Genomic DNA, 288,358 nt, shown 5'->3' with positions numbered 1-288,358 from the left:
AGCCTTGCTAGGAGGAACAGCATGGGTTGCAGAAAGGAAGAGTTTGGAAAGGAAAGCCAGGCTGTGTGATGTAGGTGACTAAGAATGTGAATTGCAATTGGAGCAGTTCTGTAACAGCTGCTCTAATATAGCAGCAGGGAAGGCTGGTTGTGGGATGTTTTCAGTCAAAACTGTAGGGGTTTTGACTGAACAATGTTTTCATTCAGATGTCTGCTTCCCCTGGAAATCCTTCCTTGCATGGGAAAATGATACCATCTTTTTCATTTCAGCTAAAAAAATCACAAAGATTCATTTGGAAATGTCATTATAATGCCTCATGGGAGCTATTATTTTGGGTGCCTGGTAAACCATGTTCCTTGGCAGAAGTACATCTTCCCTGATGCCACACGATTGCTGAGCCACAGGGGAGATCATAGTATACTTTGGTCAGAATTATGTTGTCTTTGGCTGCTGCTTTTTTTTTTTTTTTTTTTTTTTTTTTTTTGCCAAAAGAGTTAAAGTTTTTGGCCAAGCCAAGAAAATGTCATGCCAGCCAACATAACAAACCAGCTGAGTTAACTAAGAATGAAGTCTTCTCATACTATTACCCAGCATCCGATACATGGAACAACATGGGTCCAGTTTCATAGATGTTTGCGTCGGAAGGGACCTCAGTAGGTCATCGAGTCTGATCCCCTGCCCTGGGCAGGAAAGAGCGCTGAGGTCAGGCAACCCCAGCTAGGTGCTTGTCCAGTCTCCTCTTGAAGACCCCAAGGTAGGGGAGAGCACCACCTCCCTTGGACGCCCATTCCAAATTCTGGCAGCCCTTACTGTGAAGTTCTTTCTAATGTCCAACCTAAATCTGTTCTCCATCAATTTCTGGCCATTGTTCCTAGTCACTCCAGGAGTTACTCTAGTAAATTAAGCATCTCCTACTCCCTGCCACCCTCCGCTGATGAATTTATAAGCAGCCACAAGATCACCCCTCAGCCTTCTCCTGCAAATGCTGAAGAGATCCAGATCCCTCAGTCTCTCCTCGTAGGCCTTGCCTACAGGCCTCTGACCATACGACTGGCCCTCCTCTGAACCCTCTCAAGTTTCTCCACATTCCTCTTGAAGTGCAGCGCCCAAAACTGGATGCAGTACTCCAACTATGGCCTGACCTAGACATAAAGAGGGAGCATCACCTCCCAGGACCTGTGCATCATCATCTGTTAATGCATGATAAAGTGCAGTTAGCTTTGCTGATCACTTCATCACATTGACAACTCATGTTCATCTTGGAGTCAACTATGACTCCAAAATCTCTTTCCGCTGCTGTGCTGCTGAGAAGGTCGTCCCCCAGCCTGTAAGTGTGTTGGTGGTTCTTTTTGCCCAAGTGCATCACTTTGCACTTGTCTTTGTTGAGCTGCATCCTATTTCGTTCTGCCGATTTTTCCAACCAGTCCAGATCCGCCTGCATCTGTTCCCTACCCTCTGGTGTGTTCACCTTGGCCCATAATTTGGTATCATCTGTGAACTTGGACAAGGTGCTCTCCATGCCCTCATCCAAGTCACTGATGAAGACACTGAATAGCACCAGTCCAAGGACCGAGCCTTGCGGGACTCCACTGCCCACATCTTTCCAGGTTGATATTGCCCCATCCACCACTACGCTCTGGGTGCGACCCCTAAGCCAATTTGCCACCCACGTGACCATGTCATCATTTACATCATAGCCTGTCAGGTTATTTATGAGAACAGAATGCGATACCATATCAAAGGCCTTTTTAAAGTCTGCATAGATGTCACGTACCTCAACCCCTGCGTCTAAGCATTTTGTAACCTGGTCATGAAAAGAAACAAGGTAGGTCAGGCAGGATCTACCTGCAATGAACCCATGCTGATTTCCTTTCAGCATTATTTCCCCTGCAGGGCTCCCACAGACATGATCCTCAATGATTTTTTCCAGAGTTTTCCCAAGGATAGAGGTGAGACTAACTGGGCTATAGTTTCCCGGTGACTCTCTCCTCCCGATCTTGAAAATAGGGGTCACATTGACACTTTTCCAGTCCTCTGGGACCTGACCGGAGCACCATGAGTGCTCGAACAGCCGTGCCAGCAGCTCCGCTGTGACACCGGCCAATTCCTTCAGCACCCTTGGATGAAGTTCATCCAGGCCCGCTGATTTGAACACATTCAGCCCCTCCGAGTGCCCCTTCACTAAGTCTGTGCTAACAGTTGGTGTCCTGGTGTCCCTCCTGTGTCTGTCTGTGATCAAATTGGGAGATTTGTCTTGGTCTGTCTAGGAATACAGATATGAAGAGCTCAGCTTTGTGCCCCCTCTCTGTCACCATGCCCTAGTTTGTCCTGTAGGGTTCCTATGCTACCCTGCACCTTCCTTTTGCTCCTTATACCTGAAGAAGGACTTTTTGTTTTCCTTAATTTTTGTCACCAGCCTGAGTTCTAATCCTGCTTTGGCCTTCCTAACTGATTCCCTGCAAGTGCTAGCCAGGGAGGTATACTCCTCCTTGGTAGCTACCCCGTTTCCACAGCCTGTATACCTCATTCTTTGCCCTTAGGCTTTCCTGGACTTCCCTTTTCAGCCAAGAGGGCTTCTTGGCCCCTCTGCCCCCTTTTATGTGCAGTGGGATTGTCTCCTTCTGCACCCATAAGATCACTCCCTTGAGGAACAACCGCCCTTCCTGGACCCCCATTTCACCAATGCTCTTGAGCTTTAACGCTTCACTAACTAATCTCCTGCTTCACTAACTAATCTCCTGTTCTGAAAGACTCTTAGCAGATTTTAGCTTCAAGATTAAACTGGATAAAAATGGTCTGTTTCAGGTTGTGTCTGGATGACTGTATTACTTCACTGCCCAGGAGCCCAGGTCATGGAGTGTGATTAGGGACCTACTTAATTTGCAATTTTGCAAAAACCACACACTGAGCATTGTTTGCAAATTCAAAAAAACCCAACCCCTCACTAAAAATAAAATGCTGGCTCCCCAGTGCAAGCCAGCAGTCCTCAAGGCTGCTGCAGCCCAGTCTTGCAGCAGGGCCCCACTCCTCACCCCCAATCAGCTACAAGGGGTGGGGCCACACAACGGACAGCCATCTCAGCCTATCAGCAGCAAGGGTCAGGCTCACTGTAAAAAGGCATAACCAGCTCCATGTACTGCTAGCAGCCCACAAAAATTATTTTGCTTGCCACAACTTAGGTAGATATGACCACATAGTGCTACATCCTGTACTCTTGTGGAGTAAAAATATACCACCTCTTAGCCCTTGTGAGTATAGGGCAAGAGAAAACAAACAGATACAGGGTGCAAAAAGAAAGGATGAGACAATACTGGTGAGCCTTCAAGGCAGTGATTTTGGCACATAGGCTACCAAACTCTTGTCAAGTTTTGCAGGCATCGTGGCAAAGGAAAGTATTAAGGAGAGTTTGGAAGGAAGATGATGATGTTGCTTTGTGAATGTTCAAAGAGAGTTCCTCTCCGTGCCAAGGACAGCATCAGAAAGAGCATGAAGGTGCTTGTATTGAAAACGTAACAAGTGGATAATGGTGGCTGGCGTGATGGGCCAATCAGAGGCTGATGCTACTGAATAAGAGATGCTAGATAGGATGGGGATAGGCCACAAAGAGCACTAGAGAGAGGCAGCTCACATCTGATACCAGAGTTAAGGAACAGCCAGTGGGATAAAAAGAGAAGAGTGGTCCAAATAATGGGCTGAAAAAATGATGTCCGATTCTACATGGATATTGGTACAAGATTGCATTTGTCGAGGTCAGAGAAACAGATGCTGCAGGCACTGATGATGACAGCCTGGATGAGGTTTCCAGCTCTGTGGACAGACACAAAAGACTGCATCCTAGAAATGTCATGTAGAAAAGCCTGCAAGACTTGGACCTAACCTGAATTGGAGACCCAGAAAGAGATCAGAGCTGAAGACGATGCTTGGGTTATGGGCCTGAGTAACTGGAGGAATACATAATATTGTCCATAACATGTGAGAAAGGAGGTAGTGGCTCAAAATGCAAATAAGGCATCTGAGCCCATGCAACTGAAGTAAAATCTTGTCTAAATCCCTGAGAATTGTTACAACTGAGCTTTAATCAGACTGTCCTAGTTACTTTTAATCATGCAGCATCCACCAGATTCGTATTTGGCCTCTTTTTGTCCTACCAAGTTACCTATAATAATAATAGCAACTCTAGCTTGGCTAGGACAAGAACTGTTATAGTTGTAAAGATGCTTGGAGCAGAGGTTCACGTGGATTATAGACACACACAGAAAACTGCCCACTGACAACTGCAACTGTGACACCGATGGGTGATGAGGAAAGATGCCATTCAACATGGTGTTTCTGATGGCCATTTCACAAGGCAGCATTGGTGTCAGCTTTTCCACTTGCACAACAGGCAGTAAAGTGTTTCTATAGTACTTCAAAAGGACCTGCTAAAGTAGTGTTACAGCAGTCACCAAACAAGCCACTAAACTCTATCTTTAGGGATAAGATAAAACATCAAAGTGATTGATTCCTGGCTCTTTATGTCATAGCTGAGCAACTGGAGTATATGAATCTCCCCATCCCACCTTTCAGCCAAGTGTGAGCATGAGTGTGTGTGGGGGGATGGATTGTCAAACTCTCAATGCCCTTTTTTAGTCAACTTTTTGTCCTAAATATTTGGAGAATCCAGAGGGGGGGTGTTAATTATTTAACCTTTGAAAAAACAAGAGAAGACACCCACAAAAAAAGTCTTGGTGCCCTGACAATGGTAAATGGTGATACGTACATAAAATAAATTGTCTATTAAACAGCTCTTTTACTATCTGCCAGTGACATCCCCTCACCCTTCCCTAAAATCCTCTTGAATAAATGTCTTATATAAACTCGTGTTTTTTTACCATAAGGCCTGTCTCCCATCCAGTGTGAAAATGCCCAGAAAAACAGGACGAATGCAACTCTGCCCTGCTATATTTTGCATCAGTGAGCAGATTGCAGGTGATTGCCTACTTGAGGAGCTGTTGCCAAGTTATTTTCCCCTCCCTGTTCGCTTTCTCCATTGCCTAATATGTATCGCATCATATGCTCCTCACCAGGACTGTGAGGAACAGTATGTCACATTGTGAACTCATAGCAAATAAGAGCATCTCTTATCAGAGCCCAGCCTACTGTGGAGAAGGTGCTGGCTGATGGGAGATATGAGCAGGCTTGCCTGAGAGACTTCAGAAAGCTATTTGCTGACTATTCGTAGGTGCTCGGTTGGGGGCTTCCTCCTCTCCAGTTGGATGATTCAAGTACTAGTTTTTTAAAATAACTTTCCGACCCTATGTGATATTCTTAAGCAGCCAGAAAAAATAAAAAAATATTGCTTCCTAAGGCCACATGAACCATATCCTAAGCCAGACCCTGAGGCACCCTTCACTTACTTCTGTGGAGCTGTATTGATTTCTACAGCTTGAGGACCTAGCTTTCCACGCTGAGACAGGACTCTGGGAAAATCCTTCTGATTTTGTCAGCTACATGGAGGACGAAGATCGTGGTTTTAAAAGGCAGTCTTGAAGTTTGGATAGCTCCAGTTCTAGATGCCAAACTAGACAACTAGAAGGTCACTCACATCAAAAGCCATTTAGTAAAAAAGGGGGCCCGAATGAAACCCTCTAGGTCAGTGGTCACCAGCCAGTGGATCTTGATCCAGCAGTAGATCTTGGAGCCTCTTGTGGTAGATCTTGGAGCCTCTTGGAGTCGATCTGAGGCTGGGGTGGGGGGCTGAGCACCCGCATGCAAGGGCTAGATCGAGGGCCCCGTGGTGAGGGACAGTGCCGCAGAGGCAGGAGCTGAGGTAAGTTGGGGGCCTTGGATGGGACTTGCCTGCTGGGGAGGTGCACCCCCAAATAATTTTTTCTCCCTCTGCCTTGAGCTGCACCCCGTCCTTTCCCACCCCACAGACTTACCTGTTGGGTAAGGGGGAGAGGCCCAAGGGGAGGAATGGGGGCGCAGTGCTGCATGGTAGATCTTGGGTTGCTTTTAAATGCCAAAGGTGATCTGCAACTTAAAAAGGTTGGAGACCACTGCTCTAGGCAATGTTCAGAGCAGCAGGTCTAGGAAGTTGCCAGTACACAAAAATAAACTTCTTGGCTTTTGGTGATTTCAACTGTGTTACCAATAGAGTGGTGGATGGTTTACTAGCCATGAAGCAAAGGCATGTGCTGCATTACTTGCTAAGATCAATTCTCCATTAGCTACTGTTGGACAAAATGCATGACACAAAAGAAGAGATAAATTACTGAGTGTAATGGGCTGACACAGAAAGGGAAATGTGCAGGTCAGTTATGCAGTGGAATTATTTTCCAACGCAGAGTCTAGGAAGCAACATAAGAGATGTTGCAAAGCAGCCTGGATGAGGTACTGATGGGTTTAGTGCAGAGAATGATCTTCAATTAGAGAAGAGGAATAGCTTAGCTGGGCTCAGAAGGTCATTTCCAGCCTGACCTCCTTCCCTCACATTACAAAGGCCAACTGAAAGCGAGGGCGCAATTTTGTGCTTGAATTTGAATATGAATAATGGAAAGCTGTAAACAGAGTGTGGAGGAAAAACATGATGCGAGGAATGTTGATTCTTGTCTGCCTATTCAGGGTGAAGTAGTAACAATGGTGAATGCCGGCTGATTAAAAGGAACAGAACAGACAGGGTGGTTTTTGCCTCTCTTTCATGGGGATGATGGATGTTTGTTGAACATGAGTTGGGAATCTCAATACAATTACAAGTAGGCAGCTGAAAATTACCAAGATGGCTGATGGTCATTATCAGTTGCAGCAGAGAAGCCAGGACTCTTATTTAAAGGTGGTCCTATTACAGCAGGGTTGCGATACATTGGCCAGTAGTCCCCTTCCATACCTTTTTTTATAGCAAAAAACAAAATGACTTCAGCTCTTAGCACTGCCATTCAGATAATTTTTCACCAACACAAAATTCTCTGTAATGAAACGTTAAAACCCAACAAATGCTGACATGATGGAGAAGATGGCCTTATAGCCTGAGCCATGGGAGATCTCAGGTCAGTTCTCAGCTCAGCCACAAACTCCTTATGTTGCTCTGGATAAGCTGCTTAATTTTGAGTGGTCCAATTCCCCAGCTGTAACAAGAAAATAATAACTATACCCTATAGCCTGGTGGCCAGAGCATTCCCCTGTGAACTGGGATATGTGAGGGAAAATCCCTTCAGGAAGAGAAAGAATTTGAACGAAGGTCTCTCATCTGTCTGGGCTGTATACTACATGCTGGGCTACTGAGGAGAAGGAAGGACAGCCTTGCCATCTCCTCTTGGCATCTTTTGAGGGAAAGGACTGACCCTCACATGGGTTTAAAAGAGAAGACTTGGCACCTAAGTCCAGGTAAGGGATCCTGACCTGCTCGGTGTCCTGCCATCTGCAAATCCCTTTCTCAGGCATCCAGCTCATCCACCGGAAAAGAGAAGATTCCAGGGGAATTTATAACAGTCTTTAAAAGCCTAAAAGGAGATTATAAAAAGGCTGAAAATGGCCTTTTCTCTCTGGCTGTAGGGGAGAGGACTAGAAGCAACAGCATCAAACTGCTGCAGAGGACATCTAGGTTCAAGATCAAGAAGAACTTCTTGACTATGACGGTGCCCAAGCACTGGAGCAGGTGAAGCTGTGAAATCTCCAGCCCTGGAAGTTTTCAACTGTAGGTTGAACAGACACTTGACTAGGATGATGTAGGCAGGGATGATCCTATCTTGAGCTAGCCTAAATGAACTTGTGGACCCTTCCAGCCCTGTGTTCCCATCCTCCTATGAACTCTCCCCTGGCTTTGCATAAGGGCCAAACTCAAGGTTGTGAAAAAGTGCCTGCAGTGCTCAGCATTGTAATACCTAATTCAGTCCCAACAAACCCGACACCAAGTGCTTAGCTAATCATCAGAACATAAGGAAACCCAATCAGCCCCTCTTAATATGAAGGACTATTTTCCACAATTGTTTAGATTCTCTGGTAAAGAAGAGAGACCATCACAGGAGTGATCCCAAGAAGGATGGTAGTCTCATGGCGAAATGCACACACGTGACCAACTTGTTACCAGGCTTGTACCCTTCTTCCAGGAAGTCTTAGTGCTCACTGAGTGATCTGGCACACGGTCAGAGGAGGAGGACATTTGTATGAAGGATGAAGATGCTCGTGCTCTATTTGACATTTGACATTTGGATTTAAGGAGAGATTTGCATTACTGGTACATCCATGGTACATCTAATTTCTCCAATAAACTGTAGCTTGTAACCCAGTTAATTTCATTTACAATAAATCGGTGTAGGCGTCTATTTCCTGAGGATTTTTGCACTTTATTTTGTCTTGCCACAAAGTGGTCAGAAAAGCCCCCTGGTTGCTAAGCAACTAGTGGGATTAGAGCTACATCATTCACTCTTGTATTCAGGAAAACAGGCTTAAAATTTAGAATGTAGATGGCTGGCAGTCTTTTTTTTTAAAGGTCGTTTTGACATGCAAAATATTCAGCTCTCCTGGAACTGGATTATAATGATCACATTTGTGGTTCTCAGACCAATGTTTGGATTTGTCAGATAAACTAGCCCCCGTTTCTTTCTTGTGGACTCCTGAGCTAGGAATCACACCTGAAATATGGACCCGTGTTCTAACACTTCCCCATCCCGCTACTCAATTCTGTCACTATTTCAGTCTCTCTCTAATTCACACAGATAGACACAGAAGTGCAAGGAATTTAAATAAAAAGCTATGTAAATTGCACTGGGTTGACATATTCAAATGCTAAAGACCTGTTCAGAGCCAGGTTAGCAGGAAGCCCTACCACCCATAATTGTGGCCAGATTTTCAAAAGAGCTCTTGTGTGACCACCAAAATAAATGTTCAGATTTCCAGAATACCCAATATGTGCATCACTCAGCTTTGGTTAAGCACTGTGATTGAAGCTCAGCTGGGGAGAAGGTGCTTATCTCATTAATTTTTACCAAGGCCTACGTTTAGCAAGGGATTTAGGTGTGGTTCAGCAACTAACCACCACTTTAGGCATCTAGGCCCAAAATGTAGATCCTCATAACCCCTGGAACAGCAACTGCTTGACCCTGCTGGTGACTAAATTATTCCAGTAAAGTTGCATAAAAGTCTGCTTCTGGGCATATGAAGGAGGAACCCAGTTTTGGCAGTGTTGAGCGGGTCTGCGCCTAGCTCACAGCTAAGTCCCATCAGAATTCATGAGTAGACATCCCCTCATTCCCTGGACTGGATGTCACCTCCCAGTCTCAGTCAAAGCAGGACCAACAGATTGGAGTACTCCACAAAACACAGCCCCAAAAGAGGCAGAGAAAAAGGTAACAGTGGCCCCTTTTATCAGCCATCTCCTCCACCAAGTGCTCCTTTTGCAGCCATATTTGGAAAGAAAAAGACTGACTGCTATTCAAGTTTTGAAAAAAAGGACCTCAGTGACAAGACTCCAGGAGAAGGGTTCAGAGCTGGGAATCCTAAGTGGAGGGTACTTCCATTGCCTCCCACAGGAAAGCACCCACCTCAGCCTAGAGCAGTGGAAGTCAACTTTTTTGGTTGGTGTGCCACAAATTAGCCCCACATCCTCCCCAAGTGTCCTTTCCCTGCCCCTGCCCATTCTGCCACTCTTCTCTCTACTCTCTACCCTGTGCTCCCTGCTTTCAGCTCCTTCTTCTCAGGCCCTTGTACAACTCCTTGGTCATGATTAGTGGGGTTCTTGTTGCTCCTTCTCAGATAACTTGCAGAGTGCTTATAATGAGCATCCAAAAAGCTCTTGAATAGCTTGTACGACAGAATCATCAGTGAAACCCAGTTTCTTCACTGCATCCTTTGATTGGACAACTCCAGTGTGCAGTGGGATAAGGCAGCACCATTACCACCATGGCCAATTCCAGTCTGGCAGACAATGCTCACCTGGTGAAAGCCAGTGCATATAGTCCCAGGTGCAGCTGCACTGCCCCAGTCCCAGCTTACCGCTATATCAGAGGAGTGCATCAGGAGCTCGGTGATCAACTGCTCACTACGGAAAGACCAGGACCAATGGATACAAACTCCTGGAAGGCCACTTCAGGCTTAATACTAGGAAAAACTCCTTCACAGTCAGTGTGTCCAGACTGTGGAATAAACTCCCTCGAGAGGTGGTGCAGTCACCTACCCTGGCAGTTTTGAAGAGGAGACTGGACAGTCACCTCACTGGGGTCTCCTAACCCCAGTTGTCTTCCTGCCTAGAGGGTGGGGGGCTGGACCCGATGGTCTGTAAGGTGCCTCCCAGCCCCTCACAATCTATGAATCTATGATTTTCCAGCCTGTCAAGAAAACATAATTGCAGCATTGTTTAGCAGCTGACAAGCCCTTGGCATCTGTGGATAAAACTATCAAGGTGGTCCTGAGGAGGACCTGTGATCTCCTGATTAGGATGCACATGGTTTCCTGTGCTTTCTGCTGTTGTTTGGAAGCATTATAACCAGTGGTATAAGATATTTAGCCGGTTTTGCAAAAGGACAAAATCCACCACTAGAAGGCATCTTTTGTAATTGCTTCTTTTCAGCTGACTCTCTGGAAGTTTTCCTCATGCATATGCTGCAGTTGTCTCTACGATGCTTTATGGCTGTTGTTGCGGGATCTTTCCCTGGTCGGGCTTACCACAGATCACGAATAGGCGGGAGAACAGTGAACAGGCTTGGTAGCTTTTATTAGCGACTATTAACGTAGCCGCGCAGCGGCTAGAACTCACCACGCCTCACGCGCCCCAATGGTGCGCGAGACCGATGAACCTGGCTGGTGAGCAGTTTCTGGGGTTTCCGGTCGCCGGGATCAGGCGGGTCTCTGCGTCCTCCTTCAGCTGGCCGCTCTGAAGGCCGAGCCGTGTCCGTGATAATTCGCCGTAAATCATTCCGAGTCCGTTAGACGCAGAAAGGACCCCGACGATCAGGTGGAGGCTCCTTTTATAGCTTAGGTGACGTGCGGTGGTGTGATTGCGTGAGGCACCTTTCGATAGGCCCACGGCACTGACTGACTGACGCTGGACTCCGCCTTCTTGTGGAAAGTTCTAGCTACCGCTTGTCTCTTGCATTGCTGGCAGAAAAGCAACTACGGTCTGCCTAGCAACTGTTGCATAACTCTGTGTAACTTTTTCTGATTGGCGAACATGGCCACTTAACAAACACAGTGATCACAACAGCTGTGAGGCATGGACACTTAATAAATTTTCATAGATTTCATAGATTTTATAGACATTAGGGCTGGAAGGGACCTCGGGAGATCATCGAGTCCAGCCCCCTGCCCAAAGGGCAGGAAGTCAGCTGGGGTCATAGGATCCCAGCAAGATAAGCATCCAATTTACTCTTGAGACCTTAGAGAAGAGAACTGAGGCATTTGAAATGCACTGGTCTACGAGACTGTTGCATGTCTCACATGCTGAGCACCAGACCAATGAGTCTGTCAAGGAGCAAATTGTTCAAGAAATTGGAACCTGTGAACTGTTGTCAGATGCTGTACGACAAAGGAAGCTGCAATGGTTTGAACGCATCACAAGAAGGCTGAACACCCTTGCCAACACCGTCATGTAGGGAGCTGTGGCGGGAACGAGAAAAGGAGGTAGACCCAAGAAGAGCTGGGGAACCAGTATCAAGGACTGGATGGTGCTTCAACTAACAGTGCACAAAGCTAGCCAAGCAGAGGCCAGAGTGGAGAAGGGTTGTTACAGCATCTAAGGCGCCCCAATAGTCACAGCAGTCCTGGGACTGACTTGACTTGATATGCAAAGGATTCCCTAGTCTTGGCACCTTTTCTATTCCAGGGATGACAGAGAACATTGGTTATGCTGAACTGTGCGATTATTTAATTGCGATGTGCAAGATGGAGCCAATAGAACTGTGTCTATTTGTGTATTGTCTCCACAGTGACATCTTGACCATCCCTCAAGAGTGGCAGTCCTGGGGACAGGATAAGAAGTACAGGCTCATACTGAACAAGGGAAGCTTAAGCCAGAGGTCAGAAAATTTTTCTTTAACTCTGGGGGTGGTTAAGTACTGGAGCATATTATCTAGAGAGGTTGTAGCATCTCTCTTTGGAAGTGTTTAAGTAAAAGTTAGACAGGCATTTGTCTGGGCTGACTGACAGGTAGAGCCTTACGTTGAGAGAAGGGATTGGATTAGGTAACTCCTGATGTTCTGCCCACCCTTTCTCTCTCCCTTGTCTCATTGATCATACCAACAGATTTCATTTGAGTGCAGTCAAAATCAGGACAAAATATGCCACTGTCCTGTAGGCTGACAACAAACCCCTCTTCCTGTACACCCAGTGACCATTGTCATATCTTGCTGTCCTAACCTAGAATTGAATTTACCTTGATTGGCACAATTGTCTGAGCTTAGTATTGCTTGGCTGTGTGAGGGATCCTGGTCTCTTTCAGGTAGCCCATTCCCTACATGGCGCACCCCTGTGCCACGTACCGCTGCATTGTGCACAGTGAGAAAGTCGGTTTGTTGGGTTTTTAAGAACCTGCCTACATGGGAATCTTTCCTAGCCCAATTGTAATTGGTATAATTATACCACTGTAGTTCCTAAGGCAGATGCTTTTCTGCAGAGAAAGAGTGCCCTTTTCCGATATTGCTTCAACACAACACACCATAATCTCTGCTTTTTAATTGGATCAACTCTTCACAGGGCAAAGAGAGAGGTGATTCTTTCCTTGAGAACCCTCCCTACCCCACCCCATCAGAGAGTGGAGTGAGAGGAAGAGACAAAGATCAGGCTCCAATGCACCTATTAAGTATCAAAATGGACTTATGCCCTTAAGTATGACCCCATTCCACCTCATTCAAATCCTAACAATCTATTAATGCCTCTGTTTCTATCACCACCACCATCTTATCCTTAAGACTGAAACATGAAAAAGCAGCAAAGAGGAGGATGATCCACCACCTACTGCATTCACTGTTTTTAGGTACTCAAACAGGGTAGACCAGAATTGCACTTAAGTGCTTCGGTCCACTTCCTCCCTAATACATGGACTGGATTCTAGCACCAATTCTTCTCTGCAGCTTCTTTCAGCATCTGCTTCTGGGCCCTCCACCTGACTGCCTCATCCCTTATCACCTGGATAACAACTGTGCGTGAGTGCCTGAGCTCCAGGAGAGCCCTATATAATGTGGCCTGAACAACGGAAAGCGAGCTGCGTAGCAAAGTCACATTTTTGACTTCTGAGAGTAAACTAGAAAAGCAATGGTGCCTCTGTGATCTGCTCCAAGGTGAGTGGAGGAGAAAGGAGGTCTTGCATCTTTGTGCCAGATTGCTCAAGTAGGGCATTATTTTCCAAGCCTGAGGAGCAAGCTGCTTGTGGCAGTTCACAAGTCGCCTTTCAATGGTATCGCAGCTGTCTGCTGTAAACACAGCTTCCAGGACACGCATCCCTGCTTCAACCCGACTAAATAAGCAGGCATTTTAACAGTCTGACCTTTGACTCAAATACCTCCTTTTGCCTCTGAAAGTGCTGTGACAATTAATGCCGAATGCTCTGGATCTCTAAGCACACCAACATGGGCCATTATTTTCCAATCAGTGTTAAAATGCATTAAGGATAGCAACATCAAGCGATACTTCCCTTACACTCCCTACCACCCCCATAACCTCTTTGACTTGCCAGTCAATGAAAGGAAAATAAAAAGTCTGGCATTTGACTCTAGGGTGAGCTTTTTTGGGGGGCATGTATTAGTTGCTTTTCACTGAGCAAGACAAACCGCCAGTCTACATTCCCCTCTGGTATACTTGTCTAATTTGCTACACGTAATAACCTTGCCAGGCTCCCAATCTTTTCTAAACAGTGTGTACACTTTAGCAGTCCGTTCTCTCAGCCCTCCAGAGTAAAGCGCTATTAGAAAGAACATGATTTCCTCTAACAAGGCTGTCTAGTACTTGGAAAGCCTCTGTTCACAATTTGTCGTAGCAGATGGAGGAGATGGTGTCGGTGGGGAGGAGGGGATTCCTAGTGCGAAAAAATTAAAAAGGCAGCGCCGGCGCAGGTGATGGAATTTGATTAGAAACTCCCAAGGCTTAAATTAAACAGAATTATTTATCACACCCTTGGGCCAGTCCCTGATTATTGAACCCGACCATTGGGCTCGCAGCCTCCACTTCACCCCTTCCACATGCTTCTCCTTCCTGATTGGATGTTCAAAAGTCCAGTGAAGTATTTTAACTAAAAAAAATCAAAAGCCCATCCACTGTAATAACAGCAACAGCTACAATAAATCCTGATTACATTTGCAATATTTTCTGCCTTGACCATGAGTTACTAGGCAACCAAGGCTTTATTGCATCCCAGGAGGAAAAGCTGACCTGCCCACCAATCATAATCCCACATGGGTAATTGTAAGCACAGAGAAGTTACTTCCATTGACCTTTTCGTGTCCCCCTGTGGCCCGTGCAATGTGTGCGAGCCAGTTAAGCCTTGAGCTGTGTTAAGTAAGTAGGAATCTCAGAGGACCGGTCTGCCAGTGGCCCTACGGCCCGGGAAATGCAGGATGATGCATGCTGGACATATCATTTCCCTTGCATCCCTGTTCTCGTCTGCCACTGGAGCAGACGGCACCAGCCCGTGAGTGGGGAATTCCCTCCTGCCACGCGAAGCCCATGGACGCTGACCAAACTACGCTTCAGGGGCCTGGGCCCTCCTGAAACACAGGGGGAAAGCCAGTCCAGGAGGGCGTATTACGAGCAGTGGGAAGAAGGGCCACTTTCACTTCTTTTGCTGAACCAAAAGGATTAGGAAAACTATCCAGCAGCCTGTTTCACATTCAGATGCCATGCACGTATATATTTTGTCGAGACGGGCCCAAGTCTGAGCTCTCGGATCCCCAGTTCCAACCAACTTGAAAGGTCAGGGATAGCTAGGAGAGGTGCCCTGATCTCTGCAGGACGGGCGTAACATGCAGGAGTGGGCCTCCGTTTCCTAGCTCTGCAGCCACGGCCAAAGTCAGAGATGTTCCAAAAATCATGAGTCCGGGCTCCCGCATCACGAAACAGGCTTGCTGGCTTTCAAGATGGCCGCCAACAGGTGAGGCCCTTCCGAGCTTCTGCAGCTCAGGTCCCTTCTGCACTTTCCCCACGCTCCCTGCCCCCCCGATCCTCTCCCCTCCCCCAAACCATTGCCTCTCCCCAGCCTGTGCTTGGGGACCCCCTCTCTGCCCCTTTCCCCGCTTTCTGAGCATTTTCCCCTGGCTCTGGCAGCCCCGTTTGCCTCTGCCCCACCCCCACCTGTGCTCTCCCTTTGATTCCTGCTGCCTCCCTCCTGCAGAGCCCCTTACATTGGTCTCTGCCATCTCCTCCTGCCTTGGGCTTGCCTACAGCCCCTGAGGGGTTGCTCTGCCCCCCCTTAGGCTGATTTTGGAGCTGTTTCAGCCCCCTCCTGGTCCCCAGCTTCGTTTGGAGGCTCTCCCCGCCCCCTCCTGCCTGGGATGGCTGCCAGCAGCCAGGGCACTTGGCATGGGGATGTCTCTGCAGACCTTCCCCTCAGCCATGGCCTGCGGGTGCACACCCCTCTCCACGTCAGGGTGGAGGACTGAGCCGGAGCTCTGGCGGACCATCTCCAGACCCCAGAGGGATGGCTGCTCACAGACCTGGGCGAAGTGTGGGGGCATGCTGTCACCCTCTATCGGGACTTGTTTGCAGCTGACCCCATTTGTCCGGAGGCCGCTTGGCAGCTGCATAAGGACCTGCCGTGCCTCAGCACTTCGCAGGTCGAGATCTCCCTGGCTGAACTCGAGGCTGCTGTGGGGGGACTTGCCTCGGGCAGGGCCCCGGGCCTGGATGGACTGCCTGTGGAATTTTACAAAGCCTTCTGGCCTCTCCTTGGGCCCAGCCTCCTCTGTATTTTCCGCGAGAGCCTCACTGAAGGGACCCTGACAACCAGCTGCTGCCAGGTAGTGCTCACCTTGCTGCCCAAGAAGGGGGACCCGGGCTGCCTTAAGAACTGGTGGCCCATCTCCCTTCTGTGCACTGACTGTAAGATCCTGGCGAAGGTGCTGGCGAACCGTCTCCGCACCATCATGGCCTCCATCATTGGGCCGGAGCAGAGCTACTGTGTCCCGGGCAGGGCCATCCAGGACAACCTGTTTCTGCTGCATGGCCTGCTCATGGCCACGGAGCTTTTTGGCCTGAGTGTCAGCTTGGGCTTCCTGGACCAGGAGAAGGCCTTTGATCGCATCGACCACCAGTACCTGCTCGGCACCCTCGCGGCCTTTGCAGCCCGCAACTGGGAGGGCCTGGCGGAGGGAGTGGAGACCCACCTGCAGCGCTGGCGCTTGCCCGCCCTCTCCTACCATAGCCAGGTACTCGTCACCAACAACCTGGCGGCAGCGACCCTGTGGCACCACTGCGCCATGCTGGACCCTCCCCCGGAGCTACTCGAGAGACTGCAGTGGCTCCTAGTGGACTTCCTCTGGGACAGACACCACCGGCTCCCACAAGCTGCCCTGTACCTGCCCACCACGAGTAGGGCCAGGGCCTGATCGCCCTGTCCAGCAGGGTGGCCGTCTACTGCCCACAAGCCCTCTAGCGGCTCCTGTATGCCGAGGGTCACCTCCCGCAGCGGCAGCTGGCATACCGGTTCCTGCACCAAGTGGGGGGGCCTTGGCTTTGACCGGGAGCTCTTTATGCTGGACCTCACCTTCCTAAACGGGGCGGTCCTTCCCCCGTTCTACTGCAGCATGGTGCGGGCCTGGCGGGCTGCCTTCCATCTCTGCCCCCAGGCCAGGCGCCTGCGTTTCCCATAGCTGCTTCAGGAGCCCCTGGTCCACAACCAGGCCCTGCAGCATGTCATGCCGAGTCTGGCCTCCTCCAGCCTCATGGCTGCTCTCATCAAGGTGCACACCACCCACCTGGGGCACTTCCTGGACCCTGCTCCGTCAGGCTGGCCATCACCCGAAGCCCTGGCTGCCCAGATGGCACTGCACCGCGGGCTGGCTTCTGCACGCCATTAGGGCCACCCTTCCAATGGAAGCAGTGACCACCCTGGAAGGCTACCTCCAGGTTCACCAGGCCCTCCCCACCACAGACGCCGCAGGTGATGACTTCCCACCACTGCCGGTCATCCCAGCGGTGGCCAGTGAGCTGGCTGACCAGCCCAACACACTGCTCAGGCTCCCTGTGCCCCCCAGCAGCAATACGAGCTGCCCCTTTGGCACGCTGCCCCAGAAGGGACTCTATGCATGGGTGGTGTGCACCTGGCACACCCAGGTGCTGGCCGGCCAACCCAACACTGCTTGGCGGTGGCACCTGGCATGGCCCGGGACCCCACCATGGGGCACGCTGTACAAGGCATCCACCACCAAGAAGACCGGAGACCTCCAGTGGAGACTGGTGCATGGCATCCTGACCACTGGCACCTGGACCCGGTGGCCTCAGTGGCCTTCCCCTTCTGCCCAGGGGTGCTGGAAGAGGAAATTTTCCACGCCTTCCTCGACTGCCCCTGACTGCAGCCGCTCTTTACTGCCCTCGGGGCGCTGCTTTGGGCACTGGGCCGGGACTTCTCAGCGGACACCTACATCCACTCCTTCCCGTACCGGGCGGCTGAGCGGGCCGCGGTCAGCCTGGCCAACTTCCTGGTGGGCCAGGCCAAGATGGCCACCCTGAAGAGCTGGCGAAACCAGCTCACCGGGACCAGAATGCATGATGCCCTGCAGCTTTTCCACCTGCTGGTGCGGGCCTGCCTCTCTCTTGAATTCAAGCATGCAGTCCTCCGGTGGACAGTGTCCACCTTTGAGGAACGCTGGGCCGTTGACGGGGCACTGTGCTGAGTTGAGGCGGGACGCCTGCTCCTTGCCCTGTGACACCACCAGCTCCTCAAGGTGCAGAGGCGCACCCAGAGAGCTGAGACCTTGGGCTTTGTCCGGGCAGGCCAACCCCGATGTCCTGAGGCCCCTCTGGGTGTCCCCCCCGGCAAGAACTGTATATATGTATATATGTAAATACTTCTTTTGTTCTTTGTGTTTTCTTGTTTTTCTTTGTCTAAAGTGTGCGGGCACGCCTTGCAGGCCAAGAGCCCAGGCCTTGTCCTCGGACCAAACTGTACATAATTTCTACTGCCCACCATCTGTCACCCTTCCCAGAATGAAAGTCTCTTAAAAGTCAAAAGTCTTTCTTTCTTTCTTTCTTTCTTGTTTTCTTTTGTTTTGTTGTTTTTGTCAAAAACAATGACTTTAGGTTCCTTGCATTCTAGTTTTTGAGTCTTTCTGCTGGAGCCAGGCCAAATTGTCAAGCTTGCCTTTATATGTGTGAGGACTAGAAACAGTCCTTATGGACTGAACGCTGAGATTCTCTTTCTGCATCCAGTAAAGCATCAGTGTTGTGAAACTTGTGGCGACACCTCAGGAGTTGGCAAAACACTAATGATCTGAATGTGGTCTGCAATAGCGATGCTAGACCATCCAATGGTTTGGTTCGGCCTGATCAGTTTCTCCTCTTTCTGGGTATTTCTAACTAACCCAAGGTAGCTGTAATATATTACTGAGACATAATGAGGCTGAGAAACATGATATTTTGTTCATACCGAGGGGGCTTCCTGCTTTCTTGCTAATCAGCATTAGTCTTATTTTAATTTTAGTTCCAATAATTTGAGACCCATTTCTCCCATTCTTGCTGACATGGAGTAGCACTTTAGCCTATAGGGATTGCCAGTGATGTTAATAGTGTTACCTGCAAAGTAATGATACCCCACTGAGTTAGGGTGGTAGAATTGGTCCCTCTGTAGTTTATATTTGCCGTAAGAGTTGAGTGAATAGCAAAGGATTCAGTTTTCTTTCTGTGTTTATTGTCAGTTTAGCCAAATTCATTTAATCTGGATGTCTCTTGAATTTAGTCTCTGGGAAGTGTCAGGGTTTCCTCCTTCACTCAGAAATATTGCAAAGGTAAGTCCCATTTTTGCTTCCAGATGAAAATAGGAAGCATAGAGGAAGAAAGACATTGTAAATGGGTGCTAGACAACCATGCTGAACCTCTGAAGAGGTTCAGATTAGCTTTTGGGGAAAATGTATAACTTATTTGATAAGAACTGGATTACTGGTTCTTAATTTAAAGTGATGGTGGAGCTATGCATACTTGGTATCGTCAGGAATAGGGTAAAAATTAGAAATCAAAGAACCTCTTCAGTTCTTAAAATGTACAGTTTGTGAAACACTTTTGCATCCCATTAAATATTTCCTTCTGTGCATAACCCATTAAAGTTAATATTTTTTTAAATGTATGTCCTACTTTTTTGGATGCCTGTGATACTAGCCATTGAACTTACAGGATACCAAACTTTGCAGTTATCTAGTGGTAATAAAGTTAGGATGAGCATTGCAATTTCCTAATTAGATACATGACCAACAAAACATCTTGTTTGAAAGTTTTGTATTCACCCTGCTTCTAAGACTAACAAGACAATCAAATATAAAATAAAACCCAGCCAAAATGTAGCAACCTGGAACTTTCTGTTTGCCAAAGGCCAAACAGAACTTCATAGGTTTAGAGGTTACTTCTAAAGATAGCGCTCCTGATTTCTGAGTGGACTTTATGTTTGGTGAAACAATTTCTCCGCCTTTTGCATTAAATCATAATCAGAAAATAAAGGGCATTTCAAATGTCACTTAGTGCATTGCTCTGACATGGCTGTATTTTGTTGAGAATCTCATCTATAGTAATATTTCTCTCAAGTGTTATACAGACTTTTGCCATTCTCTCTCAAGCGCTTGCCCACACAATCTTCTTTCTGACATGTCCTAACTTGTGAAAGTTTAACTTTGTCACTGTAAAGTTGCCCTTCAGGGTAGTTGCTTACTTATAATAAATATAAAACTCGATGCTCCTCTTCTTTGCACCTTGTCTAGGCATTTACACTGGTGCAGAGTGAGTGTCAAATACTTCAGTTCCGATATGGCACTAACTCACACTCACTTTGAGCACACAAGGTGCAAGGCTGCGGAATATCAAGGTCAATCAATACTAATAATGACCCCTCCATGTTGGACTGTCCTATACTTTGCTTCTTAATTCTGTGACCATATCCTAAGATTGAATGAGTTTCAAACAATATTAAATTATTCTACTTACTTATTTTCAGGATGATCTATTTTTGCAGAGCCTGTGGTGGTATTTTATTTTATGATATGAGTTAGTTACTGCGTGACCATAAAGAATTGTTGATTCCCAGTGCTATTGATTTTTTTAAAAGCCTCCTTCTCCTGCTCTTTTTAAGTTTGTCTCTCAGCATATTCTGCTTCTGAAAGTAGAAACTGGGACAAGACCATACATGGGAAATCCAGGATAGAAATGTCGCCAAATTTTCCAAGTTTCTAAGAGCCATAATGTGTCCGACTCCCATTGGCTTTCAGTGTGAGTTGGGTACGTAATCGCCCTTTATGCTTTTGAAAATTTCCACTGTAAATAGACATTGAGGATCCTTTTTAAAATATATATGCTAAATTCTTACAATTTCCATCAAAGGTGCTGACAGCTGTGAGAGCTCAGCAACTTCTGCAGACCAAGCCATAAGACTCGCTCTAGCGTCTTGGATGACAAAAATTCCCTTTGACTTTAAAGGCATGGAGTCAGGGTCCTTAATCAGCAGACCTGCCCCCCTCAGCAAGGAAGGCACAGACAAGAGCTTTCCCTCCCCTCGAGACAAATCCTGTGAGTCAGACTTGGAAAAACAGGTAGCTCGGTTTTCTTTTGAGACACCTCTGTTATGCATTTTTTTTTACCTGTGGTAGAATCCCCTCCGAGTCTGAAGAAGGACAGATGCATGACCCCCAATTTTTGATCTGGCTGGAATTGTCTCTGTATTCTCATGTTGTCAAATTAACATTTGCATCAGCTTAATTTTGCATGAGTCATCATTAAATGATTCAATCTCTATTTGAACAGCCTTCAGACAGAGCTGACCTTCCCTTTAAAGCTTGGGCACAGGTAGGAGCTTTGATAAAAGGAAACAAGAGCTATTCAAATGCAGACACAAGGGTCAGATGGCTTAGGTTTTTCAGCATGTAGCTCACAAAGAAAGGGGATTGCCACTACACAGAGATCACTTGAGATGCGCTTTCCGCGGGGTGCCTTGTCGTCTTCAATCAGTTTCAAAAAGGGCAACATACGCAGAAATGTGGCAGGAAGACAACTGGAAGGCAGGGTAGATATGCACCTCTATAGACGAACTAAATAAGATCTGTATGTAGAACACGAGGTTTCGTGAACCCAAGTTCATTTCATCAGATGCTTCCCGGGTGGCAGGAAAAGAACATGCATGTATGATCTAGTGACAGAGATGGAAATTTATCCCCACACAGAGAGGGTCATCCCAAGGCCTTTAGTCTAAAATGAGACTTTCTCAAGTGGAGCATAAGCTGTTTTGCCATTTGATTTCTCCTTTAATGGAGCCCATGGAGGTTAAGTGTCAGTTAAGGCAGGCGTTTTGGGTGGGGTGGGGAGGTGGAAATTGTATACGGCACATTCACTTTTTGCACAAACTCAAAAGATGTCTGGACCATGGTTTCAAAGCAGCCTCTCTCAGCTTTCACAGCTAAAAGTGTTTTATCCAGAATCCTCTTTTGCACATGCAAACTGGCATTTGTATGGGGAATGGACTAGCTAGGGCCAGTATGCTTGAAAATTAAGCACCTAATTTGTGGCTAGAGCCACAAATAAGTGGTGAGCTTTTCAGGGGTTTGGCACACCCACAGTTCAGGTGCCTCTGGGGAGTTATAGTGCCTAACTTTGGCAATTCAAGTTTAAAGATCTTGGCCTCAATGTGCAATCACTAGATTTGCTTAATGCACAGAGCTGTGCAGCCTCGCAGCCTGATTATCACATACCATAAGCTGGTCAGTGATTCATTAATAGGCAGTAATCCTAAATTCCTAAATGCACCCAAGGCAGTGTCCCATCTGAAAGAGTTGTAGAGACAGATGCCTGGTTAAGCCCCGAAGTGTCCCATAATGCTCCTTATTTTCCTTATCTGTCCTGTCTCTTCCACATATGACAGGGCAACAAAGATGTCGTACTGAGCACCTGCAATGAGCTCAGAACAAGGCCATGGACCCCTCCAGTCGCACTGGGTCAGGGCAATCCGGCCCCTGAGGCTGCAGGAAACAGTCTCCACCCAGTGTATTCCTTCAAGGCAAGTCCCAGACAGCACTGGGTGTCTGGGCAAAGACTCCTCAGCTTACTTCTGACCATCCACAGTTCCTTGGCTCCAGTCCTGACTCCTGGCTTACTATGACTCCAACTTTGACTCCTGGCTTCCTGTGAACCCAGTTCCTGGACTTCACCTATTATGTGACTTTCCCCAACTACCCAGGCTCTGGTCCCTAACGGCAAGCGGCTTTTTCTTCCACAGCTAGAACCCCATTAATGAGGTCTCCTCAGATCTTGCTTATGGGGATGGCATAGCAGGCCTGAAGTACATCTTCACCTGTACCACCCAGCTTTTGCTTCTCCGTAAGCAATAACTAGCTTGAGCCCACCTAAGTCACCTGACATGTGTTCGGCATCTTTCTGAAAGTGGAGTATGGGTACCCATCCCTCAGGCTACACTCACACCCAACCCATTTGCCTCACTTTTTAGTGCTGGATGCTCCCGCTGCCCCTTTTGAAAATAGCTGCATGTCTATCTCCTGGATCAGACCAAAATGTGTGTGGATCAGCAAGGCTTGGGCCTATGCCCGTTTTATAGACAACAAGCCAAATCTGTATGCAGTCATCCAGTTCACCGGTGCTACTTTGGAAATGATTACACAAAGAGTGGCACAAGTCTGTTTGAAGTCCAGACCCTAAAAAAGCGCCGCTCGTCCAAAGGCGGCACAGTGACTCTGTCCCTCTCCCACCCTATCCCACGAGTGGCGGGAGGGCATAGCACCCACTCCCAGCGCTGCTGCCACCTGCCTGGAGCACAGCCCAGTTCAGTCCTGGCCCCACGCGTCCTGTGCACTACAGTTCATAAAAGAGTCCCATAGGGGGCTTGGTATAGGGAGATGTAAGGAAAAATACACCCAAAGATTGGGCCTAAATGTTTTGAGTCAATTGATCTTCTTTTGTACATCCAGGTTGCTGTGGATCATATCAATATGTAGCAAAACCCCCAGGTTTTCTTTTTTTAGCAAAACCCCCAGTTTTTCTTTTTTTTCTTGTTTATCTTAAAATGCATACCCTCCCCTTCCCCAAGGCTGTAGTGTGCATGAACCTAGACTATTTTGAACGTATGTGCCTGAGCTGGTAGTGTGAGTATGTATGCCTAATAGGGGTGTATGCACCTAGTGAGTGTGGGCTTGATTGATTTTTATGTGTGCTTGTGCAGTTGTACATCACACGCTCATGTCTAACAGTGCGATGCTGAGATCCTGCGCATTAGCCTGACCCCTCAGGGCAACAATACAAAAGTTTTTCAACACAGCTTTAAATGCATGACATGGGTGCCAGAACCACATTGCTTATCTGTGCTCAGCTTGCATATTAACACAGCAGAGCATGAAACCTTGGGATGTCAAGGCAGCAACCATCTAAGGGAACTCGGACCTCGTGGCTGAGAGCCAGAGAGCGTTTTTTGCATGACTCTAGCAATCTAAACCAACCTGAAAGTAGGCAAAAGTGAGAACCAGGCACTAGAAACCTGGCTGAAAGCCCTTCTCACTCCTCAGCTGTCCCTATAAAATGTTAAAGAGCACTGGAATGAGATACAGGGTCCAGCGTGCTGTTGAATGCACAAGTAAATAAACTTGAACCAGCAAATTATCTCCTAATCGCTTCCAGTGCAAGTGATGTGGAGATGTGGTTTTGAACTTTCTGGTATCTGGCAATGCTTTGGGCTCTGTCTCTGATTCGCAAACTGTTCTGTTTTCATGAGTCTGCCATGACTGTTAATGGCAGCCTGACTGGCCTTGCTTCTTCCTGTATGTCACTTCCACTGTAGTTTCCTGCCCTTCACTTGGGCATATATAATTTTCAGAAATGTAAGTGTTGCCAAACACTTCTGGAACTGAAGTTTAATGTCTCCTTTTCTCTGTCACCTACTTAAAATGTATATGCAATAGATGAGTTCAATGCACTTAAAGTAAGTGTCTTATCAGGGCCTTGCAAAGGTAATTATTCAGCCATTCACCTTAATTTCAGAAACGTGACATAAAGAAGTGTTTCCTTATTCTGGTCTCCAGAGCCTGGTTTCCTCAGTGGTTGTTCTTTTTTTCCCCCTTACAACTTGAAATCAGTTTTCACCAAGAACATCTCTGATGAGGTCTGTTAGGACAGCCCTTCAACCCCACCCACTGGCTCCTTTGACACGCTCTGTTGCATGTCACTTCTCATAATGCAATAAAAAGGGCATGGTGGAGTTGTATGCATCAGTCATGTATCTGCCAACGGGGACTTTTCTAGATCAGTTGTGTTCCCATATGTTAAACATTCAGGAACAAAATAGTCTGTGAACTAATAGCACTGTGGGGGCTTGTAACATCTCAATTGCTGAATATACAGACATAAAAGCTAAGTGTGTGGGTGTGGGGGGGGTGTAGAAACCAGCTTTCTCGGATGATTCCCAAACTGAACTTTGACCCTCAGGTAAACTAAATACGAAAAGGGAAGTTAGTCTTGCATTCTCAGTTGCTGAGATAGTTTGTATAGACATCACAAAAGAACAGGTTCACCTTACTGCTTGCATGTTTTTTGGACCACCACAGCTACAACCACCCTCCAGCCCTGGTACAAGTTTATAGAGGCCAAAGGCAACCAAATTTTAACACAATGTTAATTAAATTTTAGATTTCTAAGTGTACGCTATTTTCCATTTAGAGTTGGTAAATATTTTTAAGAAAACTGTCAAACACTTTGAAGTATTTTTTTTATCATTCCCAAAAGTTTTTGAAACCGAATGTTTTTTTCTTTGATTTCAAAATGTTAGACAGAAATGTTTACAGAAAAATGCGGGCTTGTGGTGTGGTCTCGTAATTATTCCTTTTTTCTTGTTTCATTTTTCGGACAAGATGGGAAATGAAGAAGGACAAGAGCCACCCTCCCAATCAACACGGAAAAGTGAAAAAAGAACCAGTGCTGTACCTTTAAGTTAATGACCAGCTGTTTAATTGCTTAGGCACTGTTCTGCTCAGCAGTAAAATGCTTACTGCCTTGGTGGCTCTGTCCTGCAGAAATTTCAGCCCCAGGCACCAGCAAGCCCCACGCAAGTCACCTTAACTGTCAGGAATGAAATGTCAGTGAGGTCAGGAAGTGGGAAGGGGCTTAGGCAGATGCTGATTGGGGTGGGAGGGAAGGGAGGAGGGGGTGCAGTGGTGCAGCTGGATTTGATTTCAAACTTTAAAGCCAATTGTCTGGGAGATTTTTATTCAGCTAGTGCTAAGAGCGTTAATTGACTTCATGGCTCGTTATCATCTCCCTAATTCCTGTTAATGTCTCTCCACTTTTCAGGTGTGAATGACCCACTCTCCTTTTTAATGATCTTGATGTTTCACTATTCAAAATATCTTTTCTTCTCCAATGCTGCTGTCTATTATTAGCCATACCTAGTAATGGCTCTTTTCTACTTTACAGCCCCGCACGCTGTATTTAGCTCTAGCCAAAAACTTAACTTACATGTGGCAATATTAACTCAGGTGTAGAAATGCCTGATGCTGAAGTATTGGAGGCACTGTCAAGACCAGGGGTGGGCAGAATATGGCCCATGGGCCAGATCTGGCCTGCAGAGGGATTTTGTCTGGCCCACAGTGGGTCCCTCGGTCCTACCTAGCCCAGGCGCAGGGGGCAGCCCAAGTCATGGCACATGTGGCCGGTCCTGCCACCCCTGGTGTGCAGCAGGGCTGGGACAGCATGGTGGCCAGACTTCATTTCCCAGCAGCCCCAGCAATGGTGGCTCCTTCTGGCTGTCACAGCTGCCAGATCTGGCCCCACTGCCCAGGCATCCCAGACCGTCTGCCCCACACACACTGCCAGGAGCGGGACCCACACAGGCAGGGCACACAGCCAGGTGGCTGGGATGGGGCCATGGGTAGGTATGGAGCGGTGTTGAGGAGCGAGATGGGTGGGCAGGGCCATTAAGACCACAGGATCTTGGGGCAGTGACAGCATGGAGCAAGGGCTGGCGTAGAGCCATGATCCACTGCCCGCATCCACATCCCACATAGGGAGTTTTGGTGAACTGTTGTGCTGGGGGGGAGGGGGAGTACTGACCCAGCCCACAATAACAGCAAAATTCCCTATGTGGCCCACAGGCCCAAATAATTGCTCACTGCTGGTCAAGATGCTCAAGAAGATGCTAAATTTTGCTTTATGAATCTGAATAAGAAATATAAATTTAACTCTAATGACTACAAGTTTAATAATGCAACATCCTTTAACTATGTTTTGCTTTGTTGTGCTTTTTTTAAAAAAAAATCTTTATATAATCTTTAGGAAATGAACTTGGCAGGAAAGGAAACATGAGTCCATAATTTTGAATAAGTGTTTCAACTGGTTCAGTCCACCCACCTGGGGCCCACTCCTTCGTGGTGTGATTTTGCACTAGTCACATGTGACTAACCCCCCATCTCAATTACAAGAGTATTATGAGGCACCCAACAGCCCTTGGATGAAGGGTGGCTACACCTGTATCACAAATATAGTTCTTATGGGGTCCTCAAGTGCACTGGGGACTGAGGGAAGTGCAGGGCAGTATTTATTTCATACATAGCCTGAGGTCTAAATGACAATATTTGCCACCTATTCAGACAACAGTTATTAGAATAGATGGGATGGAGACTCTTTCATTTAACTCAGGATTTATCTGTGATTCAGGCCTTTCTCTTCAGTTGGTGATCTAAGGCCCAATCAAAGCTCACTTAAGTCAGGGGACAACGTCCTGTTGACTTGCATGGTTTCTAAATCAGTCCACTGAAGAAGAACATGGTTTCCTTGTTTCACTGCTCTGTGGAAAGTGCTGTTGATGTGAAGTCAGGTTGACCTATGATGAAAGGGTCTGAGTTCTTGTGAGTTTTAAACCAGATCACAACAGGAGCAACACAGCCATTTACACACGTAGCCCAGCCAGCTGCTCTTTGGCTAGTAGGTGGCCAAAGAGAGCACAGAGCCTGACAGGCCCAGCTTGGGGGGAGGAAGGAAGGAAGGAAGGCACAATTTATCCTGCATGCTTCACAGGTATTTGTGCCTAAGTGAGTAGAACGTGCAGATGGCTCATGCTGAAAAGACAAAAGCTAAGGAAATTGCCTTACTCAGCTATTCCTCCTCCTGGGTTTCCATTTGTCCTGGGAAGTTGGTATCACTGTTCACTGTGTTATTAATAGTGGTACATGGATGAGCCATCCATTGCTAAATAGTGCTGGATCAATTAGTTGGCAGAGAGACATGCTCTGTAGCCCAGCTAATTGCATCTTTAAAAAATTATGTTACTAAGCCCTGTAATGCCCTACTTAAAAGTAATACCATTGTTCTGAAAAGCTGTTAATGGCGCGGAACCAGGTTCTGAAACAACACAGCTGTTAAAAACTCATCTGGGAGAAAAACAGTAATGTTAGGTAATGGAAGGAAAAGTGATGTATTTCCTTTGCCAGTCCTCAGTGTTTGCTGCGCTAATTGTTTAATGCACCAAAATGGACAAGTGTGTGTCGATTTTTCTTTGTGCTTTGGAGGTAGCGGCAGTACGACTAAGGGGGATGATCTGGGTCATGTTCTCTGCTGGCATGACTTGGCACAGCCCTGCTGAAATCGGTGGAGCTCTGTCCATGTGCTCCTAGAGAACGCTCTTTCTAAAGCTTCCAAAGACATAAATGCCCACGTCATATCGGGTTTCACCTCTTAGGAGAATGTATTTGATTAAACTCCTATATAATATCATATCACTGAAAAAGTGAAAGGAGGAGGCTGTATCACATGCAGCTTGGATGAGTGCTGTGGCGATCAGTAAAGTTCTTGTCCCAGAATTGCAAGGTAGTGCCAGGATTATCACAGAAATGTAGGTCTGGGAGGGATCTCAAGAGACCAGCTCATCCAGCCCCCTGCACTAAGGTGTGATCAAGCATAGAAAGGCCATTACTGGCAGGTATTTGTCTAATCCAGGATGTCAAATGTATAGCCCACAGGTCAAATCCAGCCTATAGAATATGTTGTCTGCCTTTCAGGGCTCCTAGAAGAGCTGGGAATTTGGGGGTAGGGAAGTGGGAGCAGGGCCCACCACCGAAGTCCAGGGTAGAGCCTGGTTAGGAATGTGTGTCAGCAGCTGGGGACTGTCACTGCCACTCAACCCACTGCTCCCACCACATCCAGATCTGACCTGCAAGGAGCCCTGTGGCCCAGATCTGGCCTGGGGGCCAGGTGGGTTTGACATCCCTGGTGTAACCCAGGGGTGGCCAGCCTGGAGCATGAGTGCCACAAATGGCATGGGCAGCCTCAGTGTGTGGCACCTGACAGATTAGGGAAAGGACAGCAAGACAACAGCAGCTGGGGCAGGGAGCACAAAGTAGAACAAGAGATCAGGCAGGAGCATATGGCAGGAAGCAAAAAGTAGAAAAGAAGATGGGGCAAAGAGCACAATGTCGGGAACACAAAGCAGAGCAAGAGGGAGCTGAAGGAGATCATAGTGGTACTTGCTGACGTATGGGGCTAATTGGGAGCGTACCTGCCAAAAAGGTTGGCCCGATCGGTCTAACCCATTTTTGGAAATCGGCAGTGAAGGAGACTCCACAACCGACATAGAGAGTCCCCTCCAGTATTCCACCACCCTCGCAAGGAGATGCTTTGACCTAATAGCTAACCTAAATCTTGGCTGCAATTTAAGACAACGTCTTGTCCTATCCCCAGAGATCAGGTTGAACAATAAAACCCCCATCCTCCTAGAATAGAAGAGTGATTTCAAGTACGTTTCTCTAAATGGTGAAACTTAGGCTCGGGCTTCTGCCTAGAGCAGTAATCTTTCCCTGGTTATTCACAGCACACAATAGGGCTGTGATTGCTACATCCATATTCTACTCATCATTTTCTTCAGCCACACCTCTGCACTGCTTAATAAGCCGTTATTGAGTTTGACAGCAATCATGGGCCAGACGCGCAGACATGCTACTGGTCATATGTCCTCTGCTCCATGGTAATCTGATCACGGCGAGGTAATTAAAACCTGCCCCTCACTAGCATGTCAGGCTTTGTGCTTTTCTTTTGTAACTGTCATAAACGGGATGCTCTTCCCCCCCAGATCGCCTAGTCCTGTCTGCTTTGGACACCATGAAATGGGCGGTGCAAGCAGTGTCAAAAAGCTGTGAAATGAGTGAGGAAGAAATGAATCATGGAGCCAGAGGGAAAGAAAAAGAGGCACAAAAAATATGAAAGGGAAGCAAAAGGGGGACCAAGCAAACAACTTGGGGGTGGGGGGGAAAGGATGAGATATGCAACTGTAACAAATGACTTGCAAACAGTCTGCGGAGCAAGGGCCTGGAAGTGTGCTGGCTTGCACCTTGTGCTTTCATCGAGCATCTGAGAAATTAGGGCTAGAAACAGACGTTGTAAAATGACACGGATCAGGTGTGCCAGGATGTGTCCCAGCACAGCCGATCTGATCTTCACTGGGTGAAGCACACCTCGCCTGTTGGCCCACGCATTGACCTAGGGGGACTACAGGTGATGTGTTCCCCACTTCCAGACACACGCCCCGGCAATCTCCAGGGCACATCTCTGTAAGTGGGGAAAGCCAGGCAGGCCTGCCCAAGGCTTGAGGGGCCCGATCCTGCCTGGGAAGTCCTGTGGCACACAGGCCAAGCACTTGAGCCCTGTGGCAACCCCCTGACATCAAGCAAGCGGACGTCTGTTACAAATAAAACAACGTAAATTATTGCTGTTTTTTGTTGCAACTACAAATTTGGGCATTTGTGGCGTGACAACAAACATGGACACCTGTTTGTTTTCACACTCTGCTGCCATCAACCTTTTTCCAGCGGCACAAAGGTGACAAAAAGTGAAGTCTTTCCACTTGACATTGTGGCCTATGAAACCGCATGCCTCTGTAAGCCAGTGAGTCTCTACGGCTTCCAACTCATTAAAGTGAAGGTACAATGGGATCTGATGCGGGATCCCAACACTTGTACTTCCTGCCATGTGACATGGGCAGGGCACCTGGGGGTGTCGTGGCTAATTAAAATGAAATTAGCACTAGTGGGCTATATGGAAACCTAGGACTTGATCAGGGGCACTTAAGCACTCCCAGTTTCTCTATATATGAAGTGAGAAAACCAGTTACCAGGACTGTGCAAAGCTTTGAGTGGTGATTCGATTCAGAAGAGATTTGGCCACCAATTTGGTGGCCAAATCTCTGAATCCAAATCAAATCAGGGGACCAACTAAAAGGTCCAAAATGATTCAAAGCTCTCTGAATCTTCAGAAAAGATTTGGAGAGCTTTGGTGATTCGGGCAGTCCCTGATGGCTGCAGCAGGGAGCTGGAGCTGGACTCCAAGCTGGTAAGTACCAGGGGTGGGGGCAGGGAAGGGGACTATGGGGGGAACGCTGCCAGCCCCCAGCCCCTTCCTGCTCTCCTAGCCCCCCCCGACCCCTGCCCGCTCCCCCTGCCTCCCCATGGCTGCCCCACCTGTCCCAGCTCCCGGCATTTTAAAATAAAACCCTGGTGCTGCCAGGCAGGAGGGCAATCCCTGCTGCACCCCACTGCCCCATGCTGCATGGGGGGCTCTGCACAAGCCCCCTGACCCCCCACCTCCCTCCCCCAGCCCCCCACAGCTGTCCCACCCGAGCCAACTCTGACCATTTAAGAAAAAAAAAAACCGAAGACAAGCCCTGGGACTCACCACTCCTGCAATGTGGCTTTGGAGGGCTCATGCAGAGCCCCCCACATGGTGCGGGGCAGTGGGGGGGCAGCAGGGATTGCCCCCCGCTGGCAGGAGCGGCGAGTCCAGGGTTTTTTCAGTTTTCTTAAAGAGCCAGAACCACGGCAGGTGGGACAGCCATGCGGGGGGGGTGGGGGGGGGCTCATGTAGAAACCCCCATGTAGTGTGGGGCAGTGGGGGGCAGGAAGGATCACACCCTCTCAGCAGCACCCGCTGAATCGGGGCTTTTTTTAAAACACGTGCCGGGAGCTGGGGCGTGCAGGGCAGCCATTGCTGGGCTTGGGGGGATGGGCCTGGCTGATTCAGAGATTAGGAGATTCGGCAGAATCAATTCAGGACAGTGATTCGAATCCCAAGTGAATACTAGCCGCTTCGCACAGGCCTACCAGTTACCTGTGTAGCAGGCTTGCTTTTTGGAGCTCGGGTTGAGTCCCAGGCTGGAAATTCTTGCTGTTTTGATTGGTGGAGCTCATCCACCAATCAGGAGGCAGCAAGAGGAGTTCAGTCATGCCCCTTTCCTGAGGGGAGGGGGAGGAGTGTTCCCCCCCCACCCGGACCTGATTGAAGACTGCAACACTCGGTCTGGAAGACTTCGGGGCGGAGCCCTGGAGCGTCTGAAAGGAGCTGGGTGCCCAGCACGGGGGCAGAGAAGAGGGAGGAGCGGGGCTTGGAAGAGCTGAGGAGAGCTGCTCAGCGGCACGCAGCAGTAGCCCAGAAGCGCCCCTGAAGACTTCCATCAGTGGGGACTGGCGGATGGCTCCCGCAGCTAGGCTCTCGGCGTGCAGCACGGCATCCAGATCCTGGGAGTTGCATGAGGCAGCTTGGATTTGCAACCTCTGGCGTGCGGCCAGAGACACAGCGCACAGGATGGTGCGCGGAGCAGGACCTTTGGGGCGCTTGGGCGGCTCAGGTCCTCAACCCCTGGAACAAGGCTGGGAGCTCGGTGCAGGAGGCGCTGCACGGAGGGGCCAGGAGCGGACTCAGCCTGGTGCTGCACAAGGCAGCCCAGGCCTCCGACCCACAGCAAAAGGTTGAGTCCAGGGATCCACACAGTGCTCGAGCCAGCAGACAGGGCCGAGCCACTGGCCCCAGAAGCCCTGCACAGCGGAGCCCTGTTCCAGGGGACAGCGCCCCCCCCCCCCAAACCCACTGCAGGTGAGAGAGCAGCCTGGCTCAGAGGACGAGGGCCACCCTCCAGGCCTGGGAGCCGTGAGTTGTTGGGAAAAGAGGATTCCCAACAGGGGAGGGGAGTCTGTCCCCCCCACCCGGTTAGTTAAGGGCTCCTGAAAGGGGAGGTCCCACTGGGAGGGCCCCCCTGAAGTTACCAGCTTCTTTGTAGGGCTTGGGAAAAGCCCAAGGGCATTGGGGTTTCCCCTCAGGATTGAGTGTATCTTTGGGGTTCTTGGACCCTATGTGGTGTGATGTCATGCCTTATATTTTGTGAACTCTGATGTTGTAAATTAGTAGATAAGTAGAGTCCTAGGGCTCCGCTGGGACCCCCTGTTGCTATTGCTGAACTTGTTGCTTACCTGTGACTTACCTGTATCTGGAGCACGGGTGTAACGTTTTATGGCATTTACCCAGAGGATATTGTTTATGTTATTTGGCTAGATATATTGTAAATATGTTTATATCCATGTTTCTTTCCCTTGTGATAAGGTAATGTAAATAACTAAGGAGGGCATCATGCACTCCTGGCAGCTGGAACCTCCAGTCAGCTGAGCGGTGCCAGCTGCTGCACCACATAGTGCACCCCTGCCTGGCTGGGAGCGTTCCAGAGGCTGGGCAATGACCACAGGGCCAGTTAAAGGCCTGAGAGGAACCAGTCACAAAGTAATTACACATACTTTGTGTAGTAACGTTGTGATTTATTTCTCATTTTATTAAGTCTTTAATTGAATGAACATGTGGCCAGGTCACGAAGAGTTAATCGCACCTTAAGCATGTGGCGGACTTACCGATACAGTGCAGCATGCCCCAGCTTGGAAAATCTTCATTGTGATTGGTGGAGCACGTCCACGGATCAGGTAACGTGGGAAGGGACTTGCTCTGCCCCTGCCCAAGGCGATGGGGGAGGGAGAGGTTGTATCCTGCTCTTTGCAGGTCCAACAACACTCTGGGGAGAAGCCTCCAGAGTGACTAAAAGGAGTTGCATGGGAGCTGCATGAGGCGGCTTGGGTCTGCAACCCCTGGTGTGAGGCCAGGGACCCTGTGCACAGGCCGGTGCATGGAGCCCCAGACCCCAGGAGCTGCACAAGGCAGCTTGGGTCTGCAACCCCTGGCATGAGGCTGGAAACCTGGAGCCAGCAGCGTGGCGCAGTCCCGTGGGACCCTGACCCTGGGAGCCGCTCGAGGCGGCTCGGCTCCACCCTTTCCCGGCACGTGGCCAGGACTCCTGCGCAGCTGGTCCCAGGCAGGGACCCAGAGCCTCCAACCGTGAGCAGAAGGCAGAGCCCTCGGTGCACGCAATAGTGCACGGGGCCACTTGTGGGCGTCTGCCAAGGAGGCCCCGCAGGCGAGAAGCGCCTCGGTCGAGGGGACGAGGACCACCCATTCAGGCCCATGGACTCATCAGTTGTTGGGGAAGGGGAGCAGTGCTACCCCGGCAGTGAAGCAGTTGGTCCTTGGGGAAGCTTGGGCTGAAAGGAGCTCCCAGGATCTGGAGTCACCTTAGGGTGGCGTCCCTGGGGCCCACCGCAGGCCCGGGAAACACAGAGGATTTCTCCTCCCCCTGCAGGCCGGAGCACAGCCCGTGCCTCCAGGGTCGGTCTGGGCCGTGGGGTAATTATAGAGTTGAGGTTAACGTGTTATTGAAGTGCCTTATATTTTATAAGAGATTGCTTTATATATTGTGAACATTTCTATCTATGCATATTGATAGTTCAATAGAGTGTTAAGTATACATTTGCAAAGGGACTCTGCTGGGACTCCTTCCCTGATGATTATATATACTTACCTATATTTACCCACGTATATTTGTGTTTTGACTGTTGTTTAATTGTATTTATATGTGCTCACCAGTACTTACCTGTTGTTTGCCATTTTAAATCAACTGATTATCAACACGCTGCTTGGGGCTACTTGAAGGTGTGTAATCTTTCAGCCTTTATCTGCAGGACCATAGTATTATATGATAATTGGATATTTGTATATCTATGCTTATCAACATCAATTCCCTTTAATTTTGTTTCTTTTAATACATCTGTATATAGTTAAGTATCACTTGTCCTGGCCTGACTCTGTAGAGAGCAGAGAGATCTGGCTTGCATATTGCAGCGCCCTCTCACAGCCCTCCTGCCTGCCCCCAGCCCTTCTCTCTGGGGAGGGGAGCACATTACTTGGGTGCACCCGGGTTACAAGTGTAACATCAGTCAGGGGGCAAAGGTGCTGCCCTGCCATCTGCCCATCAAGCAAAAGTGATCAGACTAATCGCATAGTAGCATGATACGTTCCTTGTGTTCTGCTATGAAGGACAATGCGAGGAGCAAGGCGGCAGTGTTTGTGGAAGCAATTTAGCAGGCAGTGTGGAATAACTGATGTGTTAAGGGAAATGTTAATGTCCCTTGGAAGGAATTGGGGAGTAAGTTATATAACAGAACTTTTCTTCCTGGTCGCTAAATGAAAGGCTGGTACTCTGCGAAGCACCATGCTAATCCAGATGCCAAATGCAACAAGCCCCCGTGGCTATGAGGGGAGACATTAGATCTTGCCAGAACAACAGCAACAGCAGCTGAGTCACCTGGGCTGTAACTGGTCCCCCAAGTTCAAAACTCTGTGCCTCCAACTCCAGCCATGGGGGGATTGTGTAGCGGAGAAAGGAATAAATGTCTTTCTAAGTGCTCCTGAGAAGGAGGTTACAGACAGAGCCCGAGATGGTTTTTGTGGCCTTTCTCACACCCGTGGACTCTCCTCATTCCTACTCTCCTTTATGTTGTTTTAATTCTCTCTGTTTTTCATCCCCCCGAAGGACAGTGGGAGGACTGAGCAGAAAGCAGCCATAAAGAGTGTGCCATACAAAGTGAGTTTCTGGGATGCTCCATTTAACTTACATCTTTGTATGCGAATCAATGCAAAACCAAGTAGCATCTATATCTTGCATTCAAAATCAGTGGAAAGAAAATCACCAAAGGAGAATGATATGGCACTGGACCTGCAGGCAAACGATCACGGGGTGGAAGTACAGAGAGGAGCTTCGCACGTCACAGATGACAGAGCGAGTGAACTGTTGCTTTCTTTTGACTAAAGGCACAGGTGCGCACAGTGTTTGTTGCAGGAGGAATTGCTATTATGCGAAGACACCACAGGGAAAGAAAAATACCTTTTGGAAGTAAGCAAATGCATTTCATAGACTCATTTCCTCTAAGGATGGACAGAGTTATTCCTGCCCTCTCCCAGTCAGTGGGGCAGTATAAGTACCAAATCTATGCTAGTTTTAAATATCAAATTTCATTTCTTGCTACAATTATCGGGAGCTTTTATCTGTTGAATGTGCGGGGAGGGATGTTTTTGTTCCTGTCTGTGAACGTTTTTGTAGGCGATGTCCAAAGCACAGGGCAAATATTTGAAACGAAAAACTCTAATCACAGGGAGGCGATTATCTCTGATTGCTCAGTTGTGCGTGGCTCCTGGGTACAAGGAAGAAGTGGGTTTATGAAAGAAAGAGGGTCTTGTGATTAGGAGAGCGGCTGGGACTTCGGCGCGCTGGGTGTGAGGCCTCACCATGCCACAGAGGTCCTGCGAGTGCACCTCTGGAAAGCCGCCAGGTGCTCGATTCAGGACACGTCACAATCCCATTTGGCACGTAAGCACAACACTCATATTCTTTAAACCTTTGCCTACTCTGGAGGCATCTTAGGCTCCATCAGTAAAGTCCCTTTTAGTCACCTAAATTTCTGCCACTGGGCGCGCATAGAAATGTCTATGCCTTCATAGCATCAAGCAGCTTGTCATCTATCTCACACCTTGGCCACAGCAGGATCCACAAACAAGGTGCTCTGCCTGTCTTGCCTGCAGGAGCTGATCCCGTGGGTGCTCTTGGAGGGTGCCTATGGGGTTGGGCCTTGGCACCGAACGCAAGAGAAAGTGGGGCTCCTCTTCTTCCCTCCTCCAGCCCCTGGGCTTGAATCGTGTAGTTAGTGCACTTAGCTGGGGTGTTGGAGACCTGGGGTCCAAATCCCTCCTGTACCTGAACGGACTGGAACCGCATTATCACTCACCTCCCTGGAGAGGGGCCCAAACACCAGGCTATTGGCGATGCTGAGGTGAGTGGTCTGAATCTGCCCTGTTGATGCTTTTCTACTTCTACCTGGATTAATCAGGTATGTTTGTGTTACAGAATCCTTGGACAAAATCTTGAAACATTCCTCGGATCAGGAGCACCTATTTTCAGGTGATTTTTAAAACTCTGCTAGGGTAGTCATACTTGTGTGTGCAGCCCCCCTGAATACCCTGGCGGGGGGGTCTCCTGAGGGGTGCTAGATGTGGACCGGCATCTTCTCCAGTTGAGGAAGGAAATGAATGTCATTTGTGTCTCCCATTCCCTGGGGGACTGCTCTCCCACTGGGCTAATATATCAAAGGCATATAACTCCTACCATCACCACCTCCTTTTGTGGATGTGTGTAAAACAAAGTGACAGCTACAGTTGCATTTTGTGGGGAGCCTGCACCTAATTTCTGGGTCTTTATCGGGCTTAGCAAGAGGAAAAAAGAGCCAAGGCACTTAGTCTTGTCAAGAAGAGGGCAGTCCCAAGCACATATAAGAGAACACCGTTAAGGGCCCAAGGAACCTTAGATTAATAAAAGGAGGCATCTGTTGGTCTAATAAGAGATATCAGATTTACCCTTGTCTGCCTAGGAGGCATCTGTTGCATTTAGGTGGCTCCAGGCTGGTGGACCAGATGAGTGGAGGTGCTCAGGACAGCATTTAGCAGGTGTCTAAAGTCCAAGTCCCGTTGAGCCCCTTTTATCTATGGATTCAGTAAGGTTGATGCACACTTCAGTCACCTTGGAAGCGGAGTTCACATGTTTTATAGACAGCGCCATTCAGCGTAGCCCTGGTACGATGTGTTTTTTTACATTTGTGCCTGTGCCGAGCAATGCCTTTTAACAATGAGACTGCAGCGTATCTAGGCTCTGATACCCTTGAGCACCACACATGCTCGTAACAGCCATCATTCTTCCAAAGACACGCATGGGCACCTATACAATAAGCTTGCGGCACCTTGATATGTGCTAACAGGGCATTTGAATGCCTGAGTCACTTGATTGGCCTGTTTTCCTATCAAAGATCGCCTGTGGCCTTTCCCTGTCTTTCCCCCGGTGAGTGCCCTGTTTAACATTCCCATTGGTTCCTTTGCACTGCGCCCTTCGACAGATGTCTACGAGTAGGCATGTGGATTGTGTTGTACCTACAAGCTATATATTGTATTTCATGCTTTGCTTCTCTAAGGGTGCCGTCGGGGGAGTTCCTGCAAAGCGGCGGTAAAGTCACGTACCACTTCATGTCACTGTGCTGTGGGACGCCTGCCCCTCTCCTAAAGAGCTGATGTGGAGCCAGGCGACCCAGCCCAGCAGCGGTGGTGGACCACCTCCCAGCCCGCTCTGCCCATTATTCCCTGTCGCTCCATAAAAGCCAGGATGAACCGGACACGGTTTGAAAACCACTACTATAAAAGCAAATCCAGCTTGGTAAACTAAGAGAATCTGTTATCTTCCCTCTGGACAGGACTCCTGGTGAAAAGACACATTTGGCTTACAAACTGGGTGGTATTTTTTCCCTTTATGCATTATTCCTTGTAATATGTGAACAGGAAGATGCTTCCTTGCCCTCATGTTGGAAGGGAACCAGGCTGTAGAAATGATGCACACTCCCTGTCTCCCTTTTTTTGTGTGCAAATATTCCATAATTTTCCAGCATTTAATTATGATGCAGGACGGTTCAAGAAAAGGCTGATTGCATTTCTGAAAACATCCAGGGAGGGCTGCACAAAATAGTTGCTTCTGAAGAATAGTTGCAGGGCAACAGTTCAGTCAAATGTGATATTTAAGTTAGTGTATCCTTGTGCTATATCGACCACTCCAGTAAGTGGTCTAGGACTGGAGAGTTAGCAGTGGGTGGGAAGCTCCATGAACGGTCATCAAGGTTGAATCCTGTAGGAGACTTTGAACAGAGCAGGGATAATTTAGACAGAGCTGCAACAAAGAGAATTGCAGAGCTGGTAGGACCAATGCACTGAAAATATGTCATGCCTATTAATAGTCTATGCACTCTGGACAGTCTTTGATTTATATATGCGTGTATACAAATACATACAGAAAACTAACATGCTTAGGGTATAAATTCCATGTGGCCCTTTTTATTTCAACGTAGAACGAAGGAATCTTTAAGAGGAAAAATGCAATTAGCAAAATCCATGACAGTCCTGTGAATGAGTAAAATGCACCAAGAGAGGAGCTAAGAGAAAAATGCTTTTAACCATCCTCTGAGAAAAGAGAGCTCCTGACTAAGCCCCAGCTCTGTTTTTAGCAATGGCAGCAGGCAAACAATTCATAAAAAGTAAATGCAGACAGCAGGCTTATGCCCAATTCCACAAGGACCAAATTTATGCAGATTTATGGCAATGCACCTGGGCTGCAAGGACCTGCATAAATCCTGCCTCACTCCATAGGTGGGGCAAGGTGCAGGCACCCCTATGCCTTGCACACTTCCTATTAGCTGGTAATGTACCCCCTGCACAGTGCCCTGGCAGCTGTAAACCCACACCAAAATGCACAGGGCTGTTTCTGTTCAAGGTGTGGAGGCCCCGATGCATAACTCATCTTGTTTTAATTAGCCGGTGCACACATGCTTACATTTTAGACACAGCAATGCAGTGAGTAGAAGCCTTGATGAATCAGGGGTCCTTAGACACGTACGGCTGAATTCATGTAAGGATTTAGGCACCTTGCCATTCTGTTGGAAGCCATTGCTGGGTACACAGCGTGTGGAAAGAGGGAGTACTTGCTCAAGCATGAGGTCCACAAAGGTCAGCGGGCCTCAGACAACCATTAGGAAATGCTGCAGAGAGGGCTGTCGCTTAACTCAAAGCCCTCTCTAGGCCTCTAGTGCCTTACTCTGAGCAGCAGAGAGCTGCCTCTCCCCACTTGGCACCCATTGCCCTGAGCCCTGTCCTGCAGGCAGGCTCCCCCAGCCTTTCTTTCCACAATCAAGCAAGCATCAGGCCTTTACTTCAGTGCTACCAAAAGAGGTGGCACCTCACCCCACCTTTCTATCCACAACAGATGCATTTGCTTGTATTCAGCAGACCTGGATTTGAACCTCCATCACACCCTCCATGTCCTAGTGAAGCTCTCCCCTTTGGCTGGGCTAAATGCACGTTCATTGCTCCAGTCGGAGAGAGAAAGACCGACTGCAGATGACTCTAGACATTAAGGCGCTCACATGGCAGACAAGATGCTTGGGACCCAGTCCCTGCTCCCGTGACTAGTTAGCTATGTTATCCAGTTACCATTTCATAGACAAGACATAGCCCGTCTTTCGAGCGAGGACTAGACCCAGGACTTTTTTGGAGAAGCATCCTAACCAGTAAGCCACAGTCATGTTCTTTCTTGGGTTTTTTTCCCCTCTCTTTGGCCCAGCGGCTCGCTGTTTCTCCCATTGCAACAGCTTCAGCAAGAGTAACTGAGACCCTTCCCCAGAGCCAGGACCCTGTGGCCTGGGGACCAGGGCTCCCACAGGAGACAGAAAATGGGGTTTGCACTCCGGCAGTGGATGAATTGTCATTCAGATCTCCCACATCATGGGTGAGGGCTGTACCACCAGTTCCTCCTCCTGTGGCTTCCCTCCAGGTGTGCTCGGGGGATGCCTTGGAGAGCAGGCCTGCAGGTGACCTAGGAGAGGGAAAGCTGAGCTGGGCTCTAGGCAGCAAGCTGCTCGGTTGCCTCAACACTGAGGAGTTTCTGAGCATGACCTGAGGCAGCCCCTTAGGTGCCTGAGCATCTCCAGAGACAGATTTGGATGACTGCTGTTTAGCACATAGGTGCCTAAAATGGTTGTTTGGCAGATTTCCTAGGTCCTTTCCCAGACCTAGCGCTGAAAGACAGTGGCCTTTGGATTAGACCCATTCTGCTTCCATAGCTTTTTACCTCCGTTCTGCAGTCGCGTTGGGCAGACCCGAATGACTCCACAAAGGCCGAGGCAGCAGGGGACCAGGCCCCAGAGCGCCAGGACGGCAGCGCAGCCATTGCACGATCGTTCCCCTTCCTCTAACTGGGGGGGAAACGGCAGCCGTGGCTCCCCAATCACCCAGCGCCCTGCCCGTTGTGCTCGTCAGGCTGAGCATTCCTGCGGGTGGTTTCCTGCCAGCTGTTCCTTTCAGACAACATCCCACCTAATCCCTTCTTTGTTAACGGTTCCACTAATAGGTCTAAACTATTGTGCCGCTTGGTGTAGCCCGGCTCAAATCATAATCAGCGAGAAGCAAAGTGCGCTTTGCTGGAGATGCTTCAGCTGTGGCATGCAGGCTTGTAAATGTGATTAGAGAAGGAAATGTGTAAGCTTCCTCCTTTTTAGCCCTGCTTTATTGCTGTTGAACAGCAAACCCATCTCTCCAGATAACCATTTCGTGAATTTGTTTCCACACTGTAACGTAATAAGCATATCTGTTTTAGAGCTTAGTTTGAATCGGAGCTGCAAGACAACAATGGTAGCTGACTGGAGCTTTGGGATGAGACTTTAAACACTATACATCGATGTATATGTATATATAGTGTTTAAAGTCATTGATATATATATATATATATATATACACACACACACACACACACACACTTATATATGTATGCCTATATAAACATAAGCAAGTCCTGGGGAGGAGGAACTTCTATCCTATTTTGCTTCTACCTGAGGAGCTCATCTGGAGTTGTTACCAGCTGTAGCTACAAGTTCTTGGCCAGCAACGCTGCACTCCACTATGTGAGACATGACAGCATGGTTTCTTTCCTTCCTTGGGGGCAAGACCTGGTGTGGGACATCCCATGAAAACAAGAAGCCTGATCCTAGCAGACCCTCTCCCATGCAAGTAGATGTGCATACAGACGCACACATGTGTATCTGGTGCCAAGTGCACCTGCATGCAAGGAAGAGTGGAGCCCATCATTTCAATTAGTGAGGCTGATGATTGTACCAACAGGCTGGGCTGTTTCAAAATGCCTTGATGGAGTCTTTATCAAGCTCTCAAATGTGACTATCTTCTCTGCTTATCCCCAGCTCCCACAAATAGTTAACAGAAGAGGGAATTGAACCCTTGTCTCTCACATCCTGGGTAAATGCTCTCAGTAACCAGTGAGCTAGGACAAAAAATGGGGCCAACATTATACCCCCGTCTGTGAGAAAAAGCCGACACAAGCATCTATCTCCCTCCATAAGAAAGTACCTGGCTAGCAGCAGGTACCCTCCAGAAGCTCAGAAAGAGAAGGTGAGGGTTAAGATGCACCCCTGTCCTTGGCGTTCCCCGCTGGCTGGCGTTCAGCATGCTGCTTTCCGTGGATCCCATTTGTAGGTGCCTGTGTTTGCCCATGCATCGTACCAGGAGCCTCTGGGTCCAACTCGGAGCCATGAATTGCAAGAGGCAGCTGGCACCTGCATGCCCCTTTGAATCTGGGCTCTTGGCCACAGCCTTTGCAGTTGCTCAGAATTTGTGAAGCCAAGCAGAGCACCGTCTCAGTAAATACCATGAATAAACGTGGGCCTAGGATCCCATGTGACCTGGTGCAGATGAGACACTGATTTTCCTTGGGTCTATTCTGTAGGCTGCAGTGGCTGTCTGGAAAACCCAAGCTGGCTTCAATCAGCCCCTTTTTTTAGTGACCCCAATCCAAATTCCTTATATACATTGGGACTTACAGAGAACACAGACCCTGGGAGGAGAGACTTATTTCATGTCATTCATCTGAGTCCCCCTTTCTGTCACTTGAGGTCAGGCACAATAAATGCATTCCCAAACCTTACTAGCTGACCACTCTTCTCCTGCCATGGGCTCCAGCTGTTTTCTTCCCAGGTCTCACCAGCTCCCCCATTCCTCTCCTCCCTCCTTGCTAGTTCTTCCTTTTCCAGTCCCAGTCCTTTGTATTCCTGCTTTCACAACCCAGTGCTCATCTCCCCTCCAGGGAAGCCCCTCCATCTAGGTGAGTAGCCGAGCTGGCTGCAGGCTGCCCTCTCAGCCAGCTTCTTGCTGCTTTTGCCTTTTCCATCCGTACAAAACAATGGTGTAAAGTACCCCAGAGACTGTGTTCGTGCCTAGGCCTTGATGGAGAAGGCTACACGGAAGGGGAAAGAGGGGCCTCCTTCATTGCACTCAGCGTCCGTGAGTTGCTGGGGCACCTGATGCACTCTCGACCCAGGGCATCCTGCCGTCACTGGGCGAGGGGTGCTGATAAGCCTTGTAACAGCCGCCACAAAGCGAGCCTGGCCAGGGGGGTGATCCTGCAGTGGGTGGCATACCCTCAGGGAGAGTAAGCCAAGTACAGCCGAGCCTATGTGGACCCCGACAGCCTTTCCACTGCATCCAGCAACTCCCTCTGAGCTCGGGGACCCTTGCCTGCCTGTGCTGAGTGCCTCAGGGAGCCTCCCACAGCATCTGTCCTCCTGCCGGGGAACAGCGTTCCCACCTCCCGTGCCAGGCTGATGTTTAGCTGCTGTTAAATTTCTGTTTAAGATTTGATAATGTCCAGCTGTACTCGAGGGGGGGGGGGAAAATTGTTGTCTCAAACCCCGCCCCCCCCCCGAAAAATGGAAAAGTAATTTACTGTGAAGCACTGACTGAAAATCATTTTCTGAACGGCTGCACAATTTTAATCAGAGGGCCATACCGTATCCAATCAAGGGAGGCTTTGTGTTGGGGGAGGGGGGATACCGCAAGGGGGGAGTTTCTCATGTGGCATTCCCAAAAGGACCATAAATCCAAGCTCTGCTTCAGGACGGCAGGATGTCTTGGGCTTCACGTTCTGCCCAAACCTAATTTGCACTGGAATTACATGGGCATTACTAATGTATACAGCAACTCAAATTGATTAGCTGGCTATTAGTAAGAGCAATGTGCTCACTTGGTAACCGCAGTTTCCTTTGGAGCAGGAGTGCAAAGAAGGGGCTAGACCAAAGGGAGACTTGCCTCATTTGAAAGAAGCTCGTGGTAATAGAGGGCCACGTGCTGAGCAGGCGAGACAAAGGGACGCTCAAGAGGAACTGCCAGAACCTGGGTGCCCTCGTGCACGAGCCCAAATGGGCCGTAGCTCACCTGGTGCCAACAGTTGACTGGAAAGACCCAAATCTGCTCTTGTTGAAAGTTTTGCTGCCACGGCAGTGACAGCAGGATTGGACCCAGAATCTTATTAATGCCTTCCTTACCATAAGGAGACAAGGTTCTTTGGATGAATCTGATATCTTTTGTGTTTCTGATACCTTTTATTAGACCAACTTAAATAGTCAGAAAACAATTATTAATCAAGCTTTCGGGTTCAAAAACCCTTTGTCGGGCTAAGGAAGTTTCTGCAGGTGGTGTGTGCTCTTCCTGGATGGAAGGAAAAGAAAAGAGACCAGAGGCTGGGTTGGCATGCACACAAGACAGGCAATCAGTGAAGATGTAGATTGAGGAGTCAAAGGGTGAGAAAGAGGCTGGGGGTTGGGGGAAAGAAGAGGGATGAATAGTGGAGAAGTACCTGGGAAGTCAGCTTTCAGGCAGGTTATAATGTGCCATAAATCCAGTGTCTATATTCAGTCCATGACGTTTAGTGTCCAGGAGGCGGATGAAGTGGAGTTCATAGGTTTGTGTCTGGGAAGTGTTGTCTGAGTTTTGGGCACAGCTGTTGGAAATGAGAACTGACAGGCGCTTTAACCAAGTTAGCCACAGGACCACTTTAAGCCACTTCTGGAGGGCCCTTCCAGCCATAGGCAACTCGTAGGAAAGGCATGAGGGGGGGCATGTGCCCCCCCCCCAAGACTGGCTCCCAAAAATGCTCTGGGCAGAGTGGTGCCCCTGGGCTGCCCCAGCCATGCTGCACTGCGCAGGGAAGGGCAGCGGCACCTGCCCAAGGGGTCAGGGCAGGACATGCCCTCCAGACCAATCTGGGGGGGCACCAGGCACAGCCCCCTCCTCTGTGGCTGGGCATAGCAGATGGCCCCAGCTCTACTGCACAGCACCAACTCCACCCTGGTACCCAGCCCCATCACGGCTCCTGCAGCATCCTCCTGCCACGGCCCACACTCAGCCAGTCTGAGCCTGGGATGCTGGCCCGCTGCTGGGCCCGCCCACAAATTGCCCCCCCCCGCAACTCAAGAGGCACCAGTTGTCAATGTTTCTAGCTCTGCTGCTCTATGATGCTATAGCACTAAAGGCAACCAAAATCAGTCACTAGCTCTAGCAGACACAAACTACCCTGTGGCCCCGGCACTGCAGGGAGCCAGAGCACCGTTCCGTGGGTGGGGTACATGGTGGCTGGGCACCGAGCATGCACAGCGTCTAGGAGAACAGCGGATGGCTGAGGAGTCGGGGTTTGCCTTCCTGTGCTCTAGCACTACTCTGAGCTAAGCCAGGGTTTTAGCACACTGCTTTTCATGCTCATGTTATCAGCTTGGTTTGCATTTTGCTGTGTTCTTGCATAGTCAGAAACCAAGCTTGGAGCTTATAGCGCCAGCCGCCGCTTTCCCGTTGGGCCGATGTTTTCCCAGGCGCTACATACATCTGTGTGAAACAGGGGAACTGCCACTGAAGACACTGGATTCACAGCATTTCTTGCAGGGATCTCCCAGTGGACTCCTCAGAGAGACTTCAGAGGCACAGGTTGCTTCCTAAGAAAGGGAAAAGGTTTCTTTCAAAAAGACTGAGCAGAGATGTCAGTGCTTTACAGTCACAGAAGTTCAGGGCTGGAAGGGACCTTGAAAGGTCATCAGGTCCAGCCCCCTCCCCTGCTCCGGGCAGGAAAGACTGCTGGGGTCAAATAACCCCAGCAAGGTGTGTGCCAAGGTCATACAGTAAATCTGTGGCAGAAGAAACATGACCACTAAGTGCTTCTGTGTCCCAGCCCAGTGCACCACACAGGATGTCTCCACCACCTCTGGACACTCCCAGGACTGGGGAGGCAGGATATCACTCTCGTGTACCTGTGCCAAGTCTGGAAATAGGGCAGGGATGCTGTTCTGGGTTCAAACCAGCCACTGTGCTGAGACAGGCTGGAGACAGAAGTAGGAATCGTAGACGGACGTCCTCCATACTCATGTCTGCGTGCCTCCTCGGGCCATAGTGACAGGGAGCAATCTTAGCTGGATTTGAGCTTTGCAGCTGGAGCACAGCTCTGATTTTACTCTGATGGAGCTGATTTTTCCCCCTCAGTTAAACTCTCTTCCTGCAGGGCATTGCCCTCGCAGAGTCCCCACCTGCCAGGCCCTGGGCAGAACCTTCCCTGGTGATCATTGGAGCTTCCCTGGAGCTATGGCCATTTAATACCAGCGGGGGATGTGGCTCAGTGAACTGACGTGCTTCTTACTCTCACGAAGTAAAGAAAGGTTTTTGCAGCCACATCTGCTATGTGATCCTGGCTGCGCAGGTGTCCTGGGACAGCTCAGTGCAGCGGCAGGTCTGCACTGAGCCGACCTGGCTGGCAGCTGGCGATCAGATTCCAGATGTTCAAGTCCAGCTGGACATGACTGCACAGGCGGTGAAAGGAGCTTCAAGGCAGTTAACAGCCCGGGGAGGGGGGGCCACTGGGCCCATTTAACTTGTCCCCTGCACCAGTCATGGAGCACAAGCTGGCTGCAGTGCTTTGAGAGTTGCTAGCAGAAGTTTGCCCGAGCCTTTCCTTTTCCCTGCTTTGGCAATTATTCAGTCTTCATGCAGGCTTGTTCCTCTCTGCGACTAAAGAGTAATCTCCAGACTGCTTCTTAGCTAGCATTTGAAGCACATTGTTCCAGATCCATTTGCCACTCTCCCCCACAACTGTGGGCCTCTCCAACTAACACAAAGTTGTCTCATTCAGCTTTTTCTCTCACCACCCGCCCCCACTAAGTGATTATTTGGGGACTGTTACGTTACAATTGCTGCTAATTTTACCTCGGCAGGCAGGGAAGCGCCTTGATACAACTGGTTGACGGGCACGATGGAAATGCCTGCTGGTGCGGCAGTGGTACCCTGCATGGAAAAGCTGGGCTCTGTTTACAGGCAGGTCTGAGTACCTGACTCAGCGCACCCAAAGCCACTGGATAGTATTTTTAGGCAAAGACTCTGAACCATTATTCAGTGTTTTCCTGTACCTTCCAGCAGGAGCAGATAGTCTGCTAATTGCATGGGCAGATGGCTATTAGGGAACGCATGTACAGGCTCCTCCAGACCTGTATACATGGGGCTGATTAGATAGACCTGAATCAGAGAAATGAGCATTTCCTCCATCCCTGCTGATTGCTGAGCTGCTTTGCTGCGTGGTGAGAAAAGCTTCTCTTGTGCAACGGCAGAAGACAATTCCAAAATAACAGCAAAATTGCTCCTCATTTCCCCGCTGAGTCAGGTCACCTGCAGAGCACTTTGGGGTTATATATAAATTTCTACACAGCTTCACTGCCAGGCAACACGCACCGGGGAAGGCAGAACTGACTCAACGTGGTACACTATGCCAGCTTACATGGGGAAAGGCAGGGCCAGCTCCAAGGAAGGACTCAAGTACATATGTCCAAAATTGTACTCCAGACCCAGGATCTCGAGCAGCATGCTCCAGTCTGTCTTCAGCCCATGTCCACAACTAGCCCCCCTCTGAGCAGGCTGGATGCCCTGGCCAAGCCCTGTGCAGAGCCCAGTCTGGTAGGCACACAAGATGGGGCTAAAGCAGGCAGCACTGAGTTCAACAAAAAAGCAAAGATGCCACATCCACTTGCATTTAGAAACACGGCTGGAGTGGGAAGGAGGTGGGGTGCACTGGAGAGGGAAACCAGGCACCTCGCTCAGAGTTTTGGATTTCATCCTGGGCTCCAGGTAGGGTTACCATACATCCAGGTCCTCCAATCTCCATCCCGGTGGGTTTTTTTAAATATGAACAGATGTCAGGTCTGCTCAGCACTGTCATGATGCAGCCAGGCAGGGTGGTAAGAGAAGCACTGGCAGCTGGATGCAAGTAAGGCTATGGGGAGTGGGGGCTGAAGGGGTGGGGGGAGGGGTGGCACGGGATGGGCGTGAGGGGGGTGAGTGCATGCCAGCACTGGGGGAAGCTGTCTGGGCACTAATGCTGCACCAGGGAAGGGGGGACGGGGTAAAAGGAGGCACCTGCCCCTCCAATGGGGGAAGGAGGCGGGGGCCTTCAGGGGACTGGAGTGGCTGGGCCAGTGGCACCAGGACCAGTGCCTCGCTTGCAGGGGTGGGGTGGCTGGGAGACATTGCAGGGCTGGGGGGAGCAGGGGGCTGTGGGTTGGGAATGAGGGACACCAGCATGGGTAGGGGCAGGGCACCAGCATATCACTGCCCCTGTCCCCCCCTCCCCACCTTCATCTTTTTTTCAACTGGAAATATGGTAACGCCAGGTTCAAGCAAGTGAAGGCGAGGTGGTAGAACCAGTGTCTACCTTTGCCCCAGGCACTGGAGGCAGCCCGACAGGGTGGAGCGATATTCTGCTTGTAGCCCCAAGTGAACGCTCAGGCTCGTGCGCTACTGAAAACAGAGCAGCCAACTCCATCATCCGTGTTGACTGCCCTCCGAACGGCTGAATGCCACAACTGCATCTCCCTCGTCGGCAGCAAGATGGTGGAGCGCAGCACACGACTCAACTCCAACATTTGGCTGTCACTTGGAGTCTCAAAACCTCTGCTCAGCTGCACCTCACCTGGTAGGCACTGCAAGTCCTCACGGATCAGCGTTTGGCTGGTGAAGTGCGCAAGCTGATGAAGCAGCTGCTGGGGGCGCGTGAAGACCCACCTAAGCCCTGACCTCACTGAAGTACTTGGAGAGCTAACGCCAAGGAGACTGCCCCCCGCCCCCAGTTCTCTTGCTCGTGAGACCCAGTTCAGTCGTCGTCTTCCCTCATATACTTCATTTCCCCCTCTACACATCATTAATGTGACGGAGCCACACAACTGCTTTATGGATGAAACTTCCCAGGTCCTCATTGTGGGTCCACGGCTGTGCTGCACACGTGAGGAGATGGTCAGGGGTCTTTGGTGCATTTCCACACTCACATATTGCACTGTCCTTTACGCCATCTTACAGAGTGTGGCATTAAAGCGTCCAGCTCCAGAGCAAATCCTGTTTAGTTTAATCCATAAGTTGCAGGGGAGCTCGTACCCGGGTGGACAGGGTGTTGGGCTGCTTACGAAGCACTTAACACCCTAACCACCCGGGTACTATTTCAACCTACTTAATTCAGCAGTGTTTCCAGAGCACACCTAATGGCTTGGGCGTTGCACAAAAGGCTTGTCAGGGCTGGCCTGGCGTCTACTTCCTATTGCTGCAATAGCTCAGTGGCCAGGGCATTCACCTCTGAGAGGCTGACCAGTTTTTACCTCTCCCATTTTCTGATTCAAAGCCACAACTTGAACCCACATATTCTAGCCCCTTAGGTGACATCTAACCACCAGTAAGTTTGTTTAGTCCGTTCATGGAGCAGCTTGAACCCCAGTACTTGAGATGCCCAGTCCTCCGAATGCCCAGCAGCCTGGCAGTGCTGCTCTCCACCTGAGATAGGAGTTGGGTTTTGAGTACCTACTCTTAAATCACACAGAGCAGGGATCCAAAAAAACCACCCTCCCTGTGACCACCCTAATCACCTGCACATGCCGATGAGAGGAAACAGAGGGTTAGGGCAGCAGGGGAGAAAATCTTTGTCGTTTTTCTGTAAGAAAGGACTGGCCTAGATGGCTACCTCCAGGAGAGGGTGCCTACTCCCCTCAGCATTTGCTACTGGCTAGCTTTGCTCCCTGCTCAGCCTGCTAGCTATGCATTTCCTTCTTAGGCACCACTCTCCATGTGTCAGGTGCTCAACGAGACAGGGCACCTGAAAGCTAGGTGTGGCAAGTAACCTTCTGAGGATTCAGCTCCTCACATCTTCTTGTTCTTTGTTTGCCTTGCCTGTTAAAGATAATGAGCTCTGCAAGGTAGGACCTGCCTGACAGTGAGTTCGTGCCTGTACAGGACTTAGCAAAATAGGCCTCCAGGTGGTTCTGTAACAACTGGGATATCCTAATACCAAACCCAACTAATGGCTATACAAACAAATCAAAACCCAGTTTCCACATATTTGCAAGTCTACAGTATTCACCAGTACAATTTAACGGTATTATAAAATACCTGCATTGTTTATGGCGTGTTACATACTCAGCTGGAATTACACCCATAAAGAAGCTGGACTTGAAGTCGGCTTAGCACAAGATATAAAAAAACCCAACCTCACTGGTAAATCTCACTGGTAAATGCAGGTATGTTGTTTCATCCCTGCCATCTCAATGCCCCATCCACAAAAAAAGCTAGGATAGTCACTGGCTTGCATTTTGCACTACTGTCTAATACAGTAAATGTAACACTAATTCATAAAAACACGTATAGCAACATTATAAGCAGGAAAGGCAGTTTTAGGACTATGTCGCTTGTAGTCCCAAACATTCAGGCTCCTGAAGTTCATGTGGTCCTGGCTACACAGCAGCCAAGTCTATGCTGTGGGTTTTGACTGCCCTCAAATGGCCAAATAGCAGAACTGCATTTACATTATACACAGAAGATGGTGAGTTGCAGCGTGCAAGCACACACACACTCACCCCGCTAAGTAGAAATGCATCTACTTAAAAGGACTGAAACCCTGTATATTTAACAGGTGGGATCATAGTGGTGGTAGAGGCTGCTGTATTGCTGGATCCAGATTCACGTCAGTTATTATTAGAAGGTGCACTGCTTAAACCAGTAGAAAATAGCATGTATTCCTCGGTATTTGAGCCACTGCTTACCAGCTCCTATGTTCTGAGTCCAATCTCGTACGAATGCTGGAGAACAGCAGAAAAAGAGAGGTGTAGAGATGTCACAACGTCACAATTCTTTTACTCAGCTTTAGAGTTCAACATACACCGACACACACAGCACACAGGTCCTAGCATTTGCCAGCAGTGGCTCTTACCACACTTAGGGCTTGTCTGCGTTCCTGGAATAAGCAAGGAGCAGATACACAACGTACAACTCCCCACTGCTATAGATCAGGTGTAAATTTACCCAAAGAAATAACAAGCATACATCCATGTGTCATGTGGTCATGTCTACAAAACAAAAGGACAGATGAGGGATGAAAACTAATGAAAACTATACAGAAAATAATATAGCTGAGGCACTGGCGCTTAATGTATGGCATGTTGAAGCAACACGGAGGTGGCACAGAGCATATCCAGACGTAATTTGTTTGTGGGGGGGAATAGATGCCATTTTTAGTGCTGTATTTTTCTGTTTCTCTTAAAAAGCCTCATTACAGCAAGAGAGGATAAATTAGTTTTGTTATAAAACAGTCTCCAAAATTATTACCTCAAACTGTGAAATCAGCACAGTAAGTGCATCTGATTATAATTGTGCCTGGATGTGTTTTTCCTGGGACAGACAATGATTTTTTTTAACCATTTGCTAAGGGCTTGATGGTTGCACCTGCTACAATCTTGGAAGGGGAGACAAAGCAGAATGACCACACTCAAATAAGATAAAAAAATAAATCACAGGCATATACACCACATGGCAAAGCAGTTGGGGTGAAAAAGAATGCTAACCGGGACCTATAGGAATTCAGGAGTGCGTATCAGCCTAGAATAGATGCTGAACTAAGGAGCATCTGCTTGAAGATGCCTTTCTCCAAAGGAAAGGGTCATGGCTTTATGCTATTGCTTGCTGGTAAAATGTTACACTGGCAAGAGTTTTAACTTAGAGCAGTGTTTCTCAACTGGTGGGTTGCACCCCAAATGTGGGTTGCAATATTTAAAAGGGTCAAGAGCAAGTCCCAGAAAACCATGCAAAAGCGCAGGTTTCCCCGTCCAGACTGGCAGTGTTCCAGCCTGCAAGGGATGTCCTGCCTGTGAGGCTAAGGTAGAATATAGTTTTAAGAGATTGGCAAGAAGGGAGGGGGGTTTAGTTTATAGGCCTCCTTGTGAAGAGTTATGCCATACTCTGCTCTACTTATACTGTCTCCCAACACTTGATGCACTTGCCTGGGAGAGGTGGATAATAACCAACTCGAATCTGGATCCAGCAAAATAGCAGCTGTGCCTTCCACCACAATGATCACCACCTGCTAGATATACAGGGTGTGTCCCTTTGCAACTAGGCAAACACGAAGTGAGACTATCTATCAAGATGGGGGGAGCCAGCTGCTTCCATCAACTCCCCACTGGGCGATTGTGAAGTCCTTGGCTACCTGCTGGTGGCAAGACCTGTCCTGCCCTGAGAAGCCACCACACAGGTGCGAGTCCATCTCTAGTCCTAGCTCCTCGCCCATGACACTGCAGCACACGTCCCAAGAGCCAGCCCCTCTGCTGCCTGTTAGCAGGAGCTGCGCGATGTGGCTTGCTGTGTTCTAGCGTACTGTGCTTTTTTTCCAAACTGGAGATCAACATACGACACCGTAATCCACTGGCATCTTTATCGGGATTTTGCCCTTTGCTTTTATGACGTGGGCAGTAAGGTTTACAGTGACCCTCGCTATCTAATTCCTTGCTTTTAAGACTTGGCTCCTGTAAATAATGAGGTAGGCAGGTAAATATAAGGTTGTCACGGCAACCTTAACTGCTTTTAAATAAAGCAGTCTGCTTACGAAGAGTTTGACACTGGCTGGTAAAATGCACTATCTACATGAAAGGTACTGTAAGCCAGGTGTTATTATAGCACAAGACTCTGATCCTGGTTGGGGTAATATTCCCGAATCAGCTTCTCCCTGCTTTTGGCAATTGCCTAATGCAATATGACCCGACGTGAGCATAAGACCCATCTTTGATTAGTCCGTCAGTCTTCTCATCCGTAAACTGGAGGGAGTATTGCTACGAATTTGTAACCCAAGGACTGTATCACTCCAAGTTTAAAAACATGGTCAGTTCTGCTGTTTGCTTTCTTTGCCTTCTTAGTCCAGTGACAAGAAGTTTAATGAACAAAGGCTTTATACATGAAAGTTAGGATTTGCAGAACAAAAATACTGTAACATAAAAAGTAAAGATTCTGTTACTTTTTTAAAATTATTGTCAACAAATTGTTGTTTGATTTTAAGTTTCTCTGTAGATAACAGCTCAGATGTTGCAGTACTGAACAAGTGCATTACAGTCAGTAAGCATCTATAAACTAAATCAAAATGCATCATTCATGGCCCAAGCTGAAATACAGCAAAACCCAACCATAATGATGGCACCTAAATCACATTTTCTTAATTTTTTTTCATTTTTTGTTAACTCGTGTTGCTAACATCACTGCCACAATTAACTGCCTCTGACTTTTTTTTTAATCATCTCACAATGCGTGAGAAGAGCACAACTAATACCAGTAACACTGGACGGCTAGTGCAAGTTAAGATTCCCTAAAACCAATGTGTTGTAAGAAAAAGCCCTTTCCAAAAGGAAAAAGGAACTATTGTTCTTTGTCAGGAATGCGTAATTCAGTGAAACTCATTTAAAAGTATATGAGCATGTGGAGAAGAGAGAGATTTTAAAATCCCAAATACAACCGCAGGAGGAAAACAAATGAACAGAGGTTAGGTTAGGTATCAGTTACTGGACGCTTTTAAAAAAAGAAAAAAGAAAACATGCCAATAAAATCCCACGCTGTTCTGTATTTCTTTCATCAACCAGCCCCCGTAATAATACCATTGCTTCCACAGCATCATTTTCAAAGACATCTACAGGGTGAGTTACATTTAGACATGTTCCAGTTATACTCCCAAGGTGTCCATTGTCTATTTTTATAACCTTCCTAGAAGAGATTCCGTTCAAAACCCAAGTCTGACGTCGACTTTAGAAAATAGTACACCACCGCCTTTTCTAGAGGTCTCTTAGCATGCTGCGAAGGGGTCATTTTCACTTCCCATAGCAAAAGTACTTTATCAAGTTGTACCTGCATCGTATTAGAGGAGAATGAATGAACATTATCCCCCAAATCCATCAACTTTCATTCTCTTGCAATTGTTTTGACAATTTCTTTGAACAGCCACGGCCCAAAATGCAAAGGGAGTGTGCACGCACAGATATACAGCCCCGGGAGAACATATTCTCAAACAGTTTTCTGAGACAAACATTCAGCCAGCCTTCCTTTCTCTAGCTTCCCGTGGCTCTTGCTGAGTGAGTTCCTCTTCCTTCTTCTTGTAGGCTCTCATTAGATATTCGTCAGGCTCAATTCCCGATTCCCTTAACTCTGACATGGCCTTTTCCAGCCTGTGCAGTGTTCTGGCGCTCTGCACTTTCCGGCCAGTAAGGTACAATGTGAACTCCTTAAACCCTATTAGCTTACAGGTGTCCACATCACAGAGATTTTTTACATCCTTAGTTTTGTCTACCTGTGGAAAGAAAACCAGTCCTGACATTTTCTCCAGGTCTTCGATGTTGACTTGGAATTCAGGCAGCTGGTGACTGAAGCCTACGGGGTTGTTGGGCACCACAAAGGCTCCCAGCACAAGGGGCTCCGCTGAGGTTCTGCTTCGCCGGGCAAGGATCACCTTGTAGAGGTGTGATGGCACAGCCACGTCATCTTTTCCAATTACCTGCCAACAGAGAAGTTACATTACAGGCATGATCTCATCAGGCAGCACAAAATCTGAAACTAACCCAAATGCTCCTGGAAGAACACTATCATGTGCGTATTATGGCTGTGCGAAATGTCACAGGCTGTTTCGTTTCGACACTGTTTCAACTCATTTTGAGCTCAAAACAGGGAACCCAAAAAAACCCAAAGGGCTTTGAAACAGCCTCGAAACAAAATGAAGGCAACTGAAGTGTTTCGAAAGTTTTGAGTTTCAGAGCAGCCCAGCTGAGTTCCCCTCCCTAGCGCTGCAATTGGGCTGGGGAAGGGAACTCAGCCCAGCTGAGTGATGGGGCTCGGTTTCCTTCCTCAGCTCAATCAGGCTGGGAAAGGAAACTGAGCCCGATCGCACAGCCCCCGATCTGCCTGGCAGATGAGAGAAGCCAGGTCCCGCTGCCTGGGACCGGTGGCGTGCTGGCGCAGGTCCCAGGTGGCACTGGACTTCCCTCCCTCATCTGGCAGGCAGATCGGGGGCCCACAACCCCAGGGGTACTAGCACAGCCCTCGCAGCCCTCCTGGGGTTGTGGGTTCCCGATCTGCCTGCCAGATGAGAGAAGCTGTATCAAGCTTCCCCATTATAGCCTGTGGGTGAAATGTCAACAAAGTGTTGAAACACCATCACTGTTTCGACAAAACGAAACGGAACAGCGGTTTCAAATCAAAATGAAATTCAAAACAAAACGCTGCTCCATCAAAGGACAAGTCGAAATGAAGCAGTGCTGTTTCACACAGCTCTAGTGTATATAATAAATGTCAGCAGTGAGATCATAAAAGCCGTACTGAGCTAGACCAGGCTACCCTTGTATCAACTGCAGAACTTCCTGCTACACAACCAAGCACAAACTGAAGAACCAATACCCTAAGACAGCTCTTCATCCCCGGTAATGACCAGAGAGGTAGTAACACAGCACAGACCACACTGGACAAAGATGCCTGGATGACACTGTATGAGGCCCTCAAACTGTGCCACGGGTTTTTCCATTAAAAAGATAACTGCAAGAAGGTGTCTGACTTGTTGTGTGCCTGCAAGGACAGCAAATATCTAAAGCAGCAGAGGATCTCTGTTCTCCTGTTTGCAGATTATTTCCTTTAATTACTGGCCAGGAAGAGCGTCTACTTTCAAAAGCGATGTGGGAAACACCACAGATCTATTCTGCAGCACTGGCAGGTACACCAGGGCAGCAATCCAGTTCAATCAACTGAACACCCGGCAGCAAAGCAAAAGGAGAAAGGATCATAACAAGCTTTACATTTCTGCTTCCCAGAGCTGCCCTCGGGACCATATGATGCAGGGCCTCAGCACCTTACAATATTCAACGTATCAATCCTCACAAGGTTCCTGTGGGTATGGAAGTGTTGTAACTGCCCTTTAAAGATGGAGAACTGAGGCAAAGAGAAATTAATCAATGGGAGTTAAGCATCAACATACATATCCTTTGAGGATATCTGAAGTCTAGTTAACTTGCCCCAATCACACGGAAAGCTGTGAACAGATCCTGAATCTCCCCAAGTCCAACGCTACAGCCTCAACCAGCAGACCAACGCTCCCGCCATGCAGACTAAATTGATACAGGCCAGTAGTGCAGGCTGTCAGATGGCACACCCTTGAATACTTGGATGGATGGCTGTTTTCAACAGCAGTGACTACTATAAGCTACATCTTACTTCCCTGCTAATGAGCATCCAAATCAGTTTTCCAAATGTAATCCCCCATTTTTATCGATTCTGGTATGCTGTCAGTCCACTGCAATGTGTTTATGATGAAGGCACACACTGTATTTAGAAGCTGTTAACTCAATCAGCTCTTTTATGAGGGGCCTTACATACAAAGGATGTATATTTTTCATAGTGAAGTGTTCTGAAAGGGAGACTATAACTACACAGTGAGGAATTTCAATTATTATAAAGCGTCCTTGTTCAGTGTAGCAATTCATTACAACGACTTCTGAACAAGTGTATGATGGGGTCCCTGCTGTGTCATTCAGATCATGCTCTTGGAATTAAATTTAAGTGCTTGGAGCGGATGGTCGGGACTTTAAATTCATGCGAATCATGTAACGTGCTCATACACATATATCCCCAAATTGCTGCTCTTAGCATGGCAAGTGCCTGCCTGGCAGGATATTTCATTTGAAGATGAACTCAATGATTCCATGTCCATGAATATAATTATTCAAGTAAATGATGTTAATATGCATATTTTACCAGGACTGCCCAATTCTATGAGATTTACCATCTTTATCTGCCATATGGATAGTACATGTCAGTCAGCAAAAGACAGTTAGGCCTGCAGCTAGAAGACCAGTTGTCTTTAATACTTTTTTATAGGTATCTTTTTAAAAGATATTCTTCTTCTTTTTTTCTTTTTTTTTTTTTTAAATACACCTCTAACCTAAAGCTTAAAAATGGGAATGGAGAGAGACAGATTTTCTGACATGAACTATGCAGATGTCTGATTTAATGCACAGAATATAGCTGTGAAACACATATGCTAAAGACATTGGAAATATAGTTTCATTGCTCAATGGCTTTGTTAAACAGCTGCTTTTTTCAAAATCATGTTTTAAAATTCATCTACTTCACTGCTCCAACTGATCCAATTAAGTAGATGCATTTTAAAAACTAATGTGATAGCTACAAGTCCAGTATAACACTCCAAAGGTTTGGCTCTTCATACATACAGTATAATTCAATTACCATATAATCATCATTTCATATATTTAGATAATACTTAATACTGCTGCATAAGATGATGGTGCATTAAAACCAAGCCTTGCCAATGGTTACTGAAGTATTCAAACTTCAGTGTTGTCCGATACAGTATTAACCACATTTAGTGGAATCTGAGATGGCAGAATTCAAGATGACCCCTGCAATAACTAGATTGTGCCCATGGAAAATGTATAAATTTGTTAGAAGTTTCCATGTGCAGAATCTAATTAGTGGAGGATTGTCTTAATCCATCTCCCCCATTGGTGCAACAGGGAAAACAGTGGTAGGAAGGCAAGAGGTAGCGGTGGGAGGCAGTGGTGAAGTTAAGTGGCCTGCCCTGGGCCAGACCTGCGACAGAGTAAGCAGCAGGAGGGGAGGGGGAGCTGGCAGAGGCAGGGAGCAGAGGCAGTGTCAGGACAAGAGGGGGCAGGTAGTGAGGAGCGATTTCTGAACGGGGTGGGGTCCCTTGGTATACACCTGCTGCCATTGATTAATAATTTTAAAGCCCAATTAGTCAGAATGAAAACAAGCTGCCCTTAAATGAAAGGCTTTCCATTTTGGCGCATTACTGCTATAACAACTTCCCTGCTGCTGTCTGTGAGAGATGCTTTGTTTTATTTTTCTTTCGTTCTCACTATCAACAGCATCATAAAAAGCTTACCTCTCCGTGTCCATACTGATTTCCTAATGGTGCCAGGCTGTCTCGAAATGAAAACACATTGCAATCTATGCTTCTTACCAGCAAACAAACAAACCAACCCAATGCTGCTTATACCCCAGCCCTTTCCTAAAGAAAGCACTGGCAGGACACTTAGGAGTCAAGAAGACAGTACCAAATAAGCAATGCACAACATAAGCACCTTATGCTGAAGCCTCCCATTCTCTTTTCATGAGGATGGATATCTTGATATTAGACAAGTCAGAGCTTTTAAACTTCAGAGCACTTGGCATATGGCACGTTCAGTGTGTGTTAAGCCTGGTTTATCTCTCTCAGGGTCAAAGAAAGTAAAAATATAGTAAAATAACGCCCCCAATCAATGCTACTTCTGATGGATTAAGACACAATGCAAAATTAGCAGCATTAAGGGCTTCACATGTTCATTCCAGATTAAATTTATTTCTGTACCAGAGATGACCAGCATGAGGCCTATACCACTTTACTCCTGTTTTGAAGGCCTAAGGTTTTTTATGCTAGTCCTCTACACTGGGGTGAATTTCACCTCCAACAAGTAACTTAAGTTCTAACGCTACTGAGCAGATTAAAATGCCTTGCACCCCATGAAGGTTTTCATAGATTTCATAGACATTCGGGTTGGAAGGGACCCCAAAGGATCAGAGTCCAGCCCCCTGCCCCGGGAGCAGGAAGTCAGCAGGGATTTTAGGATCCCAGCAAGATAAGCATCCAAATGTGTCTTGAAGGCATTCAAAGTGGGTGCTTGAACCGCCTCCAGCGGCAGTCTATTCCAGACCTTGGGGACTCGGACAGTAAAGAAGTTCTTTCTTATGTCCAGCCTGAATCGGTCTTGGGGGAGTTTGTGACCGTTTGATCCTGTCATCCCTTGGGGCGCTCTGGTGAACAGATGTTCTCCCAGATCCTGGTGGTCACCCCTGATAAACTTATAGGTGGCCACCAGATCACTCCTGAACCTGCGCTTTTCCAGGCTGAAGAGTCCCATGGCACTCAACCTCTCTTCATAAGGTCTGTTTTCCTGACCTCTGATCATGCGCGTGGCTCTCCTCTGGACTCTCTCAAGCTTCTCCACATCCTTTTGAACTGTGGAGCCCAAAACTGGACACAGTACTCCAGCTGCGGCCTCACCAAGGCCGAGTACAAGGGGAGAATGACGTCCCGGGATTTGCTTAAGAAGCATCTATGGATGCACGCCAGCATTTTGCTTGCTTTACTAGCCACAACATCACACTGCAGGCTCATGTTCATCTTGTGGTCAGTGATGACCCCCAAGTCTCTTTCTTCCGTAGTGCTAGCCACTGTAGCACTGCAGAGCCTATAAGGATGCTGCAGGTTTTTCCTCCCAAGGTGGAGAACCTTGCATTTTTCGGTGTTAAACACCATCAGGTTCTCATCCGCCCATTTCCTGAGCCTGTCAAGATCTGCCTGGATCACCCTCCTGTCCTCAGGCATGGATGCTTTGCCCCAGAGTTTGGTGCCATCGGCAAACTTGGCCAGTCCGCTTCTGACACCAATGTCTACATTACTGATGAAGATATTAAAAAGTATAGGCCCAAGGAGAGAGCCTTGAGGGACCCCACTGGTCACAGCGCACCAAGACGATTGACTTCCATCAACCACCACTCTCTGGGTCCTGCCACGGAGTCAATTCCCCAGCCAGTGGATCGTGGTGAGGCCAAGGCTGCAGTTAGCCAGTTTTGCCAAGAGGTGATCATGGGATACCGGATCGAAGGCTTTTTTAAAGTCAAAATATACGACATTAATCTCTTCCTCCTCGTCCAGATGATGGGTCACCTGGTCGTAAAAGGAAATGAGATTGGTAAAACAAACCTATGCTGGGTATCCCTCAGGACATTGCTGTCAGCTAGTCTGTTAAGGATGGCTCCTTTGATAATCTTTTCCAAGACCTTCCCCAGGATAGAGGTCGGGCTGATGGGCCTGTAGTTTGCCAGATCTACTTTCCTCCCTTTCTTGCAGACAGGCACCATATTGGCCTTCTTCCAATCTTCGGGCACTTCACCAGAGCGCCAGGAGTTCTTGAAGATCTGTGCCAGGGGCTGAGCTATGATGCTCACCAGGTGGTCAGAGTCATCTAAAAGCCCTGCTGCACTACCTAAAACACATTCAAAATTGTAGCCCAGCCCCTCCAGCAGTCTGTAAATACTTTGGTTAGGAGAAGGAGAGAAGGGGAATGCCTGTCTCTCTCTAAGGTCTCGGGCAGATATTCTTCCCATCAAGCATTTCTAGTAGTGCTTGATAGAAACTGTCATGCGATGGGACCTGCTTCACATTCAAAGGGCAAACCATTCAGACAGGGGAAAAAAGCACCCTGGAAGTGTGCTCTGCCAGCACTTGGCAGCAAGGGGAGCTGGAGAGCTGTCAACACCCCTCCCTTCAGCAGAGCAGGGAAGACCCATGCAAATGGTTTCAGACAGGGGCCCAGAAGCAGCCATGTTAGAGCACTCCTCGGACACCTTATGACAAGGGTGGGCAAAATGGTAGATCTGGCTGGCAGCTGAACTCCATTTCCCAGCAGCCCCAGACTGACCAGAAGCCGTGCAGGCAGGGCACGCAGCTGGGCAGAGAGCTGCTCTGGGGCTGGGATCTTGGGGCGGTGACAGTGTGGGCCTGGGGCAGAGCCACAATCTGCTCCCTGCAGACCCCTGACCACAGAGCCCGCGCTGGTCAGCGGAAAGCAGGGCTCTGCACCGTCCCCAGCCCTGTGCTGTCGCCACCCCAAGATCCTGGGGTCTCCCCAGCCCCACCTGCCCATCTCATTCCCAGCCGTGCACCCTGCCCGTGCAGGTCTCGACCCCGGTGGTGGGTACAGGGGGTCCGGACAACAGGACTGGATCTGACGACAGCAGCTGAAAAATGGAGTCCACGGAATGGATCCAGCCAGACACTGTCCACCCCTTCCTTATGAGATGCTTTTGTTTACGTGCTTTTTCTCTGTCATTCCCTGTCCCTCTCCCTACGAACAAATTCCCTCCCCTTCTATGAGATTCCTACTGCGTGCAAATAAAACATCCTGCTAAGTATTGGCTGTGATAGGGAAGAGGTGCTACTAGGTCCTTAATGATGAAAGCTTGAAGCCTGGCTGGTTGGGAAAAGGAAGGGCAGAGGGGTGTTATAGGATTCGAATCCAAATCCAATACTTCCCTGTTCGCACAGGCCTACAGGGTAAGTCATGTCCTGCTGAGGCATCTAGGGCAGCAGAGTTCAGCATGAATCATGAATGCAGGAGGGGTGGAAAGAAGGGGGAACAAGAGGGCAGCTCTCCATGGGATGCTGGAAGACCTGGCCAAACATTATGACCCTATGCATGCCATACCATGCACATGTTCAAACTAAGGTAATATCTTTGTGGTTGTATCACTGTTTCTGTGGCTCATTATCAGGGATACAGTACTTGAACATGTGACATGTCACAATTTATTGTTATTAATACATTAATTGTAAGATAAATGTAACATCTGCCAAGGGCCTGACAGCCATTTTAGCCAATGACTATTCAAATGCAAAAGCACCACCAGGCAATAAGGTCCAGGACCTCCCCCCTTCCACAGTAGTTACCAGCTGAGCCTCCCCTTGGCTTGCTCTCCTCCTTATTTTGCTGGCAAGTGGAAGATACAGGTTCAAACCCCTTCCGGCTGAGATGGAGGCCTAGAATCTGGGTCTCTAGCTCTCTGGACAGGAGCCCTAATGACTAGGCTTCTAGGCAAAAAAGTTAGAAGAGTCCTCCTCCTCTTCTGTCACTGCCTTTCCAGGATTTATATGGAGTTGTGCCTTACCAGGGAAAGCAGAATCTAAAATCTATATGAATGGCCAAAAAGTCACTTATCTTCCTAAGGGTGGGCTTGGATTTGGGGCCAAAGTACAGTTCTTGAGATAGCCTGTACACCCCTCTCCATCACCAGCTTGGTCTAGACAGGAACAGGCAAAGTAATACACTTCTCATCTGCCTCAATATGAAAGAAGTTGCAAAGAATATCATGCCCAATTCCATACAGCTGCTCAACACTGGTGCAGAGCTAAACAACTGGGGTACCATGGCTCTGCAGAGGGAGCACATTTTGAAACAGGAGCAAGGTGTGCTTGGCCTTTCCTATTGCCATCTAGATTTTCTTGTGGAACTGAGCAAACCACATTGCAGCGCTGATCCCAGCAGTTCGACTTGACACGTTTCTCTCATTGTGTTGCTAACAAAAGCAGAGAGCATATGCTTCTTTTGTAACCAAATGTAAAACCATTTACAATTATCCATGCGTACATATTGTCTTTAATTTGTGCTAATCTGTCAACAGGCAGAGGAAGATCTTTTAACAATCACCACTTTGAACAGTAATCTGTCCTGGCTAGAACACAGCAGCAGCTCTTTTAGGGTCTCTCTGACTCGCTAAAACTCAGCACTAATACAAATCAGGAAACACTGCCATGCTCTCAGATTCTCTCTGTCCCACATCGCATTCAGGTTAAAGAACTGAACAGCACAGGAGTTTTTGTGTCATCTTTGAAGGTCTGTAGATCTCTGTTCCTATAAAATGTTACTCGAGAAGCTCCTGAGATGCATTTTCTTTTATCTAGCCTCTCATGACCAGAAATGATTGCATGTCCATCAACCTAAACATGCTCATCTGTTTAGCCTTAAAAGTAATCCATCTCCCTCACTACTGGGGATGACAATCAAGTTTCAGGCCTCACCACTCCTCTGTGCCCTTCAAATTCGCTAGCAACATTAAAAAGTGTTTGGTGACAATATGGAGCTCCATGTTCTATTCATTTTTGCTCCTGTCCCTGATTCTGTTCAAGTGCTACAACTAATCTTTTGCTGATAAAGTAGTACAACTGAGCTTGTGTTATCCCACACAGCTGCATTATTAGACTTGCTTTCAGTGCAATGGGCTGCTGTTTCTATCATGCTTATTTGGGTAAATCTGTCTTATGACCCACCTAATAATGGCAAGACAGTTGCCATGACTATTCTGGTTTTTAAAATGCTTGCAACTTTTGACATTTGTTCATATTAACAGAGAAAGAAATGTGCAGGTTTACAAGTGTGCAAATGTATAAAGAGCTCATAGAAGACCTGAAAAGGGTATGGGGATCAGCAGTGATGCTTCTTAGAGGAAATCACAAAAAGACTGAGCATGCCTGCTCAGATACGAAGGCTGGTCTGGAAGTTAAGTCACGGGCTTGGGATTTGATAGATCTAGATCAGTGATTCTCAACCACGGTGCTGCAGCAGATGGCTAACTGTATTTATCTTAGGTTTTTTAAGTTGTCTACCATTCTGCTAACTAGCGTGGGCCTTCTTCATACACCGTATCACTTAGTCACTACATTAAAGTGAATTAAGTTTGTGGCAAAATCATCCCTAAAACTCATAATCATGGGAGAAAGAAAGAAAGAAATCTGTTCTTGCCTAAGGAAGTTAAGGAAAATGAAAAAGGTATACTAAGTAGCCAAGAGGTTATTGAAACCAAAACAAAATCCCTCACATGCTGTTTAAAGGATATTTACTTGCAGTTTTAAATGCTCACAAATTATACGGCATTCTAATTTTGCATCTAATTCAGTTAAAACTGAAAAAAGTGCCCAGTGAATGAAAGAAAAGGAAACTATTCTTTAAAATTGCAGGAATAGATTTACAAAGAAACTGCAATGTCTGGAGAGTAGCACTATGCCATCTAGTGATTGCAAAATGCAAAACCACTGTAAGGAACATGGATGAAGGGCACCGGGCTTGTTAGTGAGCTCCTGCTCCAAGATGGTAATTACCAAGGACTTCTGCAGGACACGGTCTGTAAAGGTCACATTTCGTCAGGGCACCGCTGCCAGCACACATTAAACAGCCCTGCACACTTTCCCTGCTTCGGAGGCAATATTACCAAGGACATTAAAACAGTAACTCCAGAAATTCCCTCTGCACTATAATACCCTCTCCTCCTCCCAATGCACATTTCAGAGCTCTCTCTGCATAATAACTAGCGGCTAGGAGGGAAGCCTTTAATCACCCAAGCATATTTAACTCTTCTAACTACTCAGGGATATATTTCCATCCCTGTCCAGCAATGAAAAAACCAAGTATATAGTTAAATTCCCTGGTCATATGCAAAGCCTTACCCTGAATCTTTACACATATCATCCTTTTTCCTCTAGATAAAGCCTGTGGCCTCCTCTAGTCCACTGCCTCAGTAAAGGCACTTAGTTTGCTTGGCTAGAACTTCAGGGACAATAACGATGAGTCTTTTACATGTCTTCAGATGACATAATTCCTATCAATATGGCTCCAAGGCTCAATTCTGTACAGCTTTATTATGATTCCTTGATCTTGATGTTTCTGAACAGCATGTATTGTCCTCCAGCTGATCGTATTACCCATTTGCATTCTTGTTGCTACCGACTTCATTATAGAATGTCAATTCTGTTGCTACGGCTGTACCTCCGGCGTTTCAGAGGGCTCCCAGACACCAGCCCAGAGCGCAAGACGTTTGAAGGCAGGTGCTTTTTAGTCTCAAGTATGTTCCGCATTTATTGTTTCCGGAGGAGGGGAATGACAGGCAACGTACGCAGTATTCCACATGACAGATCACATGAAAATAATGTTTTTAGGGTGGCGCGTTCAAAACAATCAAAATTGAAAATACCAATTTAATGTTGTTCAGCTAAAATTTAAATTTAGCACCCTATGCATTATCTTAAATTCTTTCTGCAATCAGAGCCTGCTTTTCCACAGGATCCCAACCTCATTCAGTGCTACGCAACCCAAGTGTGATGATTGTTCCCACTCCTCCTGTAACCCACAGGAGCCTGTATTTTAATAGTATATTATAAAATTGAAAAGTCTCCCAGATATGGATACTGCTAAAGGAAAGCAACCACATGACCAGTCATGTAACCTCTGCCTTCCTTTCTGCTTCAGCTATTGCCCATAAATCATAATGCCAATTTACATCAGCTGAGGATTGGTCCCTTAGATCAGGGCTGTCTAACTTCAGTGTAGCTGGGGGCTGCACACAGTGCCAGCATGTGGGACTTGAGCCTCATACCACGTGGGCAGCAGGCTGTGGGGACAGCCCCCCACCCTCCACTGGCAAGTTGTTCCCCCTATCCCCCAATATTGTGGTCTGTGGAAGCAGTGTGTGGATTTCCCCCTCCTCCCTACCATATGGTAGGGGGGCAGGTGGCCACTGGGATCCAGGGACCACCAGCTGGACAGCCCTGTGGGCTAGAAACAGTCTGTTCCCTGTTTGTGCACACTGGGCACATTTGGGTGTTACACAAATAGTAAAAGTAGCAAACTCTGTTTCCTTCTTTATTGTAGCCTTTTTCCTTGAAAATGTGTATGACAACTAGATACGCCATCTCATAGAATTTGTCTCGTGTTAGAAAACATCTATTAATTCCGTTAATTCAACACCTTTAAAGAAATGAAACAGGAAACAAACCTTTCCAGTAATAATTAGAAATATCAATTTAAAAAAAAGCTTCAAGCAAGATGTCTGGTCCAAAATATAAACCCAATCTAAATGGTATATTCTTCTGACAACTGATGCTGAGTAAGATCCAATTACTATTCAGTAGGATTTCAGTGGAAGTAAAGGGTGGAGAGCTGAGCTCAATACAACAAAAGTACTGAAAAATTCATTTTTAAAACCAAAAATCTGCTGACAAGGGAAAAACCACTAAACCGACATTCATTGGAAAACGGTAATGTATAAAACATGACAACGTCATTTTGATTTGCTCTGGACGAAGATGAATAACCTGCATCTGCCTCTCCAATGACACAGAACAGATCCTTCCTGTTGGCATTCTATTTTACATTTTTATATTACGTGTATATATTCTGCAAATGTATCTCTCAAATACCAAGCATGGTCATCAATCTATCCTTTGCAATAAAAACCTCCACTGGAGACAGATGAACTGACAGAATGTCTCTTGGGATACGGCAGCTTCAGCCAATAGACAGAGCACCATTGGCATACAAGGAGTTTAAGGTTAATTCCCTTTCTGGAACTAAGCAGCAAATGGTACCAGAGTCCAAGCAGGAACTGGGAACAATGCCATGACCAATGCTCTGTTTTAACTCTACAGTGATCTAAAAATAACGTTTTGGGACATTTGCAATGAGAAAAACACCCACCTGCACACCCACGGATCTGTATTTCACCACTTGAATAGGCAAAAATAAGGAAACAAAGACTGGAGAGAAGCCTATGTAACAGGCTAATTCAGACATTCATTTTAGTACTTTAGTAGGGTTTTTTGTTTGTTTCACACTTGGCATCTTTATTCTTCTCTAAAACTGGAAGAGCAGCTTGGCTATGGTATTCCCATTGGCATGTCCTAAGTATGCATTTTAAATGTTGTTACAGCAGTTATGCTATTGTACATCTCTTAAACAGCAACTTCAGAGTGACACTTTCCTTGACATCTTCCTCAGGCTGAGCAATGAGATTAGGAGCTGGCTGTAGACTATGCAATCTCTCGTTTCTAGATCAGAAGTCTGAATCCAGTTTATGTCAGCACCAAAAGATTGCTGAAAAGGTACTCTTGAGTTTTACTCAGTAGCAGATTCCTAGGATTCTAAATTTTATGGCTGAAATCCTGGCACACAAGGACAGGATTACATCCCAGATATTAATCTTTAACGACCCTGCCCTCCCCCGAGAGATGTTCTGGCAAATTATGACCCCTGCCTTAGACATACAAATCAGTACTTATTGGTCTATCAAAAAAACAAAAAAGCCAAAAAACACTTGCATCCCCAAGACGCTCTCCACAAGAGACAAATTCCTAGTGAGAACAGAAGAATCTTCCACAAAGATGTAATTTTCAAAATGACAGATCAGGGAAAATTTCAGTTAATTTGCAGTGTATATTTACTCTTTAAAAAATGTGACCTAAATAACTAGCTGATGTGCAAAAAAGATACATTTTCAGTTTGACATTTTCCACCAGTAGCTGGCAGTAGTAGTTCCTAAATTCATATTTGTATGTTTAGCTGCAAACAAAATATTCCCCATATCTTATTCTGGAAGAGATAATTAATAAGAAAGAGTTCATAAATATGACCCAATGGTAAGATGCAAATATGGAAACCATTATTTTGTTACTTCCTATCCCAGACCTTTGCAATCTTGAACTTCACTTCATAGTTTATATTAGGACTAAAACTGATATGACATTCATGAAAGATCAGAGCTGTCATCAAACTCAAGGATGCCGCTATGTTGGCAACAAACTAGAACAAAATGATACAGTAATTAACAGGGCACGGACACACTGTGCCACCCTATTATTCAATCACAGTATGTCAGGTTCAAGTTACCTGGAATAAAGTACAAAGTATGGACTTATTTTTATCCACAGAATACTGAAACTAACATGTTAAAACTGATGATCGAGAGTTAGAGGGTGTTATTTCTTACAGTCTTCCTCCTCCATGAACTGGAAGGAAAAGGGCTCTATCCTGCCAAAGACACAAACTGGAAAATAATGGCATAGTGCAGTGGTGCCCAATCTTTTGGTTCCGCAGGTCAGATGAGCAATGCCAGGTCAGTCCGTGGGCTGGATCCTAGCGCACAGGGCTTGGAAATATGACAGCAAGGGAGCAGAGGCAATGTTAATTGCCATCACTCCCTTGCCACCAATTTTCTAGACCTGTGGGGAACCTCATGGGCCAGATGACATGGCTATGCAGGCTGGATCTAACCCATGGGCCAGCACTGCTGGATAGTGGAAACAACTGCTAGACCTGAACAACTCTTCTGCTCACTGAAAAAGTCTCTCCAATACGACCTGGATCCCTGTTGATTTTTAAATTTTTTAATACTTCAAGGTAATTTTTTTCAAGGATGACACACCTGTGACAGAGAGCCTGCGGTGCTCCATCACTGAGAGAAAAGCCCAGGGAGAGACTTGTAGGACAGGAAGGGCGCAGCTGGGACTGGGCTGCTATAGACAAGCTAATGACATTAATTAGCAGGCACCCACAAGCAACCCAGGAGAGTCATCCGACTGCGAGGGGGCAGGGACCTGGGAGAGATAAGGCATGGCCAGAGCCAGGCTAGGCAGTTGGCCATGGAGGCTGAGCAGGGAAAAGCTCTCTGGGGGGTGCCTGCAACTGAGAAGCAAACTGAGTGTGCTACACTGCACCGGCTCAGGAAACTGAAGGCTAGCAGCTGATTAAGACCCAAGTTTGGGCAGTAGTTTTGTTATAGCTAAAAGGGCATGCATTTGGTTTCAGTTTGGTTTGGTATCTGGGGGGACCAGGAGGGTCCGGTGCCTTGTGGGGACTAGATGCTTGAAGGAAGACCTGGTGGTTTGGGAGGGACTGCTAGGGATGGCTTGGAGGTCCCAGAGCACCTAGCAGGGTGCAGGCCCTGCACAAGCATACCAGAGGCCCTGCACGAGCACACCCAGATGGGGGATCTCATACAGCCCACAAGCGGGGATCCCACAGTGCCTGAGAGGGGTAAGATGGGCCTTGAAACAGATAGCCCCGGGGACTGGGGCCAGGGATCCCAGAACCCAAGAAGGGCAAGACTGAGACTTAGAGGGCAGAAGGCCCAAAGCCCACAGCAGGTCAAAGACAGGTCCTGGGGCCCAGATACAGACGCAGAGAGCACCCAGGGAGGCTCAGCAGCCCAGAGGGCATAATAAAGGTCTTGGAAAGCTGGACAAAAATCTGGGAAACCTGAAGCTCAGTTTGGTCAGTGGACTAGAGTTGGAGGGCCCAGCGAGAACAAAACAGGCAGAAGCTGAGAAGGCTGAAGCCTGACATGGGAACAGCAGTGAGCTCACTCTAGGTCCCCCAGGCAGCCTCCCTCCTTTCCAAATAATAAGATCAAAGGCCTGGTGGGCGAGTAAAGGAGGTTAGGACCCCCAGAGTGGGAGCTGGGCCAGGAACTGTGTGGCCACCTGGGGGTATCATGGCTTGGACCCGAACCTGTCACAATACCCAAAACTGAATGATTTTGGCAATTAAAATGAAATTAGCACTAGTGAGCTATGTGGAAACCTAGGACTTGACCATGGGCACTTCAGCACACCGAGTCTCTCAATTTATGAAATGAGGAAACCAGTTACCTACCTGGTCGGACCAGCTGTGTGGAGGAAAGAGCTCATGGCCCAGCCCCAATCCAGCTGGGGGAGGGGGCTGGCTGGCTCCAATACGGGTGTGCAGTAGGGGGAAAAGGGTGGAGCCCAGCCTTAATCCACTGCTTGGGGTATGGCAATTTTGCAGCAAGAGGAAGGTGACCGTATTAACTGCTACCACTCCGTGCAGCAAATCTGGAGCCCCTTAGGCTGGATGCCACGGCTCCACGGGCCACATCTGGCCTGCAGGCTACAGGTTGAGCATCTGATCTACAGTACTGTGCGCAGTTTTGGGCTCCACATTTTTAAAGTGATGTGAAGTTAGAGAGGCAGGTAACAAAGATAATAACGGGTTTATAAAGCAAATCATATGAGGAGAGGCTGAAGGAGCTAGGCACATTCAGCTTGCAGAAAAGGTACTTAAGAAAAGAAATGACGACAGTCTTTAAATACCCAAAGGGCTGCCATAAAGCAGAGGGGAACACACCAGAGAGCAGGACATGGACCAGTGGCTTGAAGCTGCAAAGTAGGCTTAGACTGGATATCAGGAAAAACTTCCTCATTGTTAAGAACAGCGAGGCAGAGGAATAGACTGCCTAGAGAAGTTGTGGACTCTCCATCACTGGAGGTGTTCAAGAAGAGGTTGAACAGCCACTGGTTGGGGATCTAGGCATAGTGTTCTACTCTGGGTATTTCGCATGAATCTGGGCTTTGCTGGTTGCCCCCTCCTCACCTTTCTGTTACATGTGTCAGGGTGTTTTTAAGCCCCTCTCAAAAGCAACGGATGTTGGATGCCGGCAAAGCTGGGGATTTTAACTGGAGTGTACCAATGCTCCCACTGGAAGCAAAGCCAGAGGTTCCTGATAAGATGGTCTTCCCCTCCACTCAAGGCCAGACTGATCGCCATATCTGGGGTGAGGAAGACAAGGGGGGAATGCCTCTTTAGTGCAGCACGTGGCCCTCTACCAGGGAACTCTTCAGTATATATTAGCAGCCTTTTATAGAAGCAGGACACTAGTGTTGTGGTTCCCCTGCTTTACTTGTGGCAGGTTAGGGTGTTGCGTCTTCTGTTAGAATTGACAGTAGTTTTAGGAAGAGTTTAGAGGATGGATTTTAATAGGATGGTTTGGATATGGATGATCCTACCTCAGGCAGGGGCGTGAACGAGATGATCTCTGGAGGTCTCTTCCAACCTTATTTCTCTATTATTCTATGATGATGAAAGCTATGTAAGTTTTATTTATTGTTTGTATTGTGTCAATACCCAGAAGTCCCATGCAGGAATAAAGCCCCATCACCAGGAATCCTGGTTTTCTCCGATTTAAAAACACCCCCCAATTTTTGGTTAAAAAAAGTAACCCCAAATCCACATTTTTCCATGACTTAAATGAAAGGCCACTAATATATAGATAGATATATAGTGGTGTTTCATTTTAATCATGGAAAAATGTGGATTTGGGGTTACTTTTTTTAAGCTGAAAAGTGGGGATTTTTTGAAGTCAGAGAAAAACAGGATCCCTGTCCATCACATTCAGTAAGACAGCCACCACTCTGCAGAAGTAACAATCAGGGATCAAATCCTGCAAATACTTACACAATGTAGTGTACTCTGAGCGTGCGAGCAGGTGGTAAAGCAAAGTGAAGCCTAACACTCAACCTGAAGGTCTTTCTCTGTTTGTAACGTGGAGACCATACACAACCAATTCTCAAATTTCAGGGAAGATCCTTAGCATCAAGATTTTTGGGGAAAAAATAAGACGCAGAAGGACAAAAGATGCTGTGTTAAGAAAGGATTACACTGGCTTCATTCAAAGCCTGCCAAAGTCAACTGGAGTCTTTCAATTGGCTTCAGTATGTTGCAAAAGGGATTTTAGAAAACCAGCTGACATTAAAATGAATAGAAACTAGTCACCTAAATCCCCTATATGGCTTTGAAAATGCCACACCATGTTTGCATCCTGGTTCTGAAATATGTAAATATTAAAGAACACATACATGACTGATCGAAGAGATACATGTACACCAAACTCTGCTAACTCTCTACTTAGTTGTTATACAAGTGCTAAGTACTGTTTTATTACAGGCTTATAAAGAGGCATTGAAATGCTCACATTACATGAACAGAATGAATGATTTAATAACAGAACACCACAGAGTGTAGCCAGGGCTAATATAGTACCCTCTATTCCAGCACTTGGATCAAATAAACTTTAACTCTTTTGTACTGGCAAACTAGGAATATACAGCTTGCTTATGTTCCATTTGAAGGTACTGTTTACAGAACTATTGAATTTAGTGCATAAAAACACAGGTACTTACCTGATAGGTAACTCTCTTCTTTCCATCATCATCTGTTTGAGGCAAGGTCAAAGGTCCTGAAACTATCCAAACATCCTCAAATCTCTTTGTCAATTCCCGACAATACATTTCCATTCTGCAAAGATATTCCAGGAGAACAAACTTCAAAATAAAAAGTTAAATAAGACACGTCTAAAACTGTTCCTAGTTTCTGCAGTATATTTTCTATAACGTGTTCATAAGCTATGCATAAAAGAGTAAATATATGCCCAATATCCAGTCTCTCTGCCACCTTCTTCCCAATTAATGACTTTACTGACAGCTGGTCCAGCATTCTCCTTGCATACTTGAGAATTTAGCCCTGCTATCTTATCACGTTCTCTCAGAGCTCAAATTTCTGCTTTTCCTTTATTCAGAAAGGAGTTAGATATTGAAAGTGACTAAAATAAAGACATTTTCTGAAGGCCTGGGCACACCTTTTTCATTACCAAAGGTTTTGTTGTATTCCTTTCCATTTGCTCCTCTATATTTTAAGGAATCGAGGACCCACAAGATGCTGTCAAACTTTACCTCCCAAGAGTCCGTTGGCTTTTTGGATATCTTAAATGATAAATTAAAGGATGCTGCTCCCAGTCTACAGCCTGTTTATTGCCCTTTAATGTCAAACTACATGAGGACAACTGATTACCAGAAGCACTGACATCAAAAAGGTACAAATGAAATACGTTATTTTGATTTAAAAAAAACAAAACAAAAACAACAACAACAAACACACATTAAGTGAATCTGTCCAGTAAACAATTTGATAATCATGTGCGCTTTGCCTGAAATGGAACCAATTTTAGCCATACTTCACGCTAACCGTATTGGTCCCAAGAGCTGCTGAAGTCAAATAGTGTAGGGACCTCTACTAAAGATGCTGTCATATTAGATTTGAAAAAGTCACACTTTGGTCCATCCTTAAAACAGCCAAGGATTGATGGGCTAGATTAGAAAAGAGATGTAAAGTATTCAGAGATTTTGGGGAACAGAAAAAAAGAGAAACAAAAACAGAAGGCAGCAAATAAGATCTAAAGACAGACAGATAAGGGGAAATAGAATGAAGAAATAGTCACTAAAAAGACACCAGAAGAAATAGCAGAGTAAAGAATGGATGATGAAGAAGGGGAGGAGGAGAAGACAACATAAGTGAAATGAAAGCAAGAGATGCAAGTATTTTACATCCTTAAGTTATATCATTAAAAAAAGCTCAATGACAACAGGCACTGAATAAAACACAATACACTAGTTTATGGGTGGCCAGTTACTCACTCTGGGAGGCACATCTGATCCTCCGCCAAAGTTCAAGACAAGAGCCGGAGAAGTGGGGAGGTGGGGGCGCTGAGTGGAGGTGACCATCCCCACCTCCCCCACACTTTGGTTTCCCCACAGGGAGCATATCCCGGGATAAGCAGCACAGCTGCAGCCCCCACCCCAGCAGCGTGGTGCCAGAGCTGGCAGTCGGCAAGAGAGGAGGGCGGGCTCAGGGTGCACTCCTTGCAGGGAAAGCCAGAGTGCCGGAAGGTGCCCAGCTGCACTGTTCCCTAAAGCCGCCGCAGAGAGAAGCAGGTAGGGCTTCAGCCAATTTTGGGAGAGCTGCAAGTACCGTGCTGGTGAGCCACATGCTCACAAGCTGGGTTGGGCCACCGTGGCACTAGTTTTACTCCTCTGAAGTGCAGGGGGGGCACGGTACCAGGGAAAAGTGGCAACATTTTTTTAAATGCTATTCAGCTGCTTCAGTCCTTGAGATTCTAGGTGCCAGGTAAGGAAGTCAAGCTCTCCCCTGTCTTCCTGATTAGACTACTCTGAGAAAAGTAAAAGGGTGTCCCAGCTCTAAAATGGCATATGCCTAAGCCTTTGCATCAAGAAAATGTTACGCTCAAATGCCTGAGGCATTAAAACAATAGAAAAATCTCTTTAAAATGTTATAGCACATTATTTATCTATAAAATAGTACAACCTTACTCGATGCCTCATATTCTTTTATATGTATTCCTGTAAAAGTAGAGAGCAGTCTGTGGATGAATGATGATGCCTTTTTATGCTACATTTTTAGTGCAATATTGTGTATAATGTAGCTCTCCTTCTCTCGAGTAAGCCTTGTAAAATCCAACCCTTGTTCCTTTTAACCTAATAAGCACACAATCAGAGTTGGTTTCAGTTAATTAATTTTTCCATCCCAGAAGAAAAAGAGAAAAGAAACAATACGCAGAGGGTTAAGACAGATCTTCCAGACACTTCACCTCAAAGCTGTTATTCTGGCATCTTTCACAAGTGATGAGCGCTACATGGATGCAAGAACTGCCAGATACATCCAAGCCCTCAAGTGTTGGTGATTCACAAGGCTGCACTATGTCCTTGAAGTCAAACACAGCCCAGTGCCCAAAAACTGTCACTGGCATGCTGCTCCTGGAACTCTCTTTAGCGTGAGAAATTAAACCAAGATCTGGACAACTTGGAAAGCTGCCATGGGTCTTTTCTTAAGAACCGAGTGATTAACCTGGAGGGCCTGACTAAACTCAACGAGGGTAAGTAATGCTGTTTACCCAACCTAAATTTTCCCCATCATTTCTGCAAGATAAAGAATCGAAATGGCTACATATTCATTTTGTCATGGTTATGGAATAACTGCTCTTCATCTAAGGGCACGCTGCAGTGATTCCTGCATATATCCTGTAAAATGCCTTTCACGCCAAAAGGGATCTTTTGGGGTGAAAAGAGATATATAAATATAGTTATTTGTGTTACCCCCTTGATTAACCTTTCATTCTTAGTTCATTCAAAAGTGATCTCTTACCTGTTCCAAAATCCGGCATTATTCTCATAATTCTGAGGCACAATGTTGGAGAGATAAAATGTTTCAGCCATAGCTTGCTTTATAAAGAGAAAAAGTGATACCTTGTTATTAAAATGTTAAATTCTTCCAAACGTTTAAGAAGGTTACGAGTCATTACCTATATCTAGATCCAAACTTGGCTAATGTAATTCTATAAAGAGCAAGTCAAGCCAGCCACCTAAAACATATTTCCAAATATTTTAGGAGCAAGTAGCAGTGTAAAATTTGTATATAAACTTTGCAGCTTGCGTCTATCCACAGTTCTACAGAAACATTTCGTGCCAGATAGTGGCACAGAATGAACGTGATAACAGAGTATTACATTTGTAATTAGGTTAGGAATAGGTGAACACTTTTTTTTGAAGAAGGAAATTTTTCCTACGCATTTTACTTCCTACACTGGCTGCAGAGTTTACACCATGTTTTTGCTCTCCCATACCAGAAGAGGTTAGAATAAAAATGTAACACTTTATCATTTTAAAAATATATAGGAGAGATGGTGGAGTGGTTACCAAGACCTCTGTTCTGCAAATATGTATACAGCTGCTTAAAAAAAAAAAAAATCACAGATAAACAGGAATATAACCCCTTCTGTGGTTGCAGCCCAGGTAGTTTCAGCCATGATGGATTCTTGGCTTCCTTCTAGCCCTAGATAACTTCAAGTACATATGAAAAACTGAAAGGAAACATCTAAAGTACTTAGCCTGACCCTGAATAATTTTAAATGCTCTCTAAGATTCCCCCGTGTTCACAGAATGTAAAGGATTGGTTGAAATGTTTAAGACAATGCCTGCTATTGGCATTAGTCGTACAAACCAGACCTACTCCAGATATACTATCTAACCTACTTTCAGTTCTGGACCTCATTTTACAGGCTATTTACACATGTTGAAACAACCAGAATAACACAGACAATTATCTATAAGGAATTCTTCTACTAGAAGTAAAATGACTAGTGCATTAATTCCCACATTACACAGTTCCATCTCTACTCCAAAGCATGCTATATTTCAGGACAAAAATACAGATTCAGGCTACTACTTAAATAACAATTAACCTGTACTGGGGAAATTTCACACTGGGACCAGGTAAGTCCAAAGCTGTTTTCTTAGTCAGCCAGGGGTTTATTGTCAGGAGCATCAAATATTCAGCCTGCAGGCAAGATCTGGCCTACAGAGTCCCATAATTCAGTACCTGGTGCTACCCCTTTTGCTGTGGGAGACCTACTCCACTGCATCTGGCTGTGTACTGTCCACAGCACCTGCTCGGACCAGGGCCTACACTGCACCATCCACTCTGGCTGGCATGCCAGACCAACCCAGGTGGGTGCTGCCTGTGCTGGATCAGGTAGGCGGCCCAGATGAGTTTGACACCACTGGTTCACATGCCCAACACTTTGGGACACAATGTCACAAATTTCTATATAAAGTAAGTAAAGACACTTCATGGACTTTGGAAGAACTACGGCAAAGGCAAGGCAGTCATTCATTCATTTAATATTAACAATGAAAAGGGAAACAGATCTTAAGCAATCTAATCAATACCCCTGCCAATCAATCCTTCTGCCCTTTGTAGCCTATTTGCTTTATCTAAATCAAGAGTTAAATGTCTCAATACCTGTTGAAAGTAAGATAGTGTGCTACTTGCTCTCGCTCACTTATAAACTGAGCTCTGCAAGACAGCTCTGAAGTTTGACTGGTAAGTGTTACCATTCTAATTTTACAGACAAGGAAGTGGAGTCCCAGGGCCTTGGAACTCTAACTCTCTAATTCAAGTCCCAAGCTAAAGCAGGGAGACCATAACTCCCTCTTCTTAAAGAAGAAAACATTGTAATGAATCTGAAGATCACCTTCTTCCCCGCTTTTATTGACAGACACAAATTAAGAAAAATTCCTACTGTTGAAAACTTGTTATCTCCTGCTGGTGCCATGTGCCCTCGTGACCATCCACTCCCAAAGTAGTCTTCATTGACAGCACTAAACATTAGAGGGATATTAGGATCCGGTTTGAATTTGCAGTGCTTTCGGTCTGCAGAACCTAAGGAACAACATACTAAGTGGTTAGGTGATCAGCAAACCATCAGCATTATCAGACAAAAAGACCTGGTCCCCACCAGGTATCCCCAAGATGCTAGTCTTTCAGGATTTCATGTATGAATCTAGTCTGAAGACTTTTCACTCCCTATAAAAAAATAACGGTTGCACTTAAAGCTGTGCTCCAGCCCTGAACTTATTCCTACTGCAGAGCAGAAATTCTAAGATGTATTGTTTTAACAAAAACTGCTAAGCTTAGAGGAAAGATAGAGAAATGTGACACCCATTTTTCCTCAGCTGGAGTAAATCACCAAAGATGTACTATGTGAACAAAGCCACAAAGGTCTACACCAGCTGAAGACCCATTTCCATATCCTGGATTCTGGCTTTTCCAAATCTACATAAGAAATGTGATGACAGTTAACTTAAACAAGTTTATAGTTAATAAAAGAAATACTGAGAGTGGATGCAATTTGTCCTGGATGAACAGAGCAACGAGGCCGTAACTTTTAAAATTCACCTAGAACAAAATTTCAGAACAATGAAGTCAATTCCAAATTTTCAAGGTTCAGATATTCAGACATTAGGTTAGTGCATTTGTCACTTCTCCAGTTGCCAATACAAGCCAAACTACTCTTGTTAAGAAAAAGACTAAAGTATATCAATTGTTTTAAAGTTAAAATTCTACCATGTCCAGGGGACAGTCCCAAGCATGATTTCATACTTGCAAACTATGCCATTGAATATTTCAGGTATTTTTTTTACCACATGAAGAAAAACACAAACAGATTAACTTAAAATGAAACCTTTTGAAGGGTTTGTCCAACAAACAGGGGGATTTCTACTGAATTGTTAGTTGTAGTGTTAAACAGGCATTTTCTCATCTTTTACAGAGGCAGCTACTCTAAGAGTAGCAAGCTAAAAAAATCAGAACAAACTACTTAAATTCATCCTGATCCAACAAAGCATGTCACTGGGTGTTTAAGTTGCATTTCAACATGAACTGAAGTGCTTTGTTGAATTTTGGCCAAAGCAAACAACAGCATATTGAAAACATTTTAAACTTGACGTTCTGTACTGACTACAAAAGACAGACAAAGGACCATTTCCTGTATCTATCAGCATTAATCACTAGAACTTTATCACCCCACACCGCAATACTTGTAAGACAGAAGTGTCGTTTGTTTGTTAAACTTGTATCCTCTATGCTTTGGTTATAACAATAAATTGTGCTGTCATTTCAGTCGTATATATTTCTATTTTCATAGTTAGATTAGCTTCTTTCCACTGTTCTTTGGAAACCCTTGGACAAGTTTTCAAACAATTAAGAATGAATTTGTCTACAGCACAATCTTTCCAGATATAAGAAAACTAAATGGTCTTTTCAGTTTTAACATCCAGATGCATGCAATTTGGATCATGTCCTGATCAAAATACCTATCCCATAAAGGACACCTGCAAGTATAAGGATGTTTAATTTGAAAAGCCCAGTTAGTTTTGTTCTGATCATTTAGACAACATTATAAGGTGCTGGCTAGCTAGAGGTACTGAGAAGCAACCCTAAGTGACTGCTTTCATTTAGGCTTAAAGGCAATGGGAATACTCATGTTGGTTATAACCATTTACAGGATTTGCCTTTAGTTTTGTAAAGTAATATCTTAATCACAGTCTTGGTATATTTAGAGATACTGCCTATAGAAAACATTTTACAATTATGAAATGATTCATCCGCACACTAGAGATTGGTGTATAGTCAACAAAATTAATTTGTGATGGCTGTATATTGCCCAAATTTCATTCAGCGAAGCCCAAATTTCATTCAGTGAAGGCAGTGAAGTCAAGTTGCTTATTTTTTTAACACAGGCAGCTGGAGCATGACATTCACACGCATGAGAAAAGAGAACAGAATGAAGCAATGTTAAATTGCTAAACCTGCTACAACAATCACCATTTGGGCTCCACCTTCCCCTCAATCAGACACGCTGCACATTCCTGTTTTTCGCAAGGCAGCACTGCAGCCGGCATCAATTGCCCAATGGAGCAACAGCAACTTCCGTGTCGGCCCTATGAAGCACTCGAGCGTCTCCCTCGAGTGAAGTTAAGTGAGGGAAGGATCCAGGCCTTCATTTCCTTGGACCTTTTTTTTTTTAAACCCTTCACCTCATGCATTTCACAGCACAAAAATCAAGAGAACCACCTACACATTGCTAACCTCAGCATCCCTCATATCCTCTCTCAGCCTCTTCTACGAACCGCACAAAATACGCAGCTGCGTCTAGGCATCCCGCTTGCCATGGATGCAACAGAGAGAGAGTTTTGCAGGCTGCCGCCTGTCAGGGCAAAGCCCCGCAAAGGCAACTAGGACGATGAATACGGATCTTTTCCACAAGCCCAAAGGACTCCCGGAGGCCAGGGGAACCTAACCTTTTTTTATGCAGACCTAAAACTCGGTGCAAAACCGGGCTGGCTGCCTGGCTGCAGCACGCCAGTAGCTTCCCCGATGACTGAAGGCTCCTACCTAGGGTTTTCTGCTGGGAAACGTGCTCCACCACCCATCTGGGGATCCGCTTGGCCTGGTCGTAAGACAGCGCGTGGTTCAAGTAAAACCTGCTCTCCGCTCCGGCGTCGGGCAGCCCGAACTCCTCTAGCACCGGCCCTGAGGGGGGGAGCACGGGCCGCGTCAGGAAGGGAAACTGGTGGGACGGGACACCCCCCACCGCCCACCCGGCAGACGCCAGGTCAACCAGGAGCAGCGCGGAGCTGATATCAACACCCCCCTCCCTCCATGTGCGGAGGGCTCCCCCGGGCTGGCTTTTACCCGGCCCCGGCTCCGGTTCCGGCTCCGGCTCGTGTCGGAGCTGCAGCGCGGCCAGGCCCGAGGCGGCGGCGGCGGCGCCCAGCGCGGTCCCGCACACCAGGCCGCGGAAGAAGCTGCGGGAACCCCGCACCGCAGCCATTCACCCACGCCACAACCGCCCCGGCCCTTCCCGGGGAGTGGCGCCGGGAGGCCCCGCCCCTTCCGCTACGCCCGGCGCGTTCCTGAGCCTCCCTCGGCTCCGCCCCCGCCGGGAAGCCCCGCCCCTTCCGCTACGCGGGGCGCGTTCCACAGCCTCCGTCGGGCCACGTGCGGCGTCTTTCCCGCCTGTTGGAGGCGGCTCGGGGGAGCTGCGGGAGCGGGCGGTGGTACGGGTTGAGGTTAACCGAAAGCAGGACTTACAACACACCTACAAAGTCACGCAGTAAATCTACTGGAAACGGAAAAAATCATGGACTCTATAGAAATACTGATACATACATGGAAATATATATATATTTAAATTAGTTTCTAAGTTAGTCTAATAAAAGGTATCATTTTGGAACCAAGAGTGCAAGATTGTTGTATTTCGTTTAGTCTCAGACCAATGTGGCGACCACGTACACCTGCGGACTCAACACAGACATTGCAGTTAGGACACGTTACAAGGGGCCTGACATCTGATTCACCAGGTACCTGCCAGATTCAGCCTTTCAGGGATGTAGTTGGTAGCCGTGCTGGCCTGAGACAAAAAAAGGCAGACCTCTAGCACTCTTGGTTTGGAGATGATAGCTATTACTAGACCAGCTAAGAAATCGCCAAAAAAATTTTTCCGATTTTCCTGTAATTTCTTCCTCGTCTAATGAAAGGTATCATCTCTGAACCAAGAGTTGAGAAGTTTGCAGATCTGACCTTTCACACTTCTTTTTTCCTGCCCTTGCCTCCTTTTCTACCTTTTGTCTTCCTAATTTCTAGCTATTTACTTCTCCACAAACAGCCTCTTTTCTACCTTGGAAAACTACTACAGTAGAGTCTCTCTTACTTACCTTTGGCTTCCCCGCCCCTGCCCACCTTGTTCTTCCTCCTCCCTTCCCTTTTCAACCTTTTTTTCCTCTAATTTCCACCTATTTACAGTCTCACTGACATTCTGTCACACTTTCAGCATCTTTCATTCCTTGGAGTCTCAGAACAGCAGAGACTTCCTATGCCTGAAGAAGGGTGATTGCACCCAGAATCTTTTCCCTAACTACTCAGTTGGTCTAATAAAAGGTATCACATCTACCCAAAGCAACTTGCCGGACCCAAGATCAATTAATATCAGAGAACAAACCCACATCTCTCTCCATCAAAAACGCGCTCTTTGATACCAAGTGTGCACAGAGGGGTTCAGCACTGAATAGTTACGGTGAAGCCCTGGGACTGCCGTGCCCTGCCCTCACCGGTGTGAGGAGGGGCTCACCCCTCACCCAGCCTGTCCCACCCCTCAGAATAGCCTCCCTTGCCCTTTTGCTCGGGCAAGCGGGCTCTGACCCGTGTCTTTACCTGTGGCAGGTTTGGGTGCAAGGTCTGCATCATGTCTGGCTTGACACAGTCTGATGTAGAGGTTAGATTATAGTTTCAGCATCCACACCCTGCCCCCGTGTGCCTCAGGCTAGGCTAATTCAGTTTAAGATGAACACAAAAACAAATGCAACTTCATTGAAATGAGTTCAGAAGGCTGCAAGGCTGTGAAACAAGAGCCTCTTTACCAGAAGCAGCTAACAGGAGCAGAATTACGGCACATCTGGTAGCTTGACTGGGGGAACATCAAGACCATTAAAAAGGAGAGAGAGTCATTAGCACCGGTGGTAGATTCCTTTGGCTCTTGGCTGGGGGGGCTGCCTGGCACGATTCAAGGCACATGGGACCAGGAGCATGGCCACCCCCTTGCAAGGTTTGTTCCACTTTGGAGTCTGTGGGGCACCAGCTGGAGGAGCTCCAGGCCACAGTCCAGAGACTGCATGCCTTCAGGGATGGCGAGCAGGAGCAAGACTCCTACTGCCAGGCCCTTCACCCCCTGGAGACTGAGGGTTGACCAAGGTCACCTTCCAAGACAAGGGAGGACTCAGGGATCTCCCACACTGTCCAGCCAGGGGGTTGGACCAAGGTGGTCAAGGGCCCCAAGGCCCACCACACCAAGGTCCCCTCCCCTTGGGCTTTGCAACAGACCTCTTGCAGCCCCAGTTGAGTCTGAGGAGATGCCAGCTCCTACAGGCAAGGGAGGATCACCCACACCTACTCTCCCTAAGGTGAAACACAGAGGGGTTGTCATGGGAGACTGTCTCCTGAGGAGATAATCTGCCACCCCACTCCATAGCTCAGGAGGTCTGCTAATCCTGGGGGACCCACGTCAAGGACATAGCAGAGAGGATACCAAAGATTATCTGGCCCTCCGACCGCTACCCTATGCTCCTTATCCATGTGGGCAAGAATGACACCGCTCGGAGCAATCCCAGCCAGGTCATGAGAAGCTACAAGGTTTTGGGAGCAGGGCTTAGGGGGTTGGGGGCACAGGTGGTGTTTTCTTCAATCCTCCTGGTTTCAGGTTATGGGCTGAGGAGGGAGAGGATTGAGGTAGTCAACCAAAGCCTATGGAGCTGGTGTTATCGTGAAGGCTTTAGCTTTGACAACCGCAGTCTGCTCTTTGGTGAGAGAGGCAGTGGTCTGCTGGGGAGAGATGGCTTCCACCTCTCTCTGCTGGGGAGGAGGCTCTTCTCAGCCAGACTGGCTGACCTGCTCCACTGGGCTTTAAACTAAGCCTGCTGGGGGATGTGGGGACTACCACCACAGCAAGCACACTGGGCAACTTTTGCAAATCTAGCAGGCTAAGGCACTCAAGAGAACCCATCCTTACCCCAGCACTGAAACGATGTGTAGGGAAGACTAGGGCCTCCAATGGGACACTTACATGCCTGTACACCAATGCCAGGAGTCTGGGGAACAAATAGGAGGAACTGGTCCTTCCGCTAAACAGAAATGACTACGATCTCATAGGGATAATGGAGACTTGGTGGGACTCCACCTATGACTGGGCCACAGGTACAGACGGCTATATCCTGTACAGCAGAAATTGTGTAGACAAAAGGGGTGGGGTGTAGCCCTCTATGCAAGGAAAGCTACACCTACCTCCCTGCAAGCCGACATTGGCATCCAGGGTGGACAATTAGAGACCCTCTGAGTTAAAATCTGTGGTGAACATGGCACAGGGGACACAATGGTAGGAGTCTACTACAGACCTCCTAAATCAGGATCAAGAGCTCGACCAGGAATTTGCCAAGGAACTGGTTAAGGCTGCACACTCCCGGTGCATAGTTGTCATGGGAGACTTCAACTACCTAGACATCTAATGGGAAGAGCACTAGGCCAAATCCAAACAGTAGCAAAGCTTCCTTACCTGCGTGCATGAGGTGAGGCGAGTCTACCTGACTCAAGAAGTCTATGGACTGATGAGAGGCAAAGCGCTGCTCGACCTGGTACTGGAAAAGGGGGATGATCTAGTCAGCAACCTAATGATCGAAGGGAAGCTGGGGGACAGTGACCATGAGCTGATCACCTTCACTAAAGCTGGCAAGTCAGTCAGCAATGCAGAAGTCCTCGACTTCAGGAAAGCTGACTTTGACAAGCTCAGGAGGCTTGCTAGCAAGGCCCTAAGCAACCACAACCCAAAGGGAAGGGGCATTCTGAATGAGTGGTTGTTCCTCAAGGGAATGATCCCGAAAGCACAAGCAATGTTTATCCCATCTTGGAGGAAAGGCAGCAAAAGGGCACAGCAGCCTCATTGGCTCTGCAGGGAACTTGTGGACCTCCTGCATCTAAAAAGAAATACCTATAAAGGATAGAAGACTGGATCCACCCCAAAGGAGGAGTATTCTGTGCTAGTCCAGACCTGCAGGGAGCAAACCAGGAAAGCCAAAGCTGCAGCTGAACTCCAGCTGGCTACGCATATCAAAGACAATAAAAAGTCCTTCTTTAGATATGTGGGGAGCTGGAGGAAAAGCAAGGGCAACATTTGACTCCTGCTGAACCAAATGGGACAACTGACAACCGACGCCCAGGAAAAAGCCAACCTGCTTAATGGGCATGTTGCATTGTTTTTTCACCAGCCCCAAGGGATGGGGCCCTGCTCACTATGGTATGGGACGGCCAGGGTGAGGGAGAAGTGTTACCCTTCATCAATGTAGACCATTTGAAGGAACCTCTTGAGAGGCTGGATACCTCCAAGTCAGCCAGGCCAGACAGTTTACAACCCAGGGTACTTAAGGAGCTAGCAGACATCATAGCTCAGGCCCTGGCACAGATCTTCGAGAACTCCTGGTGCTCTGGTGTCGTGCCCAAAGATTGGAAGAAGGCCAATGTGGTGCTTATCTTCAAGAAAGAGAGGAAAGTAGAGCCAGGGAACTACAGGCCCATCAGCCTGACCTCTTATCCCAGGGAAGGTCTTGGAAAAAATTATCAAAGAGACCACTCTTGATAAATTGGCTGATAGCAACATCCTGAGGGATAGCCAGCATGGGTTTGTTGCGCGTAGGTCTTGCCTGACCAATCTCATCTCCTTCTATGACCAGGGAGAAAAGATTGATGTCATATCTTGATTTTAAAAAAAGCTTTTGTTCTGGTGTCCCATGATCTCCTTATGGAAAAATTGGCCAACCATCACAGTCCAATAGCTGAATTGGCTCCAAGTTCGGACCCAGAGAGTGGTAGTCAACAGAAGTCAGTCATTATGGTGCACCGTGACCAACGGAGTCCCCCAAGGCTCCGTTCTTGGGCCCAAAGTCTTTAACATCTTTATTAATGATGTAGACGTTGGGATCAGAAGTGCACTGGCCAAGTTCGCCAATGACACCAAACTTTGGGGTAAAGCGTCCACACCTGAGGATAGGATGGTGATCCAGGCCAACCTAGACAGGCTCAGAAAATGGGAGGACAAAAAGCTGATGGTGTTCAACACTGAAAAATACAAGGTACTCCACCTTGGGGAAAAAAACCCCACAGCAAGCTTATAGGCTCGGCAGTACTACGCTTGCTAGCACCACAGCCGAAAGTGACTTGGGGGTCATGACCGACCACAAGAGGGACATGAGCCACCACTGCGATGTCACAGCTAGTAAAGCGAACAAAACTCTGGCTTGCATCTATAGATGCTTCTCTAGCAAATCTCAGATGTCATCCTCCTTCTGTACTCAGCCTTGGTGAGGCTGCAGCTGGAGTACTGCATCCAATTCTGGGCTCCAGGATTTTAAAAGGACATGGAAAAGCTTGCAAGAGTGCAGAGGAGAGCCACGCGCATGATCAGAGGGCAGGAGAACAGGCCTTACGATGAGAGGCTGACAGCCATGGGACTTCAGCCTGAAAAAGCGCAGGCTCGGAGGGACCTGGTGGCTGCCTATAAGTATATAGGGGGTGTTCACCAGAGTGCCCCAAGGGATGACAAGGTCAAATGGTCACAAACTCCTTCAAGACTGTTTCAGGCTGGACACAAGGAAAAAACTTTACTGTCTGAGCCCCCAGTGCCTGGAACAGACTGCCACCAGAGGTGGTGCAAGCACCTACTCTGGACTCTCTGAAGAAACATTCAGATGTGTATCTTGCTGGGATCCTTTGATCCCAGCTGACTTCCTGCCCATGGGGCAGAGGCCTGGACTCAAAGATCTTGTGAGGTCCCTTCCAGCCCTAGTGTCTGTGAAATCTATTATAAGAAGCCATGAAGTCAATTGACTCCTTCAACACTGCCTGATTAGAAATGCTACTGCCACTGCCAGGGACTTGCTTTAAACTTTGAGTGAAGCAGGAATCGAGGGGGAGGGGGTGTCACTGTACCAGTGCACCTCCCCCCGCCGGGACTGCCCAGTTACTGAGGGCTCTGGAACTGAAGACCAGGGTTAATATCTTAAAACCTGGGTGCTCAGATCTTGGTATTTTAATCATGGGAACAACTGGCTAATTTGAGTCACTGAATTTAATAGCAGCCATCAAACTACCTGAAGGGCGGATCCAAAGAGGATTGAGCTGGACTGTTGTCAGTGGTGGCAGATGACAGAGCAAGGAGCAACGGGCTCAAGTTGCAGCAAAGGAAGTTAAGGTTAGATACTAGAAAAAACTCTCGCTAGGAGGGCAGTAAAACACTGGAACAGGCTACCTGGGGAGGTTGTGGAATCTCCATCCTCAGAGACCCGGCTAGACAAAGCCTTGGCTGGGATGATGTAGTTGGGCTGGCCCTGCTTTGAGCAGGGGGTTGGATTAGACTTGACCTCCTGAGGTCCCTTCCAGCTCTCATTTTCTATGATTTTTAGAAATTCTCACCAGGCAGCTCTGACTGACTGCAAAGAGGTATGCCATGTTCGGATGCATTTTGGAGAAGGAATACCCTGTTCCCTCTACAAAAATAAAAAAAAACAAACAAAAAACAATTGGTGAAACAGTGTTATTTGTGCTGAAACAGCCCAGTGACAATTACAACAAAAAGAGCACCATCAGCCCTGCTGCATCAGGGTACTTCGCCCATTCAAACCTCACTGCACGCCACCAAAGACTTCTAAAAGTTTGGTGGGACAGTTCCCAGAAAGAGTCCGAGTTATGCAAGCACCACAGATTTCGGTTGTGTCCTTGCAAGACACAGAATTAAAAACATCTTTGAAAACTCCTGGCGCTCTGGTGTGGATCTTCGAGAACTCCTGGTGCTCTGGTGTAGTGCCTGAAGACTGGAAGAAGGCCAATGTGGAGCCTATCTTCAAGAAAAGGAGGAGAGTGGGTCTGGCTACCTATAGGCCCATCAACCTGACTTCTATCCTGGGGAAGATCTTAGAAAAGTTTAATAAAGAGGCCATCCTTAATGGACTGGCCAATGCCAACATCCTAGCATGGATAACTAGCATGGGTTTGTTGCGGATAGGTCTTGCTTGACCAATCGCATTTCCTTCTACAACCAGGTGACCTATCACCTGGACAAGGGAGAAGAGATTGATGTTGTATATCTTGACTTCAAGAAAGCCTTCGATTTGGTATCCCATGATCACCTCTTGGCAAAACTGGCCAATTGTGGCCTTGGGTCCACCACGATCCACCGGCTGGGAAATTGGCTCCGTGGTCGGATCCAGCAGGTAGTAATTGATGGAAGTCAAATCGTCTTGGTGCCCTGTGACCAGTGGGGTCCCCCAAGGCTCTGTCCTTGGACTCATATTGTTCAACATCTTCATTAATGATGTGGACATTGGAGTCGGAAGCAGACTTGGGGGCAAAGCATCCACGCCAGAAGACAGGCGGGTGATCCAGGCTGACCTGGACAGGCTCAGCAAATGGGTGGATGAGAACCTGATGGTGTTTAACACCGAAAAATGCAAGGTTCTCCACCTTGGGAAAAAAACCCTGCAGCATCCTTATAGGCTCGGCAGTGCTACCACTATGGAAGAAAGAGGCTTGGGGGTCATCACTGACCACAAGTTGAACATGAGCCTGTAATGTGATGCTGCGGCTACTAAAGCGACCAAAACACTGGCTTGCATCCATAGATGCTTCTCAAGCAAATCCCGGGACATCATTCTTCTCTTGTACTCGGCCGTGGTGAGGCCGCAGCTGGAGTACTGTGTCCAGTTTTGGGCCCCACAATTCAGAAAGGATGTGGAGAAACTTGAGAGAGTCCAGAGGAGAGCCGCGCGCATGATCAGAGGTCAGGAAAACAGATCTTACGACAACAGGCTGAGAGCCATGGGGCTCTTTAGCCTGGAAAAGCACAGGCTCAGGGGTGATCTGGTAGCCACCTATAAGTTTATCAGGGGTGACCACCAGTATCTGGGGGAATGACTGTTCACCAGAGTGCCCCAAGGGATGACGAGGTCAAATGGTCATAAACTACTACAAGACCGTTTCAGGCTGGACATGAGGAATTTCTTTACTGTCTGAGCCCCCAACGTCTGGAACAGCCTGCCATTGGAGGTGGTTCAAGCACCTACATTGAACACCTTCAAGAGCAAATTGGATGCTTATCTTGCTGGGATCCTATGACCCCAGCTGACTTCCTGCCCTTTGGGCGGGGGGGCTGGACTCGATGATCTTCCGAGGTCCCTTCCAGCCTGAACGTCTATGAAATCTATGAAACAGCACATTGTGACAACTGAAAACTGGAGTTCAGACTTTCCCTTTATGGCCTTGAGCAACTGAGCCTCAGTTTCCCCATCTGTAACACATAACGAAAACAAGATCTGCCATGGGCAGTGCAGTTACTCGACGTGCTCGTGCAGAACTGCCTGCATATGAAGTATGAGCTGACCGCCACGCCAACCCTTTTAATAGCCAATGTCCCTCAGTAGCTGAAGAGGACTTTTTTTCTGTAAGTACCTCGCTTTCACGCTGTGCAAAAGTCTAATGGCATGCCGCTTCATTCTGACCATGGGAATGCACGTGTGACCTGTGAAGAAAGGGTCTAGAAACAGAGGTCAGCGCTTGACCCAGGTCCATGCGCACCTTGGTGACAGGCATTTCTTTGTCACATTTCTTGACATACGCAGACCATGAGTAGGGACCTACCTAAGTCGTGGTGAGACTCAGGGATTTTCATGGGCTGCTCTTGGCGCACAACCTATTTTGTGGTCTTTTCACGGTGAGCCCGCCTCACTGCTGCTTGGCTAAAGGACCCCAGCAGCCCCATCCCTGTCTACTGATTGGCCAAGACGCACTCTTCATGAGTGCATCTGGCCTCTTAAAAAGAAATTGCCAAAACTCTTCCGCTTTGCTGACTGGTGCCTTCATGGCGTCTACATCGCTAGCTCAGCCTCTTGGTCTCTAACCGCGTGCTCTGTGACCGCAAAGATTGCTGCGTCTTCTTTGTATTCAGGGAAATTTGGGGGGCGATTCCGCACAAAATTGCAGGAAATGCTATTTTTCAGGGTGATTGTGGAAACTGCCGTTTTTCTCAGTTTCTGCAAAAATTACGAAATGGCGATGTAAGCAGGTCCCTAGGTATGAGGTTATCAAAAGCTGTGAGCCAGCATTTAAGGAGACTTACCAGCAGCACCTTCAGCTGAAGCTCCATTTCTGGAGTTTTAGCAAATCTTAAGTCACTTCCCTCTTCCCAAAAAGATTAGCAGGACGGAGCAGTTAGAGTGGTCTGAATTTCCAAATGCAGGAATTTAAGTGGATGGTAGGGAGGCCATAAGTCACCAAAATGCTTTGCTAATAGGTTTAAGAATGCAAATACTTCAAAGCATACATTGCAAAGAAAAACATGGTTGTTCTGGTCACACCAATGAAAGAGAAGCTTAATATTTGTAATTTATTGTTTATTTTCATATACAAAAAGATAAACTTGAAATAATTCTTTCTAGGGTTTTTTTTTCCTCCTATCAGTTGGGGTGCAGCTGCTTCACACTGAGCAAATACTACATTCATACTGGTTTATTCGGGCACCCAGTGCAAAGCTGAAGCAGCAAAACCCCAACTTGTCAGATCTAGTTTCAAACTTGAGACTCATTTCTAAAATACCACAGTAAAAAGGAACAAAGATCCACTGCAAATTTATGAACTATGATACAATGTTCTTTCCAAAATGTCTTCATTTCATAACCGCAATACAATGGATGTCTGCTTTAGGCCATTTTATATATGTATATATATATTTTTATATATATATAATATATATAAAAAATCAGCACACTCTTCAATCCAAAAGGGGTTACAGCAACGAGCTTATCTCTTCTGTATACTCTCTTTAACAGGATACTTTAGTATAATTTTTGTTAACTCAGTAGTACAAGCTATTTCTGTTCTACATTTTTATAGCTACAAGAGTGAAATATAACCTACAACATTTACATTTCACATATCTTGGTATACAAACAGTACTTATTGAATTTGAGCCAAGGACCAAAAGTCTTTAAAAATTATTTCACCATCTGATAGAGCTTCCTGTAATTTACACTCAGTTTACTTTCGCCATCTTCTAAATCATTTACTTAATCTCATCATCTGAGTTATTACATCATTCACACCGGAAATCCTGGAGAAACAGGTTACTGCAAACTCTTATGTATACTCATATATATATACAAGTTAAGTAACACAGCGTAATAAGACTTAGCTATCCATCCTAAAACTGATATGCACATATTTCACTAAGCTAGACAAGTCTTAGGATTTTTTATTTCTTTAAATAAAGCACAAATTTAGAAGTAGCTGGTAAAACTGACAATATGATGGTTTTAAATGACACATGGCTAGGGTGAGATTTCTTTCTGCTGGTGCCGAAACATTTTCTTGTGAGTTTTGTACTATGCTGTGTTGTTTAACTGTATGCGTCTAATGTTACATGCAGAAAGCTCTTTCCACAAGAATTGACAAATTGTACTGAAGTCCACTTTACAGTATAAAATTCGTCAAACTTAAGGACAAATGTGAAAAATATTAACAGGTGAAAGATTAGGCCTTCAACTCTATCATGACAATCATGCAGAATTCATTAAGCAGATATTCTGAACAGAATGGCAGTGGCATTGTGCGGATTTTGGGCGTAGGCTTGGGATCAAGAAGCATGTTAGTTTGCAGTAACTATCTTCTTTATGGGCCTATTAAACATCTCTTTTTGCATCAACACATGTTTCCATGGAAGAGCCATTGGCATGAAAAACATCATCTCCTTCTGAGAGATTTTAATACTTTTGTATATGATTTATTAAAGATTCCCTGCGACCATCAATAGCCACATAAACATTTGACAGACTAACACAGATCCTAAGAAAAGGAGCAACTGATCTCCCTTGCTTCCAATTAGTTCGTCTTTGGAGAGAGAGGTTACCATTTCACATGCGTAAAATGCAAACTATATTGGTGCATCAGGTACCTGGCTAAAATTATAAACAGTTTAATACACAGCTCTCAAAAAGACATGACTGGTGAGGACTATAGATTTTTCCTTCTGGAGAGACTGGCAGGCTTGCAGTTCTCTCAATCAAATGCTGTTATGAAATAATCCATTAGGGTTGAAGTTCTTTATAAGACAACCCACAGGAGAAGGGGAGGAGAAAGTAAGATCCACTTAAATTATAAAGATGTCAATATGCCCCCTGCTATCTAGAGAAAGTTGTTTTCATCATTACTCTCCATGCACAACTCCACAAAATATCTCCATCCTGATCCTTGCAGCCATCTTCTTACATGGGCAAGTGTGCGGCCAAGAAATGCTACTAACAGCTACTCAACTGGGATTTTAAAATAACTATGATGGTCACCGGGTAAACTTTAATTTTTTAGAATAGGAGAGAAAATTGAACAAGTCATGGCCAATGCTTTCCTTTTCACAAAACCCCCCCAATTTTTACAATAATTTTCCCAGAAGGCATGGCGGTACATTATGGTTTAACTATACCGACCTTAGCTGAATGGTCTACAGTTTTCAGCAACTGGAATCGTCCCCCCACCCTCTGCTTCCAAAGAGGGCAAAAAATGCAGGAACAGCATTTTAATCATATAATGTGTGCCAATCAAATACTAGAAAGAGAACAAAGAAAGCACTTTTCGGGTAACAGCCTCTTGATTCATATCCAGCACAATGCCATTATAGAGCTTTCCAGAAGCCCTTCTGGTTTTAATGTTGGAAAACAAAAAGGTTTGCTTTTTTCCTTCAGTCCTTGGGGATCATTTGCCATATATATATATATATATATATATATATATATATATATATATATATATAAACACCCATATGTAGCAGGGTTCCTGTTTGCGCATGTTACAATATTGTAGTATCAAGGAGAATCCAGATAGCAACACTGTTTAACGTGAGGTTTGAGGTAATTGGTTCTTGAAATACCTGGATCACAGAATGCATCCAGAAACAACAGCTGGGCAATGAAAAGTGTTTTCTCAGACAGAAAAAACAAGTAAAAATATAGCTTACAGCAGTTGCTTTTACATGGAAAAATAAAGGCACAACAGAATAGTGTTACATTTCAGAACAACCGGATGGACATAACAGAAGTATGATTTTTTTTCCTCTGGCAGTGTATAAGTAGAAAGGATTACTGCTTACTTCATGAGTTATGACTTCAGTTAGAGCGAGAGGGAGCTCTGCCCTAAACCAGAAGTTTCAGAGAACAGAAGTTGAATGTAAAGAAGAGGACGGGTTCACCAGGGACATTCAGAAAGTGCATCAGGAACACGCGCATCTCCTGGCTCCGCTCATGGAAATAGCAAGCCTGCCGCTGGCTTTAATGGGGGCCAAAATTTCACCTGGAAAGACTGACGTGGAAGAATGATTTCTAACTACATAAGGCAGAACTGCCTTAAGCTTTCTAAGCCCCGATTTCAAAAGGGACGTGGTCAAGTCCAGCGAACGCCACAGAACTGCATCTCAGTGGAAACACTTTCTTGTTTGGTCTCAAGCTGTTTCCTGCAGAGTTTGCAACTCTAGCATTGTGGCACCAGGGTAGTGTATAAGAACCAGTCTCACTTTCCAATTTTCTTTACCATCTAGTCCGATTACACTGCCCAACTTGATTTAGAAGAAAAAAAGGAGGAACGGCAGATCTAAGTTTGTTTATTTCTTGCAGAAACACCCATGAGTAACAGTTTAGGAAGCTTTCTTTTCTGACGGTGATTATTAATAAATACGGCAGTGTCCCACACGTTTATCAGGGGCTGGACCGCCCCTAAGCTGCTGGCAGTGAAATCTGACTTCAGAAATGCAGAAACCCTGGAAAAGTCTGACTTGTGTAGGCTGTCAGCACACTTAAGAGGGAAGGGACTTCTAGGAATTTGTTTTATCCATATTTACTGGCAACAGCTCCTTACAGATCACATCATCCAGGAAGCAGAAGCTTTTATAGTAAATGAACGTGGCAAACAGTTAGATCAGCCCAAGTATTTGGTCTTCTAAAAAAATCCTTAACACTGACTTCACAACCTACTACAGCACCAGAGCAAACACAAACCCATACCGCTTACCACCCGGTGTTTTACATGGACACGTGAAAAAAAAATCTTCCTGGTTAAATCTGAAGATGGCCATACAAGAGCAACAAGCATCTTTTGCAGAAAGGATGAGACGCGACATAACCAATTTTAACAATATAAATAGTGCAGTCCCCAAAACATGTCCAAGTACTTCCAAACCTGCTGCTTAAATTGGTTTCACACTTGACTTTTCTATCTGCTAAACTCTGATGTAGTGCAGTTAGATTAAACATTATATATAATTTATATTTTTGCTGTGTTTACACAGACCTCTCTCCCTTTTCCCTGAAGAAACATATTAGACTTTACAAAAATAATCTGTGGTATAAAAGAATTTTCACACAATGTAGAATTTCTGGTTGTATATGTAACTAAAAATATATATTTTCCCCAAAGTAAAAAAGGTCAAACCATCCTTATTTTTCCCTATCGTTATATAGCCTACTTTTTATTTACAATGCCACCAAACAATATTCTGTATGCAAAGGTGTTAGACTGGGGATGCTTCTTGCTTCACCACCTCAACCGGAGTACTACTTGGAACAAGAACTACAACAACATTACGGTCACGGTGCTATCAAGCAGTAGCGTGTTCTGCGATTCGTGTCTCTTACCTTCCTAACAAGGATATCTTTTATCCAGAAAACAGGGTATGTTACAGTCTGCCTACAAGCCAGTGCTATACAAATTAAACTGGTGTTTCTCAGTTTACATGCTGTGGGCTGAGAAATCAATACATTTTTGCATCTGAGTGGGCTTCCCGTCCTGCTCCTACCGATGTGAATGACTTCAGTGGAAACAAGGTAGAGTCCACAGTACCGGGGAAAAGGAGTTAACTTACTAATTATATAATTAGTTTCCTTCATCTTGCCTCTAACACTTGTACACACCCAAGAGGTGTAGCATTTCCGCAGGTGTAATTTGTACCTACCATGTTCTATCCTGCAACAGAGTTGCACTTTGAAAGCATGAGAAAGATGGGTAATAAGAGCACCGAGACATCCAGGCTCATACGTTGAAGTGACCCTATATTCGTGAAGGCCCCGCTGTACTGCTCTCATTAAAGAAAAGCCGTGTTCAATTTGGGGCTGTGTTTGCATTCTTGTGCTTAAAACAATACTGCAACCTAGAGGATGTGAAGATGTGAACGAGTCAGTCTTTGTGTGTCCTGATCAATAACATAAAGGAATCACCATAGGTTAACCAAACCAAATGATTAGAGGAATTCAAGTGTGGGGAGATGCCCTCGACTACAGAAAGTGCTTAAACTTGTGTATGCATTCATCACAAGAACTAGGGGCCCCGTCTTACACTCAGATATTCTGACCTCAGTAGACACAGAAAGGTGGATTATGTTGAAAGAAAGTATTGTGACAATATAATTCAGAACAGTTTTACTATTAACTATTGCACGACTTAAGTTTCCTTAAAATTTGTAGGCTAGGAGCTTTCAATGATTCTTTTCAAGGGGCATGACAAAATGGCAGGCGGAATTAGTGACTGGTTATATCTCAAACGGATTTTAGTTTAATTGTTATTTAAAGTTAAAATGAAGTAGTATATTATTCATACCTCGACTGACAATCAATAATGTAATCCTTTACAAGCATGTATAACTTCAGGAATGAATGGATTCTGCCTGTATCATTAGAGCAATCAACGATTTATCACAGCATGCGCTACTAGGTTATTATGAGTTAAACTGTGATGCCTTCATTCACATCAAAAAGTACCTTACTCCAGAAGCTTTATTGTTGTTGTTTTTACTGGACTTCAACATTAGGAAAAGAATTGGAAAACAGCCCTACTCTTCAATCCATGGCTGGCTGCTTAGTTTTATGGCACCTGAACTCGAAAAATATTAACCGTGGCTCACTTGACTGCCTTGTAAAACACTGCTTATCTTTTGAGAATAAAATGCACAAAAGACTGTCAATAGTCTCTGTTAAGGAATTCAAATAATTTAAAAATCACTTCTGGGGTATACCACTCCTAAATTCACAGAACTTAGACTTCTAGGGTACTTACAGATGTGGGGGGAGAATCCCAAAAACCAGCATTTTACTTCTAGCTTGGTGCTTCCCCATGCCAAATGCAGCATATGCCTAGAAAAGGAACTGCTTGGGGTCTGTACAGCTCATGTACTTCAGTGGGGCTGTTTGGGGCTTTTATCTAATAGCTGATTGGATCAGTTATTAAAGTGCCAAACCCCACCGCTGAAGTGCGTGAGCTACACAGCTGCCAGGGAGCTGGGTCAAACTGATGCGATTCCTCTTCCGGTAAAGGGCTGTTTTGTTCCGTTTTTTCTTTCCCCACTTGTCAGCAGCCCTAAAGATTACCAAAACCCCTCCGCTGTATTGGTGACAAAAAAGAAAGAATAATTTACCAGGTTGCTGGAGATTACTTGATGATCCAGACCTATTAAAAACCTTTAATCAGCATGAATAAATTAACTGATGCTTATCCAAGACTAATTTACAGCCTTTCCTTCTAAAATGCACATATATTTAAACGAGAGCACTACACTAATTTCCAAAGCCGCTGCTCTGATACTATCGTGGGGTTAGCAAGTCCATAGCTCTGTCGCAAACAGACATTTTCTGCTCCTGGAGAAGTTCCCATCTTGGAAGAGTAGGGAAGGAGTGTTGTTGCACACATGACAGCGCAGGAAGTATGCAAGTAACAAGGTTTTTGGAGGATAGCTTTTACTGGCCCAACTATATCGCTGGGAGAGAGATGACAAGCTTTTCGCCTTCAGTGCCCTTTTGCATCTGAAAGTGGGAGTTCGCGGTCAATTTACCCATGAAATGAACAAAGCTATCCTGGTAAATTTAATCCATACATCCTGCACCGGTCTCTTGAATGTGGCAAGCTACATCCGAGGCCCATGCGGGTGGAAGGGAACAGCCACAATGCTCTGCTCTCGGAAAAAGGATGTAGGACAGGACCACCTAAAGCACTTTTTAAGGACAATCTCTCTGTCCTGATTTCACGGTCCTTACATTCAAGAAAAATCTACCTACCTTACTTGTGACAAGGTATGTAGCAGAACGTGCAGATTCGCTGGAATCCGACAGGGCCGCACTGCTTCTGAAAGTTAAGTACCACTCCCGTACCGAACACACACACACAGGGCCTGGGAACAAAAACTCACAGCTTTACTGGAGGCTAAAGACCACGGACTAAACATACGCTACCGGTTCCCGACTCGTTAGAATTGAGCTGCTCTTTCTGCTAACCTCTCCGCACTCCACAGATAATAAAGACCCTATTTCCCTGCTGAATGAGCTTTTCTTTTACATAATTAGCTTCTCTCTTCAGCTGTACATCTCGTTTTGCAGCTCCTTGCGATAACTTCTTTGCTCCTGGTTTACAATCTCCTCCACATTTTTTTTTAAACATATGGAGTTAAAACACAGGCCACTTTTACCTAGTATTTAGCTTAGGCTATACCTGCTTCCTTCCCAGCCCTGAGGAAGGGCACCTTGTGCTGGAAAGCTTGTCTGACATCTCTCCCAATTATGCAATTGGTCCAATGAAAGATATCACCCAAAAAAACCCCTTGCTTCTCGTATTTCCTGGCACATCGTGGCCACAATACCACTCCAACCCACATCCTGATACAGTCTTGACACCTAAAATAAAGGGTAAAATCTTGGCTCTAAGGTCGAGGAAACTTTTACTATTATCATTGCCATTTAGGTTGTTTCTGATTAACATTAAACTATAAATTATAAACGGAGTGACCCACTCTTGGATTCTGCAAGAGCATATTTTATGTAGATTTCTCTCTTTGCCTGCATATGTGGCAATCACTAGTACTTTACAATTAACACCTGGTTGAACCAATCTGATTTAAAAGAGTGTTGGATGAAAACTGTTGCTTATGAAGACTACAGCTGTGAATACATCTTATTGCTAAATTGGGAAATGCCTTTACAGTACTGAACGACACTTAAGTGAATGTAATAAAATGGACACTTCCATGGACATTAAATTATCTGCTTGGTCTCTAGAAAATTAGGCAGCTGAGACCATCAGGGATCATATCTACATGAACATGTTGCACCAATTTAACAAACACATATTTAACACGTTTAGCTGAACTGGTGCATGTTTGTAAGTAGCCAAGAGATAGATGCGCACACCCATCCGCCCCACAGTTGCCCTTCACCTTTCTAACTGGGCACGCATGCACTTCAGAAACTTCCTCTAACCAACTGTGGAGATAATTTAGTAAAATGATCTGTAAGGAACTGTTAAGCCAGGGAAAATGCCAGTACATCTCAATCCGCATGTGATCGAAGTGTGTATGTCCTTACAGTTCCCTGCAGTAAAAGAAGCTACATGTGGTAACAGGTTTTGTTTATGCTGTCTCGAGGAGAAGGTTGAAGACACTGTCTAATAGGCTATTAAAATCATATGGCACTTTCAATAAATACTTTAAAGCTTCTTAACGAAATCATGTTTGGAAAAAGCAACTGCTGTAACAAGCCCGTTTTAGCTTTTACACATTAATGCTGAAGGAAAAAAATCCAGAACAGCACACAGATCAGAATAGTTAAAAGACAGTACAGCTTTTTTCTTTCTGAAACAATCTGAACCGACTCCCCCATACAGAGAACCCCCCCAAAAAACTAGTTTATTCAGTCTTCGTGCTAAAGTCCCACCCCCAAAGCTTACATCACTTTTCCAAAGCATCAAGAGAGAGTGTGTGTGTGTGTGTGTGTGTGTATGTGTGTGTGTGTGTGTGTACACACATATCTCAGTGCACAAATGTACTCAAAGGACAAAAGACAGACCCTGATCCTGCAAACATAGGCATATGCTTCACTTGCAGCATGTAAATAGTGCTGTTGACATCACTGAAGCTATCTGCATGCCTATCGTTCAGCATAAGTGTGTTTGGAGCATCACTTGCCAAAGTTGTTACCCCTCCCTCCCCCAACAGGGGCATGACTTGTGCCAGAATGGTATTATTTTGCTTCTGTTTTTGCTAACGTGTTCTGTACAGGATCACATTAAGAATCAGAAACTGCCACACACACACGCACGAGCAAATACACTTACGTGTGTATGTATTAACATGCACATATACATTCATTAACTTGAAAGAATAGTTGAAGACTTTATTTAGATAGACAAGTTAAGGCAATTTTCTGTCTCTCCAAGAAAAAGGACTTTGTCCTTTTGTGGACTCCAGTCTTGGGGTTTTTTTTAAAGCTACACTTTTGAGAAATATATTCAGTGTTATACTTTATTCTTCCAATTGGTAATTTTGTTTGCTGAAAAATGACACCTACGCTAACATTCCCTGTTGACAATCTGTGTGTGACAAAATGCCCAATCTGTTTCTCTAATACCAATTTGTATATTTTAACAGGGTAATTAGTTTAGGATTGTATTTTGGCATAAATGCAAACAAAAGTTTAAAAGTCCTGGCAATTAAATCAGGCTAACTTTGTTAGTCTAGCAAGACACCGATGTTCATACTGATTTCATAGGCTGAGAAAAAGTAAAGCATGTAATAAAAAGATGTACTGTCCTTTCACTAAAACAGACCAAACAAAATAACACAGAATGGAAACAGTCTTCACAAACAAGAGTGAATAATGCCCAGGTACCTTATATAGGCAGTTATTCTACAACTGTATACAGTTATTTACAATGGTGCTTTATAAAACAAAACCAAAAAAAATGGTAACACTTCCTAAAAGATTTTGGAACTTTTTTTCTTTTTTTTCTTTTTTTAAAACTCCCTTGTCATAAAAGCCAACTTACATTAAAATATACTTACTACAAGACAACACAACTAACAAAATATATAATAAAACTCATACAAGTAGAAAATTCTGAGGTATTTCTGGTTTGAGGTGGTCTGTGGTCGTGAAGTTTAATTTTTTTTTTTCAGTTTAAACCTCGAAAGCCGCGTAACGTGTGTGTGTGTGTGTGTGTGTGTGTATTTTGTTGTTTTTTTTCTTCTTCTCAAACATTGCATGTTTTGCAAATTAAAAAAATATTTAAATGTTGAATCAGCAGCATTAGGAACATTCACTGACTAGAGCAAGTTTATGGCATAATAGAGTAACGGTATTTTAAAATATGCACCACTTTAAGACAAAAAGAGTTTAGTCACAGAGTAAGGAGAAAGCAGCATCAAAGAAACCAGTTTAAAAGATGCTATGATAAACACCACTGCTGCTCAGTTCACTCCTTGTGATCTATAACTGTACAATTCATATACTTCTTGGGTGCTACAGCAGTTGTCTGTCATTGGCCCAGGTCATTTGTTTCTCCCTCCAGAAATTCATACTTTTTTTTTTCTTTTATCCAACTACACTAGTAGCTGGGGCTAAGCAGTCATCCAACCCCGAGGCCTTTTTTCCCTGAACTGCTACAGTATTTAAAGCAAGATGCAAATGCTTTCAACTCTTCCAGTACATACTTCACATGGCATTTCTGAGAACACGCTTCGTTCCCTCTTAGTTTTGCTGCTTAAAAGCACTCCCCCCCGCCCTTTTTACCTGGGGTTTAGAAGATAAAACGTGGTTTTTGTCACTGTTGTTGTTGTTCGTTTAACACCCAAGCCTGAGATAGTGGAGGAAGAAAGAACTAGTGCCTTGCTTATGCCATTGGCTCTTTAACCCAACTTTCTCCATGCACTGCGGTGAATAATACTCTGCCTCAAAAATGTCCTTCCCCTCGTTAACTGGTTACCTGAGAAGTAGCTCCATAGCAAATGATGTTTCTCCAAATGCTGCAAAGTCCAACGTCACTCTCCCCCAACCCCTATTCTAGACTCCCCCCTTCAACTCTGCCATCAAAGAGTTAACATTCTCTTTCCGGTTTCTTTTTTTTCTCCCATGTTACAATGACACCCGTTAGATCCGTAAAAGACACATCTGCTGTTTTTTTTTTTTGAAGCTCACTGTCTTAAAAAAAAAAAAAAAAAAAAAAAAGAAAGAAAGAAAGAAAGGGGGGGAAAAATAAAACAGGGGAAAGTATCCTTTTGAGGAAGGTGTAATCTTATGTAACAGTCTTAAGTTTTCTCCAAAGTTTGCAGCATTGTGTTTTCTAAGATGGTAGGTGGTTTTCCTTTACGTCACAGATGCTCTGTGTAGAAGACAGACCAATAAAGAGAAACCCAGAAAACTGAATAAAAAAAAAAAAAACTGAAGCGAGTTTGTTGAGGTTCTGAGGTACCTGCACCTTTTCTGCATTCATTAGTCGGCGCCTGAATGCTTGCTGAGATGTCCATTTTTTTTTAATACAGTAGAGCAATGTGCTGGTAAAAATGATCCGATCCAAAAAAATAATAATAATAACAATAATAATAATAAAAAGTCAAGATAAAATAGCAGCTGCATTCATGTGTTTGTTGGGTTTTTGTTTTGTTTTGTTTTTTACTTTTGCTTTTTCTTTAAATCCACTGAGTCTGGAAAAAAAAAAAAGCGAACCAGGACTTAGATACTAGACTCTTTGGGCAGCAAGTCCATATTTGTGACAGACGTCACGATGGAAACGAGGCAGTCCGAGGTAGTGCCGTTTAGTGATTTGCGGATCTGAGAAATACGCTCTTCGACACAGCCTGCTGAGAGTCGGGCCTCTGCATCGTGGTCCCAGCATTCTTCAATTGTCACACACAGCTGCGCCAAACCCTGCGGAGAAGTTGGGAGACACAAGCACACTTAGCAGACAGGTTCTCTTTGAAACGCTGTCGATACTGGAGCAAGGAGGCGCCTCCAAATAGGTGTGCCTGTGTCGCACGTCTGCAAAGCACGGAAGGGAGAAGTCCAGTAGGGCTTCCCCCCCTTCTCTTGCACATGGCGCCTTGACCTGGGGTGTGACGGTGAGAAAAATGAGAAAAGGGCACAGGGCCCTGGCATGCCCATCATGCTGCCATGTTCGGAGTCATGGTGCAGTGTATCAGCATGGGGGGGACCCCTATGGGAGCTCCCCACTCTTTACTTGAATCCCCCCATGGAGGCACTCTCCTGCAAACAGTCTGCAAACACAGTCTGCAAACACAGAAGAAAAAAATCCTGCAGGACTCCCCCCCTCCGTGCTTTGTAGGGAGATTCCCCTGAGCCCTGTCCCACATCTGCAAGCGAGAAGCCTCAGGTTGGAGCAGAGCACCCAGGGCCCTTTTACCGCAGGACCAGGCCCCTGAAGCCCTGGGAGGGACAGGGGACAGACCCTGGAGGGTGGCAGCACTGGCAACATCTGTTAGAAATTCTTGTAGAAGCTCAGGTCTGCCATGGCATATTATAGCACAGCTGATTATGCTCCAAGGAGGACATCTGTTTTCAACCTAGGTTTCAAGGCTTTGAGGCAGAAAAGTCAATTACTGTGATACTGAGGATAAAATCATGAAATTCAGTAGTACAGCTACCAACACCATAACTTTATCATATTCCTAATGAAATGCATCTTCATTTGTGTATTCACCCTACAGAGCTACTGTGCTAAACACCCCACCACCAGTACTGCTAACCTCCAACTATTTGAACCCAAGTTACCTAGAATTCTGAATAAGCAAGATTTAGCCAATTTTTGGAAAATTACATACCACTGAATCTGCCTAAGACTGGCACAGCTAGTCTTCTGAAGATGGAATCAGAAGGCAGGCAGCCTTTCAAATATTTGAAGACTGCTATCACGATGTCCTTTTCCACTACAGCTTCATTTTCTCCAAACTAAACATAGATACTTCCTTCTGTCTTTCCTCATACAGCTTGCTTTCCACCCTCATCATTTGTTCACCTTAGGGCCCTTCTCAGTTTATCTTCATCCTTCTTACAATGAATGCCCAAGGCTCAACATATCGCTCCAACTGAGACTTCACCATCATGAAAATTGTTGGTCCCATCAACTCTTCTGTCATGCATGCAAACGTTCTGGTAATGAAACCCAAGATGGCACGTGCGGTTTTTGCAACAGCATCACAGAGTTGACTCATGTTGAATGTGTGACCTACCATAAGCCCCAGATCCTTCTCAGCAGTGCTACAGCCTGACTACTCCCCTCCTCTCCTCTATTCTTATTTGTACACCTGCTTTCTTCCTTATAGTATGCCATCACAGCAATGAGCTATGTCGTGTAGCTCACTGCTACAGTGACGTAGCGTTGGCAGACATGAACTGTGACACTGACACTACTGCACAGTAGCTCACTGCTACTACACAGTAGCATGAGAAAAACCCACGTGACTTAAGCAAGTACTAAATGACTGCACAGTAAGAACTGCAGAGTCTGGCACGCATGTAGATATGCCCTATGTGTAGCATCTTACATCGATCCTTACTGAATTTCATTTTGCTCTCTTTGGCCCAGTTCTCCAATTTACCGAGGCCCCTTTGAATTGTAATCCTATCCTCCAAAGTGTCTGCATCCCCTCCCAGTTTTTTGTCTGCAAATTTCATCAGTACACTCTCATTTAGTTCAGATTTGGCTTTAAATACATAGCTTCTTACCAGAGCACGGATCTACTGCACTTCCTTTGTATCAGCAATTAGTTATATCAGGGATAATAGCCTTGCCTTTGATAAACGCATGCTGCATCTTTATCCCATTCTCCCTTCGTTTCTATATCTAATTAATCTTTCCCTCAAAATTTGTTCTGAAGCCTTGTCTGCTATTCAGATCAGACTTACATGTCTATAGTAGACTGGATCAATTTCCCTCCTTGCTTAAAAATAGCTACTGCATTTACTATGCTCTCGCCATACTAAACAAGGTCTCAAACGAATGCAAGAGGCAAGGATGGCTTAAGGGTGATACCTTACTGGCCCAACTGCATAGCTGGGATAGTTAGACAAGCTTCTGAATGCAAAACATTCTGCATAGGGAAATTCTTGCCTCTTGCATAATTTCTGGACCATCATGGCTACGACATAACTCTAATGGCAGCAAAGAGTCACAAAATATATGCTTGCGTTCCATTTCTAATGATGGCAACAGAAGGTGAAACAGCCAATTGCAATCAAAGTAAAAGAGCAGCTAAACTGCCCAAGGGAAAGGACACTGCAAGTGTCCTTGAACTCAACCCTGTGCCGCTGGCTACAAAGGGGGATGGCCAAGAGAGTTGGGGCCTGATTTTAGAAATGCTCAGGACTGGCTGATCCCACAGAGGGTGGGCGCTCTTTGGAAAATTAATCCCACCAGAAGTTCATCTGCAGTTTAGTTTATGCTTCAAGACAACAGTGTTCTGCCAAACTGTGAAAGATAATTTCCCTATTTTATTTGGCATTAATTTAACAGCTACTGCTCAACCGCCCTAATTCTAAGTACCAGGAAAAACATCTGAAACCATTAACAGTAAGGGACATACAGGGTGTTTCAGCCAGTGATCTTTGAAAACAGGGCGCATCTTCTTGTGAACTACCACTTCTTGCAGGTCCTCAAGGGATGGGTGCTGACCAATCTCTTCTTCAAAAGGCAGCATATATTCATCCACTGGACCTGAGGTGCATGGAGAGAACCATATTAGTAAAGAGAAGGACTCCAGAAAGCCTCTTCACTTTGTGAGGTGCAATTCCACAGTACCAAGAACACACACCTGCAGAGCAAAGCATGAACAGTGAACATGTCTAGAGAGACACGATTTATGCTCCTCTACAATAAGGTTGCTGTTACCTGTTTCAATCCCTGAATTTCATATCAAGGGTCTGTTATGAGCCCCAGCTTTTCCACAACAGTCCAAATGTCCTTTTCCTACTAGAAATTAGAGAGGATTTGTTTGTTTAAATGAAGCCAATTAACCCTTATTCATCAAATCCTGAATTTATTCTTCTGGCAGCAAATATCTAAACTGCTAGACATTTTGCTTTGGGTACTAATTTCTATGGTCTAGTACTCATGAAATATTTTTCATTGGTTCTTTCATGACCTCACCTGTTTATAGGTTTAAGTCAATACAGCCATCATTTAGCTGGCTGGTTTTGATGACTGCACCAGGGTGGCTGTTCTAAGCACTTTCCAATAAAAGCCATTGCTGGTTAAGGAATTCATACTTAGCATGTAGCTGCCATGCAGTTGTGCTCTTATCCTTGTTGGAAGGAGGACAGAGTCACAGGAAGGCACATCTTGTAATGAATACCAAATTCTTGCAATTCTTTTTTCAGGGTTTTCATGGACATTTACACTAATAACCGATGCCAGAATGCAGGAATACATTAAGGCTAAATATGGCTAATATTAACCCATAATGTTGAGCCATGTATTAGGGCCTCACAATCTGGAAGCTGCTTTGGAGCACAGCATCTGGAGAAACTTATCTGGGTCAAGTCTACTTTTAACATGTAGGCAACCACAACATGAAAAATACCTGCGTACCATTCCTGAGTTAACAGTGTAAAAGGACAGCTAAAGCATGCTACTGACTGTTCCTACTTGCAAGTGCAGGAGGAGAACGCTGTCAAGCATGGATCTAGAATGACCTGGACCACGTGAAAATTGCTGAAAGATGCAACACAGGTTCCAGACTACACCTAGAACTTCGGTTTATTGAAACATCATTTGGTGTTGTGTCATGCTTGCTTGTACTCCAACACGTGACAGCCCAATTAAAATGATGGGGTTGCTTTAGGGTTCTCGGATAAGACTCATTGTTTCTCAGCATCAAATGGTGACTTTCAAGCAGGTTTGCTCAAACTAACATAAAAACAAGAGCGGGGTGATTTTATCTGAACAAGAACTGTTGGACCTCAAGAACGCATTGTTAAAATATTCTGAAGAACAGTTCAAATGTTTTGCTTTTCCTGCTGATGTGGTAGCATGACTGAAACAAGCCCAAACTTTCTGGTCAAAGTACAATCCAGCTCAACAGATATAAGAACAATGCTAATAAAAACGCAATAGGGTATTTTTGCTTCGCTGAGAACAGCTTTAATTAACAGTGTCCTGGATTTCAGCAAACACTCAAAACCTCAAATTGAGGGTCAAAATCTACCTGGAAATTCATGGGAAGCCAGTCCACAGATGAACTCGCTAAATCTGAATAGACTAATGAGGGGAGAGAAGAGCCTTTAAGGACAGGCCAGTTAAGGGGGTCATTCCAGTAAGCTTGAAGGTGTTACAAGCTATATTGCTTATTGGGTATCAATTACTTCCGTATAAAATATTCTTACTTGACAAGCTGCAATATCTGTGGAGGGAGGAGGGGGTCTCTCCAACTGCCAGCCTTGTATGTTCAAGCTGGATTCGTGAGCTGAGCAGGGTTATTGCTGGTATGTATACCTCCAGCAGTTACAGGTCCCGCTACCCCACATTATGCATGTGCACCCACTGTCTTTAACTGGCAGTCCAAAGCTTTGTTGCTGCAGGGTGAATCATTACAATTCAGGTCAGCTTCCCATTGCTGTAGAGGTTCTGCCATCCACAAGACTAAACACATTTGGTACAGCAGACATGACGCTAGCTTTATGCAACCAGTGTGCTGAGCAAGAAAGCTTTGTTTATACAAAGTCCCTTCAGAAGTGGAACTGCTCTCTGTGTTCAATGCAGCTCCCACTCAAGTCAAAGGAAGCCTTCCTGCTGACTTCAATGAGTGTTGTACAAGGCCTCTTTCATTGGCCTCTTTCACCTCCATGGTACCACTCTCCTCCTGCTGCCCTTCCCATGTCCTGGTATAGACAATAAGCTCTATTTAGAGTATATGATCAAACACCCCAGTTACAATGGGGTTTCTAAATGCTACTGTAATGCAAACCAGCAATAATATTGAGTAATAAGCACCTTAAGGACTGGACTGTCCATTCCATTGCCTGATTCAATCCCAAAAGTTCAACATTTCAAGTCAGCCTTGGCGCCGACAGAAACAAAACGACTGCTTCTGCATCTATTTGACTTCTGACAACATCAGGCAATCTCCTATACACAGCAACCCTGTCATTCAAGACCAACTGTACTAATAGCACATGGTGCACCTTTGGCAGCATGTGGGATAGATACCACAGTTTCAAGCATTATTTTGTTGAGGGAACATTAAGGAAAAGCCCAGGGATGCCAGGGCAGCAAACTCTAGTGGCTAACTACCAGAGAATCAAGGCTTCAGAAAGGAGCTACCGAAGGCAGCAACAGGGGCAATGCAATCAACTGTGGCCAGTTTTGAGATGGAACCTCATATTTTTATGCACAGGATTAAAGGCCTTAGTTTCTATGATAGCAGGGGGCAGTCTTGAGTTCCTAAAGGCTTTGATTTTACTTTTTTTTTTTTTTAATTGAAGTGTTTAGGGTTTCGTTCTTGCAATTTGGACAGCATCATCATATAGTCTACAGGGGCTAGGACAGCTATGTCAGCCCCAGCACGTCTTTCTTTTGAGACCTAAGCAAGCTCCGAACTTAAGTGAAAGCAAGTAGGGTCTGACAAAACATGAGACTCCCTTTCATTGGCAGCAGATGCATGCTGCACGGAGCATACTGAATGCTCTGAAAGAAGCCCCACTGTCAACTGAGGAACTGTTCTCTCCTTCCCCCATCCCCCATAGCGGGCTCCCAACCATTTCGCAATACTTGGTACATTAGTAACATACTTGGACACTTAAACACTGCAAAATCCAGGGGGAATAATGGTCTATTTTCAAAACCAGATTCACTGCTTAATAAGAGCATGCCATCACTCCAAATACATTATTTTTGCCTTGAAATCCGCTTCTCTTTCCCATTCTATGCCATCTTTCTATGCATATAAAATGTCACTTAATGGACCTGATAAAAACTATTTAAGACTGCAGTGGAACAGAAACTTAGATATCCAGAACCCAGGTAGAAATCAGCCATTTACAATAGTCAAGCATCGGTAACTGATCTTAGACTTAGTTTTATACAACAGAAGATCATCTGTCGTCTGCACTGGGCTCCCTCTAAACTTAAAAACTTAAATATGGGGTCAATAGATTCATGTTAGAAATATGATGCATTGTAGGCAATGCTTTGTCACATGTTTGGCCATGTCTTACTATTAGCTCTTTTTGGAAAGAAATTGTAATGAGAGTTACCATGGTTTGGAACACAGCATTGATACCTTTGGCAAATATGCATATTCTTGGGTCTGTCCCTAAGGAATTCAAACTGAACCCTTCCTTCTGAGTTAGCATTCTTGCAGCAGGCCCTGATAGTAACATGCAGGCTTATAATGCTGCTCTGGAAAAGTAGGACATCTTCAAAAGTTAAAATCAGGTACAACAAGGTGGCACAGCTGGCATCTATGGAGAGAGTCATGTTTAACAAGTTTAACGGCTTTGAACAATTTAGCACAATTTGGAAAAAAATTCTTGGAGTGTTTTGATAGCTAGAGTGTTGCTCATTGCACACTTCTTTTCCATCTCACTCTTTTCCTCCTTTCTTTCTTCCTTTTACTGCTGAACGCTCATCATTGACATGTACAGCTGTTATAAGTTTTTTTCTCATGTTTGTATTGTATCAAAAAAGAAATCCATGAAAAAGAGCATGTCATTAACTCCACAAAGCCATCACTATTCTCCGGACAAAATGGCTCTACTGTAGCAGAGTTATCCACAGGGATAAGGGGAACTTTACACTTACCATCGACTGCTTTGCACCTGGAGACTAGCTCCCACAATACTAGTCCCATTGCATACATGTCTATTCTCAAGAAGGCATCTCGCTGGAAGTTGATTGCCCCCTCTAGCACCTCAGGAGCCATGTACCTCCTTGTTCCCACCTATGCAGAGAGAGAAAACAGAATTAAGTGAAATTTTGTCTTGGCCAAATGAAGAGATAGGTGGGTTTGTATGAACTGCAGCAGCTCTGCCAACTACAAGGCTAGTTCTGCTAAGCTGGCTTCAAACAAAAGCTCTTTTTGGCGCTATTCCTCATGGAAATAAGGAATAGCGCTCATGCAAACTTCGCTCATGCAAAACAGTTGTAAAGCACAGACCACTTACTGCATGTGCATGCATATGATACTCATTTAGATCATTATTATTCACTGAACTAAATGCAATGAGCTAAGACAACCATGGCTGAAATTGTTTCTCCAGCCATCCTAGCACATACCCGCACATAAAGTCATTTCTGGAGAGACTTGAAACACCCAAAGCTCTAGTTAGGCCCTGTTATTTGATTGAATCTGATGGCTCAAGTTTACAAAAGAATGGAAAACTGGTGAATTAGAAATGGTTTAACACTCTTAACCATGTTCTGAAGAGAGGCAATCTATAACCCTGGGAAGGCAGCTCCAGCCGTACATAAAAGAGCTGCAAACCCATATGGTGGGTGTGTGCAGTGGACAGCCCTCACCACCTCCAAAAGCAGTAGCACTGGTGGGAAAAGAAAGAGAATAGAGTAAATCAGAGAATCACCCAATTCAGTGCTGGAATTCAGTCTTTCTTGGGAAGTCTGTGACAAACTACTCCTCTTAGCAATGCCTGACTGTGGGGCAAATACTGAATACAAGGTGCAGAAGGAGTAGCCTACAAATCCAGGGAAGGGTAACAAAAATGGTCAAAGCTGTGGCTGGATTTGCACTGGCATTGGTAGCTGCCACGACCCCCTTCTGGGACAGAGACAAAGTAGTAGAGAGGAGTTGTATAGCACATTCAAAAATATTAAGGGTATAAAAAGTAAAATTATTGGTTCTTCCTTTATACCCACTGGGTACATGAGAACCAGGGGTCATTTGTTGAAATTTAAAAGGCATCAAATTTATAACCAATAAAACTGTAGTAATTTTTTTTTATGCAGCACGCTTACAAGATTTATTGCTGCAAAAGGTCAGGTAGGCAGCTACAATGGCTGAATTTTAAAAAATAATTGAATAATTTTGCAACTATTAATATTTGATGCTAAAACAATAAGGATTGATCAAATCTCACATTGCATGGTATAAGCCGATTATCTCCTGGGGTCAAGATGGACTCCACCTCCTCACTATGCAGCACTGCACAACTGACGATGAATGCTACTGGAAAGGCAAACTAGCTGCTTTCCTCTGCAACAGCAGATTAAAAGCTACTAGTGGAGCCACATTACCTTAAAAACAGCAGGTAGAAAGCATCTCACAATACAGGAAATTTAAGATCTTGTGCCACTATCAAGAATGCAAGACCTTTTGTTTCTTGCAACCAATAATTTAAATGGAATTAAATTTGAAACACCTGCATATGGTAGTGATGACACAAATGGCAAACTGGGTCTAGACCTTGCTCCACATTTACCCCAACTTCTGCTCTTTGGACAAATGCTTCCAATAAAGCTCATTTAAAACCAGTGACTAAAGAGAGATTTAGTGTCTATATCCTTGCAAATGAGTCAAGATCAAGCACTCCTGCAATCTCCTGTCCCCCAGTAACCATCCCCTTTCTCCTCCATTTGTGAAAATGCTACCCACACACATCAGGAAATGTGGCCAGATGTGGGAAGCCCAACAATTCTTTAAAGGAAAGATAATCATTACCTGCCCGTGGGTATCCCCTGGGGGTTTTCCAGGTTCAAACCGTACGGCCAGTCCAAAGTCAGCTAGAACTGCTGTTAAGTCATTCTTCAGCAACACATTTTTGCTCTTGAAGTCCCTGTAGACAGGCAGAAAGCGTGTGTGGGTGGGTTTCAGGTGGCACAAAGCCATCACTTTTAAATATACCAGGTTAAAACTGGATTGATTTAACTGCCTAGCACAAGACGAACTCCCTTACCCAGCATGGGCAAAATACACTCAAGACATTTTGTAGCTTGGGATCCAATTTGATCGACGAAAGAAATCAACAAGCTGAAGCCAAATTTACTGGCGTGTTTAACATAACTCTTTCCCTTTCACCATACCTTTCCTTTTCACCACTTTTAGAGGATACTCCCATCTCCCAGAACCCAAACCACAGCCAGACGAACATGTGGTATTGGCAGCGGTATCACAACCCCTCCTGCAAACACCAAGCTGAAGAGTTTCATGCACTGCACAGGACGAGGCCCGGGTCACAGGTTCTGGGCCTTGTACTAAAAGCGAGTTCACACTTCTTTAACAGGATGGGCAGCTGTGTGCCTGCAGCAGTGCCACTTCGAGTCCTTGGTCCTCCAATCAAAGGCTTCCTTCTTTTCCCCCCTTCATTCACTCCCCCCCAGTATAGAAGGCTTGGGTCTGGAGTACCCAACCTGCTCTTAAGTGGACAGCGGTCACACTGGGTTTATCACAGCTTAAGGAACCAGAAGGGGAGAGGAGCAGCAGAAGCAAAAAAAACCAGGGAAGGAAGAATTATTTTAGAAAAGACTCAAAGGAGGATAAGGAAAACAAGGAGAGGGCAGGGGCTGAACTGAAGGGATCACAATAACAGAAACCGATACGGCCCCGCACACCACGTATACAGACATATTCCCTCCTCCTCCTCCTCCTCCCCTGCCCACCCCCCTGCAAAGCACACAAAGACAGGCCCCTTGCCCAAAGTGAGGGCTGTTAAAGCTCTGCATAAACATTATATTTCATACACATATGAGAGGCAATAGCCAGTATTTCACACCAGTGGGAGCACTCCCTGGCCCCTAGTCCCTCTGAGAGGGGTTTGAAAAAAGGGGGAAGAGTGCAGGCAGGTGCAACAAAAGGCTGTATTATAAAGTGGCTCTGCAATGATCACTCCAGACCACTCCTTTCTCCTTTGGTATATACTGGGCTTTAGAACATAAGTGACTCAGCAAATCTGACTGCAGCTTTTCCTCAAAAGAGAACCTACAAATCTACTTTTCCCAAATTTCCAGTTGCTTGCACATTATAAACAACCAATTCTTACTCCCAGCCCACATACTCGCTATATTCCTGATTCCTGGGAATATGCAGTCTGAGCTAGCTGGCTTTAAGTTGGCAAGCCCAGATACTGCCAGCAGCCCCATGGGACTTGGAACAGGCTGCTGAAATCTGCCCTGGAAACTGGGTAAATACTCATCTAAATGGATAGGGTCATGCTTGGGCATAATTTGCAGTTTGTACTGAGCTCCCTGCTGCTGGAGCTACACTGCTGGGCATACCCGAAGCTAGCCAGTGTAACGGTAGCTTGGGCATTCCTACCCCTGCTGCAGTCACAGTGATACCCCTGCTTACAGGCTTATTTTAAAACCAAGGTAAGGATGAAGCAGTGAAAGACTTTTGAATGAAATGCTGCACAATCCATAAGATCCAGCTTCAAAGGGAATTTCGACTCTTGTCAACGATTAGTGGTCAAGACACCTAGAAAAGCCAATCTCTCCGGTCCGGGAGCTAAAAAATTAAACAGAATAGATCACCGAGACAAAAATCTATTGAATCCTGTAGATGGGGCGAGCTGAGTTCAGTTGATATCAGCTAACTTCCAAAGAGGCCTGATTTAGTAGGCCTGGGCTACTGCCCTAACAAAGACATAACCCAAAACATTGCTCCACATAGTCCCTGGAATCACTCCAGTTCATGCAAGTGCTTTCTACGTTGTTATCTGAAAAGGGATGTTTGCGACTGTAATTAAATTACAGACCTTGGACAGCAGATGGCAATGCCCTGTAAGCTCAGCCTTATAATTTCCCTATCATCAATTCATTCAGTGACCCTGCTTATTGCAGGGCCTACACAACATAATGAACAAGGGCAGACAACTATCCTACACTAAAGTGACTTGTCAAAATGCTCTGGGAAGAGAGGAAGTGCTAGGACAAACACGGGAGCTGCCACACCTCCCGGTGTCACCTGGCAAGGGCCACATGTACAGCAAGGCTGGGCCACCCAATCTCCTACCTGGAGAAAGGAAACGCTCTGCCTTCCTACAGCAACGTGCAAAGCTGGATGCTAAATGGTTCAGGAGGGGAAGTGGCTTATTCCACTGTACCAATGTGAAGCTGGTGGAGCGGTCACAGCTCCTGAATACTGTGTGAATACACACAGTGGGGGTCTTGACCCAGTCTCTAGTGGGACTTCTGGAGCAGGACCCCAAAAGCCAGGCACCTTAACTCCTAGCATCAAGCCTCATCTCATCAGTAAACTTAAGCAGACTGTCCCCCAGTAGGTCAAGGGCATGCAATAGAGGTAGCAAGTAATGCAGAGACTTTGCAGAAGGGTTTATAAAAACAATCACTCTACTTCAGACAGCAAACAAGATATAAAGAGCAAGGTAAAACACATGCCTGCACCCCTATTGCCCTTTCCTCTCAGCTCTCGAATAATTGCACTGGATTCACTCCTCTACCTCTAGAGTATGCAACCCTCTCCTGGTTTCAGAAAGAGAAAAACATGCTGTGCTGAGCACACCTGGCCAATCCATGCCTCTCCGCCAGGTGACACCTAGTCGGCCTCAAACCTTCCTGTTGGGCAATCAGGTGCCTGGTGGACTGGTTCTTCTGGACTCATTGACTTCAGGAGCCTCCATCAGAGTTTCTGCATGCTCTGCTGCTAGCCTAGGGTCACCAGCCTCAGGATACCAGTTCAAGATGGAGATACGATGAGAAGAGATGGCACGGACCAGCCCCACGATCAACTGAAGTTTGCAATTGGACATAGACATGGGGAAGAGCTCCTGATGCCAAACACGAATGCCCAAGTCGTACTAAATTATCAGTGCTGCGAGGAGTTGCCATCATAGCACACACCGCTCAAATGGAAAGAGTGCTTCAGTCCAGCACTTTCTTAGTTCCCTTCCCTTCTTGCTGAACCACAACCTTATTCAGCAGGAAATATAGTTTATGTCAGATATGCACTAAACCATGATACACATACTCTACCTTGTTAAAGCAAAAATAATTATCTGCTTTTACAACCATATGCATGTCTACATACATTAGGCCCAAAGGAGCATATCACATTCTCCTTGTGCACGTACAGGGAAGCCAAACTATCAAGCTGTGAAGAACATCAATGAGCAATAACCCAAACCAACCCCAACACCACCTATCAGCTGTCTCCCATTTAAATATGAACTGTCCATTTGATCATTAGCAGGCAATAATATGAGAGGGGAAGGGAAAAAAAACCTGTCTTACACAGTGCTGTTCACATCCACATACATCCCAGGAACCACTGGCAATAAAGAAATGATAAAGATTTTAAAACTTGATTTTACTGCCTGCTCCTATCAAATTAAATGCAAGTTTAAAATAAATCAGCACCAGACAATTGTGATCCAAGAGCTCAAACAGCCACAATAAAACAGCAGTCAGCTCATAAATGCCTGTAAACTTGCCGTCTCCTTTCCCTACCGAGTCCCACTGCTATCTTATGTGATACCCCACTACACTCAATGCTGAAGTGCTAAGAGGAATGCAACCAAAAACCCAAAAAACCTAAACACTGCCCCCAAGGGCTCAGACCAGTGGCATTTCTAAGAACACAGCTCAGCTGTGCAGTATTTGTACACAGTGCTATGGTACTATTTACACAAATGCCATTCAGCTGACAGCTAACTTAGAGGCTGGTCCCATGATGTAGCAGCATTCCACAAATATAAAAATAGTGCATGCTTAATGACAGAAACACCTCTGTTCAGGGAACTTGGGGAAGGTGTGGAGAGATGAACACTTAGGGCACTTCAAAATGATAGCACTTTGCAGGTGATAAAATGGACAGATGAGTTACAGTGCAAGTGAAAGCTGCAACTTTAAACCTGTTAGGTTTAAAGTAAAGTACAGTACAGTGGTTTGGCTCCACTATACTAGTGCAAAAGTAGACAGCCCAGTTCATTTATTGGTTCAAGACGCAAGATTCAAAACAGTAAGCCTCACTCCTCCCCTTTCCCCTTTCAAAACGGTTTAGCAAAGTGTCTGACCACAACTAAAAATTATGCAATTTAGAACAGCACCTAGTGGACTTTTGCAAAACAGTGGCTGAACCCTGAAGGGGCATCACTTTAAAACTACCTGACAGTCAGTAAAAAGCCAGCAAACAGCCCTACGGCACAGGGCTGGTCTGTGGGTTCCACGCGCCTGCGCTGCCACTGGGCTGCCCCACAACCGAACAGCCAGTAACTCAACTGGACACACAATACTTATTTTCTTGTTCCCTTTCTCCACCAAGTCTAAATTGTTAGGTGACCTCAGTGATCTGCAGTCCAAATATGGTCTGTGCTCGAAGACTGTGCCCAAAGGTTAATGTCATTCACAATGGACTCCCACTGAGCAGCCGAATGTCCTAGAAGGGGTAACCAAGAGAGAGTGATGCTACAATTTATTTGGGGCATAATACAAACCAAACTATCCATACCAATGTGTCAGGTTTCCAGGTTGTAGCCATATTGGTCTAGAGGACAAAAGCAACCTGGACTCGTGGTAGAGGTGGTATGTTTTATTAGACCAAGTCTTGAAAGAATTTTTTTTGCAAAAATCTACCTGGTATAATAAAAGATATCACCTCTACCACAGGTCCTGATTGCTTCCATACCAATGTATCGCTTTAAAGAAAGTACAAGAGTAAGGGTAGCAGACTAGGAAATGCCAGTACTTTGCATTTAAGGCAGAGTAGATTTGCACCTTAAAAACAAACTAAATTGATTTTGCATTTCAGTCACCAATTTATACACCAATGCTGTTAAATTTCCGCTAGGGGGCACTTTAGCACTGACAAGCCATCATCGTGACAAACGCAACCTTAATCCCCCTTTGTGCCAGGGCCACTGGTGGGCTGGAGTTAAGGAGTTGGCCGAAGCCTCTTCCAGCAGTGGCTCACGCAAACCTGACTGAAAATTCACGCATCTTAACAGAGCACCGCCTTATGTTAATCAAAAATATCCCTGAACTTTAATACACACTCAGTCATCGATTTTATTTTTAAAAGAGGAGACTCCACCTTCTCCCTGAAACCCTGTTTGGCAAATATCTGGTAAATTCACACACTTGGGCTGAGGATTTTCCACGTTTTATCATTTACAAGATGCACTGTGACACTAATTACCATGGTCCACAGCTTCAGGACCTTTGTGTGGATGTCCCCTGTCCCCACCCCTAGGAATTTCGCACATAAATCACTGCATTTATTCCACATGGGCAAGTAGCAGGGATGCTGACCCCCCCTCACCTCCCCGCAACCACCCCCCAGCAGTGCAAATGCAGCTGCGAACTCTTTCAGAAGTTCCCCGAATTCAACCGGGGGGTTTCTTGGAGGAGCTTCACTGAACATAAAACACTTTTTGTGACAGACACTTAAGCTGTTCACACATCAAAACACCCCCCACTGAGTCTGGTACAGGCTGCTGCAGCTGGACTGCATTTTTTCGCTCAAGCCCATGTCAAGTGCAGTGGGCTGGTGGTGCATGTCCAAGGACTAACCCACATCCTGCCCAGCTTAAAATTCATGCTGAAATTCTTCTCTCTTCTTCCATACCTATAGGAAGAGAATCAATAGCCTCCACAGCTTTACTTTAGAAACAATGCACAACCACCAAGACATGCAAGGAAGGTAATGCAATTACCCCTGTGATGATGTTGACAACAGGCCTCATCCTCCTGCACTCGTGCCCCCACCACCTATACCAGGAGGTTTCATCGATTCCATAGACATTAGGGCTGGAAGGGACCTCGGAAGATCATCGAATCCAGGCCCCTGCCCCAGAGGAAGTCAGCAGGGGTCACAGGATCGCAGCAAGATAAAAAGGATCCCAGCAGGATAAAAAGTCCTTGGAAAGTTCAAACTCACTTCCTGCCCTGGGCTAGATTTGGACTGCAGGGGTGCTTGCAGGCCAAATCCAGTCCAGCACATGGGGTGGCTCCAGTGGCAGCAGCAGCAGCTCCAGGTTCAGCTCCCACCGTGTATTGCATGCCCCATGCTGGAGCTGGAATTGCTGCTGCCAACACATTTCAAGCCAGGGTTGCAGCTCCAGCACAGAACGCACAGCCGTAGCAGTGGCTCCAGCGTGGAGCGCAGATCACGCAGCTCCAGCTTCAGCTCTGGTACGCGACATGTGGTGGCAGCACAGAGCATGCAGGGCCAGCTCCAGCTCAGGCACGGGCACACGGCAGCACTGGCACTGAGCACAAAGCACACAGGTTGAGACCAGGGGCCGAGGAGCTGGAGCTGGGGCTGTGATGGTACTGATGGGCAAAGTAACTAGAGGGCAACCGAGGCTGCGTTAGCCTTTGCTTGCCCTCCTGCCACCAACTGCAATGTTCACCAGGGCCCAAGGGCCTCAGATTCTGCCACTGGCCACTGACCCCTGGTCATCCCCTCCCTGCCCCACTGCCAGCTTCTGGTGGCCATCTAGTAGCCCGGTGGGCAGGATACAGCAGCTCCACAAGCCCACAGCTCTATGTTTGACATCCCTTACCTATGCCGTGCTTAAAACTGGCAGCTCTTTGGCACAGGCTCACTTGTAAGTTTATCAAAGCTCCTGACAGACTTTGAGTGCTTTAAAAGCAACCATAGATAAGAAGAGTAACCATTTTTGTTTTCGCTGGGCCTTTCCTTCCTCCCATAATGGCTTCAGTGGATTGGGTGCTACCTGTCCAGCTACCCCTTTCCTTTCACTTCAGCAAGGCAATCCCAGCATTTGGCAGCCTTTCGGGATAAATGTCATCACAAAAAACAAGACCTGCTCTATTTAACAAAGCAGCCTCAAGGAAGTCGTAGACCTATGATCTAAGCAATGAGCACCTAAAACAGAACCAAAGACCCTTTAATGGCACCAGAAAGATTAGCTGAAGAACAACGTGAAAAGAGGCAGTACCTGTGTGCGATGGCGGGTTTGTGCCCTTCCCCTTTACACCAAGGGACATCTTCATGTAGGTATGACAGTCCACGGGCCATTGTTTCTGCAACATGGCAGAGTTCATTCCAGCTGATAATATTCCCCTTCAGGTAATCTGTCAAAGAGCCCTGAGAAATAGGACATCATACAGTCTTAGAACTTAATTACAGATCCTGGTAAGTGACAGATGTGCCAACTCATCAGTTTAGAGAGAGGTTTTAATGAGAGCTTGAGAAATCTGAACCTTGATTTGACAGAGAAGCCCACTTGCAAATATATATATATTTAAGCACTATGTAAAAAAAAAAAAAAAGTGAGGAGGTTCTGATTCCCCAACAGTTTGGAGATTGAAAGTCTGAAATAAAAACACTTTGTGGCTTCAAAAATGAGTTCCACTACCCTGAGCAAGCCCCAGGAAAAAAACTGAAGCAGCTACATACTCTGAAGAAGGGAGAAGCCTGAAGTGAGAAAAGCCCATCTATCATATCAGATGGCTGTGGAAATGATTGACTCAGTAGACCTTGGATTAAAAACAGGGATAACATTGCTGGCTCAACCCTGGATTTGCGCGTGTTTGTTTTATTTGAAATGTTCGTCATATTTGATAACTAAAGCAATCCACGAAACAGAGATAGGCTCTGTATTTACTTGACGCTCATGGGCTATCTGCAAGAGCAGAGTGAGAACTGGGACAGCCTGTGATTGGCATCTCCACGACGTACACTCTCGTGTTGGCCTGCACAAGTGTGCAAGGTTAGTGCTGTATATGGGAGTGAGCAGTGGCCTTCTCTCCCTCTTGTCCTCTCCTATGGAACCATCTCTGTTTCTGAACCTTGCAGCTTTTCTTTAAACCAAGCTGGGGGGAAAAGGAGGAGAGACTTTGGAACAGCTACAAGGAAGGATCCAAAATTTCAAATGAAGCTGTTTAGATGAAAGACTTCCACGCCAGTTCCTTAAGAGATGCCCATTAGGCCTCACTCCCTTTAGCTTCAAATGGATAGGCCAAGAAGCGTTACCTTGTCATGGAAAGCTGTGATCAGCCAGAGCTCTGTCTCCAGGTTTGTCCCCCGCTTCTCGGCTGCAATGAACTGCAACAGGTTTTCATGTTTCATGCCGGGGGTACTGAAGATCTCTCTCTCGCTCTGCCAAGACTGCTTATCCTACAGCGGAGAGAAACTTGCCATCAGCAACTGCTCATAAATTATGTTTGCCTTTTCAAAGAAAAAGCTGCTACAATGGAGTGCTCTTCCTCTGAAAGTCAGTCTCAGGTGTGTGTATAAGGGACCAGGGATGCTTTTAAAATGAGGCAGCTTCCAAAGCCGGGGAAGCATAAGAAATGCTTGTTCTCAGCCCCTTTCCCAGACTGCCCGCGGATACTGTTAAAGCTCATAGTGAAATGAAGGAAGGTAAAGACACAGAAATCAGTATAAGAATTCAGCCTGTACAGATACCATCCATCATTATACTGCAGTTCAGTTTTTAAAATTACACAATCTAATCTAGATTACACAAGGTAGCAAGGCCAGGACAGAGGACACAGCTCTCCCTTACATAATGCCAGGCTGACAAACCGAAGGAAGAGGAGGATGAACGAGGAAGGTGCTAAGGGAGGAACCCTAAGAGTTTTCAGGCATTTCTCTTCAACGGGATCTTTCTGTTACATTACTTGCTCCCATATTAACAGTGTTAAGACTGTTCCAAGGTTTGTTTTCACCCCCCAGACCAATCTCAAGAGTATGATTAGCCGTCACTCTATAAGGACGGTGTCTTTGTGAGCTGCCACTCACTTTGTAGGTCTGGGTTTACAATGACGATATACCCAGGTAACACTTGTACAAGGCTGATGAGGTCACTTCTGCCTCCTTCCCCTAGGTCTGGCACCCATCTCGCTGCATTTTCTCAGTCCTCGGACACTGGGAACAAAGTTAGAATGCCTGGCGATTTCAAAATGCTATCGTCTGCCCAGCCGGCAACAAACACCGCAAGAGGCACCCGCTGCTGAGATAAACAAGGTGAACAGAGGCCCATGGACGTTGTTCTCTGGCAATCGAATGCAATGCCCTCTCTCACCTGTATGGGGAAGATTTTCACTGCTACGTAGTCATTCATGAGCTGCGCCTTCCAGACGCAGCCAAAGCGTCCCCTAGCTTTGATCTCCAATAACTGCAAAGGCTTAAGGCCAACCAGCGGAGAAGGGGGCGGCGGGCCAGGATCCTGGAAAAACAAAACAGGGATGAAACTATGTTTTATAAACTGAGACCAACAGCAAACAAGGGAAAGAAATCCCTGATGCTCCCACCTGAGCAGAGATGTTTCAATACACTGCTCAGAGCATGCAGCGAGTCAAAGGCAGAGCAATGTGAGATTCACAAACTGCTTTGCAGAATTGTTGCATGAAACCGTTTGCTGTGCAGTGGCATTTTCCACTCTCAAGTGTGGCTTTATATGAAATGTTAAACTGCTGCGTTTATCAAATTTGGGCAAACACCTGAATCTCTCTCATGAAAAAGTCATCTTCAGCTGCAAAACATTTGTGTCCTTAAGTATCTCTCTCCAGGATGGGAGACTTTTTGTTTTGTTTAGTTTTGCTTAAAAGGGGAAAAAAAAAAAAAAACACACCAAAAATTAAATCTAAAATTTCAGAGCTGTATTTGGGAGCTGTGTTGGTCTGAGACAAAACGAAATGCAGAACTCCAGAACTCCTGGTTCAGAGATGATACCTTTTATCAGACAAACCAAGAAATCGCAAAAAAATTACTTTTTACCTACAACTTCAAATAGCTTTGCACTTCATTCTGAATATTTCATACAGTTCCGGTAAATAGTAGAAAACAGCTTTGTCAGCCAATCAGATATGATGCATTAGTGCAAAACGAGTACCTATTTATCCTTGAGTACCTGTTTATCCTTAAACATTTGTGTGAGACACAAAACACAGCACAACTAGATATAATAACCACTGTCATTTCACCCACATAAAAATGTTATTTTCTGAGAACATGGCCTACAATGGACATTTTCCTCTACCACAATGTGAGTGTGACAAACAAGTCATGCTGTCTAAGGATAATCAAGCTAAAGGAGAGAATTTAAATACTTAAATCAGTGGTGCCCAACCTTTTTGTCCAGAGGGACAGATGGGCAGCACCCAATCCATCCACAAGCCAGATCTGGCCAGTAGCCCTGATCTGACACCCAGGCCAGGCATGCTGCGGTCCCATCTGGCCGTGCAGATGAGACCAGGGGGCAGTGCTGCCCCGATTCAACAGCACAGGGGGAAGGCGGCATGGCCCAGACCCAACCTAGCCTGGAAAGCCACTGCTCCCCTGCTGCCAAATTTCCTTACCCATAGGGAGCCCTATGGACCAGATGCAATGGCTCCATGGGCCACATTTGGCCTGCGGGCTGGAGGTTGGGCACCACTGACTTAGACCAAATAGTTTCTGTACATTTCTAACAACTTTGTTAACTCAGAGATGTCAAGTTTTCCATGAAAGCTCAATTCTTCCCCCTTTCTGTAGAAGCAGGAAGCTTTTCACTCACCTCATTAATGTCAACATGCCCATATGGGGGCTTGCGGTGACGGTACATCCAGAAAGCCAAGAGGATGGCCATGGATAGGACAGCAATTGGAAGCAGAGAGTAAACCAGGATGTTGAGCAGGGAGGGAGTTGGCGGCGGCGGCTCATATATTACTGTGAGACAAGGAGAAGCAGTCAGAGAAATGGGATTTTTATATTTATTTTCAGCGGTATAAGTGACAGCAGTTCCAGAGGAATTTGTTCTTCCCTGCCATTCCTTACTGAACAACCTTTCTGTTGTGGATGTCATGTTCTTATGACATCCAGTTTTTATTAATTCCCACTGGGAATACTCCAGAGCACCCACTAAGAATAGAGAACTTCTTCTCCTAAATGCAGAGGATACAAACAATCAAGGCCTGAATGTGACTTTATCAAAAGATTGCAAGGAGCGTGGTAGGGAATTGACTTACAAGTGTTCGAGCTTACTTGCCGTGAACCTCAAAAGGAGATAACATGGCAAGACTCTCCCACATTTTTCTGACAAGAGAAAGGCATCCAGCAACAGCAACAAGATATCAGCCTAAACTAAAGGACTGTAACAAGCCATAAATCAAATACACCATTCCCATGTTCCAAATGGGATCGGCTAAGTTGATGCACAAGCAATGGGAAACACCGAAGAGAGCCACGTTGCTATGCTGGAAACAGGGAAGAGGGGGGCAAGAGAAACAAAAAACAACAATGCTTGCCAAATTAAGCAACAAAAGTTAGTATGGAAAGACTTTTTTCAATTCCGAGGTTGTCGTCAGTGTACACTGAGCAAGAGATAATACACATGCTGACAATTAGGAGCCTCATGGAAAAGATCTGGAAAACTTCATAATGATCAGAAAAAACAGAATTCTATATAGGTTTGTGAAAAAATTTTTATAAGCCAATAGCAAAAATAAGATACCAGTTGTAGATTTCCTTAAGCCATCCCATCAGAAGGAGATATATCTACTACTAAAATGTTACAGGGCTGTTTAAAAGAAAACAGAATTTAGAAGAACTATCACTCCAGCAAACTCCAGCTATTACCTGTCCCATTTAGCAAAGCCACAAAGGACAACAAACATCACATCTGTCAACATAATCAGCTGAGCTACTAAAATATACTGGAAGTTAGTTAAGCTGGACAGTTAACTAGATCTTCCACATTATTTGGATGCCTAGCTCCCACTGAAAACAGTGTAGTGCTAAATACTTATTGAGGATCTAGTTTTTAGGCTACATTGCATGAGTTAAGACTTCAGCCACTTCAGACATTCACTTTCCACTAACGGAGTTGCTGCTTTTCCAGTAGAAAACACGAGCGTATAGACATTCATGATTTTTCTCCCAGAAGAAAAATAGCTGCTCTGGGAGAAAAACAACGTAGGGATAACGAGGGTTAAATCACTCCCAGGAGAGTTTCTAGGAGCGATGAGCCACCCCTGAGCAACCTGGGTCAGTCAACCAGGGCTGATCCGTGGGCATAGGGACCCCCTGGCTGCGCAGCGTCAGCTCTGCAAGCTCTCAGCTCTTCAGGAGCTCAGTATCTGAATGTTCATCCAGGGGTCTCGGGGTAAGTTTGTTGTTTTGTTGGTTGTTTTTTGTTGTTGTTTTTTTTTTTCAACCAGGAAAAAAAATCAAGAGACTTCTGCCAGATGATCTGAACATATGTATAAAGTTGCAATTAATTTTCCTTTTACAAGAGGAGGTTTTTTGTTTTAATTTTTAACAATCCACTCTAAGCCTGCACTGTAAAAAGTATATTATTCTTTAATAAGATATATACAAGGTTTCTGTACAATGCTCTCTACTCAAAAGATGACAACAGCATCTTTTTTTTTAAAAAAAATGCTATGTCAAAAAAATTTAGCTGACAAACTTCCAAAACTTTGTAACCCAAAGCATCCTTCATATTCAATCAGATTTCTTGCTTGTCAAGTACCCAACAATTCAAGGTTGTGGCACAGCTAAGTCAAGGATTATCGAACAGATTTTTTTTTCTTCCTCCAAAATGAATCACTTACCTTCTGGACCAGTTACTTCAGGTAAGTGAGTAAATTTCTCATTGCAATAGTTCCCCTCACAGCAGCAGAAAAACACTTGAGGGTTCTCTTCTGTAGCTACACATTCTTGCCTGCATCAGGAAAAGGAGAATAGAGGAACAAAGGAAAGAGAAAAAAAACTATCAGCAAACTGTCTGACATCGTCCTTGGAAGCAAGTGTATAGCTTCTGTGATTTCTCTTTACCATTTACTTTCTCTCTGTTGCATTCTGCAACTCTATAGTCTCTTCAGTGACAGAGAAACTTTTAAAAAGAGAATAATCAAAAACAAAACTTTGCTACAGGATTTTAGTTTTTGTAATCATTGTACCCAAATATACAAAAGGGTATGTTAAACCCAGTAAGAGTGCACACTCCAATTCTTGGCAGACAGCAAGACCCTTATCCTTTCTCTAGCTAGATTTTTAAGGACATGATTACACTATTTTTTCTCCAGGATCTCTACCTTATTCAATTCACTGAATGCATGGTGCTTAAGGAATGAATCAGGCTCTTGGATTCTGAATGAGGCTGAGGACCTGAACCTCATTTGTTACATAAATTAGAAGATGCCAAAAGAAATAAGATATTTTTGCTGGTAAGAAATAAATGATGCACAGGAGAACTAAGATTGAGTTTATCCCATATTCTGCCATAGAGCTCCTATATGATGGTGAATAAATCACTTAAATAAAAATGTTGGCAAGTGAACACTAATCACATGCCCCTCGTTTTCTGGGGCTTCAACTTCAGATATTTGGAGGGTGATATACAGAAGAAGTGAGCGCTCTGAACTACAAATGTAGGTATTACAAGCTATGGGTTCTCAGTTCTCTCCTCCTGCCAGCAAAGCTGTGTGATGTTGAAGAATAAGCATGGGTTAGGTTAGAAGTCAGGAGATCACAAGCGATATTTCCGCTCTGCCACTGATCTACTTCATGGCCTCAGGCAGTCTTCTCGCTCCCATTTCAGAGCTGAGAAAGCAATGCTCTCCTCTTGCAGGTAAGATACATTTATCAATATTTGCAAGACACTCAGAAACTAGAATGGTGAGACCCTTAAAAAGGCCACAAAGAAATAACCACTTCCCTATTTACTGCAGGCTATAAAAGATATGCAATAAATAAAGCATGAATAGCATAAAAACAGCTAACAGCAACCTCCTTCCCTGAGCATAGTTTCATAGTATTTTGGGGTCAGAAGGGACCTGAACAGATCATCTAGTCTGACCCCTCGCCACTGGTAGGAGCACACGCTGGGATCACACGACCCCAGACAGGTGTTCGTCCAACCTCTTTTTGAATTTACCCAAGGTAGGAGCGAGGACCACTTCCCTAGGAAGTTGGTTTCAGATCCTACCCACCCTTACAGTAAAATAGTGCCTCCTAGTCTCTAACCTGAACCTATTCTCCAGCAGCTTCTGGCCATTATTCCTCATCACCCCAGGTGCTGTTGGGGGGGAATAGGGTCCTTCCTATTTGCTGCTGATCTCCCCTAACGAGTTTGTAGGCAGCTACCAAATACCCCCTCAACCTCCACTTGCTGAGGCTGAACAGGTTCAGGGTCCCTCAGCCTCTTCTCACAGGGTCTGCCATGTTGCCCTCCAACCATGCAGGTGGCCCTCCTCTGAAACCTCTCCAGGCTGGCCACATCCTTCTTAAAAGTGCATTGCCCAGAACTGGACACAGTACTCCAACTGTGACCTGACCAATGTCGCGTAGGAGGGGAAGTATCACCTCTCTGGACCGGCTTGAGATGCATCTTTGGATGCACAAGGTGCGGTTGGCTTTGCTGGCTGTGGTCTGGCATTGGCGGCTCCTGTTCATCTTGGAGTCAATAATGACTCCAAGATCCCCTTCCACCTCTGTGCTCACAAGGCGGGAGCTCCCCAGCTTGGATGTATGTTGTGGATTCCTTCTCCCCAGGTGCAGAGCCCTGCATTTATCAATATTGAAGCCCATCCTGTTACCATCCGCCCACTTGTATAGTCTGTCTAAGTCTAATTGCAGCCTCTCTCTCCCTTCAAGCGTGCCTACCTCTCCCTACATCTTGGTGTCATCGGCAAACTTGGACAATGTGTTTTCCACCCCCTCGTCCAAGTCACTGATGAAGATGTTAAACAGTGTAGGCCCCACGACCAAGCCCTGGGGGACCCCACTATTCACATCCTGCCAGGTCGAGTACGACCCGTCCACCACCACTCTGGGTGCACCCCATCAGCCAATTTTTGACCCATCCGACTGTGCAGGCATCAATGCCACAGTCACTCAATTTATTAACAAGAACGGGGTGAGAGACAGTGTCAAAGGCCTTTGTAAAGTCCAGAAAGACAACATCCACCGCAACACCATCATCCAGAGATTTAGTTACCTGGTCATAAAAGGCCATCAGGTTGGTCTGGCAGGACCTGCCTCTGATAAACCCATGCTGATTTCCCCTGGGCATGATCTCCCCTGCTGGCCCCTCACAGATGTGACCCTTGATAATCTTTTCAAGGATTTTCCCCCAGACAGATGTGAGGCTTATGGGCCTATAGTTTCCTGGGTCCTCCTTTCTCCCTTTCTTATAAATGGGGACCACATTAGCTAGTTTCCAATCTTTGGGCACCTGGCCCGTGGACCACAATTGCTCGTGCAGCCGGTCCTAGGGCACAGCAATGACCCCCGCCAGCTCCCTCAACACCTGTGGGTGGAGGGCATCAGGGCCTGCAGATTGGAAAACATCCAGCCCTTCCAGAAGATCCCTAACTACATCTGTGCAGACCCGAGGCCTGGCATTGCTATCCCCAAGATTGCCCCTACCTGTGGTGGGAGAGTTGTCCTGGTCCCTGTCCAAGAAAAGAGAGGCAAAGAACTTGTCAAAAAGTTCAGCTTTCTCATCCGGTGTAGCCACAAGATTAGCATTCGAGTCTAGTAGCAGGGGCCCTACATTACACGGTGCCCTCTTCTTACTCCCAATGTATTTGAAGGACTTTTTGTTGTCCTTAATCCTGGTCGCTAGCCTGAGCTCCATCCCTGCCTTGGCCTTCCTAATAGCCCTCTTACACTCACGGGCCAAGGAGGAGTATTCTTCCTTGGTGACAGTCCCTCTCTTCCGCTGGGTGTACGCCTCCCTTTCGGCCCTCAGGCACTCTCGAGTGCCTTTGCTGAGCCATGGAGGTTTCAGAGCACTCTTACCCCTTTCTTTCTCTTGGGGACTGTCACACTCTGAGCCTGGAGGATCGTCCCCTTATGGTACGACCATCCTTCATGGACTCCACTATCCTCTACCTTTTGGGCCCTCAGTGCCTCCTCCACTAATTTCCTCAGTTCGTTGAAGTTGACCCTTCTGAAGTCAGGGTATAAGCCCTCAACACCCTGCGCTGCATGGTGAATTCCAGCAGGCGATGATCACTGCCACCCAGGTGGTCAAGGACCTGCAGTCCCCTCACCAGGTCATCCCCAGTGGCCAAGACCAGGTCCAGCAAGGCATCTCCCCTAGCAGGGCTGTGCACCTCCTGGATAAGGTAGAGGTCCTGTATTTCAGCTAGGAACCTACACGAACGGTCAGACCTGGCTGACTGCTCCTCCCACCAGATGTCTGGGTAGTTTAGGTCTCCCATGACAATGACGTCCCAAGACTTAACTGCCTCCATAAGCTGTACTGAGAAATTCTGGTCCAACTCATCCCCTTGGCAGGGTGGTCTATAGTAGACACCCACCATAAGATCCCTTTCGCCTTGCCCCCTTGAAGTTTGACCGACAGTCCTCTGCCTGACCTCCCTCTGCCCCAAAGCTAATTCTTGACGACGCGAGTTGCTCTTTGACATAGAGGGCAACCCCCCCGCCATTCCTCCCAGTCCTGCCCCTTCTATATAGTGTGTATCCCTGAATGCCCACCGCCCAGTCGTGGGTAGGATCCCACCAGGTTTCTGTGAGCATGCTAACGGACATTCATTCGAACATCAGCCTAGCCATCCAGCTGTGCTGTTCTCTTCAGCACCTTGCATATCTTCAGGAGAACGCCATGCAGGTCTGAAGAACACTTCATTAGCCTTCCACATCTCCTCTTCTCTGCCAGACCAATGTGGCAGACATGTAGCGCTCTGTTAAACACCTCCCTCAACCACCACAAGCACTTGCTTTTCTTATCAGGTATTATTATTATCCTCGCTAGAATCTTCCCAGGCACTCTGTAATTAAAGCTGCAAGGGTTGTCCTCTGCGCAAAACAGTATCGAACTATTTCCTGAGGTCCAGTTAAATTATATGCATAACTTCCTTCCTTTAAACACTTTGAGGAAGCAGCAAAACAATCACACACATCTGACATTATTGCTCACTCATGAATCCATGACAAGTCTCCTTTAGTGAGGCATCACTGACACAGAACTGTAAGTAATGCTGAAAAAGACCCTTTTAATCTAAATGCATGGCACTACTTTCAGTAGTTTATCTCTTTCTGAAAAAAGTAACCTTAGAGCTGAAATTTCTTTTACAAAGTCTCATCCAGAATTTTTCTTTTTTTTGGTTCAAAGAAAAAGAAAAGTCAGCCATCTGAGTTAGCCAAGTGAGGAAAGATGTTTCCTTTAGTTGAGCAATATTTCCAGATGCCATTTTTTTTAACTCCAATAACTCAAACCACTTGGATTTAAAGGCGTTAGAGTTTTGTAGTCTTCAAGGGAGAATGCAAGCTTTGCTAAGTCTGTTGGTTAAGAAATCAAGTTAATGACTGAAAACAGCCTCCTCCACATCTGCAATTAATTATTTTCCTGCCTTGTTTTGGTGCATGCCCAGGGCAGCTCACCAAGCACACCACCTTGGATACCACTAGGCAAATGTTAAAAAAAAATGTGGGGGGACTAACATTTCCTCCTCCAGCTGTGAGTGTGCATGTTGTTGAAGTGGTATGACTTTCCATAACACCCCTCCATTGAAGCCATGTAAATCTCTAAACTGCATACAGCTGATTTTTTGACTATACCCCTTAACAGCCTTAATGGACATGCCACGCTACTGCATATTTGTTGTGCAATCATGTAATGAAGCTAACTTCAAGACATAAGTACAAGGGTTCAGGTACTCAAGTGTTTGAACACAGTAAAGAAAGCATAAGACTAAAGATTTGTAAGATAAAGGACAGATAGAATTACTCCAAGAACTGCGAGTCTACATTTTCTGACCTTGGTGTCATTGAAACAGCAAGCCACCTTCTGCAACAAGGTGCAATGTGGTATGTAATACTGAATGCCGTCTACTTTAAAGCGACAGAATAATTATGTGCTGCCCTTTTTGCAGGTAGCAATACAACTGCAGCCCAACAAGATGGTGCTTGGGAGCTTGGCATTTCTACTTAAGCATACTGAACTCAAAAGGCAGGAAAGACCAGGATAGTACCAATGAAGCCACCCATGGTTCATAGGTACACTCCTTCCATTTGGTTAATGTTTTATCATCTTTCCAAGGACAGAACTATAAAAACCATGAGACGACATCACGGAGGACCTCATCAAGATCAAAACTGAACATGAGAATTGTTTAATTAAACCCAGTCCAGATAATTAAAACTACAGTCCTATTAACATGGAAAAATGTTGTTCTTGGCCTGGTGGTTTGTTGGCATGTTACTAGCTTGGCCCATGAAACTAGATGGGGTGGTTGCACCTTCCCAATCTTGAGCTATTACTTTAACCTCACGTGATGGAACTTAAGGTGCAACCCCAAAAAGAGCTGTAACCACTCTCAACCCTGTCTCTGGGTGATGAGAAGGGGTGAGCCATTCTGACATTTTCTTCTCCTCTAACATAGCATGGTATAAAGATGTTCAAAAGTTCAGAGAGACAAGACAAAGATGTTCAAAAAGGTTCAGAAAGACACTGTGTTAACAGCATGGGGGCACTGCATTACAACGTGCCATTATCAAAGCGCTGCTGCATTTGGGAGTAGATATCAGAAGAGACAGTCTGTTTATATTAAATACTTCTGTTTAAATGCAGGAAAACTGTAGTGAAACATTTCAATTCTTATGAGGATCAGCATTAAAAATGACTAAGGGGCAAGCAAGGATTGATTTATTTTGAAGGAATAAAACCTATCACGTTTGTATGTATATAGCTTTTGACTCAACCTACCAAGGGGAATGGTGTACTGGGAAAGTAACCTTCCTACAGACAGTTAAGGGAAGAGGAGGAATTATTGAGAATATAGACTTGGCACACAGTAGGTTAAAGGAATGGAGCAGAAGGAGGGGTAATTCTACTATCACATTACATTTAGGGTTTTTAAGACAAAACTAAGATTTGGGGCCCAGAGATAATGGAACACCGTCCCTACAGATGGCGAAACCAAGAGAAACTTTGCATGTGGCTTGTTTTACTTCAGGTCATGGGCACATGAATGGATCTTAGAGCTGGAAAGGATCTGACAAGGTCATCCAGTCCAACCCCCTTATCAGAGTCATCCCTGACTAATCCATCCCAGCCAAGAGTCTGTCTAACCTACTCTTGAAAATGTCCAAGAATGGAGCTTGCACAATGTTTCTACATTGCCTGTTGCAGCGATTGACCACCCTCCTAGCCAGGAAGTTCATTTTAATTTCCATCCTAAATTTCCAACCTAAATTTCCCCTGCTGCAGCTTGAGGCTATTGTCCCCTACAGCCACAGATAAAAGCCCATCTTTGTCTGCTTGATAATTGCTCTTCAGGTATTTGAAGACTGTTATCAAACCCCTACCCCGCACTCTTTTCTTTTCCAGACTAAATAATCCTGGTTCTTTCAGCCTTTCCTCATAAGTCTCGCCTCCCAGGCCCCTAATCATTTTTGTTGCTCTGCACTGGGCTCTTTCCAGTTCATTCACATCCATCTTGAAGCGGGGAGCCAAAAACTGGACACAGTACTCCAGGCGAGGCCTCGCCAGTGCTGAACGGATTGCAAGAATTACTGCTGGATGGTTTCACACTAGAGCAACCAAAAGTTTAAGTGAACCCTGTTCAGGTACCTCTGACCTTTGTAAAATCAGCCACAGGGACTCATTAGGCCTCAGGAGAAAAAACGCGACAAAGGAGCAGTTCATTGGACTTAACTGTGCCTCGGGTAGGGTTAAAATGAAGTTCAAGTCTTTCCAAAAGGCTCAAACCACCTTTCCTGATAGGGAACCTGAGCCAAGTAGCCTCCAAGCTATGGGAAGAGCCATGTGAGCCTGCATTTCCTCTGTAACTTCAGCATTCACTTCTCTATGAACACTCCCCTCCACCTCCCTTCGCACACTTTCAATGCGTGGCTTCCTCATTTGTGTGCAGTTGCCCCAGCACTCCAGTTTCTGCATGTGGCTTAGCCTCTCTAGCCACCTGTCCACAGCCTTAGCAAGCAGCATAACACCGCAGGTAAGGAGACAAGACTACATTTGCCTACAATCTGAGACCTGTAATGCAACCAGACCTTCTATCACCAGTATTTTCACGGCCCATTTGCCCCTCAACCCAGACTCTCTTAAATGATGTCTCCCCACTCAACAGCCACCCCAGTTGGTAGGGTCAAAGGACAGGGGGGGAAAAAAAAAATCTGCCAATAACACAGGAACATCTCAATGTCTAACGCCCCCGGAGAGCTGTGTTTTTCTAGACAGCTTCACATGAGTCCAAGTTTTCCTCAGCAGAGCCAAGTGCTCTTGGAAGAACATACTGCTTTTTGCTCGATGGTACAGGACAAATTTTTCAGAGCCTGCCAGGACTACTGAAACTTTATCAGGAAAAAGAAGACCTAAACATGCCTTTTATGACTTCTATACTAAAAGCAAAAGGGAGTTTCATGTGAATTTTGATAGATGCCAAATGACAAGAGTAATTAAAGGAGATCAATGAGGCCCAGTTGAATTGGACCGGTTATGTTGTCTGCTGCAACGTGGAAAGCTTCTCACGTGGCACTTCTCCATCGTGGCTATACCTGTCATAGCAGTTGAAGTCATCTAACCAACAACCCTTCTTCACCAACTCAATGGAGCCCGAATTGTTCCTCCAGGAAGCATAGCAATGAAGGCGCTTGTCCTTTTCCCCTTCGCAGCGCTCCACGCCACTCTGATTAGTCTTCTCCAGCTCCCAGTTGGCATTATAGTAGATGCACTCTCTGGTTTCTGCCTCTCCATGTCCTGGCCCTGGAACGAGATTCAAATCCAAAATGCGATCAAAACCAAACCAACCATAAATACCCGAGCAGACATTTCTACATGGTTGCTGTGGAACTCCAGTTAGTGGCGAGTTATTTGGGGTATGTGTTTATCGGCTCTCAAATGATACACCTTGCCGTAACGCCTGAGCAGCTCTTCTAATGAAATGTACCTTCAACCCTTTCTGGAGGCAAGGCAACATTATTTTCATTGCTTCATGGGGAACTGAAGCACAGAGATCCAAAGCCACCCCGGAAGCTGGTACGCCAACAACTAGACAGAGATCTCATGTCACAGTTCAGTGCCTTAACCACAAGACTGCCCCAGGGGAGCGTAAGGGTCCACTGACCAACGGGGCCCTGCTGAGCTCCGTGAGGAAGCCCTAGCTTTGACAGAGAAACACAGAAGACATGACTTACGATGCGTGAGATTTAAGCCACGGTGTAATAAATGAATCTGCGTTTCTACACACTTAAACTTGTTGAGGGCTAACATGGTGCTCATAGCTCCTTGCTGGGTCTTTGCACGGGAGTGAACCTTACCCAAGGAGATTCCCCTCCGCTTATTAACTTGACTAATGGCGATAATAAGACCTGCACGGTAATTGTGGCGAGATAAATAAGCTGGCAGGAACCGTTGCAACCTGCTGCTTGCATCCAAGTAGCAGAGATTCAACATGAAGAGTTTCTGGCAAAAATAGCTGCACTGCCCCAAAACACCCTTACAAGGGAACCAGATGGGGGGTGGGGAAGTTGAACATTAGATGGTGCATACCTCCAAGTGCTCAGAAACCTGACTCTTACTATAGAAGTATCCTGTACCGGCACATTTAAAGGACCAGCATCACAAAGGGGAAGCAGAAGTTAAATGCCAGAATGCAGATCAAGTCTATACAGAAACCCTGGAAATGCTACCACTGAGCCACAAATAGCAGGTCACTTCTAAACTGCAGCTGAGATGAACTATAAATACAACAAGGGAACCAAAAATGACAGTTCAGGTTTTCAAAACAGCTTTTTTCTCTTAAGCTGTAGTCAGGCCATCTTGGGTCATCTTAACTGAAATCAGGTCAAGCCTGGTTGTTATTTTGATGGGCTCCTTCCCAGAAAAATCGAAGTATCGCAGTAAGAGGCACTGCCGTTTCAGGAACACACACAGAATTGATACCCCTGGTCAGCAGAAAGGAGCATTTTGTTACTAGAACTGCCAACTTGTTGGCACAATGTAAAACTGAGCTCTTGGTGACTGAAAATGCTGCTGTATGTTCTGTCTACTTTAAAACTAGTCTAAACGCTAAAGATGCTATTGGGGTTAAGGCACTTTGCCCACATTGCCATAGTACATGAGCATCTCACCATCCATGTACCTGAATTTATGGTGCCAACTCCCTAGTGAGATAAAGTAGTATTATTCCTATTTTGCAGATGATGAACTGAGACACAGAGAAACTAAAAGACTTGCCCTTGATCAAAAAAGAAGTCTGTGACTGCAGGGACCTGAAGCCAGGTTTCCCCAGTCCCACTGAGTATCCTCATCCCACAGGGCCAGTCTTTTTCCTTCTTCTTCACTTCCCTCTCCTAGCCATTACAGGGCAGTTGGATTCACCTTCATTTCAACAGGCGGGTGTACATTTGTTGAGCATCTGGGGGTGGGTCAGCATTCAAGATGCTATCAAAGCACTCTCTACGCCTCTAATTGACCCCTTCCTGTACAAGGTTTAACTGCAAGGACGCAGCAGGGCAAACCACATTTTCAGAAAGGTGCCAAATGCTTGTCCTGGTCTGCGCTCCTACCTGACACTTGTTGCCTGCTATGGGCAATTTTCCTGATAGGGAAGAGGTGCGTCAGCCCAGAAAGATCTCTACATTTTAAGAGGAATGCAAGTCTCTAGCATCCCTTGCTCAGGAAGGATGCTTAACCTGTATCGCAGGAGAGGATTTAAAGGGAGAGGCAGGGGGAAGAGAAAAAAAGAGCTGGAGAGCCCAGCCTTGAAACTGAAAATTATATTCAACACACATCCAGGAGCTCCATTTTAATACCACCCGCAGGTTTTATCAGCACTTGCAAATCTCCATCCAAGTTGTCCTCTGACAAGTTGCTTACTATAATAAAACAACCCACAAATAACCCCAGACACTGGAGCCATGTCACTATTGCTGCTCCTCATTAATGCTCTGCTGTTGGCCTGTTGATACTTGCATGATAATTTGTTATAGCAAATTAGGTATTTCTGTTAAATGCTTAGTTAAAAAAAATCAGCAGGTATTGTCTTGTGTTCAGGGAATGACAGAGATGCCCTTTTTCCCCAGCAGTAAATCAGCATCTTAGCCTTACTGTAATGCACAGTATGGCTTGCATTATCTGCTGTCTTAGGCAGCAGATAACAGTATTCAACACCCCCTTCTGGTCTTCTCCAGAAAGCAGAAATTCTCTAAAAACCTGTAATTCTACAAATCAAAGGAATCAACAATTCTGCATCATCTTATTCAGCCCAGAAGCAAAATGGGATATACCTTAACTTTACAGTAAATTTTCACAGCAGTGGGGACCAGCCTTTTTTGGTCCCACACGGTCCCAAATGCCACTCCAATCCCCTTCCCGAGTCTGATCTGCCACTCTGGTTTCTGCTCCCTGACAGTCCTACTCCACTGCTTTCCCCTTCCTGCCCTATCGGCTCCCTCCCAGGTCTGCCACGCGCCATACACAGAAGCTGCCCACGTCACTTTTGCCTTGGGTTGGCCACCCCTGCTGTAAAGCAAATGAGTTTTCTTCTTTCCCAGACAAAATCTCCTAGAAATCAGCTTGGCCAAGGGCAGTTAGGACCAACGCTTTTGGCAGGCATGCTGCAAAACAGTCACGCACACCCCCATGTGCCACTCCAATCCCCTTCCTTTGCCCAATATGCTTTCTGCTCTCTTTCCTGTGCTCCCTACCTGAACTGCTGCTCTGCTATCTGCTACTGTGATGCCTCTCTCCTCAGCTGCCACGTGCCTCCCATAGAAACTGTCCATGCCGCCTGTGACACCTGCCACAGGACAGCCACCCACAGCCTAGAGAACCGCGGGCAAGGGCAGAAACCCCAAATTCTAATCGTAGCTCAGACAGCTCCTCCCACAGCGCTGGGCAACGCGATTAAACCTGGGAGTCGTAACAGAACTCATCAGGGCGCCGTGAGACTTAATGCTCATGCAATGCTTTCCAGAGAACATATTAAAAGTGCTGAAGTAGCCATTATAGCCATATTAGATCTGGGACCAGAAAGCAGCAGACACTCAAGCAGAAGAAATCATGCGCTCTGCCCAGGGAGCCCCACTCCTCAGACACGTGTCTTTTCTGGAGCAAGTTTAAAATTCAAGACATGACTTTGCCTTCAAAAAGCAAATTTAAGCCTGCCAAATGGCAAAATAGGCCTCAAAGCCTCTGCCATCTTACCTGCACCACAGGTTTCAGCGGATTGGAAAAAAAGACAGTTTTTTTGTTTTCCCCAAACAGCCCTGAAGAGCAGCTGTCATACAAAGACACTTCAAAAAGTTGCACGCATAGCAACAAGCTCTTAGATCAGCTCAACAGGCATTCAGCTCTGCCAACCTTCTCCATCTGCAAAGAGCCCTTTTCTTTGTCCCCAAGACAGTCTCAGCGGGAAGGCGCACAGGTCTGGGGATGGCATGGGTGTGCCTGAGTTTGCAGCACATCAAGGGAAGCTCACACATTATTCTGAGAAGTTGCTGGAGCTGTTTGCAACAAAACACGGGGAGGTTTGCATTTCCCTTATTAAAATTACTGTTTAGTCAGAGTCAGGGGAGCATACTTAAAAAGACTGACTGTGTCCCTTGAAGGTACAGAGCAGCCTAGATCCCATTCCCAGTTCTGGCACACGCATCCTGAAAGACAAGGAGCAAGTCATTTTGCCTCTCCCCCATCTCACCTTCTCCGTTTCTGGAACAAGGATAAATATTTGCCTCCTCCATGGATGCCACAAGACTTCAGTGTCTTTATAGCACCTGACAAAGTAAGCTGCTGCTTAAGAAAGTTTACGAAACTGTATGCATCCCTGAGTTAGCCTACAAGGTGCAACTCTACCCTGCCTTCTGCCTGACTTCAGACTAAAACAGCTAGTTATCGCTCCTGGACTTCATGTTTGGCAGGAACTTTGAAACCCCAGCAGTGGAAGCTGCTAAAAGAGCATGGTATTCCAGAAATACTCAACTCAGGAAGGACAAGGGAAAAGTCCTGCACTTAGGACGGAGCAATCCCATGCACCAGTACAGGCTGGGGGCTGACAGGCTAAACTGCAGCTCTGCAGAAAAGGACCTGGAGGTGACTGTGGACAATAAGCTCAACATGGGCCAGCAGTGTGGCTTTGTTGCCAAGAAGGCCAACAGCACTGAGGCTGCACTGGTAGGAGTGTTGCCAGCAGATGCAGGGCAGTGATCTTCCCCTCTATTCAGCACTGGGGAGGCCACATCTGGAGGACTGTGTTCACTTTTGAGCCCCCGCTACAGAAAGGATGCAGACAAACTGGAGAGAGTCCCGAGGAGCTGGAGGACATGACTGATGGTTCAGGAGCTGGAGGACATGACTGATGAGGAGAGGCTGAGGGAGCTGGGCTTATTTAGTCTGGAGAAGAGAAGACTGAGAGGGGATTCAACAGCAGCCTTCAACTACCTGAAGGGTTGCTCCAAAGAGGATGGCGCTGGACTGTTCTCAGTGGTGACAGATGACACAACAAGGAGCAACAGGCTCAAGTTGCAGCAAGGGAAGTTTAGTTTAAATATTAGGCAAAAACTCTCTCACTAGGAGAGCAGTAAAACACTGGAACGGGTTACCAGAGAGGTGGTGCAATCTTCATCCTTGGAGGTTTTTAAGAGCTGGCTCAACAGAGCCTTGGCTGGCATGATCTAGTTGGGGCTGGTCCTGCTTTGAGCAGGGGCTGGACCTCCTGAGGTCCCTACCAACCCTAATCTACGATCCTATCACTTTGCTTTCTATCAGAGAGGTGGTTCGCTGTGTTAGTTTGAAGTTATGCAGAAGGCAGGGCACAGTGGCAACTTGTAAGACTAACTCATTCACAGGCATGAGTTACAGCCTACTCATGACTGAGTTAGTTGACGGTGTCACCCTGCCCTTCCTTTACTCTTTTTTGAAGCTGCAATAAAAACTGAAGGAATTGTACCAAACCAGGTGTAGACAGGAAAATACTTAGCTCTTCCAATGTATGCCAGTGTGAACACAAAACCCCTCTCCATCCCTAACTCTGCCCTCCAAAGGAGGGATTAACCAGGCTCAAACTCTAACCGTGGGATGTAAACAGGAAAGCTCCTAATCCCTGTTCTCTTTTAACCATTGCCTAGAAACAGAAACACGAGTCACCTGAAGGCCTAGAGCTAAAGCACTTAGGCACCTGTAAGTATGTGCCAAAGCCCCTTTCACCTCAGTGAGATTTATCACGTGTAACTTTAGGCACGCTTAAGTGTTTTGCTGGATTAGGTCTTCATTTACTGTGCTACCTGGTCCCCGTGGCCACGTTAGAAGTAGCCATGCTATGTCAGGCCCTCCAGGACATATCACAACGCATAGGCAAGCAGCCTGGACCATAAATTTGGTTTTAAACTACAGATCTCTGCAATATATCCTGCGCATGCTCATTTTATGCACGAGAGGTGCTTAAACGCAGGCTAAACTTCATAAGCCGTTGCCTCCAGACTGCGGCTCTTAGAGACACCTCAGCTTATAAGAGTTCTCTCGAGTTCAAGCAAGCATGAGGCATAACTAGCAATGTATCCCGATCAGAGCAGTGTAGCAGACCAGATAACTCAAATCACCCAGCAGAAGGGTCAGTGTGTGCCAGCGCGTGCGGATAGCAGGTTCCCAGGATGGCGGTTTGTAGGACGGAGCTGGGAGCTTAGGGGAAACCACCTCAAATAAATGCCGAGGACTCACGGTTTGTTATTTAAGGAGCACCCAAACCCCTATTTGAAAACAAAGATTTAAAAACAATGACGCTTGCAGAAGTCTACTTCTAAAATTACTGGGCATCACTCCATGACTGAAGTGATTTGGAAAATGAGACCTCTTCAGGCTAAGGCTATCCTAACAAAGGGGGGGAAAAGAAGCTTGCCTACCACCTAAGATCAAAGCCAGAGGGCCCTAAAAACTCATGGACATTCAGGGAGGCAGGACATCCAACTCTGGAAACTTAGTGGTACCGACTCAAAACCAGACCCTCAAGGGGACACTTCACAGTCCTAACCCACTTGGAGCCATTTTTTATTCCAAATCACATCTTGATTGAATGGCAGAAAGCAGGGCAGGGTGGCACCTCAGAGACCAACTGGTTCAGGATGGCATATGCTTTCAGAGGCATCAGCCTGTTAGTCTTGAAAAATGAAACTCTGCCCTGCCTTCTGCTTGACATCAGACTACCAAGACTAATGATCTCTCTGCTCATGGGCTTGAGCGAGGTGCACAGCCCCTAACCAAGCGGTGCATGAAGACAGCTCGGTTGACCCTCAAGGCTATTTTGAAAGACCTCTCCCTTCCTCAGAGCTCACTGCCTCATCTCCTCTTGAACTGTCTTCAGCTCAAAACCGAAATACTGATGATGATGTGGGACTAAACTGCAAGCCCTCTAATTTGCAGTGGCAGATGCATCGCTGAGGTTGTGGCAGTCCCCAGTAATTCTCAAATACAGCCAGTATCCAATACCATAGCACAGGTGGCCAGGGTCTTTTACCAGGGCCTAGACTGGTAGACAGGTAAAGACTATTCTCCCAGGATGACACACTGTTAAAACCCTTGGCTCTATATTTTTCCCCTCCCCTTTTGTAAATACAGTGGGAAGCTGTACCTAAGCAACATTTTTAAAAAGCATATTTTGATGCTGCATAAATGGGCAGTTTACCAAAACCTTGGTCCGAATTTCAAAACTGCAAGGCTTTGGGCATGCAACTGAGAACAAAACTTATTTGAAAACCAGTTAAGTTCCAGTATGGCTATCGAGCTATTTCAGAGTCTAAGGTAACAAATATTGAATGCACCCTCTAATTTGGAGGGTTACTGCATGTGTGCATTTTTGCATCTCTAAGTATGAAAGTCAAGCCCTTTGCATCTTATCAGAGCTCTACCACAGATGAGGAAGCCATCAAGGAAAACAGATGAGATACCACAGAAACAAAGAAGGGCCAGAAAAACGTCTGCATAGGTGGTTTGGCTTGAGCAATACCTCAAATCATAGCAAAGGTCAGTTGTAAACATGGCCTTTCTGTCTTTGTCCAGAAAACCAAGAGCTGTCTTAAAGAAAGCCAACTTTCAAAGTTGCACGCTGCCCATCTCATGCCAAAGGTGTGGTACAACAACAGATTTAAATTAAAAACCATGAACAGAGCAGCCTTTGATCTCTAAAGGGCCTTGGATGAACCCACATTCAGAAAGTGCTTCAGCATGGCTTATTCCCTTGGTAGAGTGACTTCATTTCCATTTCACCTAAATAATATGCAGAAATATGCGTTTAAGCAAAGCATCAACCTAGTGATGACATTTTAGGTCAAGCACTTAATGGCATGCGTGTGGATTGAAGGAATCCCACGCTTTTTCCAAACATGTTGAAAAGGCCTTTGAATGACACATGCTCCAAAAATATGCATTCACATTTGCACAGAACAAAACCCAATTTCAGCTTGCTGGCCTGAGCCTGAGAGCTTCCCTTGGCTGATAGATGATCAAGCAGATCGGCTAGCTCCCATAAGAAATCAAGCAGGAGAAGACTGGCAACCCGGCTAGTTTGGCAACCAGGTGCCACCTCAGAGTTGTTGCTTTTGTTAAGCCACAAACAAGAGCATTTCTGTAAAACTGGAGTTTATTATAGCACAGGGAACACCAGCAACGCAATGAGGCACAGAAGGAAGATTAGTTTGAGGTCTGTTTTCTGTCAATAGACTCGGCATATCCCAAGATGAAAGCGCTGAAGTTTTTTTTTAGTCAATCAATGGCTGTTAATATATTATCTCAACATATATTGCCATGGTAACCCACAATGATGCCATTGACAACTGGTCTCAAAAGGACAAGAGGCTTTAAGTCATTTTCTTTTAAAATTAAAAAAGGAACTTAATATTAAGAAATACATCCTCTCTGCTCACCTGGGATGACAACCAAGGGCCTCTGTATTTGCACCATGACTCAGGCTTCACAGCTTCACACACATCTGTGTAGTGATACCTTCCCCCTATTTTTTTTCTCAGGCCCAAGTCAATTAAAGATAACAAGGAAATTATTCAAAAGAATTAGATCTTTATTATGTTCCTTCCCCCAAATTGCTAGTAAAATGCGTTCCTTAAAATATAAGGGAAAATGTTTTAAGAGACGTTATTACCAACTTGGGGAAAGGATGCAATAAAGATTTTAATTCTTCTGAATAATTTCCCTGTTATTTTAAATGGAACAAGGTTTGTTTCTTCCATAAAATAAATCTAGGAAGATTATTTAAAAAAAAATAAATAAATAAATAAAAAGCCCAATCTGGGAAGGACTATATATGCCAATGGACCAGGTAGGTATTTCTTGTTCATAGAAGACAGCCAAGTAAAATGCAAGTGTTACTTGGTTTACTGAAATACTGCACATGCACAAAAAATGCCAGGGAGGCTAATCACTCAGGAAAGGGTTTAGCAAATCATTCCTTTGTCTAGGCCAGTGATTGGCAGTCTTTAAAGGCTCTGGGCTAGACTGACCCAGTTTAAGTCAGAGCGGGCAGACAAGGGCAAGGACCCGCAACAGCAGGAAGGGGAAAGCGCTGCCACTTAACATTGTTGCGGCCCCATGTCTGCAGGCCAGATCCAAGGGCTCGGTGGGCAGGATCCAGCCTGTGGGCCCCACACACATTGCTGATCTCTGGTCTAGGCAAAATCTGCTCCAAGCAAGTTTAGCTAGGTTACCAGCACCAATACGAAAACAGTGCCAGAAGTCCCTCAGTTTCTGGTACCAGTGAGCTTTCCACTTGAATGCGCCGCAGTTTTGTATTTCAGTCACTCATTAGAAAATTTTAACTTTGCATAACACCTCTTACAGGGTAAATCCAGAGTGTAATCAGCATTTTATCTGCACATAGCTGGCTGTACACGTGACGTCTCCCCTCAAAGAACGCCGTCGTTCTTTAATAAAGCCACCAAGAGAGATCGATCAAAACCATTTAATGCCTTGCTGCTTCTACAGCTCATGTTTAAATGCACTTTGGGTCACAAATGAGACCATTTGGACAGCGAGAGCTCAAACTGGATTAGCAGACACACACATGCAGACACACGCACAAAAAAAAAGGACTAAAAAATTACACATATACTTATGCATATACTCCATGCTGCATCTAAAGGGAGAAAACAGCCTGAAAGGTTAGCAAATGATACATCCTAACAAGACACAAGAACACAGCACTCCCCTGCATACCCTGCGGTGAGGGAGGAATGCATTGGGCATGGTATATGAAGAATGCTGGTTTCCTGCACAAGTTACTGATGTGTTATCTCCCAGTTTATTAACATCCTGTATGCTCTCTCAGACCTTTGCCAAAAGTTTGAGAGGCAACTGCCAACCCTTCCTCCATTAACCCAGCTCATTAGGAGGCATAGCTTGTCAGCTTCTTTGCACCACTAAACCAAAAAATTGCCTTGCTCCACAAATGATTCCTACCGAGGACTTTTTTTTTTCTAGCCTGCCAGCTATCAAACAAGCCTATTTTATAGATAGCAAGTGATCGTGCAGCCCTGCTAAATTAAAAAACCAAAAAGGGGGGGAGGAGGGATATTTGCTTAAATCTGAAATGCCTGTTTATATAACAGTACCAGCGAGAAGACGGCACTGAGGTAGCATCTAGGAGCCCAGAGGCATGCACCACTGCAACATCATGCTATGCCAGTGTCCAAACACAGATGGTTCCTGCCCCAAAGCGCTTACAATGGTAGCGAAAGAAAACCTGCCACTTAATCGTTTCCTCTCCTTCTTTGTGAGGTCCCATAAGGCCGCGAAGGAAAAACAAACAAAACAGTGTGCACATCCTTTATTGAAGGCTGAACTTCATCAAATCCACCAGGCTCTGCCTGGGGAAGAAAGCTGCAGCAAAGGAAACGGGATAGGCAGCAACTACTGGAAGAGCATGCCAGGTTAAACGGGCATGAAAACCCGTCTGTGCTCTTCCCAGCCATTAGACCTTCTCTCCATAGCTCTTCCCATGCCACCATTGTTCCCAGCAGTAGGAACAGCTGGAAGACCCTTTCAGACTGGACATAAGGAAAACTTCTTTACCATCCAAGTCTCCAGAGTGTGGACTAGACTCCCCCAGAAGTGATGCAAGCACCTACTCCGGTTATCTTTACCAGTGGTCTCCAAACTATTTTGTTCGCACTCCCCTATCAGTAAAAAATTTTTGAGCACACCCCCCCACAATATATTTATATTCACGCACCCCATCAGTTAAAAAATTTTGAGCACGCACCTCCAATATATGAATATTTATATAAATATAACTATAAATATAAATAGAAGTTCTAATATTTTCTTCCCGCACCCCAATGGATCGACTTGTGCCCACGCCCCACTTTGGAGACCACTGATCTTTACGCTTGGATGCTGATTTTGCTGGGGTGATTTGACCCCGGCTGACTTCATGCCCCTGGGGCGGGGGGCTGGACCCGATGATCTTGCGAGGTCCCATCCAGCCCTAACGTCTATGAAATCTATGAATGCCTTCATAGTGACCTCCTCTTTCCTGACTCTCAGACAGAGACTAGTCTCATGTATTTAACATGCCATGTGCGTCTGTGACACAAGGTAGAAATAATCCATCCCTGGTGAACCACCCGAGCCAGAAAGCTTCAGTTTCCAAACAGCAGCACCTCACTACACAAGCCACAAATCGGTCCTCTGAGATTTATCAGCAGGGACATTTCAAATACGTTTTAAAATGTGCTGAGTCTACTACGATTGGGCCCCAAGTGCTTTTCTATTGATTCTGCTTGACATTTCCAAATACCACAATTCCAAATTTAATTCACTGGTAATTGGAAAAAAAACTGTAATGCATGTAAATGGACAAGAAGATGTTGAAGTCCAAAAGGTCAGACATCAGAAAAGTGTGCCCCCAAGAACTAAATAATGTTTGTTTGTCTCCTTGTCACCCTCTTCCACTTGAATAATCAACGCTTAAGAGTTTGGCAGTTTTCTTGGCAGGCTGGAACAAGAAAAGGAATCAAACGGTACAACGTCTCTCAGCTGCCAGGGTAGATCATATAAAACAGTTTGAAAGTCCGCTGTACATCCAAATCCAAAACACGGAAAGGGTCGGAGTCTTTCTCCGCTCCCCGCCCCGAGAAGCGGACGGCAAGACCGCCATCGAGGAGATCCGTGCTGGCAGGAAACACGGCAAGAGCTGTGCTGATTTATGCCGGGTAATCCAGAGATTCTCTCTGCTTGGGAGATGATTTCCCCAAGTCTTTTCCTACTACTCTTGCAGTTGCTCAAGTCTCCTTCCAGGGGAGGGAAAAAGAAATTTAGTTAGGCCCCTCTCTTCCAGTGTCAGAGCTCAAACCTTGGGTCAAGTCTCAAGACGAAACCAATTCACCAGTCTCATTCTAGGGGGCTCACTTTGCTCCACCCAGAAAAATCAAACTGGCAGCAGCAGCTGCTCAGGAAAAGCAAAGAACTGCCGCAAGCAAAGAGGCTGCAGATGAAAAAACGAAGGCGCGTGCTCTCTCAAGTAGACTCTGCTTCTGTGGAGCACCGGACTTTGCATTTAGCGTCTCCTATTTCCGAACCACATAGGGTGAAGCTAATTGCGGGTGTTGACAGCGTCCTTCACCACTTCCGCCCTGCGCTGCGGAGAGCTGCCCACTGAGGGGCTATGCAGGATGGGGAAGCAGAGCTCGCCTCCCCGCAGCACCTACGCCGGCCAGCGAGAGCACACAGGATCCGGCCTAGCCACCTGCTCCAGGGGCCCGGGGGGGATTCCAGCCGCTACGCCCCTGCAGAAACTGCACCGGGGCTTCAGTTTGACACCTGCCTTTTCAGGATTTCACCTCTCCACACTCCCCCTTCTTCCTTGCACCACATCCTTGTAAAGCTCATGGTCTGAAAAGCCTTCACAGCTTTCTGGGGGCTGTCCCTCACCAGCTTCTGGACAAGCCCCAAGCAGCTTCAGCACGTCCCCTCTGTTTGAAGAAATTACTAACACCATCTGGCATCTGCAGGTTTTCCTTCAAACTTGCTGGGATCCTATTTTTCAAAAAAACTGGTTCTTTTCCAGCTAAACTAGACTGATTTCCCCATCATCATATACTTTTCAGTACCTGACAGCATCACCAAATGTGGCCAGCTCTTCTCTGCCCTAGTCAGGAAAGTCAATATGGTTTTGACCCAGCTGGGTTCAGACATGCAGCTCACTCTCTCTTTGCATTGGTTTTATTCTTAGCTTCCTTCCCTGTGCTCCCTGCATTTAGAACCAGAGACTGCGAGCAATCTTGCTCGGTGCCTCTCTCCAAAAGGCAGCAAGTCACACCATCGGGTGAATTCTGGCTTTCACCAGTTTCCCCGATGCCTTGAACAGCCACAAAAGGCAACCTTCGTGGACTCCATGCCACTGACACTTAGTGGGCTAATTAAAACATTTAAATAAAACCCTCCCAATACCAGAGGCAAAATTTCCTTCATGGCTGCAAGTGTTAAGCAGGATAATTGGGGCGGGGGGTGGCTATCAACCAGACTTCAAGCAACGTTTTCATCAAGTGGCTGACCACCAGTGCCCTAGCACCTCTGAATCTTAGTTCAGAGGATACTTCAGGGATCACACTAGGAAATAAAAGCTCCAGGAGACTGAATGCCTTTCTTCAATTTATTATCGTTTTTAGATGGATAAAAAGCAAATGTGCATATGCATTTCCTCCATAACACATTTCTCAGTTCTGTCCACTGAAGGACCTCTGAAAGCATCCATCGATTCAGATGACATCTGTTCCACTGTCGTTTAGCCTTTGGAGGACTGTAGTTTCGCTACGAAGACACAAGAAAACAAGCATCTTCCCCAGCATTTGCTGGCATTTCAAGAGTTAATCAGCTCCAGTCAAAGAAAGCAGAGGCTGAACTCATGTGAAAGAAGAGAAGAGAAAGGCAGGAAGAAAAGCAACTCTCTAACCTTTGCAATCACACAGTGGCCTTAAGCCCTCCGAAAGGAAGTCAAGACATTCCTGAAATTCTTCAGAGGATGAGAAGCAAATTATCAGTCAAATAAGAAGTCAATTTCTCCCGTCTTCATGTTCCTAACAGTAAATCCCTTACGAGCGATTCTGAAAGCCCCTTCTACAATGGAGTTTTCTCCCAAGTGGCAACTGCACTTTTAGAGCCTGTCTCATGTTTACAGAAATGTACCTTTCTCCTTTGGGTCTACCGAAGGAAAAAAAAAAACAAAAAACCAAAAACACTACAATCAAATGACCTGAGGAAGGAATGTAGCACAATCCAATACCATCATGCAACTTCCAGCGATTGTTTCTACTACAATAATGAAAGGCATGGAAAAACGCTGAATAACTGCAATGATTCTCTGAAGACATTTCTAAAAGGAGGCTGAAAAGCTATTATACAAAGAGTGAAAAAAAAAAAAATGAAATCTCCGTATTAGCTTTCACCTTGATTTCATGCACCAGCCAGCAGCTGTGTATGGATTCCACTTTGAAATCTAAATGTGTTGGAGCAGAAATACAATCCCAGGGAATTAAAATTCCACCTGCCCTAGTGGCTGAAACCCACTGAACCATGCAGAGGCCGCGGGAGGGGACTGTAATACCTGAAAGCTTGCCTACGTCTATCCCAAGCCTGCAGTTGGTCCAATAAAAGATGTCACCCACAAGAATTAATTCCTCTCCCTGACTTTATACAAAGCTCGGTAGCTGCAGATGAGTATAAAACAGGCCAGACCAAGCACAGCATCCCACATCACACCGCACGCTTTTTTGCCCTACATTCCCATTCAAAAACTTTCCTGACATCATAAGCCTCACCCGGAGAAATCAGAAACATCCCACTGCAGCAATTCAACTTTCCATATTCAAACACCGATCGCTTCTCATGGCAACTGGGCTCCAAGATTTCATAAACAACGACATGAAGTTATATTACAAGGAAAGAACAGCAAGTCACCCGAGAACCCTGTACTGTATCTGACAAACCGCAGGGCATCAGGTTGAAGGTTCTGTGGAAAGTCAATTTGATGCCACTATCCACTGGCGCAGAAATGCGCATATCATTACAGCTTCGTTATGGAGACTCCACAGACTTGACAACAGGGAACGTGCAATTATCACAGGTCTTTAAAAATGTCATCGGACCACCTCTGGTGCCTATGAATCCAACTGTTCCAGTTTCTTTACAGGGTGGTATTTTGACAACCCCTGCAAGGGATTTATCATTGAAAATGCACAAGAATGCAAAAAATGGAAAGCCACCACCTTGCTTCACTGAAGAGATGGAGGACCAAATAATATGTTTAATTACAAAACTGTGTAGGCCACCCATCTAAGCCCCAGGTAATATTCATCATCGTGTGTGGCCTCGTGGGTAAAGTCCTGGAGTGGGACCCTGGGGAGTTGGGTTCTAGTCCTACTTTTGCCACAGATCCACAGTCATCGCCTCCCCCAAGCCTTGGACTTCACATCCTCTGAGGAAGGACGGAAGGAAGGAAGCTAGAGGTTCTTTATTATTATTTTATACTTTATTTCCCAATTCTAGACTTCCCACAGGTACTTATGACCTTTGGGTTCGCCCTCTTTAGGCCCAACAAAGCACTTAAAATGTGCAACTTTAAGTCTGCAAGAGGCAAGAATTCTTGTGGGTGAGATCTTTTATTTACCAACTCCATGGTTGGGATAACTTTAAGGCTGAAACATGAAAAGATTTTCTAATCCCCCCCCACTAACTGGATTTAAAATACCCACTTAAGAGAGAAGCTGTATAAGCCCCTCTTGTCAAATAAGCCCCCTCCCTCCCCTCACATCATTTGCAATATTTTCTTGCAAGACAGAAGTTAGAGAGATTTTATCTTTTGCAATGCTTCCTCCTTCCACACAGCAATATGATTTCTTCTATTTCCAAGCTCCATCAGCAAGATACGGCTGCCTTTTGTTTATACGCTGCTCGAAGAGGGGACATGCTTGCCTGGGAACCAGACACCAAACTACAGTGGTGAGTCTTTCTATGATTGCTTACTGGCCTCCAGCTCCACCAACACCACACACAAAAAAGCAGCGTGTGTTTGTGAAGCGCAATAAGGGATGTGAAGAAAAGCAGTGCGCACACTGTTGGCATTAACACAAATGGAAACTTTTCATAATAAAAAAAGCCTTTCTGGGATGAGCTAGTGTAAGTGAAAAGAGTTCCTCTTTTACTTTGAAGGGCTTGTAACTACAGCACATTGAGCAATGATACCACTAAGCTAACTCCTAGGTCGGGTGCATTTCAGCCAGTTTTCATGAACTTTGGTTATGTGCTGCAGTTACTCAAGGACAAAACAAAAAAAACTTTTGATAACTTTTCAGAGAGTCAAATTACCCATCTGCTCCCAGTGCTGGCTAACTGCACAAACTGGTTCATCCTATCAAGCATAGGCAAGACGATACCTCAAAATCTCACGCCCTGAAGAGCAGCGCTGCAAAGAGGGCTTGATAAACTGACTTCCAATTATTAGGCTTTTTTTTGGTGAGGAGGAAGGATACGATGGGAGGGAAGCTATGCAACAAATACATCCATATTCAATATTCATCCTCCTCATCCTCTTGAGCAATGGTCTCCAAAGTGGGGTGCGCGCAAGATGATCCACTGGGGTGCAGGAAGAAAATATTAGACCTTCTATTTCTATAGACAGGGGTGCGTGATCAAAAAAGTTCGGAGACCACTGCTCTAGAGCAGTATTCAGTTTCTTTAGAAGGGAATCCTGGCACATAGCACCAGCTGTTCTGGCCTTCCAGGGAACTCGTGAGCGTTAAGAGAACGCTGTTTTCTGAATCAGGGAAGATGAACGGAGAATGATGCTTATTAAACATTAGCTACGTTCCTCTGAAATGTCAGTCATCCCACAATCATCCCAAGAGTGCCCGTCTTCTCCTACTGACTGTCCCAGAGGATTTAAACTGAAATATTAACTGTTCATTGAAAAATCTGCTTTATTGCAATACTGGACCATATTTTGGGATCCAAAAGTCTCAAGGTGATGTATGGGTGCATGGAAGCACGCAGCTATGTCCATGCGAGCTCTCTGCCAAGATTTCTGTTCCTCTTCCAAACATGTCTAGAATATTAGCACCCCAAAATAACTTTTTTTTTTTACTATAAATCCAGTATACCCATCACTTGCATCCTGTGCAGCAACTACTTCAGAACCAAAGATCATTTTTATGTATGAGTGGGAGGTAACATTTTACAAAAGAACTTATTTTGCAAGACTGAAACAAATGATCTCTCCTCGGCACATACCAATGTGTTTCAAATCAAACATTTAAAAAAACACAAACATTTTTTTAAAATCACAACATTCACATAGTTGCAGACAAAAGCTGAGGCAATGTTGTACCCATTCTCTTTGGACTTGGTTTTTATCTGCTCTATCAAGTTCAGCTACTTAGCTTGACCATTAGTGTCGAAATTTATGGGGCCAGTTGACTTGAGCAACTGTCTCTTGCCCCAATGCATCAACTGAGACGATTTGGAATTGACATTTACAGAGATAATGATGAGGAAGCAACTTCTCTTTTACCGCCGTAATGTCCCTGTGCCTCCTCTCCAGCGCATACTACAGCTCATCTGCAGCCTCTTTGCAGTCAACCTTCCTAGTCTGAGGGTGATTTTGTGCAAGTTTTCACATGCTCAGAAATGTACTGGCAGCACTGCCAATTTTAAGAACATTTTAATATTTTATTGAGCACAATGGTCCTTACCATATAAAGGAGAGTGCCCTGTAGTAATAATTCATTAACAAACAAATCACAACTGACCTTTACACTAAAGTGGAAAAAGCTGGCAATGGCAATGCAGCTGATGTAAGAAAACAAAGGCCAAGATTTTCATCAGTAAGTAATGGTTATGGATGCCCAATCTGAGATCCCTTAAAAGGGGCCCAGGTTTTAAAAGTGCTGAGTACCTACTGTCTGGGCACCTTTAGGTCAGGTACAGACATTACAGTTTTGCCGGTATAAGCGATCAGAAACCATTCTGCATCCGTAACAGAGCAGCAGTTTAGTGCACAGACTGGTTTAAAAATGGCAGAGCCTGGTCTACGATTTGCTGCCCACCCCCAAGGGGCTGCTTACAGAAAACTGTGCGACTTGGATCGATTCTGCCTCAGGCTTTTTGAATGTCTGTACCCACCCGTAAAGTGTTTCAAACGAGGCAGCAGCAAGTCAGCATCGCTGTGCTCTTCCCCCCCCAGCATCCTAGAACCACAACACCTACGTCTACCGCATGTGAAAGGATCAAAGCTTTGTCACTGCCAAAAAAAGTGAATTTTTACAAGGGGCTGCATTACCTATCCTCTGTCCTCACTGTAAAAGCTGACAAGGCCCAGTAGTTCTGCGGGAGTCTGAACAACTAAACCACGACTGTGGAGAAACCCCTAACCCCAAGTGTTTTCCTTATGGCAAAAGCTACAAGTGCCTAGTCTCTGCTAGCATTTTCCAATGGAATAGCTACCGTTAGTTACTCCAGTATAAAATGTCTATCTTTTGTGTTTTTGCTGTGAAAACGGGTCTCCATTTCCTTGGGGTAGGTTCTGTCTTATTCTTAGTAGGAATAAGCCGTCTGCTTAATGCTGGACATGAATCATGAGGGTCAATGCAAGGCAGAAGGATGGATGCGTCATGGGACTGGAAGACACCTACCTATGCAGAAAGATTCAAATACTGCTTTGAGAACAAGAATACTCCAAGTCAAGGTACCAGTCAGCAGAATAATTTGTGCAGTAAATAAGATACGGAGAAATCAATTTGCAGTGAATACAATTACAACATAAGGGGGGAGGGGCCAATAAATAAATAAATGTCTCGAATGGCACATAACATTTTGTTAGGATTGCTGACTCAAGCCCCGGACCTGGCTGCTTAGCTGGTGGCTGGAAAACAACCCCAACTATGTTTATTCTTTAGACAAAGTCCAGTTAAAATACATCCAGGCTTGAACAATCTGGGTAACAATGACCTCAAAACCCCATATAACAATATTACATTACATGCTTTAGGAACATGTCCAACGAACTCCAGCATACTGTCAAACGGGACTTCACTACATACTTCCCAGCCAGCTCAGGCTGATTTGAACAGCAGACACACCACACATATCACATTTTGTCTTAATACTAATAAGTCACATAATAGTTTTCCTCCCTGTTTATACCCAGTACTTCCCAGAGACTTCAAATTTTTCATTTCCATCCTTTCCTGTATTTGGAGCTGGTCAACAGATGTGGGACTCGCTGTGCCAGGCCCTGTACAAACACATGACAGTCCCTGTCCCAGAGGTCACAGTCTAAGCAGTGAAGGGAAAGGGTGTCTAAAACCAAAGCAATGCATTTTGCTGTAAAGCTCAGCACAGCAGATCACTGGCAAGACTGGGACCAAAACCCAGAAAATTTTAACCTAATTTCATCTACATGCCAAGTGTTTTGCAAAAGAAAAGTAGCATAATCACCCCCCGTTCCACCAGCTGGGAAACTGAGGCAAAGAAGAGAAACACGACTTGCTCAAGGTTATATAGCAGGTCAGCAGCAAAGCCAAGAAAAGAAAACGAGGTCCCCTCCATCCAGCAGTCTGAGACTCTGCCCACAAGGTCATGCCACCACCCTCTTACAAACTTTACAACATACTCGATAGGTTTTGCTCACTTCCTGAATGATTTCCACGAAGGAAAAAGGAAGGGCTTGATATGGCTGTAAGAGGCAGGTATTCTTATTTAGGATCTGTAAGCTTCTCAATGCAGCACGATACATTTTAGGCAAATGGTTTTTAAGCCCCAGATTGAGGAAAATCCAATTTTTTTCCCCCTTTGTACTGCAGAATCAAGGTTGCAAACTGATCTCTGACATAAGCTACTATCTTTAACTCTGCCAGTTCAGACACATCGCTTACTGGAGCCAGCCTCAATTATGTTCTCCATGGCCCTAATCCCTCACCACTTCAAACCTATGATCCTAGACAAGGGCTGGGGCTAGACACTGATGATCAACCAGGCAGTGCCTCCTAGGCTAATTAACCCTTTCTGTCCCGAGGAAAATCTGGACTGCCAGAATAACTTCATGGTCCTATTAAGGGAATCTGGCAGCTAAGCAACAATCTCTTAAATCGCACAAAGATGTGCCCACCTCCTCAATGCAAGGGCTGCTCACCTCCTTGCTTTCCGTAAACAGAAAAATGCAGACACTACGAGTCTTCCACCCATTTTAAAAACATCTTAAAATAGAGCGACGTTCGGAGTCTCTTGATCAAATTCTCAAGCAAGCAGCAAAACCCTTGCCAGGTTTCTAAGCTTTCAGCAGCTCACTTTTCACTTCAGCTGCATGTGTGTTTATTCCTACTTAATCACCTGCAGACTGTACCCCTCCCACACACAGAGTCAGCTCGAATCCGCAACAAGTCATCGTTTGCAAATACTTGGCAATGCCACTAGTGAAAGCACAGACCCCGCGTTCCTTTTTCTTTTTTTTTTTTTTCCATTTTTCGGTATAGCTATCCAAGGAAGAGCACAGCACACGGCAGTGAGTCATGCACCCGACAAAATATAAAATTGGCTGTATGCATGCCTGCGAAGGGCACTCTGCAGCTCTTCCTATAATTAGTCCTTCAAATGCTAGAGGGGAAGAAACAAATTCAAAGAGGTTCCACTTTGCAATTATTCACATATTTTCAAATCAAATGGTTGTCTGTCAGAGAGCAACGTGTTACTGCCCTAGGATATCAAAATGCAAACTGAAAAGTCTCTTCAGGAGCAGAATCTGTTTTCATTACATTATATGACCTAATTCATTTTAAGATTATATATAATTAGTTCCTATCTCTATTTCCCAACCCTACGCATATGCATACACACTAGTCTACCTTCTCTCCTGAGCAATTTCAAAACATGCCATACATGCCAATTGGCTTTTTTTCTTTCTTTTTTTTTTTTTTTTTTTAAAGACAGAAGTTCCTTAGCATTAGACCAACAAAGGCAGCTCTTTGCGTTTAGAATTTCTTCTCCCTCCTCCCTTTCAATCGCCAAACCTTCACATGCACAATGCTGCCAGCCTCCTGCATTCAATAATGAAATTAAAAAGATAAATGTGGGGTTCTTCTGATTTCCCTTCGGGTTCTGGAGCCTTTAGGTCGCATTTGCATCATGGTTTTGCCCACAGCCACAAGGACCAGAAACAGAAGCCAAGAGTCTCACACCAGCTCGATTCCAGCAGCTGACGCTTGAGGAAACCCAAATTAAAAACAAGGGTCTTTGTAAAACCGAGACCTGGCAGCCCTGTGCTTGCCATGTGTTTAGAGAGTGACTGGATACTGACTGCCAATGTTTCTGGTCTGAGAGCTCACAAGAGTCCATCCAAGAGAGAGATGAATGTCCTCCCACAAGGACGTCACACACAAACTAGGTTCTCTTGGACCACCAGGGTTCAATCAGTCTGATGGATTCTGCCCCTTTATTTTGTTACAGAATAAAGAAAACTAATGGAAATGCTCGCTGCTTTAATGGCTCAGCTGTCTAGAGACCCTGCACGTAGCCATTCAGGCACCTACGGCAAGGATCACTCCAAGTTGCAACAAGGCCAACACAGGAGCGTCATTTCCTTGCTCGCGTGAGCAGCATCGTCGAACCGACCAGAGAGCGCGGAGCGTGCTCCACCTCCTGGGAAGAACTGAGACAAGTTTGTCATGACAAGCACACAAGGAGGGTCTTGTATCAGGTCCATCTTTGGTGCACCTCTGTGGACCAGCTCCAAAGGCAGGAAAGGATGGAAATGAAAAATTTGGAGTTTGATTCAGCTATGCATTCTGCTCCAGCTTCCCAATGAAATTTTACTCAGAGAAGCCAGTCATCCAAGTACGACATGTTCCCTCTAGAGGGGAAAGATGCTATAATTATCAATCACTTTAGCAAAGGTAGAGATGAGGGGAACAGGAAGAAAGGCAAGGGTTTTACTAGCCTGACAATGAATCTGAGGATTACTTGGTGGAACTGAGCAATGAGGTCATGGACATACGTGTCCTCAAGGTTAAAGCAAAGAAGCCCTCTTTGTCTATGGTCCACACAAAAATGCTGGCGTTTGGCAAGCTGATTCAGCCATTTCAAACTCAGAACCGGGTTAAAACTGCAACTCCCACAAAAACATGACACTCCAGGATTACGAGAATCTCTGATTAAAACTCAAGCCTGGGAAGAAAATGACTTGCCCAAGATTAAATAGGAAGACTGGCACAGATCTGAGAAATGAAGTCAGGTCTCCTGTGCCTAAACCACAAGATTATCCATCCATCTTCACATACCCAAACTAGGTACATGCCAAGATGAAACAGTATCTGGCTCTTGGGAGAGGTGAACTCCAAGAGTTAATGGACTACAAAGTAAAAGGCCTCTGCTCTCTCAACATAAGTTAGAAAATGTATTTGAGTCCAGGTGGAAGGAGATTCTCCACTGTGCCCAAATGGTACCACATTTTTGGCCACATGTGGCACCTTATAATCTGGTCACCGTGAACAAGAATTCCTTGCTATACAAGATCAGAAAGGCACCTCTACATCGACTCCCTCATAGACAAAACTGCTTGAAAACAAAGAATCACCCCCCCCAACCTATACGTTTGGAAGATGCCTCATTTTTTTTTTAGTTTGGGTATATATAAAGTCTGCATTTTGATATCCTATGTACATAAAAATGAACCAAACTATATCAATATCAGTCTATATACATACATACACAACATACGTGTGTGCGTATAAATAAAAATTAGGCATCTTACAAATATTATTGGTTGGAGGAGTGATTCTTAGTGTTACTAGATAAATGAATAATGTTTTTTGTAAGCCATTAAGAGTCCCCCTCCACGCAGTCAAATCCTAAAACAAGGGTTTAAACTCCTTTAGCTATAGAAGGATAACCCATCACAGAGACACTGCTTACGCTGTAGATGAATGTTTGCTTGGCTATGGTTCAATCATTTTCAGAAAACATAAGCTAATCTGAAAAAAGGCCCCCTCTCTCAGGCTGGAAGAATAACACGTATCCATGAAGCAATGTAGCTGGTAAAACTTTCCTGAGTCGATATATTCCAAACCCATCCTTCTTTGATTAAAGGTTTGTACAGATACACAATTACCTTTAAAAGTTGCGTTAAATGTTGCAACAACACGTCATTTTGTTTAAAAAAAACAAAGGGGTTGACTGGATACATCATCTGGTAAGTGATATCGTTCCTGTTTGGGGGGGGGGGGGTGATTTTTGTTTTGTTTTTTAAACAGCACTGTCCCAAATCACTTATGATGGCCACTTTCACTGACTAACCAAAGAGACCAGAGATTTTCTGAACATGCTGGTAAACCATACTAAGTATTGCATCTTCAAGCCCCACTATGATCTCCAGTGCCTCCATCTTGGTAAAACCAGGCTCCTGAAGTGATCTAAACTCATAGGCCCTGCAGCAGCACAGACTTTGTCAGGGGCCTGGTATTAGCTGGCTCTCACCGCCTACTATGCTAAAGAAATTCTTAGGTGCACGGGCCAAGCAAGAAGTCCTTGGCCACATATGTACTTGCCTAGTCCAGCTGTTCCGGCATTACTACCACACCTTCCGGACAACTCGAGCCTCCTGCTAATGGAGCAAAACTAAAACAACCTACCTCTCTCAAAGACGGGGAGCCTTTTTGCAGAACCAAAGTCAAGATTTTGATTCTACAACAATTTACAAGGAGCCGCTACACAAAAATAGCCAAATCAAAGCTTTGCGCCAGGTCTGATAAATAAAAGATAGTGGCCGCTAACATTTAGGCTACTCGTAGCCACGTTCTTGATAGCGAGAGTGCTAGTGTTGACAGTCCCAGTGCTTTTGGGGGGCCTTCACAGCTTTAACAAATGTATTTCTTAACACATAAATGCAAATGTAGAAAGGAGCTACAGGGTTTAATTTGCCTTCCATGGAAGGGCAGCATCATACAGTCCCCCCTCCCCCCCCCCACACCACGTGAATACACACTCACACCACAGACAAGGTTCTTTGGGTAGATGTGGGATCTTTTATTAGGCCAACTAAATAGTTGGAAAAACGTTCTTTGCAAGCTTTCGGGCCCAGTCACCGTGCATCAGGCATAGGGGGACTCTGCTGGTGTTACATGTACCTTGGAGAACACATAACATCAGCAGCATCCCAATGCCTGACGAAGGGGGTTTGTGCCCAAAAGCTTGCAAAGAACTTGCTTCCAATTATTTAGTTGATCTAATAAAAGATCCCACATCTACCCAAAGAAACTTGCCTGCCTAACTGTCCTTAGAAGCACATGATTGCAACCAACAACTCTCTCTACACCACGTGCTCCTACCCGATCAGTGCCTGTCCTGCTAATGTAATCCCTCAGCCCTGCCTAGCAACTGCAGCACGCAGTGTCCCCACGCTGAGATCAGTGCCAGCCAGCCCGCTTTGTCCGCTAGCACAATGCAAGCAATGTATACAAGGAGGCCCGGCAAACAAGCCTTTGGTAACCTAACCTAAAGGCTGGAAATCTCCCACAAAAACCCTGTGCTGTGCTGTTACCACACGGGACTTGCGCTGTTACCCCAAAAGCTGTATTAACACAGCACTATAGAGGAAACTTGCTGATAAAGTGCATCAAGAGCCTTACAAACAGATGCGTGCTTGAGAGAGCCCCATCCCTCTTACAGAGGGATCCTTGCAACCAAAGGTTTAAAAATTCCTGCAGTGACTGCCTGTGTCTACTATGAATTGTTCTTTATCCACTGAATTCCCAGAACAACTTCTTGAATTTACCTGTCACTATTCACTAGCCAGCATAACTCTCAGTGGAAGCTGCCATGGCAGTGATACTTCCTGCAGAAGTAACTGAATACAAAATACAATACAAATGCATGGGGCAGGGAAAGGATTTGTAAAAGATTAAACATATACAGAAGTAACTTTACAGTATTTAAGTCACTAACTACAAATGCAAGTACCCAAATGACAATCTGATGGTTAATCTTTCCAAATTCAAGGACTCGTCGCTATGGCTTTCTGAAATGAGAACTGCTAGAACTTCCCAGCACAAATCTCTTTTAAACAAAGGCACTTCATTTTCCATCCTACTGCTAGCTTTTTGCAGGCTTCTTGCTCTCAGCTGGGAACTACATTTGTTATCAGCCCACTTTCTTCTGTTCATTATAAAGATTTTTCCATGCCAGGTAAGCACCTTTGCTTCATCTCAGACCCTGCCTAGCCCTTCCGGGTGACTTGCCATGAGTATCCAAAAGGCAATCAGTAATCAAAGTAGAGGTGATATCTTTTATTAGACCAACAAGATTTTTGCAAAGATAGATTTTTTTTTTGCAAAAATCTTCCAATACCAATATATATATATATTAGTGCTACTTCTGCTACCCAACATTTTATTGTCAAGACTTGTAAGATTCTACCAAGTCTTTTCCAAATTCTTGCTCTATGACCCTTTCTGGAGGCAGCTGCTATAATGCCCAATCATGACTGAAGAAGATATTCATCAAATGCCAGTCAGAAAGCAGTTAATTACTTAATCAGTCCTCTTGGTTTATTTCCCTAGGAAGCCACAGGCAGCAGTGCTTGGGCTAAATCCACTTCTGTTCCCAAGTCATCACCCAGGTGAGTGATCTGGCTTCGAAGATGCGCTGTAACAGTTTTTCACTTCTACCAATTCTAAGTGCCCCATTGTAATAGCTGAGAGGTCCTAAAATTAAAAACCTAAGTTGAAGAAGGGAATAATAAGGGTCTTAAAAAATCTTGAGAAACTAGCACATACTAAATATCTCTTTGCAGAGAGGCATAAAAGGTAAGATTACAATCAATACACATATCACTGTCACTGTGAAATATAGTTCATAGTCAACATTTTCAAAAGCTCTCCAAGCTGGCCTCTCCTTTCTGCCATTAAAATCAAAAAAGGGGTTGACTACTGACTTAACAGGAGCAGAGAGCAGAGTAAAGCACCGCTGACAGTCCCACTCCATGTAACGGCTGCCGTCGCGGCAGGGGAAGAATAGAACATACAGCTGCAATGAGAAACGCAAGGGAAACGTCCATTCTCCAACCACTGGAACATGCAGAAGAGCTTCGTTACATCCATCGCAGGAGACAAGAACCGGAAACCTGGGCACCCTTAATACAGGTTTGGTGAAATGTCTTCATACGTCATTCTTTGTGAGAAGTCTTTTACAGCTGGGCCTGCCAACCAGGATGAATATGCGCTGGCCCTCTGTTCCGAATCTTCAAACCTTCACTCCCGACTCCAGCTTTTGCCCCTGCATTTAGCTACTATACAACTTCTGCATTGCTACTCTTGGAAGAATGCAGCTTGCCATCTTCCACTTAATGGCAGGGGAGCTCAGGCAGCGACTCTCCACTTAACCACCAATGTGGAGACTAGATTACACCCCCACACCCAGGTTTCTTTAGCCATTTCCACAGGCATTGTTACAACTTACATTCCCGGGGTGGGCAAAATGACAGATCTGGCCCACATCAGACTCCATTTCCCAGCAGCCCCTGCCTGGATCCCTGCAGCCAGTTTCTATGGAAACCCCAGGAGGAGCAGGGTAGACAGGGTAGGGCCAGGGTTTCTATGGAGACCGGCCCAAGCAGTCCTGGCAAGATGCAGGGCAGGGCAGGGAGCTGCTCCAGGGCTGGGATTTCGCAGCAGTGACGGCGTGGTCCAGAGCATGTTCCAGTGGTTAGACAAGAGACATTTTCCTTGCATTTCTCATTGCAGGCCCATGGGCTGGACTGTCTGCCCCCGGTGTACAGCAACTGCAGCAACAGCCTTTTTTGAGGCATTGTAGCAATCCAATGAAGGTATGTAGACACTTGACAGACATCTGTCTAGGCTGATTTAGGAACAGTGATTCTTGAGGTCTCTTCCAATCCTGTGATCCTGGACCAACGCTGTGTCATCTTGCTCCTTACACGCCATCCCACTTCAAGCTCCAAGAAGCGGGGAGTGATCTTAGAGGCCTTAAGTGGACTCCTTACTGTACCAGCAGACAAACTAGTTACCACCTGACAAAAGTGGAGGCAGGAGCATTACTGAGCTTCAGCTGCTCCGCTGCAGCATGCTCTTCTTGCCTCGCAGCGAGCGAAAGCTAAACCCCAACACCTCGGACTGCAAGGAAAGAGCGGCAAGGTACAGAAGCTTCACATTCCACTTACCTAGGCCAGGAGCATGCAGGTGGGTAATTACTGCAATGCACAATAAAAATCCTAATCCCAAACAAATCTGCTCATATACCCAGTCGAGTGCACTCCAAAGATAAGGGCAAGCCTGAAGAAACCCCCCCCAAAACACAAGATCTTGGCTGGGTGCAAGAGTCTCTGGCCCAGGTTCTTCGGCCAGTGCCGCACAGAAGCTCAGACCAAAGGGCTCACAGTTGTCCCCATTGGCCTTAAAAATATATGAAATCCAAGAAGCACCCAGGCTTCAGCTGGTTGACTAGCATTGTCATTTGACTCTGGTTGCCTTGAATGGCTCATCTATTGCTGCGTATCAAATAGTTTTTCCAGGCGCACAAATTATACAACGGGAGTTCAGCATAAATTCAGCTCGAGATAGCATCTCTCTGCTTGTGTGACCAGGAGAGGGAGTAGGCTTTACTGGTTGCAGTTATCTCTGTTTGCAAAACGTAGTGATCAGAGACAAAGTGAGATACTCATCCTGCCCTCTGAAATGAAACATTTTCTAGAGTAAAGCATATGGTTCAGGTACAAGCTTGCTTCACTTAATCATGAAGCGTTTCTCCCAGCTGGCCTTGTAAAATGTCATAGTTAATCCAGCCTCATCACTCCTCTCTGAGAGTGGACATTTTCTGATAATGAATCGGGTACAAACTTGTGATTTCATCCAGAAAAGGCTGAGTTATGAAGGGTGCCATGTCAAAGGCAGCTTCGGCAGGAAAGAATGATTTCCTCAAGGTGCATTACCCATGGTCAGAAGCAGTTTTTAAAAAACAGCTTTCCATTTTACCGCCCAGATTTCTGAGAGCTGTTGAATGGCTGCTGTAAATGTGTGGAATGCATAAAAAGCCATCGCCGAGTGCCGCTGGACTGGATTTCCCCATGACTGCTTTCCCCCCGTCTTGCTTTCAAAGGACATGCTTGCTCTCCAGGCAGGGGGGAGAATCTAGAGTGAAAAAACAACCCGTTGCACTCCAATCACAGAGGAAAGAAACCACGTTGCAAATGTTGTGTGCGTTTCTGAGGAATCGAGACGGGGCACATTAGCACAGACTGCATCTTGACAACTACAAAACGACAGGAACGCAGAAAGGACTCTCAGGATCTCCCTACCTCTGAGGTCTAACCCACCTCCCCACGGATGTCCCAATCAATGGGAAGCATTTTAAGTGTCTGGGACATATTACTGGCACCTCTGTGCCTGAACACATTTCCCTCTTCCCCTACAGGCGTCAAGCTTAGAAAAGGAAGGAACTGGACGCACCCTCCTTCTTCAAGAAATTACAAAAGAAATCCTTGGTACCAAACTCAGACCACTCCTTAGCCCTTAGCGCAACAAAGAACTAATTGATTCAGACCTTTGTCCTTGGGTCTCGTCTGCAGGTGCGAGAGGGGGGAATGTTTCGAGAGTTAAAATGTTGCTTCTTATCATTCCTCAGTCTCATGCACCATCCTAGAGCCAGCTTGTTCTGTGTACTGGAGTGGGGGAGATTTGGATCACTTTGCCAAGGCGATGAGCCTTGATTCTGCACGCTGCTAACTGTGCCTGGTCTGGGTAAGTCCTGGGATAAGCCATCTAGACAACATACTCTGTGGGAAGACCTGTTGACTCCAGTAGCTGGAGATTGAGATGGAGAAGTAACTTTGCTGACTTTACTGGTGGCGTGCTGCAAAAATGTATATGCTCAAACCGGTAAGGTATTCGCACACTGCCACAACAGCAGCTATATGAGATGGATGGATGGCTAGTTAACAGGAGCCGCTTTAAGTACCAGAGCACCACCAGGGGAAGATCATCAATAGAAAGAAAGGAAGCCAATTCAGGGAACACATCCAGAAGAGAAAGGAAAGGTTAAGAGAGCAGACAAATGGAGCCAAGGAAGGGGATGATAAAAAGGAGACAGTCCAAGTACATTTTTAAAAAACCAAGACAAGCTATCTCCCTCCAATGGCGGGTAATGACAGACAACGTAAATTGTCCAACCAACCAATTGCTTTGGCTATTAAAAAGATACTACCAGATTCAGAATGGGAAAGAGGTATGGTCTGTGAGGCAGGTGTCCATGAGACATCGTCTATTCTAAGATAGGGTCCGCACGGTCAAACTCCTGCATCCAGCATAACAAAAGCACTGTGATCTCAAAAGCAAATTACCCCTCAAAAGCAAAAGGGCAACAGGATCCTGGTAGACTGTTATCCAAGTCCTAATGAGATGCTCCATACCTCTGCTCCTATCCCGTGTTCCTCTCTGCCTCTTGCCTTAAATACATTTTTTAAAATAGTATAACCAAGTACCAGTAACCATTCTCCACTCCATTTATAACACTGGCACATTTAGATTGAAAGCTCCCTGCAAACTGAGAGCCATTAGCAGTCTGGTATATAAAGCACTGCGCTAAGGACACTCTTCCGTACATTATGAAACAGCGATAAATCATTAACATACACTTCCTTAAAGAGGAACTCCCTTCCCTTCTGCATTTATCATATTTTTTGCTGAAACTAAATCCCAATGGCCATGTACTATTACAGGCAATATTTCACATTCCCCAATCAATGATCAGAGGCAGCATTATATCACCCCTCATCTTTACTAAACTAACACTGGGACTGCTGTTAACTTTGCTTTCAGCATTGGAAGGACTATCTATTGTGAGGCTCCTACAAGCAGACTCACAAATGCAGTTTAAAGGTGCAGCAATACACATCAAAGACCCTACAGAGAGTTTCTCTATACTGTACTCCTTTTTTTTTTTTTTTTTGGAGACAAGTAACATCCATATAAAGTGTCAACTGTTAGCAAAAGTGCCCAGTTCTACCCTTACAAGATAGTTCCATCTTTTAATCAATTTTGACTAAACTCTACCACTGCTGGGAGGGGGTGGGGGGGTGGAATTAATGCAAAGGCAGCTCATATCCATAACAGGGGAGGAATAAGCTGGGAGAGAAACAGTGCATCTGCTCCTAGCATCCTCAGTGTATTCTTCAAACAATGGAAAGAAAAGCCTGCCTCTAGAAGTAGTGACCCTCGCTCCATTCAAGCAGTGCCCTCTGCTCAATTCATGAAAGCTTGCCTTTCCTTTTCAAGTGAAAAGGCCAAAGAATACTTGGGAAACAAAAAGATCACTTAAAGAAAAAAAAAAAAAAAGCATTTTAACTGCAGGAGGCTACACCCAACCAAAACCCACAGAACTGCACTGAAGAGGAGATTTAAACCAAACTAACATGCTGGGGAGTTGGGCTTCCAAGGAAACAGAGGAAATATCATTTTTAATAAATCTCACCCCCCGTCGTCAACAGAGAGAGAGATTTACAACCCTACCATGCTAAAGCACACACCGATACAGTGACAAACCCCCTTTTCTCCTTCAGTGTGCTAATACGGTTGATCCTTTCCCCAACGCTTTGTTCTTCGGAGGTTTCTGCAATGAGTTCATGTCTTTCCCCAGCAGAAAACCTCTTTTATGTGGAAATAAACATTCTGAATACATTCACGGCCCCCTCAGCAACGCATCTCAATTGGGATTTGCGGTGCTGGGGAATAATGGGACAGAGATGTGAAAGAAGAAGAAGAAAAGATGGTAATTTTTTACAAGGGAAAGCAAGACCAAGTTGAAAACTGTCTACTGCAGAATAACCCAGAGCTCAGAGCACCTTGCGTGATCGAGGCCTTGTTCAGGCTCTAGGGTAATGCAAACAACCTACCTGCGACACCCACACTATTAAAATGGCTAAGAAGGACATCGAATTTAAAGCTCTCTTTCTACTGGAGCACTGACAGCCATGAAATATAAATATATAAGAAGAACAAACAGTGGAAATGCCAGGCTGAAATACCTTTCATAAGTAAAATACCTGAAAAGTAGAAGGTTACGCCTGCAGCTGGAAATCTCATACATCACCGGGGTGTATGGAAATCATTCTAGCATGCAAAGTGATAGACTGATTAAGGGCGCACAGACTTGGTGGAGACATGCAAACTCACCATGTCGACTGTCAGTGCTGTATATTCAGCACCTTCTTCAGAGGGAAGGGCTAGGCATTATGTATCCCCATGAATGAAACTAAAAACCAAAGCCAGTGCTGCTCCTCCTGTACAACACATGGATACTGGGGACATGGACAAGTAGTTGTAAACATCTTCTACCCTGCAGCCAGGCAGCAATGAAACGCATCTGAACTTCGATCTTCTGGAGGTCCCTGCTTTTGCAGGATACTGTCACAAAACAGTGACTTTCTCCTACTAATGCTGAGGCTGACTATACTTGCCCTGTGCCATTTTCGTCCCGTTCCTAAACACTGGCATGTCCAAAACCCCACCTCCACCCGAACACTCAAGGTCCAATCCACCAAATCACAATGGCTCTGAGTAGACTTGACTTGATCAGGCCTTTAAACATGCAACATGGACTTTATAAAAAAACAACAAAAACTTTCTTGCCAAAAACATCTAGGTTAATTAAATACCTAACCTACCCTCTACACGGCCCACACACGGCTGTCAACTTGTGCCAGAGGTTAAGAGGTTAACGGAAGAATTTGTTTAGCAGTATTTTTAGCTGAACAAGTGTTATGTTTATTCCTGAATTTTAAAAAAACCTCCCAAAAGCCATGCAAGGTACTTTGGGTAGATGTGCTATATTTTATTAGAGCAACTGAGTAGTTGGGAAAAAGTTCTTAGCAAGCTTTCGGGTGCAGTCACCCTTCTTCAGGGTTGTCAAGGCCTTCTATAAACGTACAGGTTGAAATATTACTTCTTCAATGAAAAATGGGAGCGATCTCAGCAGGAAGCTATGTAGAGACCTCCCAATGTCCTCTCATGAGAAGGCATGGTTCTCCCCCATACCCAAAAAGGCTTCAGCATCCTCCCCTACTAACGCTATACTAGTGTAACTGAGGACCTGGAGGCCTTTATACATGCTCTAATGCTATTTGAGCATTCTTATTTGACATTATATTTATATAAGAAAGAGAGTGATACATTTTATATAACTATTTATATGATGTATTATATATACAATTAATATGCAATTAAATATAATAGTAAATATAATTATTTTACAACTATTTGAGTTGCTCTAATAAAAGATATCAGATTTACCCAAAGAACCTTGTCTGACCACTTCCTTAGATTAAGACAGCTACAGCCTCCGCCCCTGCTCTAACGCTCAGTGATCTTGTTCTAGCTCCCTTATTCTATCGTCTGTGGGACTGCCAGGGGCCCCCACAGCTGATAAGGACCCCGTCCATCGCCTTGGGCAACTGGACCAACACAGGAAGACAGCAAACACTACCCCAGAGAGGTTTACACAGCTATGCTAAGACTCTTCCAGCACGTGTGACTGTGACTGCCCCCAGGGCACAGAGCCTGGAAATGGTGTTTTTCTTGGCAGTGGGGGTAGGTTTTTGATTTTTTGTTTGCTTACTAATGTCCAGAGGCTGTAGGAGGTACAATAGTCCCTGTGCACATGTACACGCCAGCCACACTCTGGGTCATATTTACTCCCACTGCTCAGCCTGGTTTGCTTCACCCCATGGCTCTTCACCTACTGCATTATCTCCCATGCCAAGATGAGCCACAGGACAGATGGAAAGTAGTGCTGGTAGCTTTTACTGGGGCCAGACTATTAACCTGATTTTATCCACCCCTGGCTCCCCTGTTCCTCTGACAGCCTTTCTCCCCAAAAAAAGCCTGCCAGACCTTTGTATCCAGATGACACAAAAGAAATTACTGGAAAGCAATAAGAGAAGTGCTCGTGGCGAAGGCTTTGTTCTCCATAGAAAGTGACAATGGACTCTCAAGGATAAAAACAGGGCTCCTTACATATGTGCACATGACATATGCTAGCTAAGAGCCAAGGACGCTGACTCTACCGACATTCATATATATAGGAAGGTACACACACGTACGCGCACACACACACACACACACACAGTGTACCTGAAATACAAAGCGCAAGAAGTCCACAGACAAGTTGGAGGAGGTTTTGCATCATGGATTTCTGCAGATTTTAGCTCTGAAAAAGATTTCAGCTTTGAAAAAGGCTGCCATGAGGGTGTTTAAGATAAAGTCTGTAATGCAAGTGGCTACAGCCTCTACCGCTGCTTAAACAAACACTGACCCAAAAGCAGCCTGAAAAGCAGTCCAGCTGCCATCACGATTCCAGGACAAAACAGATATTGGGATTCCCCCTAGGGCAAAATTAGAATCCTACCCTTGACAAAACCCTCTTCCAACAGCGCCCGAGCAGCCTATAACGTGGGGATGGGACACAGACCTTCTGTTACCCTTTGAGAGCCTTAAAGCCAGAACTCTCCCCTAGTGCCGACATGCACGTGCCGGCCTTTCCTAAAGCCCATTTAGAGCTTTGATGTCACCGGGGTTTTAAGGACACAACTTCAGATCACCTGGGCTCATCTCACTCAGAATTATTAGAGTGGATCTGAACTAAGTGAAGACAACTGGGGCCCAGACTACAAATGCAACAGTACTGGAGCTCAAGTCCCACATCACCCACTTAACAGGTGCAATTCATTTTCAACTAGTGCCATTTTTTCTGCTTTAAGTTCATGCGGAGTAGCCTCTGGCAAGGAATGCTTCATTAAGAAAGCTTATCAAAGTGGATTCAGAGCCCTTGGCTCTGGGAGCTAACATGCACACACATCCCCCTCTCTCCTTGCAGGCCTTTTTGGCTGTGAAGCCAAGTCCCTGCTCAACTGACTTGGAGCCAACTCCCCCAAAGCCAAAGTGAACTGGCACCTCTCTCCCTACATGCTCTGTCCTGTCAAAGTGCCGGAGAACTTGAGTGTTTCTGTTGGCAGATCCCACCAGCATTTTCTTGTCCTTTCCAAGCCCAGCAGAGGTGACAAACTGAAACAGACTCGGAATAAAGGGAGATCGTCACTGCACTGACGGTTCCCTCTAATTTTCACCTCTGGTAGCTAAAGGTGAAAGGCCAAAACTCAATTTATGCAACTTAAAGTTCTGTATACTTAAGCAATAAGGGATGAAGGGGCCAAGATTATCACAAGATAATCACTCCCGCGGTTCATTCTCAAGTACTGCCAGCTGCTTCCAGCCCCTACGCTCTGCATGCTGCTCATCTAAGAACAAACGTGTCTTGCAGACCTTTGACTTATTCCTTAACTGTGCTAAGCGTTAAAATAATAAGAAAAACCCCTCATCCTATAAGCAGTCCCACACATGCTCCCCAAAGTAGACAAAGTAATAACGTAAACAGAAAAAAAACCTTCGTGACTGTGGAAACCTCATAGACAAAAAGTTGCCTGAATTAAATTTTAAGCAGAGAAAGCCGGATGCATAAACCGATTTGCAAGTGCTTCTACATTTGCTATTTAGTGAAAAGAGTGGGGGAGGGAGGAAACCCTGAGGAAGATCCAACAGGTTAAATTCCTGACAGTATGAGGGGCTTGGGGGTTTTTTGGTCAATGCAAAATGGTCCTGATGCAACCGTCTAATCTCATAACTTAGAAGAATTGTTCGCATCACCATAATCAGTAAGTATAACTGATTATACTGCCCAGAGCATGGGGTCAGACTCGACGATCTATTCTAATGGGTTCCTTCCGGCCCTAGAAATCTACTAATCTATGAACTAAACATTCAAATAAATCCAACATTTTGCTGGAAAGGAAATTAATGAATCATTGTACATTAGTGCAAAATTATTGTTTGAAAATGTAAACCTCTGTAGCAGCATCCTAGGACCCGTTAGCCAGGTCTAACAGCCAAGAAAAATCTTGGTCTAGCAGAAAAGCATTCTTGGACTTGTAGTCCAGAAGAACCACAGAGAGTTATAATGCTGTCGGCAGTATCTACCAGGGAACAGGGTGGAAGTAGAACAGAGGACCTATTCCCCCACAATGTTGAGACTCACCAGGCCTGTCGTAGGTCTCCGCAGAGAGCAAGCTGGTGACGCTGCCTGGGACCAACCTCAGGAAGAGCCTGGGCTGCAACCAAGGATGCCTTAGGCTTAGACCACTCCAAGGGACTGAAAGAAAATGTCTAGGCAAGACAGCTCATTTGTTGCTGGCACATCCAAGGGTTTAGTCTGGAGAGCTTTCTGGGGGAAGGTGATGACCCTTGGCACTGAAGGAGCTTGCAGAGGGTGCTTGTAGGTAAGTGTCTAATTCCTTTTTGGGAGACCTTCACATGGATGAAATCTCCTTTTTGCTCAGTTCTCACTGCCACTGAGGGGTGATAACTCTTAACAGACGGTCTCACATCAGAGCAACCAAAGATTTAGTTAAACTCTGTTCAGTACCTCATCATATCCACTTTCAGCATGGCCCCGAGACCCACCCAGCCTCCTACCCAGTGGGTGCCAGGAGCTACCTGCGGTAAAGATAACCGTAGCATGGCGCAGACCACGTCCCCTCCTTCACCTGCCAAGGGTAAAGAAACCATGAAGCCCTGCCCGGATGGACTTCAGCGGCTTGTGACAGGGACATCTTTACCTCTTTCTTTACAGTGAAGCACATGCCCAAGTATACACTTAAGCAAAGTTACACATACACTTTTATTGTCTCTCTCTTTTAAAAAGTACATTTAGAAAATTGCAAGCGTCTCTGTGCAAGTAAAATATAATACAGGACAAAGACACCATTTTTATGTATTGCCTGCTGTAAACTGAACTGCCCTTTGCAATAAGGAGCACTTTTCAGGTCACCTCTCAGGTGGCCAGCACGCTAGGAACCTCAGGGTGATTGTGCACACTTGGAATTGCTGAGATCCCACGTACCTTTCTATACCATGTTGCAGTTGCTGCTTTTTTTTTTAAATGGTAGTTTGAGTTCATCTCTAGCTCTAATGGATTTTGTGCATTTGTGGGGATAAATTGAAAAGTTCCACTTGAAAGTAGCTCGCTGACAGCCTCTCCTCTGTTGCAAAGGGGGTGTGAGTGAGAGAGACATGGTAGAATATGAATGCATATTGTTGAGTGTCAAGTCTCTTTCAACTGGAAAACTGCCGGCCAGCAATACAGTCAATTTTCTTTTAAAGCTAAACAGTATCTAAATAATCTGGCTGAATTTCTTTGTCCTGTGCTCCTGCAAGGGAAAGGGAAATACTATGAAAATGATGAATTTGTCTCCTCCCTCCCCATTTTTCCTCTCGGTCTGAAAGCTGGTATTAGCTACACTTGGAATGAGAATGCATTTACAAAAACCTCTACTCTTTGGGAGGTGATATCTTTTATTAGACCAGCTAGATAGCTGCATAAAAAAATTCTTTATTTGCAAGCTTTTGGGCGCACACGCCCTTCCTCAGGCATTGGAGAGTGTACAAACCTGCCTACCTGTGCACCCAACAGCAGCAACGCAGGGTGTCTCTACTCTTGGGAATGGCTGTCCAACACCTCCCCAGAAAATTTCAATGAGCAATTTGCCTTTCCATTTCTTTTCAGGGTCTGAGGTGCGCACCCTCCCTAAGGGTAGAAAGATCTCTTTTTTTGAACACATGCTTCAGTGCTGTTCTGACCATAGATGCTTCTCGAGCAAATCCCGGGACGTCATTCTCCCCTTGTACTCGGCCTTGGTGAGGCCGCAGCTGGAGTACTGCGTCCAGTTTTGGGCTCCACAATTCAAAAAGGATGTGGAGAAGCTTGAGAGAGTCCAGAGGAGAGCCACGCGCATGATCAGAGGTCAGGAAAACAGATCTTACAATGACAGGCTGAGAGCCATGGGGCTCTTTAGCCTGGAAAAGCGTAGGCTAAGGGGTGACCTGGTGGCCACCTGTAAGTTTATCAGGGGTGACCACCAGGATCTGGGGGAACGTCTGTTCACCAGAGCGCCCCAAGGGATGATGAGGTCAAATGGTCACAAACTCCTGGCAAGACCGTTTCAGGCTGGACATAAGGAAGAATTTCTTTACTGTCCGAGCCCCCGAGGTCTGGAACAGTCTGCCGGCGGAGGTGATTCAAGCACCTACATTGAACACCTTCAGGACACATTTGGATGTCTATCTTGCTGGGATCCTATGACCCCAGCTGACTTCCTGCCCTTTGGGCAGGGGGCTGGACTCGATCTCCCGAGGTCCCTTCCAGCCCTGATGTCTATGAAATCTATGAAGTGTGCGCTCATCTCATCAAAGCTCTGCTTTTTGGAAGTGGAGGCTCGTACCCTACCTGCCCTCGAAGAATCTCTCTCTAAGCCAGTGCTTCTTAACCAGGGCACAGCAGTACCCCGGAGTGCCAGGAGATCCTTTTAAGGGTGCTGCACAATTTTAGCAACATAAGGCATGCAAACACATACACGATTCACAAGATAAACCCAGAGATTTGAAATGGGAAACCAGTGTCCAAAACACTCTGCCCCGTTTTGGTCTTTCTGAGTTCTTTGCAACAGAAGATTTGCTCTGTTATTTTTTTTTCAGTGTAGAAAAAATAAGCGAAAGCTCAGCTGACACTTTCCGAGGGGTGTCTTGAGTCTGCAAAAGTTGAGACGCACTACTCTAAGCAGTTAGGCGCTTTATGGATCTGTCTCTTGGCACTTTTCCTACCATCTGATCCTCTGTTAGGGGCATGCAGACTGATCTGCGTGAGCATGTCTGAGCTCACATGAACACTTTTGAGTCTGGCCCTTTCATCTTTGCTTAGGGCCTGGTACGGATACCCTTCCTTGTGTGCTCAAGTGGTCCTTTGCTCTCTGTAAAGCCAGTGAGACTAATTGGGTAAGGTCCGCTTATGGATTCTGTTGCAGGAATGACCAAAATTTGAAACATCAATTTGAGACCAAAATTTGAAATATCAATTTGAGATGGGAGCACACTGTCATGCTATGGTAACATAAAATAGAGTCTACTGGACTCTGCAACTTACGCTTGCTCAGCGATAGGGAAGTCTTGGCATACTTTAAAAAACGAGAGGCGGAGGGGAAAGTTCATAGAGAAGTGAATGTTGAAGTTACAGAGGACACAGGCTCTCATAGCTTTCAGGTTACTTGACTCACCTTCCCTAACAGGAACGGTGATTTTAGCCTTCTCAACAGGCTTGAGCTATATTCTAACTCTACCCCAGACAAAATTCAGTTCAATAAACTGCTCCTTTATCATGTTGTTTCTCACAAGGCCTGATTAGTCCCAGTGGCTGGTGTACAAAGACCAGGGGCAACTGAACAGGTTTAACACAATTTCTGGTTGCTCTGGTATGAGACCGTCCATTAGGGTTATCACCCCTCAGTGGCAGTGATAACTGAGCAAAAAGGAGATTTCATCCCTGGGAAGGTCTCCCAAAAAGACACTTACCTACAAGCACCCTCTGCAAGCTCCTTCAGTGCCAAGGGTCACCACCTTCCCCCAGAAAACTCTCCAGACTAAACCCTTGGATGTGCCAGCAACAAATGAACTGCTCTGCCTAGACTTTTTCTTTCAGTCCCTTGATATACTCTAAGACACCCACCACCCTCACCTGGGATCAAACCCAGGCCCTTCCTGCCCTAAGCGAGTCACCCTACCAAGCAAGCTACATGGCTCACTATGGGACCTACTGTAGGTCTTCTAAAATGTGCATTATACCCTCATTAAGGAGCCAGGTTCAGCAACTTAAAGGTCTGTTAGTGTCCAGCAGGGGTGTGCGAAGTGGGCCCTATTCTTATTTGGATTCAGATTCAGCCCAAATCAGGGACAGCGATTCAATTCGTTGGTTTGGATCACTGTCCCTGATTTAATTCAGCCGAATCTGAATCTGAAGATTTGATGCTGATTTGGAGAATCAGCAATTTGGACATAGACACAGTTTTAAATGTTTTTTCTACATACCTCGAGGTATCAGCGCAGCTTGGGAACGCTGCGATCCTGGGGCAGATTGAGCGTCCCAAAGGAGCACGGGAGACTCTCCATGTGCTCGGCGGCGAACTCAGAAGTGGACCAGAAGTACTTACGGTCCACTTCCAGGTCTGCAGGGCAGCGCGCTGGAGCCTCCCCATGCCCCTCTGGCTCAGCAATCGGCCGCAGGGGAACCCTGGGCCCCCCCAGACCCAGGAGACACTAGCCACTTAACTGAGGGGCTGTGGGGGCAGCCCCCACCAGACCAGTAGCAGACTGGAAGCGCTTCTGCTCCACTTCTGAGTCTGCTGCCGAGCGTGATGGGGAGCACCGCGCTCTTGTGGGACACTCCATCCCCCCCGGCACCACAGCATTCACGAGTCACCTCGTACCTTGAAGTATGTAGAAAAAACATTTAAAGCCGTGTCTGTGTCTGAATCGCCGAATCGATTTGGAGGGTTCTGATTCGATTTGGAGAGATTCAAGGGTTCTCCGATTCGAGCTGGATTTGGCAATTCAGCCACCAAATGTCCACCAAATCGAATCAGGGACCAAAGCTTCACACAGCCCTAGTGTCCAGCTACTAATTTAGGCCTTAAAACAGTAGATCACCTTTGGCATTTAAAAGCAACCCAAGATCTCCCATGCACTGCTGCCCCCCCCACCCCCCATGCAGCAGTTAAGTCTGCGGGGAGGGACAGATTGAGGCAGAGGGATAAAAAACTAGCCCCTGCCCTCCCACACGGACTGACCTGCTGGGCTGGGGCACACGCGTGGCTGCACGCAGGCACTCAGCCCCCCACCCCAGCCTCAAATGGACTCCAAGAGGCTCCAAGATCTACCACAACAAATCAGAGACCCACTGGTTGGTGACCACTACTGTAAAACATTACATGCAAGGAGCCACATGAAGCTAAATCTTTGCATCACTGGCCAGATCTTTGCATCAACAGACTTTGCTCCACCATTATTTTTCATTGGGAAGGCACGCATGGGCTGCAGGCACAACTGTGCTGGGCACTGGAAGGTCCCATGGAAGTTGCAACAAAAAGGGACAGAGCCCAGTGTCGGGGAGACTCCGGTGAGTGTCCCCCGCTCTTTGAGGGCACTCTCACCGAGAGTGGTAAATGCCTCGCTAATAAGAGACAGCTGAGGCTGCCTTAGCAGTGAAGACAGAGCTGAGTCTGAAGGGGCCTTTTGATTTTCTGGGGTGTTATTTGGGGTGTTTAATAGTTAAAAGGAAAATAAGTTACAGCTTAATTATTTTTTATTTAACTTTAATAAACTGTGACATTGGTTACAAGGTCACTTGTGAGTGGGGACTTTCTTTTAGGGCCCTCAGTAAGGTAGACTTTTCCAAGGTTTCTGGGCAGGGGCTCAAGCTCAGACCCTCCAGATTTAAATTTGGCCTGTGTATTGCCACCAGGGCCTGGCAGAAGGGTTACATATAGCTTAGTGAGAATTTTTTTTTTTTTTTAAGAGGGAAATATAATTTCTGTGCATCTGGGTTTATGAATGCAAGAGCTACAGACTGCATCCCTTGACATCAGGAAACTTGAGAGAGAGCTGGTAGAAATATACTAACAGGTAGCTGAAAGTAAAGACCCAGATTCAGTGAACCGCTTTAGCACATACTCCAATCCTTCTCTGTTCCAGCAAAAGTGTTTAAACCCAACAGGAAGGAAGTTTACTTCATGCGAGGCTAACTAAGCTGGAAATGCAACTATGTGCTTATTGGAATTTAGGGTAAAACAGAGATAAAGGAAGATTTTAATCAAAATTTCAGTTTAACTGAAATGATCTTTTTTTCTGCCATACTGAAGTTCCATTCTGTTCTTATTCAGCAAACCCAAAGGTTTAGATCTAACTATCAGTATAACTTAACCTAGTCTCCAGAGGAGTGAATGATCCCCCCAAACTGGCCAAAGATATGTATGGCTCACATGGAGGGAGAGGGGGTTATAATGTGGCTTGAAGACATCCATGAAATAAAAAGGGACGTTGTAGAAATAGCTGGTTCTAGTATGAATGCCCCACCTTGCTGCAGGAAGAAGCTTCTCCAAGCTACAGCATTATATGCTGGAAGCATCTCTCAGCCGTTTTTTTTAATCATATACCCCAATCATATGGTACTGGTTAACCCAGCTGATCATAGCCAGTTGCCATTGCAAGCCTCAAGTCTACTTCCTACCCAGCAGTCATATGGTACTGGTTAACCCAGCTGATCATGGCCAGTTGCCATTGCAAGCCTCAAGTCTTACTTCCTACCCAGCAGGAGCTTTAGTGCTCATCATCTGGAAACTAGACCCTTAAATTAGTTTTCAAGTGTGGTCACCAAAATCTCTCTCACTCCTAATAAGCAAATACAACTTTCTCCCTAAAATCAATATAATCCTTCCAGAGACATTTTTTTAAAACTATACAAAATCCCCTCATTAATTCACATTTTAGAAATGTTTAAGACAAATATTTCTGACACGCCAGTACATAGGAACCTGAGCTCAAGTCCCTCTCAGCCCTGCCTTCTATTGATACAGTTCCCCATTTTTTCTATGCTTCCCTGTCTACCACCCTTGACTCTTTAGACCCTCCCGATACTGCTATAAGGTCCTTCCTTCCCAAATCAGCCTTGGCTCACCCTCCTCTGTGGGCCACTACTCAAGAGCCTGTGAGCTGCTTGAATTGTCCATTACAAATGTATAATTTCAGTTCTGCCCTCTGTGGACCTCCACAGCTCTGGTCCACATTAAATCTAGACAACTCCTTATCCTAAAGACTCGCTCTTCAAATGCTTCCTCTCTCTTGCCCACTCATTTTTGCCTACATGGAACCAGCTTCTGCCTTTCTTACAATTCTCCCCTTTTTTCATCACAGATGCAGATGCTGTTCTCCTCAAACCCATTCTCTGGTTCCAGAGACCCTGGTCCACCTATCAACCCTCCTTTCATCCTCTCACTCTTCTCCTAAACCTCTTCCTCTCCTTTGGCTCTTCCTTCCAAGAACACAAGCATGCTTTATTTGGCTTCCATCCTAAAGACCCACCACTGACCCCACCCCCTGCCACCTCTTCCCTTTTTCACCTCAAATCTCACTGAAAACGGTGCTTATGATCATTATCGGGAGTTCTCTCTCCTCCAGTCTGACTTCCACTTGCTACGCCACCGAAACCACTCTTGACAAAGTCTTCGACGACACCATCTCAACCAAAACTCAGAACTAGCTCGCCTGTCATCCACCTTTACCTACATCAGCCACCCTCAACACAGATGACCAGGTTCTTCTTGAAATCTGGCCTTCTTTGGCTTCCATAATGGCCTTCTAATGGCTAATCTCCTTGAATTTCTTCAGAGGATCCTCCTGCCATTCTCCAGCCAACTTTCCATAGGCCATCTTATCTGCAAACACAATTCAACAACCACCTCCATACTAATCACTCAGATCTGCCTCTCTACTCCAGACCCGTTTCCTCAGTGTCCCAATGAAAACCTCTCCTTGCGTCTCCTCATGGATAACTAGCCATCAGCTTAAACTAAACATGGTCAAAACAGTGCTCTTAAATCTCTTCCATCTATCCGCAAAACCTTCTCCACCCAACTCCTCTCTCAATCGCTATTGACACCATGACTTCCTGTCACTCAAACCTATAGCCTGAAATGCTCTAAAATTCAGGCTTAATCTAGGTCCTCCCACATAGGGTACGTTTAAGTCTCGCACGTTCGTTTAAGTCTCGCACATTCTTTCTGCATAACTTCCCTCAAATATGGCCTTTTCTACCCAACTGCACAGATAAAGAGTCGGTTTTATCTCCCACCTCCAGTTGGCTCTGGAGGTCAGCTTCCATTGCCAACATGCTGAAGTTTCAAACCAGCTCTCTCCCAAGCTACCTCCCACACCTGGGAGGGCCTCCACAAACCCATTTCATCGTTTTTCAAATCCTTCCTTTACACTCTTCATGCTAAGTCAAAAAAACTTTGACAACAGTTTGGCTACTTGCATAACTGATCCTAATACATATATTGGGTCGATCAATAAATACTTTAATCTCCTTATATTCCCTTGTTGATCCATCAGTGTCCAACTGTTGTCTGTTATTGCTACTTTGATTATAAGCCCTTTGAGGAAGAGACGGTCATCACACGTGCGCACACGTGTGTCTGTGTGCGTACAGCGCCTAGCACAGTGAGGTCCTAGTTGATGACCTTGCTTCCTACAAGAGATCAAAGCTGTTACACCAGCTCAAAAACTACTGCTGATCATCACATGCCTTTCTTTTATATTTAAAAGGCACTACAAAATTTTACTCAACCCACTTAATTTACTGCTCTTGAATTGATCGTGCTTTTCTTGTGCTATTTAACAGAAATCGAGTATAAAATATCCTGCCATTGCCCTCACTTTCTCCTTTCACCATAACTAACCTCAAAGACTCTAAACTGTCACCAGGCCAAATGAATGAAATAAAATACTATGCTTGATTACCAATTAATATCACTTTCACTGCTTGACCCACAATACCTACAATTATATAATAACACGGTTCACTTTTATTAGGACATGATTAATACCTCGGGATTATCTATTTTGGTCAGTCTCCACGACAAAAGAGTTTGAGATCTCTTTAGAACCAGGAACAACTCGACCCTCCTTGGAGAAGTGGGAACTGTGACGATTATCTCAATCAGCTCCTACCTGTCCCTACTGCCCAAGCGTTCAACTGCCTCAACAAGCAGCTCCTCGAATTCGCACCACAGCATCAACCGCAGCTTCATAAGCCACCAGTAAAACATCGAGCGTATCATATGTTTGGTGACTCGGAGGACCACAGCTGCAACTGGGTATTAAAGGAGCCAGCAAACTGAACAAGGCGTTGGGAGGCCTCTCCCATTTGCGGTAACTTATTTATTTACTCATTTGAAGCGTCTTGTTTCACAAAAAACAAATTTCAAAATTATTTGAAATTAAACACATGCCTGTAATCATCTTGATTTTTTTGCGGGGCATTTCAAATGTGTCATTTACTATTCCAAACAGGCTACTGACATTTTTCAGGAAATAACATTTCAATAACTATTTTTTTAAAAACTGAAAAACACGGATTTTCCTCCAAAAAAGTGGAAAAAAAAATGGCAAATGTTGACAATTCTTCTCCCCGCCCATATCCTCCCCAAACATACAAAATTAAATTTTGCAAAGTAAAACACAAAAAATTTAAAGCATCTAGAATAATCAGAAAATAATCTAGAATAATTTTAAATGGCTCTAATTTCTACTAAACAACCCAGATTAAATAATATGGGGTATATTATGGCTGGTTGTGCACAGATGGGGGACAAAAGGCCAAAAGTTTCAAGCAGTCTTTTCCTTCATTCCCCAGTTATAATCAGAGAAGAAAGAGTGCAAACACCGTGTCAGATTAGCAATCATGTGCAGGATAATGCTGATTAAATCCCTTTTACAGAAACTGGGGGAGAATGATAACCATGAAAATATACAGAGAGATTTACAAAGTCTCATTCTGAAGGTTATTTTTTAATTTAATGGCAAATTTATAAAACAACTAATGAAATACTCTATCCCTCTAAAAAGAGAGAAAAATAAGGTACTGAATGTGTTAATGGCCTGCAAAGTTTATCTTTGAAATCCATCTGTAACTCATAGCAGTGCAAAGGCAATTGCTCAAACCCCATAAACTTAGCGTTTTAGGTTTTAAAAGCACTTTAAATCCCTTCAACTGCTCTGAAAATCTCAAACAAGGTCTTTATTGTGGAGTTATTTTGCACTACTGGACCAGAACTTAATGCACAAATATACACTTGTTTCTGTCATAAAGGACTTTAATCACTCAAATACAGGCTCATAAATCAAAATGGGATGCCTTCTGCTCTCTTAAAAGGATGTCATGACACAGCATCGACTGAACAAGCGACTGGGAAAAGTGCCACCTTCGGGGTGATCTTTAGAGGAAATCCGTATTGCTTACGCTCTAGTCCGAGAGCAGGAAGGAAGACCTTAAACTGGAAATACTCCGACGTGGATAGAGAATTTCCACCACTCTCAGGACAGCCTTGGAGGCCTGAAGGCTTCATCTAGATGCCTAGATCTTCGATGGTAATATCTACACCCTGTTCACCCAGAGGTGTGTGTGTGTGTATGCACGTGCGCGTGCAAATTCACTCCTGGCAATCTGGGAATTTCCTGGACACCTCCAGAAGTGGCTTTCTCCAGGCACACCCCAGGGGAAGAGCAAGGAGGACAATCAATGGCATTGTTTCAACACCACTTCCTCCAACAGAGAGGATCGTTTCCCCCTCACTTCTATCATACCTGCCATGGAAAATACAGGCAGAGATGACACAATTCTGCTTTCTGACCACCCGCATAAATATTCAGATAGCTCCTCCGCACCTAAAACTGAACATCTCCCATTCACTGCTGCCCAATACCCACTGGGCACCCATTTAAACCACATTGCAAACTCAGAAGCCATGTGGACAAAACTCCCCCAAGGGCTATAAAAGGAGGGGGGGGGGGGCAAAAAAACAGCCAAGGAAGAGCCGACATTTGTTTGATTTCTCAGCTCCCCTTCCCTCGCTACCCAAGGAACAGCTGCTCTACACTTGCTGTTAAACAAAGGGTTACATGCAGACAGACACAACCCGTCAGGGAAGAAAGGAAGAGGTCAGAGCGCAAATTAAAGGTTAGCAAATTCGGGACCAGGCTTACAACTAGGCAGGCTCCAGGTAACTGGGGTAAAAGAAAGAACCAGAGCCTGAGGTGCCTCTGGATTAGCGACTTGTCTGCCGGGGGAAGGGACCCGCTGCTCCCCCCACCCCCAGCCTGCAACCCAAGAGGGTCCAGCCTGAACGTGCACTGGTCACGGAGGCCCCGGGCAGCGGCTTTTCCTCCGCTCCTGCTTGAGGGCAGCTCTGGACTAATTGTCTCCAACAAGTTAATGGTTGTGCTACTGCAGCTGTGCAATGCTGTTAATTCTCCCCCTAAGCTAAAACTCCTCAAAACTCCAAAGGCTCAGCCTGGCCTCTGACCCCCCGCGCCTTATGGTGGAAAGCAGGCAGCTGGTCCAGCTTAGCTGGTTCAAGAAAGGTTAAGCAAAAACACAGAAAAGTCTGTTTCTGTGATATTTTGAAAAGAGGCTCTCTTGCCTGTAAGCTGCTCCATACCGGCCGCCGTTCCCCGGAACTACGCCCCCCCCCAGCATTAAATGGTTACAGACGGTCTTCCCTCGAAAGCCGCATCTGATCCTTTAATCATCAGAAAGGCAAATACAAGGCTCCACTCAGTCCCACAATCAAACAATCTGCACCAGGTGGGAGTTTTATTTCAACACAACTGCCGGGATCTTCCTCCAAAATGCTCGAGGTCGATGATCCTCAACCAGGGTGCCATGAAAGCCTTTTAAGGGTGTCACAGGCTGCCGTGCAATGTTAGCATGTCTAGGTCTGTGAACATCTAGACACGATTCGCAAGATAAACCCCGAGATTTCAAAGAGGAATCTATAGTATCCAAAACTGCTGTAGTCCGAGTTCTCTGCAACAGAAGGATTGCTCTATTTTTTTCTTTCCCCATAGTCAAAAAATGAGTGAAAGCGCACAGCTTGTATTTTCCAACCAGGTTGAGAACCACTGTTCTAGGTACTTGGCTGGCTAAAAACATGAGTCATATGGACATGGAAAAAGATAGGGGGACCCGTTTACTGGCACATGCACCCTTTGCTGCTCTGGGGCAGAGCTAAGAGCCAGCTAGATCAGGGGCGGGCAATTACTTTGGGCAGAGGGCAGCTTACTGACTTGTGGCAAGCCATCGAGGGCTGCATGACAGGCACCCCAGGGCAGACAAATATTAATTTTCTAAATTTTCAGGGGCCCTGCAGGCTGGACAGAATGGCCTGGCGGGCTGCATCCGGCCCCCGGGCAGTACTTTGCCAACCCCTGAGCTAGATCCTCTCAGTGACACTGCCACCACTTGGCTATATATTACCACTTGGTGAAACACAGGACGAAAGTGGGCAGCAGAGAAAAATTAGAGACCAACCATTCCCCAAGGCATGCCTATAGTAGGAAAACTCATAGAAAGCATGAAACCACCTACATTTTTTTATATGGCTGATCAAGCCCTGTTTTCCCAGTACTGTGCTGCAGTCCTCTGAATATTTTTTTTGTCCATTTGACACAGATTAGACTGTGTGCTCACAATAAACAATGGGGGACACACATATCTAAAGCCAAGGGTGCAGGAAAGTGGAGCTGACACACAACATACTGCCTTACACCCACACTTTTCCAAAGGCAGAGTTACCCCTCAAAGTGAGAAGTAACTGCACACTCATGCCGGTGACACCAGCGTACCAGTCCTGCGTGTGGCCAACTTCATCCCAAGGCAGACATCTATCTGTACGCTGCAAATGGGCCCCCTGCAATTAGGGACTCTGTGAATGTGTGCAGCTACCTTCAACATGTGTCTGCTCTTACCGCAGTGTATGTTTACAAGGGAGCAAAATACATGATAAATTACTCTAGCAACTATATGATATACCTACAGCTTAAGTGTGTGGCTAGAACAAGGGAAGCATATTTACCCGTCTCTCAGACCAAGTGAAAGACTCTCCCCTTCTCCAAGCCATGCATCTTTCCACCAAGCTTTCATGCTGATCTTTATTCGCTCCAGCCTGCTGGTATCTTGCGCTGTTTTCTCATAAGCAGCAATTTACACCTGTGCCTCTTGACGATCTCTCAGATTGCAGTGAAAAAACAAAGGTCTTGTTTTTTTGAATTGTGCTATTTGTTAACACTGCCTCCATTACAAAGCCGAATCTATCAGAGGAGAAGGCAAACAGTTAATCTGGTGAGATCTTGTGCCAACCTACACCAGGGCTCAGTGATTTAACCTCGATTGCCATAGCAATGTGCTTGCATCGTTCTTCTAGACGCATGCATCTTGCCTCTCCTGCCTACATATTTCATTTGGATCCCAGTGGCAACTCGGTTTGAGGTGCCCTGCACGCTCTGCTTTATGGCTTTCAAAAATGTAAACCTATACATTTGTTGCTTGCAAGGAAGTTTCAAATAGAGCAAAATTTCATTAGGGTAATGCCTGCAATCTTGTATCTCCAAATCATTACAGGCAGCCACGCACTCAGCATGTTTTATCCTTGAAAAAAGCCTATAAAGTGGCATAATACAAGCTCTTCTCAATTCCTTCTTGAGACATCATAACATACATATAGTAAAGATTTTATGCTACTTTCTGTCTAAAAGCTACAGGACTCATAATGAAAAGCATTCAGAGATTTGCTGAAGCAGCATGAAAAATATTTGCACAATGTGCATGTCAACCTAAACTTTTCCTCTGAAAACCTCTGGAAATAACTTTCTGTATGCAGCTGCACCTTTGTCACCGTTCCAGCACACTCAAAAGCCTGATCCAAAACCAAAAGAGGAACCCTGACAAAATGGGAAGCATCGTCCCCACTTACCAGATTAGGAACTGATGCACAAAAAGGCCAAGGGTAGGTCTACAGGGCACAGAAAAGCGCCATGGAGAGATGCAGCAAGCGAGCTACGAACACGCCAGTTTGCATATCAGAACGTACGTGATGAAAGGCATTGCTGAGAAGGACTTCTCAACCCAGGGGCAGTGCCACATATCGTATCATATAAAAGGTATGTAGTGAGATGCCCAGAGCTGCACAGGAAATCTGTACAGAAGAAGATACCTGAACCCCCATCTCTTAAATCTTAGCCACAGGACCAACCTCCCTTAGTGAATGGAAAGACTCTCCAAGTTGGACGTCAAGATAACGCCATGGTCTTTGTGGAGAGCGGAGAATCATTACTTCCTTGTCCTCCTTCTGCACTGCTCTGGGAGTATTATTAAACAGCATCTTCCCAAAGGGTTGTATTTTCTTACATCTATTGCTTCAATAAAAAAAGCCGGATTCCCATCAGTCTCATTTGAGTCAGAGCAGCTGAAAATGCTTGTGCGCGGAGGAATGTAAACCTCTTGTGGAACAGCAAATCTCACCATGCTGCAGCTGCAGAACAGCAAGGTGCACGCAGTCTGGTGTGTCACAACAGACCAGGAGCTTATTTAGTTCCCTCGGCCAACAATTAGCACCGGCTATTTAAAGAGCAAAGATCAGTTATTTTGATTCTAGCCAGTGTTTCATTTTAATTGGAAAAATACAAGATGCAATCAAGCCCACTGTGCGAAAATGCAGGGAGGCACAGTGTAATTAGCCAAATTGGAGTTTAGCCACATCGCCGGGATTAACACCCCGTATGGCTCCCGTGAATCATGCCTCAAGACCTTTCATTTCAAGGAGCAAGTGTGCAACTCCACGCAAAGCAAAATGTAGTAACAGAGCCTAAAGCAGCTTTGCTCTTTCTTTCTGTTGACAGTGGCTGCCACCACTAAGAAATGAAAGACAGCAGATAAGAAGGTTTTAGAGAGCAAGTTCCCTACCATCAATCTCTGTGCATGTCACAAATGGGCAAATGTAGTTAACAAGGGGTGTGAGAGAAGGTAAAGTTAGCAAGGACCTGAGTGCCATGCTTGGCCCAGCCTGCTTAAGACACTTGCTTGGTGCTGAACGGCTTATCTTGCCTAATAGGCTCCAAAACAAAGGGCCAAAGAAAGTTTCGGCTGCAGGATTCGCCCAGCCCAGAAACATTTACACCAGAGCAAATCTTTCAGCAAATTCCCGAGGAGGTGCTTTCCTATCTTCTTAACGTCGTGGGAGAGCTGATGCTGCTTGTCCCCTCCCTGCCCCCCTCCCCCAACACAAGCTCAGCACTCCAGCGACTCTGATACAGGTCACATGAACGTAACGGGAGAAGTGCAGGCTGGTGGCTGAGCTGCAACAAGTTAAGAGGATTAGAGGCTTCAAATGAACTCCCTTACTACCTTACAGAGGACTGCAAACATTTACAAGAGCATTATGTGCGTGTACGTGAGATCACGTGTCTCGTCAGCATAACGAGCCATAAGGCATTCTACAGTTCAGTATAATTTACAACAAGATCCGCACCGGGCAGCTTTCCGAGTTGCTCTGAGGTCCGTTACCCGGTTAGCGCGGGAGGGTTTCGTCGAAAGCCGGGTGTATTTCTGACCACGTACGTTTATTTCAGTTTCACGATTTCCAATTCATGCGTTCCAAGAGAACCAGGAGAAAGATGCCGAAACCACATGTGATGGAGTTCATCTGCAGGGTCACTTCTCTTAAGGTCATTTGTAATAATGGACATGCACGCTCAGCAGGGAGTTAGGAGGCCTAGGCTCTATTCCTGGATCTGTGACACCACACAAACCACCTCCCAGTCTGCCTGTCACACAAAGACCATCTCTCTGGCTCGGTATTTCTATTCAGGGAGAGCTCCATACATTTCTCTAACACTAAGTAACCAGCAACAGTGTATAGGGTTTTAACTTGCTCCTGCAAGCTCAAACCAGAGACTGCAAAATAAGCTGCTGCAGAAACATCTGAGGAACGGTTCAAAACAGAAGTGATTTTGAATCCATCCAACCTTGGCATTTATTTGACGCCTCTCTTTAGCACTGTAGACTTATTTCGTTTGAATCAGCTTCTTACTGCCACGCCCGTCTGTCTGTGCCTACAGCAGCACTACGCTTTGCATTTTCCTGTGTTTCAGCTCCGCTGAAGGTCCTGATGCCACAGACGATAAATGCAACAAGTGCCCTCCACTGCTTTAACCAGCACATCACTTAACCCTGCTCTGAGCGGGTCTGCATGGCACAATGTTTACAAGGCTGCAAGTTCCCGTATCTGCTCCAGCATCCCTTCTTGGTGAAGAGAGGGAACAGCACCTGTGGTGGTAGAACAACTTAGGGGGGGGAAAAAAGCTACTTGAGATCATCCACGACCCTGTCCCCTAGCACAGGAGTACCCCATGACAAACAGTGGGAGGACAGCGACTGGGAACATCTTAGGGCCCATATACAAGTGCAGCAAAATTGCTCCAGCGTGTTGTAGTTACAGCGCATTGGAACAGACTCTATTAATCGAGTCTGCTGGAGCATGGTAAATACTGTACTCCAACAAACTCCAGCACCTCGTGCATCTGCACCCCCGCATTGAAAAATGGCAGCAGGGGCACTGTAAGTAAAGCTCATTTTACTAAAGCTTTAGTTAAAGCACCCCACCACCATTTTTCAGTGCAGGGATGCTGATGCACGAAACCCCAATAGAGCAGCTCTCAAAGCCACTCTAACTAAAGCCCCCCCACACACACACACTGCCATTACTTACAGACAGGTCTCGCAGGAGCATGGGGCACTGCACAGCTATTAACTCTACCCGATTAACTAAGTCTGTTTTACCCTTGCAAGCTGTTCTTCTCCAGCTTTTGTCATGCAACCACAAGCTGCGGCATAAAGGGGCTGGGCACCGTGGCTACCCTCTCTCTCCAGCTTGAAGCACTTTAATTTATTTTGTGACACTGTCTAGGAACTTTAGCGAGGACTTCAACGATACCCAGAACGGGGAGGATGCTGCACCACCACGCTTCCAATGTAGCTACGAACACCCTCGCCTGGATGAGGGAAGGGGTCTCTGAACAGACGACTGCCCTACGCTAGCTCACCCCCCTCCACGTAAGGCAACCACAACTTGGCCCTAGCTGGAAGGAATAATACAAAGAGCACAACAGTCCTTTGAAATACTTCAATGTGCAGTCTGTTCCCATTCCACCCTTTTAACATTTGCAAACACCTTGGTCAGGCTGGCATCTGATGTCTGACCTCAGTTAATAAATAACCCCGAGAACAAATTATCTTTTAAAAAAAAGCGGAGGAAAAGTCATTGGTGGCTTCTTAGCTTCACAGACCAACATTCTTATGCATGAGCTGTAACCTCAAACAAGAAGGGGCCTCACCCAGCATGCCAGGGGTTGTGACCTTCTCCCAGGTTTAAACAAGGCTTCTGCTGACCTCTATGACACCAGCCCCGCCAAAGGAATTTCCATTCTGTCAGCATGGAGTCCTACTCCACCCCTGCCAGATTTGTCTTCCCTGAAAGGAGCTCTCTCACACTTTTAATCCTGCATAAGCAATCCTCCATTTTGGTGAATTTCCATTCCCCTACAGTTAAGATAAAAACAGAATCAACCTCACAAAAATGGGGGGGGAAAAAGGTATTTCACGTTCTCTCCAGCACGTGCACGCACACACACAAAAAATCACAACACCAAAGGCTAATATAAACTTGCTGTATCCAGAGATTTAAAACAAAACAAGAAAAAACACACCTATAAAAATAAGGATCGGCATTTCAAAAACTGACAGGTGCTGTCCCCACAAACGTATCAACTTAAATCACATGAGTGAAAATAAAGCCACAACAAGAATCACCTTAAAAACTAAGCCAAAGATTGGAAAATTTTTGCTAAATGTTTGATAGAAAAGAAGGTGCAACTTATGGGTTTGCAATTACCCCAACAAATTTGCCAGCAGTTATGGTGTGTGGAGCAGTATTTACTATATTTACTCAAATACAAGACAAGGTTTCCCTTCTCCTCCTCTACCCACTAACTGGCATGGGGGCAAAAGCCCCTCATCTCACAGTCACATACAAGGAAATCTCACCAAATACAGTATCATTAAAATTACTGCAAAAGTAGCACATGCTCAGCAACGGAAACCAATTATGAAGCCGATTAAATGCAACCAACACTGAGCACGACTATAAAACACATGGCCCACATGGGGAAAATACAATGATGGCAACCTCTTTTTTTTGGGCCCTAAAAAAAAATACCAGGTGGGTGTTCCCTCCACAGGAACTTGTACTGGGCCTGGAGCTACTGCACTACCAGGCCAGCGCCAAGAGAGCCAGAGCCCACCCTGACATCCCCCCTCAGTGCCAAAAATGGTTGATCTTAGCTAAAAGGTCAAGATGCTAATGGTAACCTACCACAAGGATAGGTTAGTACAACCCATCTGAAAAAGTCATATGCTAGCGCTTATTATATGCAATCCCCCTCACCACCAACTCTTTTTCAAGTCATGGTAAGCCACAACATTGCATACAATTCACCCAGAATCCCTATGCTGTGCCCTCTCTCATCCTGGCACATATGATTAGTGTGGCCCCGACCTCCACAAAGTGACGCTGGACCAGGTTGTCCTGCACCTCATCTGCACATAAATTTTTGGAGCATCCCAGGACTTGACAAGAACACCCAGTTACAGTCATGAACAGGAGCTAATTAACACACAGATCTTTGGTGGGGGGTGGTATCTGGAGTATACACACATAATGACCCCCACAGCTTAGCAATGCTCGGTGTGGAAGGTGGGGCCACACTAATCATATGTGCCATGCTGGGAGTGTAACAGAGGGATTTGGGGTGATCTGTATGCAATGTCATAATTCAACATGGCTCAACATGCTGTTGACTCTAGTGGGGTCTAGCCCAGTGAACTATGTGGTAAATCGTGAGCCTTTTGGCTTTGGACTAATACCATGCACTAACTTATCCTTGTTGTAGGTTCCCATCAGCACGTTTGCCCAACGTATTGACAGAATCATAGAAAGATTAAGGTTGGAAGGAACCTCAGGATTTCATCTGGTCCAACCCCCTGCTCAAAACAAGATGATCCAGCCAAGGCTTTGACTAGCTAAGTCTTAAAAATCTCCAAGGATAAAGATTCACCACCTCTCTGGGTTACCTGTTCCAGTGCTTTACTACCCTCCCAGTGAGAAAGTTTGTCCTAATATCTAACCTAAACTTCCCTTGCTGCAACTTAAGGCCATTGCTCCTTGTTCTGGCATCTGTCACCACTGCAAACAACCTAGCTCAGGGGTGGGCAATTATTTTGGCTGAAGGGCCACTTAATGAATTCTAGTGAGTGTTGAGGGCTGCAAGGGTAGTCCCGTCCCCTGCTGTGCAGGCCCCAGGACTGCACCGGAAGCAGGGGCAGGGCTTCCCTCCATGTCTGGCGGAGTCCTGGAACCTGCACAGCGGAGGGCAGAGCAGGCAGCCTGCTCCATTGTGCGGGGCTTCACAGAGTCTTGTGGCAGGCCAGCCTCGCTGTGCTCCTTGACACCACATGCAGTAATGGCAGAGGCCACATGCTGCTGGGCAGGACACCCTCCTGTGCTGTTGCTGTTGCCAATGGCAGGAGCTGTGTGCCGTGCAGAGAGGAAGTGTGGGGGGAGTCCCCCCCCAGAGGCAGGCTCTGTGCTCCTGCCAGCCCCAGCCCCATGTTCCACAATCCCACCCAGCTGTAGCTCTGCTCCTCACCCTCACCACTTCCCTGCCTGATGCCCAGAGTGAGCGGGATGTCGGGGACGCCAAGCAGGCCCCCCGGCAGCTGCAGCAGTGGCAGCAGGAGCCCTGCTTGGAAGCTATGGGCTGGCTGGGCCAGGCCCTTCTGCCCACGAGGATAACAGTGAGGTGAGCGGGCTGGGCAGGTTACAATTAGTTGGTGGGCACCCGTGGACTGGACGAAATTGCCTGGTGAGCTGGATCCAGCCTGCAGGCCATATTTTGTCCACTTCTGATCTAGTTCCATCCTCTCTGGAAGCCCCCCTTCAGATAGTTGAAGGCTGCTATTAAATCCCCCCCTCCGTCTTCTCTTCCCCAGACAAAGTAAGCCCAGTTCCCTCAGCCTCTCCTCATAAATCATGTCCCCCTAGCCCCTTAACCTTTTTCATTGCCCTCTGCTGGACTCTCCCCAATTTGTCCACATCCTTTCTGTAGTGGGAGACCCAAAACCAGTCACCGTACTACAGATTTGGCCTTAAAAATGCGAAAAAGAGGGAAGTAACTGCTTCCCTTGATCTGGGCTGCACTAACCTATCCTTGTGGTAGGTTCCCATCACTTCTTGGCCTTTTGGCTAAGATCAAGCAAAGGCCTCTGGGCCTGGGGCTTGGATACATGATGCCTGCCATGGATTTGAGGAGTATCCAAAGCCCAAGACCGATGGGTCTGAGAGGGAGGCTATGTGCCCGGAGGTAAAACCGAGCTCTGCTCAGTCAAATTTTGCAACCTGACTAGTAGGAACCGATTTGGCCCTCAAAACATAAAATAAATAAATAAAATAGTTCACGTTCGATATAAGTAAGTGCTAAAACACTGCTCAAAAGTGTTTTCTGAAACACCTGTGCTAAAACTTGCAGCAGCTTCAAAAAACACCCAGAAAAAAGTAACATGCATCAATTCTAGATGAACTAAATCTGTCGGTAATATATGCAAACTGCTACAGCCATATTTAATTTCGAGGTTATTGTTTTCAAATTTGCTCCTCACTTCCATGTGCTCAGGGAGAACAAGGACTAACAGTAAGGGGAGGGGGAAGGAGTTGCCAGAGGAAAGATTTGTTGGGGGAAGCAGAAAGCAAAGGGCTACCTGATCCCCCAGATTTGTTTTCCTTGCTATAGAAGTTGGAAAGGGACAAATCCAAGGCAAACCTCTAATAATCGGATTATATACCTGGAAAATTATAACAATTTTATAAATTTTCCAGCTATAGAAAGACAAGGATTTTTGGGTGAATTTGATATCTTTTATTAGACCACTTTAAATAGCTGAGGAACAATTTTTAAGCAAGCTTTCAGGTTCAAAAACCATTCATCAGGCTAAGAAAGTTTCAGCAGTTGATGTGTGCTCAACCTACACCGCCATCTATAGAAACTAATTATCGGAGGGCCATCTTCTAGTTGAGTAAATACAGTAATCAAACACAGGCAGGATTTAAGTTAATTTGTATTATGTTATCTATATGGTATAAGGACTAGGCCTGTGCGAAGCTGCTAGCATTCATTTCGGATTTGGCCAGCTCGGGGGACAGTGATTCAAATCATTGTCCTGAATTGATTCAGCCAAATCTGATTCAGAGATTTGGCTGCCACCGAATTGAACAGGCCTCAACCCCCACCTGTTCTCCCAGCCCCCATCAATGGCTGCTCTGCCTGGCCCCTGCATCCCAGCGCTTTAAAAAAGCTCCGCTCTCACTGGCTCCTGCCCGGCAGGGGGTGGGGAGAATCCTCACTGCTCTGACCTGCATGAGGGGCTCTACACAAGCCCCCAGAAGCCCCGATGGCCGCTGCAGCAGCTGTTGAGTTCGGGGCTTTTTTTTTTAAAGAGCTGGGATGGGGCAGCCATTGATGGGGCTGGGAGAGCAGGCACGGGTCGGGGGGCTCTCAGAGGGGCTAGGGGAGCAGGCAAAGGATGGGGCCTGGCAGAGGTCCCCCCATGGACCCCCTCCCCCCTCCTCCAGCCCCCCTCTCTGCCCACTTACCAGCACGGAGTCTGGGTCCAGCTCCCTGCGGCAGCAAGTGGGGACTGCTCGAATCTCCGAAGCTCTCCAAATCTTTTCCAAATCAATTTGGAGAGCTTTGAATCAATTTGGACCTTTTTACTGGTCTCCCGATTCACCTCGGATTCAGAGATTCAGCTGCTGAATCGGGATGAATCTCCTCCTAATCGAATCAGCACCCAAAGCTTTGCACAGCCCTAAGAAGGAGCATGATTCTTCCAAAATGTTTAAGGTAAGAGCCATCATGTCATATGGCTTTTTCTCGAGATCATACCACATTTCAGCAAATTCAGGAAGCTGAAGATATTTTATAAGTTACATCAACTTCCAAGTCATAGTACACGACATCTTAGCATGCCATAAACTTTTAACTATATTAATTCACCACGTAAGCATTCATCGACTCATTACCATCTTTATTAAAAGCTAATCCCACTTTCATCAGCAACTCAGCTGATCCCCAATGTTCTTAAATGCTTATTTTGCTTTTCTGTGCTGCTTTCAAATTGTTAAGGAACCCTACCTGGTTAAGTGGTTAATTGTCCTTCTTGCTGAGCACCTGCTTTTATAGCACAAAGGTTCTTGCCTAAGTTAATAAACTGATTACAGCTGGGGAGGGAAGGGAAGGGGAGGGGAGGAAAAACACACTTAAGATTTCCCAGGTATTTGTCTTTTGTACCTGTTTTCATTCCCTTTGAACTCACTGAAACATTCAACTTCTGGCACCAAAATGCTACAGGTTAAGCCTTTGTCCAAAGCAAGTTATTCTGAAACTGTGCCAAGAGGGTTTGGCCATTTCTGAATACGAAGAGATTATTTAAAAAACAACACCACAAAAAGGACGTGCTTGGCCTATCATAAGCTGACACATCTCCTTTAAACAGATGAAACAGCTGAAGAAAGAAGGGTATGAACTGACAAGAAAAGCCTGTGCTTGCTGGAGGCATCCATCCCCTGAGTGTTTTCCTAAAAACTGGTCTGAATCAACAGTAACAATGGTTATTTGATTTACACAGACCTGGTGCAACTGGCTTGAATTCCTATGCTTTTTGTTCTGTTTTTTTTTTAAATAAACTTTCAAAGGAAGGCAGAACGTCACACCCCTACCCACACCCTGAAGCCCACACACGCTTTGACTGTTAGCTCCTTATGGCAGAGATCCCCCCCTGCTCAGTCTGTGATCATACAGCACTACTCACAACGGGGCTCTTCACCAGGGCCCCCATGTGCTCTGGTAAAACATACTGGGTCTGGGGATCCTGAAGCAGCTTTTCCAGTGTGCAGGCTTCCCATCCGAGTGAAGGGAGATGCTGAAATAGAGAACAACCTAAGGTTTCATCTAGCATTCAAGCCTCCTGGCTCCCGTCCTAGTGTGCCCTGTCTATAGGGGTGCAAGGGGCAAGGGTCAGCCTCATCACACCTTCTCCTCCAGTAAAAAAGTCACAACAACTGGTTAAAAAGTCAGATATTTAAAAAAGGATATAGGGCACATCCACATGAGCGTGCACGTGTGCTTTGCAGTGCTTTTGAGGCACTATAAAATGCACCCCGCACATGTGATATGGTTCTCCAATTGCATATTTGCAGTGTAGAGCCAAATTTAGATACCAAGAGGTCCTGGTATCAAAAAAACCCCAAAAAGCCCTAGGGTGTCACACGTGGCGGCAGCGTGCACCACTCAAAAACAGAGCCTGGCCAGCCAGAGCCATGCTCCAGCTGCCAGCCAGGCTCTGCATGCCTGGATTGCCACTGCTGCAACCCCGGGGGGCCCCCAGACCCCGGATAAGGCCACTGGGGCTAGCTCTGGTGCTGGCCCCAGCCTCTCCTGCACCACCCAGGGCAATTTGCCCCACACCAGAGCAAACATGCAGGGGTATTCCCTGGTGTCCCCGGGGAAACGGACACGCGCACTTGTCTGGATGCGCCCGTTGTGTTCACACCCTGACCCCACAACACGATCCAGCAAATTCCTGTGCAGAACTGCAGGGAAACAATGCACCCGCTGCCCTCGGAGCAATTCACAGAGCTCCTGTACTCAGGCAGTCATTCATAAAATAAAGCCGAACAAAAGATACACACACCTCTAACCAGAGAAAGACCATCTTACTCACTGCTCTTCTTCCCACGCTACCTCAAAACACTCCTTCCCACGCTACCTCATCTGCTGAAGCAATCCACTGCTTGGCAGCCTTCCAGCTGGAAACCAAAAGGGGCTTTTCCTTTCCTGCTGCTCACCCTCATTCAGGCACTTCTTGCTGGTACACAATGCTATTTATAGCTGCTGGCGAGAAACCAGGCACAACTCAACTGCAGAACCGCAGCTTCAAAAAATAAAATAAAATTTACAAAAAAATGAAAAATAAAAGAAACTCCGGTAATTTTGTTTCTGTTACCGCCTCGCAGGGGACAGCGTGTCACATGCAAATGAGATTCCAGGAGAGAAGAAAACTGGAGAAGTGAGGTTTGTGTGTTGTTGTTTTGGTTTTTTTTTAAAGTTCAAAATAACCAAGCCAAAAAGCCACTATAAGAAAGCCTGACCTTTACGTCTGTTTACACTGTACGCGCTACCGCCTGGGGAAGCCTTTCTGTACGCAGAGTTTTAAAAGCAGTGACAGCAGGGGTTAGGAAGGAGAAAGAAAAATGCAGGAAAATAGTGTAAGGAAAAGCTAGAAAAAACTGTCGCTTTTGTCAGTGCCTCCAAAATCGTTCACATTCAAGTAGCAAAAAATAAATAAATATTCACATCCCCCTTTCCTGGGAATTAACTTGGTGCAAATAAAAATTAAAAAGGATGGGAGAAGGAGGGGAGACTTATTCCACTGTGGGGGCAGATAGCACATACTACTTTTTTTTTAAAAAAGGAAAATAATATTAAAAAGGCAGGTTTGGCCAGAAAAACAATAGTGTTTTTTTATCTATTGCGACAAACACACAAATCACAAAATGCACCAACCGCCAAGCCAAAACCTCAACCTCAACGCACTGCTCAATGTCATCCTTCCCCAGAATTCACTGTACTCTTCCATGCTGTATTTGTTAAGTGTCAATGAAGGAGATGAAAAATAATATATGCTTGGCTCCTGGTAAGTTATCTTCCCTAGGAAATGGTGTTTAACCATAATTAAGGTGGTGCTGACCATAACTCGCCGGTCTGTGCAGAGAAAGACAATGTTCAGCACTATGGGCACTTGCACACGAGGCGAGTCAACTCGATTAATCGGGCCTGCTGGAGCACGTAATCGATGTGCCTGGTGCTGCGTCGGGGACAGGTATACAAGCAGCGCAGCGTGCATCAGCGCTGAGAAAATGGCAGGTGGTGCGCTTTGAACTAAGACGCATTCAATGTGCTTTAATCAAAGTGCGCCGCTGCCATTTTCTCAGTGCTGACGCACGCTGCATCCTGCTCCCTACACACTTTTAATTAGTACAGATCACTAATTAAAAGTGCTCAGTGCTGTGTTGGGAACGTATAGAAAGATACCTTACATCAGGAAGTACTGGGTTCCAGACTAGTAAACACAATTTGCTCTAAACTAACCAATCTACATGGTCACATCTCCTAACCTCTACTTCCAATAATCAATTAACCAAGAGCCCGTCTCCCAAACAAGGCCCAATATGATGCGGGTACCAACTCACCTACAGTGCTCATTACCCAAAAGAAGCCCTGGGAGCAAAGAACTATCTCCTGGAGCAGTAAGCACAGGACCCAGGGTTATGTTCATAAGCCTGAGTCCGAAAAGATGGACAGAGAAGAGGTGGTGTAGTGGGAAGGCACACAAAATGTAAAGGTATACCTCACTGGTTGGATCACATTCAACGAGTGGTCATCAGTGGTTCAACGTCTAGTCCTAGGATCCTAAAACCAAGGTAATTTCATTCCTAATGATTACCACCATTTGTTTCATTCAGGTGTATAGAAGCAGCAGGGGCCTGAAGAGGACTGGGAGCAAAAGAGGACCCCAGCTACAACAAAACCTTTGTCCCCTTGGGGAGGGCAAATGAAACGCTTAAACTGCACAACAGACTTTTTTACTTTTATAGCGTGCAACTTTTTCTAATTCGGTGCATAACGTTTCATAGTAGCCTGAAGCAGTATCAGTCAGCAGAATTCTCTACAGCTTCGGGGAGCAGTTGGACAGACCAGTGAAATAAAGTCCTAAGCACAAAAAAATCCAATTTTTAAGGGCCACTAATGCAATTAGGCAGTTGTCATGAATTGCAGAACTGAAATGGAAACTGTGTCATATCTAGCTCTCGATTTAAAAAAAAAAAAAAAAAAAAAAAAATCAGACTGCTTCTACAATCTCAGGCTTGCACAACAGCAAACTGGAACCATTTTTCTTCCTCCTCCCCTCCTTTATTCCCCCTCAAATGAAAGCCCTTTGATTTCAATGAGACAGGTGTTTCAGACACAGCTTGAGAACTAATTAAATCATATCTTCAGCTTAAAAACTAATTAATCCTGTATTCTCTATCATAATAGATAATTACAGTGCACAATAAGAAATGACTTGTCAGGCTTCCTGCACAAATGTTCACACTTATTTTTAAAAAGGCAGAGGAAGATGAATATACAATCCCACCTAAGTCTACTCGCGTCAACAGAAATGGCCACATCCCTAGAAGCTTTCTTGAGATACTAGTTGCAACCAGAATAGCAAGGAGTAAATATTCATGCAGCCCAGTAAAGGGAAAAAAAATGGGGGTGGGGGGAAAGAGTGGGAGAAAGCCGGATTTATTAATTAATTTATCAAGGTTATTCCCTAAGCTCTATAATCAAGAGGCTATTGTAAAGCCCAAAAGAACCCGTAGGCATAGGAAAAAATGGATAAGTGAATCCGTTTTAGGAAAAAGTGAGCAGGTAAGGGCTGAACTCCATTTTAGCAAGGCTCATTTTGTATAAAAGTTTATTTTTTATACTACTTCTCTGATTGCTTTTGCCTTTTATGGTGCTCCTCAAATGACAAACTTACTGCAGAGACCTGACCAACCGTGGGGGAGAAGAAAAAAAAAAAAAAAGCTTCCCCTCTCACTAGCACCCTTTTCTCAATTTACAGTTACAGATTAGGTGGAGAAATGGAAAAGACGTTTCTAATCCGATTCTAATCTCCCCTGGGCTCTCCACCCATTACTCCAGGTAAACATTACTGCCATTCCTGTTTTAATCCTGTGCAAGGGTCATGCAAACACAATGATTTAAGATGACCCGAGAAGGGAAACGCGCACATACAACCCTGGCCATTACCGAGGGGTGGACCCCATGCTCCGGAGAACTTTACTGAACGCCGGCAACACTGTTGCTCTTTCTTTCATATTTCTTTTTACCATGGTAAGTGTAGGGGCAGACACTCTCATAACTCCACCTGCACCAAACCAAACTCATCTGCCCCACAAAAGTCAGCGAGGCACTGAGCCTAACAGCGAGGAATCCTCCCTCAAACAAACAGCCTAGGGAAGTGCTCCAGACGTCCCAGCACCACGAAGAGTGGGCCCCTGCTACCAAACCTGACGAGAAAAGACAGCTGTTCGCCACCACTTGCCACACTGCCAAACTCCAGACTATGGGAAGCCCACGGGCTGTATGACGTGGCTCTGCAGGCTGGATCGGGCCCGTGGTATGGATCCTGGTCACCCCCGAGCTAAGCTATTCGGCAGGCCTCCTTCTTCCATCTTCCCCAAATTCTCCTCCATCTTTAGCCTCTCCACGCCAAGATCTGAAAGAAGTCCCACAGCTTTGCTTTATTATGAAATGCAAAACTCCAGAACTCTTTGTTGAGAGATGACACTTTTTAACAGACCAACTAAGAAACTGCAAAAAAAAAAAAAAATCTTTTTCTTCCTTTCGGGCACCCTTCCTCAGGGCCAGGGAAAATTAAAGATGATAAAAAGTCCCCGTAAGTAAAAAATAAACTTCATTTTTCCACAGAGGAAACCGAAGGTGGAAGTCTCTTCCTCTGGGTCCAAGAGAGTCTTTGCGAGTTGCTTGGCCACGTGCAGATAAGGCAGGATCCCTTTGCTTTATTATTGCATTTTAAGAAATAATAGATCTCATGTGGTGCTCTGGTTTTGCAGCTTATGGTGGGGGGGGGGAAGTTGTTTGATTGCTTTTTGTCTTTAAGAGAAGTTCGCCGAGACAGCCCTGATGGACGGCATGTTGCATCCAGCTGCTGGAAGCAGCTGTCGTTTAAAGAAGCCACCAGCTACGCTGCAGCCATTCATGTTAGGGTCTCTAGATGCGAGTGTCCCTCCCTCTGAATGGTAAGCTGGCACCACGCTCTCAGATTTCCCACCCTGACTCCCTGCAGCATTGACTGGCATGTGCAAAACTTACCTTACCTCTTTCACATTTCAGCTACAGGGGAATCAGGTTGCACAGACATGGAATTCTCCAGTTCTTTTTTCAGGCAGGCAGGACAGGGAAGGCAACAGGGAAGTGGTCATTGCCACGCAAAAAAAATGCACGGGGATCATTTTCACTTAAAAATAGTCCGTCATTCAAGAGCCTTTCCAGAAACGCGCAAGTCGGTGAGAGCACAGAGATAGCAGGGAGAATAACAGAACGCACTAGCACCTTCAGTGCAGACAACATGGCCTGTTAACAAAATGCCCTAAGGACAACCACCAAGAAGGTACTTTGGGCCCCACATCCCATGTGAGCCTCAACAATTCTGGATTAGTTCTCTCTTGCACCAGCAGAGGGATTAAGAGCTTGAGAAACCATCTCCTGGACATGCGTCGCCCCTTCCTTACTCTTGGCACTGGAGAGGGAAAGGTAAATCATGGCCTAGGTTTTCCCCTTCCCCATATTGACAATTTCAGGTCTTGCAAATCATAAACAGCGGCTCCTGACTACATCGAAACTCAGCAGAAAGTATTCCCTGCAGCAAATGCATCTGAGCGTAGTCAACAGCCCATTATTACTCCTCCTCCTCCACCCCCTTTAACACACAGCATGATTTGCTCTGCAAAAATGCATCTCTGAGAAAGCAAAAGGTCAGTAATGCAATCTCCATTTTGCAACTGGGCAATCAGTGGCAAAGAGAAAAAGCCTAACAAGAGGCCAGGGGGGCTGGGGCAGGGAAACAGGTTTTAAATCAACACAATTAATTGCTTTTGTATTTGGTTCTGTATTAGATTAGTGCATTCCAAAGCAATTAAGTATCTTTGACAAGAGAAAGCCCTTTGGCAAAGCTTACCCTATTCCTCACAAAAATGAGGGGAGAGGGGTTGCCATTATTCTGTATTGGCTTTCAATAAAGTCATAGCTTATTAAGAACACATTCCCTACATTTATGCAACAGGTTACTTCCTCTGTTGGTATAAATCCACTTTTTTGGGTTACCTAAAATTACCACCCTCTTCCCTACACGCGAAAAAAAGGAGAATGCGTATGAATAGTGCTGATGGACAATTACGTTCTGCCTCTCTCAATTTTTACCTGCAATATTTGTTTTATCCAAGTTAATACTGGTACATGTTAATCTTCTAATAACCATGTTTCATGAAATTCAAGAGGGGTGGCTGCCATACTTCTTCAAACCTTAAATTGTTATGGGCTAGGTAGACTGACCTTTCATATATTCCTCTCTCATAAACCTTAACTCCTCTCCACTGGTGGTTTATCTTCATCCCATTATCAACGTACGCTATTCTTTGTTAGCAACAGAATTCACATCGTCCAAGATCTGAGGTCCAGAAGCCACTAAAATTTAGATTCCAGGAAGGATTCAGAAGACAAAGAGGCTATTCCCTGGTTTTGAGGTACCTATCAAAGGATACTTCTGTCTAAATATATTTTGGCATAGATAAATCTCCAACAGAAATCTAAAGCTAGTCTCGATCCAAATATTGATTTCTTTAGTGCCAGTTATACTGGGCTTATCTAACAGTGTTCATCACTGGTCTTACTTAAGGTTAATTTCTAAGGTTGTATAATAAATATTTGGCCGTTCCCTTGCTTCTGCAATCTAACATAACAGCTCCTCAAACAGGCAGCCAGTTTGTTTCTCTTATTCCCATTCAAAATATTTTTAGATCCCAATGTAATATATTCAAAACATAATTAAGGCAAACATTTCTTGAGATGCTTCTTATAATTGAACTCTACTACCTTATAATGTCTGGAGACACAATTAGCCTTGAAAAATCTTGGCTATCATTAGCACCGCAGTTTTTGGGTGCCTACTTAGGACACCTGAAATGTAAAACACCTAATTTTCAGAGAGTGAAGCACAGCCACTCAAGTCTGCAGAAGCCACGTCAAAGCTGGTGCAGGCACTCCAGAGCCAGCAGGGAAGCCCAGACTTAGGCCTGCAGGCGAGCCAAGCAGCAGCGCGCTTCAACCTCCATCTCACAACCTCCAGCTTCCCGCTTGCACACTGGCCTCTTCTCCCACGCCACTGCCAAGCTCCGCTGAATGACTGACTTTGTTGTGTTTCCTTTCATCTCAAGATGTTGGATGGCCATAGAAGCACTCGCCATCCTCTGAAGATCAGCCCTATTTATGTGCCTCAAACTTGGCCACCGGCTGAGCTAAAGACAAAAATTGCACATCAGCTAGTATAAGTGATCAGAACCCAGTTCAAACGAGTAACCAACAGAAGTTTAATGCGTGTAAACCGCTTTCAAAATGGCCCAAACTGGTTCAAGATAAACCTGGATGGCTGTAGTATCAGACTTCACCAATTTAGGTTAAATCGGTTTACTGAAGTTCTGTCTCAGATCCCCTCCAGATGCAAGTTAACTCACAGTCCCCTAGCATCCCAGGATGCTTTGCACACCCCCCCCAACTCTTGTCCCCACCCCCCATAGGGTGCGTGGGTTAGCCTTGGCTCAGCACCCCTTGGCTTCTGGCCTGGGCCTTTACAGGCACATGGCTGTATTTCCAGAATCAAAAGTGAATGTCTCTTCACTTGCTTATTTGTTCAATCTATGCATCTAGCCCTAAAGTCTCAAGTAATTGTTTTAAAGTACCGGTCAGTATGCTTTTCCAATTGGTTGCTCTTATGATTTGTAGTTTATCCTTGCCAGGAGCAGCAGCACTTTCTTCAAGAAGATTTTAAAGTGGTTCCAGACAACTCTACAGGACAAAAAATGGCATGCCATCTGTGTACCAATCTGATGTTATGTATTACCTACCTAAAGCAATTTAAGAACTGAAATCTATTTGACAACTAATTAGTCTAATCACTTGCAGGAATGGAGGAAAGGAAGTATGCTTTAATATGTTTTGTCTTTATTGTCTACTGTTTTGTTTATGATGATCACTCCAGCATTTTTCCTCTCGCGTTTTCCGTTCTTCCATATGGCAAACGTTGTTTTGGTTTTTTTCCACTGGGATCTGTCCAGATAGTTAAGACTTGGTCCTTGGCGCAAAGAATTTATAATCCAAGGCCCAAGTACTGTTTTGTGTAGAACAGAAGCTCATGACAGCAAGCTGCATGCCACATCCTAAAAATGTCTAAGCAGGTCAAATTCAGCCTTAGAAGTGCCTTGCAGCACTCATTCAATGCGAGCAGAAATATTAAGATTTATATAACTGCTGGGAATGCACAGCAAAAGTAGTTGGAGATTTTTAATATGGATAGCATATAGGATAGCTGCACAGAGAGAGAAAAAATGATTTATCAGGTGTACGTGGGTGATGGGGAAGGAAGGAAAATGATGTGCCATCTCCAGAGAAGCAACTCTGCTCATACAAATAGGCATTTTAAACATTTCCTCTGGAAATCTGCATTTAAAAAAATATTTATCTATAGATTTGTCAAGTGAACCTAGATATCAAATGCATGAACCTAACAAGAAGCTCAGGCACACAATGTGATACCAACCTCCAAGAACCATTCCTTGAAATACAGTCACCCTAGGCAAAAGCCTAGGAAAACAGCACCTTCAAGCCAAGGAAGGGGTGAAAGGTACATGAATTCTCAGTGTTGAATCAACTCGGGAAGTGCACACACATCTAACCACACTGAAGGCTGTTACGCAGCAATTCACACAGGTCTGCCCCTCTCCGGCCTTATCCACTGTGGCAGACTTAGAAAGCTCCCAAATCAGAAGCAGAATAACCACATCTATGTAGCACTTTGGGTGGGCTAATTACCATAGCTGAATGTCATTTAGCTCATCTCCCTGTTAAGCAGCTTGCATGGATGTAGCTACACTGCTTCTAGTTCAGGCAGCAGGCGGCCCAAAGCAGCACACGCTGCTGGGGGGGGACGGCACTGGAGCACAGGAAGTGTACAATGCAGGTGGGCCTCAGAAAACCACCTAACCTCCCTGTGGCCACACCTAGGAAGAAGGCAGGGTAGAATATGCATGCACTTTTATCAACTAACTAAATAAGATTTGTATATAATATACGCACACAAACCTATCTGTTGAAAGAGTATAAATAAGTGAAACTCAAAGTTTATTCTAGGGCAAGGTCTAGAGCTAGACAAGGGCAATGGTTCTGGACCATGTGCTGCAGTGGGATGGATGGCAGAAACCTGGGATGCTTTGAATGGGAAGAGCCAGATAATTGCTTTACAGAGTGAGGAAAAACCCCAGAAAGATCGGCTTGTAATTTGAAAGCATCAGGTTAACTCGCCTCTCGGACAGCAAGGCCTCAGAATATTAAGGGTTAAATTTCCCAGCTTGTATCAATTTTGCTAAATCTCTGAATTGCTCTAAATGGCATGGCTCCCTAATTTCAATTTGTATCTTTTCCCAGTGCACAACTGCCTGATCTTGCCCTGCTCCTCTCCCTTTGCTTCCGCTTCCCCTCACTTGAGTCATGTCGATTTTTAGACCTTGTCTAGCCTTCGATTTAAAGGTGCGACAAGCCGGCTAACCTGATCTAATTAACGCCTTCCCAAACTCAAGTCGAGACAAGAAGAACTTCACTTTAGACACAAGCTAAGCTGCACTAGTTAAGCATGCCGCCACCCAGGAAAAGAAATGCAAGGAGACAAGGAAATCTGCTAACTTTCATTCTGCGGGGGAGTAGATCGCTTTCAATCTGCCGTGTTGACCTACTACTGCTGCCGGGGAAAGAAAGGGAGACCTTAGAGTCAATGCAGGCTCCTGTGGCTCTGTGTAAACTCCGCTTAAAAATTTATTTCAAGGAACTTAATCTATTGACAAGGCAACTGTGAAAACTTGAGGCCATTTGAAATTTAAATAGTGTTTCCACCCCTTTCTAAATGCCAGCAGCAGGGTGGGCCACACAGCCATTGTTTCTAAAAATGCTTTCACTAGAAGACATCTCCCCCAACAGAATGCCTCCAGACACAACTGTGTGCTCCTCAAAAGCAGGCAGCACAACTCGCTGGGGCTCCATTTTGATGCAAATTCATATTATTCTGTGGTGGAACAGCAGGTGTTCAGCCATGCTTGCAGAAAACCACGACCCAGCTTTTTTACATCCCCCCCACCCCCCTTTTCCCCCTTCTTGGCCCCCTTCTTCTTTTACCATTTTCATACCATGCACCTACTAAAGATGTCTGGTGGGCCATGCCCAGATGAGGACTAGGCAGTAGCACGACGTTGTGCTCTGCCGCTGTGCAAATAGGAATTTGCTGTTGCAGAAACCTAGCGCTACAGACAAATAATCACACCAGTTTTGCTGATGTGCCGACTGCCAGGCTTCTCTTCTCTTTCGCTGGGAAGAGCCAAGGCTGGTGTGCGACAGAGCAGTGTCATTAAAGTGGAAGGGAGGACCTTACAATTGATTTCAGCTGAATTAGGAAGCTGGAGTAGTAAGGACTTAACAGTGACCAGATTGCATAAGAAATCTATTAAAGCCTTCAAAAAGAGACAGAGAGAGAGAAAAGTGCGAGAGTGTGAGCTAGCGTGTGCGTTCTGACCCACTAGTTTGTAACCATCCCCCCACAAAAGTCACCATTCAATAATATTTCAAGGTCATGCATACTCTACATAGACTATGAAGACAAATAGCTAACCGGCAGAGGGAGCGCAAGCTAACCCTAGGACTGCCAACTGATGGTGCTATTAAACAAAGGGAAACCAAAAAACCTGTCACTAGATGCAAAACCCTCTCTTGTTTGTATTGCAGTAATGCCCAGAGCCCCAACCAGGATGGAGCGCCCATTCTCCTCTGCAGAGAGCTCAACTATTCATACACATTGAGCCTGGAGCTCTAAAGAAACCACTGAATTTCAATGGTTCACCCCCCAAGGCTCCTCTGAGATTCAACAGTCAGGATTTCCCAGATTTACTATCTGAACAAATTTCAGAGGTCCTTTTCATAGCCTTTCCCTGGTGGCAATTCCCTGTAGGGGTGGTAATCGTAAAGATAGGGAGCAAAGGAAAATGGCTTTCCAGATCAGTTGGAGGAAAACATCTGAAAACAGTGATGGGAGAAGCAGACCACGGCACCTGGCACAGCAGGGTGAGAACTGATAATGACAACACAGATAGGGAGAATTGCTAAGAGCTGCTAGAAATGAAGAAAAGAAGTGTAAAATGTGCTGCACTGGGAAAGGAGGAGTCGGCAGAATTACCAAAAGGAACGGAGGTAGCAGGGATGAGATTTCATAGGGTTAACACAATGGGCAATCAAAATGGCCTTAGCAGCTGTGGTTTGAATAGGCCAGGGAAGGGAACGTGTGGGTCAGGGAGGTCAGAGAGGAAGGGTTGCAGCAGCCAAGATGGGAGAGGAAAGCTGGTATGAAAGTTCATAGAAGCACTGGTCCCATTACAGCATTAAAACTGTCACCAGTAAGAAACAGAGGGAGGAGCTGGAGCAGAAACCCTTGTTCGCCAAGTAGTTTTCCCTTAGTTGCATCCATTTCAAAATGCTACTTTGGACCTGGTAGCGCGCAGCAAAAGCAAATGGTATTAGGATTTAACTGTTATCCTAAAATCAGTTTTTCTTAATGTTTCAAATCTCTTTAGCAATGACAAAAGTTAGAAGGAACATGAATAAGCCAAATTTTACATACCTAAGCCCTTTAAATCAAAAGTAATCGAAGATATCATGCAACTAGTACATCAGCCTAACAATTCTAGCTGACCCACTGGTGCCTGGTACATACATGGCCTTTTGATTTAAACATAATGCAAGAAATAAAGGCACCCAAATTATCAACAACCTAAAACTCTTCCAGTGAATACGTCATAGTTTCTGTTGTTAACGATGATCATTTTCCCTATATAGCCACATCTATGCGATCTAATTAGGGATTTGTTGTACTAGACGCTCTACAAAACTAAAGTAAAAGGATTGCCCTGCCCTACGGGCTTCTATTTATCAAACTTGTAACAACTGGGTGAAACAACCGGGAGTAGTCCACTGAAGATAAAGATAAGAATAAAACAACAAACCATGAGCTCTGCCCCTGCCTGAGTAATTAAATATATATATGCTGAAGAGACCATATCCAAAGAGACGTTTCAAATTCGTAAAAAAGGCTGTGTCGTGCCTGGCTTGGCCTAGGCATTCAGAGAGCAGAAAGCCAAACACATAAGCTTCTTCACACACATGAATTACCGCACTTGCAATCATGGCCCCGAGCCCCTGCCTCAGTAGTAACAGGGGAGGGACGGGCCAAACGCTGTTATTCGATGATGTAACCAAAACCCTTCTTCCTTTTTTCCTCTTTGCCAAATCTCACAGTCACACAACTTTCAATTGATGTTGTTTTAAATACAACTTGTTACCACAGAATTGCAATACTTAACTCTTCCATAGTCCTTTAATCTTTAAGTATATTATCCCATCTGGAAGAGCACATTTTTCTGAAATAATTAGGTACTGTCAAAGTTAGCAAATTGGAAACATTTCCAACGCAACATACACAGTGAAAATAAAATGATATTCTATATATAAAATGTTCCAAATTAAGCCTCCTCAGACTACGCTGGGTGCCACCAAAACCTAGTCGACCAATGGTACAGCTTCCCTCGTGGTCAATACACTTCAAGGGTGCACCCACACGAGCACGCGGGTGTGGTATGTGGCGCCGCAGACTGCACACGCTGCATGTGCAGGCATTTCTCATGCTGCTAATTTGCAGTGCAGGGAGGTGGGGGGGAGGGTGATACTGGGAGATCCCAGTGTCAAAAAACCTGCACCTAAGAAAAGCAGAGAGGCCCATGTGGCGGCAGCACATGCCACCCGAAACAGTCAGGGCCATGCTCCAGCTGTTGGCCAGGCTCCCTGCTGCAGGATGGCCACAGCTGCAGCCCACGGAGGCCCCCAGGTGCTGGCCCCAGCAGCCTTACCTGGGCTCAGTTACTGGCCCCCAGCCACCCCTACCCCACCTGGGGCAATGCGTCTCTGGGGAATCCCTGTGTGGCAAGTAGCAGCAGCATGCGTTGTACCACTGCTCTTTGTCCCCAGGGAACCACAGTTTCCTGCTCATGGGGACATGCCCCAAGAAGGCAAACTAGGAAACAAAGCCATGCTGAAAAGCAAACCGAGATTCACACAAAATAGATCGAAAAACATGGAGATGCGATGTGCATCATTCCTGGGCACACCCAAAAGCAATTTTAAAAGAAACTGTCGTGACATTTACCATCTACAGACTCTAATCTGTTAAACATAGAAGCGCCCTGAACCAAGTTCAAATGCAAAGCGTCTTTCTAAAATTTGCTTTACAAAAAATCACATCAATAGCTGCAAAAACAATATCCGAAGTGCACTATCACACATGCTAATCTGCCAAAAATGGATCCTGGTCACAGTTCAGTTGCTTACAAGTCACCCACATTTACAGGTAGAAGACAATGACTGAAAAAGTTTGTCAACCACACATAAAATTAATGTCGACGATATTCCTGACATCAGACTGTCTCCTGTTTTATCACCTGCAGGAGTCTGAACCTTCATTCCTCAAATGCTGATGCTCGCATGGAAAGTATGTCATGCATTTGGGGTTTACGATCAACTAGAAGACAACCATCACAGTCAACATACTCACTAGGTCTCGGGCAAAAAACGTCCTAGATCCCTGTACACACAGAGACAGCGTGTGTGCCTTGCACACTACAATCTATGTGAAGCAATCTTCTCAATGGTGCTCACATCATTAAGGAGCAGAATAGATATTTAATACCCCTCAAGTGCTTACTTGTCCTTTACAAGCAAATTCAGGGATGTTAAATGTGTATTTTGAAAGCTACCACTGTATCATCAGTATCAGCTAACAAAACTGAGAAGTAAGCTACTAGAATAACTCATAAGGAAACTTGGTGACCACTGGCCAGGAACAAATTTGCTCTTATTTTACTATTTGATAGGAAGGGATACAAGACCTAATTCTACATCCCCTCTGCAGCATCAGCAGTCATTTATACAAGTATAAAAACTGCGTGCAAAATGCTGGCACCTAAGAGTGGGACCATTTTACATGGTGGAGCACTAGTGACTGCACAGAGTAAAATGATCCTGATTTAATGGTGAAAATTATTACACAAACTGCAGGACAAATATGAGCAAATTTCTAATTGCTATGTCTACGACCATTACAGTTTTCACGCACGCACACAAATTGAATAGTGCACAGTTATTTAAAAGGAATAGCTCTAGCCACTCCACTAAAAGAGCGGGGGAAGGGGAGAAACCACTAGCATTTGGGTGCTAAATAAAAAAAGATAAATCAAATTTGTCAAACTCTGGAAAGCTTAAAAAGTTTAGCTCCAGGACTGGCACCTGATTAAGCAGCATGATTTTCAAAAGAGCTGAAGACTTTGACATAAGCTTTTTAAAAGCTAATCTTCACCTAGTAAAAAAATAAGGTTTTCTTCTGTCCCAAATCACTTATGTTTTAATAAGGGGTCCTGTTAAAGAGGCCAGCTTGCCATTTTTAGACTAATCAATAACATGAAGAAAGACATTTCATCTAGCAGCTAGCTTTTAATCTTGGCACTGAAAAGAGGCATGCGTCTGTCAGAAACGGAGCAAAAGTGGGAGTCAGATCTTAGATTTGTGTAGAGCAAGGGGTTTCAACCTTTTTTAAGGAGTGTACCCCCTTTCCGGGCACACTTCTGGTGGAGTGGGGGGGGAGGTGGCAGCTGCAGGACACGGAGTGGGGGGGGGGGGGAGTAACAGCTGGATGCGGGGGGCAAGGCCTGCAGAGGGGGGCTGCTGCCTTCACCCCCACCTTCAGCCCTGCTCCTGGTGGGCGGCAGCATGAAGTGGTGGGTAGTGGCGCTCCGTCCACCCACCTGTACGTACCTCCCTAGCCCCTTTCCATGTACCCCCGACTGACAACCTCCGGTATAGAGGAACATACATGCCGATGAGATGACATCAGAAGTATTCAGCTTTCCTTGCACCCATCTACAATTTGAAATGAAGTGGCTCAGTATGAAAGGCCGAACGAATTGGAATATTTAGTCCAGAGAAGGGAAGACTAAGAGAAATCTGATAAACGGCCTTCAAATATAGAAAAGATTGTTACAAGCAGGACAGCAACGGATTCTCCACTAGAGACAGAACAAGAAGGAATGGGTATACTCTACACAACAAGGGAATTTAGGTTAAATATTAGGGCAAACTGTCCAACTCTGAGGGCAGTTAGGCATCAAAACAGATTAGCTAAGGAGATACTAGGTGCATCTACACTTGCACTTTAATGTGCAGTAGCCTATTCTACTAAGCATGAAAGCGGCACATAAAAAACGGTGCTAATACGCTAATGTGCAGTAGAATAGGCTACTGCACATTGAGTGTCACTTAAAAAGCATGCGCTTGTGCTAATGAGCGTTATGGCAACCTAATGTATATAAACTTAGTATCTCATACTGGAGGTACTAAATTTCATGTGCATTAGGAAAAGTGCATTAATGCACATGTAGATGTACCCTGTAGCATCTCCATCACTGGAAGTGCTTAAGTACAGGTCAGATGAGCATTTTGGTGGATAGTTGAGCCAGAGTTGGATTAAGTGACCTTGCTAGGTCCCTTCCAGCCCTATTTTTCTATGATTCTAATATAAAATGAACCCAATGGACACTAGCGCCTTAATGCCTGGAGTCCAAATAGCCAAGGACACTGCAAAAGATGCCAAACTGATACCAAAACTGATAGCAGCAGAACAAAACCCACAGAACCACGTTTACATGCGTCTCCATTTAAAAAAAGTCCTTCACTTTAAATTCAGCTTAACAGTAACTATTGTGTGTCTGAATGCACCTGAAGAACCCAATATCCTCTCTAAATCTAAAGGTCTGAATAACAAGGAGAAACCCACCTGGCAATGCTGAGGCAGACATTGCTTGCATTGTTACCTGATGCAGGACAGAGCATTTCAGAATTATGGGAAGACTTACTGCCTCTGGGTCAGACACTACTTCCTCCTATTTGCATTGTTATAAATAGGTCTAGAAGAAAGCAGAATGACAACCAGTATGAAGGCAGAGACAAAGGCTCTAGAAACGCTGTCTCCACATTATTTGTTGGACACTTCCACATTCTCTTCCACGATGCAAAGGGTAAATATTCATCAAGAGAACACCACACTTTTACTGTCCTTCCTTACTTGAACATAGTGGGCATTGGCACAGCTGTGGACTATGGACTTTCCAATTTCTTTTAAAATTTGTTGCTCCACTAAAAAGAGGCACTTTTTCCCCTTAATAAGTGAAACGGAACTCCTATTCAGGGTTTTGATAAGCAATGCTGAGCTAACCACATAAAACTATATAGTTGCCAACTCAGTGCACTCAGATACAGGACTCTAATACAAGATCTTGTCATAGTAATGGGCATGGGAATATAGTCTAAACTTTGCTTAAACTGTTACTAGGCCCCAACATTATTGCCTGCTGAGCAGAAAGACATCCCTAAAACATGTCAATCATTTACAAAGGTTTTCTGCTGCTCTTTGGACAAAAATTATATGCAAGGTCAAATCTGGTTTTCTTTATTCATGAAGACTTCCACTGATATGAATGGGCATTTTGCCCAAGTAAAACCAACTGTATTATACTGCAGTGCTAACATACCATATGACTATCTTGTGTTTTATACCTGGTATTTTTTACCTAATGGTATTCCCTGTGCTAACTAAGGACATTAATTGTGCCTGTCCTACATACTAAGGTAAGGAGCTGGTAAGAGTAATTTTCAAATATCTCAAAACAATCTCTAAACCAAGCCAAGCCCACTACTAGTGTGTGCATCATGAAACCAGCTCAGGCACGCAGTCAAGTGTCCTTTAAACAGTCCCATGTAGTTGTAATTTCATGCTTGGTTGGGTTGGGTTTTTTGTTTTTTAAATGAAAAGTGTGGTTTTCTTTTTGTAGGTACTAGGATAGGTCCAAATTCGTCAAAGTAAAAGCAGTACATTTATCAGCTTCTTTCTTCTAACAAAGCTCTGAGAAATTCCTTTAAAATTTTAGCGCACCTGTCTTTTAGTGAGGTATGACATTTGACCTATTCACATATTTGCAGCCATGTGCTGGCCATATGCCATACTACTGCTGGGAGCTGTTAATAAAGGTTTCACTTTAATTCCAAGTGCTAACCTGTATTTTGGAGCTCAAGATCCTGTGTCCTGCTGCAGTATGCAGTGTTTAACTAGCAACTGGATATCTGTCTGTCCATGTGTCTGTGGTCACCAGCCTGTCCTACCACCTCTGATATTTGGAGTCAATCAACAAGCCCCATCTTCTTTTCCAGCTCTTGAAAACAGTAATACTCAAATGACAAATCTCCCAAAAGACTTCCGTTTTCCAAGAATGCTCACCTTCAAAGTCAAGAAGAATTTTCCAACTAACTGAGCTGGTCTAAAATATTATATAGCTATAGATATAGATATAGATATGAATGGGCATTTTGCCCAAGTAAAACTAACTGTATTATACTGCAGTGCTAACATACCATATGACTATCTTGTGTTTTATACCTGGTATTTTTTACCTGACGGTACTCCCTGTGCTAAGGACATTAATATGCCATATATATATATATATATATATATATTAGATTTACCCAAAGAAACTAGTCTGCTCTATGTCCTTAGACCAACATGGCTACAACCCATTCACCTTTGGAGCTGGGTTTTGGGCACGCTAAAGATCTGTGGGCATGGCTGTGAAATGGAGCAGCAAAAGAGCAGATGGCTCTGCTGCCAGTGCAGCCTATTCTTTATGTCAGAGGAACCAGACATTTGTCTGCTATAAACACACATTTTCTAACCAACGGGACTGGCCACATTTAGGATTATCTCCTCCACCAGCTGATGACAAGGAAGGGGTCTGTCATCTCTTGAGACAATAAGACCGCTGAACCTCATATCCTCTTAAGAACCTTTGCTACTTTGCTTCTCGCTCCTGGAAAAGCTGAGACCTACATTTAAAATCCTTGTCAGCTGACCACAGCTAAAAGCCCTACTCGCTAACATGCTCCTTACAGCCAGTTAGTAGCAGCGAGACAATCCGAGTACGATTTAACAAATTCCGTTTGACATTCCCTTATGGTCTCTCACTTGCAACAGTTTGGAAACTTGACGTGGTTAAAGCACATGGCACCTTGCCTAATAAGTCTTATTGAACTAGATATAGATAGCAGGGAATTGGAAATGGAACACAAAATAAAACCTTTTCTACTACTAGGTCCAAAGTAGAAAGCCCACAAGTAAACCACCCAACTACGGTGGAGTGTCTCCAAAACGTACTGATAGTAGGGGCATGCAAAGCAGGCCCTTTTCAATTCAGATTGGATTCGGCCTGAATCAGGAACAGCGATTTGAGTCGTTGATTCGGATCACTGCCCCCGATTCGATTCGGCTGAATCCGTACCTGAAGATTCAATGCCAATTCAGAGAATCAGCGTTTCAGACACAGACACAGCTTTAAAAGTTTTTTCTACATACCTTGAGGTATCAGCATGGCTCGTGATCGCTGCTATGCTGGGGCACGCGGAGCATCCCACAGGAGTGCAGGGGGGTGGTCCCCCGCGTGCTCGGCGGCAAACCTGGAAGTGGACCAGAAATACTTCCAGTCCACTTCCAGGTCTGCTGGGGAGCATGCAGGGGGTCCCCCCCGAGCTCGCTGATCAGCCTTGGGGGGGGACCCCAGGTTCCCCCCACACCCAGGAGGCACCAGTCACCAAGCCAGGAGGGCTCAGCAGGGCTCTCCTGCATGCTCTCTGGTGGACCCAAAACTGGACCGGAAGTGCTTCTTTCTGGTCCATTTCCAGGTGGGCTGCCGAGCGTGCTGGGGACCCCCCCATGCTCCTGTGGGATGCTCCATGCGCCCCAGCACTGCAGCACTCACGAGCCCCTGCTACCTAAAGGTAGGTAGAAAAAAAATTTAAACCTGTCCGTCCGAATCGATTCAGAGAGCTACAATTCAATTCAGAGACATTAAAGGGCTTTCTGATGCGATTCGGAGATTCGGCCACTGAATTGGGCCAAATCGAATCAGGGACGAAGCTTCACACAGCCCTAACTGACAGGTTGCATCCAACACCCAGTAGCTGTGTATCCATATCGCACCTCAAGAATCCAGCAATCGATTTGGGAGATAGAAGCAACCTCTGTCCCCTTGCAGTAGTCACTCTGCACAAGGGCTGGCAGAGTCAGGGGGTGGGGTAAGTAACTGCTGCTGCTTGCTATAGATCAGGGGCAGGCAACCCCTGGCATGGGTGCCAGTGTGGCACGTGAAGGCATTTTGCTTGGCACATGCACCTTGGGGCGGACAGCAGGGAAGAGCTGAGGCCCCTCGCAGCCCCACGCCATCCGCTCTTGGCATGCCAAAACCTTACAAACCGAGCTTGCGGGTGTTCTCGGCATTGTCAAAAAACACTGCCAACCCCTGCTTTAGACAGAAAACTTTACCTTGCAGAGTACGACTCCAAGGCACTGCTTGCCGGTACTATATTTACTTTGAAAAAAAACCGTCTCTTCAATTTACCCCTGAAACCATTCAGGAAAGCCTATTCCAAAAAAAATATAATTACTTGTGCCCTCCCTCCCCCGACTTTTCTGCACTACTGCTCTCAGCAGCCACCACCTCAAGACGTTCTTGAAATACGTTGCATCTCAAGCTACCACGTGTACGCCAGAGCGGGCTGGAATGCCCCGCGCCTGCCTGGCCGTGCTGAGCTCCTCCAGGGTTTTTCCTTTTTAAAGCAACGCTAGGAATTCGAGTGGTGCTGCCGCTTTGCGTGGGTCAACACTGCCACAATGAAACTCAGGTGATGCAGGCCTTTAAAATTTCAAGCCCAATCTGCAGCTTCTTCCGAGGATATGAAGTGCAAACATAATGTAAACCATAACTTCTTTCACTGTTTTTTTTTTTTCCAGACAGAGATGGAGAGGCAGCAGAACAGCTGCAATAGGGGAGCAGATTTTTTTTTTCCTGGTCTAGTTCCCTAACACATTGTGAGCTGCCTCTGCCCACCCTAGCAGGAATGTGCAGACAACGGGATATGAGTCTAGCCTTCTGTGCTGCTCCATTCTCTATTTGGGAGAACACCTACCTTAGGCTTTCATCTGTAGGCTGGGTTTGAATGTGTTTTGTTTTTTCTAACTGAACTGAACCGCACTGTACTGTGCAGGGCCTTCTACGTAACGGAGTAAACAGCCCCACAATGCATTCCTTAACACTAGCTGAACCACTAAATAGCTGCTTGTACTTTGACGCTGAAGCAGCTGGGTGTTGGATTACAAACTAAAAGCAAATGCCAAGGCATGGCTGTAATATGTGCAAGACATAGTACAGTGATGACCTACTACCCAGCATTCACTGCATTTAAACAACTGACGGCAGAAATCAGCTCATCAAATCAACGTGTGCAACCTAAATAACAAAGGTGGTATCACTTGGGTTCGTAACATGGAAGCATTCTGATGTGAAATGTCTGTACGTGTTAAAAAAGAAAGGAAGTTTCCTGTCCAAAAACTTTTGTGAAAAGCACATTTCTACAAAAAAGGTTTTCCGGCTCTGACAAATCAGAGGGGTGGAAATCCTTGCCACGCTGAAGTCAGTGGCAGAAATCCCACTTGACTTCAATACGGCCAAATGTTTCACCCAAAGTTCACAGCAACTGCAGAAACCTTCAGCCTCCCTTTTCACATCCCAAGACAGTTTGCACAGTACAGGACCGCACTTCTCAATCTGCAGCATGCATGCACCAGTGATACGCAGACGGCAGACACGCTACAGGCTGGCTTAAAGCACAGCACAACTACGCTGAGAAAGGTGGCTTGTCAAGTGTTTGTTAGGGATGCATACGATGGGCCCGATGTTCAATAGGGGGAAGGATGCAGTTGTTTTCAACCATCTCCAAGTCACAGGCAGCTGTGTTGTAATTTGTGGGTTCATCAAATTCACCGTTAGGGCTCCCCTCTCCCACAACTGTCTCAACTAGCTAATATAACTTGTGCGCCCTTGCTGTCCAAAGGAAGGGGCTGGACAGGAGCCCAAGAAATAAAGGCCAATTTCCCATCAGTGGTCTCAGCACACTGTGTAAATGAAGCCCGTGGTAAAAACAGAAACAGAAATTAGAGGAAGTGACGGCCACACTTCCAAGATTTTCTGAAGCAAGCGTTACTCCCGGATGCCCATGTGGCAGCTCCAGCAGCACTGGAAATATGCTGGACATTTGGGGGGGAGGCAGGAATGCATGGGACTTTAAGATGACAGAAGAAATAACTCTCTTGCAAGAACACTTAGAAAAGGACCATTTTATTGACGAGGACAACCAACCATTCTTAGCTAACCTACGTGACACTTTAAACAGATGGAAGAAGGAAAGCGGAGACAAACAGCTAACAGCCAGGTCAAAATCAAAAGACGACGGTGCTGTACACTAGGGCTTGCCACCCGCTATTCTGCTACAAACAGAACTGAAAAGAATAATACAAGAGCACAGTCACGGGACAGTCTGTCACTCGACAGACTAGTGTCTGTCACCAAACGCAAAAGAGGACGAGCCAAACAACCTGCAGCTCCCGGCTATGTCTATAGCAGACGTGCATCGCCGATATAGGGACACCGATACCCTAAACCAGCAGTGCTCCAGCAGATCTGTGCTCTGTTGTGCTATAACAACTCCTGCCCCTTGCCCACCGGCAAAATGAACTGTACCTATTTCGGTGGTGTGGCTGCATTTCCACCAGTGACTTCTGCCGATCAGAGTCCACCCCTCTTCCTAGGCCTGCCCAGCAGCAGCCCTTGGCAGTATCAACACAGCACTGAAAGGAGGAGGCGAGCGTGAAGTGCAATAGTCATCACCCAAATGGCCGCATATACAACCACAGTCTTTTCATACGGGTTACCACAAATCAATGGAAGAGAAATTTTTAAAAAAAAAAACCGTGTCTGTTCCTAATCTGAAGGACAGACTGAAATGTCTCTCGGTTAAAATAAAAAGTTATTTAGCTCGTGGACTGTAGCAGCAGTCAATTCCACGTAGGTAGCCTATCCACAGTGGAGTCACAGCAGTAGTAAGTGTTTGCACTCCCCTGGAAGAGGAGGAGCCATGATGGCACGTCGATCTGCCACCTACAAGGGAAAGTTCGATCCCCTACAAAGCCAAGCTCTCGCAGTGCATTCGCTGCGTGGCAACACCGACCTTCGACGGCTGCTCAAAAAAAGTTTGGATTCCTCCTTCTATTCGAATCCCCCCCGCCCCCCCAGCAAGGCACTGCAGCTGGATTCCTTCAGAAACTTCGGGGAGCTTTTCCTGACCCGTCATGGCGAGGGCTGCGGTTGCACTTTGCTCCCAGACACTGCTGAGAAGACAGAATTGAACAGCTGACTCAGGCTGCCACTGGCCCGGCTGAAGGCGCGAGAGAGGACAGCGCGGACAAGGCAAGAGCGGCGAGGAAACAAACACAAAATTCCCGGCTCCTGTGTGTGCCCGACTGAAAGCTCTTTGGATTAAGAGGTGATCCCAGCTGGAAGGGGGAGGCGGAAGAGAAGGGACGTGAAGATGCCCAAGGAGCATCACCAAGAAGCAAAGGTTTTGGCAGAGGGAGCCGAAGGAAGAGTCCACGGTGCAGCAGCCTGCATTTTCCCCACTCGACGCAAGGAGTGCAGGACGGCCGGGGAGGACTTCTGTCCACGCACCCACCCACACGCGAGACACGTCAGAAGACGATGTCGTGAGGGTCGTAAGGAAGTTGCGCCTCCCCCTGCTGGCTCAACGAGTCCCGTCTCGCCTGCTCGTACGTGGAAACGCAGCAAAAAAAGGTGCGGCTCCAAGCTACGTCTGATTACAAGCGTCTTTCCAAACCTCCCCCAGAAGTCAAACCTTTCTCATTTCAAGCACTCATGGAAGCACTGCTTCTGCCAGTTACAAATGTGGAGGCGGCAGTGGATTTGCAAGGAACCAGGTGGAGTCCAACAGCCTCACGCAAATGGTAAGGCGTGGAGAGAAGAGGCGCACGCACCAGGCTGGAGCTGGTGGGCGCGTGCACGCATCCCCCACCCCTGTCCTTTTCCCTTTCACACGCTGCTCTGAATCATCATTTTCAATTCTCCTTTCATTTCCTTTGTAGCTGGGTCATTCTTTAAACGCAGCTAAATGAAAACGGCAGTCAGGACAACGCAAAAAGCAACAGAAAGGAAGCCTTTACTATGAGCGAGACAAAGTCCAATCCCACCCCACAAATCCCTTCCCCACCTCCTCCCCTCACCACCAGGTGCCATTTCAGGTCGCTTACTGCCCCGTCCTGGCAGAGAAGCCAGCTGTCCTGAAAAGCATTTCCATGGCAGGCTTTTGAGGCTTTTCACTGCGACTCTGCTGAGAAAGCTCAACAGTGCTAATTAAAAGAAGCACAGCGCCGTGAGTGTGCAGCATGTAAAAAGTCACTATGGAGAAGTAGCATGGCTTTTTCAGGGATCAATGACAATGAAATGCCATCTAGTTTTGCCAACAGCTGGTTAAGAACCCACACAATATTTGAAGAAGTATTTCCATTCAAATCTACCTAATTTAAGCTGGAGTAACTAACTCATTTTGTCAAAGTGGCTGGAGAGGTCTGCAATAGCACGGCTTTTAAAGGAGGAGGAAACAAAGTCTGAACAATGATTTGAATAATAATAAAATAAGTTAAGGGCAAGCAGTGACTTTCCTCAATTCAAATGAAAGGCATATAATCAAGCCTACTGTGCCTCTATGATGGCAGGAGTGCTCTTTTCAGCCAGAGACAACTCCTTCCTGCTTCTACAAGAGCCTCTGCAGCCTCCAAGAGGGGGTGAGCATACACCCTGATTTAGCTGGGAAAGTTCCAGATTTCAGAGGCTGGCTGATGAGAATTAAAATGAGCATCCCAAAAATACAGGGGAACAGGGCACAGCCCGGCAGGGAGGCAGAGCAGCATGCCGGCACCACTGCTACCCACGTGCCAGGTGCACCACGCCACCCTGCCCCTGCTTCTGCCTGCAGCAGTGCCACTGCCTGGGGAGGGAAGCACCCCGGATTTCCCATTCTCCCATATGGTCACCCTACCTACAGGATTACTCACACTGACAGGATCTTAGGATCACAGGCATGGATGCCCTCTGGCATTCAGGAGATAAATAGTGCCGCTGCTCTTGGCCGCTCCACCGACAGAGCCTCAAACTCCCATATTTGAAATGCTTGCCCCGTGCCCCAGTGGGAGAGGCCTGTTGGGTCATCTTGCAGAAGGGAAGAAAACCTGGTCACAGCCCTATCAGCTCCCCTTGCACTTGTCTGCCATGGGGCCTGCTGCGGGAGCACTCAGAATCTGCCCCGTTAAAGAAACCACTTGCTGCACAAATCCTCTGTTGCACCATGCTAGCTCCAGCTAAGGCAGTGCTTGCAACGGGGCAGGATGTCTCCAGGGTACAACAGATGTCTCCGACGAGTTCCCCCCCGCACAGAGGCATCTGCAGCATTCAGAGCGGTCTCATCATGCACACGCGTTCCTGGAAGTGCCTGACCCTGCTGTAATCACGCAGGGGGGGAAGGACTCGGAGTAACCCTCTGGAGAGCTGTGCCCTTACTAGCAACCTGACCAGGGGCCGGCAGCACACGCGGAGCCAGGCTCCGAAATACAGTATGCTTTAAACAGTCCCCAGCAGGGTACCTTGGAAACAAGTGCCGAGCCAATAAAAACCAGGAATGTTGGAAGGGATGCAACTGTAGACAGTTACATGTACAGAGTGCTGAAAAGGCAAAGAGCCCAACGTGAGCTCCACGCTTATGTGCATGCACGAGCTTAAGTGCCTCGAGACCGCACAGTGGGATAAAAGCAGGGGGGGGGGGAGGGCCCTTCTGTTCCCACCCCCTCCACCAGCCCTGACTTTTCCATCAGATGTATTCATGCATGTGTCTGCGTATGCACGCTTGCGCGCGCGCACATACACATCCCCCATAGAAAACACAGGCAAAAAGTTGCTACCAATTCCCAGCAGTCCTGGGTGAGCGGGTTATGGAAGGAAAGGCCTTCACAACTGCCTTAAACGTAGACTGAGGAGGGGAGGTCAAAAAAACACACAAAACAAACCACCCAATCTTGCCCGTTGTTGGTACCAGGAGAGAAGGATTTTGAGACATCCCCATTCAGGGCTGGCCTGGAATCCCCCTTCAGATCCCTCTCGGTTTTGGAGGAGGGAGTCTGAAGGAAAGGTTAGGGATACAGTAGAGGGGTGTCTTTGCAAAGCAAGCTGCTGCACAGTTGAATGGGCACCCAAAGTCCTTTTCTGTGGGAAAGGATATAAAGCTGAGAAAAGGGTGCTTGGAGCAGCCCCCACTCTGGAGATGCAGCATGCCTCAGTGTACGTTAACAACTGAAGAGACAAATGTGGGACTTTTAATAACTAAATGCTACCAAATGCAGGCATTTAATTGCAAACATCACAGAATTTCCTGCAGCTGTTCAGCTGCATCAAATCCTGATAGTCTGAGTGGAATGAGAGGAGCATATTCAGGCCCCCAAAGCAGCATGCAATTGTTAGGATTTGTCTTGTGCCAGCAACAGGGCGAGAACCGTACATACAAGGCTGGCTGCATCCCCAGCCCAGGAATCTTGGGAACCTAACTTGGCACAAGGTCACCAGGAACCAATCACAATATTCACCCAAACCAGCAAAATTAGATATGCAAAGATGTAAATTTACGTCTGAAGTCTATAAACACTGACTTTGCTTGGAAAAAAGTGATTAAGAGATGGTCCCTAAATATTCAACAGTACATACCATATACTCATTTCCTATGCACCACACAGGTGCAAGCTGGTTGATGTGGGAGCGTGGTCAGTTCCAGATTTCCTGCTAATGCAGAGATGCCATCTCGACACAGATTGCCTCTGCTGCAAACAGAGCAATGCAATCTAAATTCCAAGCATTAATCCCAAATAGTCTGCCTTCAAACCTTTTGCAAGCCTTAAATCCTCACAGCATTTGAGAAGATGAGTATGCATATACATTTTATTACCCTTTTTCATAAATGGGTAACTTTTAAGTCTCGTCCTAAAGAGAGGCTGTTCCAGGGCTGATTTTACAGCTCAGGCTTCCCCATCTGCCAGCATTGCTCTAGAGTGACTAAACAATATTTGCCCTCTAGGAAAGAAGAGAGAGAGTGAGCGAGTTGTGGAAACAAATATGGCCAATCAAAATTTAGGCCCCAAGTTCACAAAAATTTGCCCCCATATTCCCATATTTCATTTTAAGTAAAGGAGTGGAAACTAGTGTCCTCCACAGGACTGTGCTTCAGATGGGCATCCTGCATCCAGCTGACAACAAGAGGAACGCGTAGCAAAGGATAAATCATGATTAATATGCAGTGAGGTCTTCAAAAAAAAAAAAAAAAAACCACACAGAACTGGCCAAGCAACTTTTAGAAGAATCTCCTCTTCTGAAATATGTAAAGTGTCAAATAGTATCAGGTCAGCCCCAAACAGGATCTCTCTCTCCCTGCTCTGGTCCCCAACCAGTTAACATTGCTTACCTTAAAGGACATGCAGGACAGATCAACTGAGGTGACTTCTGAAAGGACAACGGTCGCATTACTTCTTTCGCAGCTGAAAGGCTTGCACGTACACAAACTGACCTTTGTATTTTCTAGAAAAGATAATTTCTTACTTGAAAAATAAGGTTTCTGTCAGTCATCGCCACCAATCTAGGAGGATAGGTTATCTGATTCATCTTCTAGCAAGCCTGGGATGCAAACGGCAAGAGCGTGCAACGTTGGGCTGCCCCACAATCTCTTGGCACAGCAGGCTCTTTGGAGGTATTTCCACTGTGGAAACTCTACGGGAAGAGATACTAGATTTTACTGACTTCAGGTTTGGGGGTGGCCTCTGGATCAGCGCAGAATCAGAGAAAATTAGGGTTGGACGGGACCTCAGGAGTTTCACCTAGTTCAAGACAGGACCACCCCCAACTAGCTCATCCCAGCCAGGTCTTAAAAGGATGGATAGTCCACCACCTCTCTGCGCAACCTGTTCCAGTGCTTTAATACCCTCTTTGGGAGAAAGGTCTTCCTAATATGTGACCTAATCTTCCTGTGCTGCAACTTGAGCCGATTGCTCCTTGTTCTGTCATCTGCCACCACCGAGAACAGTCCAGCTCTGCTCCATCCTCAGGTGGTATGTAGCATAAGACTACATAAATAAATTAAATATGCTACCAGTAAAATGCAGCTGGGTGGACAGAGCGGAAAGCAATGTACTGTTGGTTTGACAGCTCCCCACCCCCCACAAAATGTTTCCATGCCTTTGGTCGCTATGTAGATTCTTTTATATTGAACCTATCGTTGTAACATGAGTGCCTTATTAACAAACTTATTCTCCCAGGACTAACCCAGGACCCAACCTCTCAATTTTATTGGTAGCTGGCATGTAGCTTGGAGAGAAAGACTCTCCTTTCACCCTTACGTGCATCATTATCTAGCAGTGGCACCACGCCCAAACCCACCAAAAAGCATAAGTTTAGCTGCAATGTGTCCTAGCTCTACAAATCCAAATTTATAATCCTCAGAAACTGACTGAGTAGAACGGGTGCATGGGGCAGAATTTTTTTGGAAACACATCAGTGTCTCCCAAATACAAGCCCTGCTGACTGTCAGTGGTGCTCACCCGCCCCGTCACTTCAGCACTTTTGGAAATCCCACTTTTTATATCAAATTCTGACCTTGGTTACATTCAGGGTAAATCCAGCATTGCAACACTGAGCAACTCAGTGGCAACTGAAAGATGGAATAATCCAAGTGTCCTTTGGACTATGAACAGGATTTTTGAAAGGATATACATTCTTTGAAAATGCTTGGCACAGTTTCATTTAGCAGCTTTTAATGGACTGGTTTTTGTTGTCATTGTTGCTCATTTCATATTGGCATCTAAATGTCCCAGTCAGTATCTTGGACCTACGGTGCTACATGCTGCACATGGTTTATGCTAGAAAAAAAAATTAGGAAGAGAAGACCTGAAGCTCTCGTCTTCTAAAGGGTTGGGACAGGCACAAAGTCACTTCTGTGCAATATTTCCCTGCTGAAAAATTCACGTAAAGCAGGCTCTCTCAGGTGCTGGCACACTAAGAGCACCCACGTAGGATGCTACTGAGAAGGAAATTCAGAGCTGAGGTTACTGCACATCTGCTATAAGGATTGCCTACCCAGAAGAAAAGAGTACTAATGTATTTTACAGACCTATGCCATGCACAGGTCATCATCTTATAACTGTGTACTTCTTAAAACAAAAACCAAGAGCTACTCAGATTGCCTGTCCGACTCGACAAACAAAGGTACAAGTGAACTCAAAAAAGCAATGCATACAAAAATAATTCAGGCATTGCGGAGGGATGAGAACAGGAGAGAAGTTTTTACAGCATAATTTGGGCCTAATACGACCAACATTGTTTTTAACTTGCTATCTGCCAAATGAGAGCTCTATATCCCAGTACTTCAACAATATCTAACAGTGTATATTACCAAAAAAAAAAAAAATGCCTGCGTATTTTGAAAGGGAACAGTAATTTACATATCCCCCTGATATTCCCCGGATATTTAGGACAAAAACAGCTGTCTTACAATTAAAAGTAAGACTCTTCAGAAAAGGGAGCTCAAGACTTATAGTTTCTTTGCAACAAGATTAACACCAATTTAACAGACCAGAAAAAAAAAGGCGTCACAAAAGATGCAGACTGGAGGCCGTCAGGAGGACGTAACCAATGTTCCCTCTAAGGAATAGCAGTCCGTGAGCGCGCCGCTTCAGTCCCGCCTCCCCCTTTCGACGCGGTCCGCCGGTAAGTGTCCCACATAAGTGCCCAAGTCGGAGCAGGCAGGGTTCAGCCACTACCCTCCTCCATGCCAGCTGCTGCCCAGAGCAGCGTAGCGGAGTGCCGTAGGGCAGCCATGGGCCGCCTGACACAATCAATTGGTAAAACTGATGCTGTGGCCCAGCCATGAACCAGACACAATCAATTGATAGAACTGGAACGGAGACACCGGGGCCAACGTGGGACACCTCACTCCTCACACGGGGCAGGCAGCGGCTCCTCCCAGAAAAGGACCTGGGTCACAGCGGACAGTAAGCTGAATGAGCCAGCAGTGTGCCCTTGTTGCCAAGAAGGCTAATGGCATACTGGGCTGTATTGGTAGGCGTGTTGCCAGCAGGTCAAGATTATTTCCCTCTATTTTGCACTGGTGCGGCTACATCTGAAGTACTGTGTCCAGTTTAGGGCCTCCCACTACAGAAGGGATGTGGACAAATTGGAGAGAGTCCAGCAGAGGGCCACAAAAATGGTGTGGGGGCTGCAGGATATGACTTATGAGGAAAGACTGAGGGAACTGGGCTTATTTAGTCTAGAGAAGACGAGACAGAGAGGACTTAATAGCAGCCTTCAACTACTTGAAGGGGGTTTGAAAGAGGACAGACCTGGACTGTTCTCAGTGGTGGCAGATGACAGAACAAGAAGCAACGGTCTCAAGTTGTATGTAGCACAGGAAGTTTAGGTTAAATATTAGGAAGAAATTTGTCACTAGGAGGGTGGTGAAGCACTGGAACAGGTTACCCAGAGAGGTGGTGGAATCTCCATCCTTGGAGGTTTTCCAAGACCTGGCTCAACAAAGCTTGGACTGGGATGATCTAGTTGAGGATGGTCCTGCTTTGAGCAGGGGGTTGGACTAGATGACCTCCAGAGGTTCCTTCCAACCCTCATTTTCTGATACTTGGTGAACTGTTTGGGGCCCCATTTGCCAGACATTTAAGGCTGGTGAAGAAACAGAAATTAGTGGAAAGGGGAAAGAAAGCCACAGCTCAGCTGTGAGAAGTGAAGTGTAAGTTATAATGCATTCAATGTAGTGGCTCACCATGACTCGAAAAAGAGTCTGTGTTGAGGAGGACTGAGCACAATGGGCACTACCATATATATCATTCTAATAGGCTGCACTAATTTTTCCTTGTGGTTGGTTCCCATCAGCATTTTTGGCACTAGGGAAGGGTGTTGGAGCTTGCTCTGATCTCTCTGAGTGATGGCCTAGTACTGCGGTACTTCCAGGACCAGTGCTTTTCCCTCCTGAGGGAACAATCTGCCCAATTGGGGGAGGGACAGGGAGAGTTTAAGGGTTCCCCCCAAAAAGGTTCCCATCATATCAATATGTCTGCCCAATGTGGGCCATGTGTTTCATAGCTATGCTCAGTGTTAGCTGCATTTAATCAACTTCATAGTTAGTTTCCATTATTGAGCACATGCTGCTTTTGGCAGCAGTTTAATGACTGACAGTGTATGTAACGAGGCTTCCTTGTATGTGAATGTAAGACTAGGGGCTTTTTTCCCCCATGCTGATTAAGGAAGAAACTCATCTTATATTCAAGTAAATATGGTACTACAGCTACATTCTTTCCAGATACAACACGATAGTGTTAGAAGGAAGAAACCTTTGTTGGAGTATCTGTATTTTTAATTCTCTCCTGTAACATCTGTAAGCCACAGTTAATGCTCATCTGTCCATGGCCCAGACTTTGCAAAAAAACATGACAAGTGACCTCCTAATGTGAGGCCAGTCAGAAGGAACTGAAGTTACTTCTCTGGCAGCCTTGCTGAGAGTTCACCCAGGTGGTAGGAAAGGCACCAAAGGAACAGTTTTGATTAAACTTCCCTCTGGAGCTCTTTGAACATAAGCAGGAAAACAAAGAATCACAGGCTCTGCACATGCATCCCCTTCCAACTATCACGTCAACCAATGATTATCAACCAGGGTGCCACAACACCCTGACATGCCTTAAGATCCTTTCCAGGGTGCTGTGAGATGCCACACAACGTTAACACTGTTCGGTGCGCAAACGTGACTCGAATAGAAACCCATGCCATTAAAAACTATTCTGACCTGCTGTGAATTTTCAGAGTTCTTTGCAAGAAGAGAATTGTTCTGTTATTTTTCTGCAGTCAAGGAACAAATGGAAACTAATAGTTAGCATTTTCTGATGCTATCCTGAAACTAAAAAAGGCTAAGAACCACTAACATTGGCTCTTTGAAAAAATGTATGTCTTTATTAGCTATGGTTTAAAAGGCTCTAGACTAAAAATTAAGTTGAAATTATGTTAAATCCATCCTTCAAGATGAGGATACTTGCTGGGAAGGGGTTCCTTTACCCTTTCGTAACACATCACTCTGATCTCAAGGCAAGCCCTCTGCGAGTTCAACTGTCGAGTGGAGTCAAGTGAAGGTTGCACTCCTCTAGCAAGTACAATACGCATAAGGGACATAAAAGCCACAATACAATTTAGTGTCAGAAAAGATCCCACAGTTATCCCCCCATGACTTCCAACAGGAAATTGGATGGACAGCGGGCATCTCCAAGACAGGCTGACACAGCTCCATCGCCAAGAGCAAGAGTGATCCAGCAACTTTCTGGACATCCTGGGAACCCTTAACACACCAAAAGGAAACTAGGTCAGTAAAACCTTGCTAAATCCTGGGTGCATCTACATACGCATATTAATGTGAGGTAATAAACTCCAGCACGTATCACGCCAGAGTATATTGCTCCCAGGTGCTGCATTTACACGTGCACATGCAAGACCACAGCACATTGAGCTGGGCTGGAGCAGCCTCAGCTGGCAGAGGGCCCAGGGGGTCAGCCTGCCAGCCCAGGGCTGCTCCCAACAGCTCAGTGTGCTGCAGAGGGGTTGGCTGGGGCACAAGGGTGCTCCTGTGTGGGGTTAGCAGGCAGGCAACCCCCAACTGCCCCTCCTGCTCCAGCCAACCAGGGCAGCATCTATACATGCCCTGCTGAGGAGTTTACTAGTTTGCTCCAGCCTGCATGTGTAGACTCAGAGACATTTACTGTGGGGCTAATTAGCCTACTCCACAGTAAACGTATGATGCATTGTTTCTCTTTTGCTCTGACTGACTTGTCTGGAAAACAAAAAGCACTGAACTCTGGCGTTCCCAAACAGCCCAACTGCCTTTTCATGACAGATTTGACTTTTATTAGTAGATGTTTTGGATGGGAAATCCAGAAAAAAGATGACAAAGCTGATATGGAAATACAAAGCGCCCAAGCAAGGGACTAACAATAAAGGGATGGGGGAGAGGAGGAGAACGCGACTAGGTTACAGACGATACAATGTTAGCCCTACACTTGCTCTTAGCCAAAAAATGCAAAGACCACTCAGGGACAGTTACCACATGTCTTGGTTTTGTAGAAAACCGCAGCAGAGCAGGGTTGGCAGTTGTAACCCTACATGTGCAGCAGGTTAAACTATGGGGTTATGACATGACCAAATGAAGCAGACTGTTTTAGTGACACATGCTACAGCAAGAAAAGTTTTGCTGGAAGGAAAACTACAATGACACATTTTCTCACGCTAACATCAGCAGCAGATGCATAAACCTACTTCAACATGCGTTTCTGCCCGCCGCCAGAATCAGATGCAGCTACATCTGTACTGTGAACTTTATACTATCAGAGACATTTCTTGCAGCGTCAACTCCTGGAAACAAGCAATAAGGCGAGTCTACACTCGTTTGAAGAATATTCTGGCGCTTGCTGCAGGAAAGAAAAAAAAAGTTTGAAAGTAATTTTAAATGAATTCTCAATTTCTAAATCAATCTCATGGTTGGGGGTTAATTTGGAGAGGGCAGGAAGACAGGAGCGGATGGGTTGGTAGGAACAAATGGACACATGCATCCAGACAGGGAAGGGAAGGAAAAGGACCTTCACACTTAACATGAGAATTATCAGACTGGATCAGACCCAGGAAGTGTCACCAGCTGGTATCAGACGTGTCAGAAGAAGATGCAGATTTCAGAACGGGCAAATGTGGGACAACTTTCCCAGAAGGAAATCCTTCTCCTAACACCCACAAGTTAGGGGTTGATTTATACCCTGCCACACAATGGATTATATCCCTTAGACACAGCCTCTTGTCTTCAACCACACAAATACTGTTAAGACTAATGCTTCAGCTTGTTTTAACAGTTGCACGGTTTATAATACCTTTGTGAGAGTTGATTTCAGTAAGTCAGTTAAAACCGCAACAGGAGGCCAGGTTCTGCAAGGAGTTTGATACGTCCATAACCCTACACTTCCATTAAAAACATGCGGCCGGAGGAATTTTACCCTGTTAGAATGCAAACGTTCAGCAATGGTCTTCCCAGAGTGTATTTTAACAAGTGTCAGAGAAACCTAGCGAGCGTTTCTGAAGAGCACACGCATCCATTATACTGAAGCAACAAAGATTAGCCAATGCAAGAACCAGTGGGTTCCTGAAGGAAACCACCGATAACAGTCTCCCTGTCATAACAATACTGGAAAGCCAGACAGCTCCGATGACTCTGGCTGAACTGCAGGCACAAGTGCAAAGAAACCCCTTTCGGCAATTTTTTTTAAGTGAAACTATGGGCCTCACACTACAGACACACCATTGCACAGACTCGCTTGCAAATCAGGCGTGACTCTGCAGGTCAAATTGCACACTGCGGTTAACGTAAAGCAGCGCTGACTTCCCTCGGTGCCCCTTGGACTCGGTTCAGAGTCCTGTGGGAACGGTCCGTTTCACGATCAGTGCGTTAAAACCAGCACCGATGGTAGGAGTCTGTAGTTTTCCTCGCTAGCCAGGGCTGAAGGCTCTTTTGTCAGCACCCTTCTGGATCTCGAGTCAAACTCTTGACAGCTCTCGAGTCAAATGGACTCATTTCCTTCGATGCATGCCATACGAAGGAGGATGCAGTGGTCCAGCTGCACAATTTGGGGCAAATGACCTAGGTCCAGACTGCGTTAGGTACCCAACTCCCATTACAGCTTGTGTCCATGTGCCTCAGTTCTACACCTCTACAAGAACAGCAGCTGCCCTCCATTTCACAGGGCTGTTACCAGGACAAATGCGGTGCTCTGAATTCGAAGTAGAGAGGCAGCGAAACTACCCAAGATGGATGCTACTATTCCTTCTCTGCGGGAACTGAACAGTTTTGTTGCTGCAAGATAACCCAAGGAATAAGGGCCATGGGCAATTCCAGACCAGAACAAACTGATCATTGCTTAACGCACCATTTACAAAAATGGGTAGAGTGAGAAATTACAGTCTCCAAATCCAGGGGACTGAAGCGGTGCCAACATCCCATTCTAGGCACAGCTGTAAGAGTTATGATCGGACCACACTGCACAGTAACTGGAAGACCAGTTTCTTCATTCGACTCCAAAATACAGCTTCTAAAAAACCCCAGCGATCTAACGAAGGAACTCCAAGCACTGACCAGGTTTTATAATCTGAACACCACCACCAGAAAAGGAAGACCCTGGAGTGACTGCAGTCAAACGAAAAGCAAAGGCTCAAAATCTAGAATTTCTGGGAAACGGAGGGTATTGTTCACAGACTACGGTAAAACTATACGCACACACAAAGCCCTCCCCCATTAAGAATTTGTCACAAGTTTAGTTAAAACACAAATGCACAAAACCACCAAATACTCATTTTGGTTGCTTTTTTTTTTTTTTTTTTTTTTACAAAAGCAAATGCTTGTCAATTAAAGCCTGTACATGAACAACTTTATTTTCATTTAAAAAAAAAAAAAATGAACAAAACATTTTAACAAGTCTTTCCAGAATGGTTTGCTTCCCACTCGGCCTTTATGAAGCAATGGGGGAAGGAGGATGAGAAAGTAAAAGGATCGGCAGTTAAAGCCCTGCATGCAGGGTACAGTTCTGATGAAGTGAAGACCCTGGATGTCTGAAACTGAATTTTGCCCTGACTTTTCCTTTCCAAAGGGGAAAAAAAAAAATCAAGTCATAACAAGAACGGGAAGCAAAGGAAGATTGATTAGAATGTTCCACTGCTTTATTAAGGAGTCTAATGATGTCCAAATTATAGCAAAGCTCAATTGTGTAACCAAGGAGCCTAGATTTCATCCTCGATAAGGACATGGATTTCTGTCTCACAGGAGAAGCCTGCAGTTCACTAACAAAGATGACCTTTTACATTATACGCTTCAAGGCCACAATTAGTTAAAGAAATACTGTACTTACTAAGCAACATGAGTTTCTGTAGCCTGGGCTAATTTTTAGCACAGTCTTGCCAAGCTCATTACAGTTTTCTACCAAAAACTAAATAAATAAAAAGAAAGGGAAATACAAAACCAACTATTCTCTGGACCCAAACTGCTCTCAACAATTCAGTGCATTTGCTATTAATATAATTTCTCTCTGCATCCCACAATAAAAAACGAAAAATAATGACTCTAACCCACAAGGTTATTCCAACTCCACATCCACGAGAAAGTATTCCGCAAACACCCGATTTTTAAACATTAGACAATTCCACATCATTCAAGCGATGCCTTCAGAGAGAGCTGTCACAGGTAAAGAAAAAGAAAGTGACATTCATCAACAGAACAGCTTTTCCTAGACTAAGTTCTACACAGCAAGATTGAAAAGGCTACAATTACTTTGACAATGTTTCTACAGCTCACAGGAATTTGGGGGTTGAAATATATAGTTTCCATTTCCCTCTACGGCCTCTTAAAAAAAAAAAAAAATCAAAAAAAAAATCAGCTTTTATACTCTTATAATTTTTAAACATAAAAGTCTGATTAGCAAATGTGCTTGAAAGCAGGTTTTGGGAAATGCACTGCACACCCATGATCGCTCTGCTACTTCCCCCTAACTCATCTCAGATGCAACCGACTAAAAGGGAAAAAAAAAAAAAAAATCAGACCCATAATACTTTGTCAGTGGAAAATGCAATCTGCCCACAACAAGATTATCTCACCCCTCCCAGCCCCCTGGCCAGAGGAGGGTAGGTATAGCAGCAAATGAGGGAAGACAGCTGGATCAAGGACTGTACCATCATGCTGACCCTCAAAGCACATCCTAGATTAATCCTGCATTGAGAAACCTGCTTTCCAGAGTAAGCTCTCCTTGTGCATCCCCACGCTGGTTAGCTTGGATTTGCAGGGAACAGGGGACAGGCTCCACACAAGTCAGGCAAGAAAGAAGCTGTAAGTGGACCCAGACCTCAGCTTTCTTATTCGTATCATCTGACCGACAGAAAGCTGCCGTTAAGCTATTCCTACGTGCCACTACACAGTCCCAGAGACCCCAGAAATGCACAAAAACACTAGAGATTGAGGGGTCACGGCATAACTTTATACAGTAAGATGCACTGCCTTCCATCGCTTCAAATGCCAAGTGCTTTCCAGGGCAAATTTGTACCTGAAGGATTAAAACCTGCATTCCAAGGTTCTATTGCTTTTAATTCTCCAAATGTTATTAAAAGACTCCGCCTCCATTTTTATAAAATTAACTAAGAAATAACCTCTGTGGGCTTTTTTCTGCCTTTGCTTAGGGCTTTTCTACTTCAAGGACTTTTACCATGGGACAGCTACACCCAAAATCTCTTTGGTAGACAGGCCCACGCACCGCTGTTACACCAATGCAACTGCAACTTTTATGGAATCACTTCTATACTCTCAATAACGTTCAGTGGATCGATAATACTGGGCCCTGTATTAGCAATAACAAGGGTGGAAATGCACAGCACCCCAGCGAACTGGGAGATTCAAAAACAAATCTATTATTTGTATTACACTAATTGCTCATATCTGGAAGCCAGTAATACTGTACAATAAAGGTATCCAAACACTGGCGAGCCATTCAAATGTTCTGGGGGGGAAAAAGAATTTACATGTTCTTTAAGGACTGTTTAAAGTCCTTTTTTAAGGACTGAAATGAAGGGAAATACAGAAAAATCAGGAGGTTGTTTCTTTACTTGAACTCTCAGCTAGCAGTTAACTTCACACACCAAGACCCATCTAGGAAAAAGCTAGACAAAATTCAGGTGAGAGAGGGGTGCATTTTTGAGAAACGAGCAGGAACATTTTAAATGAAGAAAGGGAAAATTCCAATATGCTCCTCCATCGAGGCTGCTATGAAATAACTCTTTTGTTTCATTATTATGAGTTGGATGGGCAAACACCATATCCCGACGGACAGAGAGCAGCTGCTGCTAGAACAGAAAGACATTCATCTTCCATTCTTGGAACCCTGAAATTCTATCAACAATGCCTGTAAAACGACTCTCATCTCGCCTGGAGTTTTCAACTGGCTTTCATATTCAGAACTATTTTTAGCAAACCTTAGTTTGTCACCCTGCACTTCCAAGTTTTATACTTCACTTATTTCAGAGTCAGTTATCTTTAAAACAAAAGTTGAAACAAGTCAACAGCAGCATTCTCTTAAGCGTGCCCAGCATAAATACTGTGTTCAGCCATCCAAATGCATCCTTTCATCAGCAATTCATTGAGGAGTTTGCTCACTGCAATTACATACTTGCACCTTGCTTACCTAGGAGGGTAGTGCTCATAGTTAGTTTGGGAGCTTCCAGTTACCTCCGAAGTGGTTCCTTCACCAAGTATTTACATTATACATATGTAACGTGCTTAGGGGTCCTGCAGGAAAAGGAAATGCTATTACCTGCAGAAAAAGATTTGCTGATATTTGTTTAGATCAGTGAGGAAAAACAGGCTGGGTCCCATTGCCTCAGCTAATTTATACTCAGAATTACTCTGCACATGATAGATGTTTGCCCAAAAAAGTTTCCACCAAAAGGTGAATTCAGATTCTTTTACTCACTAAATGTTGTTGATCAGGAAAATGATCCAGCAAAAGTAAGCTCACCTTTTAACAATCCAAAGTTACTCTTCCCCCCGCCCCTTCTTTTCTTTCGTTACATTTTTACAAAGACAGGATTACTGCTTTGCTTCCAAGATAGTAGCAGGCAATTACAATTCAAAATGAAATGTAAGTTATGGAGAAGTTACCTTATTCCCACCCCAAGTCTGTCATCTGTGCAGATTTCTAATCCTTGCCTTCACTAATGGAAGACATTTCAGGGACTCCACAGTAAGAGCCCCGTATCTTCACTCCTGCAGTCATGGTCAAGTTTAAAAAAAAAGGATGTTATCACCTAAACAAGTTAATAAACAATACCGTAATGGCCCAAAACAGGTCGGCTCACAGAATGAGCTAAAACCATGAGGCTCTTTATAGGGCCTGTTTTCATAGCTTTATAAGAAAAAGAGCATTTGATTTCCAAGCATTTTGAGCTACCCGATATACAGGTTCAGCCACAATCGCTTCGACTCTACATGATGAATTCTAAGCCAAAAGGAATTTACTCCATAAAACAACTGGTGGGGGGGAAGGAGGAAGAGAAATGGTAAAAAGAGTCTCCAGAATGCAATTATTCCCCTTGCGGGCACAAAGCTTTCCAGACCCTAAAACAGTCATTAAAAAGGGGCTGATTAAGAAAAGGAATTTTTATTTGAAGTCCAGAAGACTTGACATTAGAATACGAATTTTCTAATAAAAATTACTTGCGACTTTAGAACCTGAAGGGCTCCGTTCTCAGCTGATTCATGCCAGGAGTCGGCAACCCGTGGGCTGGAGCCAGCCTGACAAGCAATTTTATCTGACCTGCAAAGCCAGGACAGTGGTGGCAATTCAGCAGTGGGGGGACTCAGCAGTGGCATTCAGCAGCAAGGGCAGCACTATCGTAGAAACGTCAGCAGCAATTTGGCAGGAGGTGGATTAAAACAAGGGGCTCCAAGTCCAGGCTTGGGTCCTCTATGCAGCAGCACCAGATAGGGGTGGCAGAAAGGGGGGGAGCCACCTGCCCAACAGCAGCAGTAAGGGGCAAGGGGAGCTCCCATGGTGGCACTGGGGGAGGCTGGGAAGAGGGGGTGCACGTAGGAGGCCCCGAGGAGTCCACGTGGCATGCAGCCCCTTTGAAGTTGGACAGCCCTGTGCTGCAGGGAGAGGATGCTTGCAAATGCTTTACTTGCAACCGTTTGGGACAAGCACCTTACTGGCAACTAGCAAAGCTAAACCTGTGTGGCCAACCCCAAGCTATCACCACTAAAATCTCTCCCCAAAACTTCAGCCTGTCCCCTGCAAATTCCAAACATGCTACAGGGGGAAAAAAATGGCAGAATTTGTTCTGAACATATAATTGGGACTATTTTTCATTTCTCTTTGCCTGTGCTTATCTCGTGGAACCTTAATTATAAGTCCCAGCATAAAATGCAGAGGAAAAAAGGCATAAGATGCCACTCGCTAGGAGGAAAAGTATCATTTTAAAGTCCAATCCCAGGGCTCTTCGGCCCCACAGACAAGTGGCATGGCACCGCTCCACAGCCACCAAATTTCCAGACCAGCGGGGAGCCCCACAGGCCAGACGACAAGCCAGGGGCCTGCCGACCCAGGGTTAAACACTCCTGCACTAAGTGAATATTCAGCTGCAGTAAGAAACAGGCAGTTGCCTCCACCTCAAAGGCACGGAGCTCCTATGTAAACCTGAAGGACTTAGGTACTACTATCATGCAAATAACAGTCAGGAGGTGAAGACATTTCTCCCAAGAGGCTGCTTTAAAAATATTGCATCTGCTTGAAGCCATTCAGGTGCCTCGAACATTAGAGTGAGCACTAAAGAGCATGGATGGGGTGTGGGGGGAGAGGTTGACAGCTAGTAAGGTAATCAAAAGTAGAAAGAGCCACTTCTATTATGTGACTGCACAAAGTATTGAATTATTACAGCTCCCATGTATGCAGTGTCCATCTCTACTGCCATTAACACAGTTAAGAATCCAGAACCCCTACCTGCTACCATGTTTTTTGAAATTCCTCAGCCGTATCACATTTCTACAGAAAAACACAAAATATACCATCAAATATGTAACACGCATTACAAGATGCTCACCGTCTCCTTCCTTTTCCTGAGCCCCAACCTTCAGTAATTAGGGGGTATCAATGTTTGCAAGGCATTGCAACGTCTCCTTTGATCGCAACGCGTATTCTAGAAATGGGGTTTATTACCACGCGCTCAAAATTGTCTTTTAGTCTCCAATTGCTGATCACTGCCAAACAGATGTGCAAATGATCCAAAATGAGAGGAGCACATATTTGGGAACATGTGTTGTCTCAGCCATGGCTGTGGCTCATACAGACCCTTTCCTATAAAAACGATTTATTGACGTACAGTCCGTGCGCGGGAGAGCCAGGGAGACCGAGCTCGAACTCCAGGGAACCAGTGGGCTACTCAATGACAGGCTTGGGTGTAACTTGATACTTCTGCTCTGAAACCCCAAGGACGACTGAATTTCTCAGGCTGAACGTAAAGGGGAATGAGTGTTCTTAACCCATTAAATATTCTGCCTGCTAATTGGAGGGATTTAAAAGTCTGCTGGGTTTCAATCAGTCACTCATTATTATGGAGAGGGGGGGAAAAAATAAATGGACTTTAAAAGAAAAATGCGCACACTTCACGTTCCAGTTTAATCCCTTCTACAGCTAAAGTCACTGGGACAAAGCCGCCCCTGAAGTTACACCAGGCGTACATTTGGCTGCACAGCCTTGTTTCAAGGCAACTGTAATATCACCCTTGGTCACAGCTATAAAGCTCTGTGTAAAAATGTATAATATTAGAAGGGTCTCAAACAAACAGGCAATGCAAAGTGCCTCACTCTTGATTACATAATATCTTAGTTGGCAGCCTCTTCCAACACCAATACCACCGACTCTTTACAACTTTAATAATGTAGCATTTAGATTTCTCTCTCAGAGAAAGGCCTTGACATCATCTTTGCAATGCTTAAATGTCCTAGTTTCAAGGAGGTATCAATAGCGGGCAGAGCTATTGGAGAGAACTGCAGTTGTGCAGACAACTCAACAGAACAATAGAAATTGCCATCAGTGTTCAGAAGTGAGCAGGAGCTCACAAAAATACAGGAATGGCACTAAAAGGCTTTGCAAACAAAAAAAAAAGAGAGCCTGAAGTGCACTCATTTTATGAAATGGTTTTTATAAACTCACAAAAAGGAGAGGGATTGATTAAATGCTTTGCTACTTCTGATACATGTTTGCATACCTTGCTCCCTAAGGAATTCAATTTTGTCTCTGCTGGGGGTAGAATATATGCCCCCAAAATATTTCTAAAAAAAGCCAAATTAGAAAGTGTTTCCGGTATATTCCAATAAACATATAAAAATGGACACATCCGAGAAAGAGGGTGGCTCTTTTATCTTAATCATTTGATAAATAAGACATATCTGAATCTCTCTTTTCCCTCCTCTCAGCTCTCTCAGGATTCCTAAACTCACACGTGGGAGCAAGCCCCCAAGTTAGCACTACAGTCATCGCAATTAAAAGGCAAACTCCTGCCAGTGTTTACAAGAAGGTTATACAAGATACAGGAAAAGAGAGAAAAAAAATGCAAGAGAAAATACAAAGCTATCTATCCATTGCACACATGCCACCACTGGGCAGTAACTAGACTAATACTGATACTGGTTTTTATTCGCAGTCTAGAGATTAGACAACCACAGGATTCAGGAGTTTTCCTGTGGCTTTGCCAGAGATGAACAGGATGTTGCTAAACCCCAAAGGATCCTACCAACATTGCTGCTACTGACAGCAACACAGACAAAAGTACAGCTGAACAAAGTCCAGGGTTCAAAATATATTCCTTGGTTTGCTCCAGTACCCACATGTATTTTTTAAAAACTGTAAGGATGAGATATACAAAACAGGCATCAACCAATTGAAAGGACAAGGACACACCTTTCTTTATAGTGCAGAGCAAGCTTTGGAAGAAGTAGGCTTGGCAAACATTTATTCAAAACATTTGCAAGCATAACAGCAGGCATCTGAAATCAGACGAAATGAAAACACTGCTGACACTTGGAATAGTTTACACGGCAGGCCATTTACTTCTCTCCTCTGCGGAGAAGGTGGAATATCTCACGGGTGGGGTGTTCGCCTAGAGAAAAGAAAACTAGGCAAGTGTCACTGAGAAGCCTGGGAGCAAAGGAAACTGCTTTGCCACTGATTGCCTAACAGACCTTTGGCAACTCACTTAGTCTCCCCCCATGCCTCATTTCTGAATTAATAAAAGGGGATAGTAGCACCTGGGTTAGGAGTTATCACATGGGTGCTAAGAAAATAAATCCATGAAAGAGATGCAAAAATGCTATGGTAATGAGAGTCAAATACCTACAGACATAGCTTAGTATCATTTGAAGTGGGGCATGAATGACCCTTCCGATAAAGCACTGATATGCTTCTTAGTGGTCTTAGTTCAGCACCTCAATATTCTTCTCTTTAAGCATAATTCCCTTCCTAGAAATTAAGTTACAGATGCCTTGGGGGCTGAGCCTGTCTTCTGCGGAGTAGGCTTGACACAACAGGACAAGAGCTGGTGCAGCTCTCCATACGTTACCTTAGCACAAAATGAGATCCCAACCATGTGAGTGATAGCATGGACAGCTATACCCACACAGAGCCCTACCAACTCAAACGAGGCTCCCCACCGATGCAGCAATCACCTATATGCCACTGGTCGTTGAACTGGAACCTAAATCGATAATCCAGTGAGATGTGCAACTTTTAAAACTGCTGAAACACAAATGAACGGGAAAGGAGAAATTTGCATCTTTGCTGGAGCTGAACTTGGCTACAACAGCTGATTAAAGCAGCACGACACACACTTGGCAAACCTGTTTTTAGAAGTGAGAAACTCCAATTGGAGTCATTCTGGCATAAAAAGATGAGACTTCCTATGAGACTGACCACGTTGCCTAGGTCTGAGGAGTAAATATTACCTTTGCCACCCTCACACAGTTTAAACTATTGTTCATAGCAACTACAGAGAGTATCATCACCAATAACACAACTCCAGATAATCTAAGTTCCTTAGTTTAACTTTGTCTCAGTCCCACAATGATGAAGTAAGAAAAATAATATTCCGCCTGTTGTTAAATCAGTGATACCTTTAGAGTCAAGGCACTTGCAGATAAGACTCAAGGGACCCCTAGGAAAATGTCGGCTTTAGTTTAAACTCGGTTTTTGACTATGAGAAATAATAACAATTCACCTGTTGCAAAGAACTCAAAGCCCATAACAGGTCTGAATGTTTTGGACACTATGGATTCCTATTTGAAATCTCTGGGGTTATCTTGTGAATCATATTTGCACACCTACCAGTGCTTACATTGTGTGGCACCCTGCAGCACCCTCGAAAGGGTCTCAAGGAACCCCAAGGTGCCACCGCATGTTAGCTGGGAATCACCGATTTAGATTCTGAGCTCCTTGCAGCAGGGACTGGTTTACGCTCTAAAAGGTATTTAGCAGAATAAGAACAAGGTCTTGGTTGAGGCTTCTACATATTATCATAATTCAAATGATGCAATACAAGAATGTGTTATGACGTGTCACTTCTCGCTGCAGTGATGTGACAAAAGGTCCTATTAAAACAAAAAAAATTAATGTGTTTTCTCCCTCCAAGACCTAAATATTGGCCACAGAATATTGCACAGTGTACAATGGCAACTGCTACTCTGAATTTTCAGGTCTCAATAGGAGAAGCACTTCCATGACAGAGAAGATAACACTATGAGAAAAAGAAAAAAGAAAAAACTAAACACTCTATTAAAATCTAAGCAAAAAAAAAAATCACTAGGTTTGCAGAATGCAACGCTTCATCTTTAATTCAGCTTCTTCCCCTTTGACTTCAACAACTCCAAGACAACTTGCAAAGAACGTTGAGGGAAAAGTGATGTGTATTATTTAATCTACCTTAGAGTTACAAATGGCTAAACAGCTTCAAATTATTTCAGGTTTAAATAATAATGGAAAGAAGACAGAGGACATCAGCTGAGCCTTAATCTTTAAGGGTTGGGGGGAGCCTTTAATGGCCAAAGACATTACCACAAATGCCTCCCTTAAAGACATCCAACTTCACTGATGCGAAAATCTTCACATGAAAGAACAGGCAAAAAGGACTTAAATGGGAGCCCAGGAAAGACTGCCAAGTGCGAGGCTGAATTATTCAATTCTGGGGGATTCCATTGGCCAAGCAAGAAAAATCAAGCCCTCCCTCCCGCTCCTTCCAAAATCAAAGGCTGAGAGAGGATAAAAGAAAGGCAGCACTTCTTGAAAAGCAGAGATTATTCTTTGTGGTTCCAGTTTCCCAACTTCCCCACAACACTGTCACACAGAAAGCAACCCAGCCAGAAGCACTGTAGTAACTCCACGAAATTACACCCTGCGGCCCACACTGCTTCCTTTAGCTAACCAAGAAACTAATAACTCTTTTTTTCATCGTTCATTCAGCGGAGTAACAGAAATGCTAACTTTGAAGCAGATCCCAAACAAACACGGCTTCCCAAGGGTTCTGTTTTTAAGAGCAGCTTCTTTGTCAATCTGTAAATAGTTACACAATCCTTAAAAGCAGCCCTTCTGATCTCCCAGCTGTCCTGATGAAGTCCAGCAAGCCATCCTCTCTTCCTGTCCCCATTCTTGCCTAGAGAGGCATCTCAGACAGACAAGGCTACTCCTCAATGCTGACCATTTATCTGACAATTCAAATGTTGTGCATTTATCCATGTCCGGGCAGTGGGGGAAGGCTCGTTTGGAGAATGTGTCAGCTGAGCATCCCCTGAACACAAACCCAACTTCAAGGTGCCTGGAGCTTGAGAAATCAGAAGTGGAGACATCTAAAACCCGCAGTCACTTGTAAAATGTTCAGGCCAGATTATTAGGTTTAGCTTAAAACAATTTACCAAGCCCTCGCTGGAAGATACTGAGCTTTACAAAGCTTGCAAGATATTGCTGCCAGCAGAAAACGTTGGGACACACTCGGTAACCAAAGCACTCTGGTTCCAGTCTCTGAACCCCCACAAAACTTAGTGCCAACACTGCAAAGCCGATTAATAGAAGCAACAGCTACAATTTCATGCATTTATCAGAAACTAGGCCTTGGAACACACAAGATCCAGAATTACTGCTTTTGAGTGCAATGCCATACAAAGATTCAGTGATATCGTTATTATTTTAAAGGTCTGCTGACTTTTTAGGACTATACCCAACATGGGTGGAGCACGCAGCCCCTTTATGGATGGCCCCATCTAAAACCAGTACTTTGTTCCACATGAGATGAACTGCAAAAACGCCATTTGGTTCCTGTTATAAATAAGGTGCTGACAGTGGGCTGAAGACCTTCTCGCAGACAGAAGAGCAGCACAAATGAAAGAAGTCAGATTCGCATAGTGGGTCTAAAAGGTATAAATCCCGTCAACCACAACCCGGTCCTTTGAGTTGCCCTGCTGGATTTGAATTGACCACTGAATCACCACGCTGGGCAAGCCATGCATTTTGTCCATGCTGGACAGAAAGGGAGACAAAGAAACGGAAGCAATAACAACAAAAAAAGAGGTGGGCTTATTTCCTTCTTCTGAAGCATCTATGCAGTGGGAGCAGGGGAGGTGCAGGCCTGTTGCATCATCTAAACCACAAAAAAAGACAAGCATTTCTTTGCTGATGGAGAACAGAGTGGAAAGGAGGGTGGTGACAGCCAAGACTGTGGGTACTGCAAGAGCTCGGCTTTAATTGGCTGTTTCTGTTCAGTTGATGAGATAGTAAGGAAACTGATAGTGCCTGGATAGGCTGCTCGAAGACGCACGAAAATGGCACACATTTCAGTGTATAAATACTTCAGCTGGATGGCAGGGTTCGCCCTAGGCTCCTTAATTGTTCTAGGGAACCTGAATTTTTAACTCGGCCGAATAAACACACACTCTCTCCCACCACCTACCCACGAAAGGCAAGGAAGCCATAATAAGATGCTTTGTTTTCCCCTTAAGAAAACCACAACCTGCATAAGATACTGAGAGCTTTCTGTATTGCCACTAAGAATAATGCATTTATACAGAAATAAACCCTTAACACAGTCTCAGTCCTAGTGAGAAGCATCATTAGAGCGTGTGCGCACGCGCATATATACAAGTTGTTATACACACATATATTCATACACACAAACATATATATATACACACACTGTATTTAAGTATGTGTGTAAGTTGTTACACACACGCACACACCGAACACCAGGTTCAAGAGTTTTGTCTTTTTAAAGGCTATTGCCATTAACCTTGGGCCAGGCATTTCACAGTGTTTAATTAGCAAGCTAATGAAGCCAGTCCCCTTCCCGAGCAGAAGAGGATAAATACACCATCCTGAAAGAGGAGCCCAGATCCATCTGATGTTCAGCTCATTGCTGCCTGGTGGTACTTTATTTTGGTGCAAGTTTCAATACTGTAATGTCTCAACAAAATGTGTTAGCAATGTGTTTTGCAAAACAAACCCTCTTACACCTTCTGCATTCTCTAAATTTCACAGATTACAACACAACTTCTGAACATTTGGGCTGCAGAAAATTTTCAAACAAAAGGCAAAAATTGAACATAATGTTTTCCTCAAGAAACAGTCGATATTCCAAAAGTTAGACACACAACGAGTATTAAAAAAAAAAAAATAGCAGTCTGTGCTTATTTTATTGCAATCACCCGAGGTAGTACTGAAAGCCATCAACAATGGAGGTTGGGCTGGTTTTAAAAAGCCCCACCACCACTTTTGCACAGTCCTAAAATACAACACACAAGAAATATTTCCTGCAAGGCAGGGGAGCTGTGAATCCTAAGCAACATGTTACAACTTTGTTCCTTTTTCTCACTGAGGTATAGGAAAACTGCACAGGCAACAGGTTCCTGTGGCTAAATGCATTCCCAAATATAAGAAATGGGAAAGACAAAATATGAAGAGATTTACAACTCTCCAGTTTCAAGCTGGTGATCCACAAAGAGCTTTCAAAGCAAACACACACACACACACACACACACTTTTTGTATTAATATTTCAAGGGGGGGGTCTGGGTGATCATATCCTACTAGATTTTCCCTTTTTTTTTTTTATAACCGGATGCACTTAGCAACTTTTCAGAGTCAATTTTATTTTATTTTTTTAAAGAAGCTTCCTTTTGCTGTTTGTTTTTATTCCGATATTTCTGTCACTAGAAGCAACACTAGGAGCAGACTCGGCCCTCATTTGCAAGCCCCACGGTTTAAAAGGAGTCAAAAAGGTCCACAACAAGAACAGGTACAACAGAGCAGACATCTCCTCGATGCACATCCTAGAATTTCCCAGCCGACAGCGAGGCTGCGATCGCAGAAACCCCGAAGCCTGACAGCACATGCTGGCACATCATTGCTGCTTCCTAAATACCTGCTCCTACTCCGCGCTGCCATCAATGTGCTCGCTCACCCCCCCCTTGCAACACAAGGAAACAAAGCTGTACACACAAGTGTCCCATCCATTCGATAAAAGCCCTGGCTGGCTTGATCGCCACCAAATCATCATATATATATTTTTTTTGTCCTCCTGCTTCCTCTCCCCAACACGAGCATCACCAGCACCTTCGGTGCGACTTTCGAACCACTGAGAGAAGGCATTGTTTACGGCACAGGGTGCAGGCGATGGCACCGCACGTTCAATGGGCACTGGGAACAAAGAAACGCCAGCGCCAGCCTGGCAGCCTTCAGCGCGCAGCACATTCCAAAACAAACCCGCCCCCGGGTTCCCCCTGCAAGCCGGGGGATGCTCCTGGGGCCAGGATCCCCTGGGAAACCAGGCAACAAAAGCGGGGGTGGGGGGGGTCCCTGCCTGCTGTGCGTGTCCCTGGATTTAAAAAAATTAAATAAATCAAGATTCAAGAGCAGCAGGCTGCATACCCCACCCTGCACAGAGCCGGGGAAGGGCACAGCTGCAGCACCCCTCCTTCCAACCACCTATTGTGAGCCTCTGTGCACACCCCAAAATAAAATCCCACCCCCACCCTGCCTGGAAACGGAGACAAGGTAACAAGTGACCCTGCAGCCCTTCCAGAGGGCCAGAGGTGATCAAATCAAGATCAAGCCAGGAAGGGGAGGGGGAGCCTATTGTGTTTTGTTTTGGTTTTTTGGGGGGGAGCACACATGAAATGAAAGCCCCGTGAAAAATCATCCCCTCCCCTTGCAACACAGAAATCCCTAGAAGAAAAAGAGACGGGGGAGGAGGGGGAGCAAGTGACTTTAAAGTCATTGCATTTTTCCTTCCGAGACCCAGGACGTCAACAGCCATGAGGCTCCCGAGCCGTGTTGTTGTGGGCGCTGCAATCCGCCCGAGGGGGGACGTCTCCCCCCATGCAAGCGCACAACAAAGCGGCCGGGACTCGGCTCGGGCTAAAAGAAAAGCCTCCCCCCGCCCCGGTGCACAAAGGCAGCACCCAAGGGCTCGTCCCAAACCTTGGGCAGGATCCCTGAGCAGCGTGGCCTTCGCCACCCGGCCCCGAGCCGCGCCGGTGTTTACATGAACTTCCATCGCGCCCGGCGAGGTCCCCGCCGCCCCGCGCTCGGGTTTCAAATCACCCGGGGGCGGCGGGGTGTTAAACCAGCCCCGCTGCCCTGCCCGCACAACTTTCTCCCCGCTCCATCAGCCTGCCACAAATCAGAGCAAATGAGTCATCTTATAAAAATAGAAAGGGGGGGGGGAATAATAGTCATAATAAAAACCAAAAAAAAAAAAAAAACCACCCCTACGGGATCGTAGCATTTCGCGGGACGCACGCACACGCGCCCCGCGGCTGCAAGGGCAGAGCAGCCCGCCGGCTCCGGAGGCCGGACAATGCAGCGCCGAGCCCGGGAAGTTGCCGAGCCGCGGGCGGCCCCGGCCCCGTCCTTACCTGCGCACAAAGTTCCGCAGAGCAGGGCGAAAGTCACCCAGGGCGCGATCATCCTCCTGGCCCGGCGCCTGCCCGCCGGGGGCCCCCGGGGGAGCCGCGGGCGGCCGGCGGGGGAGCGCGAGCCTCGGCCGCCCAAAAGCAGGAGCAGCATAAAAAATACAAATAAAGGATGCCCCCAAACCCCCAGGATCCTACAGGCGATGCGATTGGGGGGGGAGGGCCAAAAAACCCCACCAAAAAAATAAAAAAACCAGCTTGAATTCCTGCACCGCTGCCCCCGGGGATCCGATGGAGGCGGCTCCGGCCCCGGCGGCTGCTCCCGGCTTTCCAAGAGTTTCTTTTTTTTTTTTTTTCCTTTCTTTTTTTCCCCTTCCTTTTTCTTTTTTTTTTTTTTTTTTGTTTTTTTTTGTGTTTTTTTTCGCCTCGGCTTTTGTGCGTGCGCGCACACACACACGCACACGCCTCCCTGCTCCCGCCGGCCCGGGACACACTTGCTGGCTCACACGCGCGCAGCACAATGCGAAGCGGGGGGCGGCGGCAGGAGCGGCGAGTCCCCTCCACCCCCACCCCCTACCCCCAACTTTGCAGCGCGGCGGAGGCCGGCGGCCGCGGGGAGGCGGGCGGCGGCCGCAGGGGCCGGGAGCGGCGCGGGGGCCGAGGCATGGCGCGGGGCGAGGGCGTGCAGGGGCCGCGAGCCGCCCCCGCCACACACGCACACGCACGCACGCACACACACACACACACAAAAAGCCTGAACGGCGTCCAAAATGGCTTCTTGGAAGAAAAAAAAAAAAGAGAGGGAGAAGCGGGAGCGGAGCCAGCGGGGGAAGCCCGGATGTTTGCTACAAAGGGAGCCGGGGAGGGGCGCGGGCCGGCTCTGCGCAGGGCCGCGGCTCCCCGGGGCCTGGGCCGGTGCTGAGGGGCGCTGCAGGGGCAGGGCGGAGGGGAAAGCGGAGGCGGCGCAGGGGGCCAGGCCGTGAAGCCGCGGGCCGGGTTCAGAAAGGACGCCTCGCCCACAGAGTCTGAGGGAAGCGGGGGTCCGTCTCCAGCCCCCTCGGGCAGCACTTGTTGCGGCGGCGGCCCCGCGTCGAAACGCCTCCTGTTTTCCGTGCGAGGCGAGAGGCCTCTGAAAACGCAGTCACCGCCGCATGCAAGGGGTGCTTAGGAGGATCCTGAGCCGGGACCTCGGCGCGTTGGGTGCTGTGCAATCCCAGAGCAAAGAGTCTAAATCGTGTGGTGTCACGTCTGTATTTTAGACTCGTTTTAGTAGTTGGGGGTTTTTTTGAACCGTGGGGTAAGGCGTTTTTACTTTTGCCAACTGTGTAGTAAGAAGGTTGAGGGTGGTGTAGAGCCGGCAAAGACGGCAGGCAGGCGTTCTTGCAGGGAATCGGGAATCGCCTTCATAGCTTTCCTTAGTCTCCTAGAAGTCATTGTTCTGCGTCAGAAGCAAGGAAGCAACTCGTTCTTGCATCCTTTGGCACCATCCCATGGCACAGCATTCAGCGGCTCCTAAGTTTTGAACCAGAGGAAAAGGAGACGCCAAAGTTCAAGCCTTCCTGAGGCTTTCAGTTTGATAAGCCCACTGAGTGATCTGAGGAGACGGAGTGCTTCATCACGCTCCGAACGCCAACAGGGCTTAGCATGGAGAGCAGCAAAGTGCAGGTCAGCTCATTAATATATCCAGTGGGGAGTGAAGCTGAAAATATTTATAAATCATTTCTCTTTGCTGTGGAAGGAGATAAGAGTAACTATGAATCATTCCTTTAAAAAAAATGTGAGCACTTTGTTCCAAAAAGAAATGCACCTGTTTTTACTGGAGTGCAGAGGCAGTCTTGGAAAGCTTTTCTCCCTGGGGCAGAAACGATGCTGCTATTCTCTGCTTGTACAGCACCTGGCGCAACAGTACCCTAGTTCGTAAAGGTACTACTAATGCAACACACACAATAAGGAGCTTCATATGAACAAGCAATCTTTGTGACTTTATTAGGAAAGCAGCATGCACCTGAGCGTGCACAGCAGGTGTGTTTTTAAATAAACTTTCAGAAACATTACAGCCAAGGCAGGACAGTTGGCACAGACAAAATGGAAATCACCTTTGTGGAGCTCATGGAAGCACTGTGCAGGAAGCAGCAAAGACCATGCTCTTGAAAGAAAACACTCCTGCATAGCAGAGAGCGGATGCTAAAAATGTTTCTAGGGGACAGAGTTGTTGGTGGGGTTACCTAGTAAGGTTTACTACCTGGCCAAATCAGGAAATACAAGGAAGAGAGAGTTAGGAGAAGGCTGCATCTGTCATTGAAAATGGACAAGGGGAGCAGTGGTGGTTTCTAGGCTTGGACTATTAATCTTGGAGATGTAACGTGGTTAATCAGGAGGCAGCAGTGACGGATTTTTATCGTTGTAAATAACTCCCTCGAATGAACCATGGAGATGGGCCACGAATGAGGGAATTGGAGACTTATTTGCAATGCAGCTTCTGAGGAGATGAGACCTGGCCCCACGTGGGAGCAATGCAAAGTAGTGCTCGGTTGCTGGAGGGGTGACAACAGATAAGTGGCCTCAAAGCCTATATTGGTTACAAAATAGTTTCATAGTAGGTAGGGTCGGAAGGGACCTGAGCAGATCATCAAGTCCGACCCCCTGCCATGGCAGGAAAGAGTACTGGGGTCAAACGACCCCAGCAAGGTGTTCATCTAGCCTCTTCTTAAAGACCCCCAGGGTAGGAGCCTGCACCACTTCTCTGGGAAGTTGGTTCCAGATCCTAGCCGCCCTGACCGTGAAGTCGCGCCTCCTGATGCCTAGTCTGAATTTACCCTCTGCCAGCTTGTGACTGTTATTCCTGGTCACTCCTGGCGGTGCTCGGGGGAACAGGGACTCCCCCAGTGCCTGCTGGTCCCCCCTGACTAGTTTGTAACAGGCCACTAGATCCCCCCTCAGCCGTCTCTTTTGGAGGCTGAACAGGTTCAGGTCCCGCAGCCTCTCCTCGTAGGGCCTGCCCTGCTGCCCCCTGATCATGCGAGTGGGCTCCTCTGGACCCTCTCCAGGTTGTCCACGTCCCTCCTGAAGTGCGGCGCCCAGAACTGGATGCAGTACTCCAGCTGCGGCCTGACCAGTGCCGCATCGACGGGGAGGATCACCTCGTTGGGCCTGCTCGAGATGCATCTGTGGATGCGTGACAAGGTGAGGTTGGCCTTCCTGACCACGTCCCCACACTGCCGGCCCATGTTCATCTTGGCATCAATAGTGACTCCAAGATCCTTTTCTGCCTCTGCCCTGACGAGAAGGGAGTTCCCCAGCCTGTAGGTATGGTGCTGGTTCTTCCTCCCCAGGTGCAGCACCTTGCACTTGTCAGTGTTGAAACCCATCCTGTTCTCCGCCCACCCCCGTAACCTGTCTAGGTCCGATTGCAGCCTATTCCTTCCTTCTAGCATGCCCACATCCCCCCACATCTTAGTGTCATCAGCAAATTTGAACAGGGTGCTTTTTATACCCCCACCCAAGTCGCTGATGAAGATGTTGAACAGTGCGGGCCCGAGGACCGAGCCCTGGGGGACCCCACTGCCCACATCCCTCCAGGGTGAAAATGACCCGTCCACCACCGCTCTCTGGGTGCGGCCCTCCAACCAGTTGGTGACCCACTTGACTGTGTAGGTGTCGACACCACAGCCCCCAGTTTCTTAATGAGAACAGGGTGAGAGACAGTGTCAAAAGCCTTCTGAAAGTCCAGGAAAACTACGTCCACTGCTACCCCTGCATCTAAGGATTTGGTGACCTGGTTGTAGGAGGCCACCAGGTTGGTCTGACAGGACCTGCCACTAATGAACCCGTGTTGGTTGCCCCTAAGCATAATCTCCCCTGCTGGCCCCTCGTGGACATGTGCCAGGATAATTCTCTCAAAAAGCTTGCCCAGGACTGAGGTAAGACTAACCGGCCTATAGTTTCCTAGGTCTGCCTTCCTCTCTTTTTGAAGATGGGAACCACGTTGGCCTCTTCCAGTCCTCTGGCACCACACCAGAGCACCACGAGTGCTCGTACAGTCATGCCAGGGGTCCCGCAATGACCTCAGCCAATTCCCTCAGCACTCGGGGGTGGAGATCGTCTGGACCAGCTGATTTGAATACGTCCAGTCCCTCCAGAAGTTCCCTGACTAGATCCTCCCTGACCCTTGGCCTAGGTGCGCCTCCCCTGGGGCCTGAGGAGGGCCTGGTGGGGGGGCTGATCTGGTCCCTGCTCAGGAAAATGGAGGCAAAGAAGTTGTTAAATAGGTTAGCTTTGTCGTCTGGTGTGACAACCAAACTTCCCAGCATCAAGAAGTATGTCCCATTTTTTAAAACTGGAGGGAGACAGAGAAAGAGGAATGCATAAACCAGCAAAATATCATCCAATATTTCATTTCACTGCCACCTACAATTAGCTAAAATGAGATGTACCATTTCTACAAAGAAAAAAGAGTATATACCATCATATCTATACAACACAGTGCTCCAAAACAACCAGAACATGCCCATAAGTCATGCCAACGTGTCCCTGAAAATAACTTATTCTACAGACGCACAACTTTGCTGTTTAACTGAGCTTCTAGCTGTTAAGGTTGTGAGAGAAAAAAAGCTTTAAAAATGTGAACTATGCAGCAATGAAGCAGTTTTGGACAACAGCTCTAAGAGGTATGAACTTCTGCATGCATCTCCACGATGATGATTTATTGTCAGCGTCATGAATTGTTTCACCCCTTACCTTGGAAAGGAGAGGTAGGGTTGCAGATCTATGCAACTGACTCTGAAATCTGATTTGGATGCCCATGAAGGGCTGGTATTTAGGAGATGCCACTACTTATTTTAATTCCCTGGTCAAGGAGGAGTCCAACTGAGTGGGTTTGGCAGGGCACTTTGGCATATTTGAGACTTGCAGAGGGAGAGACGAGCTCAGGAGTACATGCTGTCAGATAATGAATGTCTCCCAGTCTACTGGGAACAGCATCTCCTTACGTGGGGTAGCACATTTGCAGAGATGCCTTGGAAGCATTGTCTCCTTTTCACCTCAATTCACAACCTGCATACACAAAAAGGGGTGCAGCTATATCAGGATTCCTGAATGCTTACCAACATGAACCTACAAGTCCAGGTCCTCTTTAAGCACCAAATCTCTATGACTGCAAGCCTGCGTTTTTAAATGTGTCGGTGCTATTCATGACTAATACACAACACGCTAGCACGGGCACCCCGCACAGAGAATCATTTATCTTGTATCCAATCTGACACTCATTGGCAACCACTTTCTTACACAGAGCCACTTCAAGCATGATCCCACAGAAACTGGCATAAGCTTGCTCTTTGCATATAAAGATTTCAAGCTACATTCATTGGTTAAACTGCACAACCCACTTGTGAGAAAAAAGAGGCCAGGAGGGGTAAGGTGAGTCACTTATTGCCACTGAATAAGTTAAAAATAGAACCAGAGGTCCTGAATCCCCATCCACTGCTCCAACCACTTAACACTGCCATGAGTCTCAAACCTCCAGGGTCCCAGGCTCCCCTGCAAGATACAGTTAGTACCAAATATACTCCCTTCTTCACTGCCTTGCACTTTGTGCACTGACCTTACTTTACACAATGACAAAAATGCAATGTGCAAACCAATGGAGAATCAAGCCTCTTTGGCTTCACGCTTAGGGAAGTAGCCCGAGAATCAGTGTGTCAGGCAGACATCACAGTACAGCTTTATTACATTGTTTCATATTTGAGCATGTATCATCATACAAAGATCCAATCTTTTCCAAACTTGCAACTTGTCTCCTTAAGAAAATTACCATTCACTCAAGATTGTCACTAACCTCAGCAGCAGGACAGTTTTATATGTTCTGCCATTCTCTGGAGGTTACCGAAGTCCTGATACAAGAGAGGTCGAGGGGTATCGAGTTGATAGTATTGTGCAGTGCTTTAATCAAGACTTTATAGTGAAAGTACCAGCTCATTTTAAACTGTTTTCCCTCTCCTAATCCAATAGTAAAAAACAAGCAAGCACACAAATAAAACCCTACCTTGCTTACAAATATTTTGTTCCCAAAATTAAATCCATCTAGTTGGATTCCTTTGCCGAGTGGAACCCGACAGACTTCCATGGGAATTCCAGATCTCCTAGTGCAGTTATAATTGCCAGACTGAGCACTGCATGGTTTGGTTTATTCTTAACTGATTTATTTATCCTAGCAAGAAATACTGAGTTATGTAAACTTTAGTCAGCTAAAACTGCTTTATGCTTTGGGACTACAAGTTTTGTAATAATGCTCCATCTTGTAGCACTCACAATGAATATAGTAAAGCAGCAAAATACCATCTTTACTTGCATACCACAAACCCATTTCCCCCAAAAACTAGTCATTGAAAATTAAGGTATGTATCCTAAGTGGGAAAGCGGATCTTCTGCTCAGAATAGCAGCAGTGGCATTTCTATTCCGGCAGGGCTGAAGGAGTCAATTGACTTCATGGTTCATTATAATCTACTTGATTTCTGTTAATTGCTCTTCATTCAACAGGTGTTAACAGTCCTCTCTCCTTAATGGTCTTGATGTTCCATTAATTAAGATAGCCTTTCTTCTTCTGTTTCACAGCCCTGAAGGTGATTTGTAGCTCTTTTCAAAATCCTAGATCTGCTCATGGAGTCCTGTCTTCAGCAGCAGCTACAGTTTCAGCTTTTGCTTAAGCAGCCAAGAGCCACTGACAATCCAGCTGTGAAAGAGTTAAGACTGTAGCTTTTGCCGGAACAGCAAAGGGTAGGTGAGGCAGCTTTCCCTGTGTCTGTGGTCATAACTCTGGAAGAACCTTTTTTTCTTCATTCTGCCTTCCCCAAAACAAGGTGCATGTCTTTTTTCAGTGTGTGTGGTATGTGGGACAATATGGTCCCAAACCCAAGCATCTTAACAGTGAAGACATGATAACAGTATTTTGGTTGTTCGTACCCCAAAAAAGTTCCACTGCCATCTCACACCTTCAAACTTAGTTGTAGTCCATGTGAAATTAGGAACTGTCACTTGCTTGGAGAATAAAACAATTTCTACTGGAATAAAAAATGTATTACGTATGAAGCATGAACACACTGGGAAAGAGAGAGTTTTGCTTCAACTGCTTGAACTTGGATTTAAGTTTTAGTTCAGTATAGTTTCATTCCAGGTTGTAGGACAATGCTCATGTAAAAATTAGGAGCTTCTGACCATCTGAGTCAATATAAAGCAAAACTCCCATTATCTGCAACAGGTTGGTAGTGAGGCCCTCAGACAGCAAACTCTGGCTAGATGCAGCTTGTGCTAAGTTAACCTTCGCAACTGCAGTTCCTGATCAGAAATCATTCTAAAAATGCCCTGCCCTTCAACTTCTATGTACCTAGTTCAAAATACATACTGTACAACAATGCAAACTGGATAAAAAGGAGCGAGTGTAATTAACCCCTTCCCAATAATATTGAGCCAACATGCAAGAAGGTCTGAAAGAAGGAACATTTGATGTTGTTGTGCACAGCCATAATTTAAAAACAAATGCATGAATACACTTGATAACTATGCCCATATTATAAACCAATGGAAAAAAGGGGTTGCCAAAGAACTCTAAACCTGTACGTACATGGGGAATTTAAAATGGTAGCAGAAGATGGCTAAATATGTACAGCTAATACTCTACTAATAGGATTTTAAAAACTCCCAGCATTGGTATCTCCTTGTTCTCATGGAAGTCAAAGGAATTCTAACCTTTGGCTTCAGTTGAGCAAGGACTCAATACCTGTGAAACCCTTACCCAAATTTTCCCCAAATTCAGTGCTATTGCATCTCCATAGGCACAACTCTAGTTGATTATCATGGGATTTTTATACTAGAAGCAGCTCTAAACTAGGGCCTGAGCTTGCACATACTTTTGGTTAGGTTTGCTGTTTTCTAGTTTGAGTGTGTGTTGTCCCACTCACATTATGGTAAAACAACTTTGCCCTTAATTGCTGGACTGCAGTGGGGCCAGCAAATAGCAAGATCTATAGTACACTGTGGGCACATCTACACATGCAATTAATGTAAAGCAATAAACTCTGGAGTTTACTGCTTAGGAGTTTATTGTTCCCAGGTGCGCCGTTTGAACGTGCAACCAGGATCACAGGATGTTGAGCCAGGTCAGAGCAGCCGCAACTAGCAGGGGGCCCCAAGGGTCTAGCTGTCAGCCCAGGACTGCTCCACCAGAGAGCTGGCTGGGGCATGAGGATGGCTGGAAGCCCCTGCACTGAAGCATCCTCATGCCCCAGCCCACTGGGGAGCATCAACATGTGCATAGCTGTGGAGTAAAAAACTCAGCAGCAGGATAGTACTTGTTAATTACTTTACTCCAGCCTAATAATGTGTAGACGCACAGTGTTTACTACAGAGCTAATCAGTCTACTCTGCAGTAAATGTCACATGTAGACGCAACCAGTATTTGGAAGGTTGAGGCCCCTAATTCATATAAGAAAAATCTTCAGTCACTTCTCTTAGCTTCCAAACTAAAAAGTAAAGAAGTAAAGTTGGAAGGGCCAAGAAAACGTGTAAAGGAAAGCCTTCTAGTCTTCAGACAGAAAACTGCTAGTTTGTGACAACCCCAGACTTCCTAGGCCTCCTTTTTATCCTTTACGCTGTGTCTTCTCTGAAAAGCCATGTCTGGCCATTGGCCCCTGGATCTGAGCACCTTGGTCATATTATTTGAGGTGTGAGTGGCTTCACCATAAAGCCATGTCTGAGTTAGTTTGTCCTCACTGGTGCTGCACTCAACGATATATTGTACATCACAGGGCTTCTGGGGTATATCCCATAGTTCATAGCACTGCAGTAAGCTGACACACTCTATGATTCTTTCCCTGTGAATAGTGGAAAAACTTGCAAATGGGAGAGGCATTGGAAGATTGGAGTGGTTTATTTTACATCCACGTAGCAAAGCACACAGGTTACCAACACAAGTAAAAATGAAAGTGGTTCCAGCTCACACCCCTGTCATGCCAACAAGCACCACCAAACTCAGGTTGGAGGTCTTTATGTAGGGACAAGAGAGGAATTAGGAAGAGTCATACCTGCAGTGAGGATGTGACAGTGGTCGTCGGTGTATTTCATTAAAGGCTGAATTAAAAAACACAAAGAAACAAAACTAGGATAGAACGTCCAAATTCCACCTTACAACTGAGGTCCCAGTCATATATTTTCTTTATTGAGATTCCTTATTTTTAAAACTGAGTAGACAAACCTCTGATTATGATTTTTGGTGATGAGATTCCAGAGTTTAATTTCCCCTGAATGACTGAGCTGGGATGCAGTCACAGCCCTGAGATGGATTTTGTGTGTGAATTCATGCCACTGACTGCAGTAGGAGCTCCTCAATGCCTAATGCTTTTGAAAAATAATTTTAAAGAAGGCCAATTATGTAGGTGTCTAAATGCAGGCATAAAGTTCACAATCTTAAAACAGCCTCAAAGTCTTTGGATTTTGATTTTTTTTAACCTTTACCTCAAGCCTTGTTTTTCCCCAGCTGTAAAATGGAACTATCACTACTTCCCAACCTGGCAGGATCACAGTGACAATTAATTAATGCGCCATTAAAAGGGTGTTTAGCCTGACAGATAAAACGTTACAAGATCCAATGGTTGGAACTGAAGTCAGCAAAGCTCCAAGTAAGAGGTACATGTTTAACAGTCATTAACCATCTGAACAGTTTAGCAAGTGGCATGCTAAGCTCTCTTCCATTTGGGGTCCTTGAATCTGACAGTGTCTCTCTCTGAAGTTAGTCTGTAACTCAGCTACAGTTGTTGGGCGCAATACTGGAATCTTTTGATGGTATTCTTGATCGTGATGATCAGTACACTCTCTTTTGGCCTTAACAGCTTTGAACTGATTAATTAGTGTCCCAACAAGCACTCTCAGATGCTTAGATGGAAGTCTGAATAGAAATGCAAAATATTAGTGGCGGTGGTAGTGGTCCTTTTGCCAGACCATTACATTAACACAGGAGTTGTCTACATGCCTGTTATATAAATGAGATGGATGATGAAGGAAGAAGGGATAAAAACAGCAGATTTTTTCTTCCCTTAATGATAACCAGTGCATTATGCTGGACTGAGTTTGGGGCCAAGAGTCATAAAGTAGACTGAATTAGTGACTGTCACTGAGCTTTGTTTTGTGCAGCAGCTGTCATAAGGGTGTAAAGACAAAGTAGCTTTATGCCACCTGTGCCTTCCCCTATGCCAGGAGCCTGCCTGGACTCAAGTGCAAGTTGGAGCAGTCTCAGGGGCTGCGCTAGTGTGTGCAGCTGCCAATGCCCCCCCTCCCCCCCCAGTGGCAATAGCTAGGAATAGTCAGGGCCAGGAACACAATAATCCTTCTGCCAGAGGCTCCAGCAGGGGTTGACGGGTGGCGGGGACAGAAGGCAGGGTCTATCAGGGCCTTTACCTGGTGGTACTCTTTATCTATCAGGGACTCCCCTCCTATCAGGGCATTTACCCAGTGGCTGAACTTACCAGGAGTTCAGGGCTGGTAGGTCAGCACTGCTTTTGGGTTGTAATGTTTGCTCTGCCTGCAGAAGATGCTGTATAGTCTCGGATGTATCACTTAATCATGGGTTGCCCACACCTGCAAAATGGGGTATCAACATTTACCTGCCTTGAATCCCTTAGCTGGTGTTTACATTGCACAGCCCTTGAGCATCCAAGGCTGGTTCTCAAAAGTGCGTGTTATGGGCTACAACAGAAGAAAGCTAAAGCCCTGCCACTTTCCTCCCTCCTCAGGGGCCCCTCCGCTGCTACCTCTTGCTGCTTTACACTCTCATTTTTCCTTGAAAAGCTACATTGGGAGCTATTTAATTGTTTGCAGTTTAACCCCATCACTGCCAAAAAAGGGAGGATGGAATACAGAGTTCCCCTTTGAAATCTGTGTGCTTGTCAAACCCCGGCAACTGGACTTGAGGCGGGGGAAAAAGCCAAACCTTCCCACATCCCACCTTCACCCCAACCAAAGCACTCGGCAGGCATCTCAGCTGCCCTGAGGTTTTCCCTTCTCTAGACATATCTGCAGCCTCCTGAGTCGCCACGTACCTGAGACATGTGAAGAGGGACCAATAAAACACAGCCTGGAGCATGTGAGTGGTGTATTTTTAGAGGCTGTCCCACATTACTGCCCTTTGTCCCAGATTGCAGCGTTTAGGACATGAGAAGCATGCCTGCGAATGCCCAGTGGGGCTGAGATGCAACGCTTCTTGCACTGCTCTCATGAAGGCTCTCACCAGGAAAACGTCCTTTCTTAGACTACCCGGAAGGCAGAGGGCTCGGCCCGTGTGATGCATTCCATTCCCATTAGCAGCAGATAATAAACGTTTGGGACCACGTGTGGGCCCATAGGATAAATGTTGCAAGGCAGGCACATTAAGCCTGTGAATGCTGCGTTATTGCATTATTGTGCACTGATGAGCAATGAGCCTGTGTTAGGTAGATTATTCCTACTTGGGTCATTTACTATTGCCTATGTGGGTGCTAGGATTAGGTGTGCGAGTGTTTTATGCAGAAGTGGCTGCACAGCCAGTCAGAAGAGCGCACAGACACATGTTCGCAAGCCCCGCCATGCCCCTCTGGCTAGTGGCAGAGGGAGGGCTTGTAAAACGGCCTCCTCCTGGATTCTGGAACAGCCTCATGCTTTACCTGCTGGGAGGTTTCTGGTGAATTTGGTCACCTGGTTGTCTGTTTACTTAAGTTTCACTGTTAACCCTTCAGTCAAGGTTTGTTCAGGGATGATAAGGATTCAGTGCTAAAGAACTGGATGTTTTGGAGCTCCTTCCTTCCCTTCCCCCTTATGCCTGACTCCAACTCCGCTATCGATTCACTGACTCCTCTAGCTACAGGCCACCAGTCATGCAGCTACCCCGCTTCTCTCATCACTCCAGTTCCCCAACCTAACTAGTCCCCCTCCAGCTTCCTCAGAAGCTCAGCTACTTATCCCTGCAGCCCCTCTGCTTCTCTCCTGTCCTTTTCCCCCCTGCCACTGATCACTGTTTATTTTAGAGGCAAATAAATAGTCAGTGGACCAATGGTCAGTAAAGGCATTGGTACCTGGCATTGAGTGCTAGGTGCATTGTGCAGCAGTGCAAAGGGACCCAAAACTTAATCCACTGTGGTTAAAATAAAACCATTGCAATGATCTGAGTTTCAGAGCTCAAAGAAATGATGATAAAGAAGTATAACGGAAACAAGAGAGAGAGTGCACCAGCACTTTAAAATCCGCATCACAAGGTGAAACCGAGTCCCAAGACAGAGATGACGCTCAGGTGGCAAAAGCATTGCTCTGGGGTCCAAGATCTGTGCTCTGCTACAGACTTTCTGCAGGACCTTGGGGAAGCCACCAAACCCTTCTGCACATTAGTACCTCTCCCACATCTATAAAATAGAAGCAACTCAGATCCTCTAAGGTATTTAAGGAGTCTAACTCCCAGGTGCCTAATTCCCATTGAAATTATTGGAGTAAGGCACCTAGACACCTTGGAGAATCTGGGTCCATAATACTTTGCTACCTCAGAGGATGCTGAAAGGAAAAATCCATACGTGCTTGGCAGGTGCTCAGAACCTACCGTGATGATTACAGAAACAAGCTAATAAATAAATATTCCACCAGGTTCAGCAGACGCCTGTTATTCTAAGCCTGAAAAAGCAAGAACCACTTTGAAAAAGAAATGTCCATGTGTTGAGCTTACCTGGTCAAGTTATTAAGAGGAAACATTTTTAATTGTTGCTCAGTTATGTCTGATGCTCTACAAAAAAACCCAAAAAAACCCCCAGCCCCTCTCATCACAACCACTAACAGCAAGCCTGCGGAGAGGGACGAGAGGTATCGCATGAGCACTGAACATGAAAGCATTGCTTTCTCGGACCCTCTTGCTCATGGTTCACATCTAGTCGAAGGTTTGTTGTGGGGAGAGTTCCAGCTCTGCTGCTTACTCAGCTCCTTTTATTTTTTAGCACCGTTCATTTGTCAAGAAGTCTTAGATCTATTAATGGAAGACACTCAACCCTATTTTATATACGTGGAAAATAAGGCAAAGAGAAGTGAGATAACTTGAGGTCACAGAACAATTCAGTGTCACAGCAACAAATAAAACCCAAGTTCCTTACTCCCACGTCAGGGTCCTAGTCACAGATCCACACCAAGACTGACCTAATTCAACTTCCAGTGAGGTCTGTTGGATCCTTTGGTTTGACTTCCCTAGGAGAGGTGTCAGATAGCAGGGGAAGTCAATAGGAATACCTGTGCAAAAGCAGGCAATAGTATCTATAAAATAAGACTTGGTAGGAAGAAAAAAAAAGAAGATTAAAAAAGAATAAGTACCAGGGCAGCTTCTATAATAAGAACACAACCTCTCCCCCTGCCTTTAATTTCATGTCTGATCAAAATTAAAAAATAAAGAGATTGCTAATATTAATAGATGAAATGAGTCTGAATTTTATAATAGTGGAGGAAATGAAAGGAGCAAAGTAACACTGTGTTGTTAACAGAGATTTTAATAATGATTCTGCCTGCAGTTGGTGCTGTTATTACATAGAAAGTAATTCATTAATGATGGGAAAAAACAATGTTTCTAGCAATGGATTTAGAAGGAAATTTTAATTTCTAATAAGTTAAACTGTCTTTCAGATTGCAGGACTGTGCACTACCCATGACCCCAAAGCACAGGGGAAGGGGCACAACAGAAGTAATAGAGAAGGGCAGTTAATACAAATTTTGGGTAAATAGAGGCACATGTGGTTCTTCAGCAACAGAGAGTTGATGAGCATGAGAAAGGTAAATGGGAGGCATAATATACTCAGGTCCTTGGATGAAGACAGAAGGAAGGAATTGCCCTCATGCAGTTTATCAGCAATTCCACACCCGTTTAAGAATAGTGTCATGAAAACAGGGTCATCCCATCCTCTTGCACTAGGACAGAGCTAACATTACCCCTATGCACAGTGCTATACCCAGACTCCTGGCAGCCTTCGGCAAACTTTTAGTATCAGGCCCCCCTTCACCAGAGATAATGATAATAATAAATCAGACTTGTTGCAAAAGTCTTTATTACATCTGTGGTATCCATGTCTTTAAATAATTCATTCTCAGTGGATAACATTGCCAGTCCTGTATATGTGCAATATTAAAACTTTTTTTTTGCAATTGTATTTTTTTTTCATTTTTGGGCCCCCTTTCTGTCCAGGCCCCGGGCGGCTGCCCAGTTCGCCCATGCCTGTGTCCGGGTCTGCCAATGAAAGTCCTGGGGCCTTCCAGGATGAGTGAGGAATCTGCAGAGACCAGAGTTTTGTTCAGTGCTTCCTTGCTAACCTTTCCCACTGGAGCTTGGCCCTCCTGGCCTGCCCACTGGGTATTGTGCCAAACCCTCCCCTCAGGGGGAGAAGGGAGACACAACTTGGAGGGAGACCACGAGTAAGATTTTGCCAAGCGGGTCAGCAGAGGGTGAGGGGAGAAGCCAGTCCTTCCAACCTCACCACCTCTCTCCTCTCCCCTTGTTCCCCCAGGGCAGACATTGAAGGTGGCAGAGACTGCACCACAGAGGTTTAGATCCATCTGTAGCTAGTCCCTATGTGTTTCCAGGGGTGGATACAAGGCATAACTCAACAGTAGGGATTCAGAGCTGAAGAGGCAAATATTAAAAGAGTGTGTGGGGGAACAATACAATTCCCCAGGCTCCTTAATGAAAATGTAACCCCTACCCCTAATACAAAAAGTCTGGAATTAAACAGCACTGCTGTGCTGAGATTACAAAACCAAATCAGTACAGGGGAGTGAACATTAAGCATTATTATATGAAAACTCCAAGTATCCCCATGAAAATTTAGAATATGTCATTAAAAGTACAATGCAGTTTATTTTTATATCACATTCTTCACACAGGTCAACAACTCTTATTACGTACCCAAAAATGCAAAGCAGACTGCAAACAGTAATTTAAGAGATGAAGACAAAGTGGCTATTGAAAAAAACCTATATCTCCCAGTCCTTTAGATCTGGCAACAATCAGGCTTTAATATTTTAACTACTGTAACAGGTCACAGCACTGGAGAAAAGTGCATTAATTACAATGGGAAATCTAAAAAAATCTAATTAAGAAGAAAGAATAAAATCAGTCTTATTGACTGGGGAAAAAATAAAATAAAGCTAGGTAAAGGGAAATGAAGGATGCAAAATTTAAGACACACACACAATTACTAATAACTGAGGTCTGCTCTGCCTAGAAGCAATTGCTCTTTTTGCTTCCCTGGAGTCTGAGACAGATGCCACACTGGTTTCAGTGGTCAATGATCTTCTTCAGGTGATTCATTTAAGGCACCGAAATGGTGCATGTTGGAAGCCAGTGCTAATTAGATGCCATCCGGAAAATTGCACCTATGCTTAATTTGGGACAAAAGTGTTCTTGCTGAGCCCTGTTGGCAGCTCCTGGCCAAGGAGCATAGGTATCTGTGCTAGGGTACCAAAGTAGTGATCTTCTTTGGCTCCATTATTTGTTTCTGAAGAGGTCCCAGAGGAAGATGATACATAGCTACTCATCTGCACCCCCAGACTTGTATATCTCCTGTTTAAAGCCTTTCTGCACTTATCTTGGTCTACAACTACAAGTTCTGGCAAGACAGCAGCTGTCATCTCATGCACATCCTCATGCTCTTAGTACTGCTGTGATACTCCACTCAACAGCTGTGCTAGCAAGCAAAAAGTGCATCCTGGAAGCCACTGGCTGCTAAACAGATGCAGCAACTGCAGAAGGCAGAGGAGCATCTACACTCGCCTGCTACCAGCTTCTGGGTAGTAGCAGTAGCCTTATTCCATTTAGCAGAGGTGGTTTCCTTCTGCAAGCAAAAAGGAGATTTCTGATACTGTAGAGGACCTTTGGGTGCTGGCAAAACTTGGTAGAGTAGACCAGGCCAATGCAAGACTCCAGTCACTTCCATGGGGTCACATCCCCTTGCAGTAGTGTCTAAACCAGCCTGGTCCCTGTCTCTGTTTGGTCAGTGCTGTCTTTTGACATCTCCCAGCATCAGGCACTGTAGGAACTTTTGGTTGACAGTCACAGGGCCTTTCAGGGATAGCTGCTCTAGGCTGACACAACGGCTAAGAAGGCTTGGATGTAGTGCCCTCTCCTTCTGGATGTTCAGCACAGTGGTTAGCAATGTTACTCTGAAGTCAAGCAGAAGGTACAGCAGGGTAGCACCTTAGAGACTAAATGGTTTGTGGAGGCATGAGCTTTCATAAGCAGCAGCTACAAGAGCTATCTAATAAAGTGGGTTGTTGTTTATGAACACTCATGACCAAGGATCCTGGTTTTCTCTGATGAAAAAAAAAACCCAATTTTTTAATATAAAAATTAACCCAAAATCCACATTTTTCCATGATTAAAATGAAACACCACTAATTTCATTTTAATCATAGAAAAATGCGGATTTTATGTTACTTTTTTAAATCCAAAAATTGGGGATTTTTGTTTAATCAGAGAAAGCCAGGTTCCCTGTTCATGACTCTTTGAACTAGTTAGTCTCTAAGGTGCCACCCTGCCCTAAGTTCTGTCATCTCTCTAGATGTAAAACTGGACACAATTGTCTATGGTCTTGTCAGCTCCAGGTAGGTTCCTGGGACTGCACAGTCTTCAAAGTGCCCAAATCTGAGTAATTTTCAAACAAGTGGGACCATTGTAGCTACTTAGGCTGACCTCCTGTATAACATGAGCCATAGATTTTCACCCAGGATTTCCTGCATTACGCCTAGTAACCTGGGGGAAATGAACCCCGCACAGAGGAGGCAGCCAAGATGCCTTGAAGGCCATTCTGCTGCTACTCTGAAGCCTGCTGCAGAGAGCTGGACAGTGGACCGTAGCAGAGAAGGGTTATTATCAGGTTTGGGCACATGTCAAGTGGGATTGGGGTAGGAGGGCCGCTCAAGAGTGACACCCCGGAGAATGCCAGACAAGAGGTGCAGCCACACTGCGTGTGAGACTTGACCCATGTCATTGAGCAGAACCGCAATCCAAAGAACAGAGCCTAGATCTCCTGAGCCCCAGTCTGGGGCTGCATTGCCTGGACCAGGCTTATTTTGTATTCCAGTGTCCCCTTTTCTCTGGCAAGGTTCTTTGAGTAGATGTGATACCTTTTATTAGACCAACTGAATAGTCAGAAAAAAGTTCTTAGCAAGCTTTTGGGCACAGTCACCCTTCACAATCAGGCATAGGGAGTCTGTTGGTCTGAGACTCCAAGGAATGTGAGAAACTAAAAGTGTGGTAGGATGTCAGCGAAAATGTAAATAGGTAGAGATAAGCAAGACAAGAGGTAAAGAAGGGGAGGAGAGGGGAGAGGGAAAAGAGCAGGGGGAAAGAGAAAAAAAAAGGTCAGAGGGAGACAACAGTGATAAGTTTAGCACTGTTGCAGACTCTGAATTGACCTCCTGGAAGGATATAGCTGCCCCCTCCAATGCAGAGAGGAATCCTTTGAGAGCCATTAGACTGACTTTAGAAGATGCACATCTCTGAACTGCCCCAACGACCATCCTGCTATAGCTCAGATCAACTCTGGTTGTTGCTAGTACGGTTTGTGTCCTTCGTGCAGCAGCCTCTTTTGAGAAAGTCCATGTTATCAAGTGAGATACTGAATGTGTCATCAAGAAAGCATATGCTAAAAAAATTGATTCATCTGCAGAAGTTTATGCCATTAAAAAAGATACTAGATGCATGATGAGTGACAGCTTTTACAGTTTTGTGTATGTACACGCACGTTTTGCCCATTGTTTCAAAAATTCCATCTCCCTTCTGGTATGATTATTCTTGTCTATTTGTAATCTGTGTGTGTTGACGTGCATGGAATTATTACTATGAAAATGTGCATTCTTGTTAATAGGTATAGTTTGAAATGATTGTTAGCAGAGCATAAGGCCTTATTGATTGAAAGTGACATATGGCAAGGATGTATAATGATTCACTTTGGCTGCTAGTTTGAAATCCTATTCATGGGGGGGAGAAAAAAAACACAGCCCTCTCCTTTGCAGTCAGGTTTCATTCTTTCCGCAGGGTATTTTTCAAACCAAACCATTTTACAAGTGATCCATAGAAGAGATTTCCTGCTCTCATGGGTGTGTTCTCAAAGCTCTTTTCAACTCTACAAGGGCAGGTCACACCAACAAAAGCTGAAATTATTACAGGCCTCCCTTCAGTGAAAGGTTGCCCATGTTGTGACTCTCTTTCCTAGAACTCTTTTAAGTGAATGTAGTGTTTATGTAAGGTAGCAGACAGACAGCCCTTGGAAACTCAACTGCGGTGTAGCCACAGGATAGGTACCGCATCAACAATGAAAGATGAGTTTCCCAACTTCAGGCTTAAATGCTTCCTGATGCTTCTAAAAAAAGGTGCCTGGTTCATTTTTTAAGATGTGGAATCCATGTAGACTTAGACTACAAACTCCTCTGATCTTGTAACAGCCCTGTGGGAGCCATTTGGTGAAATGTTTTACTGATCACAAATGTGGTCTTGCATCTGAAAGACACCACCTCCAGCATGCCGCCAATGTTGAATATGTGTATTCATTTGGCACTAAACTCTGCTCCTTGGAGAGGGAGGGGGGAAAGAAAAAACATGTTCTTACTTTGTGATAGCTAACATTAGGTAAGCAAAACAAGGGCTAGGGCAAATGGCTGTATTTTTAGTATCTAACAATGATTGTTTGAGATCCTAAAGGAAGGAAGCAAGACGAGAGAATAAAGATGCTGGACTTCAAAAGTGTATATTTTAACAAACTCAGGGAACTGGTGAGCAGGATCTCCTGGGAAGCAAGTTGAAGGGGAAAATGAGTCCAGAAGAACTGGCTGCATTACAGGAGATTGTATGCAGGGCATAGGAGCAAGCGACCCTCATGTGACAGAAGAATGGGAAGTGCAACAAGAGATTGGTCTGGCTCCGTAGTGATCTCCTCAATGAGCTGAAACTGAAAAAGGAATCCTACAGAAAGTGGAACATGGTCATATTACAAGCAAGATCATAAGAGGATCATGTGGGCACACTGGGAGAAAATCAGGAAGACCAAGCTATGGTTTGAAATGCAACTGGAAAATTTTAATGCGGCCCCTACCCTGTTACTAGAATTAGAAGGGAATCTAGAGGTGCCTGATGATCCCTTTTCTTCTCTTTCACCTTTTGCTCCTGGTTTGCAAGGTGTCCCTTTTCCTGGTTTCTGCTGTCCCTCATTCCAGCCCCCACCAGCCTTGTCTCCTGCTCCCATTCTTTTACTTGCACTTTCTTTGTGTTGCTACAGGCAAACCCACTGCAGAAAAGACTGAAACAAGATGGCCACTGGCCACTGGGTGGGCTGATGAAAGTAGGATGGGTTTCAATACTGACAAGTGCAGGGTGCTGCACTTGGGCAGTAGTAACCAGCAGCACACTTATAAGCTGGGAAACTCCTTTCTCAAAAGCACGGTGGCAGAAAGAGATCTGGAGTCAATACTGACTCCAAGATGAACATGGGCCGACAACACGAGGTCACTGTCAGTAGGGCTAACCGCACCTTGTCATGCATCCACAGATGCATCTCAAGCAGAGCCAAGGAGGTGATCCTCCTTGTGGCACTGGTCAGGCCACAGCTAGAGTACTGCGTCCAGTTCTGGGCGCCGCACTTCAGGAGGGATGTGGACAGCATGGAGAGGGTCCAGAGGAGCCCACTCGCATGATCAGGGGGCAGCAGGGCAGGCCCTACGAGGAGAGGCTACGGGACCTTAACCTGTTCAGCCTCCACAAGAGAAGGCTGAGAGGGCATCTAGTGGCTGTCTACAAACTCACTAGGGGAGACCAGCAGGGTTTGGGAGAGACCTTGTTCCCCTGAGCGCCCCCCAGGGCAACAAGCAATAATGGCCACAAGTTGATAGAGAGTAGGTTTAGACTAGACATCCGAAGGCACTACTTCACAGTCAGGGTGGCTAGGATCTGGAACCAACTTCCAAGGTGCTGGATCCTACCCTGGGGGTCTTTAAGAGGAGGCTAGATGTACACCTTGCTGGGGTCATTTGAGCCCAGTTTTCTCTTCTGCCCAAGGCAGGGGTCGGATCTGATGATCTACAAGGTCCCTTCTGACCCTACTTCTATGAATCTATGAATCTGTGGGTCCAGGTGCAGTCAGTGCCTGATGACCTAGGGCATGGAAGTGAAGAGTCAGGCCCAGAATGCCCCATACAAGCTTAAGCCTCCAGCTAAGAGGGCCAGGCTGACTGTAGCAGCTGTCAAGTACAGAGCCCTGATGGAGGAATGCAGCTAAACCCCAGGCTGTGAAGAGAGGACTCCGAAGGAGAGCTGGCATGAAGGAAACCTGAGGACCCATGCTGGGTGTAAGCTAAGTACCCTTAGCCTTTTCTTTTTCCTGTTAACTTGAAGCACACCACCAAGGGGTGAGGTTAACTCCATGTGGGACATGTCTTTGAGTTGAGACTGGTGCTTGAGTTTGGTGTTTTCATTGTTTCTGGAGGACTGGGTTGTAGCTGTAGGGGAGGCAGAGGCCTCTGAAAAGGGTAACTGGGGGCACCCCAAACTGGAGATTCAGTTAAGGAGACAAAAGATAAAGACTCTGAGCCTAAGGGGGGTAAAGCCTGCCCAGGATGGTAAGGCAGGAGCATAACAAGGGAGATAGGACCTGTGGCCCTACTTGCGTGTTTGGGGGTAGGCCTGGAACTTGCGGTCACAAAGGCATGGCCAAAGCGGAGTCAGAAACTTCTGGCCTTGAACCATGGGCCCCAAACTGGAAGGATTAACTAGAGTAAAAGCTGGACATGCCCAGGGGGAGCCACAGACCAGACAAGGGACCGCTTAGCTCCCCCCTTGCTCTGTGGACAGACTCCCCTATTTAGTTATTATATCAAGACATGGCAGGAAAAAAGGGAGAGAGGACAGAGGACACTAGTAAGAGCAGGCCTGTAAAGGTGGATGTACTGGGCTGGCACCAATGGGTGTCCTACACAAGGGACATAAAAGGCAATAAAAAGGGATTCTAAAAAGGAGTAAGAGGAAGGCCAAGGAAAGTGTAGGTCCCTTATTAAATACAGAAGGCAACCTAGTTATGAATGATGCAAAAATGGGTACAATACTTAATGCCTTTTTTACTTCAGTCTTGATGAGTAAATTCAGCTATTAGATCACAAGTGCAGTGCGTAGCAAAGTTTGGGAAAGAGACAAAGAGCTGAAATTAGTGGGAAAAGAGATTAGGGATTACTTGGAGAAGCTAAATGTTTTCAGGTTAGCAGGGCCAGCAGCATACCGCTTTGTACTAGCAGGAATATCTCTTGCAAATCAAGGCAAGTGATTTTTCTGCTCTGTTCAGCACTGATGAGACCTCACCTGGAGTACTGCATTCAGTTTTGGGGCCCATACTTCAAAAAGGCTGTGGACAATTTGGAAAGAGTCCAGCGGAGAGTGGCAAATGGTGGTAGGCCTGGGAAGCATGTTTTACAAGAAAAGGCTGACAAAACCAGGATTATTTTGTCTGGAGAAGAGAAGACTGAGGGGGATTTGATAGTTGTTTTCATACATCTGAATGGCAGTTGTAAGGAGGATGCAGATAGCCTTTTCTCTTTGGCTATAGGGAACAGGACTAGGAGCAATGGCCTCAAAGTGCAGCAGGGGAAATGTAGGTTGGAGATTAGAAAGAACTTGCTGACTTTCTGGTCAAGCACTGGACCAGGCTACCAAAGAAGTTATGGACTCCACATCCCCATACATATTCAAGTGTAGGTTAGATAGACACATGATTGGAATAGTTTAGTCAGGGATAAGCCTGCTTGAAGCAGTGGGCTGTTACCAGGTGATCTTCTGAGGTTCTTTCCAGTCCTATTTTCCCCTGATCCTGTAGTAGTAGACAGGAGTAAATCCTTTACTTGGGCCTGCTGCCATATGTGAAAGCTACCAACTGTCCTAAAATCTTTCTTAGGATTTTACCATATCTTAGCTAACCAGGTGAGAGGCCTTTAAGTGAAGAGGTACCCTTTTAGGCTCAAGTGCTACCACTGAATTGCCAATGATATTTTAGTCCAGCTTGTGGGCTAGAGCCCTCCAGTGGAAGTGGGATAGCAAGGGGGCCCATAGGAACTGCCACCTTGCAAGTGGGAAAGTGCAGGTTGGAGAAACAGGCTCTGTATACTTATTTAAAGATTTGGCTCCTGGTGCAAGATGAAGCAGGATATAAAATACTGCAGGTGGGGGATAAAATATAAGTAAAAATGAAGGGTTTCTGTGGGGCACGTTGGGAAGGGAATTAAAAACATAGCTCCCCTGCCCCCAGAAGACTGTAGTATAGGCTTTCAACAGAGGTGTCCCAATCAGACTGTGAATAATACCAACCCAACACAACTGGTAAAAGAAGTGATCACAGCTTTCAGCAATAGGAGCAGCATCTGTGGATAACTGTCACAATATTCATGTACTTCTGCTTTAAGCTGAAAAAGAGCCTGACTAAGGCATCTTTTTACCCCCCATAGACTAGTAAACTCTTTGTGTATCTCTTTTAAGGTAAAATGAGTAATACATTTTTAAAGCATTAAGTAGTCCATTTGTGTGTTGTCAAAAGACAATTGAGTTATTGTGTTACTCTTCAAGAGGTTCTGGATGAACATCTGGAGAATTTGCCTGCAGTAGATGATACAGGATCCCTTGAAGAATACAACTCTTTTAGGCAAGCAAATAAAATGGAAGGCTTTCATTATATCTGTCATCAGTTTATCTTTTCCCTGACTTCCAGCTGCCATGAGAGTCTTGGAACAATTTCAGCAGAAAAGTATATCTACTTTTATTTGCAGAGCATGGTGATCACAAACAACCTGTGTGCAACCTTATGAGTTTCGCTGAGTCTCTTGTTCAGTGTGAAAAGCCTTCCTTGTTTTCTGTCATTTCCAATGAAATCTTTCATTCACAATGAAAAGTAAAAGATGGCAGTCAGAAACAATTGGCTGCAAGTCTTCCAGTAGATGACTGCTTATTTTTGAGTGATAAAAGCACATGCAAAAAAGTGTAAATGTTACCTGTATCTCGAACCCGCTCGTTCTGTCGCTGAAGTCAATAGCAAACCCCCCCCATTCACTTCAGTAGTTTGTAATCTGTCCTACTGAGAGCAAGAGTTTAAGAGCTTGTAAATGAACATGAATTACTATGTATCTTACAAAACTGGCTACTGAATACATATAATAAATCTGTAGCGGATTATACAAATTACGCTGCACTGAGCTCACATAAACTAAGAACTCGTATCAGGAGCACACCTACAAAATGCTTTGCTGGAAGGGAACCTCAAGCCTTTCTGAACAGCAAGGGATCTTTAAGGTGTCAAGTATCCAGGCTGTAGCTGTATTTGGTCTTTAAGACACTTTAAGGGATCTTGCAGTTTTGTAAGGGCAAGTTCAACTCCACTGAAGACCTTCCCCATAGTTTTACAGAAAATGTCTAAACGGGGTCATTTGTGCTCAAAGTTAGACGTGAAAAAGCTGAAGTGCACTGATATATGCTTTTTTTAAAACATGAGAGAGAATTATCTAAACAGAAGAAATCTTAATCATGCCTTTCTAAAGCATTTTCAAAGCATTTAGCCAACATTAATTACACGTAATTGACTTTTCTATATACCGCATGCCAAATGCATCTTTCAGTTTACTGCCTGGCGTTACCTTCAATAGGATTGTTGAAATAAAATAGTATCTTTACATCTACACACAGCTCTAGGATCAGGTGCCATGTGAAGAGGTGCTGAACACCCTTAACTCCTATTGTAGTCACAGGGAACTCAGAGCGCTCAGCAGCTCCCAGGATGAGGCCCACGAGGAAGACAGCATTTTTTGACTATGCGTAAACTCCACAGCATAGAAATTCAACACCATCCCATTCCATCCAGTACTCATACTGTGGCTCTGAGTCATTTCCACAAAGTCTTTTTACCTCTTTGAATTAGTTAACGATTTTAGTTAAACAAGTTAGGGTAAAGTTACATGTTATGCTTAGACCATACTAAGAGCACCTAAAACATGAATGTCCACATGTTAAAGCTCATTAACTTGTGCTAAGTGCCCTCCGAGTGTCTCAAAGTTATGACACATCAGGTGAAGGTTAATGCTGGGCTGTGCTACTTCGTTCCTGTTCAGTCTGCTCCACAGAAATAAAACAACCAATTTTTAGTCCTCCCACCATCCCAGGATGCACTGTTCCCAGCTCCCCTCTCCTGCTGGCACCCAAGGTGGGACTGAGCCCAGATGTTCTGGTCCCTAGCCACACCCCTGCTCACCAGCCCTCTAATGGCAAGACCGAACAGTGCAGGCAATACATGGTATTAACCTTTAACGTGCAACTGCTCCCAGCACGTTCTAACTTCAACACCACCTACCACTCCACAGACTGAGTATGGTCTAAATCTAATGTATAGCTTCATCCTTAATTGGCTCAGTGTTGGAGTAATTGGTGAAACTATGGCCTATGTTGCACAGGAGGTCAGTCTAGAATAGAAGATCCTCTCTGCCCTTAAATTGCTTAGACCTTCCACCCATTTTAAAGTCACTTTTCACTGCTGCAATGGTTTAAAGCAGGGATCAGCAACATATAATCCATGAGCTGGATGTGGCCCACTGAGCCACTGGATCTGGGTGATTAAGCTGGAAGTTTTTGCCTAAGATTGCACTGCCACCACTTCTCCCAGATCCTTTGCTCCCTGGCTGCATTGGGGGGTGAGGGGTGTTGGTGCCTGGAACTGGGAAGCTGCAAACTATGTCCATGCTGCCTCTGCTTCTCTCCACTTCCCCCTTCCACCAGCCTCCCAGCTACAGCAAGGGTGTAGCTCCTTATGGGTTGGAAGCTGTGTCCATGCTGCAGCCAGGGAGACAGTGGAGCAGGAAGAAACAGCAGTGAAAGCACAGCTCAAGCTGCTCTGCCCCAAAACAGCTCCTGTCTGTGCCTGTGCTGGGCCCAGGGCCAGGTCTGGGCAGTCAGGAGCTGTGTTGCAGCTGTGCTGCTTCCAGGTGTGCCTGCATTGCACCTAGGAAGTGGACAGGAGCGGGGTGGGAAGTAACTGTAGCATGGATGCTGTTTGCAGCCCCCAGACCCAGTGTAGCCCCACATCAGCTGGAAACCAAGTGTGATGGTGTTAAGGGTGCACTCCCAAATGTCTGCCTTGGCACAGGTGCAGGGAAACACCCCCCCCACCCCCCCCAGACCCCCCCCCAATTACTGACCTGCCACCAAAACCGCCCAGCCCATGTAGGACCAGAGCCAGTTTGTTCTGTCTCACAGCTTATTAAAATGTTGCTGACCACTGATGTAAAGGGGCCTCAGTGTTAAAGACTATCAGGCCTTACAAATTTCAGCATTTGTGTACCATTTAAAAATAAGCAGAACTGGGTCTTTAACACTTCAGCCACTCTATATCAAGAGTGAGTCCATTGGCTTCAGTGGACATAGACCAAACTGGGTAAATCACATCCTACATTTCTACTGATAGGGATAGTGAATTCTACTGATAGACATTGTTATAGAAGAACAGCAAGGTAAAGACGTAGGGTTCCCAATTCTGCTCATGTCTTTTTTTTTCTGGCAAAGCCATTGGTGCCCAAAGCAGCTTAGAAATGCCTATGTTTAAACTACAATGAATATTCAGTTCTTTATCCATCATGGTACAAGGGAGGCCAGAAATGCTTCCTATCATGTGAACTTTCAGAATTTAGCCAAGCAAGATGGGCTCATTGGTCCTTGTGAGGGAGCGGGGCCTAGGGGCGGCCGTGAACTCCCTAGCACCCCCTACCGTCACGTTAGGGTGAACGTAGCACCCTCAGAATCTCGCCCGCCACGACTTTGATGACTAATATATAGTATGGAGGCTGCCTGTTTCCCTAGTGGACGGTACTGGTGTTCCTGTCCCTACTCCCCAATGGGGTATCTATCTACGCCCCGCCTTAAGGGCCACACGTGCCTCCAAACCTCCCCTTCAGCACGCCCCAAGCCTCGCAGCTGTTCCGGGGGACGTTTGTGCTGTCCCTCGCCCCTCGGGTGCCCCTCGGCCACCTGGCGCCCCATAGGGCCTATACCGCCATCGCCGCCCAACTCTCGGCGCCATTGGGCCGGCACTACCGCCGCCCTAGTCTCAGCGCCATTGGGCCGGCGCTATCACCACCCTAGTCTCAGCGCCATTGGGTGGCTCGCTATCGCTGCTTATTCTGCCCCGCTCTGGGGCCTCACCCCCTCTGGGGCCTGTCTCGCGCCCTCTGCGCTTCGCCCTCTCTGGGGCCTCGCCCCCTCTGGGGCCTGCACCGCGCCCTCTGCGCTTCACCCGCTCCGGGCCTCATACCGCGCTCTCTGCATCTTGCCCGCTCTGGGGCCTCGCCCCCTCTGGGGCCCAACACCGCGCTCTCTGCGCCTCGCCCGCTCTGGGGCCTCGCCCCCTCTGGGGCCCAACACCGCGCTCTCTGCGCCTCGCCCGCTCTGGGGCCTCGCCCCCTCTGGGGCTAGTGCTCCGTTGGTACTACGCCCCTATTGGGCATCTGGAACCCCCAAGCTGTTGGGGAGCCCCGCTGAGGCCTCCTCACTCCCCTACAGCCTCACCCGGTCCTCCGATTCTACCTACCCTTGAAGGCGATCTTGTTCCCTGCATCATCACAGTTGGTTAGTATGGTAAGGCTGCCACACTTGCCTCGGGCCGCTCAGCTCAGCCGCAGAGCCCCTGCCCCTGCCCCTGCCCCTGCCCCTGCCCCTGCGGCAGCCAGAAGGGAACTGTGAGGCAGGCTCCGGCCTAAGCTGTTTATAAAGGCCTGGCCCTGCCCCCTTCTGGCCATGTGACCCGCCTGGTCACCCTGGTAACCGGCACCTGAGCTGCCTGGGTGATTGGCCGCTCTGCCAATCACCCTCACAGTCACGGGGCACCTACGTGACTCCGTGACAGTCCTGTACAAGGCAGGGTAGGGACCGCTGGCATTCAGTTTTCCATTCATCTGGGGTAAGGCAGCAGCACTCCCCATTGACCTATGTGCGGTGGGAGTGGTCCCCACCTTTTTTCCTCCCTCCATTCCCGAAGACAACAGTCAGCTCAGACTGCTGGGTCCGTGAGGGTATCGACTCCTGCGAGCAGTTCCACCAGAGCCAGTTAGTCTTTTACTTCTTCTTACAGACCCCACAGAAATCGGTAGACCTGTGCGGTTTCATTCCAGGGTGTATCTGCTGCGTAACAGCAAAAAAGGGATGCACATATGGCAGCAGTGCCCTGCCTTAGCAAAGTTTTCTGAATGCAGATTCTGCTGTTGAGACCAGTGAAGGTCATCAGACATGGTGGGGAATCCCCGAAGGAACGCCTCCCAGTTCTGGACCACGGGGCTACCATGTTCTGCCAGCACGGATGCCCAATTCAGGACTTCCTCAGCAGGAGGTTTACAATGAGGATCATCTTAGGCTGATCCCTAAAGTAGGTTCTGGGCTGGGCTAGGAAGTAAAGGCAGCACTGGATAAGGAACTGCCGGTCCCCGTGATCTCTTTCAGGTAGCAGGAGAGGGGCATAGAGCACTGTGGTCCCCCCTGTAGCTTGTGTGCCTCATCATGCCAGAACTGGCATTCAAGGTGGGCAGATCCGAGGGCCCCAGCAGGGCACTGAACTCCATGCTGGACTCTCTGCTCCAAACTGGGGGCCCAGGCAAACTGTCATGCCAACAAAGAGTGGGCAACAAGGTCCTCTTGGGGAATCAAGCTGCCAACTGGGGTGAGGAGGTGCGAGCAGAATCCAAGCCAGGAAGTCAGGAGTGCAGTCAGAGCGGAGTCTAGGACCAAGCCGAGTCAAGAAGCTAGGAAATCAGGAGAGAGCTGAGTCAGAGAGAAGCTGGGCTGAGAAATCAGGAGATCCAGCAGAGAGTGAAGTCAGAGAGCACAAAGTAACGTAGAGGGAACAGCAAAGCTGCTCGAGCCTGTGGCCTGACAGCACTGTCCTCGTGTTATATCCAAGAAGGTTCTTCTGCTACTCCCATGCTGTTCTGTGCGCCTCCCAGATGCCTGCCTGTTTCCATGTTTGAAATTAAGAGTTAAAACCCAGTTTTATGTGTTATAGACGGGTAGAGCTCCCACCTGGTTTCAACACAGCAGAAACACAAAATCAGAGAGTCTAAAACTCACTTCCTTTCCCAGACTTTTCTTTATTCTCCATTCAAGACAGCTAAAAGATGCCAATGCCTCAACTTCCAGTTAAAATGGCTTTGTTTCTAGAATTACTGCTTTTGCAGGCCCTCCTGCCTCATTTTACTTCTTCCCCAGCCACACGCTTACTTTAGAGACTGTCTGCTGTGGAGATAATAAGACTGAACTGCTATGTTCAGCCTGAGTTGCAAAAACCAGCTCTGCATTTCCAGATAGAACATCAGGCTCTAGGGGACATCACAAAGCCCAAGAGACTGGATTTAAAACATGTTTAATTTCAAGCAATGAAAAAGTCAAAGGTATTTGTGGTCTTAAGTTACAAAGGTGCTTTAAAAATCCCACCCAATGTCACTTTCCTTTGCCTGAGTGAAAGATTATCTTTTGCAGTCATATTCAGAGTTTCACTTAGCTAATAGCTATTTAAACATTTTTTTTAACTGGATTCAGCCAGAGTTAAGCTTATGCTTAAATGAATGCTTTGCTGGCTTGGGACTACAATGCTCAGCAGCTTGCAAGACTGAGCCCTTTAAATATTGTTCAGATTTCCCTCTAATCATGGGAGGGCAACCCCAAACAGCCCAGGAAAGCTAAATGCAAAGTTGATGAAGATGATCATGGCAGTTTCTGAATGACAAGAGAATTCAAAAGAAATGTCAAGAGTCTGTGGGCTGCCGGCTTTTATGTTTCAAGGAGAAACAAGAAGAAAAGAGGAACAATAAATCAAAGACAACATCTTAGCATGCCGCATCTCTAAGGTTTAACCTCTTGAAGGCCATGTCCCCCAGTGGAGAGAGGGCCACTCTCCTTTGATCAGACCCATTATTTTCTGTCAAGCAATGGAAGCGACAGGGTATGCTCTTCTGTGCATGTGCCCAAGGGCTGTCTACATATCACTCTGTTTGACACATGCTATGCATTTGTGGGTTAACATCAAACATAAAATGATTTATCATTTTTAATCAAAAAGGAATTATAAGCTAATGAATCCTAATAACATTTTATTTGGAGGTGAGGGGGCTAAGGGGTGTTGGCTGTAGCCGGGTTAGTCTACGGGCGTAGGCAGACAAGGTTCTTTGGGTAAATCTGATATCTTTTATTAGACCAACTAAAAAATCTTCTTTGCAAGCTGTTAGGTACAAAAGTACTAATGTACTTTTTCTTCCAAGTCTGGGGACACCAGATGAAGTTTGAGTCAAGTCACTTGCAAACATATAAATTAGTCCCTTGAGATTTTTTTTTTTAAGGACAAAAACTACCATACAGCATGGTGCATCTGGTGGTGTCCTTTCTGAAGGGAGTGAGCACTGATATTACAGGCCAAGAAGCGTATGGATAGAAATGGATAGGAAAGAGCATGGCATCAGTATATATAACTCTGCTGCCCCATCCTCAGACTAGAAGGGCCAAACTCCTTAGTGTTGCTAGTTACCTATTCCAAGTTAAGCATTTCTTCTCAACCATGACACCGGCGCAAGGCAGTGCTCAGTGCCCCAGGGAACCCTTAACAATACACTGGCAGAGGGCAGGATCCAGCCTGTGGGGAACTATCATTTCTCAAACTTTAAAAAAGGCTGAGTCTACAAAGCAGGAATTAAGAGCAGGACTCTTGCATTTTCTAAGGAAGGGATTTCCCACCCAGACAGATGGGTATTATCCAGGTCAATCTGTAAGTAAACCAGACCAGCCAATTATCAAAGAGGATTTTTGGCCTTCTGTTTCTGAAGAACAATCTTCATCTTCCCTCCAGCCTATACTCTGTCTCTCAGCAAAAGGCTGTCCTAAAAGAACATCCTGCTTCCCGGGAGACCTAATTAACATTATAAGACTAATGGAGACAAACTATAAAGAAAAAAAACATTTGTTGACTGTATTGCCACCTTATAGCAAGCTCTTTGTCTGCATTCAGTACCTAAGACACAAGAAGAGGGATGTAGAGGTCAAGAAGCCAGAGTATTTTGGACCTGACTGTTTTACTTGTATCTTCTGCTTTTCCTTCCCTATTTATTTCCATCTGTTGTTTTACTTTGATTTGCAAGCTCTTTTGTGCAGGGATGGTCTCTTTATTATATGCATATGTAGAAGGGCAATGGGGTGTGCCTGCTCCTTTAAGAGGGCAAGCAGCATGAGTGGTAGCTTGCAGGCGGCAAGGAGGCTGACTGGAGAGTTATCTGACCAGCAGAGGGTGGGGCTGGAGCTATAAGCCCAAGGCCTCAGCTGGCCAGGCAGTCCAGTCCTGAGAGCCAAGAAGTAAGGAGGTTCTGGCACCAGAGCACCTGAACAGATAGAGGAAGCAACTCTGCAGACCCGGGAACAGGGGAGGGTACCTGGGGCAGAGAGGGGTGTATTTATATAGGCAGGTGGCCTTGGTTTTATGGTAAACCCAGAGGAGGTCTGGCTGCTTGTCAGGGGTGCAGGTTTGGGGGTTTGTTTGTTTTATCAAAGTTGTCCCAGTGTTCAGCCTTGAGCCCTCCTACATTCAGGCTCTAGGACTAGTCAGAGTACCAGCAGCCCGAGAGTAGCTGAGAGTGGAGCCTGTCATGAGCACAGTAGCCCGAGAGTAGGATCCACAAGCCTGAGGCTGCAGAGAGGGGCTGGGAATCTGATCAGAGGATCCAGGGACCTAGAGCAGGGCTGAGAGAATGAGAGACCAGAAGGGTCCAACTAGGGTGGCCATTGAGGCATCTCCTTGGTGGGGGGTGGGCACCTTCAGCCATTCAGTGGTGAGAGGTGGGGCTGCTGTGGCCCTTGCCCAATCAGCAATGAGGAGTGGAGCCACCTCCCTCCTTCCCTGGCTGGGATCCCTGGTCCTCCTGTTTGTGCACCGCCCCAGCTCTAGGCACAGCCAACAGAATTATGAAGACAAGTGATTGACATGTATTTCCATCAATGAAATGAAAAACAGGACTTTTTGTAGTCCAGTCCTCATTGAGGAATGGACAGGGAACAAAGGGTTAAAAGCAGGATGGTCCAGTATAAAAAAGGACCAATAGCAACCCTAAGTCTGATTGCTGGCCTGAGAGTGAGGCTAGGGCCCAGGAGGGACCACAGCCAAAAGATCCATGAGAGATAACACCTGCAAGTCATGGGACATGGTGTAGGGAAGGATGGAGCCATACAGTGAGCCCTTAATAAGACTATGGGTGCCCTGGAGTGGCACAGACAGGCCAAGAGGTCCCACTGAGCTTAAGGGCTGAAATAAGACTCTTGGGGTCTGACAGAGACCCAGTGGTGACTTGAATGTACTGAGGCTCACTGTAAGGCGTGCAGGCAGCTTCCCTTGTTCAACCTCTAGTAAGAACAAGGTGTGGCAGGCACGTAAACAAGGAAGGGCTACATTAGAGACTGAGCCGGGCAGTAGAGATATGGCCACCAAGGGGCATCACTGCCTCCTCTATGGCTTGATCCTGTCACAATATGTACAATACCTGGCACAATGGAGCCTCAGTGAAACAAATAAGTCTCCAGACATTACAACACTAACAAATTATAATTATTTTTTACTTCTTCCAGTGCCATGAGTGAAGACTTTCAGTGACTGGAACCTTATAAGGGAGCTTGATATCAGTTCATACCTCCTTATGTCTAGGACTCAGAGTCTTTCCTTCTAACAATAAGGCTCACTAATGTCCTGCAAATGTTACTGGAACCATTGAGACAAGATTTGCAGGCCAGATGGCCAGAGAACCCACGGTGCGCATCAGTAAGAATTGCTCCCCACTCACAGGGAACAATGATGCCAGACAGTTATTTTCTGCAGGAAGGCAGCAGCTGAGGTGACATTGGAGTAAACGGAAAAGGTGCCTCTGGCTGCTGCCTCTTTGTGCATATTATTCTTGATGTTTCTCATTTCTCCTGGGTTCAGTCACATCTAGTCCAGTTTGACTGACCTCTCATGCGATCCTTTATCATCTCATTCTGGCAGGAAGTCCTTCATGATAGATCCTGAACTTTGAACACTGCTCTCTCCTTCATCATGATCCAGTGACCTTCATGGCATGCTACAAAAACATCTCTTTTTCCAGGTATGTTAGGATAGAGGGCTACTAGTCATGGTTGGGATGAGTTTATTCTCTCCCTTCCTGATTTTGAGGAAGTTGCTGTGCTTGCTTTTTTGTTCCTAGTAGGATTGTATTCTTAATATAACAAAACACCTGCTCAGTCACTACTGAGCCTTCTCTGGGCTTCTTTTGGGAAACAGCATCTATTCCTGTTGGTGTGTTTTTTCCCCGAGGTACAGAAGTGCAGATGTTTCCAACAAATCCTTTCTGTTCTCTCTTTCTCTGGACTTACAATATTAAAGATGACAGGACAAGAACAGTTGTGTTTCACCAACACCATGCTCTAGCAATTCAAGCAACAAAGCACATTACAAATAGAAGCCCGTTCTAGCACAGAGCATGGGAGGACAAATTTAATGAGAGAGGGGAAGCATCAGGAAAAGAGAAATAATGAGCTCACCATTAGCCAAAGAAGCAACCAAACCACACCAAACCAGAAAAATAAGGAAGTTTTTGGAAATTAGATTTAGATTCACCTAAAACCCTTCTAAACCAGATTTCCAAACATATGCCTTGTCCGGCTCTAAAGAAAATGAAACAAATTCCTACAGTCTCAAGAAAAAACCTGACTATGAGCAAAGCCCATTACTATAAACAAGGATATGATAATCCCAGAGACGGAGTTTGATTTCTTTCCAGGCACAGTTGTTTAAACACCCACTTATTAGTAACTTCTATTAATGAAGGCTTCCATTGACTTCAAGAGAAAAAAAATGCTATGTATAGTTGTTTGCAGGATCAGGACCTTGGACTATAAGCCATTCACAAAGATTGGCTCTCCCTTTTAATTCTGTATAGCTGGAGTGTCAAAGTCACCCCAGGGCCAGGTCTGGACTGTAATGGTTCCTCCCAGGCCAAATCTGTGAGGCCAGAAGCAACTGTAGTGAGCTGTACTGAGGCAGCAACATGGGGCTGTGTTTTGGCAGCAGCACAGAGCTGCATTCAGGCAGAAGCAGGGGCATCACGGGACCCCAGATTATGCAGCAGGCCATCCCCCCAACTATCAGCAGGCCAGATGGACTGCTTCCACTGACCAAATTCAGCCTGAAGTCCATATGTTTGACAACCCTGCTGCATGGCCTCCAATACAATGGGGCCTAGATCCAGGTCAAAGCTTATGGGTGCTAGTCAGATAAAATAAACATCAGTTAGCAGTTTCCTCCCCTCCCCTTGGCCTAGACAGCCTTCCCAACATGCCTGATGCAACAGAATATGACCACAATAGTCAGCCTAGTAAGTACATTTGTAAAGCCCATCATGATGGCCAACACAGTAGGGACCTTAAAAAAAAGACTTGTAAATGGGACTGCAACAGACTTTAACAGGCCTTTATTTCCTGTAAGTTAGGTTGAGATGGGGATCACATCACACACTTGTCAGTGCCTTACACATTCACAGCTTTCAACTTTTGCCACTCTTATGCATTCTTTAAGCACAGCCATTCAGACAAATGTGATGGGAAGCCTAGGTAGTGTTGAGGCAAAGACCCACAATCCAGCTCTATGGGTGACAAAAAGACAGACTTCTTATAGGCATGACTGTGCAATCCTGGAAGTCAACAGCAACAGTCTTGAGTGACTTTTAATGATGCAGTATTAGGTTCACAGTCAGAATTCGTATCAAAATATCCAGTGTAAGATAATGCACTTCTCTTACTACAAAATAAACCCTGACTTTTTGAAAAAGAAACCTGCAATTTGAAAAAGACCCCTTTTCAGATTGTTTGATTTATCCCCAATTTCATTAATCCCTGATTTCATCGGGGTTTGAAGAGGCTCTGAGGCTTTTGGAAAGCTGATATTTAGAAATGGTAATAAAGAAGCAGTAACAACTGGAGAGCTCCTCTCAGTGCAGGTTTTATAATGCCACAGATACCACGGTATTAACATTCTGTTTGTCCACCTGTTAGAAGAGACAGATCTGAAGAGTCATAACTCTAAAACGGTGGGCGACAACTTAATGAAAAATTGAGCTCTGCATTTAATTTCCTTTTAAGTTTAGTTGAACATTCTGCAAGATCAAAGCGACTTTGTGGTTTGCAAATGATCTGTGATATCAGAGGAACAGATTACAACCCAGGCACAGTTTGGTATTTAAGTAAGTATCCACTTTTAATACAAAAGTTTATAAAGTAGGCTAATGAAACTAAAGCACGGTCCTGATTGTCTCTGATACGAGTCTATACTCCTGTTTCGTGTATCAGGCAGGGACTAGAGATACATTTTGAATTTAAATCTGCTGCAGATTTTACCTGCTTGGAAAGTATCCTGATATACCAAAAAAAACAATTTTAAACATTAACAAGCTACCTCAGACTGTGAGCTCTGCAGGGCAGGGACTCTGTTGTACAATGCTCTTGTTTACAATACAATGGGCTCTTGTTTACTAAAAACAAATTAAATACCAAAATACTAAAATGCAGGTTTTTTAGCATGCTAGACATCTGCCTTGCATTCATCTGAGAACCAACTTCTATCCTCAGTTATCTCCATGCAACTCCCCTCCAGCCAGGGGAGTTGCTCAGACACATAGAAACTTATGACTACAACCTGGATACCTGGGTCCGAGTCCAGCTCCTACTATTGCAGGCAACTGACTCTTAACTGTTCACAAAATGTTCAAGCACCATCTTAAAATCAGTTAGGTTTTTTGACGCTCACCCCCTCTCCAAATGGGACGTGGTTCTGAAATGTCACTGCTCTGACAGCTAGATGCCCCATTTCTATCTAAAATGTATTCACAGCTAGTTTATATCCATTTATTCCTGTGTCAGCATTGCTCCTTATCTCAAATAGGCCTTCGCACTTCCTTGTGTTTACCCTCATTATTTTATAGAGAGGAATCATATTCCCCACTCAGTCTGTGTGTTGCTAAACAAGCCAAGCTCTTCTAGTCTCCTCTGATAAGACAAGCTCTCAGTTCCTCTGATCATCCTGGAAGATTTCTTCTGCACCTGCTGCAGTTTGAATTCATCTGTCCTGAACATGGGTGAACGGTTTTGTACATGGTATTCCAGGTGCCTCGCCAGTGCCTCGTACACGGGCACTCATACTTTCTTGTCTCTGCTGGGGAAGAAACACCCTTTCTGATGCATCCTAGTCCACCGCCACACTAACTTGATCATTGCCATCCTGTGACCAGTTAAGGTCTTTCTCCTCTTCTGTTATTTCTGTCTAATGAGCAGGGATCTGGGTTTTCTGTTTGACGTGGAAAAATGCAGATGTTCTCCTTTAAAGGGAAAAAATGCAGGAAACCATAGGTTTCCCTTTGCAGGTCGCCAGAGTTTCAGCCTTTGAGGGGCTGTTTGGGGCTGTGGGGAGTGGGTCACAGGGGATGCCACATGCATATGTGAACACCCCATGTGGCACTGTAAGCAGGTCATTTTGTCCCACTGGCTTCTGCAGGAGAGTTTGTTCCCTCATGAGCTTAGCCCATTCTCTGCAACAAAGTTCAGTCTTTAAGTGACCAAACAAAACAAAAGCGAATCCTCCGTCTCATCTCAGATGCTTTAGCTCCAGCACAGCAGCCTGATTCTGCTTGCAGCAAGCTGCTTCCTTCCCAACTCATTGCTTTTACTGCTTGTTTTCACTTCTGGGAACTTTTAGAGCTCCTTGTGAAACACTCCCTCTTTACCTGAATTCCCTACAGCAGAGCCTCCTTAACATGGCTGGCTGTTCTGTCTTAGAGGGACTGATGACCCTGTTATAGGCCCCATATCAAATGCTTTGCTGAAGTCCAGATAGATGAGATCATGGGCAGATCTAGGATTTTGAAAAGGGGGTGCAGATGGTGAGATGCATCACATATAACACAACACATTTTTCTCCAGGTAAAAATAAACTAGAAGCTTTACTAATACACTAGTAGCCTAAGGCTGTATTATACATTTTAAGATTGATGCAGAAATATATATATATATATATAACTTAATTGGAATAGGTTAAAATAGTCTATGAGGCTGTGAAATAGGAGCTACATTACCAGGAGCAGCTAATGCAGAAGAAAGGCTAACTTGATTAATGGAACATCAAGACCATTAAAAAGGAGAGGGCCATTAACACTTGCGGAATTAAGATTTGAAAAGGAATCAGGTAGATTATAATGAGCCATGAAGTCAATCAACTCTCTCACTGCTGCCTGAATAGAAATGCTGCTGCCACTGCCAGGCAATTGGTTTTAAAGTTTGGATGGAGCAGAAAACAAATGGGTGTGCAACTGTACCAGTGCCTCCCCCTTGATTCTGCCCCAGGATGAGATCCACTTCATTTTATTTGCCTAGAAAAACTGGCTATGTTTTCAAAGCAAGATGTTAAGTTAACTCATCCCATTTTCCATTTATCTCCATGCATTTGATTATTCTTTCTTTCAGAATGTGTTATAAAACTGCCTACTATTAATATCAACCTAGTGGACTCCAACCAGTTTCCCTTCCTCTCCCTTCTTACAAAGAGGTGCTACATTCGCTCTTCAACCAATGGTAGGGTGCAGCCCTTAACTTAAGATTTATTACAGAGTCCTTGTTACTGGGCCACTACATTCACATGGCGGTTCTTCTTCCAGATCTAGGGGACTGAGGTTATCTACTCCCCCTGACTAACACACACTTAGCAATTTGGGATTCTTTACGTGTGCTCCAGGGCACTTTAATCAGAGCACCTCTGAGAGAGCTCTAATTAAAGTGCCCACAGCGTCTCACATACCAGCATCCCCATGCTTCAAAATGATGGTGGGGGTGCTTTAACTAAAGCATATTTGAGGAGCCTTAGTTAGAGCACCCCCACTGTCAGTGAGAAACACAGGATGCTGATACACGAGATGCAAAAGCTGGCTGGAGCGTGCTAATTAACATGCTCCAACAGACTTGATTAATGAGTCTGCTCTGACACATGTACAGCCACCCTTTGAGTTTGGCTTCCAACCTAAATGTAATCATTGCCATTTCTACACCCTCATTCCTTATAGCTATCCTGCCTTGGTTCTTGCATCCAGTATTGTTGCAACCTGATTCAAAGGATTCGTTTAGACTTTGGGCTACACCTAGATTATCTTCTGTCTCTAATGCATCTTCACTGCAATGCAGCCCTTTTTCCTCCTTTGTTTATACGAAGGGGTACAACAGGGAAAAGAAACTGGATCTGTGCTAGTTTAGCACTGGTTACATAAAATACGTAGGGATTAGTCCAAAGGAGTATGTTCAGAAAAGACTCACTACCCAAACTCTGAATTTTCCTCATTTTTTTTTAATAGAAAATTCAAGATATGATACAACCCCTTCTCTCCCCACAAGAAATAGTGAAAGGATTTTTTAAATTCTCTTTGAGACTTCACCAGGTATTTACTTTTGAAATTTGATTTTTTTAAAATATATAGTTAAGCTTTTTTTTTTTTTTTTTTTGGGGGGGGGGGGTCCAGCTCTGTTTTAACTGTTTTAAACCATAACATTACAACCGAAATTTTCAGCAGGTTTGTGACACTAAGGCCTGAACTCCCTATTCTGTGCTGCAGTAAACACAGGCACAACTTTTTCTCACATGCCATCAAGAAGTTCACTGAAGATCTGTCTCACTGAGGATACTGCAGCAGATTTGTTGTCAAGTTGCCTCTGGTAAACTGAGTCAAGAAACAGCAGATTGAATTTCTTTTGACTGGCGCACGCTGCTAATTTAGAACGATGATGGTCTTTGCTGGCTTTGTAATGAAGTAGGGAGATTCAAAGCAAATGTAATTATGTAAGTTCTGGGTGTCAGGTTCTTTATGTCTAAGGTCGAAGCTGCTAACACAAACATGGCCTTTTATGAAATACGGGTAGGATTTGCAAAGAAGCCCAGGGGAGATGGGCAAAAGTGAATAGGAGCTGTACCATAATCCTATTAGGTCTCTTCGAAAATGCAAACCTATATCCATAATTCTTTTATTCCTTTCTTCCCTTTCAAAAAGCATCCCTCCCACAGCTCTTAGTGGGACTTACACTCATATAATACAGTAGCGAAGTACTAGCTTCCCATGACTGATGGACAGCCTTTTCCTTTTGAATAACTTTATTAGGCAGAACAAAACTAACTTATCATTGGAGATAGATTAAAGCCCTAAGGATGTGCTAGGTGTGGCCTAAGGATACAGTCAGAGACCAGAGAGGCAGGAATTGGCTTGAACCATGGCTAAGACACAAGGTCCCTCTGTGTCCTTGAGCGAGTCACCTCTTTTCTCTCTGACTAAGATTCCTCAGGTGTAAATATGGAGTTGCTGAACAGCTCCAAAACTTTGGAGCAGTGACTTGGCGTAGCTTTGCGACTCAGGAGGTGAATGTCACTCATCCCACTTTTCCCCCGCCGACAATTTTAGTCATCAGTTGCAACGGGAGACCCCAAATCAGCATTGGCAGTGGAGTGAGGGGGCAAGTGGCAGTGGTATTTACCCCCTGAGAACCAGAGCTGCATAAATGCAGCAGCTGCAATTTAACCCACTTTAGCTGCCAGTTAGACAGCCCTGCTCTACGTCACCAAATTTCAGGGGGGTCCCTGCAGAATAAACGACTGCTGAGTGAGGCAGCAGCATCCGGTTCCTAATGATAAACTCTGCCTCTCTCACAGGTCTGAATTCTCTGACCACCATGCTTAACGCTTTCATTCTGGTCTCATACTGCAAACTCTGCATCGGGGTTCTCCACCTTCTTGGGCTCGAGGCAACCCTCACTGGACTCAAGGTACCCCTTTTTAGACCCAAGGCTCCCCTCCATAAAACTTCTGTAAAGTCAAAGGCACCCAATTTATATTAGTGTTCACTTCCGTGCAGAAGAGCTGGGGAGCGGGAGTAGGGGGGGGGAATCATTTAGGCTGCTTAACTCCTCACACCTGCTTATCTCCTTACACCCCACGGCACCCTTCATAGGATCTTGGGGCCGCCAGGGTGCCACAACGCCTGGCTGAGAATCAGTGCTCTAAGCCGAACTGCGTTGTCTCACTCTGCCCGGTTCAGCCGACCCCCTGTGCACAGGTATCAGCTGACGGGATGGACACTGAATCCCTCCTAACTACACTGATGATTCTGAAGGCAGATAGGAGTCAAGCCAGGAGCTTTGCTCAGCCTGGGGAGGCAAGACAACCATGGGACTAACAGTGAATTAGGATAAATCTAAACTACAAAGTGTCTAAACTAGGTCATCACTTGGAGTATAATAGGGATAATAGGACGGGTGCTTCAGTTTTCTCATTGTTAATCCAGTTGTCTCACTGGGATAAACTACTCAGCCTTGTAGTTAATCTTCAAATAAATATGCTTTTAATACGCAGCGGGTATTCATCTAATGTAGGATAACTGTCTTAGTGAGGCTAAATGAAATGCATTTTGGTAAACTTAATTTAGTCTGGAAAGGTTTCCTGAACCAGACAGAAAGGAGGAAACACTCATAACTGCTGTCAGGAACCACCAAAGCACTCGATGCCATGCTCCATACCAAGACTGATTCTGCCCATGGGATCCAAAGCTGTCCCTACATGCGTCACACATGAAAACAATACAGATAATCAGTTCTTATGTAATGCTGCTTCTCAACCGATTTCAAAGACTCTGCCAAGGAGGATGGGATCCTAATCCCTGTTTTACAGACAGGAGTGCTACAGCACAGGGAAATGAAGAGTCTTGCCGAAGGCCATTAGGCACGCCAGTAGAAGAGCTTTAAAAGAGGGTGGAGGTCTCCTGCATCCCAGTTCCATGCTTTACCCTGTAAACCACATTGCTGCCCCTAGTTCTGGGGGTGTTTAATACCACAAATGCGAGAATTTATCTTGACGTAACAGATTTTACCATCCATCTTTACTTGCATTGAACTTTGATTTGTTAGGAACACCGCACCTGCCGTCCTGACTCAGGCAACTCAGGCTGGTGCCCCAGATGGGGTGCTGCTCTTTTCAGGGTAGTGTTGATTCAGTACAAGAAACTGCACCAGGCAGCTGTGAGATAATCTCTTCCGCATGAAGACCTCGTCCTCACTCCTGATAGTTAGGGATTGGCTTGATCTGTGGATCTAAAGCTTTCCTCTCTCCCAAAATTTTCTGTTGCTCTAACTTCGGGAATATTTGTTTTCCTTATAAATGTCCAGTCTTGCTAAATTCTTGGCCCTGATATCCTGGGTCCAACTAGTCCTACAATCAAATCATGTGCGCTGTAAACTAATAATTTGTTATTCTGTTTTATCTGTTTGGAATTGTTTTGCCTCCTTAATTTCACCACATTTGTGTCATTTCATTAGTGTCATTAGACAGGAATTCTCCATCTGCCTTCCTTTTACCAAATCAGGTCAGACCAGGTGAAGAATGTCTTGCATTTCAAAGCTTGTCTAACTATCTCAGCTACAAAATTGGTCCAATAAAAGATATTGCCCCAAGAAAATCTTTGCCTTTTCGATGTTATACATGTATACCTATTTCTTAGGTAGGCAATCATAATATTTTCAATATCTCAAAACATACATTTTTTCCAGATCTCTAATTATCCTTGTCACCTTTTTCAGAACATTCCTCAACTATGTAGCATCTCTCTGGCTATGCAAACAATGGCAAACCCCTAATAACAGGCCAATATTTCCTTTACTTTTCTCCCTCCTATTCCTGTTGCATCCTACCATCTTGCTCACCTGTTGGCTGTACACTGAGCAGAGATCTTTGACCTTTCCACCAAAGTGATGCCTAGGTCTCTATTCTGCCCCGCCCCCCCCCGAGTTCTGTGCTCACAGGTGCACTCCATTGTTTTTCTATGATGTGCATTATCTTACAGCCCAATAAATGTAAAAAATGTAACTTCCTGGGGCAGCAACCATCTTTTTGTTCTGTGTTTGTCCAGGGCTTACTGCAATGGGACTCTGATCCATGGCTAATAGTTGCAGTGATGCTACTACTAGTCCTAACATGTTCAAGTGCTATCATGTTATTCATTCCTAAAGCTTAGTTAGGTACTTCTAGAAGTCACCCCAGTCTTCTCTGGACTTACCCAACTAAATGCATTGTCTACAAATTCTGCCATGTTAAAACTCAGCAACTTTTCTAGCTCTTACATGGTGCTTTGACTCAGTAAAATTTGAGAAAGAGGTTGGTACCCTAATCCCCATTTTACAATTGTCTCCACTGTCATTTAAGCTCAGTCTCCTTGTCTGCCTGTTTTTAGGCTTCAAGTACTTTGGGGCAGGAACAGCCAACTCTCAAATGTCTGAAAAGTGCCTAACCTGGCACAGATACAAGTGAACACAAAAAACAACACCTATTACTTTACCCCCTTGAATTGTCCCATCACGGTTAACACAACTATGTGGAACAAGGAAGATCATGAATAATGATATCTGAATCTGGCCCTCAGAGTTTTCCCTAGTTAATGGTACTGCTGCATAGACTGGTGCATAATTTGCCACTCAAAAGACTGTGAATGTATAATGTTCAGTGATATTAATGTTAAAAAGCAATACTTAGTTTACAGGGCCAGCATGAATGCTTGATCAGTGAATTTAGAGATAACTATAGACGTGTGAACTGGTCTGTAATTAAGATTTGATTAATCTCTAAAACTCAATTTAATTTAGATTAGACCTGTATTGATTTGTATTTCTTCACAATTACATTCTTAGTATAGCAAACTTCCATGCTCATTATGGGGCTGATTATAACGCTAGCCCTGAATTTAAAAGGTCTGTCTAATCTTTGACTAGTGTGTCAGTAAGCAGCCTAAAGTAAGCAATTGCACACCAAGGAAAGGGCAACCAAGTCATCCTTTATCTAACTTGGTTTGTATGCATTGTAATGAGACATGACAGATGCAGGGAAGAAATACATGTGTGAAACGGGGCCGTTGTTTCCTTTTGGAAACATTCTTCCATTTTCTGTTGTATGATAACAATACCATGTAGGGCCCATGGAAGCTAATGGAAGTCTTTCCCACAGATCAAAAGAGCAGAACATGGCTTCCATATCACTAGAATTCACTTCTTACAGGGAAGGCAGGAACTAGATTCCAGCATCTCAAGCAGACCATTCCTACCACCAGTAAGGAGCCAGAAACTCTACTGGTTGATAGCACCATAGTGTAGCAGGTTCAGGGTTATCGCTAGCTCAAATCCTTTTGAAACTTTGCATAGTTCTTTATTTCCTAGGCACACTTGCCTCTCAGGAACACTAATCAGTCCTCAATAACACAAACATAACATAGTCCATAGAGGTTTAACTCACAGTCCTAGGACATCTTCCCAGGCCCTTAGAAGGTGACTCCAGCTCCCTGCTGCTCTCTCAGCACTGCCGTCTTCCTTCTCTCCCTCTGGCAGGAGTTCGCCAGTGTGGTGCTGCTACTTCCAGTCTTGCAGCCCCTCGGTCTTTTCTCAGACCCTCTGAGGTAGCCTGCTGCTAGCTTGGCTCCTCTCCAGACTTCTATATCTTTGGCTGTCTCTCTCTGGGAGTCTCTTTTGCTTCCTCTCTCCAAGAGCCTTTTAGCTTCCCATGGCCCAGCTAAGTATCCACTGCATCTGGTCCATTTCTCCTAGGCAGCCTGCAATCAGTGCCAACCTGCAGGCTCCCACAGCCAGGAGTGTCCAGGATGCTGCAAGCTTCTGCCAACCAGCCTGCTACACGTAGCAAAGCTAAGAGAGGGGGAGTTCAGCACAGGGGCCAGTCAGCACCTTTGTTTCATGGAGGTGGACATGTGTAAGAGCACATGGATGTGGGGTGCCCAGTTCCCATGGATGTCACCTCCCTTATTCTCCACTGAAAATCCCAGTTTAATAGCTTCCAATTCCCACAGAAAGCCAGCATCACAGAGATTTCTAGCTTAATAAATTAGATCACTAGATTCTTCTGCTGCACAAAATAATGTTAGGATCCAATGTTGGACCTGAACTAAATGAGTCCAAGTCTAGTGACCTTAGTAGGTCAGTACCTGGTCAATAGGTATGCAGATACCTCTAATAGCTCTGCATATGGCCTTTAATGTCAATCATAATACTGCAGTTATAACAACTATAAAAAGAAAACCCATGAGCCATGCTTTCCAATGATCCCAGTTACTGTCATGTAATGATGGTAAGGGATCACAGAAAGAATCATTTTCTTCTAACTCTTACCAAGAACTGGGAGAACAACATTATCCCTAATATTAATCCATCTCTTTGTGCTTTAATGTAGAGCTTCTTCCTAGATCTTTCCTCAAACTATGCTGCCTCATCTAAAGAAACAGTGCAAACATCCCTGGTTATTGCAGTTCAATGTCTTCCTAATGTTGTAGGGGAACCTGACTTACTGCAGACAGGTTGCTGTGCCTGCATGATTTATATAATGGTCACTACTAACCATTATCTCCACTCTGTCAGGACTACATGAGTCTAGATGATGAAATGCAGAGTTACTCTGAACTGAAATACTAACCAAAACCTCCAAAATTCCCCTTTAAACCCACTTAGTGCCGGCCTGTATCTAGTAGGCAGCTCTTCTTGTCCAGCTTCTAAAATTTACCATCTGTTAACTAACTCCCCAGGTCCAAATCAGACTCTACAGATGCTATGGAGTTAAGTTCCAGTGAACCAATTCAGTCAGGATAAGAATTGCAGATTAGGACCATCCATGATGGCTCTGTGATAGGGCTGCATTTGTAATTCTGCTTTGTATAGATATTGGGCTTAATAACTTTTCCTAAATCTGCTGGCTGGCTATTAGCAGTGTATTAGTCTGAAGTGGCACATGTAAATGGCTAATTAACCTCAACAGGGCAATCAACATTCTGCATGCAAGAGTATACCTGGAAGGTGAATAATATTTGTTATACAAAAAGAGTAGCTGGTAATGACAAGCTGTTAAATCCATTACAAGTGGAATAGCCTGTGTGTTTGATTCTCCCTATGCCTGGAAAATGGCATTTGTGTCAAAGCTTGCAGAGAATGATTTTCCCAACTATTTAGTTGGTCTAAGAAAAAGTATCACATTTACCCAAAGAACCTTGTCTGCATATGTCCTTAGACCAATACGGCTACAACCAACATCCCTGATTCTCCCTTCTTTTCTTTAGCTTTTCTGCCTTATTTCCCTCCCTGTTTTAAGCAAGACTTTCAAAACAGGCTTGTAGCCAAGAGTTGCCATTCAGGAATGGGCATTCAGGTCCACTGGCCAGGTGTCAGCCTAAGGCCAAATGATGAGTCCACTGAAATATAATGAACTTGAAATGTTAGGAGATGTGTTTTAAAGGTGCCTGCCTCCCACCTCCGACAGTCCCAGCTTGAGGCAGCTATAACACTCACCAGCTTGTGCACTAGCCAGTTTTTGTAGTAGCATGTCCTAATCAGTATTACTCTGGCTTTCCCACACCCTGGGTGCATCTACATGAGATGCTACTGCACAGTAGCTCGTTGGTCCTGTGCAGTAGTATTGGCAGGCACTAACCGTGACGTGACACTACTGCACAGTAGCGTCTGAAAAAAACTGTGTGGGGATGCTACTGCGCAGTAACACCAGTTTGGTACTTGCATAAACAAGTACTAAATGACTGCGCAGTAACAACTGCTCAGTCCGCCGCTCGTGTAGATGTGACCCCTATTCCTAAAACGTCCTTGTTATAGATGCAATTGCAAGGCCATCAGGGATAGGACCCTCTCCCATCCAGCACTTAGACTGCCTGGCACAATGGGAATCTACTGCAGAGTAAGGACTTCAGGCACCATCATAATACTACAAATAAATAATGAAAAGTGAGCCTGAGTATATACTCCCACAGGTATCAGCCTCCATGAAGGAGACTGAACTTCATAGGGTCTAAAGGTAAGAGTGGACAATTATTTCTGGTGGTGGGCCACTTAATGAGTTTTGGTGAGCTGTTGAGGACCACACATATAAAATTGATGGTGAAGATATAATTGTAACAAATTATAGCTAAAAAAAATAAAAATGTATGCTAAAAATCAAACATTACTATAAAATATTTTAATTTTATTTCAAAAAATATTTTTTTGTCCTGATTTATGGGTTTTTTTAGTAGTGTAGGGATGATGCCCCCCACCTCCAGCAGAGTGCTGCCACCATCCAGCCACCCCTCAAATCACAAGAAAGCTCCTGCTTTAGCCTGCACCCTGACATGCCCCTCAAGAGCAGCCTGCACCTCAAACCTGCCTGCCCCTCACCACTTCCCATCCAGACTTGTCTCCACAAAGCCTGGGGAAGCCCAGCAGCCCCCTCCAGCCTGCCCCAGTTCCCTGCCAGGGCCATGAAGGCTGTGTTCACCCATAGCCTAGGGGTCTCTTTTCCCCCAGGAGGAGCCCCAGCCCCAGGGTGCTGGGGACAGCCTCACCTAGGTGCACAGGATGGGAACCATACTGGCTACATCCAGGAGGTGGCAGGTGGCTGGGATGGGTCACAGTGCTGCACGGAGCTAGGTGGGAGGTGGGGCCGGGGCTGGGGCTTCACCTGCCAGGAGGTGCTGGGGCAGCTCTGTCACCTCCAGGCACATGTGGAGCACCTGCTGCATGGTCCTAGAGCCTGGGGCAGCTCCCACCAGCTCCAAGATGCAGGCAGGTGGGGCGCCACTGGTCCAGCGGAGGCATAGGACCGAAGCGCAGCTTGCACAGGACCTGTCGCGCAAAGCCAGGTGGGCAGAGCTTCCTCCACCCAGCATGGTCATAGTGCCAGCAGAGGCCAGAGTTGAAGCTGCTGCCTGCAGCACCCACAGGCTGGATAGCATCAATTGGCAGGCCATATTTTGTCCACCCATGGTCTAAGACCTTGTCTCCACTGGAATTTCCTGTGCTTCCATCCACTGATGACTAGCCACTGATGTCACTGTCCTAGTGCAATTGTCAAGACTGCACAAAGAAGGCACTGATTCACTCCAGTAGAGCGTACTCTTGATATCAAGCTAGGGTCCTCTCCACAAGTATAGCCTGTGGCTTTCCCAGTTAGCACTGGGGCAGCTTCATCTGCACATGGCCACCAAGTGGGACAAATCCCTATGGTGGCCTTAGAGTCTGTTGAGTCTATGTTGCTAAAGCCTGAACTCTTAAATGCTGTCATGTTTATAAAGAAGTGTCGTATCTACTTAAGTGAGGCACATTAAGATTGTGGCTGGTTCCTCTTTAATCTCTGTGTATGGTGAATCATCCAATGGCTCCGTCTTTCTTTCCCTCGGAGGGAACAGGGGAGATAATTTTGGAGAAGCATGTAAACAATATGTAGTATCTAGGTTATAAAAGGAAAAGACTGATTACCACAGGCGAGTTAATCGACTGTGTTTGTTTAACTTTATAACTGTCCCTGTATGCCATGCAATCTGATACTGGAGGTATAAATTGTAGGATTGAGCATGCAGGAGAGTTTCTTTTCAAAGAGCGTACAAGAAGAAATAATTCGCTACCGGCATGGGCAGGTGTATTTGTTACCATGAGGCAGAGGAGGGTGGGGCTGCATTTGCCTAGCAGTAGATACAGAAGGCAGGGTAGAGCAGTACCTTGAGAATGATGTGCCCTGTACTACGACATTTCTGTGTTGTTGTTTTTCTTAAAGAACACCTTACTGATATTGTTACAGCAGGTGTCTCTGGTGAGCATTACCCATAGTTTTCCAAGTTCTGTCTCTAAGTGTGTGAGCAAGTGTTCAATTTTGAGAAAATATACTACGTGTGACTAGTTTTTCTCATGCAAAGTTCTGGAGGAGGGGAAATGTGCTAGTGTAGAAGGCTTGGGGTGTCACCCCAGTGTCTGGTGCCCCCTGGCAGTCAGGTCCACTTGATATGCTCTCTATCCTAACCTCCTATTTTCCTGCCATGGCTTTGTTGTAAAGCAGATGAGCTTGGGAGGCTGCCTCTAGAGCAGAGATAGGAAAAGTCCCGCCCGCAGGCCAGATCCAGCCAGCCGGGAACTCCATTGCCCAGCCACCCCTGCCTGCGGTCTCCATGGAGACCCCAACTGCACCTACATGGGAAAGCTCAGGCTGGGGCTGCCATGGAGACCAGCCTCAGCCATGCCAGCAGTACAAGTGGCAAAGCAGGGAAGGGGGCTGCTCCAGAGCTGCTGGGAATTTGGGATGGGGGCAGCTTGCACCAGAGCCAGGGTAGAGCTGCGATCTGTAGTCTGCATGCTCTGGGCAGGGGCGTGCAAGCAGGGGATCGTGACTCTGGCTCAGCTTGAGACCAGGCTATCACTGCTGCAAGGAGCCGGGCCAGAGCTGCGGTCCCCTGCTTGCTTGGAGAAGCTCTAGATCTGGCCTTTCAGGCACATGTCCAGGATTCAGACATGAATGCTAGTGTCCCTTCCTGCCATGCAAAACCCTGCAGCTCAGCTGCTCTAGACCTCAGGACCATTGTGGACCTCCCATATCTCCCCAGGAGCTCTTGCATGCCCTGTCCAGATCCCCACCCTGGCAATCACTATGGATTGCATTTTCACCCCTTAAGGGACTTCATGACAATTAAAGCAAATAACACTCAGCTTTTGCAATAGTATTTCTAGGCCGCCTGTACTGTTTTATCAGGCACAACTTGAAACAGCCTCAGCTCTATGGAAAAAGCAATACACAAGCCTCTGCCTAAGCCTTTTCATCCTTCTTAAGAGCCCTTTGGGTCTTATTGTCCTTTCAGGCTGTCCAAAATCCTTCTCCACTCACTCCCCTGGTACATAGTCTTGCCTTCTGGCTCTGGAGAGAGTCTTCCTCCTATAAAGTGCCAGTCCTTTCTGAAACTACTTCAAGCCCCTTCTCAGGTTATTTGTTAGATCCAACCCACTTGAAGCCCAGAATGAGAAAACTAGTTCTCCTGGCAAGTTGACATCCTAAGGCTGTTTCCATCTGAAAAGATGACTTTTGTTTCTTCTGCATTGCTAACCCCTTGCTAGGAGTCAGAGTTTTCCCCCAGCATCTCTGAAATATTTCAGCTCAAGATGGAGGCTTTAATACCAAGTGAAGCCACAGCACTGTTTTACAATCAAAATGCCATTCACAAAACAGGATGGGCTCTGCAGACATACTCATCTATCACAGTCACTCTTGGTCAAGGTAACGAGAGGCTCATGTAAAGAGAAAATCAACATTATTTCCATCCTTATATTTGTTTTTGCATCTTTGCTTCAGCCTCTTAAGGCTGCAGTCTGCTCAAGTGCAAAGAACAAAGGAGAGTGTCGACGCAAGATCCTTACTGTGCATTAGCTTAATACATTGCGCAGTAGTGTGTCACAGCAAAAACCACGCTAATTGCCTACTGCGCAGTGTTATTAGGCTCATGCACAGTAAGCATTGCTAAAAAACTGCTAGCGCTACTGCGCAGTAACTCTAGATACTGCACATTTAGTACCTTATTAAGCAAGTACTAAACTAAATGTACAGTAATTAAGGGGTATAGGTTGTAGGCATGTTAGGCTAAGGACCCAGGCAAACAAGGTTCTTTTGGTAAATCTGGTATCTTTTATTAGACTAACTCAAATAGTTGGAAAAATTCTTCTTTGCAAGCTGTTGGGTACAGGCTGAAGAAGCATCTATAAGTATCTAAGGTGCATTAATGAATGTGTAGAGGTGCCCAAGGAGAAGAAAAGAGAAGTTTCTAGGGGACCATAAGCCTCCCAAGTTACCAGCTCCATGTTTCCTGAACTAACCTCTATACTGAGGAAGGAGGTCAAGTTCCAGACCAGGCCCATCTTGACAATGATGAGCATGGCAGTAATGAACATCCCCAAGTAACCTTGGTTGTTCTCCATAGTTACCTAGAAACAAAATCTCAAACCCATCACTTGATAGAAAAGAAGACAATGCCCTTTAATTAGCATGGCAGTCAGAAAGCTCTTATATAGGGCAGGGCACTTTTCACCAAGTAGGAAAATAAGGGTATTTTTAAATTAGTACTATATGTGGGTACATGGCTGGGCTAGAAGGGGCCAAAATCTGTGACCTCAGCATCCAGATAGAAGAGTGTGCTTTGCCCCAAACCAAAGCTGGCCTGTTTTTAGCTGTACTGAGACTCTCAATGGCTTAATTTTCAAAAGTGTCAGCTGCTGTCCCTGAAGACAACAGAAACCACTGAATGCTTTTCAAAACCAGCTCCTTGTGTGCCTGTATGTGTACCTAGAAGGCTAGCTCTTAGGCACCTGGTTTGGAAACCCTTTGCCTTTGCTCGCAAAAGAAGGATGCAGATAAACAGCAGTGTCCTTTTTAACTTAATTCATGAGGCTGTGAAATGAAGTGTTACTTGCATCTCACAAGCTGTAGTTAGAAGGGGAGACCTGAGTACAGAGTACTGTATTTCTTTATCAGCAGTAACTGGAAAGCTTGAATGGGGAGAAAAGAACATTCTTATCTGGGTTTAATGAAGTAATTGAAATGCCTGGAAGAAAAGAGAAAGGCTGGAGATAAAATGCTCTCCTGTCACCCTGGACGTTAGCAGCGACTTTGAAGAGCAGGAGATGCTCTCACTCTGTGGTCAGTCTTCCCAGAGTAAATTCAAATGCAAACTACATGTGTTGTGCTGTTTACACTTGCTGGAAAGATGAAAGCTCAAAGGACAACAATATATATAGTGGTTCACTACAGAGAAACGGCCAAAAAAAGTACTGTAATTACTACAGAAAGTTGTTTGTAATTAGATCTTTTACCAGCTTCAAGTGCAGAGGGAAATAGTTGAGTTTTACCTTTCAGAATGGACCATCTGAACTTTCATTCACGTTGGAAAAGGAGTCAAAATTCCATGAACTACATCAACGTTTCGGCAGTAGAGGCTCTTCCAAGCTATAAGCAAACAGCCAAGTCAATTTGACTTGGCTCATAAACATTATAATGACAGCTTTACTTGTGGTAGGCTATTTAGCTGGTAGGTGTATCTGTATGGAGAGCATTAAAAAGAAACCAGATCAGGTGTACTCCCTGTAAATAAGAGAGACAAACCAGGAATCCTATTGTGTGAAAGCCTGTTTGTGGGACTGTAGTTTGTAACTCTTTTCTAAAAGGGAGGAAGGGTGAAGTTGCATATTATATTTAGACCATACTAAGGGCACTTACAATGTGAGCATCTGCTCATTAAAGCTCATTAACTCATGTTAAGGGTCCTCTGAGCATCTGAAAGTTATGGCACTTCAAGCAAGGGTTAACTCTTGGCCATGCTACCTAGCTTGTGTTAGGTATGCTCAATAAAATGAGCCATTTGCAATCTTCCAGCATCCTAGTGTGCACTGCTCCCAGTCCTGTCTCCCGCCCTGCCCTCAGCAGGGCTAGATCCCACGTGCCCTGGCTCCTAGGTACACCCCGGCTTGCCAGCCCTCTAGCGGCAAGTCAGATCTGTGCAGGTAAGAAACGGTATTAACCCTCCATGTGCAACTGCTCCCAGCATGTTCTAACTTTAACACTGCTTCACAGTCTACCAATTTAGTGTGGGCCAAATGTAACATGTCACTTAAGAGTGATTTTTTTCTTTAGATTTTTTAAACCTTTATTTTACAAAAGTTAAAAAAACCCACATAATGCCACAAGAGGCTGGGCAGCAAAGCTTTGCCAGTTAACACGGCACCATAACCAAAGAATGAAAACTTCTCCTTTCTCACTTGCACACTCGTGGTCACACGTTCGGGACCAGCTGGCCATCCTCAACACTGTATATGTGCCCAGTCAGTGGCCTGGCGTATCACAAACGCGTTCACCTCATGCTGTAGGGGGAAGTGCCGAAAGAGAAACAGAGAGAAAGAAGCCATCCCCGGTTTAACATAGCCTGATGCCTCCGATCATGGTAAACCCAATAGATTTACCAGTGAGTTTAACCCAATAAACCCAATGATTGAAATGGATTAGAACATCAACAGAACAAAATAATCCAAATAATACAGCAAGAAAACCCTCACTTCACTCTTGGGTTTGTTCTCGAGATAAGTAACCAGCCTCAGCTGCAGATGCTTCCCATTCACAAGGCCCATTGTACTTGGCAGCCAGAAAGTGCTGGGCTTTCACGGTGCAAGAACCAGAGAGCAGCCACAGCTCTTGAAACTGTGCGCTGTACAGGTCTGGAGGTATAAGTCCTGTTAAAACCTCAAAAGAGGACTCCATCCTTTTGTCTACTCCCTGCCCTTCATTTACAGTTCTTCATAAGGCTGAAAGCCCTCAGGTGTCAGAGCAGTGAGCTCAGCATAGACGTTTACCAACTAACCTAAAGCTGGCAGCCATAGTAGGCTAGGGCTGCCATATGTCTGGGTTTTCCTGGACTTGTCCTCTTTGTTGGTTCCCTGTTTTCTGTCCGGGCGGGTTTTTAAAATGCAAGCAAATGTCCAAGTCTTTGCTTTGCCTTCACTTTTCCCTGGCACTTGCAGCTTGGCTGCTTGGGTCTGGGGGCAGCGGGGGAAGGTGATTGGCTGTTGGGGGATCACATGCTCTGTGCAGAGGCCCAAGCAGCTGCTGGCAGGTGAGAGAGAAAGAGAGAGAGCTGTGTAGACAGCAGGGCTGGGGGGACAGGGGGCTGCGGGTCAGGAGTGAGAGGCAGCAGCAGAGCTGGGGGGGGCTGTGGCTTAGGAATGAGGGGCAGAGGCAGGGCACAGGCATATCGCTGCCCCCCCTGCAATCATATACCCCTCCCCCCTCCCCTCCCCCCACAGGTGTTTTCTTTTTTGATACTGGATATATGGTAACCGTATCAGCTATGATCCTTAAGTGGAATAACCAGTGAACGTGGCAGGGTGGTTGCTGCAAGGTCAATCTGCACTCCTTATATACTCATCGAACTGCTATGCTGGGAGTCAATTCACTGGGCCCGTGTGGTTTTAGAGTCTTAAAGTCCAGGCATTGCTCTTGGCTTGGGATCTCAGAGTACGCGTGGGGTGCAGATACTTTGTCTAGCACTTGCTCCTGAGAGCTGGAACCAGTAGCCCAAGTGCCTGGCTCCCAGGCCTAGTGCTACCTCCTCACACACCTCTGTAGCTTAAACATACCCGCTCTTTTGGCTACAACGATGTGGGCATGCTGAACTCCTGCCCAGCTCTTCAGCTGTACATGACTACACACTTGCATGCACACATACATACAACCCCGTACACAAGGATTTGTATCAAGCTTGTAAAGACACCATTGTTATTTCCCTAAAGCACAAGATCATTCAGAAAGCAATACCCTGACTCACCCTTTCCTTGGGAGCCCATGGGCGTCCATCCGTGTTCAGGAAGGCAGGGTCTCCCCATGCCTCATCAAGCTTCCCTCATCTTGACCTGGTAAACATGGCCTAATACTGGAGCAGGCCCTGCCCCTTTATAGTCCTCTAAACCCCTGTCATTAGACCTTTTGATAAGTCCCAACAGATGATCACAATCTTCTACCAGGTGACTTTGTTGCTAGGCAACTTCTTCTTGCTAAACCAGTTCTCCTGGGAAAGAGCCAGCCTACTGTTTAGAGCTATTACATTTCAAACACTTAAGCTGCCCCATTATTGTCCTCAGTCTGGGAATTATGCGCTAGAAGCTTTGCCAGCAGAGGAGGACACACAGACATGTGATACTATGAAAACTGCTGTAAGAAACTCAAATCCATTATAATTAGGGAGTTACCCAACGGGAGGAGGTGGCTGGCCAATTCTGTGGGGAGATCGTAGGGCTTGCCACCATTTTTGTGGGCTATCATGATGGGGCCCCAGTAGCTTCACCCCTCATGCTGATTGGTTGCAAGAGCTGCCCATCATACATCCCCACCCCTTATTGCTGATTGGTTGCGATTGATGGAGAGGGGCAACCCTCTCACCCGATCAGCAGCAGGGGCGGGAGCCATCTTGGGCTCTCCTTACCAGCAGCCCCCCTCCTCCCTGGTGGGCTGTGTGACCAGGCCACAACACCATGAGGACTGCTGGCTGGCTCTCTCTGGGGAGCAAGCATTTTATTTCCAGTAAGCTTTTTTTTTTGTCCCCACCATGGACTTCACAGGCATTGCCCAATTTCATGAGCAATGCAATGCTGGATTTTGTGATTTCTGCAGGTCCCTAATTATAACGTATAAGGTCTACATAGATAAAACATCCAAAGCACTATGGCAAACACAACTTACACTTTACTGGTGTGCCATACACTTCTCCCAAAAGAAGGCATTCATCTCAAGACCTAAAGGACAAGGCCACTTCCAACTGAGCTAAGGGAATAACTCAATCGGCAGTGGAAAGCCATTATTTTATAAACGCACAAGCCACTCGTGGAGACACTGCACGAACTCCAAGCGTGTTGCACAAGTAAATGACCTCAGGATTGAATTAGGCAAAAAGCAGTCACTTAGCAACAGATATGGTGTATAATTAGGGATATTAAAAAGATTATTACTAATCTACATTATCGGTAGAAGACATTTTGTTATAGTTTGTTGGCCAGCCTCATTTCTCCTGTCATGGTTTCAGAGGATTTAGAGGAGGCAGACACCTGGCTGAGTGGCTGCGTTGTTTCTAGAGCCCACCTTTTGGTGTTACAAATCTAAATTAAAAATATTGGAAGTGATTTGGAAATTATTTCACAGTTTAGTTGATATATCCATTAATTTCTTCTGCTATTCAGACTAAATACTGGAGTTTAGCTGCAGCCAGACTATACTAATTTTGTTCTTTCTATATTGCAGTAGTATCCACAAGCCACTGTCATAGTCAGGGCCCTATTGTGTTGAGCACTCTACAGTGAGGAAAACAGCTCCTGCCTTTGGGAAACTATCATTTCTCATAAATTAATTCCTCCAACTACCTAATCATTTTGTGATTCTTCGGTACATTCTTCCAGTTCATGTCAGAGTTTATGTTCAAAACGTACTAGGATACATTCAAAGCAGAGGTCATTAAAGATTAAGGCAGGCTGAAAATGGATTGTCAAATTCTTTCAGTGAAAAAAGAGAGTTTTCAAATTATATGAATATTTTTGGGGGGGTGGGGAAAGGAACAAGCCAGAGTTTTTGATGTTGTCATTTGTAAAAGGCATTGTTTAAAACAGAAATACACATTGAAACATACTCAGGAAAAATTCTTTTTCTGAACTAAAATAAAATTCAATCAAAGCGCAGTTCTTTTGATTTGGGGTTTCTCGTCCCCCCCCTTCTTTCAAAAGGAACGGACTGTCAGGGAACAAAGTAGAAAATGTTTTTATTGAACTATTGGAAAATGTCAGGAAACGTTTTGAACAGCACAAAAGCATTGCTTTTTAAAT

At 45.7% G+C, this 288,358-nt stretch overlaps 2 protein-coding genes across 2 annotated transcripts; both read right to left on the bottom strand.

Annotated features, from left to right (window-relative positions):
- Positions 1 to 49,877: 49,877 nt before the first annotated feature.
- EXOG (exo/endonuclease G) lies at positions 49,878 to 78,349 on the bottom strand. Its single transcript, XM_090047770.1, has 6 exons — positions 78,144 to 78,349; positions 77,844 to 77,981; positions 75,190 to 75,329; positions 73,254 to 73,330; positions 70,439 to 70,553; positions 49,878 to 53,569 (listed from the first exon to the last, which is right to left on the bottom strand). Exons 1-6 carry the CDS (start codon positions 78,280 to 78,282, stop codon positions 53,108 to 53,110), a joined length of 1,071 nt encoding a protein of 356 aa, XP_089903896.1. The 5' UTR covers positions 78,283 to 78,349; the 3' UTR covers positions 49,878 to 53,107.
- Positions 78,350 to 96,215: 17,866 nt separating this feature from the next.
- On the bottom strand, positions 96,216 to 234,813 carry ACVR2B (activin A receptor type 2B). Its single transcript, XM_090047769.1, has 11 exons — positions 233,997 to 234,813; positions 128,254 to 128,461; positions 120,318 to 120,427; positions 118,280 to 118,431; positions 116,807 to 116,950; positions 115,753 to 115,896; positions 114,716 to 114,864; positions 107,518 to 107,632; positions 105,645 to 105,783; positions 101,431 to 101,561; positions 96,216 to 98,758 (listed from the first exon to the last, which is right to left on the bottom strand). Exons 1-11 carry the CDS (start codon positions 234,145 to 234,147, stop codon positions 98,564 to 98,566), a joined length of 1,638 nt encoding a protein of 545 aa, XP_089903895.1. The 5' UTR covers positions 234,148 to 234,813; the 3' UTR covers positions 96,216 to 98,563.
- Between the last annotated feature and the right edge of the window lie 53,545 nt (positions 234,814 to 288,358).

The sequence above is a fragment of the Crocodylus siamensis genome, chromosome 5 (assembly GCF_052110815.1).
Source record: "Crocodylus siamensis isolate JL-2025a chromosome 5, ASM5211081v1, whole genome shotgun sequence".
NCBI classification, from domain to species: Eukaryota; Metazoa; Chordata; order Crocodylia; family Crocodylidae; genus Crocodylus; species Crocodylus siamensis.
The sequence above is the reverse complement of the archived record's forward strand: the minus strand, read 5'-3'. Positions and strand labels throughout refer to the sequence as shown.

Bases quoted from the DNA above. Each gene is read 5' to 3' on its own strand.
- ACVR2B (XM_090047769.1), bottom strand. From the start codon at position 234,147: ATGCTGCTCCTGCTTTTGGGCGGCCGAGGCTCGCGCTCCCCCGCCGGC. The intron at 118,432-120,317 runs GTAAGTGATTCA...CTTGTCTCACAG, and splicing joins TGAAGTAACTGGTCCAGAAG to TAATATATGAGCCGCCGCCG. The intron at 107,633-114,715 runs GTACTGCCTCTT...GCCTGTCTACAG, and splicing joins AAACCCGCCATCGCACACAG to GGACTTCAAGAGCAAAAATG.
- EXOG (XM_090047770.1), bottom strand. From the start codon at position 78,282: ATGGCTGCGGTGCGGGGTTCCCGCAGCTTCTTCCGCGGCCTGGTGTGC. The intron at 73,331-75,189 runs GTAGGAATTTTT...CTCTTTATAAAG, and splicing joins GAGATAACAAGTTTTCAACA to CAAGCTATGGCTGAAACATT. The intron at 53,570-70,438 runs GTAAGTACCTGT...CTCTGTTGGCAG, and splicing joins AGAAGAGAGTTACCTATCAG to GTAATTGGAAAAGATGACGT.